The sequence below is a fragment of the Labeo rohita genome, chromosome 12, assembly GCF_022985175.1.
Source record: "Labeo rohita strain BAU-BD-2019 chromosome 12, IGBB_LRoh.1.0, whole genome shotgun sequence".
In the NCBI taxonomy this organism is placed as follows: domain Eukaryota; kingdom Metazoa; phylum Chordata; class Actinopteri; order Cypriniformes; family Cyprinidae; genus Labeo; species Labeo rohita.
Window position 1 is genome coordinate 16070792 of NC_066880.1, and position 288358 is coordinate 16359149.

At 36.7% G+C, this 288358-nt stretch overlaps 11 protein-coding genes and 1 long non-coding RNA gene across 16 annotated transcripts in view; 2 read left to right on the plus strand and 10 right to left on the minus strand.

Moving 5' to 3' along the window:
• Positions 1-17817: 17817 nt before the first annotated feature.
• On the minus strand, positions 17818-27379 carry rab18a (RAB18A, member RAS oncogene family). The gene is made up of 7 exons (XM_051124818.1): positions 27182-27379; positions 26874-26929; positions 23798-23859; positions 23434-23506; positions 23196-23314; positions 22829-22895; positions 17818-19674 (listed from the first exon to the last, which is right to left on the minus strand). The coding sequence occupies exons 1-7, from the start codon at positions 27247-27249 to the stop codon at positions 19502-19504; spliced, it is 618 nt and encodes a 205-aa protein (XP_050980775.1). The 5' UTR covers positions 27250-27379; the 3' UTR covers positions 17818-19501.
• A 4570-nt stretch (positions 27380-31949) lies between these two features.
• Positions 31950-98968, minus strand: afap1 (actin filament associated protein 1). 3 transcript variants are annotated; one of them, XM_051124218.1, is made up of 18 exons: positions 79124-79522; positions 67923-68051; positions 67717-67799; positions 56476-56584; positions 56137-56348; positions 54391-54570; positions 47753-47845; positions 46952-47027; positions 42511-42660; positions 40046-40257; positions 39675-39820; positions 37739-37856; positions 37374-37601; positions 36745-36865; positions 36084-36248; positions 33633-33823; positions 33340-33504; positions 31950-33208 (listed from the first exon to the last, which is right to left on the minus strand). In XM_051124218.1, the coding sequence occupies exons 1-18, from the start codon at positions 79155-79157 to the stop codon at positions 33182-33184; spliced, it is 2439 nt and encodes an 812-aa protein (XP_050980175.1). In that variant the 5' UTR covers positions 79158-79522; the 3' UTR covers positions 31950-33181. The 3 variants fall into 3 exon arrangements, with proteins under 3 accessions (XP_050980175.1, XP_050980174.1, XP_050980173.1); XM_051124217.1 differs by lacking the exons at positions 37374-37601; positions 79124-79522 and adding an exon at positions 98837-98968; XM_051124216.1 differs by lacking the exon at positions 37374-37601 and having other exon boundaries at positions 79124-79518.
• Positions 98969-102132: 3164 nt separating this feature from the next.
• Positions 102133-169177, minus strand: ablim2 (actin binding LIM protein family, member 2). The gene is made up of 22 exons (XM_051125141.1): positions 168912-169177; positions 156277-156432; positions 140596-140779; positions 136944-137056; positions 136654-136780; positions 136308-136401; positions 129705-129792; positions 128621-128679; positions 125513-125590; positions 125226-125369; positions 123039-123071; positions 122192-122309; positions 121433-121666; positions 116541-116642; positions 115621-115674; positions 114465-114508; positions 113587-113692; positions 111466-111524; positions 110395-110452; positions 109821-109828; positions 108826-108906; positions 102133-104978 (listed from the first exon to the last, which is right to left on the minus strand). The coding sequence occupies exons 1-22, from the start codon at positions 168925-168927 to the stop codon at positions 104865-104867; spliced, it is 2070 nt and encodes a 689-aa protein (XP_050981098.1). The 5' UTR covers positions 168928-169177; the 3' UTR covers positions 102133-104864.
• Positions 169178-189486: 20309 nt separating this feature from the next.
• On the minus strand, positions 189487-192517 carry cdca9 (cell division cycle associated 9). The gene is made up of 10 exons (XM_051125140.1): positions 192316-192517; positions 192080-192211; positions 191962-192002; positions 191814-191865; positions 191669-191739; positions 191542-191591; positions 190424-190510; positions 190267-190336; positions 189730-189816; positions 189487-189640 (listed from the first exon to the last, which is right to left on the minus strand). The coding sequence occupies exons 1-10, from the start codon at positions 192431-192433 to the stop codon at positions 189590-189592; spliced, it is 759 nt and encodes a 252-aa protein (XP_050981097.1). The 5' UTR covers positions 192434-192517; the 3' UTR covers positions 189487-189589.
• Positions 192518-192763: 246 nt separating this feature from the next.
• zcchc4 (zinc finger, CCHC domain containing 4) lies at positions 192764-208653 on the plus strand. The gene is made up of 13 exons (XM_051125137.1): positions 192764-192934; positions 193024-193142; positions 195113-195195; positions 195370-195648; positions 197008-197088; positions 202308-202380; positions 202465-202612; positions 203911-204011; positions 204095-204216; positions 204777-204852; positions 205114-205165; positions 205260-205392; positions 208105-208653. Exons 1-13 carry the CDS (start codon positions 192841-192843, stop codon positions 208136-208138), a joined length of 1395 nt encoding a protein of 464 aa, XP_050981094.1. The 5' UTR covers positions 192764-192840; the 3' UTR covers positions 208139-208653.
• On the minus strand, positions 197050-202221 carry si:dkey-219e21.4 (tripartite motif-containing protein 14). Its single transcript, XM_051125138.1, has 7 exons — positions 201987-202221; positions 201399-201569; positions 201159-201248; positions 199805-200035; positions 199690-199709; positions 199382-199524; positions 197050-197861 (listed from the first exon to the last, which is right to left on the minus strand). Exons 2-7 carry the CDS (start codon positions 201549-201551, stop codon positions 197269-197271), a joined length of 1230 nt encoding a protein of 409 aa, XP_050981095.1. The 5' UTR covers positions 201552-201569; positions 201987-202221; the 3' UTR covers positions 197050-197268.
• Positions 208543-219201, minus strand: mfsd8 (major facilitator superfamily domain containing 8). Its single transcript, XM_051125136.1, has 12 exons — positions 218831-219201; positions 217218-217291; positions 216807-216850; positions 215037-215277; positions 213550-213663; positions 213260-213404; positions 213026-213084; positions 212809-212917; positions 212593-212727; positions 211576-211679; positions 209599-209825; positions 208543-209510 (listed from the first exon to the last, which is right to left on the minus strand). Exons 1-12 carry the CDS (start codon positions 218884-218886, stop codon positions 209304-209306), a joined length of 1515 nt encoding a protein of 504 aa, XP_050981093.1. The 5' UTR covers positions 218887-219201; the 3' UTR covers positions 208543-209303.
• Positions 219202-222675: 3474 nt separating this feature from the next.
• Positions 222676-229017, minus strand: si:dkey-219e21.2 (E3 ubiquitin-protein ligase TRIM39). Its single transcript, XM_051123742.1, has 10 exons — positions 228219-229017; positions 227968-228098; positions 227765-227863; positions 226161-226289; positions 225947-226072; positions 225644-225772; positions 224992-225043; positions 224842-224868; positions 223832-223858; positions 222676-223738 (listed from the first exon to the last, which is right to left on the minus strand). Exons 1-10 carry the CDS (start codon positions 228241-228243, stop codon positions 223206-223208), a joined length of 1278 nt encoding a protein of 425 aa, XP_050979699.1. The 5' UTR covers positions 228244-229017; the 3' UTR covers positions 222676-223205.
• Positions 229018-232221: 3204 nt separating this feature from the next.
• On the minus strand, positions 232222-249329 carry capgb (capping protein (actin filament), gelsolin-like b). The gene is given in 10 exon segments (XM_051124869.1): positions 232222-232647; positions 232963-233054; positions 235688-235820; positions 236038-236124; positions 236488-236637; positions 237156-237317; positions 237501-237521; positions 237523-237656; positions 241911-242104; positions 249168-249329. Coding segments are annotated over 9 exon segments (1038 nt in total). The 5' UTR covers position 242104; positions 249168-249329; the 3' UTR covers positions 232222-232581.
• A 6215-nt stretch (positions 249330-255544) lies between these two features.
• polr2a (RNA polymerase II subunit A) lies at positions 255545-268898 on the minus strand. Its single transcript, XM_051124748.1, has 28 exons — positions 268575-268898; positions 267582-267714; positions 267333-267469; positions 267051-267224; positions 266677-266958; positions 266415-266576; positions 264200-264420; positions 263978-264110; positions 263761-263885; positions 263417-263627; positions 263122-263331; positions 262869-263037; positions 262689-262783; positions 262404-262607; positions 262063-262285; positions 261708-261891; positions 261331-261502; positions 261068-261173; positions 260186-260391; positions 259594-260065; positions 259382-259482; positions 259193-259297; positions 258838-259020; positions 258548-258751; positions 258272-258458; positions 258059-258172; positions 257790-257939; positions 255545-257675 (listed from the first exon to the last, which is right to left on the minus strand). The coding sequence occupies exons 1-28, from the start codon at positions 268659-268661 to the stop codon at positions 256528-256530; spliced, it is 5898 nt and encodes a 1965-aa protein (XP_050980705.1). The 5' UTR covers positions 268662-268898; the 3' UTR covers positions 255545-256527.
• Positions 268899-273006: 4108 nt separating this feature from the next.
• Positions 273007-288358, plus strand: part of zbtb4 (zinc finger and BTB domain containing 4) — a 21416-nt gene continuing 6064 nt past the window's right edge. The window contains exons 1-2 of one of the 2 annotated variants that reach the window (XM_051124751.1): positions 273007-273168; positions 285724-288358. The exon at positions 285724-288358 is cut by the window's right edge and continues 6064 nt beyond it. In XM_051124751.1, coding sequence (XP_050980708.1) covers positions 286093-288358 — 2266 coding nt within the window. In that variant the 5' untranslated portion in view covers positions 273007-273168; positions 285724-286092. Of the gene's footprint in view, positions 273169-282456; positions 282713-285723 lie in introns of those variants that run through there. The other variant, XM_051124750.1, reaches the window with a different exon arrangement.
• LOC127174352 (uncharacterized) lies at positions 273151-284076 on the minus strand. Of its 2 annotated transcripts, none has more exons than XR_007828872.1 (5): positions 283736-284076; positions 280811-280965; positions 278047-278120; positions 277854-277977; positions 273151-273654 (listed from the first exon to the last, which is right to left on the minus strand). It is a non-coding gene; the product is annotated as an uncharacterized LOC127174352 (long non-coding RNA). The 2 variants fall into 2 exon arrangements; XR_007828873.1 differs by lacking the exon at positions 283736-284076 and adding an exon at positions 282033-282395.

Genomic DNA, 288358 nt, shown 5'->3' on the forward strand with positions numbered 1-288358 from the left:
CTGGAATTTCCACTCGCACTGAATGTGTTATGGCCCAAAAAAGGAAAAAGTATGACTTTAAATCTGAGCCTACGTCATGAGAATAGACTTTGGTAAACCAATGAAAATAGTAATAACAACCAACTCTATTTTAAGCTATATTTAAAATGTATTGATATATTTATTGATTAATAATTCATTCATTGTATCCTGGGGGATATACATGAGTGAGATGGCCCAAAAAAAGTACTGAGAAACACTAGACCTTGCAAATACTCAGTTTAAGTGACCTCAGGTTTTTTTTTTTTCATATCCTATATACAGTAGAATCAAAGGTTTACACACACCTTGCAGAATCTGCAAAATGTTAATTACTTAACCAAAATAAGAGGGATCATACAAAATGCATGTTAGTTTTTATTTAGTACTGACCTGAACAAGACATTTGAGATCCATCTTTTCACACTGAGGACAACTGAGGGACTCGTATGCAACTATTACAGAAGATTCAAACCCCCACTGATGCTTCAGAAGGAAACACAATGCGTTAAAAGCAATTTGGAATTTAAAGATCAGGGTAAGTGTAACTTATTTTGTCTTCTGGGAAACATGTAAGTATCTTCTGCAGCTTCTGAGGGGTAGTACCAAATGGGAAAAAAATATGATATTTAGGCAAAATAAGAAAAATGTACATATCTCATTCTGTTTTCATTTCTGTTTGCACCCCCCAACTCCTAATGCATCGTGTTTTCCTTCTGAAGCATCAGCGAGCATTTGAACCTTCTGTAATAGTTGCATATGAGTCTCTCAGTTGTCCTCAGTGTGGAAAGATGGATCTCAAAATCATACAGTCATTGTTGATTGTTGATTTCCAAGCAGGAAACTGAAATTCTTATTTACCAACCATTAGCACTTAATAATACTGTGTTGTTAACTGAATGATCCACACTGCAGTTTTTTTTTTTGTTTTTTTTTATTTAGTGATAGTTGTTCATGAGTCCCTTGTTTGTTTTGAAGTTAAACTGCCTGTTGTTCTTTAGACAAATCCTTCAAGTCTCACAAATTCTTTGGTTTTTTCAGCATTTTTGTGTATTTGAACCCTTTCCAACAATGACTGTATGATTTCGAGATCCATCTTTCCACACTAAAGACAACTGAGGGACTCGTATGCAACTATTACAGAAGGTTCAAATGCTCGCTGATGCCTCAGAAGGAAACACAATGCATTAGGAGTTGGGGGGCGAAAACAGAAATGGAAACAGAATGAAGATATGAACATTTTTTGCCTAAATATCATATTTTTTTCCATTTAGTACTGCCCTTCAGAAGCTGCAGAAGATACTTACATGTTTCCCAGAAGACAAAATAAGTTACATTTACCCTGATCTTTAAATTCCAAAAGTTTTCACCCCCCGGCTTTTAATGCATTGTGTTTCCTTCTAAAGCATCAGTGAGCTTTGAATCTTCTGTAATAGTTGCATACGAGTCCCTCAGTTGTCCTCAGTGTGAAAAGACTGATCTCAAAATCATACAGTCATTGTTGGAAAAGGGTTCAAATACACAAAATGCTGAAAAAACAAAGAATTTGTGAGACTTGAAGGATTTGTCTAAAGAACAGCAGGCAGTTTAACTGTTCAAAACAAACAAGGGACTCATGAACAACTATCACTACACAAAAAAAACAGCTGTGGATCATTCAGGTAACAACACAGTATTATTAAGTGCTAATGGTTGGTAAATAAAAATTTCAGTTTCCTGCTTTTTAAAATGAACTGAATAATAATAAAAAGAATTATAACTATATGTATAATTTTATCCAGTATAAATAATTGAAATAACATTTTTGGCTGCTAGTGAAGGGCTACTTGAGCCTTTGAGATTGGGTTGTGGTTATAGATGAGACGAAAGCTTGGGAAGATTTTATATTATTAAATAATTACTGTAATTTGGACTGTATGTAAGTTTATATTCTGTTCTCCAGACTTTATATTCTCTTCTGTTTGCTATGAAACAGGCCAAAGAGAACCAATCTGACTTCCACTCTTTCTGTCCAAATGCCTCCTTTCTTAAATCAAATATATTCGCTTCTATACTCCTGTGTTTTGTTTAGAATATCTGGCTTTCATGTCTGAAGCAGATCAGTCCTTGCCAGGTCAGAAGTGCCATGCCACGAGTGGTTATGACAGCAGAAATATATTACAAATCAGGAGCCCGAACCACACAGCACATAATGACAAGATCAAACATAAAAGACACGGAGAGGAGGGGGGGGCGAAACCTCAGGGCCCATGTTTCTCTGTCTAATATTTCTAAACCGAAAGTTAAATAAATTCCTCAGTACAGTGAAGTGGAACCACGTCAGTAGAGCAGATGGAAGGGATGGCAGCTGCAGCTGGAATGCGGTTTGGCTGAGAGGGACAGCAAGAGAAAGAAAGCAACGTCCTCAGGCGCTTCAGCCGTTCATATTCTCTGATACACTGATGATGAAGTGTTCTTCATTTGTGTGTGTTTGTGTGTGTGTGCGCGCGTGTGTGGCAAGGAGTCAAAAGAAAGCACTTAAAAAATTTAAAGGTAACGGCGACGACTCCACTTTGGATAAACCTACTGTTGTCAATAAACAAACCGTCTAGACTCCAACTCAAAATATTGGTCTCTGGGTACGTTTTGTGATGTATTCTAGACTATACAATGATAAATACACTGAAATCATATTAGATGCCTATGTCCGCTTGCCAAATGTTTTCAGGCAGACGATATTTACAACTAAACTGACAGTAACACATATTAGCGCATCATATCACGATGAAAAATTACAGACAAAAGTTTCCATCCGCCTAGAGTCACAGTGCTTTAAAAGTGACCTCTGAATGGGGCTTATGATTTACAAATTACCATCTGTAACACAAAACCTCAACTCACTTTGCTCTCAGTGTCTCCCTTTTTCCTTCCTGGGCTGCTGTTAGTTCAACCATCTCTGTGTCTGTAATATATCAGCAGTGAAAGCTTCACTCTCAGTTCTCTCACACCTAATCTCAATCCTAACCGTAGTAGGGTGAAATAGGGGTGTCAGATATGATACTGTTCTAAGCTATTATAACAGTCCAACAGCACTGGGACTTTCAGTGTGTATTACTTCAGGATTTTTCAATGACTCTTTCTACGGGTTATATCCAGTTGGGGCTGACAAGTAACTGACTTTATGTGTAAATCATTGAATCATTTAGTCAACCAATTCATGCAAACACTGCTTCAAACAGTCACAAGCCACTGTCACGAGTCACTTAATCATTTAATCATTTACTCAAACAACTCATTTAAAAATGCTGATTCGTTTAGGAAAGAAACAACACAGTGGCATCCAAATATGCATATTTCCCTAATACATACATTCGCCCCTTAACTGTCAACGTACCACTGGTGGGATTGTTGACGCTTTTTTTCATTGTCTTTTTTCCCTATTATATATTTTAGCAGTCACCATATATAATATATAATTTGAAAGCTTAAAATCTCAAAAATTAATCTCAAAAATTGTGTTGCCATGAAAAAACGGTATTTTAAAATCTTTCAGTTGGCTCCTCCCCCTTAGTGTCATATTACAAAATGTATTACGGTATACAGTCAAAATGTTTTATGATCTCAACAAAATATAAATCGTTGGAAAGTCTCAAGAGAAACTTGGTATTATTTTGTGAAAGAAAAAAATTATACATTTGTGACAGAAAATTGCATTAAAAAAAATCCATGTATCACCCGGTGGATATTTTTGGTATAACGCCTAAACAAAATTTCATAAGAACCTCTTTTTTTTTTATCAACTTCAAATTTGGAACATAACTTATTTTGACATATAGCTGTAGTTTTATAGCAGTTTAATTTTATAGCAAGCCACTGTCCTAACATTAAACCATTTACTCGACTGATTGCAACAAAACAAATTATTGTCACTGAATCATTCAAACATGCTGATTCATACTTACAAATTTTGATAAGATTTTATAGTGTGCATCAAATGGACATCCCATGAGGCCATGATGAATTTACGGCCTGATTACATTCATACTACAGACGTTCCTGTAAAACATAGTTTTTAAAGCAGAAGTCCACTTCCAGAACAACAATTTACAGTTAATTTACTCACCCCCGTTATCCAAGATGATCATGTCTTTCCGTCTCCAGTCGAAAAGAAATGATGGTTTTTGAGGAAAACATTTCAGGATTTTTCTTCATATAATGGACTTCAATTGTGCCCCCGATTTTGAACTTCCAAAATGTAGTTTAAATGCATCTTTAAAAGGCTCTAAACGATCCCAGCTGAGGAAGAAGGGTCTTATCTAGCGAAATGATCTGTCATTTTTTTTGAAAAATAAAAATTTGTATACTTTTTAAGCACAAAAGTTTGTGTAGCACAGCCTTTGAGATGCGCGTTCACGACACTACGTACTATTGAATCACGTCGAAAGGTCACGTGGAACTACAGACCCAATGTTTACAAAGCGAACGCGCAAAGTCCATTATATGGAGAAAAATCCTGAAATGTTTTCCTCAAAAAACATAAATTCTTTACGACTGAAGACAGAAAGACATGAATATCTTGGATGACAAGGGGGTGAGTAAATTATTTGTAAATTGTTGTTCTGGAGGTCTCCTTTAATGTTCACGAACTAAATACTTATTCAAAAGACATATCTACTCAGGAAGTATGCAGTTTTGGATGCAGCCTTAGTGCTTTATTCACTCAAATAATTTATTCAAATCACCAATTCTGGAACAAAACAAAAAATGTTTCTTTATTGCTTGAGTCATATGGCAGTTATTTCTGTTTTGGCTGCTTTTGGAAATAGTACTGTGGTTGGGACAAAAATGTAAATATCAGTATTGTGTCTAAAACTCAATATTTACTCAATATTGTAAATATTATTGTGTTTTGATTAAAAGTAATACAAGCCACTGTCATGGGTCATTGAATCGTTTACTCAACGTAGTTTTTTTCAAAACACTTTTAGCAATGAAACAAGTTATTGTCACTGAATCATTCATTCGAATAAATAATTTAAAAATGATGATTAATTTAGGAAAGAACCAATACAATGGCATCCAAATATGCATACTTCCTTAATACATACACTGGAAGGCAAAACACAGATGGCTTACTATTTTGACAAGATTTACAATGCACATCCAGTGGACACTTTACTATTTCATAAGGCCATGATGAATGTATGCCCAGATTACTTTCACACTATATAGAACAGAATTTTTAACGTTCACAAAGTAAATACTTATTCAAAAGAATGATCTACTCAGGATGTATGTGATTTTGGACGTAGCCTTAATGCTTTTTTTTACTTAATGCTGAATCATTTAAATAATTAGTTAAAAAAACACCTATTTAGGAACAAAACAAAAAATCTGTTGCTTAAGACACAAAGCAGTTAATTTTTTTGGCTGCTTTTGGAGATATTTTTGTGGGCAGAGCAAAAACATAAGTAATATTGGGACTAAAATAAGTTATTAACTTATTGTTTTTTGTATAAAAGTAATACAACCCACTGTCATGAGTCATTGAATTGTTTACTTAACCTTTTTTTCTAAACGCTTTCAACAACAAAACAAGTTAGAGCACTTTTATGAATCAATGAATCATTCATTCAAATAATTAGTTAAAAAACAAATTCAGGAACAAAAAAATATATTTTTTCATAAACTGATGACACTGAATTTTGATGCACCACCATAATATTTAACAAGTTTGTTTGCTCTTTATTTTGTAGTACACTGTAAAAAACAATTTGTTGAGTCAACTAAAAATAATTTGTAACCTGGCTGCCTTAAAAGTTTAAGTTCAGTCAACTCAAAAAAAGTTTATTCAACTTGAAATGTTAAATTATACTAAGTGACAACTTAGATATTTGAGTTGAATCAACTTTAAATTTTAAGACAGCTGGGTTACTTACCCATCTGCTAAGTTTAGCAAACACACATATCTAAGTTGTGACTTAGTACAACTTAACATTTCAAGTTGACTAAACTTATTTTAGTTGACTGAACGTAAATTTTTAAGGCAGCAGGGTAACAAATTATTTTAAGCTGACTCAAAAAATTGTGTTTTTTATTTTTTACAGTGTAACTATTCAATTTTGGGTAAAACGCAGAGATTAAGATTGCTGGTTACTTCATTTTTATATTTAGTAATATTCTTAAAAAAGAGATATTAGTAGTATGTTACTTATGTGGATCACAGCAACCAAAGAGTCTCAGCTGGAAAAACAAAGTGCCAACAAACATTCTCAAGTTTTCAGAAGAGCGCCTGGCATTTCTTCAGTTTGGTGGACACATGTTAATTGAATATTGAATATTGAATATTGTTAGGCATATGACCTATTAGTCTTTTTTGCATTTACGCAATATACTGGAACCAAACCTGAGAAGGGAGTCCAGAAGATTCCACAATGTTCCTGGACACGTACCTCACTTAGTTGTAATTCAGGTCTGTTTTATGGGCAAATTACATCAAATTTACTCATATATTTCTGCAAGTTTGATGAATGGGGCCCAATGTGTCTAAAATGTAAGTTAATATATTAACTTATTGTGATTGGTATAAAAGTACACTTGCATTCATGCTGTTGGTCTGAATATCAGCATATGGCTGTGATTACCTGCGGCCTCATGCCTATGGCAAAATGACAGGTTTAATAATTGTTGTACTCTCCCTCACACACACTTTCTCTTACACTTAATGTGACATATTTTCTCTTAGGGAATCCACAATTACACATGTAAACTTGGCAGGCGCTGTGGCATCACTTTGCCAGTGGGTATTTTGGGGCAGCACTCATACACGAGTGCCATGATGGCTTCATAAATCCGAATGCTGACGGACACTTTCCACAGGCAGGCCCCTGGCCCTTCATACACTGATTTGCTCCCTAACTCACACATTTTTAAACATGTCTTTATGTGTTTGTATTTTTGATATAACCCTGATGTCTGGATTTAAACTCCACGTCTTGTGGTGAGAAGGAGTCACTTTACAACACATTAACAGAGCTCAGCGCTCTTTAAGCGAGAAGCAACGAGCCCAAAGACCAGAACTGGAGTCTGATAGAGGCCTTATCTCTAAGCAAGTGTTCTGACAGCAAAACAATTTTTTCAATTACACAGTCAGTCATCAAACAAAAGAGGTTAGTTCTCCAGGGGAAAAAAAGAAAAGTCAGGCCAGACTGCAACTTTTCCGCTTCTTTCTTTGTTTTGCTCCTGGAAAATGATTGATTGGCCAACATAATTGAATCAACATTGAATCTTTGTGCACATGCACATCACATTACAAATAGGGCTCTTGCTCTCTGTCGTCTATCCAAAGCAATAAAAAGACAATAAAACAGAGAGATGTGCCTGGGAATCGCTCTATGATGGTAATATATGTTTCTCTAGATCCTCTGACGTCCACTATAGTTCACTGAAACACTCCACTTTCCAGTCAAACAATTGCTAACCATCAAAGGTCCTATGAGGTCTCCACTATAACAGACGGCTTAATCCAGGCCTGAAGAATAGACAAACTACTGGACTTATAAAAACTGACAGCATAACGTGAGTTTTTCCTCTTTGGAACGCTCTAGCCATCGTTCAGAAGCTCTTTTACTGATTTTCTAGAGGCTTTGCCTTTGACATTTGAGATTGTAGAATCTCAAAGGCGCAGCCTTTTAATTAAAGCATTGGGCTGATATTAAACAGGGTTTATGAAGTTAAACAAGTCAGCACAATAATTACTAATACAATTTGACTACATTTGCAAAGAATTAACAAACTGCACATTCATTCTTATAAATATATTTCTATCATGACAGATCTCTGAAGATTTTAGCATAGTAATGGATATGACAATGTTAATGTATTTGGTCTTGGTGGAATAGATCTGCTGTTGCTACTGAACTGCTGCTGATGTTAGTTATTGCTGTTGTTGTAGATTATTGCTGCTGAAAGGCAAGTACAGGAACTTGCTACTGCCAAAACGCAGATACGTTTCTGTGAGTATTTAAGACATACTGCTGCTGCACAAGTAGTATATATAATAACCTGTGGCAGATCTATACTGGTGGAGCTGGGGAGGTGGAGGGTTTCAGAGGAAAGTGTGCTGCTGTCTTCTCTAGTGAATGCAAACCAGCCATTTAAATGTAAAGCAGTAAGCTCACTGGCTGTATCTGCAACATGAACCAATCAGCTTGTACCAAGTAGTTTATCGCTGTGAATATCATCAGTTTGCGTTCACAACAACTTATAAGACTGCGGCATCTGGAGTTTCATGACAGAACTTGGAATTAATCCTAAATATTAATAACAATAAATATATTCAATTTAATTGAAAATTAAAATCTAAATCTAAACTTAAATGCTAAAACACAAAACCATGTAAAATTACAGTCTAACTTCTGGAATCTAACAAAGCTGTTTGTTTTCAAATGTTTTTGTCATAATTACAGCAGGGATCATAAAGAGGGATCATACAAAATGCATGTTATTTTTTATGTAGTACTGAACTGAATAAGATATTTCACATAAAAGAGGTTTACATACAGGCCACATTTTTCAAAATTTATAAAAATGACCCCGAAGACACTGAGGCACTCATATGCAACTATTACAGAAGGTTCAAATGAAATTTCAAAAGGTTCACATGAAGGCAAGTATTAAATGAAAAAAAAAAATGATATTTAGGCTAAATAAGAAAAATGTACACATCTTCATTCTGTTCGAAAGTTTACACCCCCCCTGGCTCTTAATGCATTGTTTTACTTTCTGAAGCATCAGTGAGTGTTTGAACCTACTGTAATAGTTGCGCATGAGTCCCTCAGTTGTCCTCAGTGCGAAAAGATGGATCTCAAAATCATACAGTCATTGTTGGAAAGGGTTCAAATACAGAAAAAGCTGAAAAAACAAAAAATTTGTGGGACCTGAAGGATTTTTTTGAAGAACAGTAGGCAGTTTAACTGTTCAGGACAAACAAGGGACTCATAAACAACTATCACAAAACAAACAAACAAACAAACAAAAACAGCTGCAGATCATTCAGGTAACAAAGTGTTAAGAATCAAGCATAAGTAAACTTTTGAAAGGAGTCATTTTTATAAATTCAGCTATTATTTTCTCTTGTGGACTTTATTTAAAATAAAAATAACAAGCATTTTGTATGATTCTTCTTATTTTGGTAAACTAATTAACATTTTGCAGATTCTGCAAGGTGTATGTAAACTTTTGACCTCAACTGTATATTGGATTTGGAGTACTGCATTGGACAACCACTGCTTGTCTGACCCAGTTTACACAGTGTATTAATAGTGAACCAAGTGGTTAGTGCTAGTAAATACCTGTGTAAACAAGTGTTAAAAATATACATGCAGCTACATTTATAAACACTAATGAGTCCTAAATAGTTATAGATAACTAAACCCTCACTTGTCAGTCACGCATTGAGCTAAAAACGAAAATCAAGTAAATTTTGATGCCAATAGTGCATTGACTCTTGTGTAATTTTATTTAACTTTTTTTTATGCTTAAACAATGCAGCATTACACTTACAGTACATACAGTAACAATGCTACACATAATGCAGATACCTTCTGTGTAACATATAACAGATACTTGAAATGTTAATATCAGGTGTTGAAAGGGCTGTTGAGTAACTTTAAGGGATCTGAATAAAGGGATATGATGGCCCACCTGGTCTGAACTCATAATAATGCTGCTGGTGGCAGGACGTATGACCTCACTCTAGTGTAGGCGCTACTGTCTGGAGCTTGATTGGCCAAATGTAAACATTTTAACACTAAACTTTGCCAAAGGTGAAATCAGACTTGAGACCTCCAGCAGCTCAGTCGAAAGCACCTCAAAGCAGGGCTGCTTTTGCACTCTTAAAGCCAGAAGTGCAAGAAAGAATTACTGGCATTCACAACCCACTCAGAAAAGCATTAATCATTAGATGAATTTTTGTACCGTACAGGGTAAAAAATGAAAATGAGCCAACAAATCACAGTTTATGCATTAACAAGCGCCCTAAAGTGAATCTGATGCAGTTAAATCAGACTGGCCTGTTAGGAGCAGTAAGTAAAAACAGACAGGTTATCCACAACCTGGGACAGACAAGTAAAAACACACTCCTGATTTACTGCTACTTTTTAAGCGCACCAGTACTACACAATATGATGGGTTCCATATTATATTCCAACTGAGATTGGCTATTGAAACATCCAACCATGACATTTCAGGCAATTTCAGGCATGCCACCAAGAGCACAAGATCAGACAGTCAAAGAGAAATAAATACTACAATTACTTTACAAGTCAAGATTATTTACACAAAATAAAGAATCTGTTACCGCGTGTGCCAATCAAATGACCCGTAGGACCACCAGACTGTTTTCATCCTCTTTTCTTTCACTCCACAGGAACACAGAAAAGGGACTGTCTCAGTGAAACATGCGGTTTTTCCATGGCACTGCCTCTTCTGCTTGAGGAAAGCTTACACCCTGTGTGTGTTGATACAATGTGATTAGTTTATTATAGAAGCCTGTGGCTACAGCGCTCTGTACTGTAGTAGTCAATCTGGTAGTCTTTATGTGTGCATGTACGTGTGGAGTGAATGACAGAATGCTACAGGAATCCCACTGAGCGCACCCGGGCCAACGGGATGTCACATGGGAGCACACCGAAAGCCGCAGATCTGCTAAACATGAATGAAGCCACTAATTCATACTCTGGCCTCCCATGTGCCCACTTAGCTTTGTGCTAAAAACTGACTTTGAGAGCAAAGAACCTTTTTTTCCTTTCAGTGTAGGGTCTTTTATTTTCCATCACCACTAAATCAATATCTGAGGGGCAGAAGACGGATGGTCACGGTCACGTCAGAATTCATGTGGTAGACCTTGCATTATGGAATTTAGACAGCATTATTAATTTCCTTTTTATTGATGAGGAAAGCGCTGCTGCACATCTGATGTCTGGAAAACAAAGGTGATGAAAGAAAAGAAAGCAGAACTGGGGGACTGGATGTCAAAACGGGATGGATTTGAGAGAGTGGACAGTCCAGCCAAATCTAAATCGTGTGCAACAGATTTTTACAGCCAAGACCATCATCTGTCCACAGCAGAGAAAAAGAATTTGTTTTAAAAGTTTGACTTAAAGGAACACTCCACTTTTTTTGAAATAAGGCTCATTTTCCAACTCCCCTAGAGTTAAACAGTTGAGTTTTACCGTTTTCGAATCCATTCAGCCGATCTCCGGGTCTGGCGGTAGCACTTTTAGCATAGCTTAGCATAGATCATTTAATCCAATTAGACCGATAGCATCTCACTCAAAAGTTACCATATATAATGACGATATTTTTCCTATTTAAAACTTGACTCTTCTGTAGTTACATTGTGTACAAAGACGAGTGAAAAATTAAAAGTTGCGATTTTCTAGGTCGATATGGCTAGGAACTATACTCTCATTCCGGCGTAATAATCAAGGAACTTTGCTGCCGTACCATGTGTGCAGCAGGCACAATGATATTAAACTGCAACTCTGCATCTACACAAACTTAGTACTTTCAGGCGCTGCGTAATATCATTGCGCCTGTTGCACCCATGGTACGGCACCAAAGTTCCTTGATTATTACGTCAGAATGAGAGTATAGTTCCTAGCCATATCAGTTTAGAAAATCACAACTTTAAATTTTCCGTCAGTCTTAGTACACGATGTAACTACAGAAGAGTCAAGTTTTAAATAGGAATAATATCGTCATTATATATGGTATATATGTTTTTAGGCGGGATGCTATCGGTCTAATCAGATTCAATGATCTATGCTAAGCTATGCTAAAAGTGCTACCACCAGACCTGGAGATTGGCTGAATGGATTCGAAAATGGTAGGGGAGTTGGACAATGAGCCTGTTTTCAAAAAAAAGTGGAGTGTTCCTTTAAGATTCAAGTCAGGGATCAGACAGTGAGCTTCTTTATACAGTACATGCAAGTTTAAAAAGCTATGTGAATGTTCTGATTCATTTTATCATCATAGCTCTGCTTAATTCTCTCAACTGTGTTAATGAAATTTAGCCTACAATATCTTGGCTTTGCTGTAGTTAATCAGCAGCAGCCAAACCTTTGTACCGTACCTACTCTTAATGGCGCATAGAAGTATCCTAAATAACTTTTAAAGTCCCCATAAAAATCAAATTTGAAACTTTTTGGCTTTTAGTATGAATATGTTAGCTTTAAGGTTATCTTGCAAGTGTGCAAGACAATGACAAAATTCACATTTAGAAGATTTAAGCATTCAAAATTTATAGCCTCTTATTTCCACCAATATGGATCAACAATTCTGATGACATCACCCTGCACTTCATTTCGTCATCGGACTTTCTGTCCAAACAATTGCTCTCTAGAACCTGAAGCGTCTCGCCCCCTACTCTATAAACAGACGCTGAAGCTGCAGATGAAATCAGTCACTTGTTCACAGAATTAGTATTTTCTGTACAGTGAATGGCACGTAGTGCACTATATAGGGGTAGGGAACAATTCAGACAGTGTAAATATGCTTTCCATTGAGGCAAAAAAAAGTCGGTCTGCTCCGCTCCACACTGTAAAAAACAATTTGTTGAGTCAACTTAAAATAATTTGTAACCTGGCTGCCTTAAAATTTTAAGTTCAGTCAACTCAAAAAAAGTTTATTCAACTTGAAATGTTAAATTATACTAAGTGACAACTTAGATATTTGAGTTAAATCAACTTAAAATTTTAAGGCAGCTGGGTTACTTACACATCTGTTAATTTTAGCAAACACAAATATCTAAGTTGTTACTTAGTACAACTTAACATTTCAAGTTGAGTAAACTTATTTTAGTTGACTGAACTTAAAATTTTAAGGCAGCAGGGTACACTGCATGTTTCAAAGCACTTCTACGGACCTTTGCTGAGACCCCAAACCGAGGAAAATGTAACTTATTTACAGTGTGACTCTGTATGAATTTGTATGTAAAGGTTTGATTTTTACAATAATTTTTACAATTTAGAAAGCATACATTAAGGTTCACCCAACTAGCCCAAAACGCCATCTCTAAACATAACTGCCAGTGGGACATAAGCAGATTGTACAAAAATGCACAAATGAGATCATATAAATTAGCCACTAATTCCCCAAAATGTAAAATACAAGACTTTTTTGGAGAACCACTGTCTACTCTTTAAGGGTAAAATTGGCACAGAGTTGCACCTTTGAGGGTGCTGCCCCAGTGACGAGTGTTGTGGAAAGTTACTTTTAAAAGTAATGCATTACAATGTTGCATTACTCTGTAAAAAGCAACTAATTGCGTTACTTAGTTACTTTTTATGGAAAGTATGCATTACATTACTTTTGCGTGACATTTTCTCATCTGGACTGGGCTTGCTTGCTTGCTTGTTTTTATAAAAAAAGTTCTATTTTTGGCAAACGTAAATCCCCTTTCATACCAAAAGTGACATAAATAAGCCTCAGACTGAATGAAATGTAAATTTCAGCTGTTCTGGATTGCATGAAGATGACGACGCAGGAGAAGAAAGTTAAAAAAAAATGAAACACAAATGTTAAATTTACACAAATTTAATTATTGCTGGTTTGTGTCGTAGTCTGAGTTTGCATCTCACTGTTTTATTAATTATAAGGAATCCCAAATCTGTTTTGTGCAAGTGAGATGAGTAAATGCATGTTCACATTTAGTCTAGAACTACAGTAACCATCATATTTACACAGCGCACACAACGCCTCTGCATTTACTTCCGATTTCTCTCAACATGGCAACAGAAGAACTGTCAGTCAATAAATGGGAAAACAAAGTAACTGGTGTTGCTTATTTGAAAAATTAAGTTATTTTCTTTTAAAATAAACAGTAAAGTTACTTTACTAGTTACTTGAAAAAAGTAATCTGATTATGTAGCTTGCGTTACTTTTAATGCATGACCCCCAACATTGACTGAAAGTAATATTCGTGCTTTTTTAGACTGTGCAGAGGCACAGAACAATGAATTGTAATGTTGGAATTATTACAAAGGTTCAGTATAGTAATAAACTAGTTAAACAAAACAATGTCAATAATAATGTCATTAAAAGGCCACACAAAGCTTGTGAACTGTTGAGTAACAAGGTTCTCCATTGTGACCAATATGAACCTCCATGTTACATCACCACCTAATCAGAAGAACTATTTATTTAGAATAAACTGTGGTTATTCTGACAGTTCATGTATTTTAAACCCTTGGATGCAAATGATTATGACTGTTGTAGAGGATTATTGCAAAAAATTACCACAGACATTTCTAATCAACTTGATACTCGACATAAATAGTGTTTCGGATCCAGATAGAGTTTTATTCTAGGTTAAGAAGGATTTGGAAATGGACGGCAGCCAAGCAAATTGCTTTTCAGACCAATGTCATGCTTAACCAGGCTTCAAAACTGGCCAAATATGCCATCAATAACTGGAAGGATATGTGGTACAAAGAAACCCTGCATTTCATCCCCCATTAAGATGCATTTAGTGTACAGCTCTAATGAAAATGTTCCTTTGGTTTATACACAGCACGATGGGCTAAATGTGTCTCTGGAGTGAAATAAAAATTCCGAAATCATCACTAAACGCTGACCCTTCGTGCACTTTCTGCAAGCCATCCTCCGACCCACAACTGCTTTGGCTTTGTTCCCCCAACCGATACGGCAAATCAATCAGACTGATAACGAGAGCAGGGCGTGTGAGGAGGCCAAATGCAGTGACGTTTGGGGAACTCGACACCTTATGAAACCACCATTGCAGTCTCATAATGATCTCACGGAGGACAGTGTGATGAGCCCACAGAGAGGCCGTCTGAGCACTGAGCCATGCACGAGAGCGAGGGGGAAAAGAATAAAAGACGGTGGTTAATGAGACATAGGCTAATGGCCTATGCAGAAATGTACAGATATAAGCGCTCGGTTTGGTGCAGCGAGTCTAGAAAACAAAACCTAGACCTAGTCAATCATTTTGGAAAATGAAGCACTTTGTTAGTGATTAACTAACCTAAACACATATTATACATATGAGATTAATCACATTAAACATAACAACCATTCTGCACAAATGTATGCGAATGAACTTAAATTTATTTTTGCTGATTTAAATTAGATGCCATTTTAGTCGGTTTAAATCTTTATTTGACTAAAATGAATAATATGATGACAATAGTGCCTAACTTTAAAGAATAATTGTCAAAAAAACAAAAACTATGACAAAAACTAGGAAAAATGAAAGGTTTAGTTCATCCAAAAATGAAAATTGTCATTAATTACTCACCCTCAGGCTTTCTGACCCTGCATAGACAGTAAAGCAAGTTAAGTGAGTTAAACGGCCCTGAAAAGTAGTAAGGCCATCGATTAAATAGTTTATGTGACATCAGTGGTTCAACTGTAATGTTACGAAACTATGACAATACTTTTTGTGCGCAAAGAAAATAACGAAAAATAACTTTATTCAACAATTTCACCAACTTCTGTCTCGGTGTTCAACGGCCGTTCAGCGGCGTTGTGATCGCTCTTGAACTTGATCGTGTTTCGAGGGGGCATCCATTGTTAAAAATCGCGTTCGGAGGGATAAAACACACATTTTCTGTCCGGGATTCGCTGGTAAATTCGCATTTCAGGAGCTTATGTATGTATGTATTTATTTAGCGCACATAAAGTATTCTCATAGCTTCATAACATTATGGTTAAACCACTGGTGTCACATGGACTACTTTAACGAATACGTCCTGTGCCGGTTGAACGCTTCAGTTGTGTTGCTGTCGACTCAGGGTCAGAAAGCTCTCTCAAAAATAACTTAGTTTTTCCAAAATGCTAAAACACATTTTTTTGAAACCATCACCCATTTTCTCAAAACCTTAAACACAAATCCAAATATTCAAACTAAATTCACAGAACCCCTGACTCTTCTGGCAAATCAAACAATGGCTTCAAAACCATTTCACCTTTACTCAAAATCAAACAAAGCTTTCAAATCATACACAAATTCGTCAATATTATACGCACTCTAAAGAAATCACACCTAAGTTTGGTGAATATACAAAAAAAAAAAAAAGGAAAAATACACATATATGTATGTATGTATGTATGTATGTGCGTGTGTACATATATATTTTCCTTTTTTTTGGTATATTCAAACAGGTATGATTTCTTTCTTAGGTGTGATTATTACTATATACTGTATATATACATACTGTATGTATATGTATGTGTATATATATATATATACATGTTATGTACATGTATATATATATATATATATATAATGTGTGTGTGTGTGTGTATACATATATATATATATATATATATATACATATTTTATATATATATATATATATATATATGTGTGTGTGTGTGTGTGTGTGTATGTATGCATATATATATACCCATGCCTTCTGTGCACTGTACACTTTTAACTAGCTTATATTTTGTATATTTAAATATTTCAAAACAGGTGTGAAGAATTTTGAGTTACTGTGTATAAACGATGACAGCCGTGTTGCAGTTGTGCTTAACTTTTGATTTCTTGTGTGTAGGGTTTTGCATCACAAGTTCATCACAGAGCAAACTGTGTTTTAGTGAGTAAGAATGTGTTTAGAGTTTTGCAAAAAAGTGCACGAGATCCGCAAACAGTGTCTAAACTGCCTTAAATTGTTTAAGGTTTTGCAGAAAGAGTGATTTATTTGACAAATTGGTTTAGGCTATTCAGAATTTGGTTTAGAGAATGGGGTTTAGTGATTTAGCAACTGTGAAAAACTGTAATTTGTGTTCTGAAGACAAACAAAGGTCTTACGGATTTGGAACAACATGAAGGTGAGTAATTAACGACAGAATTTTGATTTTTGGGTGAACTTAAGTGTTTGATAATTGTTAACGTTAGATGAAATTAAGAGTGCAGTATTTCCATCTTAGATGATTTATAAATCCTTCCTATGAAGTTCCACAGATTTCTCACTAAAATAAGAAGATAATACAAATAAACAACCAACCAAAATTAACCAACCAAAAAAGGAATACTACACTGAGAACTCAAAACAGGGGCATGAGAATCCAAACCAAAGTTGATTTATATCCTTACCCTAAAAAGACCAGAACGGCTGGTCACCCACACATGTTGAATTTTGGACACGGATTCCCAACATACTGGTCCAAACCAGGCTTTTAACCATCCTAACCAGCAGAGTAATTAGGCCTCAGTATTATATTATGCAATTATATATTGTGCCTGGAACATCTCTTACTGATCCAAGAGAAAGGTAAAACTGGCAGGTGGGAGTATTTAGAAAAGACTTTAGGGAAAATATAACGTACTGAATTACAGAACTAGCATGGACAGCCAGTCATACAAAAACAATACAGTATAGATTCCGCAAAGCGTGCTGATGTATGATCGACACATACTTTCTTCAAATAATTCTGTATCCAAGAAGATCTTTCAGCTAGGCCTTCATTTGTCAATATGGAATTACGCACCTCCTGGTCAAGAAATATCTACGGTGAAAAACCTGCAATCACTATGGTTACAGGATCTGCCTGTCTGTCCAAATGCAATAATTTGGATTCATCCACATCGGACGGCTGCGCAAACCATATGAAGATGCCATCCGAACGCATGAATAAGCAAACACTTCAGTCACTACAGTATTCACGCAGAAATGTAACGGGAAACGGTGAATTCGCAGTGGCCTGGAGATACATTCCTGTGGTGGGTCATATTTAACAAGAACTCACTGCTGGAAAAAGTAAGAGAGAAAGTGAAAGAGAGACAGAAAAGGTATTCAAAGACAATATTATGATTTCAAGTGCAGCATTATAGTGCAGAGTCAAACGTCAACATTACAATGTATTTATGACCATTATCAGCAAATATTTACATACAGCAAATAACAGTATGCGTAAATGCGTTTTTGTGTATTCATTGGATTTAGTGCTCAATAGCAATAACTTACATACAAATAGATAAATGTGATCAAACTAAAATTAGCTGAAGTCCTCAGATCAATGGCAATACGGGATGATTTTGACATGTAGTGAATAATCAGAACATGCACCATTAGATATAACTGCCATTAAAAAGCACAGAAGACATCACTGCATGCAACTGAAAAGTATACGATACATTTATAATCGCCTAATAAATTTTCAAAATAAGTGAAAAGGAATGCATAAATGCGCAAAACGAAAATACTCTGTGGGTGTACATACAAACCCAGCGTTTCCTTCCACATGTGCCACACACTTTCTAAAACTGCTGTAACTGAGGTTGGCTCTCAACAGGACTTTACCACCCAGTTTTTAAGGAATGAACACGAGACCAACATCTGGGACCCCCTGGATATTTCTCTAAAACAAACATAACAGACTAAATAGTCCAGATCGAATAGTCCAGATTAAAACAGGAGAATGGAAATATTCAAGTTAAGTGTCAGATTTTTTTTGTTGAACATTTATTATTTCTAAATTTGTTCTTTTGTTCCATTTGTCTGTGTGTGAAAACCTGCCATCTACTGTCACACCCTGATGACTCACTCTAAGGATTTTAAACGTTTTTTCCTTTCTCTGAGATGGACAGACATGTCTTGACGACAGTACTTGTTACACTGTCCATGAGTCTGCAGAAAGAAAATGTTCCTGCCCAAAAGAAAGAAATTAACCCTTCTTGTTAATCTATTGCTTGCTATTTTTACCCTCATTTATATGCACAACAGAGATTCCTTGTGCTAATATATTTGATTTATAACCTTTCAAAAACATGTTTTTATGTGGGCGGCCCAAGTCAATAAAACAGTAGAACACCGATCCAAAACCTTGGTAACTCTATTATTCTTTAGAGAGGGATGTGGAGAAAGAGAAACAGAACTGATAGAAGCGAATTGAAGACAGATACATGTCGCGAGAGAGAGGAAAGAGAGTTAACAAGTGATTGACAGTAGGAAAAAGTGGGATCCAGAGATGGACAGATAAAGAAAGAACGGAGTTCCGCACGTTGCAGACATCAAGCGAGGGCATGTTGATGGAAATCTGTGTTCTACTGAGGTCTCATTCCAGCAGATTGAAAGGTCGAGTTAGACTGATGAGTGTTTACCTCTCCCTAAATAAGAAACACAGGCACTGGGACAAAACAAAGTAAAACACTATGAGAAATGCACAAACTGAGAAGCAAACCGATCTGAAGTATAATCAAGCTTTTTTATCCTACTCCTGAATACGAATGATGAGCATGCCTTCAATAGATTTCATCGCTAAGAATTTGGAAATGGTCCCCACTAAGTCTTAAGATCGCCATTATTTTGTATGTGCTGGATCTGATAAATGATTAATGCTTTAAGCAGGAGATATAAGTGTTCTTGAACCTTGCTTGTGTGTTTGCACAGATACATAGGCCAAAAAGGTTTATGCATCCTGCGTACATGTGTTAACTAATCTAACCTGCACTGTTTAAACAGCAGTTTTTGTGTTAGAGAAGTGAGCAATACGCCCCACAGCCTCCTTGACCAGTTTCAGAGAGTTCAGACAGGGCAACTCCTCTTGTTTTGTGCACGCTCTCCCACAAGCCTGGAGTCTGCAGGATTTTCTCCACCAGCTCTTCAAATGCACACTGAACACCGTCTCTCGTCTTAGCACTGGCCTCTGCATAAATAAGAATTTATAAGAAAAAAAAAAATCATAGTACAAAAACAAAACAATGCAAATGTTACATAAAGAGTGTATAAATCACTTGTTTTGCTAAAGAAACACTGTCCAACAGCAACACCAGAAGATAAAGTTACAGCAGGAGTCCGAGTCTCTCTCGCCTCCCCCTAAGCTCAATGAGTTTTAACAGACCGTCTAAAGGGTGCAGCGAGTTTGGTGGGGGTTAATTAAGAATAAATGGGGGTAAAAAAATATATCACACGAGAGGAGTTGGAGGCAATGCCTCCATTGTGATATGATTGGATTTGACTGGTCATGATCGGCTATGACTGATTAATGCAATAAATCCCGCCTCGTGTTTGTGTGAATTCCGCATTTGCGAATCAGTCTGAATTAACAATATAATGGGTTAATAGGGAGACTAATTAAAAAAGTAATGACTCACATACTTAAGATATAGCCACTTTGTCAAGTCAAAATCAAACTTCAAATGGCTTGAAAACATGATCTGCTTTTTTTTAGTGAGCAATCAGCTTGTTGAAAGGTATCTTCACGTCTGTGACCAGTGTTTACCGCGCTCTGAAAATATTATGAAAAAGAACAGCTGAACAGCAGTTCATAAATAAAATATGTAATTGTTTAAATAAAATATATTGCTAAAATTGTTACTGCCTTGAGTTATTATTTTAGAATAAAAGTAAAATGCGTAAAAACGCTAAACAGATGAGATTTATACTTAGTTTTAATTAGGGCTGACCCCTAATAGTTGACTAACTGTTAGTCAACGAAAAGAGGCTTGGTCAATCAAAAATTTATTAGTCGCTTAGTCGCAGAAAAAAAATACCACAGGAAGTGGCAAAGTCACACAGTCCGTGATGGACAGATCATTAACGGCTGGTCTATGTGGTAATGTAGTACATCAGGCAGGACATCCAAATGCTCACCTATCATTCTACAACCTCAAATATGGCTTTTCATCTGAAACATGCACTTTACATGACAGCTCTATCTAATATTAACCTAGAAAAATGTGCGCTATTCAAGTGTCTGTGCAGAGTTTGGAAGCTAAACGGTAACGCGCTTAAAATACTCCGTCATTTTTGGTCATACAAATAAAAGTAATACATCTTTTGAATCTGTAAAAACTCTACATTTATTTGTGTGCACTTAGAATAACAACGAAACGTTGCAGTTTTGTAAAATAATGAAAGCAAACAGGATGTGCTTTCTGCCATCTCAGTCTCTGTGAAATTGAGCGTGAAACTTCGAAACTGTATATACTTGCCTATAACCATGAAATATATATCTACTGAGACAGAGTAAAATGTCTACTTTTAAATGAACCAATTCAAACAGAAAAATATTCTCAGATTACATAATCCATATGAAACATTCATACAGACACATCACTACTGCGGAAATGGTGAGTCAGTGTCACCGATCAATAAATTTATCAATGAGTTTATCAATAAATTATTAAAACGTTAATGCAGTCTTCTTGCTGGCAACCTTTTTTTTGCATGCACTTAAGCATTTTAAGGCTCATTATTATGATTTATCTGGGTTATTAATAAACGTACAACTAATAATCAACTAATGCTTAAAATGAACATCTACTAGTCGACCAGAAAAATCTTTAGTTGAGAGCAATGAATTACATTATTAATGTAAAAATACAATACAGATTTTTATTCTGGTAGTGTAAGTAACGTTTATTTAACCAAGAAAATGTGACTAGGACATAAATTTACATTTAAGTTAAAAAATTTAAAAAATGTGCAGACTTTGCCTCCTTATTTCAGAACACAACTGATAAATAAATCTATAATTTATATATATTTAAAGTCATTTAGTGCTTAAAAACATTTATTACTCTGGAAGTTGAAAACAGTTGTGCTGTGAAAGTGTGACACAAGATTATATGCTGAAAAGAAAGTTTAAAAGATAAATATTTGTTTTAAATAGAAATCTTTTGTAACATATATGGACCCTGGACCACAAAACCAGTCATAACTGTGAATTTTGTTTTTAAATTGAGATTTATGCATCATCTGAAAGCTGAATAAATAAGCTTTCCATTGATGTACGGTTTGTTTTGGACAATATTTGGCTAGAATCTGGAATTTGTAAATAAATAAATAAATAAAAATATAGTTGTCCGAATGAAGTTCTCAGCAATGCCTTTTACTAATCAAAAGTTCTGCTATATGTACGGTAGGAAATTTACAAAATATTCTCATGGAACATGATCTTTACTTAAAATCCTGATTTTCTGGCATAAAAGAAAAATTTTGACCCATACAATGTATTGTTGGTTATTTCTACAAATATACCCGTGCTACTCCTTTGTGGTCAGATATATGCCTTTACTATCAATTTAATGCATCCTTGCTGAATAATTTCTTTCAAAACAAACACAAATCAATTTTTGCCTTCAAAAAACCAGAAAAGAAATTTGACAGTGGCATGCTGCAAAAACATAAGAAAGACTTGGCCTTTAATATTAAACGTCAAGAGAAAGTAAAAGCGAATAGGAAACATTAAATCTGAAAAAAACAGCATTGGCCTCCAGCACACGGGCCGCCGCCACGGTGTCCATCTGCAGATTTCATTTGGTGTGAGGGCTTCACGGCTAATTCAGACAGATTGCTGCTTACATACTCACTCATGAGGCGTCTTACATACTCACTCATGAGGCGTGTCACATGACTTACAAACCAAACCCACAGAGGAGAAGAATGCAGGACGTCACCCACAAATACATACACAGCACCGTTACCATTACACAAGCTCAAATGAGAAATAAATCAGAACCATTGTAAAGTCTGACTTGAATTAACTGTCATAATAAATGAATGCTCAACTTATATAAATAATCAATCTTTCAATTAAAAAACATAATCTTTGTTTTTAGCAAATGAGCGCGAGTGTTTAAAAATAGTACGCCGTGCGTATAAAGTTCAAATAAACTAGCTTACGTCAAAAGTCCGATTTTTCCATGTGTGAAGATGATGAATCTTGAAATGAATTATGGGAATTGAAACCAAAGTAAAAGGGCAATGTATTCCTAGTTAAAGCTTGTGTTTTAGTGAATAATGAGGGCTCAAGTAATTCATCACAGGATGAAGGGAACATCTTAGTGACAACTCACCTATGAAAAGCATGGAATGTTTTCTCGCAAACTTCAGACCCTCTTCTCGCTCTAGCTCACGGTCCTCCTACGCAAACACACAAAAACAGCTCTGAATCAGACATCGCTTTTCATTACAGTTACAAATACAGAATCACTTTTCCATGTCTTCATCAGCATTATGTATTTAACAATCCAGAATAACTGCTAGTTTTTGTAGATAAATGTAGAGCAGTGTAGCTGAAAAAGCAAACAGAAAGCAGATCTGTCTATGTCAGGCTTTGGAAACGGAGTCCAAGCAGGTGTTTTAAAGACAAAAATATAAGACAACGTGTGCAAATACTCTACTCGACTTGTACAGCTTTTAAGCGCTTTAAGTCTAACTTACCTTATCGATTTTGTTTCCCACCAGCATTTTGACAAGATCATTTCTCGTACAGTACGTGTCCAGCTCATTCAACCAGTTATCCAGCTTAGCAAACGTCTCTCGCCTAGTCACATCATACACTAAAAAGACACAACCCGAGCAGGCAATTTAAAGACAACATTTACAGCTAGTTACAGCGTTTTTCTCATTTTTTTTAGTAGTGTCACAGTGAAACAAAAAACTGTTTACACTCGCTTACCCAGGATAACACCCTGAGCTCCTCTGTAGTAACTCGGTGTTAAAGTTCGAAAACGTTCCTGACCTGCTGTATCCTGTAAACACAAAATAAAGGGAAATAGCGATAAATAATATGTAACAACGAATATTTTAAATTTTAAAGATGCCATAAAAGAGCAGCCTGCCTTCAGAGGAAAAAAAAGGAAGGAACAACACTGCCATCTAGTGTTAAATTAGTGAAACACATAATCAGTGAATAGTTCATAAAAGTATTATAAAGACTTTTTATTTCTGTCTGATACAGTAATGTCCAAACTAAGATTGGAAATATGTCTAGTGCCACTCTAAACTCTGAATTTATGGATAAAACATGGTTGACTGCTCACCCAGATTGCTAGCTTTGCTTTGTTTCCATCCACAGCCAAGGTTTTCACCTTAAAATCTACACCTGATGGAAATAAATTATGTGTTTAGTACATATAAAACATCATAGCAGCTTTCATTGTTTTACAAACTACCTAGTTTTAAATACACTGCAACCAGACTCTAACCATAACAGAAAAAGTTCTGCATTTTTACAATGTTAAAAAAATGTTATTTAGCATTTTTATAAATGAGGATGTCCTCAAACGAAGGTTTTGGGAAGTTTAGCTCCATTCTGGGTTTAGATTTGCCACCAAAATATATGATAAAGAAATATTTATCCTTTTAAAAAAAGGATTAAATCACATAAACACATACAAACACTATAGTCCACATTTGTGGAAATACAGTCTAGATGTTTTATGAGGGTTATGATAAAACCATTCATATATAGCGAGACAGATTTAATTTTTGATGGACCCAGATATTTGTCAGGCAACAAGCCCAGAGCGACTAAAGTTAGAAAGACCAGAATTTACAGCTGAACGGGGAATTGTGGGTTTATTACGTAGAGATAAAAAGAAAATAGGACGACTCAACCACCTGTCTCATCACTCGGCAAAGCCACATCACTTACAAATGTAAGAGATTTACATTCATAAAAGAAAAATGAAAGTATGTGTAAAGATGACAGCGGAATAAATCTCTCAGCACTCTGTGAATGAAAGATCTGGAGGCATGAAGTACTCCTGAATTTCAGCACAGCACTGACAGATTTACCAGAGGAAGCCAAAGAAAGAGATCTGGACTTGTTTGGTTTGGATTGGGGGGCTTTGAAAAGAAAACGCCGCTCACATCAACCTAAATGCGTCAAAGTTATGGCCACTGCTTTGAATTTCCACAAGGTAACGCTTTATTTTAAGGACCAGCTCTTACTATTAACTAGTTGCCTATTAGCATGCATATTACTAACACAATAAGCAGCAAATTAGGAGTTTGTTGAGGCCAAAGTCATAGTTAATAGTGAGAGTTGGTCCCCAAAATAAGTGTGACCTAAGGTAATAACCAGTAGATTATCCACTGTAAAGACACTCCAGCCCCAGTGTTCACCTATGTGGCTTACCTTGGAAATAACCTCATGTTCGCCCACCACATTAGCAGCCCTGTTACATTCTCCTATTAACAGTTCATACTCTCCCTTTACCAAAAATATAATTGTAAAAACTTCACTGCGAATTTGGAGACAGTTTAGACGACATAATGGCTTACAAGCTTTTTCTATGTCTGCCCCTATAGCATCGAATTTTGTTTTCCCACCATCCATGATGGATAGGACCTTTTCCCGATGGGCAACATACGGCATATCAAAGTTTACAGATTTATATATAGATGATGTTTTTGCATCCTTTCAACAGCTTTCAAATAAGTTTTCAATGCCCAGAAATATTTTTTTCGGTATTTGCAGCTTCGCAGTTTTATTCGTGATATGCATCCTCAATTTCCTAGTCTTTCTGTTACAACTCCTTTGGAGTCATTCCTTAAACCAAGGTCTATTGGGAAAGGGATGATTTCCTACATTTATGAAAAAAATATGTTCTCTACATAGTAGGTCACTGACATCTTTAAAAACACAGTGGGAAGAAGACCTATCAGAAAATATTCCAGACGAATTATGGGAAAGTATCCTAAATAGGGTGCATTCTTCATCTTTATGTGCCAATCATGGCTGGATCCAATGCAAAATACTCCATTGTATTCACTGGACTAAGGTCAGGCTCTCCAAAATCTACCCTGATATCGATCCCATCTGTGACCGCTGTCATCAGGGTCCAGCAACCCTGACACATATGTTCTGGTCCTGCCCAAGTTTACATGGATATTGGGTCCAAATTTTTGATACAATATCTCAGGTGGTTGGGACAGTAATCAAACCTGTAGCGATAACAGCACTCTTCGGCGTACTTCCCTTACCAGTTCATCACCTAGGCTACAAGGCAGACTTTGTGGCCTTCGTATCCCTACTGGCTAGACGTTTGATTCTAATGCACTGGAAATCATCTGAGCCACCTACCCACTCAAGGTGGATTAAAGAGATTTTTCACTATATCAAACTGGAAAAAATTAGGCATGCACTGAAGGGCTCTTCCAAGAGCTTCTATAAAATTTGGGGCTCTTTTCTTGAGTATATGGAAACATATACCTCCCCTGTTTAAATGGAAATAGTGTTTCTATTTTGTTTTCCCCCAGTGGAGGATTTATATGGATATGTATGTTTGATTCAATTGTTAAATTCTCTCATTGTATTTGGCACAGTGCAGAATTATTATTATTATTATTTTTATTATTATTATGATTTTTTTTGTTTGTTTGTTTTACTGGGTGGGTGGGGGGAGGAGGCTAGGAGGGGTCATCTGTGTGTTTTGGGGTGGGGGGTAAATATTTGTTCTTTACTACTAGGGGGTTATTGATTATATCTTCTATTTCAATCATTTCTTTGTTTTTTTTATTCTTTCTTTGCATATAGTCTTGGCAAAAAGTTATTTAAACTGTATTTTTGAAATGTTTTTGAAAATTTTGTAATACTTGAAAATGTATAAAAAAAATATATAAAATAAAATAAAAGACACTAGTGAAAAAGTGTAGCTGTTAAACAGCATCTGATATGGATAAATATACTTTTCAATATTTAAAATTTCACTTTTGAGTCTAGACTTTTAACAATGCAAGTAATGTTGTTTTTCAAGTAAGACCAGACCTAGAAAAGAATGTTTGATAGACGTCAGTGTGTACTGTGATGGTTAGGTTTCTGTTTTCATTACTTTTTAAAGACACACAATTAAATGAAATTAAAAACAGAGACGCTCCTCATGCTCACACAAGAAGGAATCAGTGATCTGCAAACAATTTATAACCCATAAACAGAGCTAGATGGCAATAAAAGCCTATTGAACAATATATAACAATGTATTTTGTAATATGTCAATGACCAGACACTAAACACAATGTGAATGTCTGTTTTAGCTTAAAACGATGAAAATACTACTGTGTGTTTGGCCTCTATCAATATTACCTCAGTCATCCATGATTTTACAGACTTACCAATTGTTGCACCGATTTCTGGATCAAACGTATCATCTGTAAATCTCAAAAGAAGACTAAGAAAGACAAGAGAGGAAAGAAAGGTGAATCAGAGACTTTACTTTCCTCCTTACTAGCAGATTATGACACATACACATCTGCAAATATGATGTGTGGTGTGGGAATTTAAGAATAGTGAATTGACAAACATTCAGCGGTTCATATCTAAAGCGAGATCATGTTGTTTTAATATGAGCAGTTCGTGCAATGTGTTGTTGTTGTTCCATCAGCTGACATCTGTAAACTTTTAAGCATCTTAAGAATCATACCTGGATTTGCCCACTCCACTTTCTCCGATGATGAGTATTTTCAGAGTGGTCAAAATATCCTCATTCATCTTTTCCGAAAAATGCCACTATGAGCAAAAATACTGTCGATATAAATAAAATATATATAATGGAAAAGCAAAAGTATTACTCGAGGGCCAAACGTTTCTCTCTTCTTCGGTAAAATCTTATGATGGTGGTAAACAACAGCTGAAAAATACAGCTCTGCCATCTAGCGGAGGTTTGTAATAATCATTTTATATCTTACCAGGCTCAGAAATTAACTTTTCCATTAAAGGGCAATATTTGGACATTTTTTTTACATTACAATTTTTATAGTCATTGTATTATCATAAAATCCATATGTTGTATTTTAATGTCAAATACTTAAATACTTAAAGTTTTTACTCCAGCCCCGAATGATTTTTTGTATGGCCTATGATTTCCACGGAATTTAACAAAGTTTGAATTATTTAATCAAAAGTTGGTCATTAAACTTCAATCAAGTCGCGATATGGACTGGTATCTGTGAATATTATGCCGCAAAAGACTATTTAAATATGAATCCTGCATGTTCCATGTTTAACATTTTAATAGTAAATCCCCTTTATTTGCCAAAAATAAAATATAATTTTCATTAAAACATCAATTAAATCAATATTTTATACCTGATAACCAGAAAAATACACAACACAGAATTCCATAAGGCTATTGTAAAAATAAATAAAAGTTGTTATATGCATTCAAATAAACAGACATGCTAAAACATATTTGGTAACAATAAAACGTAAAGTGAAAAAAAAATTAAACCTAGTTCCTAAACATGTAATATTCCGTAACTTTTAATAAATTGAGGTAAACTGTATAAGATTCATGGTTTTAATTAATTACACATGATTAAATACATTTTGATTAATAAAGTTAAATTTGACCATTAAAAAGAAGACCAGAAAAATGAGAATTTGAAAAAAATAAAATAAAATAAAACAGAATTTGGGGAAAAAAACAGGGCGCTATTTTTGCATGCAGTTATATATTTGTTACAGTTATAAATACATTTTCAAATGTATTATTTTATTTGTTTAACATATTTTTGTAATGCTATAATTTTGTTATAATACTTTGATATGTTTGCTATTTGCAGTGATTACTATTTACTATTGTTAATAGTGTGACAAGGTCTTTAACACCCGGTTTAATGCCCCCGGACCCACCTAGAAGTATCCAGGTTCAACCACTTGTGTCTAACAAAATCTTATGTGAGCATGGTGTGAGCTCCCACCAACTACCACTAGCGCCTGATGTTTTGGCACCAGCCCCGGATGTTTTAGAATCCTAGAAACGCCCCTGACTATATCTAAATTATACATGTAAAAAACAGGAGCTCATAGGGTTGCAATATTTTGACAAAAATCATTATTGTGGATTATTGTTCTTTATATTGTAATAATGTTTATTAATATTGGTACAGAAAACAATATAAAACATTTTTGTTTCGGATAAGGCACGTCACATTCTGGCTTCACAGACAAATGTGACCCTGGACCACAAAACCAGTCGCTGGGGTATATTTGTAGCAATAGCCAAAAATACACTGTATGGGTCAAAATGATTGATTTTTCTTTTAAGGCAAAAATCATTAGGAAATTAAGTAAAGATCATGTTCCATTAAGATATTTTGTAAAATTCTTACTGTAAATATATGAAAACTTAATTTCTGATTAGTAATATACGTTGTTAGGAACTTCATTTGGACAACTTTTAAGGCAATTTTCTCAATATTTTGATTTGTTTGCACCCTTAGATTCCAGGTTTTCAAATAGTTGTATCTTGACCAAATATTGTCCTATCCTAACAAACCATACATCAATGGAAAACTTATTTATTCAGATTTCAGATGATGTATAAATCTAAATTTTGAAAAATTGACCCTTATGACTGGTTTTGTGATCCAGGGTCACAAATATGTCGATCCATGACGTTAGCCAAGCCTAGCACAAGTTATGCAAAAACTCCCTTTATAATCACTAAAGCACTAAATTAATCTTTTAATTACATCTGCACTGTGTTATTAATTATAAGGTTTAAAAACAGTATACAAACAATAATACAACCGTCAACAAATAAATATTCTAGACAATGACAACAAAATAAAGTGAAAATAAATTTAACAATCAACAACCGTTCCGGCGTTTTCAGCGCTGACTAATCTAAGCGCCTCTGATTGGCCAATGCATTCCTAAATTCAACAGAAACGCGTTTGATTGGTTAAAAGGCTCAACGCTGCACAAAACAGTGCTTAAAAGCAGTCTGATGCCGTTTTTAAATATAATTCGGCGAGTTGAGACTTTCCATTCATTTTCACATTTATGACCCTGGACCACAAAACCAGTCATAAGGATACATTTTTTGAAAGTGAGAATTATACATCAAATGAACGACATTTGGTCGAGATACAACTATTTGAACATCTGGAATCTGAGGGTGCAAAAAAAAAAAAATCAAAATATTGAGAAAATCACCTTTAAAGTTGTCCAAATGAAGTTCTTAGGATTACTGATCAAAATTAAGTTTTGACTTATGGTAGGAAATTTACAAAACATCTTCATGGAACATGATCTTTACTTAATATCCTAATGATTTTTGGCATAAAAGAAAAATTGATCATTTTGCCTCATATAATGTATTTTTGGCTATTGCTACAAATATACCCGTGCTACTTAAGACTGGTTTTGTGGTCCAGACCAGTGTCACATTTCATTTTAATCATTACAGCCTACATTGTTTAATTGTGCAGGGACATTTTTTTGTCCCTTGTCTTCAATTTATGGGCTTGTTGTTCATTTTGGTGGCATTTTTGCCACAAGCCCTCGTTAATGTCCGTCCCTGAGACGGACAAATGGAAATGAAATTTTATTCAAAACAACTCCAGACCATCTTGACTATCAATGAGGAAAAAAACAGATACCACGTGACAAAATCTAAAACGTGAGAAATCTAAACCTTTGTACACATGAGGTCGCCAGTGTTCCGTGTGAGTCACTGTTTTTTTTTTTTTTTTTTTATAAAACCAGCCATTATTTGTCGTGGGATTTGCTAGCCAGACTTAAAGGAAACTTTCCATCTTTTTAAGACTCTTTGGTTAGATTTATGTGAAACACAATCTGAGCAAAATTTAGGCCCTGTTAATTTTTGATGTGTAATACAATAGTAAACTGCTGGAGTGAAACATAAGAGGGTCATTGTGTTTTTATATCCTTATAGTCTCACAAAATCCACGAAATGTCGCCAGTTATGGTCTATCCCAGCATTTTAATAATACACAAATGGTACAAACTCAAACACACAAGCAAATTTTTTTAAAAGCAGTTTAATTTTTTCTATGTACACTCCTTTTGTTGTCAAGTTGACAACAGTCATCAGCAAAATAAAACAGAGTAATATCCATAAGGTGCAAAACAAACAACGGTGCCTTTGCTCCCACCCTCAAAGCGAAATGACATTTAAAGCAAAGTTGTTCACATTCCACATTCCTTTACTTTTGCAAAGTGAGGCTGAAAGCTGACTCAATCTAAAAGGTTTTACTTTACTTTGTCAAATCAGTAAATCACTTTGACTGAAGAATAAGCAGCTGTGCAGAAAGACTTTAAGCTGGAGACTAAGATGACTTAATGTTCTCCTTTACACATAATACCAATGTTTCATCCAGTGCTAACTTTTACAAAATGACTGGACAAAAAGCAGACAATAATTATATTTACACAGGAACCTGCGTGTAGCGTAGCTTTAAAATGTGTCACTTTAAAACAAAAGCCAAACTCACTGCACAATAAACAAAGAGTTATAAATGTGCCTTGAACATTATTACAAAAGTTGGTCTAAAGTAAGCACCAAGACTCCATAATCTGGCTGAATATGGAGTGAACAGTTTAAGCATTGCTTAAAAGCACCATTTTCAGTTACATCAGGTGGCTTGACTTTGAGTGGTCAAAACAAAGCAGGATTACAGCCTGAACTCTTCTGCCAAACATTCTTTTGTTCGTTTGCACATGCACAGCTTAAGACTGCAAACTATAATGAAACTTCACATATGCACGCCTCTGTGTTAGTTGCGTTAGCATACAGTACATGTATAACAGTCAGTGTATGATGCATTGCAGTGTTCTGGTGTTTCAGCTGTTTCAGTGCGGTGGTTGCAGTGTGTTCGGCGGAGGGGAAGTGTAGCGGTACTTTCAGGCCCAGTTTCCAGAGCAGTCAGCCAACAGCGGACCACACCCTGGCCTGAGCTGCCCTGTTCCCCATGGGCCGCTCTCACCATAGCCAAAAGTTTGGCCAGACCACTGGATTGAAAATAATGGGCCAGACATTGAGGAGGAGGAGGAGGAATAGGAGAGGCTGGTAAAATACTTTCATACAGATTACACTTTTTCGGTAAAGAACAAGCTTTGGATGATCACATTCTGTCATTTACATTTATCTTAAAACGGATATTCTGACGCTGCTCTCTACAACTAGTGTGAAGCCTGATGAAAGGCATTACTGAACATCAACAGACAAACACAAAGTGGCTTATATTTATTTAAACATTTACAAATAAATACTTGAAGATTTTGTCTTCCATTAATGGCTTCTTGTTGAAGAAAGAAACAGACTTTTATAGACTTTTAAGTGATTACCGACTGAGACCAGTGAGTTTTGAGATATATTTAGATTGCTGGACCATAATCTAAGATGTCCTGTGTTCTGTCATGATAATAAAATATTAAAATGATAATAAAATTCTCTTTACTCTAACCTTACACTACCATTCAAAAGTTTGGGTCTCTTATGCTAACCAAGGCTGCATTTATTTGATAAGAAATAGAGAAAAACAGCAACAATGTGTAATTTTATTACAATTTAAAAAACTGCTTTCTATTTTAATATATTTTAAAATGTCATTTATTCCAGTAATGGCAAAACTGAATATTCAGCATCATTACTGCAGTCTTCAGTGTCACATGATCTTCGGATATCATTCTGCTATGCTAATTTGACACTCAAGAAACTATAAAACAGTTGTGCTCCTTAATATTTGTTAGGAATAGCGAGAAAGTCAGAATTGCTAGATCTAACATCGAAATTGCAAGAAAAAAGTCAGAATTGTGAGAGATATAAATCGGAACTGCACGAAAAAAGTCAGAATTGCAAGATCTAAAATCAGAATTGTGAGAAAAAAGTCAGAATTGCAAGATATAAAATCGGAATTGTGAAAAAAGTCAGAGTTGTGAGAGATATAAAAATGGAACTGCAAGAAAAAGTCAGAATTGCAAGATCTAAAATCAGAATTGTGGGGAAAAAAAGTCAGATTCCTTTTTTCAAGATTCCTAGATAAAGTTCAAAAGACCGGCATTTGTTTGAAATAAAAATTAATGTTTTATCTAAAATCTAAAATCAGAACTGTGGGGAAAAAAGTCAGATTCCTTTTTTCAAGATTCCTTGAAGTTCAAAAGAACGGATTTGTTTGAAATAAAAATGACTGTTTTATCTAAAATCTAAAATCAGAATTGTGGGAAAAAAAAGTCAGATTCCTTTTTTCAAGATTCCTTGATGAAGTTCAAAAGAACGGATTTGTTTGAAATAAAAATTATTGTTTTTAGTGTCACATTTGATCTATTTCATGCATCCTTACTGAATAAAAGTATCAATTTCTTAAAAAAATATTGAATGGTAGTGTATATGTTTTATCTTTTAACTACTAAAATTTGGTGTTGTGGCATTATTGTTGGCCTCTGTATGACAAATTGACAATTTGCTTGAATTATAAGTCACTTTATAGTCAGATCATGATCCATCGATAGTGCTAAAACAGCATTGGGCACCAGACTCAGTCAAGGTTTTCCAGAATTAATTCTAGAAAATAGTGTGTCTATGGTTCAGTCAATTCAATTTCAACATCACTCATATATGGACAAAATTAAATAAATAGATACAACGAAAAGTGAAAAGTTGGTGGAAAAGAACTTATGTGCCAGACTTCATCTCCCATTCCTGCAAAAAAGGAAAACAGAATGAGTACACAGGGGAAAATATATGCACCGTAAACATCTTAAAATAAATGCAACTGGAGGATCATGCTTTTACATGTCAACCAGCAGTGTGATGTAGAAAATAAGTGTTACCTTGGCTTTCCTAAGGACGTGTCCTCGCACAGGTGAGGCTTTCTGTTGTGTCTGACGCCGCAGCAGAGACGCGCTGTTGACTGGCAGAGAGCAGGTCTCGGTGTCACTGGTGTCACAGCTGGAAATTGGCGAGTTGTCCACTGTTCGCCTCATTAACACTGGAGACTAAAAAACAAATGAGACACATTTTGATACCTGCTTTTCTTTATCACCAAAGACCGAATGTGACACAAGTCTACAGTTAGTATTACATCATGTCTAATGTTAGAGAAATTGTTGCTGTTTTTCCAGACCTGTGGGCTGGAGCTGCCCGTTTTGGGTTCAATGGTCAGGCCCAGGGTGACGCCTCCATTCAGGGCTTTCTTCAGACTCTCCTTCACCTCTGTCAGCTCCAGTTCCAGATTGACTCGTTCCTCCTCTTTTAGTTTGCATTCATCCTCCACTTTCTTAAGTCTCTCTGTCAAAGACGCCTGAGAACGCTTACCTGAGAGAAATAAACACCGGGAGAGGTTATAACTTCTAAAGATTTAAAATATAAACTTTCAGTAAAATAATAAACATCTTACTCTCACTTTTGATCCTCCACTGAATAAAAATAGAAAAAGGTAATTGCAACTTTTTATCTTATAATTCTGACTTTCTTCTAAGAATAAGAATTTATAATAACTGATACAAACTTGACATTGTGAGTTATATCTCATAATTGCGAGTTTGTATGTCACAATTCTGACTTTATAACACGCAGTTGCGAGTTAAGTCAGAATTGTGAGATATGAACTCGCAATTCTAAAAATATCAGTAGTTTTTCGCCCTCAAAATTGGACTTTATAACTTGCAATTTTGGGTTTATATCTCACAATTCTGACTTTTTCTCAGAATAAAATCGCAATTGCTAGAAAAAATTGAGAATGGTGAAAGATAAAATTTACATCACACAATTCGGAGAAAAAAGTTTGAATTGCGAGTTTGTCACACGAGTTAATTCTAACTTTAAAGCTTGCATTTGTGAATTTACATTTAACAATTCTCAGAAAAAAGTCAGAATTGAGTGTGTATTATGCAATTCTATGAAAAAAAGAAGTGCGAGATATAAATCAGAATTGCAGGAAAAGGTGAGAATTGCAAGATCTAAAATCAGAATTGCAAGAAAAAAGTCAAAACTGTAAGATATAAAATCGGAACTGAGAAAAAGTCAGAATTGCGAGATCTAAAATCAGAATTGCAAGAAAAAAGTCAGAGTTGCAAGATATAGAATCTCACAATTCTGACTTTATTTCTCACATTTCTCATGAGTTTATATCCCGCTATTCTTACTTTATAACTTGCAAATGTGAGTTTATATCATACAATTCTGAGAAAAATGTTGGAATTGTGAGTTTGTCTCTCGCAATTCTGACTTTATAATTCACAATTGCAAGTTTACATCTAACAATTCTCAGAAAAAAAGTCAGAATTGCAAGATGTAAAATCTGAGTTTATATCATGCAATTCCGAGAAGTTGGAATTGTGAGTTTATGTCTCGCAATTCTTACTTTATAACTCGCAGTTGCAAGTTTATATCTAACAATTCTCAGAAAAAAATTCAGAATTGCAAGATGTAAAATCTGAATTGCAAGAAAACAAGTCCAAATTGTGAGAGATATAAAATCGGAACTGCAAGAAAAAGTCAGAATTACGAGATCTAAAATAAGAATTGCAAGAAAAAAGTCAGAATTGCAAGATATATAATCGGAATTGTGGAAAAAAAAGTTGCAAGATATAGAATCTCACAATTCTGACTTTATTTCTCACATTTCTCATGAGTTTATATCCCGCTATTCTCACTTTATAACTTGCAAATGTGAGTTTATATCATGCAATTCTGAGAAAAATGTTGGAATTGTGAGTTTGTCTCTCACAATTCTGACTTTTTAATTCACAGTTGCAAGTTTATATCTAACAATTCTCAGAAAAAAAGTCAGAATTGCAAGATGTAAAATCTGAATTGCAAGAAAAAAAAGCTTTTATCTCACAATTCTGACCTTATCTCTCACACTTCTCGCGAGTTTATATCCCGCTGTTCTGATTTTATAACTTGCAAATGTGAGTTTATATCATGCAATTCCGAAAAGTTGGAATTGTGAGTTTATGTCTCGCAATTCTTACCTTATAACTCGCAATTGCAATTGCAAATTGTGAGAGATATAAAATTGGAACTGCAAGAAAAAGTCAGAATTACGAGATCTAAAATCAGAATTGCGAGAAAAAAGTCAGAATTGCGAGATATAAAATCGGAATTGTGGAAAAAAAAGTCAGAATTGCGAGATATAAAATCAGAATTGTGGAAAAAAAAGTCAGAATTGCGAGATATAAAATCGGAATTGTGGAAAAAAAAAGTCAGAATTGCGAGATATAAAATCAGAATTGCAAGAAAAAAAAAAGTTTTTATCTCACAATTCTGACCTTATTTGTCACATTTCTCGCGAGTTTATATCCCGTTTTTCTGACTTTATAACTTGCAAATGTGAGTTTATATCATGCAATTCTGAGAAGTTGGAATTGTGAGTTTATGTCTCAGAATTCTTACTTTATAACTCGCAATTGCAAGTTTATATCTAACAATTCTCAGAAAAAAAGTCTGAATTGCAAGATGTAAAATCTGAATTGCAAGAAAAAAAACCTTTGAATGGTAGAGTACAGCTTTTTCTTTTTTGTTATCTTGAACACTCAGATTCAAACTTGAATGCCATAGTTGAAATCCTCACCTGTGTTGTTCTCTATAGCAGTTCGGAGATCCTTCCTGTCTTTTTTCAGCTGAGTCAGGCGGTTTCGAATTTCCTGCTTCCTCTTCATCAGCTCCTCCTCTTTCGCTTGGAGTTTCTTGGCATCTGCCTCCACTCTGTTTTTCCCGTACTTATACTGATCCACACCTGTGAAGGTTAATGATGCATTATAATCAAAGTAAACCATCATCAGAAAATCTTTCCATTTTTAACTTTTGGATGCAGTCTTTTTCATCCCATTAAAGGCCTCGGAGACCACAAACGCAGATTAAAAGGCAGACAGAATACACAGTACACCACATCCAAATATTTGCGAGTCCACGTAAATGGCCACTGAATGGTTAGGATGTCTGTGACTGACTGACTGCCTGTCTGAAATGGAATTTGGGGTGATTGAGTTTATAAAGGAGCATGTCAACAGATCCACTGCTGTCTAACAGCACTGCAATTTCCACATACCGGCATTCTCCGCAAATCTGTGTGGCTTCTTTTTCCTTGAAAGAAATTAGTGGTGTAATGGCTAGGATAATAGATGCAGACTTAATGTCTGCTTAGTTTAGTTTCAGCCGTATGTCCACTTTTTAAAAAAAAATTAAAGGCTTATTTTGAGATTATCAACTTGTTGAATGTTAAAATCTCTTACTAGAGTTGTTCTGTTTCACCGGAATGGTGCTGCTGATTCCATTGGCCTTTTTGGGCTGGTTCTTATCCAACTTCTGCTTTGAAGTGAACCCATTGGTGGTCAGGCCTTTCTTTCCCTTAAACTGATTGGATGAAAGAAACACATATGAGCTTTTGAACACACAAAAAAGGTGAAACTGATATGTGGGCTACTAACAAACTTCTGATATTTAAGGACTTTGAGTTTCACTGTTAACACCTGTTACATTTCAAGGGTATGATTTGTGATTTAGTTCTAAGATTACAACTTATAACATACAAACGGCTTCACAAAGGTTGTATCTGCCAACCACTTCTACTAAACCACATGTTGCTAGAGGGACATTTTCTTTTAGTTACACTATAGCTGGCAGCTATAGTTTTCTATCCCTGGCCTATAAAATGTAACCCAGAGTGAACTAAGGCCTCAGTAAATCCATTCAATGCCAAGGCCACACAGACATGGATATTATATAGATCAAAAGCAGTCGTTTCTGGAGCTGGGTGGTCCATAAAACACTACGCTCTGTGTTTATTTCCACTCTATGTTTGTTAATATTAACAGAAAATGGAAATAAGATGAGATAAACTGTGTTAGCCTTGGTTAGTCACCTGGTTAGTGTTAGTATTAGCAGCTGAGGAAGAGGACAGAGATTTGGTGGAGAGCGGTGTGTTGTAATGCCCTGTGGAAGATGACTGCGAGCGGATGGATTTGGGAGAGTAGCGGGCTGCTAGTTTAGGGGAGGGCATGTTTTCATAAAGATCTGTATTCTCATAATGAGACTCTTCTTTCCAACGACGGCCCCCTGAAGCTGGGGAGGAGTAGTGCGCATCTGGTACCTTCCGTATCGCAAGCGTGCAAGCAAGAGAAGAGCGGTTAGAAAAGAAAAAGTTAAGATCAGGGACGGAGAGGAGTTAGGCAGGATCAGAAATGAAGGAGGGAATTTAATGGGTTTAAAGTTTGTTTGTTCGCTTACCGATCCATTGATGCAGGGCACATCATCATAATGCAGAGCAACACCTGTGGGACAGGCGTAACCGTTGACTGGGTTATCCAGGTATGGGTTTGGAGAAACTGCACGCTTACTGGTGAAACTGCGAACACACACATGTACTCATTACTACATATACAAATGCCACACAAAGAACTGTAACTGTAAACTGTTGTGCAGTGTTGGAATAGATATTGTAAAACCGTAACTTTTACAAGGTTTGAATTTTACAAGGTTTGAATGTACAAAGATACACTCTATTCATGAGCTCTCATTTATGGTAATTTATTTGATCAAAAATGCAGTAAAAAGTGTAATATTGTGAAACGCATTACAATTTAAGATGACGTTATTTATAATATTAACTGCAAATATTTTTTTAAAATGTAATTTGTTCTTGTGATGGCAAAGCTACATCTTCAGCAGCAATTACTGCTCAAACATTTCTTGTTATGATCTATGTTGAAAACAGTTGTGCTGCTTAATATTTTTCTGGAAACAGATACATTTTTTTCAGTATTTTTTAATGAACATAAAGAACAGCACTAATTTAAAATCACATTTTTGTAACATAAATGTCTTTACTGTCATTTTTTATCAATTTAATGCATCTGTGCTGAATAAAAGTATGTACTTATTGAAAAAAATTTTTAACTAACTTTTGGATATGTAATGTTAATATTAATTATTATCTGGTATATTTATAAAAAAAAGAAAAAAAGATTATATGCACTACCAGTCATAAGTTTTTGAACAGTAAGATTTTAATGTTTTTTAAAGAAGTCTCTTTTGCTCACCAAGCCTGCATTTATTTGATCTAAGGTACAGCAAAACAGTAAAATGTTGACATATTTTATTATTATTTAAAATAACTGTTTTCTATTTTAATATATTTTAAAAGGTAACTTATTCCTGTGATTTCAAAGTTGATTTTTTTTAGCATAATTACTCCAGTCACATGATCCTTCAGAAATCATTCTAATATACTGATTTGCTGCTCAAAAACATTTATTATTATTATTATTATTATTATTATTATGTTGAAAACAGCTGAGTAGAATTTTTTCAGGTTTCTTTGATGAACAGAAAGTTCAGAAGAACAGCATTTATCTGAAACAGAAATCTTGTGTAACATTATAAATGTCTTTATCATCACTTTTGATCAATTTAAAGCATCCTTGCCAAATAAAAGTATTAATTTCTATAATTTCTTATAAAAAAATATTATTTATTATAGTGTATAATGTTACAAAAGTTTTTTATTTCAGATAAATGCTGATCTTTGGATTTTTCTATTCATCAAAGAATCCTGGAAAAAATGTACTCAACTGTTTTAAATATTGATATTAATAATAAAAATAATAAATATGTTTTAAACAGCAAATCAGTATATTAGAACGATTTCTGAAGGATCATATGACACTGAAGACTGGAGTAATGATGCTGAAAACTCAGCTTTGAAATCACAGGAATAAATTACATTTTAAAATATATTCAAATAGAAAAAAGTTATTTTAAATAGTAAAAATATGTCAAATTTACTGGATTTGCTGTATTTTAAATCAAATAAATGCAGGCTTGATGAGCAGAAGAGACTTATGAAAATACAAATATGCAAATACAAATGCAGTGCAGGAAACTTTTGCCCAAAGATACAATTTGTTAATCAGTTCTTTATGAACTGATTCATTTGCATGGACTTTTTTAAATGAACCAATTCAGTAAAATGAATTAGACTTTCCAATGCTACATACTGTATAAGTGTGTTTAAGAAAGCTCAAATGGCTGTAAAGCTATGTGTGCAATACAAAAAAAAACAAAAAAAACAATGCTACACCGCAACATGCTGAAAAAGTACGTTGTTAAAGAAAAAATTACTGGAAAGCTAATGAAAATATTTTTAGCAGAACTGGGTTCTCACCAAAACGACTGCTTGGCCAGTTGAATGACATTAGCAGTGGTTTCGACGTCAATGTAATCATAGTGCAGTGCAGCAGGATCTGTTGTGGAGCCCGTTTCAGCCAGCAAGACCCCCAGCCACCTTCCCATACTCTCAGAGGAGGAGGCCTGACGGGAAAAAGAGTGAGGAAAGATGCAATGAATGAGTGTCAGTGGAATATGAGACAAATAAAGCACTAATCTACACAATCTCTGCAAATCCACTCTGCACATGATACAGCAGTGACATCATAACCAAAGCCAGCCAACCAAACCATCCATCTAATCCCTGCCCTGAGGTCCTGTCTCAGACACATTAATTGCCCCGCAAGAGCTGAGGGACTTGGCACGTACCTCCAGAACAGCCACCTCCTGTCCGTTGCGCAGCAGACGGAAGGCAAAGGGATGTTTGGAGTCCAGCCCTGGAATGACCTCACACCCCCGCAGCGGCAGAGAGGCCATGTGTGTCTTCAGATCTGCCCGGTCCTTGTGCAGCAACAGCTGGTTGTCTTTTAGCTGGCACCAGCGCTCTCTCCAGCGGTTATTGGACAGCACGTTCAGATAGCCTGTTAATGAAGGATTGGGCATAGAGATTTATATCACAGCCAACAGACAGACCCACACACAAACAGACTGTAAAGTTGCTGATGTTAGTGTTGGGGGAAAAATTATTTTAAAATTCAGCCAATAATTTACACTACCAGTCAAAAGTTTTTGAACAGTAAGATTTTTACAGAAATCTCTCTGCTCACCAAGCCTGCATTTATTTGATCCAAAGTACAGGAAAAACAGTAACATTTTGAACGATTTTTGCTATTTAAAAAAAACTGTTTTATATTTGAATATATAATGATAATGTAATATATTCCTGTGATTTCAAAGCTGAATTTTTAGCATCATTACTCCAGTCACATGATCCTTCAGAAATCATTCTAATATTCTAATTTGCTGGTCATAAAAACATTTACTATTATTATTATGTTGAAAACAGCTGAGTAGAATTACAGGTTTCTTTGATAAATAGAAAGAACAGCATCTGAAATAGAAATATTTGTAACATTATAAATGTCTCTATGGTCACTTTTAATCAATTTAAGGCATCCTTGCTTAATGTATATATATATATATTGTTTTTTTGAACAGCACATTAGAATGATTTTTGGAGGATTCATGTGACACTGACGACTGGAGTATTGATGCTGAATATTTAGCTTTGGTTACAGGAATAAATTACATTTTAAAATATATTCAAATAGAAAACTGTTATTTTATATAGTAAAAATATTTCAGAATTGTATTGTTTTTGCTGTACTTTGGAGCAAATAAATGCTGGCTTGGTGAGCAGAAGAGACTTCTTTAAAAAACATTAAAAATCTTAGTAGTGTATATTTTCAGTTAATTGTTTCTATGTTAATATTTTGGGGGAAAAAACTATTTTCTATTTTAATAAACTTAAAAAGTAATTTATTTCTGTGATTGAAAGAGCAGCCATTACTCCAGTCTTCAGTGTCACATGATCCTTCAGAAATCATTCTAATATGCTGATTTTCTAAGAAACATTTCTTATTAATATCAATGTTTAAAACAGCTTAAAGCCTGTGATACATATATTTGCATAATTATCTGATGAATAGAAAGTTCAAAAGTACAGCATTTATTTGAAAAAGAAAACTTTTTTTACAATATAGATGTTACTGTCACTTATGATCAATTTAATCAATGCAATCAATTGAATCCTTGCTGATTTTTAAACAGTAGTGTATTTGCGCAAAACGCCAGGTAAACATAAACAATAACAACATTATAATACCGTCAGGCCATATTTACTGTATATGATCATATTGCCAGGGCCTCGCTGCTGTCACGGTTATTAAATAGACACTGCATTATCTAACTAAAGTGATTTTCTGAATTTTCAGGACTGACAATCAAATTTTGAGATTGTAAACATTTTAACAGAACCACAGCAAACAACCTGAATGCTTCATCATGCTTCATAGGCTGTCAATCACTAATTTTAGGACTATCAACCAGTTTCAGGTGATGAAAATGGCAAAAATCTAGGCATTGTGTGGTTAGACAGCAAGACAATCCTTTGTTTGGGTGTTTAGGTGGTGGAGAAAGAAAAAACCTAGACGGGAAAAACTAGACAGAGTTTTGGCAGCATATCTGAGAGGATGAAAACAATGGGAGCTGCCAAAACAGATAAAGCTAAAACCTGAAATATGCAACACAAAGTCTTGATATTTACTACCCTTATCTGTCACTATTAATATTACAGACATTATTTAATGACTGACTTTAGTTAGCTGTTCATACGGGTAACTCTATGTACAGGACAATCTAAAACCTATGCCTATTAGCAAATACGGTCATCAATTTAAACAGTGTGAATGTAACCACTGTCATCACTGAATGGGGTCAGTAATCCTTTTATCCAATAAGAACACGTTCAAACGTTCAAAAGCCATAGTAAAGAGATTTGTTTCAAATAAATACTGTTCTTTTGAACTTTCTATTCATTAAAAAATCCTGAAAAAAGTACTGCAAAAATAAATAGCAGCTGTAACATGAAAAATAATGCACAGACTCAAAATATTACATTAATTTCTGAAGAATCATGCAACACTGAAGGTGTTGAAGGTGTTGATGACGTTTTGAAAGCTATTTCACAATATTACTGTTTTTACTGTATTTTTTATTAAAGAAATGCAGCCTTGGTGAGCCTGAGACTTCTTTCAAAAATATTTCAAAATCTTACCAACCCCAAACTTTTGAGTATTAGCAGTGTATATTAAAAAGGTATTGCAACCGCTCACCACATGTTGGGACATCCTCCTCCGCCGATGAGGTCTGTTCATCTGTAGATGGTTTTTTCTTGCCCAGGCTTATGATTTTAGTGATTTTCTTTCCAGTCACACGTCCCACAGTGCCTTTCTGCTCTGATTTAGAGTTCTTCTTGCCTTTGGCTGCAAAAAAGTCAAATTAGTGTCAGAGTGTGAAATATATGTATGGGATTTTATAAAGCAATATATTACACAGATATGCTAGTTATCTAGAAACCCGTCGGTGTTGCAACTATAAGAAGGGATGGGTTTGGAAAATATTTTGTTTGTGGGGTGAATTTAGTGGGAAAAAGATTGAATTATGGAAAACGACAAATGGCAATCTGCTCGCTTTAAAATGTTAGTAATTTAGGCCAGAGAGCAAGAGAACTGACAATGACAGGACACGTCTTCAGACGTATAATCCAAATCCTAAACAGTGCGTGAAACCAACTCTGTTCTTCTCCAAGTAGTTCAGATACTTTTATCTGAGTAGTGTGGTCTGTGGTTAAGATACTGTAAGAAACAAAAGTCCTAGAAAAACAAACTTGAGCATTGAAAGTAAAAGGACACACTGTGGAAAACCGTTCAGGTCACATCCTATTCCAAACCAAGAGTGGACAATGTGAGCAAACTAGCAGTTTGGGATCTGGACTGGGTTAAAATGTGTAAGACGCTACTGCACAACAAATTACAGCTTTTCTCCCTACTACAAAAGCAGCAAAAGCAGCACAAGGACAAAGAATTTTTGCTCTTCTGAAGGCCTGACTTGGTCCAAACTGCACTGCAGAAGATTACATCTTAGTTGGCGACTCCTTTAATTAAAGCTAAGCCCATCTGAACCCAGAGTCCTCTAAAGTTTCTCCGTCTCTGCGCAGCAGCCTCAGGCATGAGGCAAAACCCAGAGCCACAGATGCAAAAACCATTGGCCCTTAAAGGACCTATACAGACATAGTTCTTCATTTTATCATGAGGGAAAATTCTGCGATCAGGCTAATATGATTTCACAGCGTCTCAGCGCTTACGACAGCTGGAAAGAATATGACAAATCTGATTAATCTATGTAGTTTGCTTAAATTTGCCTTCCATCTTTCATTAAAGACGTGGAGTATATGGCTGCCGGAGTGATGTAAGAATATTAGACGGAGGAGATCAGATAGACACGATTTGTGTTTCTGCTACTGAGAAATACTACCCTAAAAAAAATCCTTTTTCAATACCTTTTCATAACCTTACACATTTACGGGAATTATTATATGGCACCAGTCTTTGTTTATCCATAGGTTTATCAGAGGTCAGCTGCCATAACTCATGTGAAAGCAGCACAGCAGTTACTGTGGCTTGTGGCCGTGATGCTGAGCTATCAATCATTCGGGTTTGCAGATGCACGAGTTTTGGATTCCACTCAAATTAGGCAATTCTTCACCAACACGTCTGAGGCAAGGCAGTCTCAAATTGGAAAAAAGAAACATTTCCACAGACCTGAAACAGATGTCTCAAAAAGTTCAATCCCAGATCGAGACTGGGATTGCATGGTATAAATACTGGATAAATAATCCTATTAGATTATTTAAGAAGGGTCTCCTTGCCTTGACTTTAGCGTTGTTCAAACAATGGAATTGTTTGAGTCTTATAAATATCCACTTTATGGGATTAATTTTTTATTTAATCGCACATTTATCCATTTTATTTTAAGTACTGTTTCTCTGTTTGTTTTACCAAATTTGATTTCTGAACCAAAAACGTTCAGACTTAAAATTTAATTCATTAAATTAAATAATTTTTTTATTACAGCAATTTTAGCTAGTAGGAAAATGGTTTCCAAGAATAATTCGGCAATCAAAACATGCTGATCGTGTCTATTATTGTTAAAAACATTAATAAAAATATAATTTAACCCTTTAACTGTCACCATCCCATCTGTGGGATGCTTGGCGCTCTTTTTTCGTTGTCTTTTTTCCCTATTACATATTTTAGCAATCATGATAAATTATATATTGTTTGAAAGCTTAAAACTTCAAAATTCATCCTTTTTTTTAAATCAGACAATGCTTTACCATGGTAATGGTACTTTAAAATCTTTTAGCAGTCTCCTCCTTCTTAGTGGGTGGTGTCAAGTGTCATATTACAAAATGTATTATGGTATTTTAGAATCAAAACTTTTTAGAATTGTGACAAAAACATATAGTTGGAAAGGTGTGAGTCTAAAGATTTCATATTTGGTGGTTATTTTGTTCTAGAAATAAATTTGACAGAGAAATGTAGACATTTGTGACAGAAAAATGCATAAAAAAAACGATGGAATTTGTATGGTGGCAGTTTGTAATAAAATAAAATCTCACAGGAACCTCAATTTTATTTTAGATTGACTTCAAATTTGGAACATAACTTATATAGGCATAAAGCTTTAAAGGGATGGTTGTTTGTGATTTCACTTTTTTAACTTTAGTTAGTGTTTAAACAATATCTTCAAAGTTATGAGGCTGAAAGTTCAATGCAAACAGAAATACTGTCTTTTAAATTTATGGAAGTTTAATGCCTACAAAAACGGCTTGTGGGGACTACAACAAGCTACTTCCCCTCACTTACCCTGCCCCTGGGAGCATGCAGCAAAGGGGGCGAGACAAGAAGAGGAAAAGTTGTTGCCATGTCGTCAAAACTAGGGCTGCACGAAAAAAATCTATTCATCTATGAATCGCGATTCTGTCTTCTAACGATTCTAATGGATTCACAAGTTTCAACATCATTGTTCTAAAGAAACAGATCTTAATATTGTTCCTCTTGTCTCCCTGCTCTGCATCTCTCAATGTCTCTCACTCTCTTTCTCTCTCTCTCTCACACACACCCCACTCAAGCCCTCCTGCCCATTTGAGCTCTGACTAAACTGCACTTTCAGTCCGGTCTAGGAGCCCCGGGTTCACGATTTCTGCCGAGGGGGACCCGCAATTGTGCCCTCATACTATACACTTTATGTGTACAAACAGACAGATATTTTTCACATAGCTACAAGAAGCGTTAAGCATAATCGCACATGCAGTTTCCGTAGTAGAGCAATAATTGTTGGCAAACACTTCTTACTGTTACAAAATAAACAATTACTTTACAGAACTGCTACAACACAGTCACATATTCTGCTGTATTAAAGCTTTAATCAGGATAAAACTGTATATTAAAAGCTAACATAAGCAGTAGCATTTACAAATCACAGCGTATCTAAAAGTGTGGGACAACAACAAGCAAAAACACACAGCATTCTGAATCGTCTTGTAAGAGCTGTGCTTGCACAGGTTCTGCTGTGATGCTTTTCACTAATATTCTCTAGGTCTCTTTCGGGCTATTGACGACGCCATTGTTTACAATACAACCGGAGCACATGTGAGGGGCGTGACATTTATGAACACGCTCTAGCGGTTTAGCAAATCACAACACATTGGACTAACCAATCCGAGCCCATTGTGTCTTTCTGAGGGAGGGGCTTCATAAAACCTGAAAATAATCAGAGCGTTCATGGAGGAAGGGACAGAGGTGTGGAATATAGTTAAATAATATGAAAAATAATATGTATTTTTTAAAAATGAAACATTAACACATTAGACTGCACACCATAAACACAATCAAGCCTAGAAAAAACCCAGTCAACCACCCCTTTACTTTTAGAGCAATTTTAGAGTAAAACATGTTGTGTAAAATATTTATTTTATATAAAATATACAAAAAAAAAAGTTTTCTTTAAAAAGAGTCCAACCATAGGCCTGTATACAATAGCGTTCAAGAATTATAACAGTTTAAGTTTGCACTTTCATGTCTTTGTTCAAAAATGGGGGGTGACAGTCAAAGGGTTAAAGAGATGAATGAAAATTCTGTCATTACTTACTCAACCTCATGTCGTTCCAAACTCTTAAGACCCTCGTTCATCTTTGGATCACAAATTAAAATATTTTTTTGCTTTCTGACCCTGCACATCAATGCAACTGACCTGTTCAAGGCCTAGAAAGGTAGTAAGGACACCGAAAAGTATTTCATAACAGTACGGTTCAACCAGTGATGTCACATTCACTATTTTAACGATGTCCTTACTACCTTTCTGGGCCTTGAACAGGTCAGTTGCATTGATGTGCAGGGTCAGAAAGCTCATGGATTTAATCAAAAATATCTTAATTTGTGTTTCGAAGATGAACAAAGATCTTACAGGTTTGGAATGGCACGAGGGAGAGTAAATAATGACAGAATTTTCATTTTTGGGTGAACTATCCCTTTAAATATCATTGAATCAACATATCAAATACTAATCAAAACCTAATCCTAACAGACAGCTAGCTTCTTACCACTTTTTACAGTGTATGCCACAAAATATTCTCCCTTTATATAAAGGGACTCCACATCTGTCATCTCCAATGATATGGACCAAAAAAGAGGACTTAACATAAAGATTCACCTGGATCTTTGCCATCTGAGATGCCATTTTCATGACATGGCTCTCCATCTGAACTGGGTCGATCGCAGGACAGCTTCTGCAAAACAAGAGTTAGGTTACAGATACACTTGCAGCTACAGAGAAAACACATTTTGGAATGAACGGCACAAATAACAGTGGATTCATTGTTAAATTTAATGACAAATTGTTTATAGACAAACACACTCAATACATGCACACAAAGAGTATGGAATACTAAACCCCATACACTTAAACCTCTGCAGTCTACCCAAACAAACCCCAAAGCGCATCTGTTTTGCATTAAGTGTGAATAATTAGACTAGGCTCATGCATGCTGTGCCAGTTTAAGAGGTTTGACATTAAACCCCCTTTAGATCTGTCTTAAAAACAGCACACACACACATAAACAAGTGCAACATGCGTACGCTGCAAAAATACTGTCACAGCACACTGCATATTAAAGAATGTGTTCTGAAAAATGATAAGATCAGATTTCTTCCCACACCTATTTAACCTCGCCAGCAGCACACATCCGTGGCAAGATGGAATTTGGTACGCATATGCAGCTTTTATAGCCCTCCATGCCCTGGCAGCAGAGCCACTGTGCAGGAACACAGAGAGGAGGCGCCTGTGCAGGGTACTGAGGTGTGGTGAAGCTGGCAAGCATGCAAACCGCCACACAGTCTCACAAACCTGCAGGTAGGTAGACCAGCATGTACTCTGCAGGCATAGTAAATCCACACACCCACCCACATACACACACAAAAAGTACTATACATAAACAGAATTATGAATTTGCACCTTTTCCAGCTCTGCTTTGTGAACAGGGGAACCAGAGCCAGCTCCGTCACAGTCCACCACTCCATTTCCATTAGAGCAGACTTCCTTCATCACCTTAAAGAGACCGCAGAACAAAAAGTTGAAGTGTAAAAGAGCAATTCAATATTTCTCATTATCCCTCATTATCTGCTTGTTCTATTATAAATAAAGAAACGCTGATTAAAGGAGAAGTCCACTTTCAGAACAAAAATGTACAGATAATGTGCTCACCCCCTAGTCATCCAAGATGTTCATGTCTTCCTTTTTTCAGCTGTAAAGAAATTATGTATTTGAAGAAAACATTTCAGGATTTTTTCCATATAGTGGTCTTCTATGGTGCCCCAAGTTTGAACTTCCAAAATCCAGTTTAAATGTGGCTTGAAACGATCCCAAATGCTGTTGTAAATGATCCCAGCCAAGGTAGAAGGGTCTTATCTAGCGAAACGATTGGTTATTTTCATAAAAATAATACAATGTATATACTTTAATGTCTAACTTGTCTCGCTCTGCCTGAACTGTTTTTGTTCCGGTTCATGACAGTTAGGGTATGTCGAAGAATTCCCGTCTCATGTTCTCCCTCAACTTCAAAATCGTCCTATATCGCTGTTTTACCTTTTTTTTGTTAAGGGTGTTTGATCTTCTTTGCATGTTCACTTTGAACATACCCTTTGTAGGATGATTTTGAAATGATATTTTAAGTTGAGCAAGAAAATACGATTGGAGTTCTTCGACACACCCTGAATATTTTGAACCATAATACACAGAGTTCAGGGAGAGCAAGAAAAGACAACCATTTGAGATTAAAAGTATTTAAATTGTATTTTTTTAATGAAAATAACAGATCGTTTTGCTCCTCGGTTGGGATTGTTTACAACCACATTTTGGATCGTTTGAAGCCGCATTTAAACTGCATTTTGGAAGTTCAAAATCGGGGCACCATACCAGTCCATTATATGGAGAAAAATCCTGAAATGTTTTCCTCAAAAAACATGATTTCTTAACGACTGAAGAAAGAAAGACATGAACATCTTAGATGACAAGGGGGTGAGTAAATTATCTGTAAAGGACTTCTCCTTTAATAACTCTCAAAAAAGGTTAAAAAATTAAAAAATATTTTTTTTTTATGACATATAACAGGGTTCCCACACTTTTTATCCAGTGAATTTCATGACTTTTCTGGAATTATATAAAGATAAAAAGTACATTTTAAAAAAATGCACTCACAAAGATTTTAATTTAGGAATTTAGCTGACATATTTTAATATTAATAAATACAGCTAGAAAACAATACAAAACAAGTGAGAAATTTTCTTATTAAAGGAGACATATTATGAAAATCAGACTTTTCCATGTTTACGTACTATAAATGAGTCCCCGGTGCATCTACCAACCCAGAAAAACTGAAAAAGGACAACCCAGTAAGTGTTTTGGTAAGACTTTCTCTGGAAGCATGTGAAAAAATAAGCTGCTCATTATAATATCACCACCCCTTAATCTGTACGTTTCCACCCACAGCTCTGCCATTTAGTTTTTGCAAGTGACAACAGTGTAACAGTTCTAATGCACTGGTAAAAGTTCAATCAAAGCATGCTAACTGTTCTGTCCTTGGCTGCACAGATGAGCACAGAACACTACTTAGTGTCCCAGCCTCAGAGGAGACAAGAGAGCAGTGGATTTATTGATTTATTTACTGTATATTACGCAGCTGCCACACAGATCTAATATAAACGTGATTTCTTTCCCAGCTGTTCAGCTTTACAGACAGACTGCTTTTGTAACTCATGTGTTTTTAACATAAACTTGTGTGTATTTGACAGTTTAAGCGCAATAAGACATGAAAGAGAACTTAGTTTAGTACTTACATGCCATGTGACAGCTGCTTTAGATAACCATGCTTTAGATAACTGTTTAAACTGATATGACTTAAAAAAGGAAGATTTCAGCAAGAAGATAGACATGATAATCAAAGCCAAACAGATGTTTTTGGGCAGAGTACCTGAGGTAGGAGCTGTAAAGGCACAGCCCTGTTCTGGAAAAGGGGGCGGGGAGCAGCAGCTCATTTGCATTTAAGAAGACAAAAACAGCGTGTTTCTGCTTTCACTCAAGGCATTTTTAAAATGATATAATAAATGATTTGTGGGTATTTTTAACTGAAACTTCACAGACACATTCTGGGGACACCTGAGACTTACATTACATCTTGTAAAAAGGAGCATAATAGGTCTCCTTTAAAAAGAGCAATTTTCTAGCGAATTTATGACTTTATTATTTTATTAGATTTTATTATTTGTCATGATTTTTCCAGGCCTTGCAATTTCATTCTGTTTCCCAAGGGAACCCTTGAATAGTCAAAAACGTTTGTCGCTCTCAGTCAAACAGATGCCACAAACTCTCCACCACCTCCACGTTCTGCCATGCACATGCACTCAAATGGATTCTGCACGTCACATGCAGTTGGAAGTGCAGCTGGAAGGCTGTTACATGCGTCATTGCTCTCGTGGCTGTCTATGCGCTGTGCAGTGGCTCTGTGTGAATGAGATATCCAGAGATCTCCAGACTGCACAGACTCTTCGCCGCCACATATGAGCGTGACCTCACATTACCTGGGGGTAACATCCAAAAAAACCCATAACAAGTGGTGTCGAATGAACAAGACGGATACAGAGATCCGTCACAATGAGAGGAGCTCACCTTTACACACCCCCTTCCCAAACTGCCCCCATGCCAAAAACCAAAATATAACCAAATATCCCTGAACGTCGTAACTTGACGCAGCACGTTGGGGTTTGGCAACCGGTTTGCATAATTGGGCTCACGGGAAAATTGCAGGCTGTGGCCTCACTCTTTGGCTTTGACTGCAAAGAAGTGGGTTTCTGGGATACGCTCAGTCAAAAAATCTTTTGTGCTGTGCTAATGTGCCCTCATTAGCATGGATATTTTCAAATGAAGAGTTAATATGGAGAACTACTGCATAAAGTCTCCATGAAGGTCAAACAAATGTTTGCAGACGTTCAAACTTTGAGTGCCACAAAGGATGGTGATGAGAAGCAAAGCCAAAAGCATTCATTACGCACAGTAATTAACAATTTCACACTAATAAGCACACAAACACACTCAGTAGTGCTATCCAAAAGAAAGCAGGAAGTGACAAGACGAACTGTAAACATTATTCACTGGTTACATTCAATGACACATTCGACAAAGTATAACAGGAGAACAAATGCACTCCATATCTTACCATTCCTGCCCAGGGCAGAGGAGAGTCAGATGACAAAAAAGAGAGAAGAAAGAAGAACGAGGGGAAGAAGAAGAAGAAAGACAGGAGGTGGAATTTCCCCAGGCCTGTCCAAAGTATCAGAACAGAGGAGCTACACGGAGAGAACTAATCGAATAAAGACTGGAAGAGAGAGAGAACAAAGAAGAAAACAGTGCAGAGGAGAGATTCAACACTAAAAAGAATTAAAAATGAATCATGGAAAACAACAAGCCAACATTTTCCATAAATAAATCATTAGCAAACTGGATAAAGCATTAACGAACCACAGACGCCTCTGGGCTTCTATAATGTTCCTCAATTTTGTTTGAAGACATGAAGTATTCCATTAAAGCTTCAAAAAGTTTCCTTATCGCCTAATATTCCACTCTTTTTAATACTAATGGCTCCCATATAAAGCATTTAGTTCCACTTTTAAAAACTAAGCTTAATTGAATCAGTGCAAAACTGAACACATTCTTAAACACAATCTCATCTTGTGAATATTTAAAAGGTTTAGTGGATCATTTATTAATGATCTAATGTCTACTAGTGTCTAATGTGTTTAATCTAGTGTTTAATCTATAAAAAAAACAATTAACAAGAAAAAAAACTTTTTAAAGCAATTTCACTCACAAAGAACATTTTTTTGATTGCTATAATAAAAAAATAAAGAAAGAAATAAACTGGACTAGAGAAATTTTATCACTTCTTCCACGACTTTTAAGGTTTTCATGATTTTTCCAGGCCTAGGAGATTATAATTCTATTCAATTTCCCATGGGAACTCTGCAATAGTCAAAAATCAAAAGCTTTATTTGTCCCCAATTAAAACAAATGCCACAAACTTGCCACCACATCCACATTTTGCCATGAACGCTGTGTGCATGAATGAAACACAATGCAGAACTTGGCTGTTACAGAGTTAGATCACCCAAAAAAAAAAAAAATTACCGCATGATTTTCTCACCCTCAAGCCATCCAAGGTGTATATGACTTTCTTTTTTCAGACAAATACAATCGAAGTTGTATTTGTAATATCCTGGCTCTTCCAAGCTTTATAATGGCAGTGAATGGCTGTTCATTTTTAGAAGTCCAATAAAGTACATCCATCCATCATAAAATGTGCTTCACACGGCTCCGGGTGGTTAATAAAAGCCTCCTGAAGTAAATCGATGCATTTGTGTATGAAAAATATTTAAAAAATATATATTTAAAACTTTATAAAACATTGTCACGATCTCTAGCTGGAGTGCCAATACCTTTGCCACATAATCCTGGACTCCATCTCCCATTAACCCCACCTAGGAACCAATTACGGACTCCTTCCATTTCCTACTAGGAGGACTAAGTTGCACCCTTTCTCCCTCTCATTGCTGTGTATTGTTTGTTTCTAGGCATTCGTAGTTCCTGTGTTTTCCCGTGCTTTCTAAGTTCCTTATTTTATTGAATTGCCTTAAAGGATTCCTCCACCCCAAAATGAACTTTTTGTCATTAATCACTTACCCCCATGTCGTTCCAAACCCGTAAAAGCTTCATTCATCTTCGGAACACAATTTAAGATATTATGGATGAAAACCGGGAGATTTGTGACTGTCCTATTGCCAAGTAAATACCACTGTCAAGGCCAAGAAAAAATGAATGACGTCGTCAAAATAGTCCAACTTCCATCAGTGGTTCAAGCATAATTTTACGACGCCACGAGAATACTTATATTGTACCAAAATATCTTAAATTGTGTTCAGAAGACAAACTAAGCTTTTACGGGTTTGGAACGACATTGGGGTAAGTGATTAATGGCAAAATTTTCATTTTGGGGTGGAGTAACCCTTTAATGTTTTGACCCTGGACTGTTACCTGGTTTTCATGATTGTTTGCTGCCTTCCCTGACCATTGCCTGTTTTCTGGATTACTCTGTTGTCGTTGCCTTGGATGTTGTTTCCTGGTGTCGACCCTGCCTGTCTGATTTCATCCTTTTCATGATTTCATGATTTCTTGGACTTCAAAAAATCAACAGCCATTCACTGCCATTAAAAAGCTTGGAAGAGGCAGGACATTTTTTAATATAACTCCGATTGTATTCGTCTGAAAGAAGAAAGTCATATACACCTAGGATGGCTTAAGGGTGAGTAAATCATGGGGTAATTTTCATTCTTGGGTGAACGATTCCTTTTTTAACCATTTTTTAAAAGTGGATATAAATTTTTTATTTATGGGAGACAACCGATACAGAATTAAAAATATTGGAATATTCAAGTTCCTTAATTATTAAAGAATTTACCAGGTTATTTCGGATCTAGAAGTTAGGGAGAACATTTTTCTTCATATTTGGAAAGAGTTTTTATGCACGCTTGAGTTGTTGTGTGTACAGTGTGGGCATGAATGAAACACAATACAACAAATCCCTTTAAGCTAGGGTGGTTTCTGTTTATCCCAAGCAGAAATCAATTACTCCAGTATGTTTTTAATACACACGACACCTGACCAAACAGTGCAGAGCTATGCTCCCTTCCTAAACGGCAATTACAGCTGTTGTTGCTTTCCCGGGCTGTATATTTGCACAGTCTGACGTCCACACCCACTTAAAGGTGCTGTACGGCTAACTGCATGCGCCTTCCTGCCCACAAATCAATAAACAGAAGCCCGTTACCACATGGAAACTTAGTAACGGAATAGGAAAATCTCTTTTTTTTGTCTTTGTAAATGGGACTGTTGCAACGAGTGATCTTTATAAACAGAGGCACCAGAGGAGTGATGGACAGCAATGACGGAACTGCTATTTCCATCAGTCGTCCGTTGACTGCAGCTGGTTTTGATGATTTTTGTGCAATATAAGTTGCTTTCAGGTTATAAATTCAAATATCCATCACATGGGAGCCTAAAGACTTTCACTAGCACTCTCCACGACGTTTGTGAAAACCAGATGTGGAGGAAAACAGCTTTAAATGGATATACAACAGACTATCAAAGTAACAAGTTATCAATAAGCACAATCTTCAGAGCCATTAGGATTAAAATCCTTTGAGCTTCAACCAAGAATCTTTTTTGAGGTTAGGCTCACACGAGACTTGCGCATGGAGGTGAAATTAACTGTGGGTGGATATAAAACATCTAAATATGTTGATGTGACACCTGGTAACAAAGACGCAATAGTATGCATAGTTCTGTATTTAGCAAGCTGTCTTTAACCAAGCTGAACACAAACACTGAACAGCTGGACCTGAAGATTGCTACTGCTAGTTTGTTTAACTTCTATGCTGAAAAGATGAGCATATCCATGTGGTTCACCTAAAAACTTGCAGGATGACAGCTGGTTTCTAATGAGCTCTATCATTGAGAACAATCTTATGAATATGAGCCTAGGTTACCTTTAGCCACTCTTCTGCTTGTTCTTTGCTCTGTACGGCAAGCACCAGAGCATCAGCTCCCTGATGGACGATCTTCAGTTCATGCTTCTTTTTCTTGCCATCTTTGGGAATGTGTGTGATACTGCAGCCAGACAGGAGGAGCTCCATCTGTGGAGTCTGGTCTTTGGAAGACTTGTAGCACTGAGAGAAGGAGAGAGACACATTAGGGAAGCTGTTGAACGTATAAATATTTTCCTCTGAAATTATTTTGTTTACACACTACAACATTAAGCTGAGGCGAACCAACCAGAATCACTTAGAAAAGTTAGGCAATTGGAGAGTGGGGTAAGATGTGCCAGTGGGTAAAATGTGTTACGTTGATAAACATGCAAACTGTGCATCATTTTCATGTGACCATACATTTAGGCAGCGTTGGGGATAACGCATTACAAGTAACATAAGTTGCATAATCAGATTACTTTTTTCAAATAGCTAGTAAAGTAATGCTGACCTTTGATGATCCAGTTTAACCATACTAATAAGAAAAATTACTTTAAATAATATAACATTTGTTCACCATTGTTTTTTTATTGCTGAAGAGTGTTGAACTTTCTTCTGCATTCTACTGTACAAATGTGAATGTACTTTTTCTTCAGTCTGAGGCTTATTCATTTCACTTTAATGTGGAAGGGCTTATACATTTGCTAAAAATAGAACTTTTTATATTAAAAACAAACAAGCAAGCCCTGTCCGATTGTTTTTGCATTTTTAAGACATTTTTCCATGCCAAGGTACTTTTTCACATGACATGTAAAATACGTATATAATATTTAAAAAAAAAATTGTAAACATTTTTTCTAGATTAAAACATGTAAATTGTTAGGCTAAACATTTACCATTATTTATTAAATGAAGCATTTTCCTAAAATAGCTCTGTGTGGTAAAATGTGCCTCATGTTGTACTATCATTGCAACTTAAAGTGATAGTTCACCCAAAAATGAAAACGAGCCCATGATTTACTCACCCTCAAGCCATTCTAGGTGTATATGACTTTCTTCTTTCAGACCACTACAGTTGGAGTTGTATTAAAAATGTCCTGGTTCTTCCAAGCCTTATAATGGCAGTGAATGGCTGTTGATTTTTAAAGTCCAATAAAGTGCACCTATCCATCATAAAAAGTACTTTTTATTAACCACAGCTCTGTGTGGTGAATATAGGCCTTCTGAAGCGAATCAATGCAATTCAATAGTCTAATAGAAGTTTAAAAAAGGGCGTCCATCCATCATAAAAAGTTCTCCACATGGCTCTTGTGGGTTTATGAGTGCATTAAACATCAATATTTAAAAGTTTCTAAACTCTAATCTCTAGCTTCCGCTAACTGTCATATATGCATTCACGATTCCAAAGGATGTAGGCATAGCTTAAGCTCCGGCGGGTCTCACGAAAACCAAGTTTTCTTTCACAAATGCATCGATTTGTTTCAGAAGGCCTTTATTAACCCCCTGGAGCCATGTAGAGTACTTTTTAAGATGGATGGATACACTTTTTTGGTCTTCAAAATCTCAACACCCATTCACTGGCATTATAAAACTTGGAAGAGCCAGGACAGTTTTTAATGTGTCTAAAATTTGTAGAGGATATCCTGAAATATAATTAGCTGTCTTCTTCTCATTTCTCCTGGCTTAAAAAAAATGTAAAAAGTGGCACATCTTACCCCATTTCCCTCTAGTATGGGTGTTCATTTCTGTGAGTGTGTGTGTGCTCACCAACAGTTTGTTATCCTTTATGACACAGAGCAGTTTGGTCCATTGTCCAAAGCGCTTCTTTCGCAACAGGAATGCACAGATACGTGCATCTTTCACTAGGTCCATGGAGGCCTCCTCAGATGGCCATTGGTGACGCATCTTCTGCCCCTTCCCATCCTCCTCTTCTTCATCATATGACTCATATGAACTGCTCATGGCATCCGAGTCATAATCTGAGAACACATTTGGGACTCTGATTATTGAATTTCATTGTAATTAATTCTAAGGTCACAGATGCAGCTACATTACTGTCATAATTCTAAAACATATTTATAGTGTGATGTTCAAAACTGTCCTTACTGGAGGTGATGTACTCTGGTGCTTTCCCAGGGCCCAACGGAACGGCCTCCTCATAATAACCTTCAGGAAGAGAGGAGCTCGGCAAAGGAGGAGGCCCATTGTCTGGAGGCTTTGGGAGCGAGGGAAAGAGAAGGAGAGAGAAAGTGGTCAGCTCAATCATACAGCCTCCTGGACGAGAGTGTTTGTTTCTGCTTTTCCTAGAAATGTGAGGACAAAAATATCAGCTTCTCTGGCTCCAATGAATGTCTGCAGTTGTGAAACCTCAAAAGCTAACAATTTCAAAACATCTGAGGCATTATCCATCTTATCTGAACTTTCATCTTAGAGGTCAACTGTTCATCCTGCACTAAGATCTCTAACATCACAGTGAGAACCAAACGAGGGCGTACATATCAACATCTGTGGCAAGGGTCAAAAGGGAATGTTAACAAACAAAACTGTCAGAAAAACTGAAATTAATGCTGAAAGAGCAGTTGGCCATGATGAGAAGAAGAAAGAAAAAGAAAGCAAGTGAAAATACAACACAAACAAATCAAAAATAGGAAACTAGAGCAGAGCGAGCTACAGATTAGAAAGATGAGAATCGTAAGCCCGGCCAGCGAGTTCTGGAAAAAGAGTTCAGGGCTGTTTGCTGTTCTTTATTCCAATCTGGAGGCGCACCATTAGAAGTGTGGCCACCTTAAAGTAAGTCATTTGGCCAGGTTTTTCCGTCTGTGTTTAAACAAAAACAACTGTAGTAAATAAAGGTAATACCTAACAGTCTATCACTCATTTAGGTTGCTGCAATAAAGACTGAGGTCCAAAAATCTAGTGTGCTACCTCCGCAGGCAGGATTTTACGTCACCATAGACACTTCGCTGATGCCAAGACTGTACCCAAAGGTAGGCGGTATAATTATACTGTCTTCTAAGATACTTTCATTTGGTTAAATTGCTAGGGCAGGGTAGCACTGCATCTATCCTTAGCGGAAAAGACAATCCTAGAAAGCGCTAGAAAAAATCCATTCAAAATGACTGGAAAAATATTATAAATTCAAATATTATTTCATAATAATATTATATTATAAATATAATAAAATATAGGCAGCGGCTAAGTGCAAATAGCAATGGGTTCTATTTACACAAAGTGAAAATAGCTGTATTTTTAGTGATAACCCTCCGAAAACAGCTCGTTTGGATCCAGGGTGCGAAGTGTGCTTGAGTCTGTCGTCAAGAGGACAAATGGAGTGAAAGAACGTTCAATTTGATGCATTTGGTGTAAACCCCTCATTCACGTCTTTGTACAGACATCAGAAGGATTGCAGCATAAGAAACAAGTGGATAGTTTAATTTTAATGGCATCCCGGATCGCGTCTGAGGATTGTTCGGAGTATTTTGTTTTGCAAATGAGGCACAGTGTCATGGAGAGTTCACAAAGAAACATTATGCGGAACTAGATCTGATTGCAGCTGCATCACAAACGGTAAGTAAATGATTTCAAAATGTTTTGTTTATTTTGATCATGTTGTCAAAACACTCACATGCAAAAGTGAAGGGGGCATTGATACTGTTGATGTAGGCTTAAAGGACCCGCCCCTTAAAACAGGTCATTTTAGACAGAGGGTCAGAATGAGGGTTGTAAATAATTTTTCCACATTTTGTTTTTTGTGCAAAAAACTTTATTAACATTATTAGTAAGCATTAAAATAACTGTAAAAATCCATGACCACTTTAAATGGACACCACTTTGGGACAATAAGGCCCTCCCCTACCCCTACACCTAACCGATAAACACCTTTGAGGCACGCTATTTTCCACTTTTTGATTATCTCCTTCATTTTGTGTTGAAAATAAATGGCTTTCCAATGTGATATGTAAAGTGAAAATGGAGCAAGAACGAGTTCACAAAATGCAGATTCGAACTTTGGTCGATCACATCAAAATAATTACTCCTACGCGTTTTACTACCTACGCCAATGGAGTTGCTGTTAAACAGGCGTCTTTTGTAAAGTAGTCTAACCTTACAACGCCTTGGTGGGCGGAGTTAGCGTAAATAGCCTCTGCCAACAAGTCAGGCTATTTGCATTTAGTGTAAATAGACACTCCGTAAAGGATATTGTAAAATATATTAATAATTATAAAATTCTAACCCACCCCCTCTCTCTCCCACTTCACTTCCTGTCATTACACTGTCCTGTCTAAAAAACACCAAAAATAAATCTTAAAAAAGAAAAAAGATAGTAGTTATAGTTTAATGGTTTAAACATCCGAAAACTTTTGTGCATATTCATACTTTTAGGGTCAAATCTATGCTAGTTTTCTACACGAGGCCCCTATAATCAATGTGCACACTACAGAACCTCATTAGTGTATCAGCTGAATTGTTTGAATGAGAGCAAAAGAAAAAGAGAGTTTGTGTGTATATGAGCGCAAATGAGCGTGCATGTGTGAGTTACAATGTGTTTAAGAGCGTCTGATTTGGGTTGGTTGGGCCCCGCTGGCAGCACATGTGACAACCTGGTGTTGTCATGACGACACAGGCCCTCCAGAGTCTCCCTCATTTCCCTAGCTGCATGCAAACAATTATGGTTGATGACAAACTCATATAAACGCTTTTTTATTTTCCTTTTTTTTCCCCTTTAACGCATGGAAAGTCTGTCTTTATTTCTTTTTCTTTCATTTCGGCTCATAGAAAGCGCTGTTATTTTCCAGTGCTTTTCAGGTGGGGGGAATTACAACTCATTTCAAGAGACCAAAGGACCAATGACCACAGTTGCCACCTGGCACACTTTATTACCATGGTAACCTAAATATGCTACAATAGTAACACAGAACATGAATGACTATTTACATTAAAAACACTGCAAGACGACATGGAAATATACTGTAAGTTAAAACAGGCGGGAAAGAACAATATAAAAAATGTTTCCTCACGCTTTCACTTGTGCTCCATTTCTCTCTTTAGGAAGTAACTGACCTTCTATGTTCAGATATTACCAAGAAATATCACACTTTAATGCTTTTTTGGACTATTGATGTTGGCTAGAACAGCTTGGCCTTTTTCAGCATGGCCTACATTTGCTCATAGTATATTGGCAGCAAAAAACATCATCAAATTGATTGTGTGTTGGGCTGAACTCAGTATTTATTCTGTACTTTGCTGGTTCCTGAGGGTTTTTGTTCACATGTGTAATCAAAACTACAACAGAAACTGTAATGTTTTAGTGTGACCTCCTGGCACATGAGAGAAGGGTGTGTTCGAGGAGGATATTTTATCTCAGTGCTAATCATTACAATTTGGCATTAAATATAATGAAGACCAGAACATGCAAAATTTCCCATACACTCTTTATCTTTGTGGGTAGTTGGTAGTTAAGAGTGAACATAGTATAAACTTGTCTGCTCCTTTCTTCTTGGAGTCAGTATGATTTTTATTTTATTTATTTATTTTATACACAAAACTACCCCAAAACTAGGCAAATTGCAGTCAAAAAATCGCATTCCAGGAGATAAATATCAAGTTGTTAAGGCGCTTTTACCCACGGCAACGTTTCCGTGGGAAAACCATAGACTTGGCAACACTGCTTTAAAAAAAAACATACCATAAAAATATATACTAAAATCTTAAGCAGCACAACACCGATATCAATAAAAAACGTTTCTTGAGCACCAAATGTCATATGTATATATAATATATTTTTATTATTTTATATATATATATGCATTAAACGTATCAAAAATGATAGTAAAGACATTTAAAATGCTATAAAAAAGCAATGCAGTTCTTTAGATCATTCAAAGAATCCTAAAAAATGTATCACAAGACATTGTGAAAATATATACTAAAATCTTAAGCAGCACACCTTTTTTCAACATTGATATCAATAAAAAATGTTTCTTGAGCACCAAATCTTTAAATATATATACACATATATTTTTTAATGCATTAAATATGCATTAAATGTATCCAAAGTGACAGTACCAGATATTTAAAATGCTATAAAGGATTGCTATTTAAATATTTAAAATTGCAGTTCTTTCAAAGAATCCTAAAAACATGTATCACAAAAATATTGTGAAAATATATGCTAAAAACTTAAGCAGCACAACTTTTTCAACATTTATAAGAAATGTTTCTTAAGCACCAAATCATTATAGAATGATTTCTGAAAGATCATGTGATGAAATGAAGACTGGAGTAATGGCTGCTGAAACTTCAGCTTTGCCATAACATAAATAAATTACATTTTATATTAAATGTTTAATTTAATTTTAAATTATATTATATTAAGATATTAAAATAGAATTTAGAATGTAAGAATATATAATTAATAATTATCAATTAAATGCAGCTTTGGTGAGCATAAGAGAATATTTAAAAAGAATTTAAAACATCTTATAAACCCCAACATTTGAGCAATTGTCAAAAAAAAGGGGGAAAAACAATGAAATATGGAAAACCAAAAGGGCAAAGATCTGTTTTTCTTTTATGGTTGACATTTCCAGTCTAAAAGTTCGCTGAATACAGAAGCGCTATTTATCAGTTCCTTCCGTCCCATCAAGCCATAAACTGCTCAGCTAAACACAGAAGACGGCTGTGTTACTGCCTGTTATGGTTTCGGTTCATCAGGGCATCTAAGCCCCGAGGGAGGACAGAATTCCAGGCAAAAACTGCAGTGTGAAGAGTCTTGCTGAAGCAGCGTTCCGTACCAGAGCCACTCAAGTATTTTTAGGCATAGTTCCACCTCTGGTCTAAGCTGGAAATCTGTATGAAGCATATCTGCACCTACAGAAAAAAGTGCACTTCCACCTATTCATGCAACATCTAGTCCATCAGTATGTCTGTGCTTATATATAAAAGTACATACTTGACCTAGATTTCAAAAATGAGCTTCAAACTTCATTTCACACTTCCTTTCCAGACCATTTCACCTCATAACATAGTGTATAGAGTTATTATGCGGTCCGTGATAAGTGTGAGTGTTAACAGACGTCTGGGCCAGTCTGGATCTATTGTATTGAAACTGCAGTGCAGTGCTGCCAGGAAAATGCACTCAATCTGACAATAATTCAATCGTTTAACCTTCACATTTCCTCGTTTGGCTGCCTTGATATGCAATGTATTCATGCATGTACTTAAACACTATTCATGCACAACAACTCGCCTCGATCTCACTTTTATGCAGTGGAGTTCATTTGTGAGGTTCGTGTCTCTACAAATGGTTTTCCATGTGTTTCAGAGAATCCTCGCGTTCTCAACTGGTTCTTCGCAGAAACTTTCCAGCAGTCCCTCACAAAAAAAACAGCCGAATAACTGAAAGCTCATTTTCCCGAATGAAGTGACTATATAAACTGTCACTTGCTATAACCTATAAAAGATGTTCGGAGTGGTAGAAATCACCATCTGTATTGGTATTTCCATGGCAACGGACAAAATGCATTGTTGTGCATGAATCATAATTCATTTTCCTCCTTTTGTCCATGACACAATGAGGGATTAGGTCATTGCATTCCAGACTGCGGTTAACCCTCCTTAAAAGGGAGGTGGGGGGGATACAGTAGAGTCCTTTGCTTTTGCACAACTATATCTTGGGATTTCCATCGCATGCCACTGTGGGCCTAGAAAGAGAAAACATGGACCCAAAAGTACCTGAATATCCTGCTATAAATGATCAGTAGTCACTGGTACACCATTTTGGGCAAAGAAACTTCATTTAACTTCGTGAGATTCAGTGAGAACGAGAGATAAAGGGGAAACAAAATGCTAAAAATGGCCAAAAAACGGGAGGTTTTCAAGAACAGACTCCCTTTTGGGTTACAAAGAGCAGACAGATAATGAGTTTGTCTGCGTCTGTGTTCATTAATGTGACATTGTGTGTTGGGGTGCAGTTGGGGGATGCTGGTGGGGAGGAGCAGAAGCCAACATCAACACAGATGGAAGTCATCATTGTCCCAGCGGAGTCTGCTATGGCTTCCCCATATTCTCTTACACGCACTCTCTGAGGCTCAGCTACGAACGGCAGGATGTATTTTGGCGACTGCAGAAAGCGTACCAACGTCTTACGCCCTCCACGACAGAATCCACTAATGTTTATTGATATATGGCAGTGTTGTCTTTGAACTCACTGTGCATGATGGGATCACGTCTCTTTGTATTTTCTCTTCTCAGCATCAGGTTTTTAAGATTGCGTGTCAAAAAACACACCTCAGACAGGATTCTGTTCCATTTAGTTGCATTCCGTCTAGCATCCATCTAAACGCACACTAGGGGAAGTCTTAAGATGTGTTTTTGAAGGGATAGTTCACCCAAAAATGAAAATTCTGTTGTTAATTACTCACCCTTATGTCGTTCCACTTTCGTAAGACCTACGTTCATCTTCAGAGCACAAATTAAGATATTTTTAAGAGCTTTCTGACCCTGCATAGACAGCAACTACCATGTTCAAGGCCCAGAAAAATAGTAAGGACATCGTCAATCTAGTCCTTGTGACATCAGTGGTTGAACCTTAATGTTACGAAGCTGCGGGAATACTTTTTGTGTGTAAAGAAAACAAAAATAACAACTTTATTCAACAATTTCTTCTCTTCCATGTCTGTCTCCGCCATGCGTTCACAAGAGTACAACAACGCATACAGGTTAAAGGTCCAAATTGCAGTTTTATTGCAGAAAAATAAAAATGTATATACTTTGTAACCACAAATGCTCATCTTGCACTAGCTCAACTTTACTAATTACGAAGTCACTTTGGAAAGGTCACACGTAAAGTGCGAAGAAAGTCAAATGCCCCTTACAAAAAAAATAAAACAACGATGTTGGGCGATTTTGAAGTTGGAGGAGAAAATAAGGAGTTGTTTTTCGTCCTACCCTACCATTTTGAATCGGAGTACACAGATGAAGAACTAACGCGTGACTTTCCAATGTGATTATGTAATGCGCAAAGTCATTTATGGTTAAAAAAGTATATACATTTTTATGTTTTTTAGAAAATGACCATTTGTTTCACTATATAAACTCTTATTCCTTAGCTAGGATTGTGCAGTGCTTTTTAAAGCTGCACTGAAATTGCAATTTGGACCTTCAACCCATTGGCTCCCACTGAAGTCCACAAAATGGAGAAAAATCCTGGAATGTTTTCCTTCATTTATTTTAAACTGAAGAAAGAAAAACATGTGCATCTTGGATGACATGGGGGTGAGTAAATGATCAGCAGATTTTTATTCTGGAAGTTATTCTGGACTAATCCTTTTATGACAGAATTTTATTTATTTATGGGTGAACTAACCCTTTAAGAAGCAGCTAAAAATATTGACTTAATTAGACCACCAAAAGAGTGCTAGGTTATAAGGTTTTTTTCTAACTTTCAAGACCAACCAAGTATTAACTGGGCACCTTAACAAACTAGTACTGATAACTGCTGAATCCAGTCATAAAATTAAAATCCCAATACTCTGGAACTGTGTGCCTAGAAAGAGAAACTGTCAGTTCAAAAGTACCAGATTTTCCTGCTATGTTGGGCTTTTGTCAGCATTAACAAACTGTGTAATAAATTTAAAGCGGTCATGAACTGAGAAACCAAAACACCCTTGATCTTTTGACATATAAGAGGTCACTGTTCTATAAAAACATCCTGTAAGTTTCAGAACTCAAATCTTTGTCGTTAATCTAAATCCAGCTTATATTGAAGGCAGTCTGCCAAAACGACAGCTTTTGGAATGTTCTACTCTATGATGTAATAAGTAGATTAAGCACCGCCTCCACAGAAGAACATCAACATCGTTTCCTGTTTACAGTAAGAACACTGTCCTTTGTTCACTTCATTTTACCGCAGATTCCTTTACAATTACCCATAGCGTCAGCGACAGAAAACCTAGGTTACGTCAGTAACCGGAGCGACACAACTCAACGCAGATTTTCAAAAAGATTGAAACCAAAAAATGATGCTGTGCTGCCTGTATTGGATCCAACAGTGATGTCACAAAAAAAATGTGGGTATCTGTTTTCATTACGTGGTCACTATTGCTTTGTCTCTTCTTACAGATTGTTAGAGCAGTACTGAGTTGATTATGTTTTAAATGTAAGTCACAGCGGCGTCCATCTATGAGGAATGAATGTACACTGTTAGCCAATCATAGCAGTGGGCATTTGCTTCCAAGTCCACAATCCATCACGCCTATTCAAACTTCTAAATTATGATGTTTTTTGATGTAAAAATCTTTTAAGTGGACCTTAGAGAACAGTACAAAATAAAAAAAACAAAGGCAGTTCATGACCCCTTTAAAATTAAACATTTGTTGTATCATGTTCACGTGCAGTGGTTTGATATTATGAAAAAAGTTACAACATTTTTATTACTGAGTATTGCAGTCGCTCTTATAAGGGCTATTGAAAGGACACAGACCAAACTTGTGCATGCATGTGCAGTAAGCATAACCTTCACTTGTCTCTAAGTAATAGCCACTATTGCTTGAAAGAACTAAATTAGCGCTTAGAAAGCTATGCATCAACGGAAAGTCAAAAATTCCTCCCCTGGGTTCATTATAGTACATGAACAGGGAAGATTTGCAGTGAATTTGCTGCCAAACGTTCAGAAACCCAAAGCCACAGAGTTCAATTCAACACAAACACACACACATGCACAGAAAGTCTCCAGACGCAATTCTTCCCCCTGCGTACTGTGGCGTCTGCTGTCCTGTCCACGGCCCTATCTCACCACCCACATGCCAGGCTTCAGTCCCTTTTCTTCAATCTCTCCCGCTGTGGTTTTGACCACTCATAGAGGCCATAGAAGGCTCTAGTCAAACACACACACACACATACACACAGTGAATGTGCAGAATTAAGTCTGGCAGGAATATGACAAGGAGTCAGTTTATAAACCTGGCTCACTGACGCAATACTAAATCATCACATAGCTGGGGAGAGAGAGAGAGAAGAGGATGGAGTGGAGGGTGTGGTTGATGGAGAGCAGGAATAAGAAAAACTAAACAGTGCAATGGAAAAGAAACCTCGTGTTCTGCCTTTCCTCAGGCAGGTTTTGCACAGGCACAGGTCCGACCTTGGACTGTGTTAAATGGATATCTCTCTCCACTCATCTCACACAGTCTATCCCGCAAATCCCTGCCCCCTCACACCTTCCGGGAACGGGAACAGCCTCCCCCTCACACACACGGGTTATACACGGGATGGCTGAGGAACGAAAGGATGTTTCTAATTACACTGTAAAGTGCTGAGTGCGTAAAGGGTGGACTGTAAAACAAGGTGCGTTTGAGAATGACCAACGGCGACCCATGAACACTTGCTATTTATCACAAGCATCTGCTGCTGCCCTCAAACAAAGATGATTGTTACTCTAAGTGTCACACACATGTGAGCACATAATGGCGTAATGTGTTTCACGTGTGACGGATGAGACCACTTCGGGTTCGTTTGTCGGCAACTATGAGGTCATGTGACAGAAAGCTAACTGATGTGAACACTTTCTGCTGCTGTTTTACAGAGATCATAAAAAACACTGAACACTTCACAAAAAGAGACCGTCAAACCACCAGCCAGTGGCATTCAGGGTTCAGACGACATCACTTCCAAATATAGGACAACACTATTTCTGTTTCTGGAATACAAGGAATGTTAAAACACACTGAGAAAAACCGAAACTCACTGTAAAGAAACCAAACTTCTGCTGAGTTATTTCAAAGCAAATATATAAATGATGTGACACATTTTGAATATTAAAGGATGAAACTACAGTGATATCATTTTTTGTGATATCGCCCAGTCCTAGTTAGAGGTTCAAATGCATAGCGCTGAAACTCTACTATAAGTGTTAGAATGGCCAAGGATCAGCAATCTCCATGTAAAACTGATCGTGCAGACCAAACTATAAGCCATAGAGTCTTGAAACTTGGAGGAATGGTAGTACTCACACCGCCAACATCACCAAGGCTCACCCCAATCGGCCTGACGGGGTGCTACAGAGATCCAAAGTACGTAATTGCTTATACCTCCTAAACTGTCAGTCGCAGGCTCAAGTGTCTTATGTCGTTGGAATCCTTGGCTAACGTTGGACAAAAGATTCAATTGGAGGCTGGGCAACTTTTTTGGGTATTTCGGACTTTTTGAAAAACCTACTTTTGGGAACTAGTCCTAGTTTTTTTGGCCCTTTGGAACCAAACCAGTGCAGAAAGATTCTCTGGAGAGTGAATATCAGCAATTACCATAAAAATGTTTAACTTTCGACTCACTGTTGCAAAGCAACGCCACAACACTCGAGAGGGGTGGGGCACTTTTAGTAAATTTGGCTATAACTCCTGAATGGAATGAGATATATTCGCTAAACTCAGAATACTTATGTAAGAGCTCAATCTGAGGTCACAGGACAAAATCACGGAGCTTGGCCACTTGGTGGCACTATAAGAGGGAAAAAAACGTAAAAATGGTTACGCATACCTACGTAACCATTTGTCCTATCAACACGAGAAGTCTTGGTTCAAAGTGCCACAAGTGTCTATAAGGACATTTGCGTATCTCAAAAACATGGCCGCCATTGGCCGATGAAGTTTGAGCACCTGCTAAAACAAGGCTTTAGGAGGCAGGTCAAAACGAAACTCTGCGGCCACAAAGGTCTGTGAGAAATTTGGAAGAAATCAGCCACCGGAGGCAATTTTCAAGGGCATAAATGATTGTACATTTCACGTTTTTTCGTGAAACATATGATAGAACTCCTCATTCCAGACAACTTTGCTTCTAGAACCACTGTTGTCAATCAAATTGTTTGTTAAATGATGGGGCAGATGTAAAAAACATGTACATTTTTCACTCCATCTGGAAAAAATACTGCAGTGCAATTCTCTGGACTCTCTACGTCAATAATTATCAAAAAAAATGTTGAAATTTACCCTTTGGGAAACTATAACTGGATCTTATAGAAAAGGGACCTATCCAAATTTACACAAAATCCTATAAAGCCTAAAGGAAAACTTGTGTCAGGTGATTGTAAACAAGCATGCAAAGTTTTAAGGATCGGACCACAGCTGGCACTATAACAGTCATAAATGTTAAAAAACATATTTCTATGGTAAAATACTTGGATTTGCCCAAAAAGCTTTTTTAAATAATTGATTTAGGTGGTTACAGGCTTGCAACATAATGTCTTTTTTTCAAACGTGCTTAACTGCCTTAAAGCTTTTGTACCCCGGTAATCACTGCTTGCAGCTACATTTTATAGTAATTGCTGTATTAATTATAATAATATACACATCTTACCATCCAGGGGTGAGGAATCTCTGGTAGGGGCATCTGAGGAGGGGCCGGGAGAGAGGTGTGTATTTCTGTCTTACATGAGGGCTCTGAGATAGCAAAACACAGAGATATTAAGGTGACATGAGTTATGATAAAGACATACGGTGCTGTGTGAATAGTTCAGCTGAGGTCAAAGGTCAAATGAGCAGCAAAAGGGGGTTTGGACTTACCTCTAGTGGCAAGAACTCTGTGCAGGATGTTTAATATTTGCTGTTTCTTCTCTCTCACTCCAGCGGTTAAATATTCTCTGTCCAACAACTCCAGAAAGACCCGCAACTCTGCCAACAACTCCTCCATCGCTGAAAAAACACATACACAATCAGATGTTTAATAAGCACAACAGGAGCTTAGGAAGAAAAACTAACAAACTAAGTTTGTGTCATTAAATGTTTTCACATTGCCACTGTAAAGATGTGCCGTGTGCTTTTCTGTACTGAGATGTTGACTGGCATCTGGAAGAAGTAGTGAATTATGGGTATCTGTTGGCTCAGCACCTAAGGAATATCAAAGGCTATCAAATGTGAATTGCAGCCCTGGAAAATCAGAGGTCTATAAAATGGCATTACAATGGGCTCAGGCCCATACAAACACATAGCTGAAGGTTTACATAAGACTGAGGGCTGAAAGGGGGAGGACGGCTGCTGTAGGGACAGTTCCTTGACGTAAAACAGAGAATAGAGCTCACTGATTAGAGTGTGCTATGAAATGAAGTGTGCATAGCAAATTGAGTGTGTCACTGTACAACTGCTGGTCTAGATTCCAGCCATGAGGACACTTTTATACCTGGATATGAGCCAGTCTTTTTCATGTTGGCTGTAGTTCATTTGAATGCAGGTATTTTAAACTTAAGAATGCAGTTCTCAGTGATAAATATCAAGTGAATTTAAAGTTGCAGTGATTTATGTCTATTAAATAGGAATCTTTTTCAAACCTTCTTGTTCTAAAGGGATACACAAGACTTCTCTCTTGCGTCACAGTTAAATTGATTGGCTGAGCTCTGATTGATTTAGGAAGACATTCTGGTGTCCTTACATCAAGACATCGAATTTAATCAATGGAGGTCTTGTTGATTTGCTAGATAATTCAAATCACATGTTTTTGTGTCCAACTGAATAGACATTTCCCCCTGAACGCGCTCAAACCACTCCTCAGTTATACTGTGTGTAATCTACTATCACATTTCAATAGAACAGCACAATGAAATACTCATTCACAAGCTTTTACACAATTTTATAGAGGGTTTTGTTCAAATTGTCCACTCTGAAAAACTACTGGCTTGTGGCAAAGGTAATATGATCTTACATATACATATACATTCTACTGCACACCCTGTTTTAGTATCATTTTAGTATCATACATGAATGAATAAGGCTATTATTCAAAAATTAAAATTAAAAACATTAGTATGACATTCTGCAAGCATTTTCAAGAACAGTCTAGCATTCAACAAGCATTATAATTAAAATTTGACAAACGGTTAAACAGTTAAATCAGTTAAGAGTGCTGATACTACTGTAATATAGCACCGCTGGAAAAGGCTCTCAGCCAATCAGATATGAGAACCAGAACGCACTGCTGCATAAATATTTGGGATGTGCCCAAATAGTGAATCCGCATTCGGAAAGGCACTGAAAACAAATAACATGTTCTACGGAGCCACTAAAGGGACATGGTTAGCCACTTGCTAGTGGTTGCCTGTTACATTACAGTGCATAAAATTTCACTTACCACATAAACAAAGTAAGAGGAGATGACTAAAAGGGTGATGGTGAATGATTTGCATATCCTGAGCACCAATGACAAACATCTAGTCTTGTAAAATGTGTGGTAAGTACTGCCACTCCATAGTATAGTATAGTAGAATGTGCAATCGCAAATCTCAAAAGTAAAAAGTGAGCGCGCATTCAAAAGCGATTTAAATGCTCCACATATTAACAGTGGCTCCCTGATGCCCACAATTTATATATAGCATAATTACCCACCGATATAATTGTGAGAGAAAGCACTGAAATTTTTTTTTTGTCCCATCTTGTATTTACTCTTTTCAGGGGTTCCGTAGTACATGTTATATCCTTCTCAAACACAGTATTCGGAATTGATATATATATATATATCCTTCTCAAACACAGTATTCGGAATTGATATATATATATATATATATATATGTAGGGCTGCCCTCGACTAATGATTTTTCTGGTCGACTAGTGGTCATTCATTTTAAGCACTGGTCGACTATTAGTCGCTCACTTATTAATAAACCATATAAATCATAATAATGAGCCTTTAATTGCCTAATAAGCGCACAAGCACATGCAAAAAAGCTTGCCACTGACTCGTCATCTCCGCAGTGGTGGATGCACCTCTATGCATGTTTCATACAGATTACATAATCTGAGAATATCTATTTTCTATTTGAATTGGTTCATTTGAAAATAGACATTTCGTTATCTATAGATATATTTTTCAAGTAAGGCAAGTATACACAGAGTTTCGACCGAGACGGCAGAAAGCGCATCCTGTTTGCTTTCATTATTTTACAAAAGTGCAACGTTTTGTTGATATTCTAAGTGCACACAAATAAATGTAGAGTCTACAGATTCAAAAGATGTATTACTTTTATCTGTATGACCAAAAATGACGGATATTTTAAGAGCAAGTGACCACACCAGTGCCTCCATCTATCATGCAGTGAGCGCACTACTGTTCAGCTTCCACACTTTGCACTTGAATAGTGCACATTTTTCTATGTTAACTTTAGATTGAGCGGCCATGTGAAGTTGCTACTACATACATTTTTCAGATGAAAAGCCATATTTGAGGTCGATGAAGGATAGGTGAGCATTTGGATGTCCTGCCCAATGTACTATATTACCACACAGACCAGCCGTTAATGATCTGGCCGTCACGGACTGCATGACTTTGCCACTTCCTGGAATTTTTTTCTGCGGCTAAGCGACTAATTAAATTTTGGTCGACCAAGCCTCTTCCTGTTGACTAACTTTAGTCGACTATTAGGGGGCAGCCCTGTTTATATGTTGTATAAATATACATATATTTTACCCAAAAATATGTTGACTTCAAATCAGACAAAAAACGAGTAAAAAAGAACAACAAGAGTAAAATAACTGAAGTGAACTGAAGGTACATTTTCAACTGTTTTGACAGGACTTAGATGTCCTATTGCGGCTTATGATGAAAAATCCAACAAGCTTATACCATTTCCAGTTGTTCCTTTATCATTCCCTGTCCAACAGCTTGCACATGTCAGAGTGAATAAAGCTAATGAAGCACTTTCAGTGATGGTGGCCAAACAACATGAAAGAAAATACACTTTAAAAACCAACCGAGCAAACCAAATCGCTGCATTAAAGAGCACCAAGTGCCACACAAAAATGAGGACCACCTTCAGACTATGCTTGGGGGCAAAGTCAGGGGAGAGAGAAAAAAGGGAGAGAAAGGAGAAGGGAAAAACTTTAAACAATCACAACCACCCACGATCACAAATCTCTGATTCTGATTCTTCTTCACTCACGTTCTCTTTCAATGACTAACCCTGGTGTAAACAAAACAAAATGATGAAACATAGCAAGCAATACTTTCAAAGAACTTATCTTTAAAACAGTGACATGCCTCCAGCTGAGGAATGACAAATTAGGAACATATTAACACATCCCAACCAAAAAAAAAAAAAAAAAAAAAAAAAAAAAAAACCAAGGGCCTCAAAGTCAGCAAAATGAGATTTTACAGAGAACTTTGGTTTAGTTTTACAAATACCTGCCAAAACGACCAGAAAAAGGCTAATTCCATGCCAGCGAAGGTTTCAACAAGCAAAGCTGATTTTAATTCAGTGTTGACAGGGAGAAATAATGAACGGCATTTGGTTTGGTGGTTGTCTAGGAACAGTTCGACAAGTTGACCTAGTGAACTTTCAGAATAAACAACATCCAAAGTCTCTCCTGAACAAAAATCACATTATTCTACTCTTCCGACCCAAATTCAATAACATAGAGGGATGTGGTCTGCAAAAGCAATTGTGATGCTGCCAGCATGCAAGAACTAGTATTATTTGTCTGCTGATGCAGTATGTGTGTACATTTGCGTAGGTGTGTATGTATACGTGGTTATGGTCTACCACCCAGGACGCTGAGAAGCACCAACATCCTTGAAATTCACCAAAGAAAATGTGTGTGCGTGTCTATATGCGAAGATTACAGAGTACCTTTCTCTCGCACTGTCACCCTATCCGACTCTTGTAAAGCAGTTCTCTTTAATGAACCGTTTGAATCCATATGCTCACACATGATCTATGACCTAGTACCATATATATAATAAGGCACTAACCCATGCCAAGTTTCTGTGGAGTACCCACCATCCCACATCCTTCACTTATGCTTCTGCTTTCTTTTATCTCTCTCACCCACTCTTCTCCATTTCTATTTCCATACTGAGCCAAGACGCTTTTCATTTTTCTCACTTCTTACTTCAGAAGGGGAAAGATATGACAGCTGACAATAAACCTTTGAAAAAAAGAAGATAACAAACAACCTCTTATGCTTTGGTTAAGAAACCTGCCAAGAACATAAACGTGAACGTCTCGCTCGTCTGTCCTCCCTTTCTGAAGGAAGCCGACCTCTCATCCAGTCCTTTGCCTCCCTTTGATGTCTGTGGACAGGATCCAGGCGGAGAACTGGTGATGACTGAGATACAACACAAGCTCTTCATACTCCGATCCAGCCTTACACACCAAACAGCTTGGAAGCTGAACAGATGGATGGAAGGAGGGATAGATAAAAATAAAAGCATGCAGTACTCTCTTATAACACCTACAGAGTCACATCAAAGTTCTGTTTCAAAATACTCCTGTAGAAGGACTATTTTAACAATGTTCTTACTACCTTTCTAGGCCTTGAACGTATCAGTTGTGTTTCTGTCTATGCAGGGTCAGAAAGCTTTGATCAAAAATATCTTAATTTGTGTTCTGAAGATGAACGAAGGTCTTACGCGTTTGGAACAACATGAGGGTGAGTAATTTTCATTTTTGGGTGGACTATCCCTTTAATAGATCTATACAAAAAAATTTACATTGTCAGTGACACACATACTCTATCAGCAAGCTGGTAAGTCAGTCAAAGACTGACAGCCACCGTACTGACTGTTACATTTTCTCCCATTGATTTTTCTATAAGTGGTCCATCTGTTCATATCCCATTGGAACCCAAAATATCAATAGGTTATATACTGTATAGAATCCCTCATAGATCTGAGAGGCACTGGGTGCCCAAAACAAAACATTTGGCAGCTGGGAATAAGGCAGCTACTAGTCTGTGGTTTGTGAAATTAGGCTGCTTTACGGTTTGGCCTCATCATGGTTACCGCTCACTGCCACAGGCCAGGGCACACCAGAGCACCACTCGGGCTGCACATGCCTGGAAAATAGTAGAAAACTACAGGACAGAAGAAAATATTGAACAGATGCTCTACTGTCCCACTAATGATGGGCTTCAATACCAGCATCTGTGTAGTCACATATATCAAATGCACCAGGATCATCAATAACGAGAATATCTCAGTTGTATGATTATGTTCATCTCTGTGTTTGATTATATGTGTGCACTATCCATATGTGAAAATACTGAGGTTTCAATTATGAAAGGACGGTTTAGAATATATGTCCATGTATGCGTACTTGTGTGTTTATGAGTATGTGTGTGTGTATAATTACAGAGCGCTAACTTCTAAACCACAGTGGGCAGAGGGGTGGGAAAGAGGGGCCACTGGTTACAGAAACCTTTAGGGATCATCCTTCTAGAGGGTTGAGGAGACTCCGTGGTGCCTGGGAAAGTGAGCATAGAAGTGTTTGCATCCACTTTTTATGTGTGCATTTATGAATGCTTACCAGCATTTGTGTCTTTGCCTTCCAACAATTACTTCAGAGCTTGGGCTGAATTGTAGCACATTTACAAGTTTACCATGTACAGATATAGAGGAAAAAAAAGATATTATTAGGGAAAAAAATACAACATTACAAAATCTCACTGACCTCAAACAGAACTGTAATAGACCAAAGATATATTTTAGTATTAACAATAAACTCATTTTCAAGGTGTCAGTAATGTAAAATACTAAATCAAATATTCAATGTAAATCTATGCATGTTGACCAATTATTTAAGACCAACTGACCCTTCGCGAAGACCCGCCCCCCTTTGTACAGTTGCTATGTCTGACAAGCCATCCACATCCACACATACAATACACACTACATCACAGAGCAAAGAGAAAACTGACAACATGCCAACAGGCAAGACAGAGCAGGTTACTTTAGGTATGAAACAAAGGGTGTGTTCACACTTGTATTTAGGTTTGTTTGGTTCATTTGGTCTGGATCAAAAAGGAAAATGATACTGGTCCTGGTCCACTTAGCGTTCACACTGGCATTTGTGATAGCGAACCTACCGAACCTAAAGGCACAATGACATGTTCATCAACCTGATTGTGTCACGTGGTGTACGGAGAAAAAGGAGGTCAGGGTCCAAATGCAGGGGAAGGAAGATTTTAATGAAATAATAACAAAACCAAAACCAAACATAAACCAAAAGGCCAACACGGCACAACACAACTGGAATCAAGATCAAAACTAAACAGAACAGAAACACACACGAAGACACAAGACAATGCAGACCTGAACAGGAGTGAGAAGTGAGAGTTCTTATACAATAGTCCAGAGTGTGAACAGCTGTGAGTGTAATCAGTGCAAATGACAAGACAGACGTGAACAATCAGGGGAGTGCAGTGCAGGGAAACAGCGACCTCGAGAGGCTGAGGGAAGACCCACAGCCCCGATCATGACAGTACCCCCTCCCTACGGAACGGCTTCCAGACGTTCCCAAAGTCTGGAGGGAGGAGGCACGGAGGAAGGCAACTCAGGGGGAGGGACGGCGGGCCAGGCCCGTGCAGCGCAGTCACCGCCGCGTCAGGAACAGAGAGAGCGGTCACCGCCGCGTCCGGAACAGAAGGCACGGTGAGGGCCGCGTCCGGAACAGAGAGAGGGGTCACCGCCACATCAGGAACAGAGAGCGCGGTCGCCGCCGCGTCAGGAACAGAGATAGCGGTCGCCGCCGCGTCCGGAACAGAGAGCGCGGTCGCCGCCGCGTCCGGAACAGAAGGCACGGTGAGGACCGCGTCCGGAACAGAGAGCGCGGTCGCCGCCGCGTCCGGAACAGAGAGAGCGGTCACCGCCGCGTCCGGAACAGAAGGCACGGTGAGGGCCACGTCAGGAACAGAGACAGCGGTCGCCGCCGCGTCAGGAACAGAGACAGCGGTCGCCGCCGCGTCCGGAACAGAGAGCGCGGTCACCGCCGCGTCCGGAACAGAGACAGCGGTCGCCGCCGCGTCCGGAACAGAGACAGCGGTCGCCGCCGCGTCCGGAACAGAGACAGCGGTCGCCGCCGCGTCCGGAACAGAAGGCACGGTGAGGGCCGCGTCAGGAACAGCGAGCGCAGCCGCCTCCGCGTCAGGAACAGAGAGCGCGGTCGCCGCCGCGTCCGGACAGGAGATAGCGGTCGCCGCCGCGTCCGGAACGGAGAGAGCGGTCGCCGCCGCGTCCGGAACGGAGAGAGCGGTCGCCGCCGCGTCCGGAACGGAGAGAGCGGTCGCCGCCGCGTCCGGAACGGAGAGAGCGGTCGCCGCCGCGTCAGGGACAGAGAGAGCGGTCGCCGCCGCGTCAGGGACGGAGAGAGCGGTCGCCGCCGCGTCAGGGACGGAGAGCGCGGTCGCCGCCGCGTCAGGAACGGAGAGAGCGGTCGCCGCCGCGTCAGGAACGGAGAGAGCGGTCGCCGCCGCGTCAGGAACGGAGAGAGCGGGCCGCCGCCGCGTCAGGAACGGAGAGAGCGGTCGCCGCCGCGTCAGGAACGGAGAGCGCGGTCGCCGCCGCGTCAGGGACGGAGAGCGCGGTCGCCGCCGCGTCAGGGACGGAGAGAGCGGTCGCCGCCGCGTCAGGAACGGAGAGAGCGGTCGCCGCCGCGTCAGGAACGGAGAGAGCGGTCGCCGCCGCGTCAGGAACGGAGAGAGCGGTCGCCGCCGCGTCAGGAACGGAGAGAGCGGTCGCCGCCGCGTCAGGAACGGAGATAGCGGTCGCCGCCGCGTCAGGAACGGAGATAGCGGATGCCGCCGCCTGCCCGCGGAAGAGTGTCTTCGCCCCCGCCAGAAAGCAGGGCCGCATCTGCGCAGCCTCGGCCCTACAGGTGTCCATCCCCGCCAGACAGGCGTAGATAAACTCAAAACGAGCGGCCGACGCCGCCTCAAAAGACATCCCCGCCGTATCTGGAACAGAGCGGGTGGTCGCCGCCCCCAAGCGGGCGCTCGCCGCCGCTAAACGGGCGGACGCCGCCTCCCCGAAAAAATTCCTCCCCGCTGGACCCATCTTGGAGGTCTGCATTCTGTCACGTGGTGTACGGAGAAAAAGGAGGTCAGGGTCCAAATGCAGGGGAAGGAAGATTTTAATGAAATAATAACAAAACCAAAACCAAACATAAACCAAAAGGCCAACACGGCACAACACAACTGGAATCAAGATCAAAACTAAACAGAACAGAAACACACACGAAGACACAAGACAATGCAGACCTGAACAGGAGTGAGAAGTGAGAGTTCTTATACAATAGTCCAGAGTGTGAACAGCTGTGAGTGTAATCAGTGCAAATGACAAGACAGACGTGAACAATCAGGGGAGTGCAGTGCAGGGAAACAGCGACCTCGAGAGGCTGAGGGAAGACCCACAGCCCCGATCATGACAGATTGATCATTTCTCAGCGCCACAAGCCAAATACACCTAATGCCGTCTGCTGGACTAAGCATGCTCGTTGATGATTGTATATGATTTTTTCACCACCTGCGAACTCACAAAGAGCTCATAAAAGACACTTTGCCTCCTCGTTGCTCCATATTCGCCCTCTGCTCATCTTGTTTTGGAAACACCACTTATTTCCCTCGTGAAATCATGTTGTATAGCGTCGCACCTTGTCATTACTTTCTGTTTTGGTTCATGTAGAAGTATTCGGTCTGTGTTGCGTTCATATTTCATTTGAACTGCACCAGAGTTCGTTTGGAAACAAGGAAAGCGAGACTGCTAAAAAGAAGGGTCTCGGTCCGCTTGTTTAGTATGCACCAGGGTTTGGATGGCAGCGTTCACACTTACTTGAATGAACCAAACATGACAAGTGTGAACACACCCTAAGTCCCAGTCTTTAAATGTAGTCATTTTTAAGAAATTCAAACAATAAATAACGTTTTGTGGCTCTTTAATGTGTCGTGACAGTGCATGTTAACTGATTATCTCTTCCTCTTTACTAGTTATAGCATGAAATAAACATGAATGAACATGAGAGGGTATCTTGTTTCAACTGTGGAAAGACTTAAAACACATTTTTTTCAGGTTAAGTTCAAGTTCTGTCAGTCAAACTCTCTGCGAAGGGTCAATTATGCTTCCCACCGCCCCCAATGATCTGCATATTGAATAATAACTGAATACTGAATAATTATAATTGAACCAGTAGTATAACTGAACCAGTTATTGAACCTATGATCACAAAAATACACTCCACTTAAGAGTCATGAATGCTTGGAGTTCCTTTTTCTTAGAGTTTCCCAAATTTGTCTTAAATTGTTTTTTTAAAGAGGCAAACTGACTAACCTCTCTGGCACACTAATCTCTCCCCTCAGGGACAATGTAGAGACTAGAAAGCTATTAGCTTTCTTACGGAGTAGTAGTGAATGTTTATGGTAGCAATTGAGAGAGGGAAAAAACAGAAAAATATGATAAAAAACTGTATTGAAGCCAAGCAGCAGTTGACAGAGTGGGTGGAAAAGATGGAGGAAGGCAAAGTTAAAGAGTTCTCTTTTTCCCACTCGTCTTTTTTGAGTCAGACATCTCTACTTGGAGGAAAGGAAAGGCTTTGGGGGTTTCTGGCACGTGTAGGCCTTTAAAAAGTCATCAGCGTGGAAACTGTCGGAGAGGAGACCCCCTAAAATAAAGCCAAGTAGGCTAACAGACCAATACCCACATCACACACAGTAATCGAGTGCCAATTCATGTCAGACTGGTCTAACAACACTGTGCCATGTTCATAAATGCCAATAAACACATTAACCACCAGCGCAGCCCAGCATGAGCTTCAGAACGAGATGAAAAGTTCAAATCCACAAGGAAAATGTCACATCTGGAACTATGCTGACAAGTTGTAGTTTAAAAACTTCATATAAGAACGGTGTTGTAGTCCCACTGTAACATACTGTATGTTAAGGGATGTTATATGGTTTTTGACGCAAACCATAATAAGGACACTGAAACAAAGCAAGGATGTCTGATATTAACCTGAAGGTGATGATATGAACAATCTTTTCATATTTTGGAAAACAATCATTCAGAATTAAAGTTTGACTGCTATGACTGACCAATCACAATCAAGCATTCCAGAGAGCCTTGCTATGGCAAATGCTATGGCAAAACCACACTTGGCCCTTCACATACAAAAGCCCAAAGCCAATACTACGCCCTGCACTCAGATACTGTTCAAGCACTGTGGACAATAGGGCTCTGTCATATCCAACAGAGTGCAAAGCTGTGATGCACGTACGGGATACCTGACACCTCACAGCTGCCAGCCAGCCAACGAATCACAGGCGTCCTGCCTATCCAACTCATGTTGTGTTTATGAAAGTGCAGACTTCTGTGACAGAAGATAACACGGCACCTGTATCACCCTAGAGTTATTATGGGTGACTGGAATCACTTTCCTAACAATTGTGATTTATTTATTTAGTGCAAATATTAAAAAATAATTTAAAATATTCTGTTTTGTTTTAATTAAATGCAAATCTGAATATTACTAATGACAAGAACTTATTAAAAACGTTTTAGAATAAAAAAAAAAAAAAAGAAAACAAATAGCGGTCAACGACTTTAAATTTAAGTGTCTTTACATTTCAAATAGCAACGGCTTTTCTAACTGACCTTAGAGAAAAGCTGTGAAGGATTCAACGGAGAAAATCTGACTCACGGGGTGAACTCAGCTCTTCCGAGTTCGGAAAGGTATTCCCGCCTTTAAAATGTCCGTTATATTAAATATTTAGTATTTTCTAACTTACTGTAAGTTTAAATTCAGTTTATCCGATGTTTAAACGCTAAGGTATTCCAGAATGAGAAGTGTGTTTCTAACATATAATGTTTGTTGTGATATGGCATCTCACTAAAAGCTACGTTACATTGTTCTTTCAAGCTATAAATGAAAAGTTTGGTGACAGTAGCCTAATATTAATCGACCGTCTCAAAGCATGCAACAATGAATCCACTCATGGAGATACTGGACACTCACCCCTCGAGGCGAACAGTATGGGGTCGCTCCGCATCTTAAAGTCAAACGCATCTAACTCGGGGTAGGTAGAGGTTGCAGGCGTGTGTCCGACAGCTGCTGTATTTCATTAAAATCCGCGCAACAGAGCCGTCTCTGTTTTCCCCGCTTTCTCCCTGTGCGAACCAGCAGCAGACCTCCTCCGCTCGCAACCGCCCGGCAACGTCTCGTTTCCTTTGAAACCCTCCTTTGAATCTCTCCTCGATCCTGACACAGAGCAGCTCTGTTCTCTTTCTGTTTGTCGCGATCCCGACAGCAAACCGCTGCGCCTTCGAAGGGGAGCTGCTTTGGAGACTTGAAGTAAAACCTCTCACTTTCTCTCCATGTCGTGCTCGGCGAAAAGTGGGACCTCCTTCCTCTCTATTTAGTTTCCTCTCCCTTTTTTCTCCGCCCTGTAGCCCCACTTCTCCAATTCCACAGCTGGATACAGCGCATGTGTGTGGAGAGGGACGATTAACGAGGATGTGTTCAGTGAGAGTTATGCGCGGATACGTTTATTATTCCCATATGCAAGGTTAAGATATTTACCTCAGACTGATCAAGAGCATCTTTATCCTTGTCTGTTTTTAATAAAAACTTTAATTCTAAAGAAGCTTCAAAATCAAAATATGAGCTCATCAAAGGGCTCAACTTTGTAGATTCGTTGTGGTTTATACTTATACTATAGATAGTTTCTAATCAAATGTTTTCATTCGTCTTAAATGTAAAGGTTGTCATCAAACGTAATTGTTACTGTTTGCCATTTTATATGTCAAAACCATATTTGGTTGTATTTTAATATGTTTTCACTATAATGGAGAGCAGGCTGCATACCAGGCAGCTCAGATAAAGGAGATTGAGGATTCAATCATCTAAGAATTCAATCAAAGAATAAGTAATACTTTATTTTAAGGTGTCCTTGTTAAACATGTAGCTGCTATTATAATAACAATCAATTATGCATAATTACATGTAAGTAACCCTAAGCCAAACCCTAACCATTTAGTAAGGATATGTAGTTATTAATATTACTTAGTACTTAAATGTATAAGGGCACCTAAAGTGTAACCAAAGAGTCTACTTGGCAAAATAGTTACATTCTAGTCATCTTACAAACACACATATTTCATTAGGTTAATCTAATTATGGCTCATTCACACTGACAGCAATTTGCAGAAACAAAGTGACCAGACATTATTCATTTTCAGTGAGAGTTGATAACTTATGCTGACATTGAGAAGCTGAACAGCTGAAAAGTTGAACAGAACTATGGAAGAAAGAAAAATAATTGGTGCCACTATTACAGGGAAACTATGGAAGCCAGTTTCCGCCACTGACTAAAAATAAAAAAAGGCAATTGCGACTTTTTATCTCACATTTCAAACTTTTTTCTCCAAATTGTGAGTTTACATCTCACAATTCTGACTTTTTTCACAGTATTGTGAGATATAAAGTCAGAGTTGCATGATATAAACTCACAATTGCGAGTTATAAAGACAGAATTGCGACATAAATTCGCAATTGCAAGTTTATATCACGCAATTCTGAGAAATAAGTCAGTATTGTGAGTTTATATCTCGCAATTCTGATTAAGTCGCAACCCTGATTATATCACGTAATTGTGAATGTATAACTCGCAACTGCGAGTTTATATCACAATTTTGAGAAAAAAGTCACAAAGAAGTCATTAAGTCGCAATTTTGATTATTTTATGTAATTCTGAATGTATAACTTGGAATAAGTTGCAATTGCAAGTTTATATCATGCAATTCTGAGAAAAAAGTCAGAATTGAGTTTGTATCTCGCAATTCTGATTAAGTGGCAATTGTGAGTTCATATCATGTAATTCTGACTTCCTAATACACAGTAAGTTGCAATTACAAGTTAATATCAGGCAATTCTGAGAAAGAAGTCAGAATTGTGAGTTTATATCTCACAGTTCTGACTTTATAACTAGCTGTTGTGAGTTTATATTTCGTAATTCTGAGAAAAAAGTCAGAATTGTGAGTTTATATCTCGCAATTTTAATTAAGTCGCAATTGTGATTATATCACATAATTCTGAATGTATAACTCACAACTGCGAGAGTATATCACACAATTTTGAGAAAAGTCAGAATTGCGATTTTATATCCCGCAAATCTGAATTTTATAACTCACAACTGCGAGTTTATATCACACAATTTTGATTTAGTCGCAATTTTTATATAAACAATTTCAAGTTTATATCATATAATTCTGACTTCATAACTCACAATACGTCGCAATTGCAAGTTTATATCACGCAATTCTGAGAAAAAAGTTAGAATTGTGAGTTTATATCTCACAGTTTTGATTAAGTCGCAATTGTGATTATATCACATAATTCTGAATGTATAACTCGCAACTGCAAGTTTATATCACACAATTTTGAGAAAAAATTTAGAATTGTGAGGTGATATCTCGCAATTCTGATTAAGTCGCAACTGCGATATTATATCCCGCAAATCTGCATTTTATAACTCGCAACTGCGAGTTTATATCACACAATTTTGATTTAGTCACAATTTGGAGTTTATATCATGTAATTCTAAGAAAAAAGTCAGAATTGTGAGATAAAAAGTAGCAGTAACCTGAATGAGCCACCACAAATTTTTATTCAGTGGTGGAAATGGGCTTCCATAGGAAACAGAAAGAGATGAGAAAAAAAAAAAAGTTTGCTGCTTTATTCTAGCACAAGTGAACATTCTTATCTGTCAAGTTTAGATGTTATTTCTTTACATCAATCATCCATTTGTTGATTCACTACAAGTCAGTAACTTAAAAGGTCTATAAAAAAGTGAGAAACTCTTTAAAATCTTTTTTTCACCCTCGTGACCTACAGGGGGTTCAAAACTAAAAAATGAAAATACAAATTTTATACAAAAGGTTGTTAATTCTTTTTAAGAATGTAATTATGCAGGGAGTATGGTCCTAACAGTCAGAAAATATAACTATAACTACTATAACTAAAGTCAATGTAAAGGTATGTCTGGATTGCAAAACAGTGCACACAGGTGGCCAAGTGAACTCACATGTGTGTCAGCAGGATATTGTATCTGGATGCTGATCCATGTATTTGGCCTTGGTGCAAAAACAACTATACACTCTGACATCATACTGGGGAGAGAATCAAATTGATATGCTGACATTAAATCCACCCAAAGCCTGCAGCACAGCGGAAAGCAATAGTGCCGTTGACTAAGAGGTTTCAACACAAAGCATGCATTCCCCACAGTTTTGAATTCAACACTGTATCAGATTAAAACAAGTGCCAGTTTTATGAAAACATACACTTATCTGTGTTCTGTTTATTTAGTTGCTTTCCTGTATAGCTTTTATCAGTTAGGGTATACCTTGTGTGTTTAACTTAGATTACAAATGCATTGTCAACTTTTTGTGGCATCACAAGTCATGACAAAGCCATGTTTATTATCTACTCATGTTAAAAATGGCACACGCCACAAGAGAGTTCAGTGGAGGAGACAATAAGGTTACACTTAGAGAGTGCACACAATTCAAAGTGATATCTTAGAAGAGGCAAGAGTCTTTAGAGAGATACACAAGAAGCAAGCCATTTAAAACAAATTGTGAAATGCTTAATTTCTGTCAGGAATCTCAAACATTGAGTCATTCAGCTAAATTGAAACACACAAACTGTGGGTAGTGATAAAGAAACAAAGAATAGAACGAAATGGTATCTGATGTAAACAACATTATGAGTAAACCGCATTAACATTATCTCTCCCCAGCTCCAGACCTGCCGTCAAAACAAAGAAATTCTGTGATACCCCTCTAACAGGACATGGCCCTCACGTCACATGCTCAGGATGTTGGAAACAGGGTGGAGGCCCCGTACTGGCAAACTGGTAACTGTCAGGAGGGTAAGCTTTAAACAAACAGAGCTCTAATGAAGCATTAAAGAGCCTGGTAGCCAGTGGAATGACTGTTTCCTCTGGGTTCCACTGCAGAGCATTTAATTACAGCAAAGGCTGTTTTGTCACATGAGCTAAATTCAAGGTCTTTTGAAGTGCATCTCACAGAATGTGCCTGTCTGTCACTCATCAGCGCTTATGTGTTTTCACGTCTCAGAGGAATGCAGCACAATCTCTGCCCTGGTGAAACACCTCATTACTAAAGTGGTTGGCCTCATTGGCAAAACACACAAGCCAAAATCATATGCACACCACCTGCAAGACAACAGGATTTTTGATTACAAGACCCCGAAAGTAAATGGATTGAATTCCACAGACAAATTAATTTGAATGCTCTAGACGATGTTGTTTCTGTACTCTATTAAAAACTAGCATTTCTAATCAGGGTCCTGAATGAACCCGTTGACATTTATTTTTCATCCCTGAAATGCTTGCAGGACTTGCTGAACCTTTATAATTGCTGGACGATGTTTTCCGAGTTTCTGGAACGTTGCCGGGTATTTTTGATTCATTTGAAACAACTGAATATCAGCTCTGCAATCTACACCCCTGCTACTCTCAAGTATCCAAACAGCAGAGAAGAGACTAAGATTTCAAAAGACATTTGGCTGTACTCTTCTCCTACACACACACATAGAGTACAATCAAGCCAAAGCCTCCTTATGGAATTAACAAAGAGTAGACAGACAGGATTTACAGCCACAGGAGGCAGTTGATCTGGTAAGACAGTTTGTGTCATCTCCTGTAATACTCCAAAAGCATATTATCAAACACCTTGTACACCGAAGCTACGCAAGCCATACCATACTGAGAGAAAACACGTACACTGCAATCTGCAATGAAAATTAATTTGTGCCAGACTGCAGAGACTGAATGTAGCTACAGATGTTGCTGTTGCAAATACCTCAGATGTGTTCAAGTGTTAAATGAACTGTGATGAATCCAATTAAAACAGCATAATTAGGTGTTCAACATACATAATGGCTCAAACGCAACAATCTTAGTGGCAAAAACCTTGGCTTCATTTTCACTGGTTGCTCTCCAGTTCCCTAGTTTGCAGTTCTTCCCTGATTAGATGTTATCTCATGTACACATGTGGAAAATTAAGCAACACACACACACAGAGACTGACTTACACAGGCAGTAAATGTGATAATGGAAACTTTCTGAGCTGGTACACTGCAACCAAAACTGTACACAGGTCTGGAGAAATTGTCAACATCATTGTCTTCATCACAAGCAATCAGGCTTCACAGACTCTCCATATGGCTATGAGGTAAAGGCCGGTCTGCTCAGCTGCAGTTGCATAATTTGACACCAGAGTCATTTTATAGTATGGAAAGCTGTAGTGCATATGGATGGGCCGTATGGAACACTGGCTGTGGTCCAATGAAGGAAAGCCTTGATGAAGAGAAGAGAGAGTATTTAAAACTAGGTCAGAATCAGAGTGAGCATGACTGCGTTTTGACGCTGCTCACTCGTAATATCCTGGCTGGGTTTCAGACATACATTAGTGCTGTGTTTGGATTGGGCAGGGTCAGCTGGATATTGCACTTCAAACCGGTCCAACAAAGGGTCTCAGTGGAGATACACAATCCTATATCCTTGAACCGCCCTAAAGAAGGCTTTGACAAAAAACAGCTCGGCATTCCACATACGATACTCTGGACTAGTGCAGATGAGGCCATGTTATGTTCTCGCTTTACAATGATATATGCTCAGTCAAGAATAATCAATAAGCACACTTATACACAGACTTGAGCAATAATTCATGTCATGTAAATGGTTTAGTCTGACTGAAACTGTACCAGTCAGATTTTGCATTTTTTTTCTCTCCAACAGCTTCAGAGCAACCACTCTATTCATTCAGTATTCAAAGTTTAATTCAGTTCAAATGTTGCATGCTGGTTTTCACAAAAAATGTCAAAGCACACTGAGTACCAAGTACAGTGTTGGCAAGGACAAGATGACCAAGACAAGAGTCCAACTGAGTCCATTTGTTAGAATTAATGGAGTGGACAATTTTGAAGACCCATCTGCAAGTTATCATTAGGAACAACCAGCTGCATAAAGCTCATTCTGTGCTTTCCTCTATTGAGCTATACAGTATCCACTTCGAACTGATCCATAACTCTGTTTTCCAAAAATGCTCAGATTCTTCATAATTTTGTGTGTTTTTGCCTTAAGTCTACATCTACAATAAACCCAGATACATTTGAAAACAGTTTTCATTTTAAAACGCTATCCGCCCATATTGGCGTTTCTCATCCACACTGAAACATCGGAAAATGTTAAATTCACCTTACTGCACATGAGTACAACCTCATAAAAGCTCACTGAGATGATACAGATGGAACCCACATAATAAGTTGCCACGCAATTTTTCTAGCAGGATCATTTTATTTACGGAAATATCTCATTCACTGACGCGTTTATGTCGTGCTCACACGTTTGATCTAAAAAGCACCTGCCCTCATGTTTTTGCCGCAAACAGCAATTGTGAGTAATTTTTTTGTCATCTTTTTAGGACCGTAATATGAAGAGTGTACAAAGTAGATATCTTTAGCAACAGTGTGAATGTGAATAGCACATAACAGGCACAATTTCCGGTATAAACAACGATGTCTATTGGTACAATATGCGTCACATGACTAATTATACATCAACGTTTTCAAAAGCTTTCATTTTCATAGTCCACACTACAATGTATAAATGCAGCTTTCAGATTTAACCACTTTGGAGAGTGTTTTTTCAAAAATCTCAGTTTTCCTAAAAACGCTGTGCCAGTGTGGATGGAAGGCCAAAATGGAGAGAAAAATAAGCATTTTCAAACAAAAACGTATTAGTGTGGACATGGCCTACTTTTTCAGTTCAATTACATTTCCTTCCTTCCTCTTGTTCTTCTCGATGCCAATCCTTGATAACATACACATGACCCTCCCCCAATCCACACCCAGTCTCAAGTCCCAGCTGCTTTAGCCAGGGTGCCTCTTTAGCTCCAACCGTCCACAGCAAACAGTCAGATGGATGGAAGGATAAGGGGAGGATGGCCCAGCAGGACTACAAGTCACAGCCACTAATACACACTCAACGCACCCCACCACTTTTGGGCTCAGTCCACCATCTGGCCAGGCTGAGACTGCAGACGTGTTGTTGGTTATGGCTGGCCAACTCGATGGGGGGAGGAGACCCAATTAAGAAGCCATTCTGCTTTAATGCAAAATGTATGAGCCCCCCACCCCACAGTTTTTTTTTCCAATGTGTTTTTATCTGGTTCTCCCTCGATTGCTGAACACAGCAATCAAATACAAATCCTCTCAGTGTATAGCGGACATCAGACAGTCCTTCATTTCCTCAGATCCAGGCACTTTCCATCAGATGATCTTGATAAATGTTTCAGCCAGACTCAGCCAGAACCACAGACATTGATTTTCATCAGACCTCAGGGAGGAAGTCCGCCCCCGGAGATCCAACAGCATGTATTTTTGCAGAGTGCTGATTTAGGATCAGATTTTCACATTGTTTACTGAGGTTTAAGCCAAGGAGTGCTAAGGAGCAGCTCTGATCCAGAGACAGCATTTCTGATACGTGATCTTGTACATGTATGGGTCCTGGCCTCTCACAGCAGACCTAAGGAGTCAACCTAGGTTTGATAAATGATCCCAGCAAAAGAAAGAAAATGAGACAATACAATATAAAAAGAAAGAGCACTGCTGTCATGGCCATTGAGATATGGAAGCTCATTCATTTTATCTATTAAATTCCAATTCTGTGGATCACATGAATCTGATTTTTGTCCATAATGTCAATTCTAACCCTAGACATAGACACTGAGAGAAACAGCACCTAATATGTTTACACACTATCAAATAATCTGTTAATAATCAGATTGATGACTTACTCAGACTAAAAGGCATTCATTTAAATACCTAAATCAGACTGATGTAGGAGTGGTGTAGATCTAAAATAATCCAATTAATCTACCTTATTTTTCCAGTAAGAATGGGCGCAGCCATTTGTAAACTTTATGGATCTGGCTTCCACTCCAGCTATTTTTAGCTGTACAAAACATGAACATTTTGGTGACAAGGGGGTGAGTAAATTATCTGTAAATTTTTGTTGTGGAAGTGAATTTTAATTTATTTTTAAGATCTGAGGTAAGCTGTCTGTTGTTGCTTTCAGTATTAGGTCAGGCAAAATGATATTCAAACTCACATTACATACTTTTAACTTTAAATACAGCACATAATCATTATCTGAGATTATCACTGTCATATAGTTTGTATGCTGTTGTTCCAGCCCCAACGTTGCGGAAACAGAAACCGTTTCTAAAATAGAAATTTTGTGTGTTGCCGTCATGGCCAGTTAGGACAAAAACTTACCGTGGATTTCTGAACACAACGACTGAAAAATTGGATTGATAAAAATAAGTGCATGGAAACATAGCAAATGACTGCCACAAAGGAAAGGTATTGAGAGTATGCAAGGCCAAAGGGAAGGTGACAGGATGTGGGTGAAAGGGAAGGGAGGAGAAGGATGGAAAATAAAAGAATGTGGAAGACCTTTAGTTCACCTGGCAGACACAAATTACAAAACCTCGCCCCTACTGTCAGGGAGCGAGCCAATCGGCTTAAAACATCCAGCAGTCCCCCAAATATTCACACTGATCTGTGTCATCTATATTGAACTAAAACACTACTAAAAAAAGTTTAATTGAAAACTCATGGATCTGTTCTGATAGTCTAGTCGTAGATTTAGTATGTTTTTTACTCTGTAACAGTGATTACAAAAGCAACCATGTTAAATCATCATGGGCAAAGACCACTCAAAAAAATCAGTTCCGTTTGTTGTGTTTTTTAAATTTTTATTTCTTCTTCTTGTTGAAACAAACGGCATATCCTGGTTAGATATATTTTGGAGCATGGTAGCTGGTTTGAGCTGGTCATGAGCAGGAGCTAGTTAAACCAGCTCAAACCAGTTACCATGCTTCAAAACATACCGAACCAGCACATGCCCTTTTTTTTTTCAACAGGGCTAATATCTTTTTATACTATGTTTTATGTTACCTTTTCTGTTGTGTTTGTGTGGTTTTGTGTTGTTTTATGTAGTGTAGCATGTAAAGGCAGTGTATCATTCCTGTCTATCCGTTTTGTGTTTTGTAAACATGGTAAAATTACACTTCACATTCTCTGTGAAGACAGCATAGGAGGCGGAGGTTCTTTGCGCAGCCAATGGCGGTACTGCAAAGTACCACTGATGAGAGAGGGATGATGGGAATAGCATTCCAAAGAAACATCTGCAAAGCTTCAAGTGTAAAAGTGCTGAATGACACCAACAACAAACAATTATAATACACTGAAAGAAAAGAGAGAAGGGGGACAGGCAAAAAGTTGACAAAGGCTGACTGTTGATAAATACCTCTCACATACTCACAGACTCAGTCACAATAACATACTCACTCATATAAAATGTCCACCCAAATGGAAACTAATGCAGCACAGCATGGAAAAAAACAAGAATCGTTACAAACTCACTGAAAAAACACATAATTTGAGCTTTTCAAAGTGAACAGCAATGTTATTCTCTGCGTCTCTGAAAACTTTACTGTGCCTTCCAAAAGTATTCATACCCCTTCATTTTTTTTCATGTTGTTTAAGTTGCAGCATTATGTTAAACTGCTTTAAATTACTTTTTCCCCATGTCAATTTACAATCCATACACCATAATAACACAGCAAAAAACAGATTTGTGACAACTTTGCAAATTTCTTAAAAATAAAACACTGAAATAAGTACATTGCATAAGTATTCATACCCTTAATTCAGTATTTAGCTGAAGCACCTTTACAGCCTCAAGTCTTTTGGGGTATGATGCTTTACACATCTGCATTTGGCAGTTATCTGCCATTTTTCGCCTCACATCTTCACCTCTCAAGCTTGGATGGGGGCTGGCAGACATTTTCAGGTTTCTCCAAAAAATATTTGATTGCGATCAAGCCAAGGCTTTGGCTGGGCCACTCAAGGACATTCACAGAGTTGTCTATAAGCCAGTCTTGCGGTGTGCTTAGGGTCATTGTCCTTTTGGAAGGTGAACCTTCTAATCAGTCTGAGGTTCTGGGTTTTCATTAAGGCTATCCCAATGTTTTGGTGCACTGAGATTTCCTTCTACTCTGAAGAGTCCCTCAGTCCCTGCCACTGAAAAACAACCCTAAGGCATGAGGCTGCTACCACCACATTTTACAGTTGGGATCGTACTCTGCAAGTAATGAGCAGTGCTTGGATTCCTTCAAATACAATGCTTGGAATTGAGGTTCATCAGACCAAAGAATCTTGTTTCTCAGTCTGAGGGTCCTCTAGGTACTTTTTTGCAAATTCCAAGTGGATTTTCATGTGTCTTCACTAAATAGAGGACTAAATTTGACCACACTGCCATAAAGACTTGATTGGTAGAGTGTTGCAGTGGTGTTTGTCCTTCTGTAAGTTTCTTCCATCTGCATATATGATCATGGAGATCAACTAGAGTGACCATCAGCTTCTTGGTCACCTGTATAACCAAGCCCCTTCTCTATCAATTTCTCGGTTTGGCCAGGAGGCCAGCTCTAGGAAGAGTCTTACTGTAGTTGTTCCAAGCGTTTTCCATTATGAATAATGGAGGCTACATGCTTCTGCGAACCTTCAATGCAGCAGCATTTTTTTCCGAAATCTTGCACATATCTGTGCCTAGACACAAGCCTGTTTCAGAGCTATACAGGAAGTTATTTTGACCTTAGGGCTTGGTTTTTGCTCTGATATGTATTTTCAGCTGTTAGATCTTTTCTGAGAGGTGTGTGCCTTTCCAAATCATACTCATTCAAATGAATTTACCACAGTTTAACTCCAGTCAAAGTGTAATAACATCTACAAGCGATATGAATGCTCCTGAGCTTAATTTCAAGTGTCCCACAAAAGGGTATGAATACTTATGCAATGGAATATTTTTATTTTTATTTATTTTATTGTTTTTTTATTTCTAATAAATGTGCAAAGCTGTTTTGTGCTTTGTCATCACAGTGTATGGAGTGTAGATTGATGTGGGAAAAAAGAATTTAAAGCAGTTTAACATAAGCCTGCAACATAAAATGTGAAAAAAATGAAGGGGTATGAATACTTTCACAAGACACTATATGCATCAGTGTTTTAAAATGTCATAACCATTTACTCACTCAGCTTTCAAATCCAATCCTGCTGTTAGCTAGACAAAGTATGAGGGTGTTTATGATCTAAAGCACCAAATGCCTGGGTGGTTTAATCCATGAAAGAATGCCATGATCTTACCACTCACACCTCGCTCTGACAGAGCTCGATTTGCAAGGTTTACTGAGGACTGAATGTGGAAGGTACTAAACATTACACTCTTGAATCACAACACAGCCTATTGCTGTCTTTAGAACAGGGATGATTTCATCTACAGAACTGTCATGTGAAGGTGAAACTACTACAGTAAAAGCAACTTGGCTGTACTAGGAAATATGCTGTGAGGACCAACCAGGGGCCAGATTCGCAAAACATTCTTATAAACAAATTTCCTGCTTATTTTGTTACTTCATAAAACCACTTTCTACCAACCAAAGCAAACCAAACTTTGACACTTAACAGACTAAAAGCAGATGAAAAAGCACTGAAAGCTTTCTAAGCTTGAGGTTTCAGTATGCATAGCCTCTGGGCTTTGTATGGGTGTGTCAAGGGTGAAATACAGGGAACGAAAGCAAGTATTCCCATATATCAAAACACCTTGCCATTAACCTAAATGTACAATTAATTTAAAAGAACAGGTCTGGAGGCCTCGGCACACATATTTGTGTTCTTGAAAAAGTGCACTTAAATTTTCCAGAATGCAAACAGAATTGAACATCACCTTTGGCGCACATAGCACTGAACACCTGGTTACTTTACCAGCAGATCTATACATGCACATAAGCACGTTCATTTACTACAGAAAAGCCTGGAACCACTATTCCAAAAAACATGTGAAAACAAGTCTTGGCTAAAATCCAAACTAAGCATTTTACACAAATACCCAAAGGGCAGGTTGCCTTCATCATCACCCTAAAAATCATTCTCCCCTACTAAAAACAAATTGGAATTGATGGAAAGTGGGTTACAATAACATGAATAGGTGGAAAAGCATAAAAAGAAAATAGGTGTGTGTTTATTTGTGCACACACACACACACTGTCTGAGCGTTGAAATATATGCACTCCCTTTGAGAATTAGAACCCATAGACTGACTAACTTTTACTCCCTTTCTGACCCACCACAGGAAGTGACGTAATTTATAAGTCACTGTCACTTTACCCATGGATTACAGAGTGATTTCTATAAAGTGGGCCTCTTCTGTTTCCATCACATTGTTGTTGGGATTTTATGCAGTACAGTTTGTGAGTATTCTTTAGTTCCTTTCTTTATTCATCTGGAAAATCAAAATGAATGCAGGAAATAAAAAACGACAGGCACAAAATAGGCACGAAAAGGCATGCTGGGCGGCAGAGAGAAGGGAATTTACTGTAGGAAGATAAGAGAGCTGCCTCAAGGTCTAAATACCAGCGCTCACAAATACACCTGCATGATCAATAACCTAAAAACACAGATGGCGCTTGTTTTCAGAACAGAAAGAATTTGGCGAAAGACAGAAAGACTATGTAGGTCAGCAGTTTTATATGGGCCACTTTACAGAATTGGTGCAAAGTCAGACTTGGAAAATGTATTTTTCCACAAATTTGCAAATTGTATAATATCCAGGGTACACATTTCTAGTAATTGTGCAGTTAATTCTCATATTGTATTTTCAGAAAGTTTTGAAATTTTTGTCCTCTCTCCAAATTTGTCATTACCGAAACACAGTAATAAATAATTTAATAAGAAGGTTTATATTGACCTATTAAGTTTTTGCAGAAAACAAGTAATATACACTGTAAAAAAGTTGTTTCAACAAAGTGTTTGTGCTGCCTTAAAATTTTAAGTTTAGTCAACATGAAATGTTAAGTTGTACTACATAAAAATGTGGATATTTGAGTTGAGTAAACTTACATTTTTAAGGCTGTACAAACACTTACTTTCTTAAGTTTACAGTGTATAATTTAATTAGAATTGCTATTTTACTAAAACATTTTAAAGGTAAATCAATAACAATTGCTATTTGAACAATATTTCAAGTGTAATTTATGATTTTTTTGTATTTTGATTCAAATTTTTTTCTTTGTAAAGGGCAAAAAGTTAAGGATTCATTAGTTTGAAGATACACTGAACCAAACAATATCATAATTTCTTAACTGATATTTCGGTATACTTTTATTTTTGACAAAACATCCGATGTTTCGGTCATGACTGCACATTTTCGGCAATGACGGTAATGTTTTGGTAGCGACCACATTACAGACTTTTGACTCACATACTAAAACACTACAAAATGTACTAAAATACTAAAAATGTGCATAACTGTAGTATAATTTTGTTTATTTCACCCAAATAAAGGATTACGTGTTCCCTTTTGTCACTACCGAAACGATCGGTCGGTCGTGACTGTTTCGGTAGTCACAATTTTAGATACTTTTGAACGTAGCTCAAAGATGCTAATCAGCACATGGTTAGCTAGCACAGCTCTGAACAGTTGTACACATATAAAAACTAAATGTTATGGAATAACACCCAAAAAAGTGTGCCTAATTGCAGAAAAAAAGGTGTTTGGTAGTGACGTTCCTTAAAGTTACATACAGATTCAGACTTTTGGAAACATTCACCTCAAAATGATCGGGCCTATCTACTCACCGTGTAAAATTTCACTTTCACTAGAGACCTTTGCACACTAGGACTATTGCAAAATCAGAGCTTTGAGACTGTCCTTCTTTAGCAGGACAAACTACATGCCTGCAGATTTGCTTCTTGGTGCATATTGGAGGAAATTGCAAGGTATCAGTCAAACACAAGGAGTCAGTCACACAGAAAATCTCTGTAATCTATGAAAACAAATAACAAATCACTATAGGTTATTTCTAAAAGCTAAGCTAGCTCATCTCCTAAAAGCCCAAGACAATTACAGCACACTGTGTATTAATTATTCATGCTAACAGTTCTAGCATCTGTTAGCTATAAAACAAGCCTTTACAGAAAGACTGTAACCTTGGCTGCAACAACACGCCCTAAACACAAAATACTTAACCAGAGTTTCCACTCGGCGAATAACATTAACCACATCAGACTAATCAGATCCCCTCTCTGCCTGTGATGTGGTCAAAACCACAGCAACTTTCATCTTTTGTATCTCTGCCACAATTTCCACACCTTCCTCACTCATTTCCATTTTCCTTCTATTACTTTCCATCTCATACACAAATAGCGGAACTGTAAAACGACAAATAATAACCTCTACTTCTTTCAAATGATTCAGAAATATTCATGATGAAAGCGAAAGAAAGAGAAATGAGGATAACTAAAGCTTTATAAAGAAAATGAGACATCAGCTTTCTCAGACGGTGACTCAGAGGTCTTGAGTTCAGCTTGGTTTACAGCACAGACACTCTAGAGTCTATACACACACACACACACACACACAAATACACACATATACTCAAATGGGCAATTTGAAGTACAGGCACCTCCTTTGTGAATACAAACACACTTTGAGTATGTTGAGTTTGACAAAAAGATAAAGAGCAAAGCTACATCTTCCCGCTGGCTATGTCTCGATTCGAAACCCTAATGGGACAACATCTAAAGCTAGAAAAGAGCCAAAAGGCATGCAACACCACTTTTTCATGTTTAACTTTAAAGATCTGCCACTCCAGTCCAGTCATGTTACAGAGCCGCGGGCGGTATGGATGACTGACAGCTCTGGAGAGACGTCTCGCACAGCTGTCTGTGTAAATAATACACAGTGTTACTTCAGAACGTACGCACGTTTATTTATAATAATAAAATGTAATATATATATTGTTTCATCTAACTTTTCCAACCTTTGAATTCATATTTCGTTTTCATCATTGTTATATATTTAATACTGTGTTCGAGGATTTGTTTAGACAAAAGTCTGGGCAGTGCAGAATGAGTCATCCAAGAAAAGAAAATCTGTTTTAAAGGTGCAGTATGTAATATTGACAGCTAGTGGTTGAAATGGGTACTACAGCCCCAATTGAAAATATTGGACAGAGTTGCTTGTCCCGCCCCCTCCTCTTCAGACCCAATGCTCACACAGGCTGCCAGATTGAGAAAAAACAACAGGAATGAGCGAAATTTGCAATATAAGGCGACAAGTGTTGCTGTGTTCACTGTTTTGATGAGTTGATTAATCCATGTTTTAATAAATAATAAAGCTTTTTAGATGGATGCCGAGGCTTTTTAGTTCGGGTAGAACTGACTGAGTTTGCTTGCTGGCTTACATTGTTGCAATCTGTTTTTTCCACATACTGGCAACCCGTGGTGTCAAAATACTATTGGGTAAATTGGCAGTGGGCGGAATTACACAGATGAAGACGAAAACAAAAACAGCCATTCCGACATGGAACGCAGTATAAAATAACTGGCTGCAGCATTGTTTTTTAGAGAAACAAGTATGTAAATTTAGCATGTTTCCAAAATATCTGCAATAGAGCTGTCAAGTTTATTTTGGTAATCAAGTACTTGATTATTCTGATAATTAATGGAGTAATTGGATAATTATAAATAATTTGTTTGTGGTAATAAAAATAGACCTAAGCGAGCAACAGACTTTAAAATTACTTGAAATGCATATGTGACCCTGGACCACAAAACCAGTCATAAGTAGCATGGGTATGTTTGTAGCAATAGACAACAATACATTGTATGGGTCAAAATTATCTTTTTTTTTTTTATGCCAACAATCATTAGGATATTAAGTAAAGATCATGTTTACCATTTTTGGTACACTATTTTGTAAATTTTCTACCATAAATATATTAAAAATTAATTTTTGATTAGTATTATGCATTGCTAAGAACTTAATCTGGACAACTTTAAGGGCGATTTTCTCAATATTTTGATTTTTTTGCACCTTCAGATTCCAAATTTTCATATAGTTGTATCTTGGCCAAATAACAAACCATATATCAATGGAAAGCTTATTTATTCACCTTTGAGATGATGTATAAGTCATAATTTTAAAAAAATTGACTCTTATGACTGGTTTTGTGGTCCAGGGTCATATATAATTGCAATGAGTCAATAATAATTACTTCAAATAAAGTTTCAAAAGCAATATGCAAAGATGGAGTCTCTTTAGTCGCTCCATTTTTATATATCATGGAATGTGCCACTTCTGGTATTTCAACACAGGCAAATTGCAGTAAAGGATTTTTTTTACAATCAAGAACTGAATTGAGGTTTTGTGAAATCACTAATCTCCAAACATATGGTATTTTTATGCTTTACTACAGTCAAAAAATTACATATAGCACCTTTAAATGTGTATATCTGCTAAAAGTGATTTTTTTTTTGCCCAATTTTGTTGAAATTTTGCATGCTTTCATAACAGCCAGCTTTTTGTTAAAGTTAAAAATGGCCATGCCTACTCTTACGTTAAAGGAGAAGTTCACTTCCTGAATAAACATGATAATTTCCTCAATCCCCTGTGATCCAAGATGTTCATGTCATTCTGTCTTCAGTCACAAAGAAGTTAAGGTTTTTGAGGAAAACATTCCAGGATTTTTCTCCATATAGTGGACATCAATGGTGGCCAATGGGTTGAAGGTCCAAACTGCAGTTTTCAATATTCAGTTTCACCTTCAAAGGACCCTACACAATCCCAGCCGAGGAATAAGGGTCTTATCTAGGAAAACAATTGGTCATTTTCTAAAAAAAAAAAAAAAAGAAAGAAACATTGATATATTTTTTAATCACAAATGCTCATCTTGCACTAGCTCTGCGATGCGTGTCTTTCTGCATTATGTAATCATGTTGGAAAAATCACACGTGGTTAGTGTACTTAGGTTCAAAAAGGCAGGGTAGGGTGAAAAACTTTTTTTCCTCCAACTTCAAAATCATCCAACAACATTGTTTTCCCTTTTTTGTAAAGGGTGTTTGACTTTCTTTGCACGTTCGCTTTGTAAACACTGGGTCACCAGTGACCTTTCCAACATGATTATTACATAATGCATTTGTGGTTAAAAAGTAGTTAATTTTTGCTAGATATACATTGAATGTATACATTGAAACTGCAATTGGACCACCATTGAGGTCCACTATATGAAGAAAACATCCTGGAATTTTTTCCTCAAAAACACAATTTCTTTGCGAATGAAAAACATGAACATCTTGGATCACATGGGGCTGAGTAAATTTTTATTCTTGAAGCGAACTTTGCCTTTAAAAATAAGGTGGATAGACGGCTTAAAAAACAACACACATGGACGCACATCTCATGGGGTCTTTAAGACAGAGTCAGTGGTTTTTATATGTTCTCAAAGGGCCTTTCAACTCACATAAACAAAACCAAAAAGAGTATATAAAAAGGTTTAATAAGACAAAGACAAGAGCCCAACTGGTAGAGCATAGTGCTTCAAATTCAAGGTCATGGGTTTGATTCCCAAACAAGGTATTTCCCATGAAAGTGCGTACTTAATGAAAAAATGTAATGATGCATGTTACATTTCCTTTTCTTTTTATAGCATCAAGAATTTTCATAAACCAACACAGCTTTCCATAGAAATCAATGTTAGAGGTCAGGAAGTGTTTTGGTATTGAGTAAGACAGACAAAGAATCAGCAGCTGTTCACAGCTGTATGTTACACACACTCGCACAATTAAACTACATACTGCATCCCGAAAGACTAATGCAGACTAATATAAACCCACTGGAGACTTGTCTGTGAAACCTATCCTAAGGCACAGACTGCTAGACTAGAACCACAAGAGAGGAAAAACAGTCTGGAAGGAAACTGGTAGAAGTCAGACTGTACTATATTGTATCACTGCATTTTCCCCATCATTCAAAGCAGTGATTAGAAGATAATGAATGTCCACTTAATATCCGAATGCTTTTTTCTCCTGCAAATTAAGCAAGACCAGTCATCCATCTTCACCAGAGGCCTCTCTCTTTCTCACACAGATGCTGCAACAATGCAAGTCCAGATGTGCACTGTGAATGATGTCACTGCATCAGCAATCAGACTTTAGACCACATGTACAGACCAGTCATCAAGCTATCAGACAAAATATCAAACTCCCACCTACTGGGGCTATGCAACACTCAACCATACTGGCATTTAGCTCTTGGATGACCTCATTTCGTGTGGTTACAAAATTGTTGAAATAAAGTGTAAATGAACAAGCTTGCACATGCTATGCTACTATAATAACGGTGCAACTTGAAGCTTTTTCACCTTAAATGGAATCAAATGCACCTACTTCTGAAAAAAGGCATTCATTCTCTGCCAGATCGATATGAAACTGCCAGTACATCAGCATTTCGAAGAATCGAAGGAAATATTATTTTTAAAGGGTGGGATTCAATAAGGCAAAGGTATTTTGTTTTCGCTCTGATTAGGAAGCAGAACATCCTGAATTGAACCTCCTGTTTGCAAGATACAAATTGTGGCGAAAGTTCAGCCAAAAGCAGACGAACAGGTCAAGTTAGGCTCCATTGCCTATTTTACCAGATGGTCCTTGACTAACATCCCTCAAAGCGCTTGGTCACACCCTTCTAAACTCCGCACTGGCTATTGATCAAAGATGCTGAGCTTTTGTCCGCACGCTTATCTTTGTTTTTCCAAATGATCGTATTTCTAGCCAAGGAGTCCAAGAACCGCATTTGGCCCAACCCAAACTGATCCAGTCGATTCTCTCTTATTTTTCCTTACCTGTTTTGACTGTTTTGAGACAGTCTGGACAATGAGATATGAGACTCGACCACTTTGGTGGCTTTGTCCTGTTTTCTCTCATCTCCGAGCCAGAAAAAGTAAAGCCAACAATACACAGGATGACGGTTCTTGTCCGCTCCATTGTCAGTTATTCCTGGAGGAAAACTAAAACACTTTCACATGGTCCCAAACGCTTTATATAAACATGTCTCTAAATAAACATCCCCTGGACTTGCAAAAAACACCTGAGAACAACAGTAACAAAGCTGCTGAAGAAAAATAAGGTCAACTGGGGTAAACATAACACTGAAATCTTAGACATAGGGATGCAATTATGATGCTGTCAGTGACAACTATGTTTCATCCTCATATAAACTATATAAACATAATCCAGCTTCCCTTTTCCAGTGGTTTAAGAGTCATCCCACTGCACTGTATCAAATTAATTGGATTTGTTCTTCATAATTTAGCTTTACACCTCTTTCAACCCCTCCCCCCTCTGTATAATCAAGAGACCGGGGCTCCAGACGCCAGCTGATCCCTGCAGGCTCCTGCTATTCAACAAGAGCCCCCCACAACCGCTGCACATTCATCAGGATGCCTCGTGGTTCTTTGTGCTCTGCCTCAGCTCCAAAACAAGAAAAGGTTTGATGGCAGCTCCAAAAAAGGACAAACATTAATGTATGATGACAACTTCAGAGCTGTTTTATTTGCAAATAAATAAACATTGAAAACCACGTCTATCACATTCACATGAAATGTTTTCTAGCAGCGCCTGTCTTAATGAAACCTCAATAGTGTGTTGAAATCGACAAATTAGGAAACATTTCATGGATGGCCAAGACTTTCACAACGCATAAATAGAAGCAAGTGTCCAAAAATTTTTATAGTGACATCTTACCTTCTCCGTTATTTTCCGTCATAACTTTATCGCCAGATGATGGACCTGCCCTGTATCCGTGAGGACTTGATAACAGCCGCCTCTGTTGTTCCTTTGGCTGGCCTGTGTGAGCTTCCTCAGATTCATTCTGCGCTCAAGAGACCGCTCACGCTGTCAAATCAGCCCGAGATTGACAACCACGTGAGCCAATCCGGCAGCGCGCTACTAAAAATCCAACCAATAGCAGAGCAGGAAGGCGGTCACATTTACTAACTGGGTAGATCGACGAGTGTTGGAAGATATTTTGTCTCAACGTCTGTTTAGTTTGTTTATATAATAAACATATAGGAGACACTTTAAAACAGCAAGTTTAAACATCTCTCTCTCTCTCTCTCTCTCTCTATCCGTCCACCCACCCGTGCGTCTGTCCGTCCAGTACAGAAAAAAATAGCTGAAATAGCTCTATCTATCTATCTATCTATCTGATACAAAAAACGTTGAAATAGCTCTATCTATCTATCCATTTATCTATCTATCCATCCATCCACCCGCACGTGTGTCCGTCAAATAGCTCTATCTATCTATCTCTATCTGTATAGTCTGTTACAAAAAAACATTGAAATAGCTCTATCTATCTATCTATCTATCCATCCACCCGCACGTGTCCGTCAAATAGCTCTATCTATCCGTCCAATACAGAAAAAATAGCTTAAATAGCTCTATCTATCTATCTGTCTGTTACAAAAAATATTGAAATAGCTCTATCTATCTGTCTGTCTGATACAAAAAACGTTGAAATAGCTCTATCTATCCATTTATCTATCTATCTATCCATCCACCCGCACGTGTGTCCGTCAAATAGCTCTATCTATCTATCTATCTATCTATCTCTATCTGTATAGTCAGTTACAAAAAAACGTTGAAATAGCTCTATCTATCTCTATCTATCTGTCTGTTACAAAAAAACGCTGAAATATCTATCTGTCTGATACAAAAAACATTGAAATAGCTCTATCTATCCATTTATCTATCTATCATCCACCCGCACGTGTCAGTCAAATAGCTCTATCTATCTATCTATCTATCTATCTATCTATCTATCCGTCCAATACAGGAAAAATAGCTGAAATAGCTCTATCTATCTATCTATCTATCTATCTCTATCTGTCTGTTACAAAAAACATTGAAATAGCTCTATCTATCCATTTATCTATCTGTCTATCCATCCACCTGCACGTGTGTCCGTCAAATAGCTATATCTATCTATCTATCTGTCCAACACAGAAAAAATAGCTGAAATAGCTCTATCTATCCATTTATCTATCTATCTATCCATCCACCCGCACGTGTGTCCGTCAAATAGCTATATCTATCTATCTATCTATCTCTATCTGTATAGTCTGTTACAAAAAAATGTTGAAATAGCTCTATCTATCCATTTATCTATCTATCCATCCACCCGCACGCGTGTCCGTCAAATAGCTCTATCTATCTCTATCTGTATAGTCTGATACAAAAAACGCTGAAATAGCTCTATCTCTGTCTATTTATCTATCTATCCATCCACCCGCACGTGTCCGTCAAATAGCTCTATCTATCTATCTATCCATCTATCTATCCGTCCAATACAGAAAAAATAGCTGAAATAGCTCTATCTATCTATCTTTATCTATCTGTCTGTTACAAAAAACATTGAAATAGCTCTATCTATCTATCTATCTATCTGTCTGTCTGATACAAAAAATGTTGAAATAGCTCTATCTATCCATTTATCTATCTATCCATCCACCCGCACGCGTGTCCGTCAAATAGCTCTATCTATCTATCTCTATCTGTATAGTCTGATACAAAAAACGCTGAAATAGCTCTATCTCTGTCTATTTATCTATCTATCCATCCACCCGCACGTGTCCGTCAAATAGCTCTATCTATCTATCTATCCATCTATCTATCCGTCCAATACAGAAAAAATAGCTGAAATAGCTCTATCTATCTTTATCTATCTGTCTGTTACAAAAAACATTGAAATAGCTCTATCTATCTATCTGTCTGTCTGATACAAAAAATGTTGAAATAGCTCTATCTATCCATTTATCTATCTATCCATCCACCCACACGTGTGTCCGTCAAATAGCTCTATCTATCTATCTATCTATCTATCTATCTATCTATCTATCATCTAACCAATACAGAAAAAATAGCTGAAATAGCTCTATCTCTATCTGTATAGTCTGTTACAAAAAAACATTGAAATAGCTCTATCTATTCATTTATCTATCATCCACCCGCACGTGTCCGTCAAATAGCTCTATCTATCCGTCCAATACAGAAAAAATAGCTGAAATAGCTCTATCTATCTATCTCTATCTCTGTTACAAAAAACATTGAAATAGCTCTATCTATCTGTCTGTCTGATACAAAAAACGTTGAAATAGCTCTATCTATCCATTTATCTATCTATCCATCCACCCGCACGTGTGTCCGTCAAATAGCTATATCTATCTATCTATCTGTCCAATACAGAAAAAATAGCTGAAATAGCTCTATCTCTATCTGTATAGTCTGTTACAAAAAAACGTTAAAATAGCTCTATCTATCTCTATGTCTGTTTGATACAAAAAACGCTGAAATAGCTCTATCTGTCTGTTACAAAAAAACGGTGAAATAGTTCTATCTGTCCATCCACCCGCCCGTGTGTCCGTCAAATAGCTCTATCTATCCGTCCAATACAGAAAAAAATAGCTGAAATAGCTCTATCTATCTGTCTGTTACAAAAAAAGTTGAAACAGCTCTACCTATCTATCTCTATCTGTCTGATACAAAAAACGCTGAAATAACTCTATCTATCTATCTGTCTGTCTGTCTGATACAAAAAACGTTGAAATAGCTCTATCTATCTATCATTTATCTATTTATCCGTCCACCCGCCCGTGTCCGTCAAATAGCTCTGTCTATCTATCTGATACAAAAATTTGAAATAGCTCTATCTGTCATCTATCTATCTATCTATCCATCCACCCGCCCGTGCGTCTGTCCGTCAAAAATCTCTATCTATTTATCTATCTACAGTATCTGTCTATCCACCCATCAAATAGCTCTGTCTGTCCGTCCATCCAATACAGAAAAAAAAATCAATTGAAATGGCTCTATCTATCTGTTCGTCTCGTACAGAAAAAAGTTGAAATAGCTCTATCCGTCCACCCACCCGTCCATCCGTCAAATTCAAAAAATTCAAAAACTTCCTTTTCGATAAAATCTGTCTGTCCATCCATCCGTTCATCTGATTCAGAAACTTTCTTTACAGAAAAACACTTGAGTTGAAGTAGCTGTATTTATTGAGATGAATATCAATATTTCTTGCAAAGCAACTCAAAGACACATGAATGAAATGGGTGCATTTACATTTCCCAAACGCATTACTTTGCACAGTCAGAATAACATCACAATCACAGTTATACGCAGTAGTTAGATCGCATACAAGCACAAAACCACACGCACCCATGGAAAACCCAACATGTTGCGTTACCTCATCATAACACAGAGACAACTTCATAAGAAGCTCCCTCAATCTTTCTAGGTATAAAATAAAACATTTTTTTGAATGCAGTCGGGCAGTCAGACCCAGGCACAAACACTCTTCAATAGTAGCAAAAGTAGGAAAGCAGCTCTCAAAACTGTCGGGTCAGAGTTCTCTTGGGTCACAGTCCTACATCTGCTTTCATCCAGACAAAAAGACTTCACACACACAAAGAAAAACAAATTTTGAAATGATTTCCAACAGCAAGCCATATTTTCAGAAAACACAAAAATTGAATCAGTGCAGATGCAGATACAACCTCCTTGTTTTGTCTCCACTTGGGTCAGTGTTATGTTAAAGAATAAAGATGATTTAACACACAATGATCTGAACTCACCTAGTCTGAACTATTGGACTGCTGAACTGCAGGCGAACACCACTCACACCCACACGCGTGCATGTTTCTACAGCTGTTCAAATAAGACTAACACATTTGTCCTCCGCAGCTCAACATGGTTCTTCTGGGAAGGCTCCCACCTACGCACTCAGACCAAAACACATTCATGTGTTCAAGCTTTTCTGTACTGTATTTTCCCCAAAACAACAGATTTTGGCATAACCGGCGAAGGCTTAAAATGTACTACATGAAAAATTACATTACAACCCTGAAGAAGGAGATGCGCACACATATAGTTGATTAGAAACACCATACTTTTACAATCAACAAAGCAAAACAATGAGTTTCCCTGCTGAGCAGTTAAAAAAATCCAAAGATGCCTTGATATTGTACAAGATATAGGCACATGTTACACATGGTTATCATTAACGTGGTGGTGTTTCTAACAGTTCCAGATTTTTGACATCTTTATGTAACGTATACACATAATTAAAAGGACATAACACCCTCCTTTCTTGTTTTTTTGCTAATTTGAGTCACTGGCATAAGAAAAAGAACTTAAGAATGTGTCTGAAGAAACAAAACAACCTCAAATCAAATAACACATGTCATGATTATTCTTAAAAGTCCATTATGAAGTCATTACATGATGCTTTAGTAAATGCAGAGCATGCCTACAGGGTGACATGATAAATGTAACAGACATCTATATCAATATACTGCACACATTTATTAACAATCAAAAAAAGAAGAAGAAAAACAATCATATTTGGGTTTTAAATGAAGCGCCACTGAACTGCATGCTTTATTAAGTGTTGTGTTGTATTAGTTTTGCTAATTGCTACAGAATCTGTTAACTTTGGCATGGCTCCATGCTAAAGTCAATGTCGCAGTTATGGAAAATAAAGTATCTGGCATACATCTGTATGAAAAAGAAATAAGGATACAAAAATAAGGGTTTGCTCTGCCATGAGCACTTTCATTTGGGCGAATTAAAACAATGATAATGCTTGATAACGTTTATGACCATATGTACTGTGCACATTATATATTGAGAGAGTATGTGAAGTCCAGATGTTAAGTTTAGAACTCTAACTGTCTTATTGAATAACTGTGACATCATGACATCTGATGAATTGCACATTGACCTGAAAAAGCAAACAATACATAATATAACACAAAAGCTATGCATTGTTCCAGCTGTTTGCACTCACAGTCATTCAGCAACAGTAAAGATTATTAAACATATCAACTAACACTGTGTCCTAACCAGGCGCAATACGACAAGTTCGAAAACTGATGGCCAATGGAAAACATTTGATGTTTAAGATACAGTTCTGAGGAGCCAATGAGATTTCACAGTGGGCGGGGCATGGAAAAGTGTCCTGTAGCTCTGGTTAGGAAAAAAAAAAAAAAAAAAAAAAGACATGGAAGAGGTTTTTCTTGTCGATTTATTGCGTCGCATCTGGTTAGGTCACGTGTAAGGTGCTTTGTTGACGTCTTGCTCCGTTTGAGTCTTTGGCCTGGTCATGCTAAAGCCATGGATGAATGAGCTTCCATAAAGCTTATATTACATGATAGATATTACAGTCCAAGCAGTGGCTGAGTATCATGTCTAGGAGGTAAGAAGAGGAACAGGCAGGAGGGAAGACACTGAGCAAACAATACGAGTAGACGGAGACGTCGGACAACATTCACTGCAGTCAAAAATAAAGACAAGGGGATAAAGACAAGTAGAGCTGATTGGCCATGTTTATCAACGGTACAAAATGTAAAGAAAGTGGCTTATATCAATATTGAGTGCTTTTTCCACAAAGGGAGAATCACAAAGACAGCCGAGGGGGGCGAGATCAAAGACAATCAGAGAGAAAAACAAGGTGGAGAATTTAGTTTGGACTCTCTGTCATCAGAGTAACATTCAGACCATGTGGTGCGGCGTTCACGGATGAAGCTAGGTGGCAAACGGCGTTGTGAAAGCGCTCCCTCTTCTTCAGCGTGGGATGGGATGACGGTAGCTATGCAGCAGAACGGAGGTGCATATATATTTTTCTCACACTCATCCCTCCATGCGCACAGGATGGATGAGAAGAGGTTTTCTCTTTATCTTTGCTTTCCTTCAAGCGATTCGGTGTGGTTTAAAACAAGCGGGCTTTCTTCTTAAGGTCATTTTTCTTCCACAAGGCCAAACGGTCAAACTGTTCAATGGTCATCCCGAACACGTTGTAGAAGTCCTCAGGTGACAGGTGCCTCTGAAATGATAAGAATTAGGATAATTGTAATTATTCGAATTTGAAAACTTTTGATAACTGATGCAAAATTTACTTTTACATAGTGTTTGCATATAAATGTGTCTTAGCAGTGTGGACACAGCCATCCTACGATGATAAAAACCATCTGTTTTAACCCCCCAAAAGTCTAAACCATTTAGATTTTTTGAGCAGTATGATGTCATATTGCTCAGGCTCCACCCACCACTGCTTACGGACTATCCGTATTTTCTCCTGACATCAGAACCACTGAGGACGCAGTGAATTAGTTTTGTTTTTGATTGTAATGCACCACCGAATACACAAAGAGGGGCGGGGTGAGCTTGTAGCTCATTATCATTTAAAGAGACATGCACCAAAACAGGTTGCTGTGAACAGAGCTGATTTTGAAAAGGTAAAAAGGGTGTTTTACACACTTTTAAAAATAAATAGTTGAGAAAATTTAAAGGAGAAGTCCACTTCCAGAACAAAGATTCACATATAATGTGAATAATGTAAAACATTTCTGCATTTTTCTCCATAATTGACTGTGATGGTGCCCCGATTTTGAACTTCCAAAATGCAGTTTAAATGGGGCTTCAAACAATCCCAAATGCGGCTGTAAACAATCCCAGCCAAGGAAGAACGGTCTTATCTAGCGAAACGGTCGGTAATTTTCATTAAAAATATGATTTAAATACTTTTTAATCTCAAACGCTCATCTTGCCTTTCTCTCCATGAACTCCGTGTATTCTGGCTCAAGACAGGTAGGGTATGTCGAAAAACTCCAATTGTATTTTCTCCCTCAACTTCAAAAATCATTTCAAAATCATCCTACATTGCTGCAGAAGTACCGACCCAGTCTTTGCAAAGTGAACATGCAAAGAAGATCAAACACCCTTAACAAAAAAGGTAAAACAGCAATATAGGATGATTTTGAAGTTGAGGGAGAACATGAAATGGGACTTTTTCGACATACTCTAACTGTCATGAACCGGAAAAAACAGTCCAAGCAGAGTAAGACAAGACGAGCGTTTGGCATTAAAAAGTATATACATTTTTTTAAAAAAAAAAAAAAAAACCCATCGTTACGCTAGATAAAACCCTTCTTCCTCGGCTGGGATTGTTTACAACCGCATTTGGGATCATTTGAAGCTGCATTTAAACTGCATTTTGGAAGTTCAAAATCGGGGCACAATATCAGTCCATTATATGGAGAAAAATGCAGAAATGTTTTCCTCAAAAAAACATTTTCTTTACGACTAAAGAAAGAAAGACATGAACATCTTGGACGACAAGGGGGTGAGTACATTATTTGTAAATTGTTGTTCTGGAAGTGGAGTTCTCCTTTAAAAAAGTAAGGCAACTTGATGCAGTAAAACTTTTGAGCTTTTTCTCAGTAAAGAAACCTTGTTTAGCTAACATACATTTCTTTGTTCATGCAATGCTGATTGTCTTATTTTGCTAATAGAAAAAGTCTTGTCACAATTCGTTTGCATAAGTGTTAAACAAAATGTTTTAATGTCATTATTTTAAGAACGGACTGGAGCACTGTATTATTGTTTTATGTAAAGGTGCATGCTCAGGGTTGCCAGGTTTTCACAACAAAACCCACCCAGTTCCTATTCAAAACTAGCCCCATCGCATTTCAAGGGGGGCTCCCGTTAAAAATCATGTTCCGGGGTGTAAAATACACGTTTATTCTCAGGGTTCCCCTGGTAAATTCACTAGGGGCTAAATATGATGTCACTGTGGTTGCTTCAACCCGTGACATCAAAAACAACCGTGGACTTGACAACACAGATGGCAGCGCTTGCTAACTCGCTCAAGTACTCCTCTCTGTGCCAATCACAAAAAGCTTGGCCAGCTAACCAATCAGAGCATAGTAGGCTTATGGAAGGGAGGGGTTTACAGACATTTAACTTAAAACTGATTTGAACAAACCGTCTCAAAATCATTGACAAATGACTCTATGTATAAATGTATATTCTGAGAAAATTACAATGTTTTCTGACCTTAGATGAATTTAAACCTGTTTTAGGGGACTCCAACACAATATTAGGACACTTAACAAACATATAACCTGCTCTTTAATGGTGAACAGGCTCTCAAAGACAGAAAAAGTGCCATAAATAATCATAATAATAGTACAATTATCAAACTGCAAAGGTTGTGATTTAATTAAATAAATACAAGCAATGCCTGTTTAAAATATTATAGCAATGCCTGTTTTAAACATTAAGAATAATGTACTGTAAAACATTTTTTATTATTTTTTAATAGTACTATTTCCTATCATTTGTTTTATATTATTATTATTATTTAGATTTTGTGCTATTGATAAATGATCACAAAATTTCTGACTGAATTGTGCAGGTCTACAAGCAAACATGCTTTTTATTACTGCATTTTTAGTCAAACAAGTTGCAATTATTTTTTTCCCAAATCGTGCAGCCCTAATTCCAAGTATTCATGAAGAACAGACCAAACTGAAATTGTTATTCACTAAAAAGTCTTCTAAAGCTTTTAAAATCCACTTTTTGTATGGAACAGAACAGCTTGGACATTCTGATAATTCCTTTCGTGTTCCACAGAACAATGTCATATGGTTTTAAAACCCAAGATGGAGAATAAATGATGACAGAATTTTCATTTTTGGGTGAACTATCACTTTAAAGCATGCAGAATAGCTCCATGATATAGTCATCCATCTATAAAAGCCTAAAATAACACTGTCAAACAGCTAATCAAAGCTTAATCAGAACAAACCCAAAGGACTTCAGCCAGGAATCTAAGCACTGTTTATTCTGCTAACAATATCGGCACGGTGCAAACGTCATTACAGATTAAAGACGGAGCGAAAAATAATAAAATACTGACAATAATTACAACCATCTATATGCATGTGTCACCTAAAGCTTTGCAACAGTTGACGACATTCATTGCTTTTAGCACAATCAGGATTACGAGCACCGCTGGGGGGCTGCGAAAGTTGCCAGGCTTTTAAGCCTATGACCTCAATTTTGGTTTAAACCATTCCAGAATGGATTTGTATAAATCTTTATTCTTTCAGGCCCTGTCGTATGTGGTACAGTCACACTTGCAGATGTGTGGGTATCTTGAACGTCTCCAAACAGATGCTGAAATCACCCTCTTTGGAAAGTTTGGGTGTTGCAAACTCCCGCTGGGACTCAAATCATGCTCAGTTCAAACAGATGTGACAAGGGCCTCTTACATCAGGACAATAGTCATACGATGACACACACATACACACATTTTCAGATTATGCGATTTTAACCACAGTGATTCCTAGCTAACAGTTATAGGGAGTGGGATCAGTAAATCAGCGCCTCTCGTAACTCATGCTGAAGTTAAAGTGAGCCAGACATTTCTCTTCCCCTTTCCATTTAAACCCACTAATAACACTGACACAATATCCAGGAACACTCTGGATATATTATGTGTTGGCCATGGGCAAGTGGACTGTGGTCCAACAAAGTCATAACCTCACAAACACTCGCACTGACAGATGTACAGTCCGGCATACACACAAACATACACAACTCTTCGCCTGGCTGCCTTCTGGCATACTTTGATCAAGACTAATGCTGACAAAATAATAATTAAACAGAAATAAGTCAACCCATGCTCCATATTTTAAAAAAAGGATGACACAACTGTATTTAAATGTCAATCATTATATCAGTATCACTCAATCATAACTTGGGATGCTCCAAAACGCAACTAATAGTGTGAAATAAAATCATCTACAGCATAAGATTATGTATGATTCAGCAAAAATAGGAATACATAGAAGGAGTGGTCTACTTGAAGGTCTAATAAATATTACCTCCAGTCTGGTGCGGTCCACATCCCGTGGTAGTTTTACTCGGACTCTGTGGGTCACAGCTAGCATGTCATAGGGATAGACCTGGAACATACAGTCATGTGAAAAATTAAGATATTTTTGATGAAATCCGAGAGCTTTCTGCCCCTGCATAGACAGCAATGCAACTGACACGTTCAAGGCCCAGAAAGTTAGTAAGGACATTGTTAAAATAGTCCATGTGACACCTGTGGTTCATCTGTGGTTGTGCAAAAAAAAAAAACAAGATTAACAAGTTTATTCAACAACTTCTTCTTAAAGGGGTCATCGGATGCCCGTTGATATGATTCTTTAGGGTCTGAATGAAGTCTATAATATACTTTGGTTAAAAATTCCCAATGGTTGTTTAAAACAACACCCTTTTTACCTTGTTAAAATGAGCTCTGCAAAAATCATCTCATTCTAAGGGGTTGTTCCTTTAAATGCAAATGAGCTCTGCTCGCCCCGCCCCTCTCTTCTCTCTGTGGAGTGACGAGCCTGTTTACTTTAGCCGCATTTAGTGCGTTTAGAATTATTGTAGAAAAATGCATTCAAGCATCATTTGTTTTTGAACTGTATGAACCCATTTGTTCAAAATTATGTTTCACTTTAATAATTGTTTGGACCCAAACATATTTAGAGTTAATAAAACAGTACATATGCAGAAATGGATAATTTTGTCTCTCACTGTCTATTGAAACTATCGAAAGCGTCCTGCAACCAATAATTAACACAAAATTATGTGCAAGTGAACCTGTATTTAATGCTTTCTGGGTCATATTTACTGTACGTTTTTTTTTGGGGTTAGCTGTGGTTTATTTTTCTTTCCATTTTTGTTTTTCCATGATCAAAACAAGTCCAGCCACATGTTTTGGGTTCACCACCCAAAAGTTGAGAATTACTGTTCCACAAAATGGGAAAATAATAACTAAAACTGACATGAAAAGCTACAGTATTCCATTATACACACTAGAACTCACCTTGTACTCTGAGAAGTGGTGGAAAACAGGAAAGAAGTTGAAAAAAAGAGAAAGAGAAAAAGAAATTACAAACATTAATTTTTATGTGGTAAATATGCAGCTCATCTGTTGTCTATATACACTACCAGTCAAAAGTTTTTGAACAGTAAGATTTTAATGTCTTTTAAAGAATCTCTTCTGCTCACCAAGCCTTCTTTTATTTGGTCCAAAGCACAGTGAAAATGGTACAAATTTAAATATTTTTGCTATTTAAAATAACTCTTTTCTATTTGAATATATTTTAAAATGTAATTTATTTGTGTGATTTCAGAAATCATTACTCCAGTCACATGATCCTTCAGAAATCATTCTACTAGTCTGATTATTTATTAACATTTATTATTATTATGTTGAAAACAGCAGAGTAGATTTTTTTCAGGTTTCTAAATAGTAAAAATATTTAAAAATTTTACTGTTTTTGCTGTACTTTGGATTAAATAAATGCAGGCTTGGTGAGCAGAAGAGACTTCTTTAAAAACATTAAACATCTTACAGTTCAAAAACTTTTGACTGGTAGTGTTGGTTAAATACTCACCTCTCATTCCACTCCAGGATGAATCATGATCGCCATCATCCTCGCCAAGATCAGCCGCCTGGTAAGAAGCAATGCATGACAAGATTTAGCATATTTACAATTATATACAGCACACATTTATTCACAAGCAGAATGCATAGCAATATCAAAACAGTAGATGGAACATTTCAGCGTCTGGTTTTATAAAAGTCACATTAAAAGCTTCTTGGAAAAGTTTCACCATGCCTTCGTTATTTATTTTTGTTACTATCAAATGAGAGTAACAATAGCATGTTTGAACAGCACGGCTGCTGTAACTGTGAAAGTTTTTCTTTCATTTCCTGAGGTTAAAGGTTAAAGTCTAGCACAGAAAGACGCTTGAATGCTTAGGGCTGGAGAATTTGGTATAAATATTGATCTATGACCATCTCTCTGCTTCACATGCCTTTGTGGAAAATAAAGGTGAAACATGACACTAAGTCAGACCAGATTAGATATAAAAACTGGGTAATATTTCTGCTTTCAGGTAGGGAATTGGCCACAAAGAACCGTTGCAAAATACTGCCACCTAGTGTGCAGGAGAAGCTTTCTCAAACAAAGAAGAACCTGGCAACTCTGCATGTGAGATAAAAGATCTGAATCAGATTTTTAATAAGGACTGTGCCTGGGATTTCTGCTGGGGAAGCACATCTTGCTCTTCATTACCGAGGATAGTCCATTAAGGGAGCCAGATTTCAAGATCAAAGCAGAAGATGGAAAACCGCCAGAGGGTGGGAACAAGACACGCTTCTAACTGCACGCAAGTACAGACACACCCTCTGAACATTATAGCTTCCTCAGCTAAATCTCTACACTAACCGATCTGTGACTGTGTTTCCTGATGTGTGCGATTACAACAGCCCTCTGTGTCCCAACAGCTGGGTTGGACAAATCCAACTAGGATCAAACAACATTCTTCACTGCTGAGAGAGCGAATGACAGCATTTGTGACCACAGCTCACATATATTCCCAAAAATCACACACAGATGGCGTGTTAAAAGGTTTGTGGGGTACTGTGTTTGTGTGCAGATATCAGGTCGTATGAGGTTTACCTTGTATATGCCATTCCGCCCATATCCTGGCAGCGAAGCAGACTTATTGTATGGAAAGTCTGTAAAACAGAGAATTCAGAAAGATTTATAGCACTTTACTCTAGCATCATGTTCAAGGGGAGGACAGGCAGAGACAGCTTAAGGAGGAGGATATGAAACATTCATAGAAAAATGAACAGAAGAAACTGTACCACTCAATATCAGTATGTAAGCAGCTGTAGGAAAGAAAGCCTGAAAAATACAGGTTTTAAAGGGGACATCGGATGCATAATTCACTTTACATGGTGTTTGCATATAAATGTGTCTTAGCAGTCTGTGGACGCAACAACCCTACAATGATAAAAAAACAACAAACACTCCACCAAAAAACCTTACTCAATTATCAAGCCATTTTGACTTTCTGAGCATTAGGATGTCATATTGCTCAAGCCCCGCCCACGGCTGCTGATGGACTGTCCCGTATTAGCACATTTTCGCCCTCAGACAGTTGTACACTGTACAACAGAAAACAGATAAGGGGGCGGGGTGAGCAGTAGCTCATTAGCATTTAAAGAGACATGCACTGAAACGGGTCGCTGTGAACAGAGCTGTTTTTGACAAGGTAAAAAGGGTGTTGTTTTAAACGACCATTGAGGAATTTTAACCAGCAAAGTATATTACAGACATTTCATGAAGATCCTGAAACATCTGATGACCCTAAAATTGGCATCTGATGTCCGCTTTAAAGTCCCCATGAAATCAAAATTGAAGTTTTTTGGCTTTTAGTACACTCTAATAAAATGCTGGACTATTTTTTTTTATCCAAATGCTGGGTTCAACTTGTTGGGTCATTTTTTTGTAACTAAGCTGCTGGGTCATTTTTAACATTGGGTTATTTCTTTCTACCCAACCGCTGGGTTAAGCCTGTCTCTGACAAAACAACCCAGCTGTTGAGTTACAGTCAGAGCGCGAGCTTTGTGAGTCCTCTACGGGTTATACCGGTTCTCGGCACCACCGATTTGGTGCACTTCTTCAGCGAAATAAAGGCTTGTATACATTTTATTTCATTTAGAAAGTCTTTACTGTTCTGTAAATTATATTATTTTACACAACACAACATAAGGATGAGATGTCAGTCAGCTGCTTCAGCAGCGGCAACTTCGCATGATGGAAACACCTTTTGCCTTGCATAAAAAAAATGGATTTTATTTGTTATAGTATTGAGTTTAATTTGATGTTAAAATATGTTCTCTAATGTCAGTACTGTTTGTTTATGGGCAGGTTATGTCAGTCACAGCATCTTTCAGCTATGAGTGAAACGTGAGGCCACGTTCTGGAGTTCGCGAACAGCAGACATGCACTGGCTCAGATTTCTGCAACACACCGACCCGAGAATTAGTGCTATTCTGGTAAAAGGCGATTATAGATAACGGCTGAATACGCTAAAATTAAAATGCTACTTTTAAATGTTAATTTTTTTAGTCTAAAATGCTTGTTAAACATGTTTAAATGTATGTAATATTGTACACTATGCTGTATTCACATAAATAAATATAATTTGTATTGTAATCTTTTGATTATTGCTGTTGCCTGTAGTAATTCTGTGTGTTTTTTTTATAAGTTCCAGTCCATTTTAAGCCAGCAACGTAATAATTTTTAAACAATAGTTGACTTAAATAAAATAACCCAGCATGTTTGGTAAGTCTATAACTTCCGCCAATATGGATCAACGATTTTGATGACATCACCCTGCACTTCAGCTTCTCATCAAACTTTCTGTCCAATCAAATGCTCTCTAGAATCCAAAGCATCCCGCCCCCTACACTATAAATAGATGCTGAAGCTGCTGCTGAAATCAGTCACTTTTTCACAGAATAATTATTTTCTGTGCGGAAAATGGCACGTAGTGCACTATATGGGGATAGGGAATGATTCAGACAGTGTTAATATGCTTTCAATTGGGGTGAAAGAATTTTTTTTCGTGCCATTTCACACAAACCACCACAGCGCATACAGTCCAGAGACGCATTAAAATGGAGCGGATCATATGCGTGAGTCATCGGACCCATGCATCAGACCCATTTGAACTGATGTGACTTTAAGGAAGTTTGAATTCCATTAAATCATTGATCGGTTACTCACTGGGTTGAGACATATCGGTTGGTAAGCTGTGGGTGGAAGTCCTGGGGTCCAGATCTGGAGACTGTCCATCAATCTCACTCTTCAGGTTCATCCAGCTTGTCCTCGTCTATTGACAAACAAAAACAGCAAGAAATACAATAAAGAATTTAACGGAAAGATGTAAAACATATATAAGCCTTATTACATTATGAAGCGTGCTTAAAGGGATAGTCCACCCAAAAATAAAAATTCTGTCATTAAGTACTCACCCTGTGTCGTTCCAAACCTATAAGACCTTCGTTCATCTTCATAACACAAATTAAGATATTTTTGTTGAAATCCGAGAGTTTTCTGACCCTGCATAGACAGCAACGCAACCACCACGTTCACGTTCACGTTCACGTACAAAATTATGTACAAAGAAAACAAAAATAATGACTTTATTCAACAATTTCTTCTCTTCCTTGTCAGTCTTCCATGAGCGTTTACAGTCCCATGCATGCAAGCTCTCGGATTTCATAAAATAAATATTAATTTGTGTTCCAAAGTTGAAAGAAGGCCTTATGGGTTTGGAACAACATGAGGGTGAGTAATTCATGTCAGAATTTTCATTTTTGGGCAAACTATCCGTTTAAGTCCTGCTTAAATGGCCAAAAACACTGAAAAAGCCAAATAAAGTACTGCTGATTGAATTTAAAATAAATGTAAAATGTAATACATTTTAATTTAATTACAATAACATGCAATGTGTCCAAAAACATTACATTCAGTTTACTCCATAATAAGTAAAAATGTACTTCTTTTCCACAAGAGTAGGTTGGATTAAATTACCAAAACAATTTGATACAGTATATCAAATGGAATGGACAAACACACAGAGAGACGTTTACATAAATCACCTTTCTGTCTACATCATCACCATCTTGCCAGGAGGTTCTGGAAGCTGCAGAAAAGTAAGAAAGTTTAAATACATCCTTAAAGACAGTTTTCACTGTTTGAGAGAGTGAATGACACAAGTTACATCATGCAAAGTACTACACACACAAACACACAATAAAAAATAGAATGAAAATACTGTTATATACTCATAAAAATCATGTGTTATCTAATATTTTCAGTGTAGCTTGATTTGATACAGTGTTCACTATGGGAGAAAACACATTTACAAGGAGAATCAACAAGCATGTGAAAAGTGACACAACCAAACACAATGTCAAAGGGTAAGTTCAGGAAAAAAAGGTCAAAAGAAACCAATCAAATGATTGATACCTCTACACCCAATCACAATGGATTGCACAAATGCCTTTGAGATTTCACCAAACCAATGAGTTACACAGACACCATGTTTAACATCTAATTTACAAAACCACAGACAGATGAGAAACTATGAATACCGCAACTAACAAACGAGTATGTATGGATGGACAGAGGCACGAAAATAAAATAAATAATATATCTGACTGCTGTTTCCATGTCAGGATGAAAGACATGTAGGATCTTATAGATGAAAACATCATATCAAAGGCATTATTTACATTAAATGTATACAACCGTTCAAAAATGAGGGGTCAGTAAGTATTTTTTGTTTACCAAGGATGCATCAAATTGATCAAAAATGACTTTTTTGATAGTAAATTGCAATAATATTTCATAGTTTTACTATTTTCATTGTATTTTCGATCAAATAAATGCAGCTTTGGTGAGATTTTTTAAAAATCTTACTGACCTAAAACTTTTGGTGTATGTGTAACATTGACAAACATATAAACAATTATCTCTAAGTTAATAGGCATTGAGCAGCACTAATATTTCAGGGCTTAATGCTATTCGAAAAGAACCAACAATTACGTACTGACTGCTTAAAAGCAAGTACCTTGTCAAATCCAAACCTTTTTCTGGGATTTGTAAAACCTACAAGGCCTACTCTTTGGAGCTGAAATGGAAACCAGCAGACAGAAGGGGGGGTCAAAGGTTACGGTTCCATGGCAGCATGTACCATGGTGACATGCGTAACAGCATGCAAAGAAACATGGTTGTACGGAGACTGGACTGTACCATGCTGTTTGTAGATAGGGGGCTTTCTATAGATATTATCTTTGACTTTAGTCTCTGAGAATGGAAGACAAAGAGAGGAAGAGAATAAGAAAGAAGATGAATAAAGAAGCATGAGTTATTAGAGGATGGAATCGGGGTAAAAAGAAAGTGCAGAAAATGACGCTGTAAAGGAGATATTGTAGTTCATTTCATTCATGACCGGCATGCATGATCAAGCATTTTGCCTTCGACAAAATCTATGGCTTTGAAAAATGGCTTTTCTGCAGTCAGAATTCTAAATAAGCTTTATCTCACTTTCAACTTCGAAGATAGAAATGTCATCTAAAATGAACTAAGCCAAAAGGAAAACAGGGAGATAAATGGAGTAATTGCAATGACATAATGTCTTAATAATTGACACAGCATGTGTATCTCCGCAGCTTGTTTAGGTCATCCCAACCTCACGTCTGCTTCTCAACCATTACTTCTAGAAAAAAGTCATTTAATGTAACACATGTGGGACATTTTAAGAGCCGTTTCAGCATCTGCCAGCACTGGAAACAAGACGTCATTACAATAATGGGCAGAAAACACATGAAACTGATCATTAGAATTATTTCAAACATATCCAAGGATGAGTATAGTGACAATAAGTTTCTTTTACGTACTATAAATAGGGCTTTGCTAACAATAATAACTTATAAATGTACTAAATTGATGGAAATTATGCACAAAAATGACTCACAGAACAATATGAAGGCAGAATGTGATTGTGAATTATTCAGTCTGCCAGATTTTCTCATGAAATAGAGACAAATGTGCATTGAAAAAGAGGATTTAATATTGCAAAGAAGTGAGGACAGAAAGAAAGAAGAGCTGTGAGAAAGAAAACCCAACTGATTTAGCATAGATAGCTAAAGAGCAAAAGTTTTAGCACCTACCTGGGATATGGAAATGCCGTGGGGCCGCCACGTACGTCGAGGAAGGAGATTTGCCATCAGAGTAGGTGGAGAGACTCGGGGTACTCCGACCACTTTCACTACCTTGAGGGGTGAAGGTCATGGCAGACACAAAAAACGAAAAGAAAAGAGAAGGAAAAGTTAACAGGGTTCCCTTAATGACGTTTCGTTTTAGATCTTTCAACGGACCTCACAATACAGCCGGCTCTGAAAAGTATACAATTTGTCTTTGCGTTTACACTTTATCTTAAAGGGGTCATTGGATGCCCATTTTACAAGTTGATATGATTCTTTAGGGTCTTAATGAAAAGTCTATAATATACTTTGGTTAAAAATTGTCAATGGTTGTGTAACACAACACCCTTTTTACCTTGTCAAAACGAGCTCTGCAAAAATCATCTCATTCTGGTCGAGGCTGCTTTAAATGCAAATGAGCTGTGCTTGCCCCGCCCCTCTTCTATCGGTGGAGAGACGAGCCTGTTTATTTTAGCCGCATTTAGCCACTAAACTTACTAACTAGCACATTATTAGGAAAGGCGATTGCAAAGATTCATAAAAAAACCCTTATACTCACTTCTGCTGTAAGTAAAGTTGGATCACGAATGATTCGTGCGAACATAGACGGATATATGTAGATCGGGAGGTGCATTCCCTTCACAAACAAACATAATCTACTGCATCTTCAGCAGCTCCAATGTCGGGAGTAAATGACGATCACTATGTTCATTATTACATCCAGCAACACAACACCTCGGAGATATTCTTGTCTAACTGACATCCCTGCTCCAGCATCAAAACAAAGAGGGCGGACTGTTACAGCTGATCTGAGGTAAGAGCTCATGTCAATCAACTATCGTGAGAGCGGCCTCTGTCAGTGTGACACCACAACGACAGGCATCTGAGAATGGCTCGATTTGAAAAAGGGGATATTATTTTTACAGAATTAATTAAAAACCACTGCATGGATTTTTATCATTATAGGGTAGATTTGTACATACGCTGACAATACACATTAATGTTCAAACAACATGTAAAAGTAAACTTAGCATCCGATGACCCCTTTAACACTAATGGCATCTGTTCAGCAGACACTCAACTTTGAGTGGGGTCGAGAATTGGACATAGACTGGCAGGCTGAATTGTGATGTCACCATCATACTCAGTGAAAAAATACTAAGTCTTCATAATCACAATCTTTTACCAAACTGAGAGCAAAGGAGAGAGAGAATCTCTTTTATAACTACTTTTATAACTCTCTTTTATAATGTTTTATTTAAATGCATGAAAAGTCATTTGAATATGTTGAAAACCAAAATACACATAAGCAATAATCTTTCTCTGTCTCCTTTGTTTTTTCCTTCTCTCTTTCACACACACTTGCAACTTCTTCAAAAACATGCACACACAATACACACAAAGTGCTGTTAGTAAAAATTCACCCTGTATCAGGGAAAAATCTTCCACACATCTGGAGCTGGGGGAGCAGGAAATTGTCATAAAATACACCAAAGATACACAAATCAAATCACTGGAGCACACTGTGGAGTATGAAGGTCTCGATGCTCCCATTACTCATTAAAATATGATTTTATGGATTGCAACGCCCTTCTCATGTCTGCTGGGTGTAATGCAGAGTTTATTTGTGACCCTGGACCACAAAAACCATGTCATAAGATTGAGAAATGGAGATTTATACATCTGAAAGCTGATTAGATAAGCTTTCCATTGATGTATGGTTTGTTAGGATATGACAGTATTTGGCTAAGATACAACTATATGAAAATCTGGAAGCTGAGGGTGCAAAAAATATTTGTACGAACAAAAATCTCAGCAATGCATATTACTAATCCAAAATTAAGTTTTGATATATTTACAGTAGGAATTTTACAAAATATCTTCATGGAACATGATTTTTACTTAATATCCTAATGATTTTTGGCATTAAAAAAAATGATTATTTTGACCCATACAATGTATTTTGGCTATTGCTACAAATATACCCATGCTACTTAAGACTGGTTTTGTGGTCCATGGTCACATTTCATCACTAATACAAATTCTGCAAATGACTTCCATCTTTATTTTCTATATCATAAGTAGAAACCAAACTCAGAAGGTGATATGAAACGATCAAGGAAGCTATAGTGAGGTTTTGCATTTGTAAGGAAGAGGCAATTTTCCTCTTTACCAATAAGAAGTCAATTAGACAGCTAAGTGAATCATAAACAGCACTCTCCAAATGCAACCTCAGTGTACTTTCATGCAGCATTAAAAGGTTGGCCTGGAACTGCACGAGGCCTAAGTTTATGCCACTGTGCCTGGCAAACTGACCCAAAATTACAGCTCATCAATTTGCCCCTTTAATCTTCTCCTGCGAACTTTATTCCCACTCTCTCTGCTTCTTGCAGAGAAACCACAAAACCCAAATCTCTTTCATCATACTTTCCTCCTCTTCACAGACATCTTATCTTTATGAATAAATACTTTCCGATATATTCTACACTACCAGGCAAAAGTTTTTTAACAGTAGGATTTTTAATATTTTTTAACTAAGTCTCTTCTGCTCACCAAGCCTGCATTTATTTGATCCAAAGTACAGCAAAAACTGTAAAATTTTGAAATATTTGACTATTTTTTATTTAAAATATTTATTTAAAAATATTTAAAACAAGTTTATTTAAAATAACAGTTTTCTATTTGAATATATTTTAAAATGTAATTTATTATTGTGATTTCAAAGCTGAATTTTTAGCATCATTACTCCAGTCACATGATCCTTCAGAAATCATTCTAATATTCTAATTTGCTGCTCAAAAAAACATTTATTATTATGTTGAAAAAAGCCAAGTAGATTTTTTTTCAGGTTTCTTTGAACATAAAGTTAAGAAGAACAGCACTTATCTGAAATAGAAATCTTTTGTAACATTATAAATGTCTTTATCATCACTTTTAACAAATAAAAGTCTTAATTTCTATCATTTCTTTCCCAAAAATTATACTGACTCCAAGCTTTTGAATGGTATAGTGTATAATGTTAAAAAAACTATAAAAGTAATGATGCTGAAATTTTAGTTTCGATCACAAGAATAAATTACAAAATATATTCAAATAAAAAACAGTTACTTTTACCCTTGTCACTGTCACTCCCATTTTTGAACACAGACATACATCCAGACTTACATTTTTATAATTCATGAAAGAAAACATTTTGTAATATGATTTTAATGTACATTTTCCATGGTAATGCAATGTCTGATTTTAAAATGCCTTTCAAAGATGAATTTGGAGTTGAAGTTTTGAACTGATATATAATTTCCTATGATTTCTAAAACGTCATAGGGAAAAAGGCAACGAAGAATGTCTTTTGTGACAAAGGTCAGAACTCATGTTATGATGTAGATTTTTTTAAGTTGCACTCTTGACATATATTAATCTATTACATTTCCTACATAATTTGTAATACAAAAATAGGGTAAAATATCTATTTAGGAGTCTTAGACCTTTCCAACGATGTATAAACTATACATCTATAGATTAGGATCTTTTTGCAATATGGTAAAGTAAACTTAGGCATCCCACAGAGGGGACGGTAACAGTTAAAGGGTTAAATAGTAAAAATATTTTAAGTTTTTACTGTTTTTGCTGTACGTTGTATCAATTAATGGAGGCTTGGTGAGCAGAAGAGTGTTTTTTAAAAACATTAAAAGTCTTACTGTTCAAAAGCTTTCGACTCGTAGTGTAGATATACATAAAATGTACATATGCACAGTGGGGTCCAAAAACCAGAGATCAAAAATCTGGGATTTTTTGTCCATTGTTATTATTTAATCAAGAAATGTACAAAAATTTAGTATTTTGAAAACCTTTTACATATGATGTAAAATGAAGAAATACTTCAGATACATTATTTTTAGCTCACTAATTAAATAATCACAAGCCAGTTTCTGATATGTGAAATTTCTATACATTTTACATTTCTACACGTCTCAGACTTTTGAACTCCACTGTAACTCCACTTGCAAACTATTGTCTATTGAGTATGAATGTTAGGTCAAATAAAAACACTCAAAAATGCTGAAAGGAGAAAAATGACCCCCACCAAGTAAACAGCAACATTAACACGAACATACAGACAGTCACTCTGAATACCAGATGTATGGCGGAAAATTTCACCTTAACAGATGAAGCACAACATCAACTACAATACAACAAATGAATGCATATCGATGCTCGCCACCAACGTTCGCATTTGTCTTGGTGCATTAGGTTACTGTTTCAGCTCAAATATAATGAATATCAACATGTCTCCATGCAAAATGGTTGGACATAACTCTTTAAAACACAAGCAAGCATAAAAAACAGATTGGTCCAAGGACTGAACCTTGCGGTACACCTACAATCTCACATCACTGTAATACACTGGTAATACACTGGTGATACACAGTGAAAGAGAGACTGGTTTGTAGGGTTTACCGTGAGAAGGCAAATTGAGGTGCAGGGCTGTCCTAGGCCTACTTTCAGACTTTGCTTCCTGTTTGAATCCTGTCTCAATTCCTGTTCAGGAAAGGTGGATGAAGGATAGGGTAGTAATGTAGCAAAAGACTAGTTCTTTTGAATGCAAACCCTGTGAAGCACTAAGAGTTTCGGAGCTTGATCCATGGCTCTGTGTTGAAATAGAATTCCAACAGCAGGAACGTCATCCACTTTGTGACATTAGGTTCTTAAAACAGCATTTTTAGTACTGAACTCAATCACTCACATTGTCAGTTCAAAGTGAATCTTGTACCAACCAAATCCAAGACTGTAAGTTCACACACATGCAGCATGTGGTGAGTTGTACTGGGCAAAAAAGCCTGCAAGCAGAACTGTGGTACCTCTAAAGTAAGGGATGTAGTTGTGTTGTTGGAGCAAGGCCAGAGTAGTGGGGTTGAGGGGCAGAGCCACGCCACCACTCCCTGCCTGTGGGGTGTTTCTACCACTGCCGCTGTACAAAGGCAGTGGGGAGGAGCCTCTGGCACTACCATGGGCGCTACTCCTCCCCGAAGTTGGGACAGGCAACAGGTTGGAATTTTCTGGATGAGTGGTGTATTTGACACTCAGATATTGCTCTGAGCAAGAGACCCAGATGGTCAGGGAAGAATGGCAGTAATATGTGATCAGCAACTACACTTGAAAACCAAATGATTCTTCAATTCTGCATCAAATTAGTTTGTTGTGGTTTAAAATGTATTTTTGAATATAATGCATTACAGTTTATAAAGTTTTAAATATGGATAATTCTTACACAAACACACCAATTTGCTTCAGAAGGCATTTATTAACCCCCTGGAGCTGTGTGGAGTACTTTTTATAATGGATGGATGCACTTTATTGGACTTCTAAATCTAAACACCCATTCACTGCCATTATAAAGCTTGGAAGAGCCAGGACATTTTTAATATAACTCCGACTGTATTTGTCTAAAAAAAAGAAATCCATATACACCTAAGTTGGCTTGAGGGTGAGTAAATCATGGAGTAATTTTCATTTTTGGGTGAACTATCCCTTTAATATTTAAAGCACTATTACATCCAAATCATTGAAAAGACTCAAAGATAGTTACACAATAACTGTGCAGATATGTGGAGGGATACCTGGTCTGCTGTAGGTCTGAGGTGAGCGGGAAGGCGTATAGCGGCCATAACCCCCTAAAGAGCTGTTGGAGCTGGGGCTGGAGGGCCTCCTCTGCCGTGGAGACTTTTCCCCATCTCCCTTAAAACAAATGGATAGTATTTCAGTATGAAATTAAAAGTGTCAAACAATTAACAATCTTAAACGGTAATCACTACGGAACTGGGACACACAGGAGGAAATTACAAAGCTGAAAAAGAAACACAGATGTAACCAGTTTACAATAATCAGTCCTAACTAGTAATAGGCTGATCATTGAGTGATTACACCACAGAGTTGTTAAACTGAAGATGATGAAAAACACACAATACTGTTCATGTCACTAAAATCACAACTGTTCTACTTCACAAACAACTGTTCACAAAATATGAGGAAACACAAGGTCTCATTCACTAATCATGCACACATTTGTGTGTAAAAGAACATTGTCACTCAAAAATTGCAATTTATTAAGTAATACGTTCAGTATATGTATGTAAGTGTTTATTTATCCCATATTATTAATTCTAATAATAGTTATTATTATTAAAAACTGAATAACTAAGTGACCCTATGTATTTCAGAGCAATACAAATGATTAATCTAGAATCAGATTATGGATAAAAATGAGAAGTAAAATTTTATAGAATTTAATATACAAAAATTTATTAATTTAGAAATACAGCTTCCAGCTTCATTAACAAGGTAAAAATAAATTCGGCAGATATTGAGCGAGAAAGTTCTCTGTAAATACTACACAAGGCATGATTAGCAAATGAGCCCCACTGAAACAATAACTGGTCCTGTTTCTTCATGTCAACTCTACTATACCTCAGTTGGAGTAGGGGTGAGTTGCTGGGGTGACTGTAAACAAAGAAAGCAAATGAGTAAGATGGAATTGAATGCAATGATAGGTTCATGAAAAAATTAGATTTTCACCAAACTAAGTTCCATGACTGAAACTACTGTAACATACAGAAGCCTGTTTCCACCACTGAATAAAAAATAAAAGAAGGTTACTGTGGCTTTTTATCTCACAGTTCTGACTTTTCTCAGAACTATGTGAGATATTAACTCACAATTGTGAGAAATAAAGTCAGAATTGTAAGATATAACCTCAAAATTGCGAGTTATAATGTTTATATCTCACAATTCTGACTTTTTTCTCAGAATTGCTTGATATAAACAATTGAGAGAAATGAAGCCAGAATTGCATAATATAAACTTGAAATTGCAAGTTATAAAGTCAGAATTGAAGATATATACACTAACAATTCTGACTTTTTTCTCAGAATTGCTTGATATAAACAATTGAAAGAAATGAAGCCAGAATTGCATAATATAAACTTGAAATTGCAAGTTATAAAGTCAGAATTGAAGATATATACATTAACAATTCTGACTTTTTTGTCAGAACTGCTTGATATAAAAAATTGTGAGAAATAAAGTCAGAATTGTGTGATATAAACTCGAAATTGAAAGTTATAAAGTCAGAATTGAAGATATATACATTCACAATTCTGACTTTTTTGTCAGAATTTCTTGATATAAACAATTGTGAGAAATAAAGTCAGAATTGTGTGATATAAACTCAAAATTGCAAGATATAAAGTCATAATTGCAAGATACAAACTCGAAATTATGAGATATAAAGTCAGAATTGTGATATATAAACTCGAAATTACGAGTTATTAAGACAGAATTGCAAGAAATAAATTCACAATTCTGACTTTTTTTCTCAGAACTGTGTGAGATATAATGTAATCCCACAATTGTGAGAAATAAAGTTAGAATTGTGTAATATAAACCCGAAATTACGAGTTATAAAGTAAGAATTGCTGGATATAAACTCAAAATTGCAAGAAATAAAGTCAGAATTGCGAGATACACACTCACAATTCTGACTTTTTTGTCAGAATTGCTTGATATAAACAATTGTGAGAAATAAAGTTAGAATTGTGTAATATAAACCCGAAATTACGAGTTATAAAGTAAGAATTGCTGGATATAAACTCAAAATTGCAAGAAATAAAGTCAGAATTGCAAGATACACACTCACAATTCTGACTTTTTCGTCAGAATTGCTTGATATAAACAATTGTGAGAAATAAAGTCAGAATTGTGTGATATAAACTCGAAATTACAAGTTCTAAAGTCAGAATTGTGAGATAAAAATTTATAATTCTGACTTTTTTTCTCAGAATTGTGTGAGATATAATGTAAACCCACAACTGTGAGAAATAAAGTCAGAATTGTGTAATATAAACTCGAAATTACGAGTTATAAATTAAGAATTGCTTGATATAAACTCACAATTGCAAGAAATAAAGTCAGAATTGCGAGATATAAACTCGAAATTGCAAGAAATAAAGTCAGAATTGTGAGATATAAACTGCCTACACAGTACAATGCAATAAAAAAACTATTTTTTATTGCATTGTACTGTCTTATTTTCTGTCTTATTTTCCAGGAAAAGTATATAAACATGCTATAACATGCTGTGCCTTTTTCTTGCAAATGTGAGTTGAAAAAAGACTGATTTGACAAGTCTGACTTAACTCGCTGACTTAAAAGTCAAAATTGTGATATAAACTCGCAATACTGAGAAAAAAAGTCATAATTTTTAGTTTATATTTCACAATAGTAATTTTATTTCTCTGAATTGCAAGTTTGTATCACGCAAGTCTGAGAAAAAAGTCAGATTTGTAAGATAAAAAGTCACAATTAGCTTTTTTTATTCAGTGGCGGAAATGGTCTTTTATAGTAACACTTAAATTAATTCACAACATTATAATTTTTGGCCAAGCCATGTTGCAGTGAAGCTGGATGATGAGTAAAGATGGTTACATTTGAAAATGGCACTACTGTAACAAATAAATGCTGTAGCTGCTGTATGAATAATTATGTAATCCTTTTCACCTACAAAGACAAAAAACTGTCAAAAATGAGAAACAGCAAATAGAGGACATGTGTATGTTATTCCCTCATGTAAGCCTGGATGAGGGTGTGTGTTTGTACCTCTCCAAAAGTCCTATCCTCCACAGGGTAGCTCACATAGGGTGAGTATGAGAGCATGTCAGGTCTGTCAATGTTGTAGATCGCTTTGATTTTAGGAAGAGCAGCCAGGTCCTTGTAGTCCAGAAGTTCATCACCCAGCTTTGCCTTAAAAAAAAGCAACATTATGGCTTTACAACTCTCTCTACACAGATATAGCTATTCGAAGGCTTGTGTGTTGCTGCCCACTGGTGGTGATCTTCAACAAAGAAAAAGTAATAAAGCAAGGAAATATTTTCAAATGCACTTACATAGATAACTCGGCTAGGGGAGCCTGATGCACTGGAGGCAGGAGCAGAGGTGATGCTCTCAGAGGAGGTTCTCGTCACCTGGAAACAAAAACAAAATGAGAAAAACAAAGACACTAACAACTTGGTGAAGTTCTAAGGCATTTAGTTCACTCAATTTAAATCGTACCCCTGTACAATGTAACATTCATATTATGTCTTAAAGGGACAGTTCACCCAAAAATGAAAACTCTGTCATTAATTACTCACCCTCATGTTGTTCCAAACCCGTAAGACCTTCATTCATCTTCGGAACACAAATAAAGATATTTTTAATGAATTCCGAAGATGAACGAAGGTTTTACGGGTTTGGAATGACATGATGGTGAGAAATTATTTTTGGGTGAACTATCCCTTTAAGGCTAGTGATTATACAACAACTCCAGTGTGGCTGTTACTGTTGTGTGGCAGTAACAACAGCTTATCAGTTTTCACACAAGTTATAAAGGAATCAACAGAAATGTAGAAAAGGTTTTGCCGTTACGAACTGAACAGTGATTTTTCTGTTAACACAGTACAATGTGATAAAAAAACTAAAAATAATCTTTTTGTCTTATTTTCCAGGAAAAGTATATAAACATGCTATAGCAAAAATAGATTATTAACCTCAATAAACCTATAAAAGTTTAGTTCGATTTATTAATATATATTGTAAAGTAAGACATATAAGGAATATTGTCTAAAAAGGCTTATTATCTTATGCAGTTTTACTTCAAGTCAATGTATCTTGCTCTGATTTGCCAATATTATAAATGGACAAAAAGACAAAAATTCTTGTACTTTTTTTTTTTTTTTGCAGGTTAAATGGTATATAGGTCATTTTTAAATCAACAAACAACAAAACCTTTGAGAATCTTATTACAACATGAAAGATTTATTCGTAATTATATTTATTAGTAATGCATTTAGGGTTGATTCATAGTGTCTTCTCAATATATACACACTCATTTTTATCCAGATGATGTTAAAGGCTCTTCTTCGGTTGCTGATTTCTACTGGGTGGGAGTGGTGGTAGCCTACGGTGGCCTGCCAGGCCCATTTTAGACTTTAGTGAGCATTCTATTCAAACTAAAAGCAGGTTGGGAGGTAAGCCCATGCAGAGGGGAGAGGGCCGCATGTCACAAACCTGCTCAGGTACATTGGAATGGAGATCACTGAGCTGAATCCGCACATGTTTCTGCAGGGAAAGGGTTGTTACAGTGAAGCGCTTCCACATACTGCATATCACCTTTGTTTAACTAGCTGGATTTCCTGTTTAATGATTTTGCATAATATATTTCAGAGCATGTCAGCTACCTGAACTAGAGCTTTTTTTATTTTGTAACATCTTAGGGATAAAATTTAAATCCCACACATTTGCTAACTGTCTTTTTAGGGTCCGCCACTGATTTTAGACTTTGATCGTAGATCCTTGACATTCAAGTCAATAAAAATTAAGTTGATCCGCTGATAACGGTGTTTATTTGCATGTTATCTGCGTTGTTTTAGTGCCTGATTCAATTAAATTTTGAGAGTCCGTTAACAGCACAACCATGCAAAATTTGTACTGAGCACAATTTGCATACAGAAATTCTCCAACTTGATGAATGGTTCTATGAGGTAGACACACCAGACTATCACAATCTTTTTTACTGGGACTGTACAGCATCACTCCACCACCAAGATCCAGGCACCTTTAAAAGCCAAAAGTGCACTCGACAACAACATGCATCTGAACACTTCCCTAAATAGACCACTTTTCTCCACTACTTCATGAATAACAGCTGTCATGACCAACTATTCAATTATTTTTCTTTAGCAAAATGTATTTAAAATTCAGTCACTCCAGCAGTGAGGTGCAATATTTACATTGGCATGCAAAAGTTTGGGAACCCCTTGCAGAATCTGTGGAAATGTGAATAATTTTAAAATAAGAGAGATCATTCAAAATGCATGTTATTTTTTATTTAGTACTGTCCTGAGTAAGATATTTTACATAAAAGATGTTTACATACAGTCCACAAGACAAAAATATAGCTGAAATTATTAAAATAACCCCTTTCAAAAGTTTGGGAACCCTTGGTTCTTAATACTGTCTGTGGTTGCTTGGATGATCTACAACTGTTTTTTTGTTTTGTGATGGTTGTTCATGAGTCCCTTGTTTGTTCTGAACAGTTAAACTGAGTGCTGTTCTTCAGAAAAATCCTCCAGGTCCTGCAGATTCTTTAGTTTTCCAGCATCTTTTGCATATTTGAACCCTTTCCAGCAGTGACTGTGTGCTTTTGAGATCCATCTTTTCACACTGAGGACAATTGAGGGACTGAAACACAACTATTAAAAAAGATTCAAACATTCACTGATGCTCCAGAAGGGAACACGACGCATTAAGAGCTGGGGGGTGAAAACTTTTGCACAGGATGAAAATGTCCAAATTTTTCTTATTTTGTTGAAACATCATTTTTTCCCATTTAGTACTGCCCTTCGGAAGCAACAGAAGATACTTGCATGTTTTCCCGAAGACAAATTGTGTACAATTTACCTTGATCTTCAAATTCGAAAAGTTTTCACCCTCCGAGTCTTAATGCAGATGCTTGAAAACTGAAGAATCTGCAGAACCTGGAAGATTTTTCTGAAGAACTATGCTCAGTTAAACTGTTCAGAACAAACAAGGGACTCATGAACAACTATCACAAAGCAAAAATACAGTTGTAGATCATTTGGGTAACCACACACTTTTGGGTTGACAAAAACCAAGGGTTCCCAAACTTTTGAAGGGGGTTATTTTAATAATTTCAGTATTTTTTGTAAACATGTAAACATCTTTTACGTAAAATATCTTATTCAGGACAGTACAAAATAAAAAAATAACATGCATTTTGTATGATCTCTCTTATTTTGTTAAAATTATTCACACTTTCACAGATTCTGCAAGGGGTGCCCAAACTTTCGCATGCCACTGTATACATATAATCACTCTCTTTCAAACCAGTTTCTGGTCATACTGGATTGCAGGTACAGTAGATGCAGTTTTTTTGTGCTAAAATACAGCACACTGTAGTGCCACAACTGTTTAGTGTACTCACTATACCTTACCTTACTCTTCTCCTCCATACGCGCTGCCTGTCTGCAAGGAGGATGCCAGATGGAAGAACCTTTGAAAGAGAAAGCCAAAAATAACTTGCAAGTCCATGTTAAAAAAAAATATGATGGCTCTAAGAAGTTATTTCCCGTTTCCCATTATCTTTAACTAACTGGTGTCATTATTTGTGGATTTATGTTGCCTTCAAGTTCACACAGCATAATATTCACAGGTATAGTAGTGTAGATTCTTAAGTGGGATTTAAATACTTTTTGGGCCCACTTTATCTTTAAACTACCTCATTTCTTAATTCAAATACCATATTTCACATAAGCATGCTCATATATACCACCATATCAGCTGGCATTCATAAACTAAGTAACACAATCATTCACCATTGGAATGAGTCAGCAGCCTTTCATTTTATTTTAGCCAGATTGAAAAAAGGCCTCTAACTGATTCTGCTTTCTAAAAGTACATCTGACTATAAATCTCCTTTGACAAACTGCAGTGAAGTGACTTTCTGTGGTAAATCACTGTGCAAAGTTCAACGATATACTGAAGTGCTGCAAAGTTTGAGGTGGGACAGGACAATAAATAAAACCACATTTCTTTTATGATGTCAAATGTGTATTTTCTTCTTTAGAATTTAAGCCACATCAACTATGGAATGTATTCAGGTTTTGGATATGACTGGTCTGAGCCGGTCTAGCTCCATATGACTATCTATTGCTGTTTAAAATACAAAACAAACCATCCATTCTTATTTTTGTCAGTACTGTTTTCTTAAGGATAAAAAGTACACTAATATATATATTTAGAAAACTTTGCAGAGGAAAATGTTTCCTGCAGCATTCTGACAATGAAATGTATTTCCTCAACATTAACTGTTGCTAATCACAGCCAACAAATCATTTTTTTAAAGAGATATTGTTATAGTTTCTTGTTGAATATAATTAGTAAAAGGTTGACACATTAATTGTAACATTAAATAATTTATAAATAAAACAGAAACAATATTTATTGTACTGAAGTATTTGTGCCATCAAATGTCAGTATGTGAATCAAATCATGTAAATTTGATGATGCTTAAATTACCTTGCAGGTACATCTCCTCCCCCTCCCCAAACATCTGGTCACAGCGTGCACATCTGGCACATGTGGGATGATAGTGCTTTTCTCCAGCCTGCAGATTAACACAAACCAGAGCATATATCAGTCATTTAACTTCACTGCAGAAATCTCTCAATGAATATATTTTGCGTATATACTCATATTAAGACTAAATTTGTCTTAATCTTCTTGACAATGTACTTGATTGATTTATTCCCCAAATTATTCATGTTGTTTGCAGTTTAAATGCTAATGTGATAGCAGTAGGCAAAGGGACAGCATCTGCAATAACTGTGTCTGAACAGTAGAGGGACCACAGACAGAAGAGCTGATGCAATACTGTCACAACTCAATTCTGATAGCCACTTCAATTTTACTTTAAAACTTTTATCAGACCACTATGCAAAAATGGCTTTCTGTACCGGCTAAAAAAAAGAAGTTCACTCACCCTCATGACATCTGAGATGTTCATGTCTTTTTTTCTTCAATCGAAAAAAAATTAAGGTTTTTGAGGAAAGCATTCCAGGATTTTTCTCCATATAGTGAACTTCAATGGGAGCCAATGGGTTGAAGGGCCAAACTGCAGTGTCAATGCAGGTTCAAAGGGCTCTACGTGATCCCAGCCGAGGAACAAGGGTCTTATTTAGCAACCACAAATAACCTTGGTCTTATTTTAACCACAAATGCTTGTCTTACACTAGCTTAACATCAAGCATTTTGGAATCACACACACGTGATGTAGGCGGAAATACTGACCCAGTGTTCACAAAGTGAATGTGCAAAGAAAGTCAAACGCTCTTTACAAAAACAGTAAAACAATGATGCTGGACAGTTGAGGGAGAAAGTAAGATATTTCACCCTATCCTACCTTTTACACAGATGAAGAACTAAGCGCACGACGTCCATCCACATCACAGAGCTAGTGCAAGATAAGCATTTGTGGTTAAAAAGTACATACATTGTAATTTTTTAAATGATTGATTGCTTCGCTAGATAAGTCCTCAGCTGGGACCATGTAGAGCCTTTTGAAACTGCAATGATCTGCAATTTGGACCTTCAACCCGCTGATCCCCACTGAAGTCCATTATATGGATAAAAATCCTGGAATGTTTTCCTCAAAAAAATAATTTATTTGTGACTGACGACAGAAAGACATGAACATCTTAGATGACATGGGGGTGAGTAAATTATCAGGAAATTTTCATTCTGGAAGTGAACTTTGAAATCCAGTGGATTTGCCTGGACTTGATAGGTTTATTGTACTGTGCTGAAAAAATCTCATTCTCATTACTGTAATTACTGTAATTTTGAAGTACATTTGTAAAGTGCAAATTTAAATATATATCATGATAGTATTTGTCATACTGAATTTGTACTGGTTTTATTATTGTGTTTTCATGACGATAATGTACTGCAAAAAAATAAAAAATAAAATAAAAAATCTTGGCCTTGGGGTGCAATTTTACCCAAACATTTCATTGTGAGACTGTGATAATAAATGGGCATCTGAGAGACTAAGTGACAAATATTATGCCATAAATAAATGGTATTTGTATATTTTACCATTCTATTATTCGAATGTTTAGGATCAGTACGATTTTTGAAATTAGTCTCTTATGTTTACCAAGTCTGCATTTATGTACAATAAGATATTATTGCTTTATTTATTTATTTTTTGCCACATTGTGCTTTCAGTTTTAGTTTGTTTGAAAGATACTGTGCCAAAGCATGATGGCCCAAAACACAACTTTAAAGACCTTTTATGTTAGAATAAGAATTTATATATATTTTAAAAACTACACTTTTTGCCTGGAAGACCTATCACGATACCACAATGTTGCTAATACCGTTACATCCCTACAATAGAGTAAATACAGTAAAAACTGTAATGTTGTGAAATATTATTACACTTTAAAAAAAAATTCTATGCTAATATATTTTAAAATGCACTTCATTCCTGTAAATATAACATTTTTGTGATGCTGAATTTTCACTCTAACATGCTTGGCCCTCAGGAAACATTTCCTATTATCACTGTTGAAAACAGTTATGCTGTTTAATATTTTTGTGTCAACGTTTGATCAATTTAATGGGTCTGCTGAATAAAAGTATTAATTTCCTCTGAAAGAAATCATACTGATCCCAAACTTTTGCATGGTAGTGTATCATCACCAAAAGATAAAGATAAAGATAAAGTCATTGTCCTCTCTAGCTTTCTGTTAACTAATCTGGTTATTATTCAATTTAGTGTTTTTTAAGATCTCTGTCAAGCTGTAATTGTGCACGAGGTAAACAGTTCCGTCAGTACAGATGAGTAAAATCAGTTTCACCTTTTAGATTTTCCTTTGATTCCTGTCATCCATTTTTCATCAAGCTTCATTAAGTCCTAAAGGACTCATCTATAATCGGAAATTTTCAGCTGTGCATGCTGTGTCACACTCCTTTTTGTGTTCAGGACAGCTGTTGATTTAAATTCTCATGTATCAAAACCTTCACTGGAAAATCTACTCAACCCCCTCCTCCCTCTCCATTCTCTTTCAACACAGTCGTGCCACTCAAAATGTCGTGACATTTCAGGCTCCCAATCAATGCTTCAGAGTAAACAAGGCCTGAAAACCATCCTCAGCTTTTACTCTCTTTCAGTGACATACTGTACATCAACAACAAATGGAACAAACTGTTTTAAAATGTCCTTAGATACACAATAAAAACCTTTACCTTTAATGACCTCAATACCCAAATGCTGTTTAGGCTTGTGAACTGGCATTACTCCTGAAAGGTGGGCTAATTATTCTTGCTAACATAAGGATACCTGTATCAGCTAGCCTTCAGTAGATGTAAAAAATGTTGCCGAGGGCAAAATAAAATGGCAAGATGTTGTTATGCATGACTTCATTTATTTTAAACCTGCTCAAAGCACTTGGCATGGACATTGTGTAGTTAAAACTACCATCCTAAACCATGATGTCACACAGTGACTCGATCTAATTTTGGGTTACTGAGAGCAAGTGGCAGTGCCAATGGGACAGTCACTATAGCAACAGTGTCCCACTCCTGACACACAGACACACTTATTTATAGAGCTTTAAAATACACAAAGCTGTAGATCTTTATGTATATGTGACAGATATGACATGCACACCTAAGAATTTTTACAAGCAATTTTTACCGCCCAGTGAGAGAATTAGCAGATACAAAGAACAACTACATCAATAGGGTTCTTGTTAGGTGTAACAAAATAGCTGTTTCAAGAAAAACAAAGAAGAGTTTGCATGTAAGAACAAAACGGAACGAACAAAAACAGAAAAAGTGAGAAGACGACGAAATATGAGGATATATATTGTTCTATACTGCAGTTAGTTGCCAAATGATCATATGCATGAAGCGTTTTTTAGAACTTCCACATATTGATAAACCAGCTTGTAAACATCTGGTGAAGCTCATTTTATATGCGCTATATATAGATGTAGAATCTTGAAACTCCTCTCCTGCCTCGTTCTTATCAGAAACTGAGAAAAATAATAATTGCAACACCGTAAATAATTATAGCCGCATGAACATTCAGTTTCATATTATTTAACAAGATATAATTAAAATGCCAAACCTGGTAATCCCAGGAGAGTACCTAGACAGGTAGTTGTTTACATTTAAATGCTGACAGCAAAACACTATCATAACTGTTTAGGCTAACATTAGCTAGCAAGCAATGCTTCTTTTCAAAGACATTTTAATGGTATTCTTCATAATCTATAACTTGCCTTCAAAGTCATGAACGCATTTTTAAAATCGTGTAATATTTTAAAGCCTTTATTATTTTTCAACTCTACAGCTGTGCGGTAAAATTAATTTCAAAGGTGCACTTTTCATTCATAAAGATGACATGAAAAAATGTCTTTTCATGGAAAACAATGATTTTTTAAGATGAAAATGACATGAAATTACCCTTATAACCAGAAGATGGCAGCAGAGGATCACTAATTTTTTCAAGTCTTGCTTTTCGATTATAAAATTACTAGTATAACAATTTTTTGTATTTTTACCACACTTATGTTTATAGTATAGCAAGTGTAGAAAATAATAAGTGAATAAATAAATAAGCTCAGACACAAACAGCCTAAAAGGGTGAATTATTTAAATACTTATATATAGTTCACTAATAATTAAATAAGTTTAATGGTATAAGAATTCAATAATGCATTCAATATGAATCAATATGAATTTAAGTTTTATCTTGAACTGTAAAAGCTATTAAATAGCATATATTCAACCAACACAAACTTGTTACTGCTGTAGTTTTGTTACTCTGAATTTAATCTAAATCATTAAATGCACAGCTCTATTTCTGACATTGGCTTGTCAGATGTTTTAGTCGGTTATTACTGTCAATCATAGCAATGACTTGCACATATTTAGCTGATTCACTCGCATAATTTTTTTCACTCACATTTGTCATTCTTGAAACGGTATACATGGACGTTTGGTCCTCTTAGACAAACAAAACTTTTCTTTGAATTGTGAATGGATTATGTAGAGAAAACGAGCAAAGGACACTCCTATTACTGCACAGTACAGACTGTACAGTTGACCGGAAATGACTGAGCTGGCTCGTCTAAAACGAGGAAGTAATCCGTGCATATGGTTAACTGGGCTGTGAATTGACTGTCTGAGATTGTCTTTGTAAGCAACCACTCAGCTTCCGCCTCCTCCGACATGACCATAAAAGCCTTTCACACACATTCAAAGGAAAGGTATGATACAACTAAACCAAGTCTTGCTATAAAGGCAACTTGAAATGGCATTTACAACCCATTTAACTTGGTAATGTGACATTTGAAACAGATTATTCGATGAGAAAAGTGGGACTTGATAGTATCCACCAGGAATTAACTGCATTTTGAAAAACTTAGGTTTTATGCCAGTGCCCTCTTAAAGGAGAAGTCCACTTTCATAACAAAGATTTACATATTTACATGTAATGTACTCACCCCCTTGTCATCCAAGATGTTCATGTCTTTCTTTCTTCAGTCGTAAAGAAATTATGTTTTTTGAGAAAAACGTTTCAGCATTTTTCTCCATATAATGGACTGATATGGTGTCCTGAGTTTGAATTTCCAAAATGTAAGAGTAAGACAAAGGAGAGTAAGACAAAACGAGCGTTTGACATTAAAAAAGTATATAAATTGTATTATTTTTATGAAAATAACTCATCGTTATGCTAGATAAGACCCTTATTTCTCGGCTGGGATCATTTACAACCGCATTTGGGATCGTTTGAAGCCGCATTTAAACTGCATTTTGGAAGTTCAAAATTGAGGCACCATATCAGTCCATTATATGGAGAAAAATGACGAAATGTTTTCCTCAAAAAAAAAAAAATTTTTACGACTGAAGAAAGAAAGACAAGAACATCTTGGATGACAAGAGGGTGAGTACACTATATGTAAATCTTTGTTTTGGAAGTGGACTTCTCCTTTAAAAGTTGACCAAATTAATTTTAGGTTAGTTAGGGATCATGAACTGAGAAATCAAAATTCCATTAATCTTTTGACATATAAGAGATCACTGTACTATAAAAACATCCTGCCTATCCTGTCCAAGTCTCAGAACTCAAAACTTAATATTAGTCTAAATACAGCTTTTATTAAAGCCAAATTGCCATGAGAGGTTGTGGAATGATGTAATAGTGTAGCTATTTCCTAATTATTTACTCATCCCCTTGTCATCCAAGATGTTCATGTCTTTCTCTCTTCAGTCACAAAGAAATTCTTTTTTTTCGAGGAAAACATTCCAGGGCTTCAATGGGAGCCAATGGGTTAAAGGTCCAAATTGCAGCTCTAAATGATCCCAGCCGAGGAATAAGGGTCTTATCTAGTGAAACGATGTGTCATTTTCTAAGAAAAATACAAAGTGATATACTTTTTACCATAAATGCTCCTCTTCCACTAGCTTGACCTCACGCATTACATAATCACGCACCATGACGTTGGTGGAAGTATCAACCCAGTGTTTACAAAGCGACGAAGAGAGAAGATCAAACGGCCTTTACGAAAAAAGGTAAAACAACAATGTTGGACAATTTTGAAGTTGGAGGTGAAAATGAGATGGAATTTTTCACTCTACCCTACCTTTTCAACCTGAGTACACAGACGAAGTGATTACATAATGTGTGAAGATGCGCATGTGCATCGCAGAGCTAGTGCAAGATGAGCATTTGTAGTTAAAAAGTATATAAATTAGCACTTTTTAAAGAAAATAACTGACTGTTTCACTAGATAAGACCCTTATTCCTCAGCTGGGATCATGTGGAGCCCTTTGAAGCTGCATTGAAACTGCAATTTGGACCTTTAACCCGTTGGTCCCAATCAAAGTCCACTACATGGAGAAAAATCCTGGAATGTTTTCCTCAAAAAGAAGAAAGACAAGAACATTTCGGATGACATGGGGGTGAGTAAATCAGCAGGACATTGTTATTCTGGCAGTGAAATAATCATTTAACAATATCATTAAGCCATCCATTCATCTACTTCAATCTATTAACAAATCCATTTATTAAAAGACACCCGACAAATAGTAAAGATTTCTGCAAACCTCAAGTACTTTTCCAGTGATGTATTTCTTGCAGGTTTCACACTGGATGCCAAACATGGCGTGGTAGTCTGCCTCACAGTACGGGATTCCGTCCCTGCAGAACATCAACACATATTACACAAGACGTATTTCTCTTGAACTCAACGATGCTGACAGATCTCTGTTTGCTCTCTGGCCTTGAGAATCCCCTGTTCTTTCATATTAGAGCACATCAATAACATTAAGTCATTCCAGAGGGTTCAGCAGGCTTGCAGATCACCATATCAAATTACTGCAATCGATAAAGCACACACAAGCACCCATCTACACATTCACACACAGAGAAAAGAGAAAGAGTGGGACTAACTTGCTGATATATTCTGCATTAAGCACTTTATTGCACACTTTGCACTTGAAGCAGCCAAGGTGCCAGTGCTTGTCCAACGCCACCAGAGACTGCTCATTTTTAAACTCCTTTCCACAGCCACAGCAATCTGCAGAGAGAGCAAGACAAAAGTGTAGTGTATTGCTAATGAAATGGCAGGGAAAGCTGTCATTGCAGACATTTAGGAAATGAATGAGTGAGTGTGTATGTATGTAAGAGGAAGAGGCTAACATAGAACGGAATAGATTGCAATGCAGAAACAGAGTACTCACTGTGCACAGCCTGTGGGGGTGCCGTGCTGTTGACTGGCACAGGCTGAGTGCATTTCTCACAAATGCACTCCTTCCCATTAAACGTCACGCGGCCCCCAGCTGGAAACGGCTGCCTGCCAGAAATACACACACACAGACACCTCATCAGTCAAGTTATAAAGTCACTTTCACATGAGGATGACCTTGAAACTAGTTTCTCAGACCATTTTCATTTAGGCTCAAATGTAGGCACTATGAAAAACTCACAAAAGGGTGACAAAATTAAGCATTTTAGCATATTCACAGTTGGCAAATATTGTAAGAACTTCACTTGAAGTCATGAGACTATTATAAGTTTATTAATCTTTTAAAATAAATCAAATAAGCAAAGGAAGAAGCATTTTCAAAGGCATAGTTAATTTACATGATCTAAAAAAAAGCAAACTTTCTATTTAAAAAGGAGACATTTAGCCTAAATCTAAAAGAAATGAGGACGGATTGGGCATTGGTTTTTAAGACTGTTATTCCTTCAATTAAAAAAAAAAGAAAAAAGAAATGAGGACGGATGCTGCCAAAATTTAAATTGATTTTATAATTATTATTATTTTTTAAATACATTTATTCAATATATCCTGAAGAAAGCAAACCAGTGTTGTTACTATGAATAAAAAACATTTTCATTATTTTAGTAATAAAGCTGAAAAAATAAAATATACATATTACATTAAAAATGTAATAAAAAATTAGAAAGGCTGCCTTGTCAACTACTAAAGTCACAAAAACTAAAACTGAGATAAAAAACTATAGCTAAACAGAAAAAAAAAAAAAAAAAAAAAAAAAAAAAAAAAAACAGGGTTTAAATTAATTTGGGCTTTAAACAATGTTAAAATTAATTTGGGCTTTAAACAATGTTAACAATATAATTAAGCCATTCACTCATCTACTTCCATCTATTAATGAAACCATTCATTAAAAAACTATCAATCTTCGACCTGCTGTAATAGGTTTTTGCATGCAAAATTATCCTATACATAAATGTAAATAAGATTTCATACCAGTGAACAGCGTTTTAGTGAACAAATTTCAGTTTTTTTTTTAAGTACAAAAAAAATTTTTTTTTGTGTACTGTAACTTAATTTAAGTTCATTAAAAAATCTTAATATTAAATAATCATAAAAAATACATTGTGTAGTTTAAGCTTAAGCAAATAAATACAAATTTAAAATAAAAAAAATCTAAATCAAATTAACATTTTTACTGCTTTTCAAATAAAGCAACATGCAGCATATATAGTCTTAGTATTAGTAAATTACACTTGTTTTACAGTGTATGAAAATAAACATCTTGAATAAATCACCTTTTGAATTCCTCAGAAGTTTAATGTGAATTAACCTAATATTATTAAATTAAAGGAATAGTTCACCCAAAAATGAAAATTCTGTCATTAATTACTCACCCTCATATCAATTCCAAACCTGTAAGACCTTCGCTCACCTTCGATATTTAGATGAAATCCGAGACTTTCTGACCCTTCACAGACAGCAATGCAACTACCACGTTCAAGGCCCAGAAAGCTAGTAAGGACATTGATAAAACAGTCCATGTGACATCAGTAGTTCAATGTAATGTTATGAAGCTATGACAATACTTTTTGTGGACAAAGAAAATAAAAATAACGATTTTTTTGAGGTACTCTTGCGAATGCATGTTGGAGACTGACATGGAAGAGAAAATATTGTTGAATGAAATCATTATTTTTGTTTTCTTCATGCACAAAACATATTCTCAGAACTTCATAACATTACGGTTGAACCACTGATGTCACACTATTTTAATGATGTCCTTACTACCTTTCTGGGCCTTGAATGTGGTAGTTGTGTTGGGTCAGAATGCTCGGATTTCATCAAAAATGTCTTAATTTGTGTTCTGAAGATGTTGGAATGACAAGAGGGTGAGCAATTAATGACAGAATTGTCATCTTTGGGTGAACTATCCCTTTTACTGGTGCTACTACAATGAATACGCAAGGAATAACACCTCTTAGTTGAGTGAAGCAGGCTATCATAAGACAAGCTTGATGGCACTTGTCCAATCGTCTCTTTGGCTGATAGTTCAGTACGAGAGCTGATGATATCACGGTATGTTAAACATCAGCTCTCATGCTCTCAACGCCCAATGGAAGAGTGAAAGTCCAGTCCAATTAACACACCACTGCCTGACACTGAATTTAAAACTAATGAGCTAGTCTATGTTTTCCAGACTCTTTGTGATAGAAGCTGGCTGTCTGTTTTCCTTGGTATAACAATGAATACTCTGTTCCTGTGGTTGTTGGCCCAGTAGTTTGTAAAAATGTCATCATTCAAAAGCAAGAGCTGTTCTGTAGACCTCTGTTCACACCTACCAGTCTGCCATTAAAGTTTTTATAACAGCAGTAACAATAATTTCTTACTGGCAAATGTAGAAACACAATGTGTTGGAATAGCCTGGATAGAGTCATCCAGAGTAACTACAAATGAGATATTTACGAGGTGATTTAAGATCCAGTCGCACCCAGGATACCAATTGGGTACACCGTGTCCACAGAAACATGGGCATTGCTATGGAAATGTAGGAGGGACTCGTTCCGAGCAACATGTCACATGCACATACACAACATCCATTCAGAGACTGAGGGACACCCTACACCACTCTGGAAATAAGTGGCCTGGGAGCAGAGCATACACTTAACATTCTTACTGAAAGCTGACGGGTCCCCTTTCCTTCCCCTCCCCGAGTAACAAGACTGCCTTCCCATAAAATTCACTCACACAACAGTGGCAGAACATTTCGAAACAAAACACCACGAATGGCAACTACACGAGCTAGCATGGATGCACGAATGGAAACACAATAAGTACATTTAGTTTGAATCTCATTGAGATACAAAGGGAATTTGTGCATCCAGGGCATGTAGGAAGTGCTGAATTTGATAAAAATGCACTTGACACAGAGATTATGGTTTATGAAGTTTTAAAGGAACACTCCACTTTTTTTTGAATATAGGCTTATTTTCCAACTCCCCTAGTTAAACAGTTGAGTTTTACCAATTTTGAATCCATTCAGCCAATCTCCGGGTCTGGCGGTAGCACTTTTAGCATAGCTTAGCATAGATCATTGAATCTGATTAGACCGTTAGCATTTATTTCCAGTTGGACAATGAGTCTATTTTCTAAAAAAGTGGAGTGTTCCTTTAAATATGGATTTTTTTCTACACATATGGTTATAAGCCTTTATTAATCTTCCGGAGCTATGTGGATCACATTTTATGAAGATGGATGCACTTTATTGTACTTCAAAATCTCAACAGCCATTCACTGCCATTATAAAGCTTGGAAGAGCCAGTACATTTCTTAATGCAACTCAAAATACATTCGTCTGAAAAAGAAAGTCATATACACCTAGAATGGCTTGAGGGTGAGTAAATCACTGGGTAATTTTCATTTTATGGGTGAACTGTCCCTTTAACAGTGTAAATTACTATTACTAATAAAACTGATATTGAATAAACTATATGATTAAGATTTTGAAGTTTTGTTACTGCTGCTGTACCTTATCCAGTTGAAAATGTTAAACTGAAAACGTAAAGGTAAAACTGTTAAAAGTACCAAATAGCGTGTTTGCATGTTTGTCTTACTTGCAGGCAGCACAGACGAAGCAGCGTGGATGGTATGTCTTGCCCAGGGCGGACACAACTTCCCCTTCAATGAACTCTTCACAACTGAAGCAGCGGGTGCCATAGAGTCGTTGATAATCCAGAGTGCAGATATACTCGCCTTGACGCACAAAAAAGCCTCCCTGAGCCAAGTCACATCCACAAACTGCAGGAAAAAACAGAGAGAGACAGTTAAAGCTACAATGTGTTTACAATTAATGATAACATAAAATTTCCAGAATGCAATGTCATTCATTCACTTGAATGTGTGCAAATCCTGAAAAGTTCACCCAGGTGAGGATATATGGAGCAGAAACATGTTGGTGCTTCAGTGCACCGACACTAATAGTCAGTTGCTAGTTGAACTACGTTTTTAAACTGGAATGTCCTCTAATAAACATACCTAATTTGGGGAATTCTACAGAATTGGTGCAAACTGCACATTTAAGTATTCAAATCTTAGATGTTTACTAAGATCCTTCTATTATCTATTGAAACCTACAATAATATTTAAAATATTAATAAGCTTAATATATATAAAATCAACATTTTGTGGGTACTTTAAATTAGGAGTTGGCTGTCCTGAACCCTAACCCATAAATTTCAAGTTATGAAAATGATCTTGAAAAAATGTTTTTTTTTTTTCCATAGTTTTTAAAAGTATCTTCTTGATACGTCACTACCAAACACCTTTTTTTCTGCAATTAAGCACTTTTTTGGGAATTATTCTATAACATTTAGTTTTTGTATGTGTACCACTGTTTAGAACTGTACAAGCAAACCATTTACTGACTAGCATCTTTAAGATACGTTCAAAAATATCTAAAATCGTCCCTCCCGAGACAGTCACGACCACAACATTTGGTGGAGTTTCAGTAGTGACATCATTGATTTTTTTGGGTGTTTTTCTAGAAATTTGTCAGTACCGAAAAAGTCACGAGCAGTCATCATTGTTTCGTTAGTGACAAAAGAGAACACATAATCATAATATTTGGGGGATATAAACTAAATTTTAGTACAGTTATGCAAATGTTAAGTATTTTATGTTTTAGTAGTATTTTAGTAGGGTCCTAAGAAATCCATTTTATTTTTTCCAAATTCTGTTTTTTCCATTTAAATTTTTTCTAGATTGCATTTTTTTTCCATTTTAATTTTTTTGGACTTAATGGTTAAATTAAATTGTATTAATCAAAAAGCATGTCTAATTAATTAAAGTCATGAAACTTAAACAACTTACCATCAGTTTATTAAAAGTTTAATATAAATTACATGTTTAGGGCCCTATGAAATGTTTATTTTTGCCCACCTTATGTTTTATTGTTAACAAATTCTGTGCTCTAGCATGTCTAATTATTTGAATGCATAAAAACAAGTTTTTATTTATTCTTACAATAGCCTTGTGAAATGTTTATTTTTCTCAGAAATTCTGTGTTATGTATTTTCATTTTTCTGGTTATAAAATGAAGGCATAAAACCAAATTAAACATATTTTATTATTTGGTAAATAAAGGGGATTTACTAATACAATTAAAACTTTGAAGAAATATATGACTATTCTTTAAAAATAAGGTTTTAATAATTTTAGTAGCAGTAGTAGTATTACGTACATTCTCCTGAACAATAGTAATGTATTCCTGCCAAAATGTCTTCACGTTGAACCAAACTTTTATTTCAACAGGTTGCCGTGAACACCCTTAAATTTCTGTGTATATGATATGACGATAGTTTTACTCAAATGAAACGGTCGCTATCAAAACATTACTGTCACTGCCAAAAATGTGCAGTCACTACCGAAACATGGGATGTTTTGTCAAAAGTATACTGAATTATCAACTAAGACGTTATGATGGTTTTTGGTTCAATGTATATTCAAACTAATGAATTAGAAAATAGTTTTTTAGAAAAAAAATTTCCAACCTTGGACCAAATTTGTAGAAGGGCCCACGTACAATATTAATGGATTTATAATTTAATACACAGACTTCATGGATTCACAGCTCATAAGTCATCTGACTGTGATAAACATGATCAAATCATGCATTTGGGTGTGTGTCCATTTGTTTATGTGAGCAGAGTAATTGTTTTGTGTCTAATCAGCACACTATGACATCATCCAGGCGCATGGAGACTGGAGACCGGGTAGGTGCATGAGTGGACTGGACAAAACAAAATGAAACACAACCTTCCTCTAATTTTCCCCTCTGCCTCACTGACTCCCTCCATCTCTCCCCACTCTCTCTTTCCTTTTCTCACAGTCCTTTTTCCACTAAAACAGGAACCACAGCAGGAACATAATACACATGGACGTGTTCCGATGACATCATTTTCAGGGCCGATCCATTTTCCACCTCCTCTGAGGTAAATGATAACTCTGGAATTTCCTTCTCTTTTCTTTCTGTCTGTCCAGAGCTGAGATATCTCATTTTGAATAATAGACGAAAACAAGTCTTTCTTCAGTCCTTGTATTTGTCTGCTTACATCAGTTTAACGGTAAAACATTCTAAAAACGCTATGGTAAAAAAATGAGATAACATTTAGCTTCCTTACTATATACAATAAAATCAACACTGTAATCTAATATGACATTTCATGCAATTTTACAATAATTCATGTAATTGTCAGTACAGAAAGAAACATTGTCAATTCAAAATCAAATCTAGACTATGCTATCCATATTCATTTTATTGCTCTATATTTTTACAATTAAAAATTTTTTTTACAATCCCAGTAATATATAGTATGCATCCGATTCTTTCCGAGCACCGGACAGCCATCCACCTGCCTCTGTAAGATCCCATTTTAAATGACCTCACTTGGCTGTTACATAATAAGCTTAACAGCTTTAGCATTCAGAAAACAGGCCCTTGCTCTCTTTCACACACACCCAAATGCACACACACACTTACACGTGCACTAATTCCCGCAGTAGCACAACACAATGCATTCTAGTAATGTTCCGCTCGTAGTAAAAAACCACAATAACACAGGAATGTTGCTCAGGAAATGGCAGACATATTTTCCACAGCTGCTGAAGAGTGATAGGTTGGTGTCTCTGATATGGAAGGTCAGCTAGGTTACGGGCATATGCGGTGTGACAGTGTGTGAATTCTGTTCCAACTGAATTAAAACTGCCTTTTAAAAAACTGTCCTAAAGAGAACATGTAAGGTAAGAGGGCAGCACACACCCAGAGCAAGACCGAAAAGAACACTGAACTTGTCATTGCATCAAGCAAAATGGATTTTTAATAGAAGCCATGGGTGCTTTATTTACATAAATTTCACTAATGATAGACATGCACCTCAAACAATGACAATTTTTTGAATAATCCTAGTCAGTTTCATAAGATACTTCTAAAAGATTGTAGACTGGTTTGAGCTTTTTAGTTTTACTTCCGCAAAATAAAAAAGGTAATTTGGAATTTTTATCTCATAATTCAGACTTTTTTTCTCAGAACTGCATGATATAAACTCGCAGTCACAACTTATAAATCAGAATTGCATGATATAAACCCATAATTTCTAGAAATAAAGTCAGAATTGCGAGATATAAAGTCACAAATCTGACTGTTTTTCTCACAATTCTGACTTAACTTACAATTGCATGTTATAAAGTCAGAACTACAAGACATAAACTCGCAATTCTGAGAAAAAGTCACAATTGCAAGACCAACTCACGATTCTGAGAAAAATATCAGAATTGTGAGTTTATATCTCACAATTTTGACTTTATTTCTCAGAATTGCAAGTTTACATCACATGAGTTTGTATCTCACAATCTGATTTATAACTCACAACTGTGACCCTGGATCACAAAACCAGTCATAAGGGTAAATTTTTCAAAATTAATATTTATACATCAATAAATAAGCTTTCCATTAATGTATGGTTTGTTAGGATAGGACAATATTTGGTCGAGATACAACTATTTGAAAACCTGGAATCCAAGGGTGCAAAAAAAACAAAATATTGAGAAAACTGCCTTTAAAGTTGTCCAAATAAAGTTCTTAACCATGTATGTTACTAATCAAAAATTAAGTTTTCATATATTCACAGTAGGAATTTTACAAAATATCTTCATGGAACATGATCTTTACTTAATTTCCTAATGATTTTTGCCATAAAAGAAAAATCAATCATTTTGACCCATACAATGTATTTTTGGCTATTGCTACAAATATACCCCAGCGACTTAAGACTGGTTTTGTGGTCCAGGGTCACAGTTGTGAGTTATATCTCACAATTCTGAGAAAAAAGTCTTTTTTTTTTCTCATATTTTTAATTAAGTAGCAGACATGGACTTCCATAGATTTTTCCCCAGTTAAATTTGAACCTAATATATAAAAACAGCTACAGCTACATGTTCATATACAATGATATATTTATACCTTGTGAGAAAAACAATAAGTGTAATATATAGGACACCATGTTTCAAAATTAAATAACTAAAAATAATTAAATTAAGTTAAAGTAATATAAGCCAAAAACAGTCAATTATAAGAAAAATAAGACTGATTAACTATTAAAATATCATATACAGAATATTTTCTTCGGATTATGATGACAGTCAACACCTGTTTTACTCTTTTTTGTAAAATTACTAAAAAAAAATCAGTTACTAATAGGGCTGTTAATAGAGTAAAAATACACTGCCCTCCAAAAGTTTGGAAACACCCCTGGCAAATTGTGGTTTTGGATGATATCAGCAAAAATCCTTATTTTTTGGTGCAAATAGATTAAAGTAACTTGACATTATATTTGAAGACCAGCAATAATCATTTTCATTTTGATTACATAATAATGCCAATATATACATGTCAAAGTCAGACATGCCCCTTTGCCAGCTGTGATCCCTGGTTACTGGTTTAAACTTGGCCCAGGTTTTAAAAGATTTTTGCGTCAGCACACCTTAATAGCTTCAACAACTGATTGCCAATTAAGTTTAGGCCCAGATTCTGCAGAGCTGTAATAGCTGATAATGGTGGACATTTTGATGAATCAAAAATTTAAGTTTTTTCTATGTATAAACTGTTTATGTAATAAAATATAGTAATAGTTTGTGTTGTCCCTTATCAGTGCAAAATTATCACAAATTAAAAAGGATTCATGCCAATATTGTCCAAAACCCCACTTTTCTAGGGCGTTTCCAAACTGTTGGAGGGCAGTGTAGTTGTGATTGAGGAGAAAGTTATAATATCAAATGTGTGACAAATTATTGCATTAAACATTTATTATCTTAATTAATTGACTCTGACAGCATTCCAAATACTTTTCAATAAAAAAATTAGTGGACCCCCAAGCTTCCCACTGCAGCCCCTTGAGGGTCCCTGGACCCCAGTTTGCAAACCTCTGCTCTAAGTACACTTTTGCCCATCAAGTACTGAAGAATGTAACCCAAACCCTGCAATGATAAGAAGTCCTCAACACTGGGCACCACAGGGTGTGTCTTTCACCCTGCTGGTATATTTAGCTCAGCTGCAGATAGAAAACAACACCTGAATAAGAGGAGTGAGGAATGGCTGTGAGCAATGCTGCTCTCATGATCAAGCACATGCAGCAGTCCTTCCTCAACTGAAAGTGAGCATGTATAATAATGTCAGCTATCATTTTGAAATCTAGAGGATGTTTTCATCCAAAACAGCAAATACCAGAACAATTCCAGGAACAGCCCACCCTGGGGTTAAGTGCTCCAGATGGACACCCCATCAGCACCTTGAGAATGAACACTTTGGGTGCTTACGCTTCTAAAAATGTCACACCTGCCATATGATGACTGAAGTTTGGGAAGGTTATAGATGCGGGAAGTCTGATTTTGGCTTACAAAAAAAAACAAAAAAAAAACAGCACAGCTAAGGAGGTTATACAAGCAGCACTAAAAAGAGGATGGGTTGGGCTAGGAGAAATGGAACATGGAAAAATTATGGTGGAGGAAGATAAGCAGACTACGGAATCTGGAAGAAGTGCAAACGAGAAATTGGGAGGGTGAAATGAGTAAGTGAACATGGAAATTTGAGCATCTTAATATTGGACTCGAAATCAAATCTCTGGGGCGACATTCTTGACATGTCTGACTCTCTGAAACCTAAACTTTGCAATGCAACTAGAGCACGTAAACAAGAATATAAAAATGTGCTATGCTGCGGCTAGTGGGCAAAACCAATTCCTTCATACAATCCTCACCTGTAAACCTAACGGATACTTTTTGGAACAATCTAGGAAGCTATGGGTGAAAGGTCAATGGGAAACCGCAGGGTTAAATCTCTTTCCTCAAAGCCAAGGAATTGCAAAAGCTAGCACCAATGACACGTAATTGGCAGGACTCACATCAACAGAGGGAAGAGTTTTATTCCTGTAGGGTAATATAACACCTCTACACACAGTCTAAGCCAACACTAGCTAGCTCTAGTGCTCCAACTGAATTCTCTGGCAAACTAAAATGGCGCTGGAGTGCATGCTTTTGGGAGTTGGCTGGCTGGAAAGGGTCTGCTGTTCCTCTACAAGAGAGGGGTTGCGTTTTCACATCATGAGATTAAACATTTAGCAACAATGAAACAAGAAAGGCTACTGATGTCACATCTGCCTTAGAATAAATTAGAACAAAAGTAGTATGTCATATTGAGTATTGTGTAGAGAAATTCCTTGAGATCAACTAGATGGCAGCAGTTTCAACAAAGCAAAAACTCAGTTTATACATGCAGTTGCTTCCTTTGTACATTGTAGTGTAAATTTGCGATCAACCAATCTTAAAATCATAAATTGTTCATGGAACTGATGGAGCTGAATAGCTGGTGCCAATGGAGATAACCACCAACAGAGGGGAAACCGAAGGCCACGGAGAGTCAGGAGACCACCTCTGGCAAAGCTGGCAGAGATGTCAACCACAGCAGAACAGAAGCCCACTATGGCTGAGCTGGAGAATACAAGGGGGCACCAGAGGAAGAGGAGACCTAGGCTGAGCAGGGGACCTCCAGGGTTGAACAGAAGACCTCTGGGAATCTGGAGGCCACGGCAGAGCAGATGACCAGCATGGAAGAGTAGGACACGATGGCACCATGAGTGGAGACCACCAGAGAGCAGAGACCAAACGAACCAAATGAACCCTGGGGCAGCCTCTATGGATGTAACAGACCAGGCATAGATGGCCTCTGTGGTCATAACAGAATGGGAAGGTAACACAGGGAGTTCAGTTATGGCATTCCTACCCATGACAGAGTGGGCTGGTAACCCAAGGAGTCCAGGGAAGGGGTCCACCTGGCAGTAAAGGGGCCAGTCGGAGGAGTCAGAGACAGCCCTACTGGTGATGAGAGTAAACTTTGAAGAGTCAGGAATGACCCTCCTGGCTGTGAAGGGGAACTCTGACGAGTCAGAGACAGTCTTCCTGGCCACGATAGGGAACTCTGAGAACTCAAGGATAGACCTTCTTGTCTTGATGAGGAACTCTGAGGAGTCAAGGACGGTCCTCCTTGTCAGGATAGGGAACTCTGAGGAATCAGGGATAGCTCTCCTGGCCAAAATGGGAAACTCTAAGGAGCCCTCTAGGAGAGCCACAGCAGATGCTGGGGAAGTCACAGAGGACATCACCACCTCTAAAGGAGTTGTGGAAGTGTGTGGCCCAGGCAAATAAAATGACAGTAGCTACTACTGGAAACACTGATGACAGGGGACAAACCTCTGGGACCACCAGATGGGGCCTCAGAGACAACCAGACTTGGGACCACAGGGTTAGGGAGCACTTACACTACCAGACATGCGACCACTGAGCCAGGGAGCCCTGAGACCACTTGACTTGAGAGAACTGAGACCACCAGACTTTGGACCTCTGGGCTAGGGAGCATTGAGACCAATGGACCAGAGAGAGTTGTGACCACCAGACCAGGAAGGACTAAGCTGCCACCAAATTTGGCAGTATCAAACAAGAGAGCACAAGACCACAAGACTCTGGACCAAATCATAGCCCATGGTGTATGGGGAAGAACTCATGAGTAACACATAATCAAAGTACTGTTCCAAGGTTGATGTTGCATATACCTTCTGACAAGTATGATTTTATGGGCTCATTTTGGCCAAAACATTTAGATGCAGATGATTTATTAGAAAATAAGATAAAATACAAACCAATACAAAATACAACGTCATTTAGAAAACATGTAAGTGTACTCTTATTAAAGGATTTGTTCACTGCGGAATAACAATTCCTGATAATTTACTCACCCCCATGTCATCCAAGATGTCCATGTCTTTCTTCATTCAAAAGAAATTAAGGTTTTTGAAGAAAACATTCCAAGATTTTTCTCCATATAGTGGGCTTCAATGGGGATCAATGGGTTGAAGATCCAAAATGCAGTTTCAATGCAGCTTCAAAGGGCTCTACCTTCAATTCATTGATCTCCATTGAAGTGCACTATATGAGAAAAATCCTGGAATGTTTTTCTCAAAAACCTTAATCTCGTTTTGACTGAAGAAAGACAGACATGAACATCTTGGACAACATGGGGCTGGATAACATTGAGGAGTGAACGAATCATTTAAGGTCAATTATGGCATTAAGTACAGGTATTTACTGTCTGGTACTGGACTGTCGGCGGTACTTTTGAGGTTGCGACTACCTCATCATAAACACAGTAGTGCATCCTGCAAATGATGCGGAAAACAACACTATTAGGTATCAAGACACCTTTGGCAATGATCCTCGCCTCAATGACCTGATGAACAGAAGAACACCTGCATCATCACCTTCATTTGGCAGAGGATCACAAGCTCCAGCTGTGACAGTCACCTTGAAAGTCCTGAGCGTTCACTGCACTACAGCACAGAGTGTTCTGTTCTACCTGATACTGAGTGTCTCTAATGACCTGCAATTACACACTAACTTAATCGATAACTAACATGAGAGCAAATTAGTATGCACTAGTATAATAAAGGAAGCATGGGCATGTAACAACATGTTCCAGACTGTCAACACAGCAGAGAAAATAGAATATGATAAGAAAACACATCTCTGAACAAGCACATACTGTGGACATATCCAAACCGGCCACACATGAAAGGCCTGGGCTACTAGCCAGACAGAACTAGAGCACTCAATACTTATAAAGCAGCAAAAATATATATATATATGCACACACATACATATACAAAATGGATTAGGCAGACCACTCATCCAACAGAGCAAAGCAAAATGTATTTAATTATGATTAATTATGGTTCATTATCCTCTTTTAGCTATTATGATATATTAAACATCATTTGAACATCAAGAATTAACATCAGTCCAAAACCAAAGTAAGAAAGGGAATAAACTGTATTTGTTGTTGTACTGTTGCGTAATGTCATTTGCAATATGGCACCTTTTCCATATTGCAAATTACAATAAATACAGATGTATCGCTTTAAACGTCATATTACTTTTTCATCTGAGATCCAGTGAGTGTAAAGAGCATATAACAACTATATAAGTGGGTTAGTGGTATTAGTGTTATTGTGATACCTAGAATGTGCACTACAAATCAGCTGCAGGCCTTGAAAAGAGATCACAAAACAGAAACAGAATACCCACACCATTTTTAGCATATTGTCTGATGTGAAATGACATAACATAGATGGGCTTTAAATTACTGGAATGACCTATTATGCTAGTCAACAATACTGTAATACCAGGCTCTTAAAATTAAATAACATAAAGTTTACACATCACCATGTTTTTAACTTAAACACACACATTTACCTGTCTAAATCATTCTTATGTTTTATATAAAGCTATAGTGTATATACAGTACAGTACAAGAGAGATTATAAAACGTGCATGTTATTCTTTATTTAGTACTGACCGGAATAAGCTAGTTTACGTAAGAGAGGTTTATATATACTCCACTGAATTTATAAAAATGACCCCATTCAAAAGTCTACATACCCTTGAAACTTAATACTGTGTCGTTTCCTGAATGATCCACGACTGTTTTTCTGTTTTGTGATAGTTGTTTATGAGTCCCTTGTTTGTCCTGAACAGTTAAACTGCCTGCTGTTCTTCAGAAAAATCCTTTAGGGCCCACAAATTCTTTGGTTTTCCAGCATTTTTGTGTATTTGAACCCTTTCCAACATTGACTGGATGATTATGATTTTATGGTATGATTTTGAGATCCATCTTTTTACACTGAGGACAACTGAAGGACTCATATGCAACTATAACAGAAGGTCCAAATGCTCACTGATGCTCTAGAAGGAAAAAACATGCGTTAAGAGTTGGGGGGTGAAAACTTTTTTTGCATTTGAATTAAGGGTAAATTTAATTTATGTCTTCTGGGAACCATGTACCTATCTTCTGTAGCCTCTGAAGGGCAGTACTAAATGAAAAAAAATATGATATTTAGGCAAAATAAGAAAAATGTACACATCTCCATTCTGTTCAAAATTTTTCACCCCCCTGGCTCTTAATGCATGTTTTTTCCTTCTGAAGCATCAGTGAGCATTTGAACCTTCTGTAATAGTTGCATATGAGTTCCTCACTTGTCCTCAGTGTGAAAAGATAGATGTTGAAAACATACATTCAATGTTGGAAAGGGTTCAAATACACAAAAATGCTGGAAAACCAAAGAATTTGTGGGACCTGAAGCATTTTTCTGAAGAACAGCAAGCAGTTTATCTGTTCAGGACAAACAAGGGACTTATGAACAACTATCACAAAACAGAAAAACAGTCGTTAATCATTCAGGAAACGACAAACGGTATTAAGATCCAAGGGTATGTAGATTCAAGCTTATTCAGGTCAGTACTAAATAAAAATTAACATGCAAGTTTTATGATCTCTCTAACTTTGTTCAAATTATGAACATATTTGCATATTCTGCAAGGGCTATGTACACTTATGACCACAACTGTACAAGTACTATACACTCAACAAAATCCAGCATTAACTATCAACAAAATCTTTTATTATTTTATTTATTAATGAATCATTTTCCCCAATTGAAGCAACCCCAAATGAGGTTTTGTCAGACGAATTTCTGTGGACAACTTTGACCCACAAACTATGGTACAACTCCCAAGCATGCATAAACACACAAACAGAGCACAGTATGTAATAATTAAAAGTACGCCACTGTGCAAGCAGTTTTATTTATAGATGAGCCAGCATTTGTAAATGAGCAGCAAAAAAAAATCATAATGCAGTTACATCCTGCCTATTTGCTAGAGATATTCAATTATATTTCAGTGAATCTCATCTGATCGTAATCCAATGTGACAGATGGGATTACAGAATAATGTGTTCCCACCAAATCCATATTTGTCATTTCACAGCATCCACGATCTCAATGCACCATTGTTGAGTTATTAGTGCTGAATTATGAATAGAAAGCCTCTGTGGCTAAATGTCCCTGATGATCGCTACTAAAAGAGGAACTAAATAAAGTGTGTCATTTATTAATTCTGCTGAATCCTTCTGGATCTGAGGCATTGTTATATAAGGTCGGTGGCTGTGGGAAACAGCTTGAAATGAGAAACTTGACAGCCTTAAGCACACAAACAATTTGCGCTCTGTCCTTGAGTGGAAAACAATTTAATATTGTGTGTCAAATCAAACTGGCATTATTTAATTTAACTGGGAAATATCTACTTGGAGGTTTTAATGAAAAACTACTGAAACAACACTGAAATGACAACTAAACAAATCAAAGATTCAAGACAAAAGAGAAGATGTATTATAGTCCATATTATGACAGCCCATATGTAAATATGAACTTAAAGGAGAACTCCACTTCCAGAACAATTCACAAATAATTTACTTACCCCCTTGTCATCCAAGATGTTCATGTCTTTCTGTCTTCAGTCGTAAAGAAATTATGGTTTTTGAGGAAAACATTACAGGATTTTCTTTATATAATGGACTTAAATTTTGCCCCCGATTTTGAACTTCCAAAAAGTAGTTTAAATGCCGCTTTAAAGGGCTCTAAACGATCCCAGCCAAGGAAGAAGGGTCTTATCTAGCGAAATGATTGGTCATTTTTTCCGGAAAATAAAAATGTGTATACTTTTTAAGCACAAAAGCTTGTGTACCACAGGTTCTGGCATGCACGTTCATGACACTACATACTATTGAATCATGTCGAAAGGTCACGCCGAACTTAGGCAGAACTACAGACCCAGTGTTTACAAAGCGAACGCGCAAAGACTAAGAAAGTGCAAGTAAGTCAAACGCTGTTTACAAACAAAAAGGTACAATGGTACAAGGTACGGACGATTCTAAAGTTGCAGGAGAAAATAAGATGGAGTTTTTCACCATACTCTACCTTTTTTAGCCGGAGTACACAGACGATTAACAGACGTGATTCGTAGTAGTGATGGGAAGGTCGGATCATTTTACCGACTCGGACCTTTGAGTCTCGTTAAGCAAAATGAACAAATCAAGTAATTTCATTAATTTTAGCAAAATCAGCATCACGTGACTGCCCCATAAGATGAATGAATGACTCTCAAAACGTGAAGACTCGAAACAGGTGAACTAATTCCAGTACAGAACCTAATAGGATGTTGCGCATGCACGACTGAACAAATCACTCCCCCAGGACGACTCGTTCTTCACGAGTCACAGTAAAGATTCATTCGAAATAAACGAATCGTTCAAGAACGACCCGTGGACGTGCATCCGAGAGCCTGTGCTACGCAAGCTTTTGTGCTTAAAAAGTATACAAATTTTTATTTTTCAAAAAAAATGACAGATCGTTTCTTCCTCGGCTGGGATCATTTAGAGCCCTTTGAAGCTGTATTTAAACTACATTTTGGAAGTTCAAAATCGGGGGCACAATTGAAGTCCATTATTGGAAGAAACATCCTGAAATGCTTTCCTCCAAAACCACAATTTCTTTACGACTGAAGACAGAAAGACATGAACATCTTGGATGACAAGGGGGTGAGTAAATTATTTGTAAATTGTTGTTCTGGAAGTGGACTTCTCCTTTAAAATGTTCCTATACAACACAAAATTACATTATAATCAATATATTTTTGAATTACAAAGCCAGTATGTGAATGTCCATGCATACATGTATACGCATAGGCCTACAGTATGTGAAAGCATATCACTTGCCAAACTCACACTTATAAATATATAAGGCTCTTCATGTTTCACATGTTGAACTCCGGTGTCAGGACAGAGCAGTGGGAAGCAACACAGCCTGCCTTTGCAAAAAAATAAATGGAATTTTTAAGCTTCGGGAAATCACAGACTTCCTAAGAATTTGTATCAAATCATTTCAACATTTTCCCTAGATGAGGTATCAAGATTCAAGTGGTGTGGTGTGTGTGTGTGTGTACATGTGGATAGTGTGTGTTGATAAAACAAAAAAAAAATCACTAGGGTGTTCAGGCAAACAAAAGGCAGCTGTATTAGGGTGTTTTCAGTAGGGTGTAGGTCACACATTTTAGGAGGACTAAACACACACAGAACATGTATATTTTAGAAGATTTTTAAATGGTTGATAATTGATATGCAACTCTTTATTAATATTGAGTTTGAGCATGTGTCTCTCTAGTTACATTACAGTTACTCTAATTTACATAAAAATTATAAACTAGAGGTATGTTTTTGTCCATAATGTTAAACAATAAAAATATGTTCCTTTCTAGTCAAGCCTGCATATATTTCTATCCATATATATGCGTATTTTGATTGAATAATATATTTGAGCTCACATGTTTGGAATGGGTGTTGGGCGTGCTCAGTCCAGCCTTTATGGAGCAATGAAATCCCCACTGTGCAGAATAGCATTACCGTGTTGTCATGGTGTGCATGAAACAAATACAGGCAGTTTTATGATAAGTGAATTCCCCCACGTGTCTCTTTCCTTCTCCAGACCTCCATACGAAGGCTCCAAAACATCTTAGAATGAAGCAATATCATCTGGTTTGTTTGATGTTTTACATAACAAATGAGTTAGAGGAGGTGTGACAGCATACTGAGTGCTGGAAAGACACACGCTCAAACACACTTCCTGTAAAAACAACACCCGCCCACATAACCAGTGTTCCAAGAATGAGTCCTATAAATGAAAATTATAAAACTGATGAGGCATAGTATATGTAATTGTAAGTTGAAGAAATCATGTATGATTAAGAACGTAAGTGCAAACTTTCAACAATTACTGGCTTAGCAAATAAAGTCATTCATGTCTAGAAATACTCACATTCCTTGCTGATCACATTTTTCGTCAGTATGCCTGATGTATAATTTTTGTTATAGGATTAGTTCACTCCAAATATAAAAATTGACTAATAATTTACTCAGCTCCATGTCATGTTCATGCCTTGTTTTCTTCAGACAAAAAGAAATTACGTTTTTTGAGAAAAACATTCCAGGATTTTTCTCCATATAGTGGACTTTCAATGCAGCTTCAAAGAGCTCTACACAATCCCAGCTGAGGAATAAGTTTCTAGCCATTTTCTAAAAAAAAAAAATACACATTTACATACTTTTTAACCACAATTGCCTTTAAACAATAAACAAATGCCTTTCCGATGCAAAATGAGATGTGAAAAAGCAAAAGAAACCTGAAAAAGGCCACTGGAAACGTGGTCAAACAGCTGTCTTTTGTAATGTTGTCACGTTAGTGGATAGGGATAATGTACTTAATAAAAGGCACCAGACTAAAGAAAATGGCATATACTCCAGTAATTTTTTGGGGGGAGGACCCACCCACATTTATTTTGCTTCCGACGCCCATGAATATTAATACTTCTGTAATGCGTTACTCCCAACACTGATGACTGAGGACAGAAAGACATGAACATCTTGGATGACAAGGGGCTGAGTAAATTATTTGTGAATTGTTGTTCTAGAAGTGGACTTCTCCTTTAAGACACATACAAAAACAGCATGACACATTGACTATTCAGAGAATATGAATTTTTTCTAAATACACGCCCATTCAAAATAAAAGTGAATTGCATATGACTGTCTATTTTCTTTTGCAAAACTAGCCTTAACAAGTCTGTATTAAATCCTTAATTATTCATGCATAGCCTAAAACGAGACAGTTATTTAAAACAATAAGAGTTAATGGTGGGAGGTCATCCAAAAAAATAAGAGCAGCAACTGTAATTTGACTAATGGCGTGTAGTAACCGCACTGACTGATGCTCTGGGATAAGTATAAACGTGCTAAACTCTATTAAGAAGATCACATTGTCTCAATCCTGAGGTCACCTAGCAACCCCTGTCTGTATTCACAACATCATCAAGCTGAAAACAGCCGGTGCTTGGAGAATGCATGCATGCTTATGCATAAGCATACACGCAAACACACATACTTTACACTGACAGACAAAACAGGAAACCAGTAACCCTTGTGTTCAGCTTAATTTTAGCCATTCTTGTTGAAATCAGATACCAAACAGATGAAACGCTGTCACCTTAATAACTTCCTCTCTATTCAGTGGTTCAGTATCCACCCCACCCTCCCTGTTCATGGAGAATGATTGAGTTTGTTAATGTAATAACAGTGCAATGCTGCACAACAAGATATCTTGATGTTTCTATCATTTGTTTTGTTTTCATGTTCTAGATGATGTACGTTCAAAGCGCCTTTCAAGTGTAAAAGCCATTATATAACTGGCTGAAAACTGCCACACAATAATAGTATATATAAATGGAGTGGGTCATGACCGATGTGTTACCTTTGCAGACAAAGCACTTGATGTGGAAGTGTTTGTTCTGCACCCGGAGCACCTCGCCTTTGCAGGGCTTGCCACAGTTTTGGCACGGGATGGGGCCGCTCTGCCGCTGTCCCTTCTGCTGCTGCAGGGGACTGTGAACAGCCTGCTGGTGAAACGCTGTGGAGACACAGTGAGAAAAACATTTGGTTGAGAAGTATATTCCCAAGCACAGCATCACCTGACATGTATGAAAAGTTTAGGAATTAGTCAACAACCTTTACTAATCTAACCTGACCACATTAATCTGAATACTAGAGGGAATGTGTTTATGGTCTATGATGGATATTAGTAAAGCCAGCAGGAATTGTAAGAAATAGCAAGAGTACGCTATTATTATTATTTTATTATTATTATTAAATAATTATAAATATTATTATTTTTCATTATTATTCTTTAAAATATGTGTATTTTTATTCATTTAAATGATAATCACTTTTATTGAATTATTTTTAAGTGAGAATATATCATCCAGGCCTACATTTTACAAAAAAAAAAGTTATTTTTTATTTCTTCCATGAATATTTAAACTCTGGGTAAAGCCAGTGTAGTTTTGGTAAAACTAAATAATGAATGATTACAAATATTAAATAAAATTCTAAAATGTTGCCTTGGAAACTAACTGAAAGAAATATGTTCAAGTATTAAAATGACTAAAAATAAAAATTAAATAAAATATTAAAAAATACTACAACAGCACTATAATAGTGTATTCTTTAAAATATTTTTATTATACATTTTTATTAATTGTTTAACAACAGCGTAGTGTGTAAATGTGTTACTTTAAAATGTAAATCCTGTTGTCTACATCATGTTACTGCTGTGATTTTTTTTAAAGATTTATTTTTTGGCATTTTTTGCCTTTTTATTGTGATAGGACAGATCAGAATTGACAGAAGTGAAGCGGGAGAGAGTGGGGGGGGGGTTGGGAAAGGTCCTCAAGTCAGGATTCAAACACGGGACGCCTGGAGGGCAATGCCACTGTATGTCGCCGCGCTGCCCACAAGGCTATCGGTGCTGACATTGTTGTCAATTTTTGGACATTCTGGAATATCATCTAAATGTACAGTTCACTTAAAAAAAAAAAAAAAAAAAAAAAGAAGAAGAAGAAGAAAAAACAGGCCATGAACTGTTTTTTTTTTCCTCCCACAAATCTTTAAACTCTGGGTAAAGCCAGCATTGGTAAGTAAAACTAGTAAAAACGATTTAAGACTAAATAAAATAAGACATATACGTTATGTGGAAACCTTTGAAAAAAATTTAAATGAGTAATTTTGCCTTGACAAATAACTGAAATAAGTTAAGGTGCTAAAATTACTAAAAATAAAACCTAAATTGAAATACCAAAAAAGTAATAAGTGACAAAAGGGCAAGTTACTAAAACTTGAACTAATATTAAAACCAATATTATGAAAATAAATGCTATTTTTAAAAAAAGACTACAACAAATAGAATATTATTTATTTTATTATTATTTATATTATTATTATTTTATTTATTTATTTATTTATTTATTTTTTAAACAATAATGCAGTGTGTAAATGTGTTAAAATCCTGAAGTTGTCTACATCATGTTATTGTTGTGAATTTGTTGACATTTGGGAATGTCAGTTTACAGTTTACTTAAAAAAAAAAATAGCCATGAGCTGAGTTTCCCATGAATCTTTAACTCTGGGTAAAGCCAGAGTATTGATAACTAAAACTAATAAAAATGAAATAACATAAAACATAAATACTAGGTGGGGGAAAAAATTAGAAAAATGTTAAAAAGTGCTAAAATTACTAAAAATAAAAATGTAACCTAAATAGAAATATTAAAAAACTAATAAAAGTGCATAAAAGTTAGTAAAACCTAAACTAATTTAAAAATTAAAACTAATATTATAAAATAAATATTAACTTAAACAACTGTATTAATACTACAACAGTACTATAATAGTATATTCTTTAAAAATGTTAAAAAAAAAACATTTTTAATTAATTTATGTGTTTTATTACTTTTTTTAACAATAATGTAGCATGTAAATGTGTTACTTTAAAATGTAAATCCTGAAGTTGTCTTCATCATGCTATTGTTGTGAATTTTTTGACAGTTTACTAATAACAAAATATAATAAAATAAACAAAAAAATAAGAAAGAAACACTGTTGCCACAATTCAACTAAAACAAGAGAACACATTAATAAGCCATGGGAATTAATTCTATTTTTTCTCCCCCCTGCAGATCATGTGCGGGGACCCATCCTAAAATATTACATGACCTCATACCCTCTCACACCATTGTTCACGGATTATCACAGGAACAGTAAAGATGAGTTTGCAGTAGACAGGGCTGACGCGTCAGGGCTCTTCTCTCCTTTGTAAATTTTTAAGCTGTCATTTGCGCCTGTCTCGCACCCAATACTCACACCTACTCCATTACAAAGGTGTGTAAACTCAAACAAACACTATATAACACAGTCCAAGAAACGGCTAGAAAAAGACCTTGAACCTCTTAACAGGGCGTGTAGCAAAACTGGTTCTGTTGAACATCCCGTTCTATTCTGTAGTGGGATTTTCACAACAGGTGTTCACTTTGTAAAGTCTAAATGGCTACAGAAAAATGTGTTTTTTGTTCTTGTTCACACAGACTTACTGAGCCTTTGAATGTAATTAGATAAAAGTGCTTTGGAAGGAAATTACACCAATCACTGAATGTATGTTTGTGTGTGTGTTTGACTGCATTTGTCATGTCACAGGAAAACACAACCCATCTGCCAAGTCTTAATTGTGGTCACACAGTATGAGATGCTTCTGTAAAGTCAATGTGAAGTTCTATTTAGAACAAATTTTACTTTTTAGTGTGACATATTCTAGAGAAAAACATGTAGAATAAGACCTTCAACCACTGGGAGTTGGTTGGATCATGGAAAGTGGGCGCTACATACTGGAACAAATCCAGAACAAATGTGAGTTTGCTAAAACAATGGCTAAAAATGATCTGGCTCTTGGTTAACATTATCCAATATCCTGCATGGGTAACATCAGCGAAAACAAAAGTTAGAATGAGGAGCAAGTTGCTACAATTTCATGAGATATTCCTCGAAATTCTCTAAATCATATGAAATTCCCTGAACCAGAAATGTTAGTTTAAGAATTAGTATTTGTCATTCAGACTGGCTGATGAGAGAAAACAGAAACCAGCAGGCTAATGCGTCAATCCCTTTTACCTGCACCCTTAATCCACCAATTGGCACAACATCTCATTTATACTTGACACAAATCTGATCACAAATCCGCTCTGTGCACCTACACTTCATCTTGTTTTTATAGATCCTAAGAGAGACCCCTGTGCTGCTGAACCCCAGAAGCAGCATGCTTGAAATGTTTAAAGTCCCCTTTAAAGCACAAGCCATTTCCTGCTTACATAGATCAAGTAGAGTGGATATGTACAATAAAAATGCAATGAAAAACTATTGACAGCTCACTTTTAGCATGCCGACTGTGTTTGCTAATGCTTTATACCTGAATTAATCTTTTGAGGTTTGAAGTATTTTTATAAAGCTCTACAGTATGCTTCCAATAAAGAAAAACAAGCTTTAAGTCCCATAAAGCCCCTCATAGGGGGGTCAACAAATGCCAGATATGTTTCAGCTACTAAAAATGAAGACCCCCTATGTCATCCAAGATGTTCATGTCTTTCTTTCTTCAGTCGAAAAAAATTAAGGTTGTTGAGGGAAACATTCCATGGTTTTTCTCCATATAGTGAGCCAATGTGTTGAAGGTCCAAATTGTAGTTTCAATGCAGCTTCGAAGACCTCTACACAATCCCAGCCGAGAAATAAGGGTCTTATCCAGTGAAACAATTAGTAATTTACTAAAAAAGAAATAAACATATATATAGTTTTTATCCACAAATGCTGAAAAGTCATGCATGACGAATGGAAGTACAGACCCAGTGTTTACAAAGCGAATGTGCAAAGAAAGTCAAATGCCCTTTACAAAAAAAAGGTAAAACAACAATACTGAATGATTTTCAAGTTGGAGGAGATAATAAAATGGAGTTTTTCACCCTACCCTACCTTTTTGAACTGGAGTACAAAGACAAAGAACTAACCATGCGTGACCTTTCCAACGTCCAAGCCATAGACACACACCGCAGAGCTAGTGCAAGATGAGCATTTGTGGTTAAAAAGTATATACATTTTTTTTTTTTTTAGAAAATGGCCATTCGTTTCACTAGATAAGACCCTTATTCCTCGGCTGGGACCGTGTAGAGCTCTTTGAAGCTGCATTGAAACTGCAATTTGGACCTTCAACCCGTTGGCTACCACTGAAGTCCACTATATGGAGAAAAATCCTGGAATGTTTTCTTCAAAACCCTTCATTTCTCGTCGACTGAAGAAAGAAAAACATGAATATCTTGGATGACAAGGGTTGTGAGTAAATTATCAGGAACTTTTAATTTAGGAGTGAACTCATCCTTTAAATACAAGTACTGTTCAAATACTGCAAATGGGTAATATTCAACAATCTGGAAATTGAGATAACATTGAGATCCCAATATATCTCTGGGACTGTAGGGCCTTGAAATTAAGATTCTAAAAGAAAAGTTCAATAAGAACTAATCTAAAATCATATCGCAATACATTTAATATTTCTTGAGTTATAGGTACAATTTAACGATTTACCCCTGGAGCCATATTGAAATTCCAATATCTCTGGAACCGAACTATGTAGGGCCTTAAAAATGAAGATGCCAAAAGGAAAGTTTGTTAAGACCCAACATCTAAAAGGACATTAAAATATCTTTCTTTTTTCTTGAGTTACAGACATGCAACTTTTGGAGTAAAAACTTGAAAAGTGCTGTTTCGCCATTTTTGAATTGTCACCATTGGCACATAATGTAACAAAGATTGCTAAAGTCAACAGATTTGACTAATAAGAAGACCATTAGACACCTGCAGCTCATCCAGAACGCTGCTGCCAGGATTGTGAATAGAACCAGAAAATCTGAGCATATCACACCAGTCCTCAGGTCCCCGGCTTCCAGTTATATTTAGAATTGATTTTAAAGTAGTATTACTCATTTATAAATCACTCAATGGCCTAGGACCTAAATACATTGTAGATATGCTCACTGAATATAAACCTAACAGACCACTCAGATCATTAGGATCGAGTCAGTTAGAAATACCAAGGGTTCACACAAAACAAGGGGAATCCCCTTTTAGCTTTTATGCTGACCGCAGTTGGAATCAGCTTCCAGAAGAGATCAAATGTCCTAAAACATTAGCTACATTTAAATCTGAATTACCTTTGTGTATGAAATGTTCTATATAAATAAACTTGCCTTGCCTTGCCAAATACACTCTTAAAAATAAAAGTGCTTCATGATGCCATAGAAGAACCTTTTATTGTCTAAATGGTTCCATAAAGAACCTTTAACATCTGAAGAACCTTTCTGTTTTGCAAAAGGTTCTTTGTGGCGAAAGAAGGTTCTTGAGATTATAAAAAGGCAAGAAAAAGATGGTTCTTTAAAGAACCTTTGACTGAATGGTTCTTTGTTTTACCACAAAAATGGTTATTCTATGGCATCGCTGTGAAGAACCTTTTAGAGCACCTTCACTTTTAAGAGTGTAGAAATACAGTCCAAGTTACCAATGCAGGATATTGGATAATGTTATCCAAGAGCCAAATCGTTTTTAGGCATTGTTTTAGCAAACTCACATTTGTCCTGGCTTTGTTCCGGTATGTAGCGCCCACTTTTTCCATGATCCAACCAACTCCCAGTGGTTGAAAGTCTTATTCTACATGCTTTTCTCTAGAATATGTCACATTAAAAAGTAAAATTTGTTCTAAAAATAACATTATGATGCTGCCATCTTTCTAAACTCATTTTGATTTTGCTCTGAATTTCAAGTGAAAATTGTCATTTTGACCTCCCTCTACAAAATCATGGATTGCTCAGTAAATATTCATCAGTGACATTTAATATTATGGCTTTTATCAGTATACATGTCTATCTTTCTTCAGAAAAAAACATTTGCAAAATCAAAAATTTGAGTTGGGGACCTGTGAGTCGGTTGAGTTGACATGGAATGACCCTATTTTTTTTAATCCAATTAACTGAATTTCATTTTATTTACAAAATAAACACTGAGATGGTTTGCAAATACCTTCTGTGCAGAGTTTAAGAAAAGGTGAACTTCTACTACAACTTTCAATGTCTGTCAACTGTAAAAAGCCCATATACTATATGGTGTATAAAGAGGATTGCGGTGCCAGCACAAAACACCCATTCACTAGCAAACCACATCATAACAAGAGAGAAAACAATGATTGACTCCTACAGGCCTAACCATATCTCCTCTGATAAGAACTCAATAAGTCAGGGCGGATCATCATCAAGTTCTCATGAAGTACAGTACAAAAGCAATCCACAGTTTACCCAAATCTGTGGTTCCTTTCAACCTGAGCCAAAGATCTGCGGTTAAAGTAATGAAGGTATGAAGCCGTGCTGCAGTAGTAAGATTCCTATCACTGCCGCACCCGCTCTGTTCATACACTCATCTGCATGCTTCAGATGTCCACATATATCATCAAAACCTCTAAAGCACGTAAGCACGACCAACTAAAGGTCACGTAAGGGAGGAGTGTATTCCACATGTCGCTAAAACACACACCTTACTTTTCACCGACTGCTCGTTCACAGAGTCATCCATCTTTAAAGCAGGTCTCCATAAATAGAGCATCTAGTCAACCCGTGGGGATTCCATCATGCCCTGCTACATTCTCCTTGAGGTCCACGCGCATGGCTGACATGTCTGTGTATTTGAAAAGCTCAGAATTCCACCGCAGGATGCCTCTGACACAAATCTAGTCAAAAATCACTTGTCGTTTGTCTTATTTTCCAAATGCAATTGTGGGTTTTGGGGTAAGACTGAATAATGGAAAGCCTATGAATGCTAGAACGTTCATCTTATTGCTCTTGCGCTGCAGCATAATTCAATATTGCTGCATACTTCTATAGTTATGAGTTATATAAGAGCCCCATTCCTCAAATATCACACTGTGCACGTCGAAGCTGTTTGATGTTGCCTATAAGCAAAAAGGGGAGGTTTACATTTTCATCTCCTAGATTTACCCTCTCTTCAGTCACTTCCACTGAAGTGTACAGGTTCATGAAACGTTAAGTCACGTCCTGACCTCAAAATGATCTAACGGTCATAGTCACATTTTGATTATTCTTCTGTATTAAATGTCACTCAAAAATCAGCTGTGCAAGGTGAAACAGCCAATAAACAGTATCCAGAGAGCAAGACAGATAAATATGGAAACTGAGATTAAATATAGTTGAGTCAATGAATGCAACAAGCATGTACATTGGAGTTCAAAAGTTTGGGATCGGTAAGATTTGTAATGTTTTTTAAAGAATTCTCTTATACTGCATTTACTTGATTAAAATACAGGAAAAACTGTAATATTGTGAAATATTATTAAAGTTTAAAATAATGGTTTTCTATTTTAATATATTTTAAAATATAATTTATTCCGGTGATGAAAAGATACATTTTTATCAGCCATTACTCCAGTCTTCATTGTCACATGATCCTTCAGAAATCATTCTAATATGCTGATTTATTACTTTTATAAATCAATGTTGGAAACAGTTTTTTTTTTGGAACCTGTGATTCTTTTTCCAGGATTAAAAAGAACAGTATTTATTCAGAATAGAAATCTTTTCTAACAATATGTGTCTTTGCTATCACTTTTTTTAAATCAATTTAACGAATCCTTGGTGAAAAAAAAAAAGAATAACAATTTACTGACAAAACAAACTTTAAAATGATAGTTTATATTGTTATTTAATATTTCTATTTTAAATAAATGCTGTAATTTTTACCTTTTGTATTTATTAAAGAATACTAAAAAAGGTATCACAGGTTCCAACAAAATATTAAGCAGCACAACTGTTTTCAACATTGTTAAATCAGCATATTAGAATGATTTCTGAAGAATCATGTGACATTGAACACTGGAGTAATCATGCTGAAAATTCACAGGAATAAATTACATTTTTTAAATATATTCACATAGAAAACAGTTATTGTACATTAAAATAATATTTCACAATATTACATTTTTTATGGATTTTTGATCAAATAAATGCCTTGACGAACAGAAACTTTTGTAAAAAAGAAACAAAATTAAAAATCTTACTGATCCCAAACTTTTGAACAGCAGTGTATATATTTTATTCACATCCATCCATAAAAAATAATCGTAATAATTCAAGCATTCACTAACACCAACAAGCATTTATAATGGTAATAATAATTAAATATAGCTGCAAGCAGCAATTGCGGGGCCAAGCACAACAGAGACAGAATGAGGAGCAAAGCATGGCAAGGAGCAACAGACCGACTGTAACAATCAGTAACTAAAGTCATTTTAGGATGATATCAGTTGAAATGGATGAAAAATCATAAATACAACCAATAATATAATTTAATGGTTTATCACTTTTGACCAATAGGTGGTGCTGTTTTCAAATTGATGTGATGTGTTCTGTGTGAGGTGACAATAATACACACAAATTTTGGAGTCATTATGTCAAAGCTTTACAGATATACAGCCTCAGAATCATTTTGGCATCAAGCCTAAAATCTGTAGTGGCGCTGTACGAAAATGGTTTACTCTATCAGCACGAAATGCATAACTTTGAGTCAGGACAGTCCAAAGATGATCTGACTCACCTTTGGTGAAAATCTGATCAACGGTCTAGGAGGAGTACGAACAAGTAGGTTTTGTACATTAATCAAAATGGCGGAAAGGAAGTTCGACCAAGTATGGTATAATTGGTATGTATGTTGTCGGCATGTCCCAAGGAATATTTTGAGACCAGTTTTATTACATTAGGCTAATGCAATCACAAGTTATTAGCATTTTTGAATATTTCATTATTAATGTTTAATGAATGGTGTATTACTTCTGACCAGCAGGTGGCGCTGTTACCGAATTGATGTGGCGTGGTCAGGGTGTGGTGACAATAGCACATATAAAATTTGATGTCAATATGTCAAGGCTTTGCAGAGATACAGCCTCAGATGTAGTTTGGCATCTTTCCAGCATATTCGTTGATGCGCTAAACGAAAACGGTTTCGTGTATTGACACGAAATTTATAACTTTTTGCCAGCATGGTCTGGAGATGATCTGAGTCAAATTTGGTGAAGATCGGACTAACGGTCTAGGAGGAGTTCGAAAAAGTAGGTTTTCTACATTAATCAAAAAGGTGGACAGGAAGTTTGGCCAATTTCGGCATAATGCATATCAATGTTTTCGGCTTGACCCAAGGAATCTATTGACATCAGTTTCATTACAATAGGCTAATGTAAGCAGAAGTTATTAGCATTTTTGTAAATTTCTTTGTAACTTTTGACCACAAGGAGGCGCTGCCCCCAAACTTTTTGAGTACTGTCAGGGCATGGTGCCAAAGACACATACCGAGTTTTGTAACAATACGTCAATGCGTTTGTAAAATATAGCATTTTTGGACAAAATTCAATATGACCGACACCTAAATTGGCTGACATGGGAAAATTGGATATGGTTCAACTCGGCATGATGCACCGAATTTAAAGAGACCAGTTTCATGATTTTTGGCCAAACTATTCAGAAGTTATAAGCAAAACTACCCATTTTTCATATCTCCTGACCACTAGGTGGCACTGTGCTGAAACACTGCACTTAGTTTCAGGTCATGCTTGTTATAACACACACCAAGTTTGGTGTCAATATGCCAAACCGTTGCGGAGATATAGCCTCACAACCATTTTTGCATGCTTTTTGTAGAAATCGTTCGCACATCATTCGAAAACGGTTTGACCAATCAACTTGAATTCCATAACTTTTTGCCAGCATGGTCTGAAGATGATCTGAGCCAATTTTGGTGAAAATCAGACAAACCGTCTAGGACGAGTTCGAAAAAGTATGTTTTACGAACAAAAATTTCTAGAAAAAAAACTAAACCATACGATTTTTGAATTTTGGACTTCATTCGACTCTGCATGAGCCAAGGATTAAGAGGAAAAAAGAATTTTGATTCTGTGGCTTATGGTTCAAAAGTTATTAGCATAAAATTATTGAAATTTTGGACAGGTGGTGGCGCTAGAGAGTTTGAGTTAGAGACTCCAAATTTGCAATGGTCAATGATGGGACGGTCCTCTATCAGTGTGCCAAATTTCCCGCAAGCGGTTCTATGGGCTGCCATAGACTCAAGAGCGGAAGAAACGGAAGAATAATAATAATAATAGGAACGCCAACGGATACAATAGGTGCCTTCGCACCTTCGGTGCTTGGCCCCTAATTAGATAAATTAGGGTTGAGGGATCAATATAGGAATCAATCTGATTATTTTAACTTTATAGCAGATACCTAAAAAAAACAGATATAAATGTGCTATAGTACTCGGTAAATGACACTATTTTTGTAAATAAAAGACTCCAAAAATGAACTAATTTAAATTATACAAGCAAATTTAGGCATCATAATATTATAATGTGCAGTATGAATGGATGTTCATGCATAATTAAATATACAGCATAGACACAATACTGATATTGACGCATATTGTGCATCCCTATTAAATATACTAGACTAAAACATCAAATGTAAGAAAGGCAGTTTTAATTTGAGAATGCATAACATGAAAATCCACAAACATGTAGTACAATACATCTATGTGAATCTGTCTAGAATCCCTTTCTTTTAGTTCTAGAGATAAACGTACAACAATTTTCTGAAAACTGAGTAAAAACAAGTAGAGTTCACTACACACCAGTGCAGAAAAATCCTACAAAATTAAAAGATTTTGCTGGTAAACTCGCAGCAAATACTCCAAGAGATGCTTACATCTATGAGAAACTTAAAGCACAAATTTTTCCACAAGGCTTGCAGCTGTGTGCGAGGATGATCCTCGGACATGGCAGGGTGATTAAAGGATTTTAAAGCAAATTACATGCTCGTGAGCATAGAGTGCCCATTTTGAGGCAACCAGAGTTAACTCCATTTCAGCAGTGTTCTGCATGGGAGGACGACAAAAGCAACCACAGTAATGGATTTCAAGCACTTAATCTAAGTCTCACTCATCGTGGAAGTGAAAACGCAAGATAAACATGCAAGTCTCAATGCCACACATTATATTTCTGCACTTATGTTCATTGATCTACCAACTTCTACCCAAAACACCTCTGATGCACCATTACATTTTACAGAGCAAGAACCAAACTTGCAAAGACAACTACCTTTCATATTTAATTTATCAATCTTTCATATCTGTTATCCTGCATTAGAGAAGAGGCGGTGCACTGAAAGTGAGTTTGTTTGCTGTCACCAAGATCAGCACTGAGGTATTTCTGCAGCTGCTGAGACTCTTCCAACAGTTATATCATGACTTGAATGCATTTGCCCTTGTGAAAGTGTGTGCTTTGTGCCAATACTGTCTGATTACTGATTAACTACCTGATTATGAATTTCTAGTATTCTGCTTTAAGAATGAGATTTTAAACAGCTGATAACAGAGACTCCAAACAGCTGATAAAAATGTTACACTATTACTTCAGAACTGTTTTCACTTGTTAACAGTGTTTGATCTATGCATATTTCTCTCCTGATTCAGACAAGGTGACTTTTCCAGTGCACAAAGCAAACTTTTTGGATAAAGGAGTCAACAGTTTAATGTTAAAAACACCTTACTGATTTGTTTATTACACAAACATTTCGCTCCATGCAATCAATGGACTGGGGCCATGTGGATTACTTGTGGATTATTTTTATCAGCTGTCTGATGGCACCCATTCACTACAGAGGATCCATCTGATGTAATGCTATCTACATCAACCATCGTCAACTTAACACCGATGCACATTAAATTTTCAGTTTTTGCCTGCTAACAACCTTAATGTACACTGAACACATTAATTTGTCTGCTTTCTGGTTCAGTCATTTAGTGTCTAAACATGACAATCACTATAAAACCTTTCTTTTTTAGTCTCGCAGTACTAGACATGCAAACCTCTAATAATAATCAATGTCATTCAAAAAAATAACTGTATGTCAGCATGTCAGTATCTGTCCCACATCCCATGTTTTCACTGTCTTCAATCACACACACAAGCAAAAACATCTCTAGCCCGCTGTCCAAAGGGGCCAGATTGCATCTGAGCTCCTGGAGTGCAACAGCGTGTCCTTCTGCCAAAATCATGCATATTCTCTAGGTGGGCTGTTGTTATTGTGTTATTTTAATAGACAGGCCTCATGATAATGGTTTGCAAAGCCTCAATTTAACAAAAATACCACTTGCATTTTTTACTATGTATAGCCTACTGTATGCACACACATTGTATGATTGTATATTTGCTATGCATCATAAAAATCTATTTTAAATCTCAACATTTATTCACGATAAACAAGCTGAATATCACAACACTGCAATATGTATCATGCTTCGACATTACTAAAATAAAAAACACCATGTAGATGATACAGGTTCCCATTGACAACGCTTTAGATCCGCCACCTGAAATAATTAAATAACCAGACAGAAGCGTAACATTACCTTTTTCTTCAGGCATCGTCTCTTTTAATCACGCCTATTCTGTAAATAAGAGAATGGGACCGCTGTTTGTCACAAAATATATATCCGACAGTGTTTCAGTGGAGGAGCACGGCGGTCTGGTACATGTTACTGCTGAGCTCCTCTGGCGAGCGACGGAGAAATGCGCTTCACACAGCGTGTCACTGCGATACTACAGGAATGAACGCAGGTCATATGATTCCCGCCTCAGTGCCTGACAGCGCGCACACTCGAGCTATTGCAGCAATCCATTATAAATAGAAGCTTCTCGATCAAAAACATGACACCCCTTCCCAAATATCCGAGGGCGTTTACCGTATTTTCTCTGTGTGAGGTACGCAGCTGGACTATCATTTAGCCCAGTTGGGAAAACAATATATGAATCAACCTGTTATCAACGTGAGAAACATTATGCATTTAAATGTATATAAATACACACAAACATGTATATTTAAGAAATATGCATTTCGAACAAATTATATATACATACATATATATATATATATATATATATATATATATATATATATGTATATACACACACACACATACATACACACACACACACACACACACACACATAATTTAATGTAATTTTTACATATATATATATATATATATGTATGTATAGATATAGATATTTCATTACATTTCTATTAAATTTCAAATATAAAATTATTTTATTTTGGATGCAATTAGACAGGTAAATAGACGGACGGACAGACAGACTGACGATAGATAGATACATACATAGATAGATAGATCCCATTAGCCTATTATTATTATATATTTATTTTATTTAATCTTAAAGAGACATCCAAAAAGGTGTTGTTCCACAATTAATCATGAAAAACTACGAAAAATAAAAAAAATAAAAATTAATAAGATTATGTAAAAAGTGCTGTCAAATCAAGTAATGGGGATTAATCAGGTCCAAAATAAATGTTTATGTATATGTGTGTGTGTATATATATATATATATATATATATATATATATATATATATACTGTGTGTATATATACACACACATATTTCATTACATTTCTATTAAATTAAAAAATTTTTTTTTGTTATTTTTGGACACAATTAAATAGGTAGATGGACGGACAGATGGACAGACAGACGGAGACAGACAGACGGATGATAGATAGCTAGATAGATAGATAGATCTCATTAGCCTATTATTATTATTATTATTATTATATATATATATATATATATACTGTGTATATATATATATATATATATATATATATATATACACACATATTTCATTAACATTTCTATTAAATTAAAAAAAAAAAAAAATTATTTTGGACGCAATTAAATAGGTAGATGGACAGACAGACAGACAGAGACAGACGGATGATAGATAGATAGATCGATCTCATTAGCCTATTATTATTATATATATATATATATATATATATATATATAAATAATTTTAATATTTAATTTGTTAAACATTAAATTTAATTTAAATTTTATTTTAGATGCAACTGATTTGACAGAAATTTATTTATTAATAAATTATTTACTAATAGGTTATTTATTATATTTCATCTTAAATAGACATCCAAAAGTGTTGTTCTGCTTTTCTATCACTTTAATTACTAATTGTGAAGAATTAATTCTGAAAGATCAAAATATGGACATAGGGATGTAGCTAACAAAATGATGATTAAAACTTTATTACAATGTAAATAAACAAGTGTGCAGTTTTTGATATCCCATAATGCCAAATTCTGCCCTATCTGACTCAGCCAGAACTCTTTATTTTGTGACTTTTATTACTACATACCTTTGCACACGAGATCATGTCTTATATTGACTGTTTGTGTTTCCCTGTCATTCTGAATCCACCTTTCCTTGGAACAGGACTGGATTGTGATGGATTGGATGCCTATAACAACAGTTGCAAGCTGAGATTTTATTATCAGCGCTCCATTAGCAAGACCACACTTGAATGCAGTCGCTCTAATGAAAGTTCTGAAATACGAACAGAGTCATGGCAGGCATTTATGAACCGCAGAACTTTTCACACACCCGGTCTATTTAATTAATGCGTTTATGAGGTCAGAGGGGCTCAAATCTTTTCCATTTCTGAAGACCCTTCACTTTCACTCCAGCTCCATCTCTGCACACGGTTTGCTCTTTGATGTCTAATCGCGGAGCATGAGTCGATGTCATACTGCAATCTCACTCTCTCACATGTCCTCTATAAGTCCTGAATAATGATCAGGTTTGTGAACGGGCAGCTAGCACCTGTCAGGGGCTTTTCCAATAAAAGCAGGAATCATTTCAATTTCCAGCACTTTCTCACATTAGTACAAACTTTACTAGAACTGACTGCAAAATGTTTTTCTCCATAGAAATGGGCTTTAACAAAGTTAAAGATTCCATGTTAAATGGAAAACCAAACAAGTAATTAATTCTAGCTAATTTTTTTTTAACACTGTGCTAAATTTGCTGGTGTAAGCATTTGGCTTCAGTTTCTGTCAGCACCATAAAAGATGATTGTTTAGACACTGCTGAAAATCTGTGCTGGCAATCCATGGAAAGAAAATAATGAAAGAGGCATTGTTCTAAAGTGAGAGATGGCAAATCAGAAAAAATGAGCGATAGAGTGAGTGAGCCAAGCTTGGCCTTCAGAAAAAACACATTACATAATTCCCTTTGTATGATTTGCAGAGATAGATAACATGTGCCTGACTAATCTGTGCTCATTTTTTGGCCATCGAAATTATTCCTTTTAAAAGTTTGACACCCTGTGGGCATTTTCTTTACTGTATGTTCTTACATAATTTTGCTTGCAAATATTATAGGATATTTTCAGGCTATTTATCATCTAGACAACAGGATCAATAGAGACGGTTGGATGGTCAGAGGCAGATGAGTTGGCAAACACCAAAACCACTCAAGTTGTTTGGGATACCAATCCAAATCTACATAATGAAATGTTGAGGAAAACACACATGACCTCTTCAGCATATATTCAGGTAAACAGAATAATTTTTCAAGTATCTTCAGTATTAAAACAAAACAAACATAAAATATGTGATATGTGTGATTAGTGAAAAAACGTTCACAAATCAGCCGGAATAAACAATATAATGGTGTTAATAGAAAGACATAATTGCAAAAGTATGTTAACAGCTCACACTCAGACATAGCTAATTTATTACTTTGAAATAAGACTTAAAAAAGCATGAAAATGATCTGTGGAGTTTTTTAAATTATAGTATGTACTGTACAGTGTAGCATTTCTTATTTTATAGATTTGCTCAATCACTATACATTTTGTTTATGATTTCTACTGCACATTAATTTTTTTAGATGACATGTTTAGCCTCATCGCTGAAAATACAGCATCATCTATCCATCCTGAACCAATCAGAGTGTTAAGAATATGAAAAAGTATATAGTATAAGCAGTGTTTGAACCACATATGGTTAATTGGAAATACATACCCCTATACACATTTCTGCAAAACTTAAAGGGGTCATCGGATGCCCATTTTCCACAAGTTGATATGATTCTTTAGGATCTTAATGAAAAGTCTCTAATAGACTTTGATTAAAATTTCTTAATGGTTTTGTAAAACAACACCCTTTTTACGTTGTCAAAATGAGCTCAGCAAAAATTCTCTCATTCTAAGGGGTTGTTCCTTTAAATGCAAATGAGCTCTGCTCACCCCGCCCCTCTCTTCTCTCTGTGGAATGACAAGCTTGTTTACTTTAGCCGCATTTAGCCGTGTTTAGCCGCTAAACTTCCTAACTACCACGTTATAAGGAAAGGCGATCGCAAAGATTAATAAAAAAAACTCTTATACACACTTCTGCTGTAAGTGAAGCTGGATCACGAATGATTCGCGTGAACATAAATGGATATATGTAGATCGGGAGGCGCATTCCATTCACAAACAAACGTAATCCACTGCATCTTCAGCGGCTCAGATGTCGGGAGTAAATGACGACCACTATGTTCGTTATTACATCCAGCAACACAACACCTCAATCGCTCAATCGGAGATATTCTTGTCTAACTTACATCCCTGCTTCGGCATCGAAACAAGGAAAGTTACTGGACTGTTACAGCTGATCTGAGGTAAGAGCTCATGTCAATCAACTATCGTGGGAGTGGCCTCTGTCGGTGTGACGCCACAACGACAGGCATCTGAGAACGGCTCGATTTGAAAAAGGGGATATTATTTTTACAGATTAATTAAAAACCGCTGCATGGATGTTTACCATTATAGGGTAGATTTGTACATACACTGCCAACAGACATTAATGTTCAAACAACATGTAAAAGTAAACTTAACTTAACATCTGATGACGTCCGAAAAACGTCCCTATATGTACGAATCACTGCAGTTTCCACTTAAAATGAACACTAGAGGCAGTAAAACTCACCCAGCTTTTATTCCTTTTCACAATGTATGATTTACAGGTACAGAGTTTTGATTAATAAAGCCTAATTTTTACACAATTACTTGCAGAATATTATGATTTTCAGAACAATTTTAACATCCCGGGCAATTTGAAAACATACATTAAGTGATGAAGTGCTCCGGTACGAACCTGTGAAACTACAGTTCGACAAAACAGCTCAAATCCGCATTAGTAAGTTAAAGGAAAAGTTCACTTCCAGAACAAAAGTTTACAGATAATGTACTCACCCCCTTGTCATCCAAAATGTTCATGCCTTTCTTTCTTCAGTCAAGAAGAAATTATGTTTTTTGTTCTTTTTAATCTCAAATACTCATCTTGTCTAGCTCTGTGATGCACATGTGTACTTTGTGTAATCCGGGTCAATACAGTTAGGGTAGGTCGAAAAAAATCCCATCTCATTTTCTCCAGCTTCAAAATTGTCCTACATCGCTGTTTTACCTTTTTTTGTAAAGGCTGTTTGACCTTCTTTGCATTTTCACTTTGTAAACATTGGGTCAGTACTTCTGCAACGATGTAGGATGATTTTGAAGTTGGGGAAGGAAATGAGATTGGAGTTTTTCGACCTACTGAGATAAGATCAATTAGATTTAGAGCCCTTTGAAGCTGCATTTGAACTGTATTTGGGACATTTAAACTCACAGGCACCACTGAAGTCCACTATATGGAGATAATTCCTGAAATGTTTTTCCTCAAAAAACTTAATTTCTCCTTGACTGAAGAAAGAAAGGCCTGAATATCTTGGATGACAGTGGGGTGAGTATATTATCTGTACATTTTTGTTCTGGAAGTACACATCTTTAAAATAGCATGGCTGCATCAACAACTGCATTTTTTATATTACTTTTGCATTTGTTAACACCAACGGATAGGTTTAGGGTTGGTTTTGGTGTCGGGGACATTTCCCACATGATAGAGCATTAACCTTTGGCGACACTACCTGGATATTTGAACTCTGAACAGTCGCAATAGGTACCTTAAGCAGCGTAATATAAATGCAGCAATACGTGCCTGTACCAATGCAATAAACATGTGCCACAGTCACATATTGAATATGTGTTTTAGCACCACTCTCTGAACATTTCACTTTGAAACTGTTGCAAAACATGCAGTAAGGTATATAATTACGGTGTTGCAGAAACGTATATAGAGGCTTGTGTTTTCACTGGTTTGAACTGAATATTGTGACACAGTACAGCCTGGCCTGAACCTTATCAGGATAAAAAAAAACATCATACACACTCACACAGACACATGCTGTACACAAACACTGCCAGTGTCAAAAAAACTTAAATTTACTCTCTACACTTTGAGCTACATTTAAAAGTCCTTCAACACTTTTAGTTCAACTTCATCGTATATCCTCTTTGCCTGAGGAGAGAGTAATAGGGACCACAGAAGGAGAGAGATAACAGAGAGAGAGAGCGAGAAACAAGGATGAGGATGTACTCTGCTCGCTCCAAATCAGACACCCTTAAGATTCAAGTTATGAATAATTTACAGGTCCTTTACTCTCTTCACGTAACCTGAGACTCCTCTAAAGCACAGCAGCTCTGCTCAGGTGTCAAATCTCAGCAGCACATGCAGCAGAGGGTGACAACTACAGTATGTAAGATTATGGAAATCCATGCAAAACCATGAGAACAACTGTAACTAAACCCATTAAAAGATTTTTCGAAGTTGTAAATAAACTAAAATTACTGGAATATGCTTTACAAGAAAATATGGTTTCAGTCTTTCTACTTCAGAAACTCATGTTTAATTCAGTGTGTTACTTTTTGTTGTTGTTTTTGCAAAATGTCTTAGCAATTTCTGTGAAGAATGTTTCAAAATAAATCCTACACCATTTTATATATATATATATATATATAAACAGAGGTCGCATTAACCAAAAATTCTCAGTCATTGATGGAATTGTTTTTTTATCAGTGATGGCAAAATCTGAAGGCCGTCCGTCATTTTGACGGATTAACAGAGGGTGATCTATTTAAAATTGTAGCTGTAATTCCCACCCATGTCTACTTGGGGGCGAGTGCGCTCCAATGTAGTAGCAGAGCGCTGGATCCAAAATAAAAACGAAACTGTCACGAATGTTTTCCTATGTGTTTGATTACGCACAGGCCAGTACCAAGCTACAACGATCTATCACGCCACATTAAAGAGCATCAAAACGGTATTTATTGCTTGAATTTCCTAATGAAATGGACTGAATTTGAAATCTGAGACTTTGTTTTATTTCAAAATACAAAGTAACACAAAGCCTAGCCTACTGCTATTTTTTTGGAAGGAAGACGCACTTATGCCCTGTTTATTCATCAGCACAGACCAAAAGATTTATTGTGATTTGAGAATAGATTTTAGTTCATTAAAATGAGAATGTATCCCTAGCATATTTTGTTGTTTTTAAACACTGCGCTGTTGTCCTGTAGGTTCATAATTGAAAATGAAAATGTGAACAAAAATAAAAGCAATTAAATGTTTTATTCTAATTAAAAAATACGAAAATTAAAATGACAGATCCGTCAAAATGACAGACAATGGTAAAGTCGAGCACAACCTCTGATATATATATATATATATATATTTTTATTTTTTTTTTTTTCCGGGTATATTGATTTCATCGAAAAGACACTCTGACACTTTGAAAACACTGCTATATTGACTAGGGGTGCGTTTCCTAAAAGCATTGTCGGCTTGTGTGTTGTATAGTCACATCCAGCATTGCCAAAAACCAAACCAAAACCATGGTTTTATATATATATATACATATAAACTAAAATGGGTTTGCACAACAGATTTGTGATATTATTATGTTATTATGGTTTCAGGAGTAGTTAATTTCTCCAAAAAGGAGAAAATTTAGTTAGTACGGAAAATGCATTCTTACCTGACACATCAACATTGGTTCAACCAATGGTGTGAGTATAGGGCAGGACTATCCATTTGCACAACGAATGGCAGACAGGTGTTGTCTAAGTGTTCTGAAACTTGTCTGGAAACCATCATTATTTTACCAAAAATTTACAACGTCATTCAAAAAATATTGTATTACGAAAATATTATTGTAGTTTGAGCTCCAGTTTCATGAAGATTTCACTGCAGTTTCCTTATATTTGAAACCAAGACATTCCAAAAAAGCCAATCTTTCTGTTCTATGTGCTGATTTATAGCTCCTAAGCTGAGAACACTGACCGCCGGTAAATTCAGACCTGACCTATCAGTTTAGCACAAGGACACTACATTCTGAATTTGTCCCCATAGCCTCAGCACTCTTCTAGTTACCATGGCAGGATGAGAGGGGTGATGGGTAAAGAATCATCACACTCTGCTGTAACATTCCACTCCAAGCCAAAGATACAACAACATACACACACACCAGGCTTGGGAATTACCAAGGGTTTTGGACAACAAAATGACCCCACAAATTTAAGTTGCCAATTAAGCCCTGCACAATTAAGCTAAATATAGCAACGGTAACATTTAAAGTGAAATGCAAAAGCGTCACATTATATGTAAATCTGCTCATGTTAAATCAAAGACCTCCGTTACTCATTTTTTATGTAATTATTTCCCAGTTAACATAAAAGTTTGCGAATGCGAAAAAAAAAGTATTGACATTGATACAATTTTATTGGTAACAGTATATGGGTCATTCTATGGAAAAAACACTTTAGGGTTACAGTTTCTGGGTTCTAGGTTCAACAATATGCTTTTTGAACAACTACACATTCTTGAGGCATTAGTGTGGCAATAGTAGTTTTTAAATTAATTATATAGAATTCCAAGCACCACAAAACCACTTACACAGCCATGTACAGAAGGACAGTGCTTTATTTTGAGGTCAAAATAGGTTTTTCTACTATTTAATATTTATAATTATCAAATATATGATGTAAATAGCATAAATGCTCAATAAACATTTTAAAATATATAATAACAGTAGTGGTCCCCTGGAGTTGTGTCACTGGTGTTACTGTTTAATAAAAATAAGTTATTTTGAAATAAAAAAAAAAAAAAATAACACTAATGACATTACTTGACTTCCTTCTTCATATTTCCTAAAGATCTATGAAAAATGCCCATGTTTAGTCCACTGTCTCTTTTTAGTTTTCAGAAATGTTCTCATTTATTTCATGAAGCTTTTTCACTGGTGTGACCTACTTTATTGTTAGGGAATTGAAAAAAATAAAATAAAATAGAATATAAATGAATTAAGCTAGTTAATTTAGTGAGTATAATATGCCTGACAACATCTGGTTTGATACCTTGCAGCAGCCATTTTGTAAAATGCATTTTCATGAAAATTGTCACTGGTGTCACCAGGTCTTTTTTTCTATCACATTAAATAAAACTATCTCCTTATTTCTTGCATTTTCATTATTTTTCTGTAACTCTGACATGTGCTGGAAAACCAAAAAACAACAACAACAACAAAAACAGAGAAATAATATTTCATAAAAACTTATTTGCCAAAGAAGGTAACTGGTGACAAAAAAGGTAGTCTTTAAATAATTGCACAAAAACAAAACAAAAAAATCATTGAGCAGTCATTTATATGCATTCATAATGTCAAAAGGTAATCTAATAATGTGGTCCAAGTTTAAATGTTAGAAAAAGAACATTTCTGTAGAATGATCCCTGTAGTATTCTGATTCATTCAAATAATTTAAGTTAAATTTATATTTAAAGGGAACCCCAGGTATTAAGACCTCTATGACTTTATATAAATGTAAATGATGTCTCTTACTGAAATATGTAGTAGGTAACCCATAAAAGTTTTATACATATTTTGAACTATGGGGGCGTTGCCATTATTTTGATGATGTAAAATGGTTGCACTCTGTGAATGACTGGCGCTACCTGCTGCTATTTTTACCACAACACAACCCTGAATACACATCTCGGAAAACAAAATACTGATACGATGCCACATTGTGCGGCTTTTGGTTGTAATTTTCAGTTCGAAGGGCAACAAGAGAAGCGATGTAAGTCTTTACTGCTTTCCTAGAGATAAGAAAAGGAGAAAAGAATGGCAAGATGCCTGTGGACGAATAAAACATCCTAAAGACCACGTTTTCATTTTCTCCACTTTGGTCTTTATGCCTTTGAGGCTTTTAGTAGACCACAGCTATTGAAGGAGTTTCTCAGCACAGATTTCACTCGATATCTGGGGCCTTTAGACTCCTTATGGGAAAAGAAAAAAAAAAAATGAAAACAAAAAACAAAACAAAACAAAGAAAATCTCAATGGTACACCATTTGGTTTAAGCCTACTGTTAACCCATTGCCACCTTTAAGCTTTTTTCACTAGCTGTGGTCATCATATTATTATTTTTTTTTTTTTCAAATTGTGTTGCGGTAAAAATGGTAAAAGGTAGCACCAGTAGCTCACTGAGTGCAAACTTTTCATGTCATTAAAATAATGTTGCCTCCATAGTTCAAAACATGTATAAAACTATGTGGATTTTTTAAATAATGGTTTTTCTTCTACATATTTTAGTAAAAGACATCATTTATGTTATATTAAGGCGCACAATTCTTAAAGTCCCCCTATAGTCAAACATATTTAAAAGCCTTTTCTTGTGAAAATAATTTTCTCATGCCTTAAAACAGCTTGAATGTAACTCTACCCCCTTGCCTCATTTACTATGCAGATCTATGAATATGCAAATTAGCCCCCACACAGTCCCACCAGCCAGAGCCCCCGATCAACTAACTGAAACTGTACTAAACGCGATATAATGGTGAAACACGGATAACGACTGATAAAACTAAAACAATGTTTTTACTAGCGGACAACTACAGTGGATACTGTAACATTTTTTAAAGTTACTTACTTGACGATGCTGTGTCCTCAAAAGGCCTTGAAGGCTCGAATGCAGCCTAGTTTGTGATTCCAGTTCGCGCGAGCATTTGCGAGTAAAGTGCAGACGGCAGTGAGGGAGAGGTGCGTCTGACTCCGGGCTACTTTTACACTGTTGCCGCGGGTTATTTTTTAAAGTTAGCAGTTGTGCTCTATTTAGTGCTGTATATGCTCTATTAAAGGTACTATTTAATATTTGGTTTTGTGCTGATTATCCTATTGGTAAATTTTGCATGCAAATTGGAATCTATCCTTTGACATGATTGGTTACTTAAGTTTATGACGTAGCAAAAAAAAGGGCTCTTTCAAACCGCATTTCTGGGACAGCCTTTGGGAAACTACAGTTTTAAGAAGAAAATACACAGCAATGGTGTTAATTAGTGGACTGGCACATGGCTTATCTAAAAGTATATTAAAAACACCACATAGACAAATAAACAACATAAAAATCTTGATTTTCACTACAGGGGGACTTTAATACATGGGGTTCCTTTTAAATATTTGGCATAAAAGACAACACAGTTACATTTAATACGATAATCCTAAAAATTTACCCTACAAACGTTAAAGTCTTTGAAAACCCAAGGGCCCATTTCTGTGCCTGACACACATACACAAACTGAAACATTTTTAATCTGGAAATAAGAACCACAGAGCCAATTCAAGAACCCTACACCGCACAAAGCAGCTCAACACAATGTTTTTTTTTTTGCTGAACCAAAGGGGCTGTGCATAAAGAACCTTTATTTTTAAGATCTGATGCTTCTGGCTTGACTTTTGGGATTACAGGCATGCTTGATCAGACAAAAATGACAGTCTGAAGATATATTTAGACAAATTCAAAGTGTGCAAATTAAGGAAAGTGCATACATTCATACATACAAATTGCTTGCAGGCTGACATTGTTTCAATATCTCATGAACAAGCTGGGAACCAAATTTGATCAAACCAGATGAGCCTCCATCTGGGGTGACATGCAAACTGTTCATGAACAGTCATACTTTATTCAGCAGTGCTACGTTCCAATAAAATAATGAAAATGTTCAAAGGAAAATGCATCATATGAGTTCTGTTGTGCGAAAGCTATGGTACAAATATAAAAAACATGTGACAAGGCAAAAAGCTATTGTGAGTGTTTGAAGAAAGTTATGAAGGCAGAATATGCACACAGACACCCATACACAAACACACGGTCACAAGTATGGCAGCAGGTCATCTCTGAATGGCTTGCCTTTAGGGTATGATGGGTAAACAGAAGCCCATTTTGCATAAAAGTGCAAATAACTGGTCATATTAACAAATGACTTTTGCCTGCGAGTAAAACCTCAAAGCTCAAAGCAAACATCAATATCAAATATCAAGTCATTAACACATAAGTGACTGCAATCACAAGCTTAATGGTGGGACTGTAGAAAGGGTTTGTCTGAAAGAAAGGTATCTTCCAATAACTCCTAAATACATGGATGTTTGTGTGTAAATAGGTCATGTATTACATCTGAACACATTAAAATAATGCATTTAAAATGTGTATTACTCATTATGCACATGGCAGCTGCAGATAGTGGTGCAAAATATCTGCCAATAGGCTCAGAAAAATCAACTTAATTCAAAGGAAAAAATCAAGTTTCATCCCCATTGACAAATTTGTTGTAGTTTAAAGTACAAACATGCAATTTTCACCACTTTCAAAACTGTTTTATGGAGCTTTGGTCTACTGAATGTCTTTTTTCATAAAGAAGTTTCATCACCTAAACAATCAAAATGTTAAACAACAGTACAGTCCATTGAACTTCTGTCATATCAGCTTTGATTTCACTCTTGTCAAGAGTTAAATATGACTAAGCTCTCAAATCTACCGATATCGCTATTGAAAGGTCCCTCCAAACACACCTGCTGATGATAAAATGGCATTCTCCCAGCATGCACCCAACCAAGGCTGAATTAACAAAACCAGCAGGGTTCATGCAGGAGGCAAGGGTGTATATTTCAAACACTTTTTCATACATATATCCAATTTGTGTCTCCTTTCTGATTTCTGCAGGTCAGAACATCACCTTAAATAGCTGAAAACAGCTTCCATATTATTCTTTCATATTAGGTGAAAAACAAGCCTTTTTATTTTGTCCCTACCAACTAGCTAGTGTTTGATGAACAAGCTGGAGGCCATTTCTCTCACAGTCAGTACCAATAAAACCAGGACAAGGAAAATGTCACAGGCTCACTCTAGATTTCAGGGCTAATTGCTAGTGCCTGTTTCTCAGGGACTTACTGTAGCAAGACTGATATCACCAGCTATTTCTCTATTTGGTTCCAACAGCTGTAAAAATTTTACATCCAGTCATCCAGCTCAGTTTCTACAAAGAGCCAAAAGCCACAGTCTTGTTAATTGTAACCAAATACCTTTTAAAAGTAAATAAAAGTATTCATTTGCATACCCTAATACAGCCGTTCTCATCTGGTGGGTCGCAACAAACCATACAATCATGTGCGCTCAAAACATCAAAAACTTTTGTTGATGTTAAAGGGCACGCATCCAATCAAACACCGTATTTTGCCATTTTGTCAATACTCACCCTCATGTCGTCCCAAACCCGTAAGATCGTCATTCATCTTCGGAACGCAAATTAAGATATTTCTGATGAAATCCGAGAGCTTTCTGACCCTGCATAGACAGCAACACAACTGACACATTCAAGCCCCAGAAAGCCCATGTGACATCAGGGGTTCACCAGTAATATCATGAAGCCACGAGAATACTTTGCGTGCAAACAAAACCAAAATAAAAACTTTATTTCAACAATTTCTTCTTTCATGTCAGTCTTTTACACACGTTCATGAGAGTGTCACGACGCAGTGCTGCTAGTGCAGGAGCCAGCTTTCTGACATAAAATGCCCATCTTCTCAAGGGACAATACTATAGAAATGAAACTTGGATATATTTTAGACTAGTCAATGTGCAGCTTATATAGCAGTGTATATTTACTGTCCCCTGAAAATAACTCAACTCAGCCGTTATTGTCAAAATGGCTGGCAACAAAAGTAAGTACACCCTAAGTGATAACAGCACTATGTCATTAAACCATGCAAAGCCACATGTCCTATTCATCATGTTCATATTTCCGTCTGCTTGACAGGACCATACAAAGTTGTTCATCTTGTATTAGAGCAGTTAAGATTTGGTGCTTTGAGTACAGTTCTCTCATACTGTCCATTGGATGTTCAACAAGGCACCTCATGGCAAACAACTCTCTGAAGACTTGAGAATTAGAATTGTTGCTCATCAAAGATTGCCTAGACTATAAGAGGTTCAGTAATAACCTGAAACTGAGTACTGTGGCCAGGGTCATACAGACGTTTTCCAAGATGGGTTCCATTCGGAATAGGCCTTGCAAGGGTCGATCAACGAAGTCGAGTGCTCGCTCTGTGCGTCAGGTGCAGAACCTGGCTTCAAAAAACAGATGCATGAGTGCTGCCAGCATTGCTTTAGAGCAGAGGTTCCCAACCCTGTTCCTACAGATCAACCTTCCTGCAGAGTTTAGTTTCGACCCTAATCAAACACACCTGTCTGTAATTATCAAGTGCTCCCTCAGATCCTAATTAGCTGGTTCAGGTGTGTTTGGTCAGGGTTGGAGCTGAACTGTGCATGAAAGTTGATCTCCAGGACCAGGGTTGAGCACCCCTGATTTAGAGGTTGCAGAAGTAGAAGGTCCACTTGTCAGTGCTCAGACCATACGTTGCACACTGCAAGAAGTTGGTTTGCATTGGCGTCATTCGAGAAGGAAGCCTCATCTGAAGCTGGCTTACAAGAAAGCCCGCAAACAGTTTGCTGAAGACAACCTGTCCAAGTTCATGAATTACTGGAACCATGTCTATGGTCTAATGAAACTAAGACAAACTTGTTTGGTTCAGATGGTGTCTAGCATGTGTGGTGATGCCCTGGTGAGGAGCACCAAGAAAATAGTGTCTCTCCTACAGTCAAGCATGGTGGTGGTGGTGGTATAATGGTCTGGGGCTGCATGAGTGCTGCTGGTAGTGGGGAGCTGTGGTTCATTGAGGGAAACATGGATTCCATCACGTATTATACATTTCTGAAGCAGAACATGATGCCCTATCTTCAGAAACGGCCAAACGGCAGTTTTCCTACATGATAATGACCCCGAACACACCACCAAGATGACAACTGCCTTGCTGAGGAAGGTGCAGGTGAAGGTAATCTGACCTAAACCCTATTGAGCACCTATGGGGCATCCTCAAGCAGAAGGTGGAGAAGCACCATGTGTCTAAAATCCAGCAGCTCCATGATGTCATTATAGAGGATTTAAAGAGGATCCCAACAACAACCTGTGCAGCTCTGGTGAATCTCATGCCCAGAATGATTAAGGCAGCGCTAAATGATAAAATATTGACACTTTGGACACAGTTTTGACAAGTTCACTTAGAGTGTACTCACTTTGTTGCCAGCTGTTTTTACAATGGCTGTATGTTGAGTTATTTTCAGGGGACAATAAATATACACTGCTATACAAAGTGCACATTGACTACTCTATGATATATATCCAAGTTTCATTTCTGCAGTACTGTTCCTTGAGAAGATATACTAAAAACATTGCTGAAAACATACTCACTTTTGTGAGATACCTACAAGTAAGGCTGGGGAAAAAAAAAAAAATTGCAAGTCATCTTCTCTGTTGAAATCTTTAGACATGTTTAAGAAGATCTGTTTTTAAGTGAAAGTGATGACGTACTGTCAAGTATGGTGACCCATACTCGAAATTGGTCCTCTGCATTTAACCCAGTGCACACACACAGCAGTGAGAAGTGAACACACATGCACACACAACTAGCGCCGGGGAGCAATTGGGGGTTCAGTGCCTTGCTCAAGGGCACTTCAGTCATGGTATTGAAGGTGGTAAGAGCGCTGGTCATTCACAATCCCCACCTTCAATTCCTGCTGGTGAACACGGATTGAAAACTAAAAGGAGAAATATTGAATAAAGTTGTTATTTTTGTTTTATTTGCAAATAAAAAGTACTTTTGAGGATTCATAACATTATGGTTAAGCCACTGATGTCACAGTCTATTATTCATTCTTTACTACCTTCATGGGCCTTGAATGTGTCAGTTGCGTCGCAGTCTACGCAGGGTCAGAAAGTACTCAGATTTCATTAAAAATATCTTAATTTGTGTTCCAAAGATGAACAAAAGTCTTGAGGTTTGGAACGATGGTTTGAGTAATTAATTCATTTGCCTTCATACAATAAATAAGTACTACTAATAATAAAAATACATGATACAGTGTTGGGACAGAACTTGATGCCTGATATAAAAATAATTTGTGTCCTGAACTAAACCCAGTTGAGAACTGCCCTAATGTACTAGCTTCAATCCAAAGTCACTCCCATGATGGTTTAATGCTCTGGTATTACATCAGTCAGATTCACATGAGTCAATTTCTGACAAATTATGCCAAACTGAAAATTAGGTTATACAGAATGTAAATTAACCAAATTATGCATCATTTTGGTGCACATACTGTTCCAGAGGAACATTTTTAGAGGCAAATAACAGAACCACTTAAAACTAAACTTTAGTATGACAATACAGGAATGTGCATTTTCAATGGCCACATCTGTAAATAAGCAACCACTTTTTGAACCTGACAGAATACGTACCCCAATATGTAGATAAACCATTGACACCAACGGTCTCATCGATCAACTTAGTCTTATGATGCTTTTGCGAAACCCATGATAGAGGTTACAAAACCACATTACCACACAAAAAGGGAACTGCAGACAATATTGATTAAGGTTAGAGATATTGACCACCTTGACAGCAAAATCAACTAACACCTGAGATCCTGTGGACAATCCTTCTAACACCCTCAGTGTTAATGTAAGCCACCATATAGTGAATGAGTGTTGTAGACCTACTGCTTTAAATACATTAACAGAAATATGAGTAAAGTTATTAAAGGAGAAGTCCACTTCCAAAACAAAGATTCACATATAAATGTACTCACCCCCTTGTCATCCAAGATGTTCATGTCTTTCTTTCTTCAGCTGTAAGGAAATTATGTTTTTTGAGAAAAACATTTCTGCATTTTCCTCCATATAATGGACTGACATGGTTCCCTGATATATATATCTATACATATATACACATACACATATACACACATAAATATATATATATTTTATATATATATTTATTTATATTTATATATATACATATATATATATATACACACACACACACACACATATATATATATACACATACATACATGCATACACACACACACACACACATACATGCATACACACACACACACACACACATTTAGTTTTTCGACATACCTTAACTGTCATGAACCGGAACAAAAACAGTCCAGGCAGAGTAAGACAAGATGAGCATTTGACGTTAAAAAGTATATAAATTGTATTATTTTTATGAAAATAACCGATCGTCAGACTAGATTAGACCCTTCTTTCTCGGCTGGGATCGTTTGAAGCTGCATTTAAACTGCATTTTGGAAGTTCAAAACCATAATCAGTCCATTAAATGGAGAAAAATGCTGAAATGTTTTCCTTAAAAAACAATTTCTTTACAACTGAAGAAAGAAAAACATGAACATCTTGGATGACAAGGGGGTGAGTAAATTATTTATAAATTGTTGTTCTGGAAGTGGAGATCTCCTTTAAAACTTTTACACGACTTCAAAATGCACCTACACTGTCAGGGAAAAAAAGGGTGCAAAAATTGTTCCTTTAGGGGTACAAGGGTTCAAAATAGCACCATAAGCGTACATACTACACTGAAAAAAAAAGATTTGTTCTGGAAGTGAACCTCTCTTAAGTAAATTTTGCTACTGCTTTGTACAATTTACCTGTTATTATCATCAAGAAAAATCTACTTAGGTAAATTTAACAAAGAAAATAAGTAACTTTCGCTTGGCCAGTAAAAGTTTGAGTAATTTTTACTTGGTCAAAGCTCATTTGGCATTACTTGGATTTTACTCAATATAGCACTGAATTAAACCATGCTTTTAAACTGTTACTCAGAAACATCTACGTAAACAATGCAATAGATATCATGCAGACGGCATATAAATAGACTATGTTTTACTTGTTTTCCAACACTGTAATTTCTACAAGCTTGAATCAAGTCATATATAATTTTTTTATTAGTTTTTTTTTCTCCATTAATGCTTGAGCTAACATTTTAAATCTAGAAATTACATTTGTTTTCCTGTAGAATTATCTAAGGCACTATGCGCATTTTAAAAGGTGTTAAAAAGGTACAGCGGTATCCATTTGAGGGCACTGCCCCAGTGGCAAGCTGTTGTACCCCTAAAGGTACAATTTCTGGACATTTCTTTCATTGACAGTGTAAAAGAGATAAATCATAACTATGCATATTAGTTTTGTAAATAAAATATAGTAGAAAAGCATCATTCTGACTTAAGATTTACTAAAGACAAAAAATAATAATAATAATAAATGGTGTCAGCTGTCAATATAAAATAAGCCCAACAGAACATTTCCCTTAATAAAACCCCTTACTAATAATTTTATTCAAGTTTTCCAAACTTAGATGGCTTGTTGTCACCTGCAAATCACCACTGAACACCAAAGCACACTACACAACAAACGTAAACCAAAAGAGACAACCTCTACACACCTTTGACAGTAGTACACTACGCATTTCCATAAAACAAGGCTGCACTGCAACATAATGAGCGCTGGTGGATAGGTGGGTGGAACCAGACTACCGCGTACAGACACAGACAAATCTCCAGCTTTTAGGTAATGAGATTAGTATACGCGATGTGCTCCCGACACACTCACCGGTGCTCATTGTTATCCGCAGACCGAGTCCAATGTCATGTATATCTCTAGATCGTCATTCACGCTGAGCCATCAACGCGCTCCGTGCATCTCTCAATCGCCCGGTGCACAAGTGCTCGAACCAAGGAGGTAATAAAAACAATCGCGAAATAGCCTGCGCACCTCCGACTGAACAAAACTCGTTGTTGTATATGCTGTGAGAATCGCTGATAAACGTAGTGCGCAGCGATGCAGGCGCATGCACGAGCGGGGTGTTGCCGTATGGCTGTGATGCGCTTGTGCGTATTTGCCTCAGCACCATTCCTACACGAGCACTGTGACAGCGACGTCCAGCGACAGCGGGCGGCTGGGAAATGGAGTTTATGTCAGTGAAAGAAAGATTAACAAACTCACAAATTAAAGACGGCAAGAATAATCTAAACATCATTCCAAAGCAAAACTCACCACACAAAGTGAGGATTATCAGATGTGTCGTCTCAAGAAAAGAGCCCACTCAGATATCCGTAACAAGATATAGGCCCCAGGGGCCTCAAGTAGCCCACAGAAGCCTCTACTCAACACTTTAGGTAATAACCATTATTAGTCAAAGCACAAACAGTGCAGGACAAGTTTTAGGGCACATATAGGGCAGGGTTGCCAGGTTTTCACAATAAAATCTGCCAAACTGCTACTCAAACCTACACTGTAAAAAATAAAAAACACAATTTGTTGAGTCAGCTTAAAACGATTTGTTACCCTGCTGCCTTAAAATTAAGCTCAGTCAACTAAAATAAGTTTAGTCAACTTGAAATGTTAAGTTGTACTAAGTAACAACTTAGATATTTGTGTTTGCTAAACTTAACAGATGGGTAAGTAACCCAGCTGCCTTAAAATTTTAAGTTGATTCAAATCAAATATCTAAATTGTCACTTAGTATAATTTAACATTTCAAATTGAATAAACTTTTGAGTTGACCGAACTTAAAATTTTAAGGCAGCCAGGTTACAAATTATTTTAAGTTGACTCAACAAATTGTTTTTTACAGTGTAGCCCAAAAGTAGTCCAAATGCATTTTGAGGGGGGTCCCCTGGTTAAAAATGCATTCTGAGGGAGTAAAATACTTTTTTTTTTTTTTTTTTAAATGGGTAAAATTTAGCATTTCAGGAGCTAAATATTATTATTATTATCATTACTACAAGTTAATTATAATAAAATGGCATTTAAATGGCTGTACTAAGCAGCGCCGTTTCAGTATTGCCATCCACCTTTTTCTTTAACGTGCTAGTAAGCCTCTGTGTGAGACTTCACCGTGTGAGGTTTACCATTCGCGATAGGGAAAATAACGAAAACAACAACTACGTGCACTAAACCGTAAAACTCTTTACACTTCAAACCAGTGTGCTCATAATTAAGATAATCCATTAAAATAACATGGTAAGATACACAAATTTGCAATAACAAGCAGCAAAACAAGCCGTTTTGTACAGCTAAAAATAGCTGGATGCAGATGAGACCTGAAGCCAGAGCCATAAAATGTACAGATGGAAGTGCCTGCTCTTTTGGGGGGCACAATGAAGCTGGATACTAGTATAGTTTCTATTTTCTCATTTTCATTTAAAAGTTTTAGTAGTTTTGCGTTTTGTCGTTTTATTATCCAAGTTACACAAACTGAAACCGAGAAATTGAGCTGAAATAAGTGTTTTATATTTCAGTTAACCTTTCCAGCAATACATTTATGGTTTAGTTCACTATAACACCCTAGGTGCTGAGCAACTGCACAATAGGATAATATGCACAAGCAAAGTAACGCCATCTAGTGTTAAAAGTGTGCCAGCTTCATATAAGAAATCCAATAGACTGACAACCACTAAAGAGATAGTTCACCCCAAAATGAAAAATTTGTTGTTAATTACTCACCCTCATGTCGCTCCAAACTCATATGACCTTCGTTCATCTTCGGAACACAAATTAAGATATTTTTGATTAAATCAGAGAGCTTTTCCAAAACGTTCAAGGTCGAGAAAGGTAGTAAAGATATTGCTAAAGTAGTCTGTGAAGCTTTGTTTTCTTTGCGCACAAAAGTATTCTCGTAGCTTCATAACATTACAGTTGAACCACAAATGGACTACTTTAAAGTTGTCCTTACTACCGTTTCTGGGCTTTGAACTTGTCAGTTGTGTTGTGGTTTATGCAGGGTCAGAAAGTTCTCAGATTTCATCAAAAATCTTAATTTGTGTTCCAAAGATGAATTTACAAAGTCTTACAGGTTTGGAACGGCATGATAATTACTGACAGACTTTATTGAAAATGCCCGATTTTTCAGAGCAAACCATCAGCAGTGTTCAATAAAGTTGCATTAAGAAATCTTACTTGGAAAGGGGTAGGGGGACAAATCACATGCATGACATACAATATTATTTGAAAAAAATAACTTTATTTCATCTCTTTACAATAGTTTATTTACTTACATTTAAAAATGATTAAAACACTAGCTGCAGGGGATGTAATTAAAAAGCATCAGCGTGTGTTATTGAGCCCCACTTTGTTACACAGATAGTCCATTAGATTCTGCAATAAAGTTGTAAATGTGCAGTTATAATAAATTTAATTTCCTCTGAAGCAGCCACATGAAATTATGCAGGTTTTAAATTACTCACCTTGATTTTTCGCATCTGCTCTACAGCTGCATTATCAAACAACTCCACACTGATGTCATCTTTATTGTCTTCAGAAAGGAATAGCGTCTTCAAAGGTGGAAAATAACCATTATTAAATGTTACACGGAGCAAAATGTACTTTATTTTTATATTATATAATGGATAATCAAATGGATTTTGAATGCACGACTTGGAGGCAAAGAACCGCCCGGTGCGAAGCAGTGGTTGCTCTGCGAAATGCATTTAAAATCCTTTAATACACAGCAAGCCGTTGATTATCCCACTTAATCCATGTTCGCAACGCAATCTCTGACCTTTCTCTGTGTGTGTGTTTGTGTGAATCAATTAAAAAGCAGTACATTAAAACAGAACGGTGATTAAACTGACTTGGAACTACCTGTGCATTAAACTGCATACCTGCCAGAATCCAGTATTCAGACAGACTATGGAATATTATATCATATTCATACATGTATTAAAAAAAAAAAAAAAAAAAAAAAACACCACACACACACACAACACACAACAACTTCTCACTTCTCCATGGGAAGTTACTACTGTGGCCGTCGCCATCATCATTTCATCACCAACAGAGCGACTTGTTTGTCTGTTTAGCAATAGAAAAACAGCATTTTTAAGTGATAACCTACACAAGACGCTCAATGGCAAATCATGTAAGCGAGGGAACATTTACCTCAATTTACCCCCTAATCCAAACGCCTGATCACTGATTTTGACAACCCGTCCTTGGGTTCTTTTTGCACTGACAGTTGAGGCACACCTGTAAAATAAATAAATAAAATAAAATAAAGGGAATCAAAATTTGATCTATTAGGAATAAGCCACAAAAGTAATTATTGGTATTCCTCACTTAGACAAATCACAACACTCAACACAACAATGTACTTTATTTTGTTCTAAATTTCTATTCTTCAATGTCATATTTTAAGGGGATTTTGTAGCATTACAAAATATTCACCTATAAATTATGCACAACAACATCATGTTCAAATCAATATAGTGTTTAAGTTCAAAACGGAGTAATCATGTAATATCATGGTGTAACCACTAGAGGCCCGGGTAACCCCCTTGGTGCAAACTGCGGTCCCACAACAACAAAAAAAACAAAAAAACAACAACATTTATTTCATTTTTTTTTCATATATTATATTATATTATATTATATTATATATAAATTATAATATTTTATTATATTATGTTATTCCGTAACATTTAGTTTTTATACATGTACAGCTGTTCAGAACTGTGCCAGATAACCATGTGCTCTTTAAATTGAGCTCAAAAGTATCTAAAATTGTCACTACCGAAACATGTCATCATATCAATATACAAGAGTACACCGAACTTATCAACTACGATGTTATGATGGTTTTTGGTTCAGTGTATATTCAAACTAACAAACCCTTAACTTTGAAATCAGTTGGATCAACTTTATGCCTTTCACAATTTAAAAAAAAAGGGGGGGGGGATTTTAAAATACAACAAATCTCATATATAAAACTTTAAAGTGTTAAAATTGTAATTATTGACTTACTTCTGAAAAAAATAAAATTAATAAAACATTATATTATATTTATTTGGTAGGGACAAATTTGGGGAGAGAACTACTATTCCAAAATTTTCTAAAAGCACAATACGAGAATTAACTGCAGTTACTAGAAATGTGTACCTTGGATATTGTACATTTTGCATACATACAAAATTTATCAAAGACTACATTGTGACTGAAGGGATAAACTCAAAACAAATCGATGTCTAAAAAGACCAGGTTAAATAAAATTTAAAGCTTACCTCAGGCTTCCAGTGCTCTTACTGTTGTGTAGGGTCTTCTTAGTGGATTTCTGAGATGACAAAGCTCATTAGTAAAATTTAAATTAGACACCTACAAAGATAACAAAACAAACGGAGAATCAAGTACCTTCGGCCCTTCAACTGGAGCGGTCTTATTTTGACCCGAAGACCTTTGTTGCCCCGCTGTGGCATTCAAACCTAAAAGAAATTAAAGTTAACCTTTAATGAATGGAAGTTACATTTAAAACATGAATTTATGAGTTGCCTTAAACCTTTTTTGCTTGGCTTTCGAGATAAGGGTTTCTGAATTTCTGGAGATGCACACTAAAAGAAAAAGAAAAGAAAACATCAACCAGAACTAATTGAAGTGGGGCTGTTACTTTAAGCGAAAAAAAGAGGAAAGCAAAATCATTATTTTACCGTGAGTGCCATAGTGACCTCCCCAACAGACGTGTCATTATCTGAAAAACATTATAGATTATAAATAGAACTAATAAAACCAGCAAGACAGAACAAACAGGCTCTGTGATTATCATACCATTCATCAGGTCTTTTATCAGCGTGGTGTGGAGTGACTGTGGCATTTTCATCAGCTCTATTTTGAAGACTCGGTCCACAGTGGCCAGAAATTTGTTTAGATTGGCCTCCATTTCATTTACCCGGTCTTGGGCTGTTACAGTGGAAGTAAAAGAATGGGTTCATTTTTATATATATATATATATATATATATATATACACACAGGATAAAATTTTTAATATATGACTTAACGTTACCTTCCTTCTCAAACTGTTGTATAAACAGCTCCTTTCTCTTGGTAAGTCTAATTTTCAGGTCATAGTCCGGCAAACCATCAGAATCCTGACGGACTTTTCTAGTTCTTCGTAGAGGCATGATAATAATAACACAAGACAGAACTTCAGATCTTTTTATAAACGTACAAACCTCGAAACAGGTGCTCACCAATTACCTTCTGTTTTAATGGTGAATTGGCAAACCAAATTTAAAGGTTCACTAACGCCACTTACTGGACCGGATGCGCTTATTTCCAAAACTGTTGATAAAAAGCTCACATAATGACGCAAAATAAATCATTTAAAAATAAAAACGAAATAAAATACTTATTCTTTCTATATTTTATTTGTTTATTTGCATGTCATGTGAAGAATCAGTAAAGAAGCGTTTAGTTGACGATAGCTACGCGACGTCATAATTATGCGACGCTTATAGTTGTACATGGCAGCGTCCTGTCATGCATGTGAGTGTTGTTTTGATTCGCACAAGTCAGGTTTCTGGCAAATATGAGTAAAATGTTGGATGATGTTGTGGATAGTGGCGGAATAGACGTGATTATTCAAAATGAAAGCGACAAACCAGTGCCGCGGTGTCCACATGGTATGGGACCAATTTTAACTTTACTGGTGCCGTGTTATTTTTCTTATTTTTAGATACCATATGTAATCACCGATACGTGCTTTTCTCAGGACCGGCTCTGTTGTTCGAGAAAACTGGCAATGGAGAGGAGAAAGGAAGGAGATTTTACGCCTGTTCTGCTTGTCGGGACAGAAAAGACTGCAGCTTTTTTCAGTGGGCAGACGAAAAGGTTAGCTAGGACTAATATGTAGTATTTTTATTGTACCAGTTTTAATGTCACATGTTTACTTTTCAGAGTTTCTTTAATGACATACACTACCAGTCAAAAGTTTTTGAACAGTAAGATTTTTAGTGTTTTTTAAAGAAGTCTCTTCTGCTCACCAAGCCTTCATTTTTTTTTTTTTTTTGATCCAAAGTACAGCAAAAGCAGTAATTTTGTGAAATACCTTTTCTATTTAAAATAATTGCTTTCTGTTTTTAAAATGTAATTTATTTCTGTGATCAAAGCTAAATTTTCAACATCATTACTCCAGTCTTTAGTGTCACATGATCCTTCAGAAATCATTCTAATATGCTGATTTGCTGTTCAGGAAACATTATTATTATTTAAAACAGTTGAGTACCTTTTTTTCAGGATTCAGATCTAAATCTGAAATAAAAAGCTTAGAGTTAGTGTGTGTGTATATATATATATATATATATATATATATATATATATATATATACACACTACCGTTCAAAAGTTTGGGGTCAGTAAGACTTGTAATAGTCTTTAAAGAAGTCTCTTATGCTCATCAAGGCTGCATTTATTTGATTAAAAATATAGAAAAAAACCCCAGTAATATTGCAAAATGTTTTTACAATATAAAATAATGTTTTTTATTTTAACATACTTTAAAATAGAATTTATTCCTGTGATGAAAAGCTGAATTTTTATCAGCTGTTACTCCAGTCTTAAGTGTCACATGATCCTTCAGAAATCATTCTAATATGCAGATTTATTATTAGAATGATCAATGTTGGATAATATCAACAGTTGTGCTGCCAAATATTTTTTGGAACCTGTGATTTTTTTTTTTTTTTTTTTTTCAGGATTCTTTCATGAATAACAAGTTTAAAAAGTACAGTGTTTATTCAAAATAAATATTTTATAACAATGTAAATTATTTATTATTAACTTTTAAGAAACTTTTAATTATTAACTTAATACATCCTTGGAGAATAAAAGTATTAATTTCTTAAAAAAAAAAAAAAAAAAAGAAACAGTAAAAATGTACTGACCCCAAACTTTTGAACGGTAGTGTATATATATATATATATATATATATATATATATATATATATATATTATTATTATTATTATTATTATATATATATATATTTTATTTTTTTGAAAGAAATAATAGAAATTAACACTTTTATTTAGCAAGGATGCTTAAATTTGATCAAAAGTTATGATAAAGACATCTATAATGTTAAAAAAATTCTATTTCAATTAAATGCTGTTCTTCTGAACTTTCTGTTTATCAAAGAAACCTGAAAAAGCTGTCTACTCAGCTGTTTTCAGCATAATAATAATAATAATAAATGTTTTTTGAACAGCAAATCAGAATATTAGAATGATTTCTGAAGGATTGTGTGACTGGAGTAATGATGCTGAAAAATTCAGCTGTGAAATCAAAGGGATAAATTACATTTTAAAATATATTCAAGTAGAAAACAGTTCTTTTAAATAATAAAAATATTTCTAATTTTTACTGTTTTTGCTGTACTTTAGATCAAATAAATGCAGGCTTAATGAGCAGAAGACTTAAAAATCTTACTGTTCTAAAACCTTTGAGTGGTGGTGTACTAACACTTGTACAAGCAAACTTAGATTTAATAAAGTAAGACAAATATATTAAATCATGTAAAGCCTGACTTGAAATAAGTTATAAAAGTCTATTTTTTTAAATGGAACAGCAGAAATATCAATCAGGCAACAGAAGGCATGTAGATTGTGTACAACAGGGGGTTTTTTTTAGCAACATTTAGAAATTAATGTAGGTTATCAAATATATAGGGAGTGACAGCTGAACACAAATATGTGAGACATAATCTGCATATACAACAAAAATGAAAACCTAATCAAAGAAGACAAAAAACAGATGTATGACAATTAGTATTTCATTCACCTGATGCATTTAATTTATGCCTCAGGTATCTGAGGCAAGGATGCTTGCCAGAGAAGAACAAAACCGCTCCAAGATGCCTCTTTTCAGTCATCAGGAATACTGCTCTAGGTAAATAACTTTTATTTAAAAAATTAAGCCATGCTAAATGCATCAAATGAGGTATTGGCGTGTCTATTTATGGAAAAAGAACATTATTGAAAGCTGAATGAAACTGAAAAGTAGTACCAGAGATTCTACACCCTACCAAAATCTTTCATATGTGCATGTTTGTTTCTTTTACAGATTTAGAGAGTTTGTTTCTCTTCCGCTGGAGCAGAGAAGGTTCTGTGTAGACTGTCAGCTGTTAATTCTTCCTAGGGAATGGGCGAATCATGCGAAACACAAGGCACTTTCTGAGGACATCACGGTGCAGCGATTGAAAAGGCCCAGTCTACTTCTGTGTCCTCTGGACAACAAGAAGAGTAATGCACAGTATCTGTTTGCGGACCGGAGCTGTCATTTCCTCCTGGATATGCTCTTGGGGTTAGGCTTCCAGAAAATTCTCTGTGTTGGGACACCACGGTAAGTATAAGCAGTTACTGCTATGCCAATTTCTATATTTAAGTCTTAAATTTTGTGCAATCATTTTCCTGTCAGTGAAATTGGCAAAATATCCAATGTAATGTACAGTCGTTAACATGCAGTTGAGGTCAAAAGTTTACATACACCTTGCAGAATCTGCAAAATGTTAATTATTGTACCAAAATAAGAGGGATCATACATAATGCATGTTATTTTTTTTTATTTAACGCTGACCTGAATAAGATATTTCACATAAAAGATGTTTACATATAGTCCACAAGAGAAAGTAATAGTTGAATTTATAAAAATGACCCTGTTTAACAGTTTACATACACTTGATTTTTAATACTGTGTTGTTACCTGAATGATCCACAGCTGTTTTTTTGTTTTGTTTTGTTTTGTTTAGTGATAGTTGTTCATGAGTCCCTTGTTTATCCTGAACAGTTAAACAGCTTGCTGTTCTTCAGAAAAATCCTTCGGGTCCCATAGGTGACTATGATTTTGAGGTTCATCTTTTCACACTGAGGACAACTGACTCATATGCAACTATTACAGAAGGTTTAAATGCTCACTGATGCTTCAGAAGGAAAATCGATGCACTAAGAGCCGGGGGTGAAAACTTTTGAACAGAATTAAGATGTGTACATTTTTTCTTATTTTGTCTAAATATCATATTTTTTTTCATTTAGTACTGCCCTTAAGAAGCTACAGAAGATACTTGCATGCATCCCAGAAGACAAAATAAGTTAAAATTACCCTGATTCTCAAATTCAAAATGTTTTCACCCCCAACTCTTAATTCATTGTGTTTCCTTCTGGAGCATCAATAAGCATTTGAATCTTCTGTAATAGTTGCATATGAGTCCCTCAGTTGTCCTCAGTGTGAAAAGAAGGATCTAAAAATTATAGTCATTGTTGGAAAGGGTTCAAATACACAAAAATGCTGAAAAACCAAAGAATTCATGGGACCTGAAGGGTTTCTCTGAAAAAAAAAAACAGGCAGTTTAACTGTTCAGGACAAACAAGGGACTCATGAACAACTATCACTAAACAAAAAAACACAGCTGTTGATCATTCAGGTAAAAACACAGTATTAAGAAACAAGATTATGCAAACTTTTGAATGGGCTCATTTTATAAATTCAACTATTATTTTCTCTTGTGGACAATATGTAAACGTCTTTTATGTAAAATAACTTCAGGTCAGTACTAAATAAAAAGCATGCATTTTAGATCCCTCTTATTTTGGTAAAACAATTAACATTTTGCAGATTCTGCAAGGTGTGTGTAAACTTTTGACCTCAACTGTATCTGGGCGTTTTAACTTTGTATTTAAATGGTTCTCTCTTACACATTCACAGATTACATGAGGTGATAAAGTTACGGAAGATGGAGGGCAAGAGTCCTACAATGAAGAGTTTATTGCTGGATATTGATTACAGGTAAACACAATACAACATAATTCTTTGCAAATACAAGGTTAAATAGCCACATAGACACAGAATTAAATCCTATTGAATCCTATTACTTTTATTCACACTCAATATCTTTATTTTTTAACTCTATTTTTATCAAAGACAAACATTTTAAGCAGCACAACTGTTTTCAGTTGATAATAATAATTAAAGACTGAGATCGCATATTTCCATATGATAATGGCCTTTGTCTTTGGGTGAAAAAAAGCGGAAGGCTGGATAGAGAGGCTCAGTAAACTGATGATGTGCTCTCTCAAACACAGCCGTTTGCATTGTTGAAAACTCCTGCAGCGTTCTCATAGTCTCAGCATCATAAAACACCAGACGGCCCTTCTGATATTTTACAAACACCCCTACTTTGTTCGGTGCAGCCCGAGCTGCTGTGACGGGTAGTGCCACATGTCGATCATTGTGCCAGGCTGTGAGACGCCCATCTTGAAACTCAAGACTCCACGAGGACCTGTTCCGTCCAAGTTTGGCTCCTTTGTCCCGTCCCCTTCTCTGTAGGCTGCCATAAGCCACACCCACAGCCCATGATGGACAGCAGTGCACATTTACCTCCCAATAGTGCTGTCCAGATTTAATAGCAACGGAGCCCAATGCACAGTATAGCTGATCAAACCTTAGAGGGTCATTGGGAACACAGCGGTCCTCTGAGGAAAGGCACAGACCCCGTCCTTCTGAGGTCACATTGATCTGTTTGTGACAGGTCTGTTTGTCAATCACCACATTATAGGAGTCTGTCAAGATGAAATGCAAGAACATTAGGAACGGTTGATTTACTCACAACATATTCTGAACATTTCTTGTTATCTATTAGCTAATCCTTCCAATATAATATGATATATAGAATATATAATACAGTCTAAAAGTTTATGAAAGCATATGTGACCCTGGACCACAAAACCAGTCGTAAGTTGCACGGGTGTATTTGTAGCAATAGCCAAAAATACACTGTATGGGTCAAAACTATTGATTTTGTTTTGTTTGATTTCTGATTTTCAAATAGTATCTCAGCCAAATATTTCCCTATCCTAACAAACCATATATCAAAGGAAAGCTTTTTAATCAGCTTTTGGATAATGCATAAATCTTAATTTTAAAAAAATTGAGCCTTATGACTGGTTTTGTGGTCCAAAGTCATATAAATTTTTTTTTTTTTTTTAAGTATAGTATATAAACTACCACTACTCTGAAATCATTCTAATTTACTGATTAGATGCCCAAGAAACACTTCTTAATTATTAACAATTTTTAAAACAGTTGTGCTGCTTGATGTTTTAGTGGAAACTAGTGAAAACTGTATTTTTTTTTTTAATTTGATAAATTGAAAAAAATATAAAATTAAAGAAAATAATTGATTTAAAAAATATATATAAGTAATATTTAAAATATTTAAAATAACTTAATATTTAATAATTTTAATAATATTAATAATTTTAATATACTTTACAATATAATTTATTTTTGTGATTCAAAGCTGAAAGCCATTACTCCAGTCTTCAGTGTCACAAAATCCTTCAGAAATTCTAATATGGTAATTTATAATTTATTTATTTATTTATTTATTTATTTTTTTGGAACCAGTGATACTTTTTTCAAGATTCTTTGATAAATAAAAAGTTAAAAAGAACAGGATTTATTTAAAATATAAATATTTTCTAACAGTGTATGTCTTCATTATCACTTTTTTTTTATCATTTTAACACTTCTTTGCTGAATAAAACTATTCATTTCTTTTAAAGGAAGAAAGAAAGAAAAAAAGAAAGAAAGGATTTTGAACGACAGTGTATATTGTTACACGAGATTTCTATTTTTGATAAATGCTGTTCTTTTTAACGTTTTATTCATCAAAGCATCCTAAAAAAATACCACAGTTTCCAAAAAAATATTAAGCAGCACAGCTGTTTCCAACATTGATAATAAATCAGCATATTAGAATAATTTCTGAAGGATCATGTGACACTGAAGACTGGAGTAATAATGCTGGAAATTTAGCTTTGGTTCCCAGGAAAAAATTCTATTTGAAAGTATATTCAGATAGAAAACCACTATTTTAAATTGCAATAATATTTCATAATATTACAGTTTTTTCTGTATTTTTAATCAAATAAACGCAGCCTTGATGAGCAGAAAAGGCTTAAAAAAGTTTACTGATCCCAAACTTTTAAACAATCTATATAGAGAGAGAGAGAGAGAGAGAATTGCATTAACTTGATTTATACATTTTTATATATTAGGGGCTGATAGTGTTTTGTACCTAGCAGCAGGCTCTTTCGTTGTAGCTGGGCTTTCAGATCTTTAGAAAGATTCCTAAGAACCTTCATAAGTTTATGGATCCTTTCCTCATTCATTTTTATCTCCTCTTCAGCTGGGTCCAATTTCTTTCGACAGCTAGTCAATCTAGTTGAAGAAACATTGGAATTCTAAAATTATTTAATTTGCATTCATTGTAAATTGTACAATACATTGTTTGCTACTGAAGAGAACATGGAAAGGCATGTTGTTTTTGTATGAAGGACCTATCGCAAAATCCACTATTCATGAAATGGAAAAACATGGCCTTACGTAAAATCCTCGGGAAATGGCTGAAAGCAGAGAACATGCAGAATATATGTTTATCCTTATGTTTTATCAACAAGATCATTACAACGACACCAAATGTTTCATTATTGATGGTTACCTGCTTCATGGATTCTGCTGGGCTCTTTTGAGCTGATTGAACAGCGCTGATGTGTTTCTGCAGGAGACCAAGATGTTGATTCCAGTCTTGAAGAATTCGGTTTAATTTACTTCTGGTTTCCTGGCGGTCTTGCTCTATCATGTCCAAAACAGCCTTCTCATCCTCCTGCAGAGCCATATGTAGCTCCTCAAAATACTCCTGTACTTGCTGCTTCATCGCCTCTGAACTGGTCTTCAGCAGAGTGGCAGATGTATGATTCATTAGTTATTTAAAGAGATACCCAAAAATGAAATTCTGTCATTAATTACTCCCCCTCATGTCATTCCAAACCTGTAAGACATTCGTTCATTTTCGGAAGATAAATTCAGATATTTGTAATGAAATCCGAGAGCTTTCTTGACCCTGCATAGACAGTAATGCAACTGACACGTTCAAGGCCCAGAAAGGTAGTAAGGACATCATAAAAATAGTCCATGTGAAATCAGTGGTTTAATCGTAATGTTATGAAGCTACAAGAATATTTTTTTGTGCCAATTTTTTTACCAACTTTATTTAACTATTTCTCATAGCTTCAGAAATCATAAAATTTGTGACCCTGAACCACAAAACCACTCATAATTAGCACAGATATATTTGTAGCAATTTGTTCTATGCCAAAAATCATTAGTAAAGATCATGTTCCATGAAGATTTTATAAATTTTTTTTTACCCGAAAATATATCAAAGCTTAATTTTTGATTAGTAATATGCATTGCTAAGAACTTCATTTGGACAACTTTAAAGGTGATTTTCTCAATAATTAGATTTTTTTGCACCCTCAGATTCCAGATTTTCAAATACTTGTATCTCGACCAAATATTGTCCTATCCTCCCAAACCATACATCAATGGAAATTTAATGAATACATCAATGGATTTATTCAGCTTTCAGATGATTTAAAAATCTCAATTTCAAAAAACTGACTTTTATGGTTTTGTGGTCCAGGGTCACATTTTAATGATGTCCTGACTACCTTTCTGGGTCTTGAACATGTCAGTTGCATGGCTGTCTATTCAGGGTAAGAAAGCTCTCGGATTTCATCAAAATATCTTGTGTTTCGAAGACAGGTTTGTGACAATTTTCATTTCTGAGTGAACCAACCCTTTGACATTTTTAGTAGTTTACAGCAGAGTTTAGGCTTTATCGCATTCATGGAGACATTCAGAGACTGTTACTCAAAAGATAATGTAGGAACTTTTCCTGCCTCTGATCCAACTTCCTTGTTTGGCTGATGCCACCAAGCTTTGCACGCTAACCACCAGTTATACAGATCACTTTTCAGTATCAAATCAACTCCCAACATAGTTTCACTTACATTCAGGTTTGCTTGCCGCTTTTTAATAGATTCCAGATGGGACTCTGTTCTTTTCCTCTCCTTCGTCAAGTCATCCAACCGGACTGGCAGCTGTTTACACAATTTTTGTTATGTTTTTGAATTTTTTATTTCATGCCTGTGAGCATATGTTCAGCCTTTAACAATATTCCTAAACTACATTTCTGGCATGACCACATTCTTAGGTTTAATTGCCTGGCAGGTCAGAAAACCTGTCATTACCTCTGAGGGTTTTGGTGATGAGGCTCCAGTTCTCCTGATCAGTTTTGGAGAGCGTGGGAAGGGCTGGGTAACCTGTGTCCCTGAACGAGCCTCGGTAACCAGACAGAAGGAACTGATTTCCTCTGATAAAGGCATAATGTCTTCCTCCGCCATCTTTCCAAGTTCTCTGAGCTAATGGGAGTTAATGTGAAGAAACATTGTAAACATCACTTTAGTAGTTTTTAGTGATCATAATTGTTTCATTGTGTACATGCAAAAAGTACAAAATGTACTAAATTAGCTGGTTTTCTCAGAGGACATGTAAATGCACTTCTTGCTAATGCATAAAACACCACAGCAAGCCTTTACTAGAACACACTGAGTTGCATTTATATCTGCATAGCCCAAAATCAAGGAACTGAACATTTGAATCTTTATACTTTTGAACAGCCTGCACATACGGTTTATATATTAACATTGGCACATTATCAAGTTACACAGTTCTTGCTTTAAAAAGTTTGATACTGCCTTTATCTTAACGAGAATGTAAAATAATAGTATTCTTTGTAACTGAAATGATATGCAATAAAATAAGCAACAAAATCTTACCTAAGAGACTGATAAGAGAACTAGTAAACACGCTTGATTTTTGTCCTCCTGCAAGCACTTCTGCTTTCGTCTGTGGAATGTGTTGAAAAAGGTGTGCAGACACTTAACAAGCCAAAGCCTGCTGCATATGCATGTGTGTGTGTGTGCATTTTTTCAGTGTTTTATAACTGACAGGCTTATGTCTGCTCAGTTCCAGACTTGTTAACCTGCAGGCTTTGGAAATAGCAGCAGATTTTTATTTTGCTGTTCTGAAATGCATGCTGACACTTGCATTACGTGCATTTTGCAACAATTAACCTCTTTGTTTTTCTGCCCTCGTAGGTACTGCCAGTTTTACGCACAGGATGAGTTCTGCCGCTATAATATGTTCAACCATCACTTTTTTGATGATGAGGTAAAAAAAAAAAACAAACCTCCTTTGACGTCAAATGTGGTCACTATAGTACATTCTGATAAGTCATGATACGCTGTTGTGCAGGAAGTGGTCACGTTTTTTCAGCGCTTTCTGCAGGAGGAGGGGGGAGCCAAGGTAGTCATGGTAACAGACCCCCCATTCGGGGGCCTAGTGAAGCCACTCGCCAACAGCTTCTCTCAGATAGCAGTCTCCTGGAAAAATCTGAATAAAGGTATGAGGAGCAGCATGCATGGCTATTTTTTTTTCTCTTTTGCAACAACATATACAGTTAAAGTCAAAAGTTTACATACACCTTGCAGAATCTGCAAATTGTTCATTATTTTACCAAACTAACAGGGATCGTACAAAAATGCATGTTTTTTTTATTTGGTACTGACCTGAATAAGATATTTCACATAAGAGACATTTACATGTAGTTCACAAGAGAAAATTAATTGAAAAAATGAGCCCATTCATAAGTTTACATATGCTTGATTCTTAATACTGTGTTGTTACCTGAATGATCCACGGCTGTTTTTTTTTCTGTGTGTTTAGTGATAGTTATTCATGAGTCCCTTGTTTGTCCTGAACAGATACTGCTTTCTGTTCTTCAGAAAAATCCTTCAGGTCCCATGAATTCTTTGGATTTTCAGCATTTTTGTGTATTTGAACCCTTTCCAACAATGACTGTATTGTTTTTGAGGTCCATTTTTCACACTGAAGACAACTGAGGGACTCATATGCAACTATTACAGAAGGTTCAAACACTCACTGATGCTTTAGAATGAAAAACAATGCATTAAGAGCCAGGGGATGAAAACTTTTGAACAGAATAAAGATGTGTACATTTTTCTTATTTTGCCTAAATAGCATATATTTTTTATATAGTACTGCCCTTCAGAAGCTACAGAAGATACTTACATGTTTCCCAGAACTCAAAATAAGTTAAATTTACTCTAATATTCAAATTCATGTTCATACGTGTTTCCTTCTGAACCATCAGTGGGCGTTTGAACCTTCTGTAATAGTTGCCCTTGGTTGTAATAGAGTCCCTTGGTTGTCCTAAGTTTGAAAAGATGGATCTCAAAATCATACAGTCATTGCTGGAAAGGGTTCAAATACACAAAAATGCTAGAAAACCAAAGAATTTGTGGGACCCTAAGGATTTTTCTGAAGAATAGCAAGCAGTTTAACTGTTCAGGACAAACAAGCGACTCATGAACAACTATCACTAAAGAAAAAATCCCTCTTATTTCGGTAAAAGAATTAACATTGATGATAAAAGTAAAATTGCATTGGTGAATCTCTATCATATCATATTAATTTTAGGTTATTTTTTTGGTACTTTCTGAAACATAAAACCCTCAGTTTCCCCTCATACATTGCAATTACAAATAAAGGCGAGACCAGCACAAGTTCTTGGAATTTCTCATTTTATGTTCCATGGAAGAAGAAAGTCATAGAGTCAAATTTCAGTGAAAAATTCGCTCAGAAACAACATTATCACTCTTATATCTTGTTGATCTTTAGTAAGCGATGCAAGTCAGATGCCAATGATCTGGATTTTCCCATACTTCTTTGAGTCCCGTATCCTTGAGTGTTTTCCCTCCTTCTCTATGCTGGATTACCAGGTATTATAGGTATACTGTGTTACAAGAATGTTAATAAATAAATTTACAGGGTTTAATAGTCCAGTGTTATTCTTCATTCTCAGGTTGATTATGAGAATCACCCTCTATATAAACATGGAAAGACGGGCCGTAAGCAGTCACCTGTTCGACTTTTCACCAATCTGAACCCCAAAGAAATCATTCTACCACAGGATGAAGGTTACAGGTGCACAAAAAACACATAATGCATTCTGAGTTTGCTTTAACCCGGAAGAGATACATGCATCATTTTTAAAAGAGTTATCAAACTGTACAAATGAGTTTTTATTTTTATGTAGATTTTTTTTTGAAGGTGACATCGGATAACCATTTTCCACAAGTTGGTATGATTCTTTAGGGTCTTCATGAATTGCTGCAACATACTTTGGTTAAGATTCCTTGATGGTTGTGCAAAACAACTCCATTTTTACCTTGTCAAAAACAGCTTTGTTCACAGCAACTTGTTTCAGTGCATGTCTCTAATGATAATGAGCTACTGCTCACCCCGTCCCTCTCATCTTTTTTTTTTTTTTTTCTGCTAAGACACATTTATATGCAAATCCGATGTCCCCTTTAAAGTTTTTTTTGAGAGAACCAATTTATAAAAAAGTAGATTTTGATTGTATTGAGGTTAGTTAAGCATGCTCTTAATCATTTGATTTTTGAATGTAATTTGCTATAAATGCTGTTATGAACTGCTCTGAGGTTGTTTATAATGTTTACCACTAACATTTTTTCTATCCTCAGATTTTGCAGTGTTTGTGAGAGGTATGTGTCAGCAGAAAACAAACACTGTCCAAAGTGTGAGACATGCCCATCGAAGGTAAATGCTGATGCTAATCTAGGGGTAGATTAAAGGGATAATTCACTCAAAAATGAAAATCCTGTCATTAATTACTCACCCTCATGTCATTCCAAAACCGTTAGACCTTCTTTCATCTTCGGAACACAAATTAAGATATTTGTGATGTCATGAACTACTTTAATTTGGTTTGGAACAACATGAGGGTGAGTAATTAATGACATAATTTAAATTTTTAGGTCAACTATGCCTTTAACTGACATTTCTCTATTTATCTAACAGGATGGCCGAGAATGGAGGCACTGTGATAAATGTGGACGGTGTGTGAAGCCTTGTAAGCAAATTTGAGTTCACTTAAACTGATGTCTCCTTATGTGTTTATATCTTGTTTACTTACCACTTTCTTTCTTCTCTAATTCTCTCTCCAGCATGGCGTCATTGTTCCTCATGTGGTCACTGTACTCTCCCTGATCACCCTTGTGGTCGGAGCCAAACTGGCTGTTTCAACTGTGGCAGCCAAAAACACAAACTTAGAGCTTGTCCTAAGAAACACAATAAACGGTGAGTATTAACGAGGATTATTATAGTTTAAAAAAGGTTGTTACTTAAATTGAAATAAATGTTTACTGAAATAAATATTTCGAGGGATAGTTCACCCAAAAATGAAAATGGTGTCATTAATTACTCACCCACATATCGTTCCAGTCTTGTAAGAACACAAATTAAGATATTTATGAAATCCGAGATGTCAAGACAGTAAGCCACATCAATGGTTCAATCTTAAAGGAGAAGTCCACTTCCAGAACAACAATTTGCAAATAGTTTACTCACCCCCTTGTCATCCAAGATGTTCATGTCTTTCTTTCTTCAGTCATGAAGAAAATTTTATTTATTTATTTTTTTTTTTGAGGAAAACATTTCAGCATTTTTCCCATATAATGGACTGATATGGACCGATTTTGAACTTCCAAAATGCAGTTTAAATGTGGCTTCAAATGATCCCAAATGCGGTTGTAAACAATCCCAGCCGAGGAAGAAGGGTCTTATCTAGCGAAACGATCGGTTATTTACATGAAAAAAATACTATTTATATACTTTTTATTCTCAAACGCTCGTCTTGCCTTGCTCTCCCTGAACTCTGTGTATTCTCACTCAAGACATATTAGGGTATGTCAAAAAAACTCCGACTGTATTTTCTCTAGGGATGCACCGATACCGATAATGGTATCGGTATCGGGCCAATACTGAGCTCCTGTACTCGTACTCGTACTCATTAAATTACCCCGATACCAAAGGCCGATAGCACACAGCATGTGACAAGTGCGTATTCAGGCAAAGAAACACCGATAACAGAACAATAGACAGCAGAATGGAGTCATTAGAGATTAAGGATGTCTACGAAGTATATGTATGCAAATAATATAATGTTAAACATTCAGTATCAACCCTTGTATAGCTGGTGCGCGCAAGCTGAAAGGCAAAGCACGCAGAATGGATCGAGCGTGCTGTGGCAAAGATGCATGGCTTGTCGAGTTAAGATCCCGCCTTCACATCACTGGAAAGTTTGTAGTTTGGTCGGATATGTCAAAAACAAGTAAGTAAAGCAATGCACAAGTTATTTAACGGGAGAGAGAGAGAGGGAGAGAGAGAGCGACAAAGAGAGAGAGAGAGCGCGCACTTTTGTTGCTTGATCTTTATTGATGTTCGCATATTTAGCACACGCATCTTTTGGATTAAAACAAATTCGTAAATATAAAACCAAAATTACAGAGGCATTTACTATAAACATAATTTATTTTCAACCTTAAGCAGACACGACTGTACGACGAACTAGCAGTCTGTGTGAAATGCGCTAGGCTGTACTATACCTGAGCGTGTTGCGCATGTTTTGCTTGCTTCATGAGTGTTTCTGCATTATTTGAGTCTCTTTAGATTATAGCCCAAATAGCAGCATGTTTCAGATTTAAAAAACGCGACTTATATTTCTGAAAATATCAGAGGTAGGAGATTCATAACGAGTGGTTCCCTGCATTATTACAACAAAACGCGTGGTTACAGTACTGAGCCGCTACAGTGGAGCAGTTTAATGCTATTAAATTAAAGATGATGTACCATAGAGCAAAAAAAGAAATGTGAACAGTGAAAGTAACAAAACATTTTAATGGGCATAATTAAGTGTAAAAAAAAAATAACTAAGGGATATATAGTCAAACTAAAAATTATTCAGACGCCAGCTATACACCACCTAATTTTTGATATATATATAATTTTTTTTACTAGTGGGTGCAGGACACAGTTTATGATAATGTGATAATGTAAAAAATGTCTGATAATGTGAGAAAAGGTATCTGAATAAATTTTGGTTTGACTGTATCTATTTGATAAATGAAATTAACCAACTAATACATATTCTTTTAGTTTCTGTACCCAATATTTTAAAAATTTACTGGTAAATTTTAAAATATCGGTATCGGTGCTCGGAATCGGCAAGTACCAAAAATAAAAGTATCGGTATCGGGCGAGTACTGGAAAAAGTGGTATCGGTGCATCCCTAATTTTCTCCCTCAACTTCAAAAATCAATTCAAAATCATCCTACATCGCTGCAGAAGTACTGTCCCAGTCTTTGCAAAGTGAACATGCAAAAAAGATCAAACACCCTTAACAATAAAGGTAAAACGGTGATATAGGACGATTTTGAAGTTGAGGGAGAACATGAGATGGGAGTTTTGACATACCGTAACTGTCATGAACCGGGACAAAAACAGTCCAGGCAGCGTAAGGAGCCGTTCACATATTTTAGGCGCGATATGTGAACGGCCCCTAAGACAAGACGAGCACTTGGTATTAAAAAGTATATAAATTGTATTATTTTTTTTAAACTAACCAATCGTTACGCTAGATAAGACCCTTCTTCCTCGGCTGGGATCGTTTACAGCCGCATTTAATCTGCATTTTGGAAATTCTAAATTGGGGCACCATAGAAATCCATTATATGGAGAAAAATGCTGAAATGTTTTTCTCAACAAACATCATTTCTTTACAACTGAAGGAAGAAAGACATGAACATCGTGGATGACAAGGGGGCGAGTAAATTATTTGTAAATTGTTGTTCTGGAAGAGGAGTTCTCCTTTAATTTGATGAAGCTACTTTGAACGTACTAACAGGTTTCTACATGAATAACACTTAATATGATGATTTCTGCATTGGCACCAACTGGTTTTTCAAGTTTATTTAATATTAACTGTAATTCTCTTGCATGTTTTACCAACAGAATGATTGTGCCAGGCACACTCCAGGCCTGTTGAAACGCATTGCTGGCAAATCCAAAACTAAGAAGAAGAAAAAAAACAGCTTCTTGATCTCGCATACAGAGCATTATGGGTTTGAGCCAATGATGGGTTTGTGGCTGCTGAAAATTGCATCATAATCACCACCAGTGAGATCACAGTGTGAAACGACTAAGTGGTGTTAAACTTACATCTATACAAAAAGGACGCAGTGTCTGTATAGCCACAGCTGTCTTGCATCCTGTTTTTGTCACAAGCTTATCCTACACTAAAACGGTCTCAGTACAATTGACGTTGTGTTAACAAACCTCATCCACCGTTTGGGGTAATATCTCAAAGAAGCTTTGTTCCAGACGATCTGTAGATGAAACCTACCGTATTAGTGGAATTGATGTCGTTTTTCAAAAAATGACAAACAGATGTCTTGTTAAACACATCATTTTTAATATATTTAAAGAAACAAATCTTGTGGAAACCATGTCATACTTCATATTTTTCTAAACATTAAAGAAACAACTATTGCCAGTTTTCCATTAGTATTATGCTTTATCATTCATGCGCTTCAACACAAACAAAACTAAAGCATTTGGCTTAAATTCAAAATACAACAGGTTTGTAGTTGGTCATTTTCAGTGATTATGGATGCAGCCAAAGTCAAGTGATGCTCAGCACCTAGTGTACATTTTAAGCTTAGTGTTAATAATAAAAAGAAAGAAACTTCAACATCACCGTTTCATCGTTGCAGATTTAAATAAATTCAAGTTATTAAAATAGATTATTAAAACCAAGTGTTAAACAACCACACAGTATGTAGGCCTCATAATCTCTAATGCTTCATAACCCATTGAGCTGCCACTCAATTTTAATACTGCGGTTCACGCGGGTCTTTTTAGCATCTGCTACTGTTATATGGTGTCGATCCATGTCATGCTGCTCCGATAGTGGTTAAATTCACAGTTTAGGTAATAGGGGAAATTGTAGTTCAATATACAGATAAAGCTATTTTAAAGTTATTAGATATTTACAAATGCTTCATAAGTCACTTCAGAATCATGCTTATGCTAGAAAAACTCCACAATTTGGGCAACTGTCCATAAAAAAAAATAACATTTACAATGCTTTCCACCTCTAAGTCAGGCCCATGAACTGTTCTTTAGTGGATGGTAGAGGCATCTGTCAGTCATCATTCTTCTATCCTTCCATGTCGTACAGAGAAGGCGAGTAGTCGTTTGTACATAGCACTGAGGAGAACGACTGCAGCTAATACTATGCCGCATATGACACTGAAGGCCCATCGGGGTCCATTAAGATTGTAGACATGAGAGACAAACACAGGCCCGAGTGTCCGTGCAGCACTTCCTGATGCTGTTAGCCAGCCCATGTAAACTCCCTGAGTTCACACACAATTGGGGAAGAGAACAATTAGCGTTAGCTTCAACTTACTTCAATTTGATATTTGAATTTGAAAAGTGTTTTACCTGAGGTTTGGGGCCTAGAATCTTTGAGTATAAAGTGTAGGACATTACGTTGCACGTCGGGTAGCCCACTCCGATGAGGATGTCAGAGGTAATGTACTGTGCGAGATAAATTACAGGGGTATACAAGCACCAGGCCTGGTCAGACGGGCATCCGGTGGGCTCCAGAGAAGTGTTTGAAGATGGGGTGGGAGCCAGTCGTATTGCTGGCTTAGTGTTATTATGAATATCTGTTTATGGGGATAATATTTCTTTAATATACACACATTTCAAATGTAATATACTGTATATTAGCATTCAAAAGTGTAGTTTGTAAAATGTTTTTAGAAGAATCTGTTGTGTAAAATGGTTTTAAAAGACATTTATTTCATCATCGCAAAAAAAGTTTTTACGTTTGCATGAGGTGGTTTTTCAAGCAAATCGAAAAAGGAATATTTAAAAAAAAAAAAAAACTGCACTGTAAACGCCTTTTTCACATTTACAGGTCACTTTGTTTACGTAAGACACATGATCATTCTTTAATGTACATAACCTCAAAAAAAACACCTCATATGTGGCTGTTTACACAAGCATTGACTACAAAATGCTTGAATAAGGGGCTTTCATTGCCATTAAAGCTTGGATAACACTATTATTTACACTGCTCAAGTCTGCAGAGCTGATCGTGGCCACTCTAGTCAATGCTTTTGTTTATACCAGGTGCGACGCAGCTTATTTCAGTTTCAGAAGCTTTATGTGTTATTTCAGTTTCAGAAGCTTTATGTGTGCGTTTGAGCGCTTATTAGGCAATGTTCATTATTATGATTTATATGGTTTATTATTAAACATGCAACTAACAGAAAAATCTTTATTCCAGGGTAGACAAATATTGCAAAAGTTTTGTGCAAATCTGTAATGGAAATGCACCTTGTGTCACATGATTCTTTACATAATCTTTTTAATATGCTGATTTGGTGCTCAAAAAATGTTCTTATTATCAGTGTTAAAAACAATTGTATTTCTTGATATTTTTACAGAAACCAGGATAAAAAAACATTAATAAGCATTTAACTGAAATGGAAATCTTGGTTACACTTCACTTTTTTTAAGCACTTTAATTTTATACACTTTATTAACAAGGACACTGTTAAATAAAGTGTTGCTTTACTGTGACACTTGATCCTTTTAAAAGTATAGTTCACCCAAAAGTGAAAGTTCTGTCATTAGTTAGTCACCATCATGTCGTTTCCAACCTGTAAGGCCTTCGTTCATCTTCAGAACACAAATTAGGACATTTTTCATGAAATCCAAGAGCTTTCTGACCCTGTATAGACAGCAACGCAACTACCACATTCAAGGCTGAGAAAAGTAGTAATGACATTGTTAAAATATTTTTGTGAATGTGGGTCAAAGACTGTTGAGTAAAGTCGTTATTTTTGTTTTCTTTGCGCACAAAAAGTATTCTCGTAGCTTCATAACATTACGGACTATTTTAACGACCTGGCACAATAATTCTGCTGGTAAAACGTGTAAGAGAATTATAATTAATATTAAATAGACTTGAAAAACCAGTTTGTATGAGTGCAGAAATCATCATATTAAGTGTTATTCATGTAGAAACTTGTTACCACTTTCAAAGTAGCTTCGTAAAATTAAGGTTAAACCACTGATGTCACATGGACTATTTTAACAATGTCCTTACTACCTTTCTGGGCCTTGAACGTGGTAGTTGCATTGCTGTCTATGCAGGGTCAGAAAGCTCTCGGATTTCATCTAAAATATCTAAATTTGTTTTCCGAAGATGAACGGTCTTACGGATTTGGAACGACATGAGGCTGAGTAATTAGTGACAAAATTTTCATTTTTGGGTGAACTATCCCCTGCATCCTTGCAGAATAAAAAGTATGTCTTTTAAAACCTTTTTCAACAGTAGTGTATAATGCTATTTTAATAATAAAATAATTCCGAAACAAGCTTTGCTGAGTTAGTCAGATAACGTACCTGCCCACTGTATTTTAGGAAATTGAGTTCCCCATGGCAACAAGATAAAGAACCCTGCAAATATGAGAATCAAGCCTCCAAGCAGCAGCGGCCGATCTCCTACCCTGAAAAAACAACCAAAATAGACTGATTTGATCTGAGATCTGATAACTCAGCTTGTTAGGGCAATGAGGAAGTCATGTGTTCAAAAACTGCTAACATCCATTATATACGTGTTGGGTACAGCAAAAACAAGTTGTCCTAAGCTGACAACTTTTTACTGCTAGAGTCACACTCAAGTAAAAAAGCAGATCTGAATGTTCAGGGTTCTTCAACACATTTAAAATAGATGAGATGAGATCCAACTGAAAAAAAACAACTTTATATTAAGTGGCCTTAACTACTTAAAAAAATAAGTACTTATGTTCTTGTTTTATTGCAAAATACGTTTGCTGCTATTGAGGTGGGACAAAGGTAAGCTTTGGTGGTATGGGTAGGTTTAAGGGTGGGTTATGGTGTAAAAGATGGGTCAACAATGTATTTATAAATGTAATTACAGAAATTAATTACATGCAGGCATTTTTTAAAATATAAGTGCATTGTAAAAATATGTGTGTGCACAATAAGTGCTTGAAACGTTAAGTTGTACTAAGTGAAAACTTAGATATTTGAGTTCTTTCAACTTAATTTTAAGGCAGCTGGGTAACAAGCCCAGCTTTTAAGTTTAACAAACCAAATTGTTTGTTTAGTCAACTTAAATATCTAAGTTTTCACTTAGTACAACTTAACATTTCAACTTGACTAAACTTAGAATTGACTTGACTTAAAATTTTAAGTCTGCAGGTAACAAAATATTTTAAGTTGACTCAACAAATTGTGTTTTTTGTTTTTTTACAGTGTGTATCAAATGATTAATTTAAACTTAAGTATATAGTAGTTAAGGCCACCTAATATAAAGTGGGACCAAAAAAAAAATCAAAATAGCAGAGTTAATTAAATTACAAATCTTAAACCTTTTTTTTTTTTTTTTTTTTTTACCTTGCTGAGACCACTTTTACCACCAGAAAGACAACGATGGACTCAAAGCCAATGGCAGCCAATATGATACCGTTGTACAAAACAGCTTCTTTTCTTGTCCACGCAAACATGTCCATTGATAGAGGAGTAGATATACTGCAGGAGGGGAAAAATAAACATGAATATGATCTATGTACGCTTTTAAACATTAATCTAGATTAAAGTATCACCACTTACGTTTCAAACACAGCAAAAATGAAGAGAATAACGAAGAAAAGGACGTTAGATGTAACCACTGCAACCTGGTCAATATCACCTGCCACCTCAGGAGCCACATCCACTCGCTCTAAAAACAGAAAGTCAAACCACTGTGTAAAATGATTTGAATTATTACATGAATTAATATAAAACTGTACACTGCTTCAGCATTTAAAGCAGAAAATAAATACCTTACCTTCTTGGGTGTAGTTAATTGCATTGACATGCTGTCCATTGTCATCCACACAGTGCTCCCTAGATAACGTAAAACATTTTTAATTCTCTGCATTGATTTATTCAAATACAGTCAAACAATGTAAGCTTAAGGTCAGACCTGAAATAAAACACTCAAAGTATATGTACTTATATGCTGTCATATAACTACTGTACGGCTGCCAAATGCTGTAAAATACAGAGGTTAATTCATTACCTCAAGACTAATATAACCAGCAGAATGTTAATGATCCCGAAGCAGGCTGCCAACAGTGCTGGTGCGGTGTACATATTAACCCGAAGCCGGATGGCATTCACACTGAAGCCAGTCTCTCCAATGAATGACAAAGCAGCCTGCAAGGCTGAGAAATGAACACAATCATGTTAAATGATACCTACTGAAATGTACAAAAAAACGAAGTTGGGAACAATTACTGTTCTTATAGACTAGTTTCACTTTAAATGCATTCTGGAACTAACATGTGCCAGGTTTGCCTTTACACAAACCTGGGCCAAGTATGAAGCCAAGAGCCTGACAGGCGCTCATGTTAGCCATTGCACTGGTTCTCTCCCTCAGGGAAGTGGCACCAGCCACATAGGACCTCACAACTGCCACATTACCTACAGGACAGGATAAAGGACCTTATCAATGCAAATAAATAAAATACTTTTACTTTGTGCTCGATAATAACTGTTAAAATAATCATTAAATTAATAAGTAAAATAGGTTTTACATCACTGGATTGCTAATCATGGTATTTACACTACCAGTCAAAAGTTTTTGAACAGTAAGATTTGTAATGTTTTTAAAGAAGTCTCTTCTGCTCAAGCCTGCATTTATTTGATTCAAAATACAGCAAAAAGTCACTTTTTAAAATATTTTTACTTTTTTTTATGTAATTTCCTTTGATGGCAAAGCTGAATTTTTAGCATCATTACTCCAGTCACATGATCTTTCAGAAATCATTCTAATATTCTGATTTGCTGCTCAAAAAAACATTATTATTATTATTATTATTATTATTATAGTGAAAAGTGCTGAGTAGAATTTTGTCAGGTTTCTTTGATGAATAGAACGTTCAGAAGAACAGCATTTATCTGACATAGAAATCTTTTGTAACATTTCAATTTAAAGCATCCTTGCTAAATAAAAGTATTAATTTCTATCATTTCTTTCCAATAAAAAAATAAATAAAATAATGATAATCACTCTTGAACGGTATAGTGTATAATGCTACAAAAGCTTTTTATTTCAGATGAATGCTGATCTTAGGATCTTTCTATTCAAAGAATCCTGAAAAAAATGTACTCAACCTTTTTAAATATTGATAATAATTAAAAAAAATGTTTCTTGAGCAGAAAATCAGCATATTAGAATGATTTGCTGAAAATTTAGCTTTGATCACAAGAAATAAACTATATATAAAATATATTCAAATAGAAAGCAGTTATTTTAAATAGTAAAAATATTATTTTTCACAATATTACTGCTTTTGCTATATTTGGGATCACTTGTACTTGTTTAAAGTATGTATCTTTAAAATGTATAAAGTTTGGGATCGTAATTTTTATTTTTTTGAAAGAATGCTCTTATGTTCACCTAGGTTGCTGTTATTTAATCAAAAACACAGCAAAAATTGTAACATTGTATAATAGTATTAAAATGTAAAATAACTGGTTTCTATTTTAATATATTTAAAAATGTCTTTTATTCCTGTGATGGGAAAGCTGAATTTTCAGCAGCCATTACTCTAGTCTTTAATGTCACATGATCCTTCAGAAATCATTTGAATATGCTGGATTTTAGGATTTTTAAATGAATATGAAGGTGAGAAGAACAGCATTTACTTGAAATAGATTTCTTGTAACATTATAAAATGTCTTTACTATCAATTTAATGCGTCCTTGCTGAATAAAAGTATTAATTTCTTTTTCTAAAAAAACAATATATATATTTCTGATCTTATTTCTAAATATAATGTGTTTATATTTACCTGCTCCAATGCCCACAAATGTGCGAGCCAAAAGCATATGAATTCTGTTGTTTGAGGGAGGTAGGTAGACATAGGCGTAGTAGATGTTAGCCGAGACATTGATGAATATAGAGCAGACTAGAGGCTCTCGTCGAGGCCTGTGGTTGGACCACAATCCAAAGAGTGGTGAGGCCACCATCTGGCCCAAACTATATGCAGCAACAACCCATCCCAAAAAACTGGCATCTGCACTTTCATCAATCTAAAAAAGACAAACAGAGCATGATTGACTGACTTGCAAGACGGTCACAAACTAAAAGAGCTTGAAAAAAATTACTGTGGAACAAAAATATTTAAACGTTCTGATCTGAGTGATCCGTACAAAATAAAACAACAGCTACCAAATTGCATCAATATACTTATGTTTTGCACTGCAGTTGACTGCTTTTCATGCTCTTAATCAACTGTCCAAGCGTGCAAAAACTCATGCTTCACTTAACAGAACATCAACTTATTTAAATAGATAGTTCACCCAAAAATGAAAATCACCTCATGGTTTACCCACCCTCAAGCCATCCTAGGTGTATATGACGATCTTCTTCAGACAAATACAATCAGAGTTATATTAAAAAATTTCCTGGCTCTTCCAAACTTTATAATGGCAGTGAATGGGTGCTGAGATTTTGAAGTCCAATAAAGTGCATCCATCCATCATAAAAAGTACTCCACATGGTACCAAAGAGTTAATATCCATATTTACAACTTTATAAACTGTAATCTCTAGCTTCTGCTAACTGTCATATGCACAATCATGAGAGAGTGGCATTCCAGCGGATTATGTAGGACGTAGGTGAAGGCAGTGATAAACACAGAAGCACAGTCGAGAGCCAAACAAAACACTGGTCACGAATTAGAAGGGCAAAACGAGGATTTGTAATGAAAAATATCAGAGGATTTCGATATAAGCCAAGAAGAGGGAGGTTTTCCTTTGCTGCAAACAAAACATGGTTTTTGCAAGACTAGCATTTTCTCATTGGCGTTTATTAACCCCCCGGAGCCATGTGGAGTACTTTTATGATGGATGGATGCACTTCATTGGACTTCAAAATCTCAACACCCATTCACTGCCATTATAAAGCTTAGAAGAGCCAGGACATTTTTTTTTTAATATAACTCAGATTGTATTTGTCTGAAAGACCAAAGTCATATACACCTAGGATGGCTTGAGGGTGAGTAAATCATGGGATAATTATCATTTTTGGGTGAACTATCCCTTTAAATAAACCATTTTTTATGTGTGGTGTTCTGAATAACCCTAAATCTAACTGCACACACTTCTGCATAGTCTACACAAAGGATACATTTAAATAGCAGATCTCAGGTTCTATATATATTCATTCACAGAATTTAAACCCCTATGGATTTTACAGAGCATTTTCATTTCTCAGGGGAAATGACTGAATGATAAAAATCAACAGGTTTTAGTTGATGCATTTAAGAATCTTTGGCACACTTTCTTAGAAATGAAAGGCACATATAACTACTTCTCTGTTTCACTTCCAGTTTGTGAGTCAAGCTCAGCTGAGGGAATCACGCTTTGAAAATAATTTATAGAAGTGCCATACTAATGAACACTTTCTTCACTCAAATCTTAACTGTACAGAATACACTTTGTTCTTGTAAATCAAACACGTTGCTAGAAACATAAGGTCATGGATTTGATTCCGAAGAAATGCATCAACTAGCCCAAGTACAATGTAATATAAAGTGTGTAAATGCAAATACACTTACATTCTTCAGATATGGCCAGATGGAAGTGATGACAATTGTAAAACCTAAGAAAAAACACATTGCAATCACTAATACATATTACACACATTTACTTTGTACTATACAAACACTGCAACTAACTGTAACTGCAAGAGCTGTACAAACACATTCCTGTTTATTACACATTTACTATTTTTTACGAATTTCAAAGGCATAAATTGAATTGCACAGTTTACAGTTACACAACGTGTCCTGACACTGCACAAACATCTTGCAGGTTACAGCAGGTTTTCAGCTCTAAAATAAACTGATACATATATGTTCACTGAACCAGACAGAACAAAACATCTGCACAAACGTGCTCAACTGTGATCTGATCAGTAAGAAAGCAGAAATATGGCTGTGAGAGAGTAAAAACATGCATGTTTTTACCAACACTACTGAGGAACATGGTGAAGTACATGACCCTGATGGACCTCCAGCGGCTTCGGTCTGCATCTCCATCACTTATAGAGGAAAAGACAATTTATTAACATTCATGGATATACAAATAACAAACACAGCTCTGGATTCTTTTAAACTTAAGCCTATTTAATTACAGTGATTTCATGCATTAGCATGTTATGTCAGTATTATGACAGGCAGTGTTGGGGGTAACGCATTACAAGTAAAGCGAGTTATGTAACAACAATATTACTTTTTTCAAGTAACTAGTAAAGTAACGCATTACTTTTGAAATTCTAAGAAAATATCCGAGTTACTTTTTCAAATAAGTAACGCCAGTTACTTTTCCCCCCATTTACTGATTGACAAGTCTCCTGTCGGGAAATTGGAAGTAAACATGATATTACTGTATTCTAGACTAAATGTAAACATGCATTAATTCATCTCACTCACAAAAAACAGACTCAGTATTCCTCAAAATGAATAAAAACAGTGAAATGCAAACTCAGAATACGACGCAACCCTGCATGCAATAATTATGTTAAATAAAACAAATATCCTTTATGCATTTAATCTAATTTGTGACCCTGGATCACAAAACAGTAAGGGTCGTAAGGGTCATTTTTTCAAAATTGAGATTTATATATCATATGAATAAATAAGCTTTTCATTGATGTATAGTTTGTTAGTTGTATCTCTGCCAAAGATACATTGTCCTATCCTGTTTAAAAATCAGGAATCTGAGGGTGCAAAAAATCAAAATATTGAGAAAATCACCATTCAAGTTCTTCAAATAATGAAAAAAAATTAAGTTTTCATACATTTACAGTAGGAATTTTACAAAATATCTTAATGGAACATGATCTTTACCTAATTTCCTAATGATTTTTGCCATAAAAGAAAAATCAATAATTTTGACCCATACAATGTATTTTTAGCTATTGCTACAAATAAACCCCAGAAGTTTTGTGGTCCAGGGTCACATTTTATTAACCAGTGTCTTTGCTGCTGACCTTCGCTGATGCAATTCAACCATACTAATAAGCAAAAATTGCTTTAGATAAACTAACATTTGTGCTTCATTTTTAAAGCTGAGGCGTGATCTCCTGCATAAATGTACTTTTCTTTCAGCCTGAGGTGAATTCATTTCACTCTTGATGTAAAAGGGCTTTTACATTAGAATTGTTTTATATTAAAAACAAAGATGCAAGCCCTGCCTATATGTAAAAAGTAACGCGTTACTTTCTATAAAAAAGTAACGTACTTCGTTACTATTTCAGGGAGTAACGCAAAATTGTAACGCATTACTTTTAAAAGTAACTTTCCCCAACACTGATGACAGAAGCTCATGAAAGACCTAACATTCATATCTTCACTCTCCCCAGTGAATGTCAACTTTCACACTGATATGAGTTAATCTATTTTGAACGTTTCAAGAAGTTGTGCATTAGTAACAGAAATGCCCTTGTGACATAACACACAGACAACATTGTTAAAGTGCTCGAGTCAAATACTTTTGAGTTCAGACATAATTTCAGAACAGAAAACAAGATCAGCCCTGCCGGACTGCGTCAGTACAAATGCAATTATCAAAACCTTACCTTGTAATGTCGCCTCTTAGAAGCGGTGTGTTTTCGTCAGACTCCACAAGTGACATTGTTAGTGATTAAGCAGCTTGCAAAAATGAAACGACGACACGACTGATTTCATTGAATGTCAGCTCTTTACATTGACTTGCTATCTAAAATCAAGTTAACTGATTGAAAACTGTCTGGATTTGCACAACACATATGTCGAAAATGCATTCAGGTCTTTGTATAATATTCCCATGTTAGCTGTTACAGGAACAGTAGTGTTAAGCGTAATTCGGCGTTATTTCAAGCGCAGTCTAAAGTCCATTGGTGTTGTCGATTCAGCGTAAACCTAATTTCTCTGAGCGTTCTCACATGTGAACAGTGAAAAAAAAAAAACAAAAAAAAAAAAACAAACAGAAAACAGCCACCACGACCACACTTCAAAATAAAAGCCCATTACCGTTTTTTTTATCTTAAACTACTATTTTATATTTTTATAAATGATATCTTAAATATATAATATATTTTAATTATATATTATGTTTTAATTACATATATACATATGATAAATAATTATGTATAAAATTATATATTATTCTAAAATTATATTATTGTAATGATTTTAATGTTTTTAACGAATCCTCTCATGCTTATCAAGGCTGCATTTACTTGATCAAGAATACAGATATATTTTTAAAAATTGTTACCGGTTTAAATAATGGTTTTCTATTTTAATATATTTTAAAATATAATTTATTCCTGTCATGCAAAGCTGAATTTTAATAATCAGCATTTACTCCAGTCTTCAGTGTCAAATGTGACCCTGGACCACAAAACCAGTCATAAGGGTCAATTTTTCGAAATTGAGCTTTATACATCACCTGAAAGCTGAATAAATAAACTTTCCATAGATGTATGGTTTGTTATGATAGGACAATATTTGGCAGAGATACGACTATTTGAAAATATGGAATCTGAGGGTGCAAAAAAATCAAAATATTGAGAAAATCAGCTTTAAAGTTGTCCATATGAAGCTCTTACTAATGCATATTACTAATCAAAAATTAAGTTTTGATATATTTACAATAGGAATTTTACAAAATATCTTCATGAAACATGATCTTTACTTAATTCCCTAATGATTTTTGGCATAAAAGAAAAATCAATAATTTTGACCCATACAATGTATTTTTGGCTATTGCTACAAATATACCCCAGCGACTTAAGACTGGTTTTGTGGTCCAGGGTCACAAATGATCCTTCAGAAATCATTCTAATATGCTGATTTATTACTTTTATTATCAATGTTCAAAATAGCTGTGCTGCTTAATATTTTGTTTTGCAACCTGTGATTCTTTTAATGAATAAACAGTTTATTTATGCATAATATAAATCTTTTCTAACAGTATAAGTCTTTGCTTTTTTTTTTTTTATTTATCAATTTACACATTCTTGGTGAAAAGCATTCATTTTTTTCCCCTCAAAATAATAATAACATAAAATAATCTGTTTATATTGTTACAAAAGATTTCTGTTTTCAAATAAATGCAGTTCTTTTTAACTTTTAAAATATTACATTGTACCATTGATGATACATAACAACACTGAATAATAAATCAGCATATTAGAATGATTTCTGAAGGATCATGTGACACTGAAGACTGAGAAATGATGCTGAAAATTCAGCTTTGCATCACAGGAATAAATTACATTTTAAAATATATTCTCACAGAAGACAGTTATTTTACATTAAAATAATATGTCACAGTATTGCTGTTTTTCAGGATTTTTGATCAAATAAATGCAGTCTTGATGAGCGTAAATTAAAAAATAAATAAATAAATAAATTCCACACTTATGAATGGCAGTGTATATATAAATTGAGATTTAAATTTTTGTCAATACTGCACCTGTACTCATCTTTGGGAAAAAAAAACCCAACTGTTTTCTTAGTTTTCTTGTAAATTATATTAGTTTGTAGGGTTCATATTAATATAATTGTGAGCAAACTAATGCTTAACAATTTGGTCCGCACAGGACATTTCATCTGATCTGGTTCTCAACCTAGCCCTGCTTTACGGGAAGGTCACAGTTCAGGGGACTGAAGATAAATGTGAAGATGGTGATGATATGAATAGGTATGAGAGCAGCAGCCTTTCTATCAGCGAGATAAGGATGAACCATGCAGACAAAACACTGAAAAAAAGTTTTCTTTTTATCCTGCAGATCTACTTACTTGTGTGAAGTGGCTTTTTCAGCTTTGACCCAAATCTAAACCAAGGAGAGGAACAAACTCAAAGTGGTAAACTGCCTTATTTCAGCAGTGGCATCAACTGCACAAAAACTTCTTCTCAAAAATCTCTTCAAAGAGAGAAGAATCACTATGAATGAGCCTCAGTTGTTTCGTTTTTTCTCCCACAGTACTAATATTTGGTATTTTGGTTGAGTTATTATTTATTATTATAATAATATCTATTTCTGTAATCAGTACAATAATCACTTTACTAGCAGATTAAATAAAAATATGTTATTTTATGAATAAGCTTGAACTTGAGAAATATATCATGGCAATCACAAGTCACAAATGTAATTTAAAAATGGATTTGGATTTCAAGAAAGCTCTAAAGACGGTTTATTGAGATTTCATATTAATTCACCATGTTTTTACAGTAGTTAACAATAGGCTAACTGTAGTGGTTGGTGGCGGTATGTATTTGTTGTACACCATCAGCACCACCCACCGTAACAAAGGAAAATTACACAACAAACCTTTTCATGAACATCAGTATTTCCTCACACTCCATGTGATTTACTCTGGAGTCAGTTTTATTGGCGCCTAGAAGAAACAAAATTGTTCGGTAAGATATGATAATTATAACAGCAAATATGGAATTAACATACTAGCAAAGACATATAATATCTGAGTATATGGTGAGATATGATAAATATAACAGCAGATATGCAATTAACATATTTACAAAGACAGATAATATCTGAGTATATAAAGTTGTGTGCAAAAACAATGAAGAGCATGTACCGGTTTCGTGAGCAGCGGCAGTTAGAAAAGTTAGAAAAGGTTCACGTTCGACTAAATGTCCCGCCCCCCGGCTGAAAGAGAGGATTTGATTGGTTAAACCACGGTGTTGGCACGCCGTTGGCACGAGATCCTATAGGTCCCATGCTCGTAGGGAGAGTCTAGATTTATTTATATTTTTAACAAATGAAACAAGCATGTCCTCAGTAATTTGACGAAAAAACCTTTGCATTGTTTTTAAAGGGTCATAAATCTTTGCCAGTGATATATAATGAAAATGATTAGGTTATACAGATAACACACAGGATTTTACTATGTCTAGCAGCCTTCTATGGATAGAAGTTTAAGAAAGAAAGAAAGAAAAATGATGCCCCCTTGCTGAGGACAGTACCACATAAAAATGCATGAACTGTCAATTAAATACTATATGTGACCCTGGACCACAAAACCAGTCATAAGGGTCAATTTTTTGAAATTGAGCTTTATACATCATCTGAAAGCTGAATAAATAAGCTTTCCATAGATGTATGTTTGTTATGATAGGACAATATTTGGCAGAGATACGACTATTTGAATATGTGGAATCTGAGGGTGCAAAAAAATCAAAATATTGAGAAAATCACTCCTAACAATGTATATTACTAATCAAAAATTAAGTTTTGATATATTTACAGTAGGAATTTTACAAAATATCTTCATGGAACATGATTTTTACATAATTTCCTAATGATTTTTGGCATAAAAGAAAAATCTATCATTTTGAGCCATACTATGTATTTTTGGCTATTGCTACAAATTTACCCCAGCGACTTAAGACTGGTTTTGTGGTCCAGGGTCACATATTAAATTATACTTAAATTATAGTTGTGTTCTCCGTACAGTAGTGCAGTGCAATAAATAGACATATGGTGACCTTATTTTGTTTTATTAATACGCTTGTATAATCATTCAGAGCTTATATAAAAATAGATTAACATTTGCAAAGACAGTACCTACACATAAACACTGATATAATAAATATCTTGTAGTTATCTTATTAATGGTTACAGGATGAACAGACAACGCTCAGAGAAATAATTTGTGTCAAAACACATACTCTTACTTGCATACATGTAAGTAGACAAGCTTAGATACATTTTTATAATTATTGAGCCACATAAAATATGAATAGATAAATTATATAAATTAATAAAAAGATATAAAGAGGCTAAAAGGAATCATTTTGTAGTTTTAATAGCTCTCATTAAGTGGGCCCAGCCCACAAAGGTGTTAATTTGTCTGAATGAAATGGTTACTTTGGTTTCAGTGAATCATTGTTGAGGTATAAATGTTCAAACAGAAAGATGATCTCTTAAACCTGTTCTGTATTTAAAAGCGACTATGCTCTTGAGGAGACCATACGGTTATAACTCCCCTGCCATCCAGCAGGGCAAAGAAAGGGTACAGTTTCTCACGGAAGTGTCCTGTGAAGGTGTAGATGTGTGATTTGTTCTCTGCGTTGTAGAACGAAATCTGTCCCTCCTCGTAATCGATGTATATTCCCATCCTTTGGGGCACCAGCAGCATTGGCAGTGCTGTTTCGGGATTGGTGCATGCGAAAAACTGTCGTGTGCTGCGCCACAGGACCCAATAACCAGTAGAGGGATTCATTGGAAAGCGGCCATGCCTTTTTGAGGATGCAGTTGTCACTCCAACTTTCCAGTAGCCATTGTTTGCAAATTCCACTTCCCAGTAATGACGGCCACTCATGTAGCCCTCCCAGCCCAGGACGCAGGGCAAGATATCAAATCGCTGAGGGTTGCAAGGCACATTGGACTCTGTTTGGCCCTCCTGAACCTTCTTGTGGTCAGCAGAGAGCAGCAGCCAAGGTTGGTTGGTCATGGGATCAAGAGTTACATCAGCTATTTGAGAGAAAGACGTGAAGGCGTTATGGACTAATGCATTTAACACTTTGTTAATGCTGGAGTGAAAGGCTTTATATGACAGAAACTCACCTCCTGCACTGAGAATCCAATTCCACACTGGAAAATAAGAGAAAAATACACAATTTAATACTCAATTGACTAGTTAAGTTAATCATCATGACAGTTAGACCAATACACTCCCATAGCATAACTATGGACTCTTTTTACAGACATTTCCACAGTTATTAACACTGTAAATTTAGCAAAGTTTTTTATATATTTTTATTAATGTACACTACCAGTCAAAAGTTTTTGAACAGTAAGATTTTTAATGTTTTTAAAGAAGTCTCTTCTGCTCACCAAGCCTGCATTTATTTGATCCAAAGCACAGCAAAAACAGTAAAATTTTGAAATATTTTTACTATTTAAAATAACTGTTTTCTATTTGAATATTTTAAAATGTAATTTATTCCTGTGATTTCAAAGCTGAATTTCTGGCATTATTACTCCAGTCACATGATTCTTTAGAAATAATTCTAATATTCTGATTTGCTGTTTAAAAACATTTATTATTATGCTGAAAACAGCTGAGTAAATTTTTTCCGGTTCTCTAATGTATAGAAGAACAGCATTTATCTGAAATAGAAATGTTTAACATTATAAATGTTATAAATTATAAATGTCTTTATCATCATTTTTGATCAATTTAAAGCATCCTTGATAAATAAAAGTATTATTTTATTATCAAAAAAATTACACTGACATGCTTTTGAATGGTATAGGGTATATTGTTACAAAATGTTTTTTATAAAGATAAATCCTCATCTTTTTATTGTTGCTGTACTTGGTGCTTGGTGAGCAGAAGAGATTTCTTTAAAAAACATTACTGACTGACTGATAGTGTACATTTACACAATGCTTTGTTTTATTTTACCTTGGTGTTAAATTTCAGAGAAATATTCAACTCAAATTTGACATATTTCTTTTACCAAAATCAATCTCACAATATTTTCCCCCTCTTTTGTCACAGAAACGCTATAGTTTTTTAATATCTCAAATGTGCTTCATGGACTCTGATAAAAAGTATTAAAAACAGTTACCTGAATTAGGGATGTATCGTGCCATGCCTGTTCAAAAACAAAACAAAAAAAAACAACAAGAAGACAGTTACTAATATTAATTGGTGCACTTCTCAGCTTTATTCATATTTTCAGCATTATTAGTTTCAGGTTAAATTTCAGTTCCCTCACCAGCTTTCCAGATGCGTTGCTTAGCTGAAAGCCATAGATGAGGAACCATGCCCTATAGGGTCACAAATAAATATAAAAAACATGAATTAGCAGCAAGCAATCTTAATAAAGGGATCCTATTAGACACCCTGCATCTATTATACTGTAAATTACGGTTAAAATGACATGATATGTGATATAGATATATAGACTTTGTTGTTTGAAGTTGCAAATCAAGTAAGTGGACCTGTCGCCAAAGCTTTACCACACAGATAACATGTTAAGTTATGATTTTTAAAATCATCATTTGATAAATTATTTTACATCACTTTTAAACAAACACGGGTCAGTGTGCTATAAACCTGCTATAAATGCTGCTTTCTTGTACTTTGCTTGTTAAATGAGAATTCCCCGAAATTACCCGTCCGTAATTTCATCAGTACTATCTCTGAAGGCAATTAAATTTTATAGCCTCACACTGTGAGCCTGATAAGAAAACTCATATAGGACATATTCTATCACAGGTATGGAACTATTGTTTGTTTCTTCAATACGATAAAGTGCTGTGATATTGACACAAAATTAGTTTTTCACTTATATAATCGCCATTTCCTCATAAAAATGGCACCGCTTTTTCAAAATAGTGAAAGAAGTGCATTCACAGCCATCATACCTTGCTGTCTTCTTTCAGCAAACTCCAAGTGATGAACTCTAGTAGTGGCATGAGGGAAACCAGCCTCTTCTTCTTCAGTCCCAGGAGACGCAACAGCCGTGCCAGGTCATCTCCCAACACTCCAGAGCTCTGCATTTCGACAGAAAGAACAAATGTAACATCACTTCTGATTATCTTATCCTTTAGGCTTTTAAAGATAAACTAATTCTGAGAAAGCTGAAAATCATGACTGGACTTAGGACAACTTCATGTGTTTGTGACTGGATAAGAGACCCGATAATATAGATATGCTTGCTATCCCACCTCTGATACAATCTGTATCTCTTTGGCCCACTTTGTGACCCTCTTCTGTAGCACCTCACTCTCATCTTTATCCTCTTCCATCTCTTGATTAATCCTCTCCTTCATCCATGGATGCTTTTTAGACAGCTAGATTTCACACAGGCACAAAGAAAGCTTAGTTATACATATAGGATGACTGTGACATTTGTCTTTTTTGTAATATAGTCAGTTTTACCTTGTCTACACTTTGAAGTTCACTGGCCCACTGCAGAATAAGCTTGCGACTCTCTTCAAGGCTGCGCTCAGTTCTGGGATCTGGACGTTCTGCCTGACTGCTGCACCCTTCCCCGGGATCATCCTCATTCTGTGAATCACAGACACACATTTATGAATGCACAATATATAGGAAGCATTGATTTTGAATATGTAATTGTGCAAGTGACGTCCCCTATTTTTACATTGGCCATCATCTAATGCTCACTCAAAGGGATAGTTCACCCAAAACTTCTGTTATTATTACTCACCCTCATGTCGTTCCAAACCCGTAAGACCTTTATTTGTCTTCAGAACACAAATTAAGATCTTGATTAAGAATCCAAAAGCTCTCTGACCCTCCATAGACAGCGAGTGTCCTACCACGTTCAAGTTCCAAAAAGGTACCAAGAACATCGACAAAATAGTCCATGTGACATCAGTGGGTCAATCTGTGGTGCCGCTAATGTGTAGAAAACTCATGTGCTGTGCCTTGTTTACGGAAAGCACCCGTATGCATCATGGTACTCTCCAAAATAGCGCAGCGGTGATGAAAGAAATGGTCAGAGACCTCTTGGATTTCATAAAAAATATCTTCATTTGTGTTCAGAAGATGAACAAAGGTTTTACGGGTTTGCAACGACATGAGGGTGAGTAATTACTGACAGAATTATCATTTTTGGGTGAACTATCCCTTTAATCTTTCATATTGTGATACCCAATCAGGATATTAAAGAACTTCCTTTTATATTGTGTTTTGTACTGCTTTTGTTAGCTGAAATGAATAAATGAACTGAACAAAAAACAAACAAAAAAAACAATAGGCCGAGAATTTCAAACGCAGAATTTCTAGGTTATTGATGTAAGGAATTATTGACGACAGGCCATTGAATTATTAGAAAATAATGCACACCTGAAGTGGTGATCCGGCCACGACACGAAGGAATTATTCCACTTATAATAAGGTTACCACACCTCAAGACATTGTATTTCAAGACATTCGTCCGTTTTTTGTTCTTAAAACGACATTATAAGTAAGGTTAATTTTGTACGAAGACTATTAAAATGTAATTTTGCATCAAACCCATTTATTTACTTGGTCACTGTCATCGTGGGTTTTGGTTCGTTTGCTGTTTTAAGGAAATCGATTGGCTAAGTGATATGGACTTGCGGTCAAGACTCAACACCTGCCTAGAACTACTTTAGCCGTCATCAGCCAAAAAAACTTAAGGCATTCAACAGCCCCACAATATAAACAGGTGTTATTAAAACCTGTACTAATATCAACTAATCATCTAGCATTATATATTTCTCACATGGTAATTCTTATCATATAGCATGGATAGGCCTAATAAAAAGTAATTGATCACTGTTAATACTAATACTTGGGCTGTTAAACACACCCATCCGAAACTTAATACTCTGAATCGAAACATTTCATATACAGTTTTTCAGAAAACAAACAGGCACATCATAACACAGTCTGTTAAGTCATTACCTGATTTTTCAGTTTTAGACAGTTGCAATGCAATTTATATATATGTATATATATATATTGGTGAAATTGTAAAATAACCCATGGCCTACCATGCAAACTTGTGCCACCTGTTGCTTCCAGTGGTTTATGAATCGGATGCACTCATCTAAGCTCCGGAGGTCATTTAGGCCATGTTGACGTTGTCTTTGCTGCAGACAAACACAGAATAATTACCAAGAGTGTGGTGTACAAGTTATTATGGTCACAACCGAACACCGACGAACCATAACACATGTGAGTGAGTTAGTATTACCTGTGAACGAGTAGAAAAGACACCACTGCTATTCATGTAGCTGATGGGGGCAGAACTGTGGACCTGAATATCTTCTTCTGACAGCGCCCAGCGTACAACCCCAACAGAGTTACTCTGCTTCTGGGGCAATTCTGCAGAGGAACAGAACCACTGAATGTAACGTGTTACAGTAAAATAGAAACAACTGTATGCACTACAGACAGCTCTAATTGTGCAATATTAAAAGACAAAGAGAACAATAAGAGCCATACTTTTTTCCTTCATGATGCTCTTCATAGTCTTTGCCTGTTTACCTAAATGAGAGATAATTTTGGGGATGTATTTAAAATAACAACAACAACAACAACAAATACAATAACAATCATAAATTAGCGTATGAGTTAAAGCTACTTACTCATGGTGAAGTGAATGCTGAGGGTATCTGGTGAAACTGAACGTTGGTGCTCTCTCAGCCCCTCTTTTAGCTCATCGTATGCATAGTCTGAACTTTGGACCTCAATTATTACTGTCGTGATTGTATGAGGTGGCAGCCAAGAAAACCTACGTGTTGAGATATGGTCTTTCCCAGTAATGATTCAGAGAGTAGTCAAAATGGCATGATGCCAAAAAGGGAGGCAGTAAATATACTCACACACTGCATATCATGCGTGAACTCTCATGCCACGTTTGCATTTACTGAACGCTTACTAAAAGACTGTATGTGGAGTTATTCATCAATTTTCTTATATTTAGTAACCTGTTGCATACTGTTCAAAAGACTTCACATTTGTGTGAGCATCCTTCCTCTGCATGATTTTAATAGCTGTTAGATATAAAATATGGATGGTTTTATGACTAAAATGAATTACATCTACCTGTGGAGGAGTTCAGTATAAAATGATTATGTAAGAATGATCATTTGATCTGGAAATGAGGTGAGTTTTGCTCACCTTAATTTCTTGAGAAGCCAATAAAGGAAGTATGTGCGTTTCATGACAGTTTATTTAAATAATTTATAGTTGTGTGCTCATAAGCGAGTATCTGAATCATCACAGCCGAAATGTGTAATGATAATGACATGTTGTGTAAATCCTACATTTGACCTATTTTTTTGGGGGGGCGGGGAGGGGAGGGGGGATGGCCATTGATTACTGTAACTGTTGAAGATACAAATGCAGGTGATGGCTTGAACTTTATCCTAGTAACAGTGTTTTCACACCCAGATTAGTTGGAATTTATTTGGTAGTTATAATCATTAAACTTCTCATTCAATTTCTACTTGTTGGCCTGAAATGATTTGGTGTGATAAACTTAATTGCTCCAGTTAAACTGAATTTGATTTAAGGGAAGCATTTCAAATATATCCACTATAAAGTTATATAATCATTTAAATAATTAAACTTGCACACAACTTATGCGTTTTATACAGAAACATTTAATGTCTAAAAAGCCACAAGTAGACAGTTCTACTTAATTGCCATTTCAATTTCTTTACAATTAATATTTCATTTTTAGACTGTGGGGGAGTTAAAAAGTGTTTGGCTTAGTTATATTGTTTATGAAAGTTAGCTGAAAATGTAATGGCTGCGTGTTAATGTGATAGCATTAAACTTAAAAAAAAAAAAAAAAAAAAAAAAAAAGAAATTAAAAATATAAATGGCTATAGAAGTTTTGGTTGAAAGTGTATTTTAAATATAGGGGTGGGCGATATACCGATAGACATTTTGGACTATCCTCTCAATCATGGTTACACCGGGGTTGCCAACTCGCACACGCTTTCAGGCTCTGTCTCACGCTCTCTGCCCATGTAAATCTCACGTCAAATTGGCAACCCTGCTTGCGATTTTAAACAAAGTTTCAGCTTTCAAATGTTGTAGATTTTAATACCAAATTCAAACGATAAATTTTGGTGCAAGTAATGTGGCGTAAATCGTAAAATGTAACGCTTCTGTTAACACCAGAGCCATTGAAATACAGAGCTGCGACGAGCTTTGATCTCGCCGGCGTCGCCGCCACACTGTCACGTGATTCACAAAGCTCTCAAAACAAACCAGCGTTGACACTATATTTGAATGTGTTTAAGTAGGATAGAGACGACAATTTTTGGTAAACATTACGGCATATATTTACAGTGTAATTTTATTCTGGAGAGTGATGGAGAGGCCCTTACGAAAAAACAATATGGTTTTAATAAAACCAAAAAACCATGGTTACTATAGTTAAACCATGGTAAGCACAAATTAACCATGGTCTTGCTACACTAACCATAGTTTAACCATTGTATTTGTAGAAAAACTATGGTTATACATCTGGTAATCAATGCGCCAAAAACTTTTACTATAATAAAACCATGGTTAATGTTTGTGAGGGTTAATATGGTTTTATTGTATTTAACCCTCAAGTATTGTTTAGTTATAATGTGACCATACAGTACCAAACTATTTTTCAGTGAAATAAATGTTTTATATTTTAGTTCAGTAATATTCATTTAACATTTTAAGGAGATCATTTAGTACTAAACACTATTTATCCAATAATTATGGTCCATTAATGGCTTATATATATATGTGTGTGTGTGTTACTTATATTAAAATTAGTGTAGTATTTAAGGTTAAATAGAGGGTTTTAAATTCCAGTGTAAAGAGGCAAATTAGTCATTTTGTGGTCGGAAAAAAAAATCATTTTCATTTGTAATGCCATGGTTTATCCACTCGTTCTTCATTAGAATAAATATCTTGAAATGATTAAACACTGTATTTTTAAATGTGAAATTTAAAAAGTTAATAACTTGCATCCTTTTTTAATGATACTTGCATAAGTACACATAATGAATGGAAGCAAGTACTAAATTTAATACACGTTTAAAATGGTGCTAAAAAAGGCATTCAGCTGCATTTTTATCCCCTTATATGTACAGTATATACATACAGATAGACATGGATTCGACATCAAATGACAGTTAGGGTATGTCGAAAAACTCCCATCTCATGTTCTCCCTCAACTTTAAAATTGTCCTATATCACTGTTTTACCTTTTTTGTTAAGGGTGTTTGATTTTCTTTGCATGTTCACTTTGCAAAGACTGGGTCGGTACTTCTGCAGCGATGTAGGATGATTTTGAAATGATTTTTGAAGTTGAGGGAGAAAATACGATTGGATTTGGCTAGATAAGACCCTTCTTCATTGGCTGGGATCATTTACAACAGTATTTGGGATCTTTTGAAGCCGCATTTAAACTGCATTTTGGAAGATCAAAATCAGAGCACCATATCAGTCTATTATATGGAGAAAAATCCTGAAATGTTGCCCTCAAAAAACAATTTCTTTACAACTGAAGAAAGAAAGACATGAACATCTTGGATGACAAGGAGGCGAATACATTATCTGTAAATCTTTGTTTTGGAAGCTCCTTTAAAGCAAAAATAGCTATTGTGATATATCGTTACTGTGAAATAAAATTAAGGGTTTTTTTTATTTTTTGATACAAGATTTTGGTCATATCACCCATCGCTACATAGGACAATGATCATGATTAGTCAATTAATAAAGCCATTATTCAGTTTGCCTTGAAAATGTACTAGTGAAATTTTCAGTTGTGTCACTGTGTTGCATTTTGCATGACAATTTAATCAATTTCCTCTTCTGTCATTCCAATTCTACATTCTGTGGAGTGAATTTAAGTCAGATTCTAAATCATTAACTGTAAGGTACAGTATTTTTAAATTATGAATTTTTCCCACCCTGCTTATCACATTCTGAATATCACACCCTAACAGTAATTCATGAGAAAAGAAGATTTTCTGAAACCATGAGATAAACCATGTTATTTCTCCACCACTCCAAAGTTCAGATTTTTGAAGTGAAACAAGAATAAAAATTAAGTTTTATGGTTTACATAAAAATCATAATAAAAAAGATGTCATAACTAAGCAGGCTACACGTATATTTAAGTTTACAATCTAATAAACGCAAAGTTGGTAAGATTAGCATTCTGGTAAGTGTTAAATGAGTTTATGTAAACTACAGTAACATGCCCCTGACATTAACCTTAATTGCTGTAACTTCTGTCACCTTATCTTTTCTGTGTAAAAGGGAATTCTAGGGCAATAGCACGACTGCATATCCTACAATTAATCCCAGAATTCATTTTTTTTTGCATATGCGTTTTTATTGCCATGCTCCAATTACATACACAAAATGAGTAAAAAAAGAAAGAATGAAAAAAGCAGTCCGTGAAATTGCATGTTGGCTTGAAAAATGGTTAGTAACATTACTCTTGTTTTTAGTAGAAGTGGTATCTACTCAGGGTTTGTGGTTATCAAGGTTGCAACATAGATTTTACTTTCTCAATCAAAATAGGGGGAAATAATTTAAAGTTCTTTAAAATCAGTATTAATCAATATAAACACCTTTTAAAAGCCATAAAAATCTGGTAACAGACAAATAGCAAAGCCTCTCTTACTCTTATAATATGCATTATTACTGCAACCCTCCATGAATAAAAGCTGATCTTATTTAATAAAACTGTACATTTGTTTATAATGCAGTATCTCTGTGACCTTATTGAAGTAAATTACAGTCTTTTTGACAGCTGGTTGAGTGCAGTTTATTCTCCGATCATGCAGTGAAATGCAGTTTAATTCCAGTTTTGGAAAAACTGTTTAAAGATAACAGTCTCTCTACCCTGTGGTAAAATCTCCACCTGTAAGACAAAAAATATTTATCGATTACAGAGGGTCTGGCATATATTTATGGGTGAGGAATCCTGCTATAAACTCAAGATTTTTAATTCTTTTGCATATTGCCTCAAATAACCTTAGGGACAATGAATATAGAATAGTAAACCGTAGAATACTTTTGTAGACCAGTGGCAAGATTGCATGATGCATGAAATCAGAATATAGACATTGTAAATGTCTAATTGTAAATAACCCACCCTCATTATAATCAGAATTGTATATGCATGTAACTTAGTTTGAGTAGGCAAGCTAAGCCAGGCAAAACAACATAAGCTGACCTGTGTTTTCATCTTGGGGTAATTCATTTGCTGGATGAAGTCATCTGCCATTTTCAGAGAAGCCCTCTTCTCTTCTGCATTGGCTCCACTTCCTGCCAATGAAAGAAAAATATACAATATTTTAACAACTTCTTATTTTCAGTAAAATACTTCCATGATATTGTGTGTGTGTATGCATGTTTTTGAAAGAAATCTCTTCTGCTCACCAAGGCTGCATTTATTTGATCAAAATACAGTAATATTGTGAAATATTACTACAATGTAAAATATGTTTTCCTTCGTAATATATTTTAAAATGCAATTTATTTCTGTGATTGCAAAGCTTAATTTTCAGCAGCCATTACTCCAGTTTTCAGTGTCAAATAATCCATCAGAAACCATATTAATATGCTGATTTGATGCTCACAAATAGTATTAATAGTAGTAGTATTATCAATAATGTTAGGAACAACTGTGCTTCTTATTTAATTAGTTATTAATTCATTTGTGTGTGTGTGTGTGTGAGAAAACTGTGGTACATTTTTGAGGGGAACCTTAAAAATGACAGCATTTATTTTGTAACAATGAACAGCATTTTTTTAAACAACATACTCTTTACTGTTTTTTTTTAATTAACTGAATGCATCCCTGCTGAATTAGATATTAATATATATATATATATATATATATATATATATATATATATATATATATATATATATATATATATATATATACACTGCTTTGCAAAATTATTCATACCTCTTTGTTTTTTTCCACGTTTTATGTCGCTGCCTTATGTTAAACTTCTTAAAATTACTTTTTCCCCCCACATTAATCTACACTCCATACACCAGGATGGCAAAGCAGAAAACAGGTTTTTAACATCTTTGCATATTTATTACAATTAAAAAAAACTTGAATGATTCCATTGCATAAGTATGCATACCCTTATCTAAGACAGTTGAAATTTACGAAATCTTCAGGAGCATTCATATTGCTTGTAGATGTTACTACACTTTGAGTGGAGTTAACCTGTGGCAAATTCAATTCAACTGGTATGCTGCGTCAAGCCACACATCTGGGGAAGAGTTTAGAAAAAAATTGTCTCTGTTATCCTTAATGGAAGAAGTTTGAAACAATCAGGATTCTACCTAGAGCTGGCCTCCTGGCCAAATTGAGCAATTGATGGAGAAGGGCTTTGGTTAGAGTGGTGATCAAGAACCTGATGGTCACTCTAGCTGAGCTCCATGATCATATATGGAGATAGCAGAAACTTACAGAAGGACAAACATCACTACAACACTCCACCAATCTGGGCTTAATGGTGGTGTGGTCAAACTTAAGCCTCTGTTTAGTGAAGACACATAAAAACAAACTTGGAATTTGCAAAAAAGCACCTAAAGGACTCTCAGACTGTAAGAAACAAGATTCTCTGGTCTGATGAACCTCAATCCCAAGCATCATGTTTGAAGGAAACTAGGCACTGCCCATCACCTGCAGTGTAGCATCACAACAGTAACGTGTGGTGGTAGCAGCCTCATGCTGTGGGGCTGTTTTAAGCGGCAGGGACTGAGGAACTTGTCAGAGTAGAATGAAAGCTCAATGTACTAGAAAACCTAGTCCAGAGCATTCAGAACCTCAGGCTGGACAGAAGGTTCACGTCCCAACAGGACACTGACCCTAGTCACACATCAAGAGTGGCTTAAAAACAACTGTGTGAATGTCCTTGAGTAGCCAGAGCCTGGGCCTGAACCCAGTCAAGCATTTCTGGAGAAACCTGAAAAGGTGCGTCTGCCCCCATCCGACCGGACAGAGTTTGAGAGGTGAAGAGGTGAGGAGAAGAATGGCAGATAACTTTTTTATTTTTAATAAATGTTGTGACAATTTTGTTTTTGATTTGTCATTATCATGTATGGAGATCGATAGATTGTTGTGGAAAAAGAGTAATTTAAAGGAGAAGTCCACTTCCAGAACAACAATTTACAAATAATTTACTCACCCCCTTGTCATCCAAGATGTTCATGTCTTTCTGTCTTCAGTCGTAAAGAAATTATGGTTTTCGAGTAACGCATTTCAGGATTTTTCTCCATATAATGGACTTCACTGGTGCCCCGATTTTGATCTGCCAAAATGTAGTTTAAATGCAGCTTCAAAGGACTCCAAATGATCCCAGCCGAGGAAGAAGGGTCTTATCTAGCGAAACGATCTGTCATTTTTTTCAAAAAATAAAAATTTTATACCTTTTAAGCACAAAAGCTCCTGTAGCACAGGCTCTGGGATGCACATCCACGATGCTACGAATTAGTAATGGGTCGTTCTTGAACAACTCTTTCATTTTGAACGAATCTTTAATGTGACCTGGAAAGAACAAGTTGTCTCAGGGAGTGATGGCAGATTGTTTCGCTAGATAAGACCCTTCTTCCACGGCTGGGATCATTTAGAGCCCTCTGAAACTGCATTTAAACTACATTTCGAAAGTTCAAAATGTTTTCCCTTAAAAACCATAATTTCTTTACGACTGAAAACAGAAAGACATGAACATCTTGGATGACAAGTGGGTGAGTAAATTATTTGTGAATTGTTATTCTGGAAGTAGAGTTCTCCTTTAAAGCAGTTTAACATAAGGCAGCACCACAAAACGTGAAAAAAAACGAAGGGGCAAGAATACTTTCACAAGACATTGTAAATACACAAACAGGCCAAACTAATAATAGTTATGACACACATGCACAATTTTTCTTACCTTTCCAAACAAAGATTTTTCCATTAGCCCCATTGTCCAGGATAAAGCAGTCATCACGTACCAGCAAGTCCTTGGCAAATGGACTTTTCTCTGACACCTTGGTCAACTTCATCGACCCTGTTGCATCTGAAACCTATGAACAATTGAGCATTTTTTTTATATTGGATTCACATAAAATGGAATGACAAGGTATGTTTTAGGAATTCTGGAAACATCAGATAAATTAATCCATAATAAGTATGGATAAGATACCTAACAGCTATGATTCATTCTAACATACACATGTAGTACTATGGACTGTCCACGATTTAGATAAAAAAAAATACAAGACTAGTTTTGGGTTGTTGTACCTTGTAGAGGGAGGCACAATTGGATGCATCTGCTTGGCTGTCCTCCTCTGGAGTGCTTTCTTTCAGCTCTGGCATTGGACCAAGAACCTTTTTATTGTAACAGAAGACAGAGAGGATTTTTGCTTTACTTCCAGGTTCAAACCTCTACTTCATTTCAACAGCCTTTATGATCATTTTATATTTATAGCACACTTTCAAGCTAAGTTTTTAAAAATCACAGTGTACACTACAGTCATTTTTCGTAGCATTACAGCACCCGTGAGTGTACTTTAGCACCACTGGTTGTTTCCTTTCAGGTACTGAGGGAGTTTTTGGACAAGTAAACTATGAGTCAGACTTAACAACCAGGAAGTGAACTGGGATTCAAGAGAAGTGTAAAGTTGAATTACAGAAGGGCAGAGTTCACCAATAACTTTTTTTTTACCTCAGAATGCAGTGTCATGTTGTTACCTGTAGCATTTCCTGTGTCTCCTCTCCCTCATTGATGTTAGTGATCTGGGCTTTGCCGTGTCGGTCTGTGTCTCTGATCAGAGAGGCGATCTCCCTCACCTTCTGCTTCTCAAAGATGTTTGCCTGAGATCCTATCCACGACACAATCGTCTGAGGGATAGAAAGATTTAGATGTTCATTTCAAATAAATTCTACATGGTTTGACATGTAAAGTAGTCGTGTGTAGTTTCAGCATACAAATACTTATTTGATCCAAAATACAGCAAAACATTAATATTGTAAAACATTACAATTTAAAATAATTTTATAATTTAATATTTTTAAATATTATATTAATATTTTTTACATTGTCAGTCATTACTCTAGTCTTCAGTGTCACATGAGCCTTCCAAAATCATTTTAATGTGCTGATTTGGTGTTAATTATCATCAGTGTTGGAAACACTGTACTACATTTTTTTTTTTTTTTTACAAAATTTTAAAGATCAGTATTTATTTAAAACAGAAACATTTTGTAGCATTATAAATGTCTTTACTGTCACTTTTGATCAGTTTAATGCATTCTCACCTAATAAAAGCCTAAAATATTAATTTCTTTTAATGTCCCCAAATGTTTGAAAGGAAGTGTACATAGACATACAATCAACAGACATACACAAATACACACACCTCGCCCAGGTCGAGTATAAAGCAGTCTCCTTTGTTAAAGCTCTGCCAGCTCAAATCCACTTCTTTGGCTCTGATATTACGTTTTCCCTTGATTTGGTATAACCTTTGAATGGGTCCAGATTCAGACTGTGCTTTTCTGAAGCCAGACTCCACACCTCCCTCCTATAGAAACAAAAAAGCGTGACTACACATGTTTGGAATGACTTGAGGGTGAGTGATAAAAGAATTTTCATTTTTGGGTGAACTATGCCTTTTAGCATTTTTACTTCAGGGTACCGCCCTAGTGACAGCATTGTACAGTTTTTCCTGTGTGGTTGTATGTGTTCACATTATCTCAGATCTCACCTTATAGCTGACACCTCGGGGGGAAGAGGTTCATGAATTCTGGAGACTCATAGCCCTGAACCTGCCTGTGCTGGACTGGATCTCCACCCAGGAAATTATCCAGCTGTGTAGCCAACATGGCACAAGCTACCTGCTCATCACGAGATGATTTTTCTCCTAAAAAGGACAAAGAAAAAGAGAGAATATGAATATGAATAAATTGACCTGCAAGACATTTTGCTGCAGAGAACAAAATTTTGTGAAAACAATTCAATAAAGGCTTCAGTACACTATTGGAGAATGTTTATTAATACACTTTTGAGTAATTCTGAGAACACAAGTTGATGAATAATGAAAAAAAAAAAACATTGAATTGTCTCTAAACGTCCATGTTCAAAACTATTCAACCCCCAAAAGTAAAATTTGGTGCATTTATTCTTCAAAACCACCAATAAACCCTGCTTAAAAGTGCTTGAAAGCTTCTGTCACCTCTCTATTGCAATCTTGGCCCATTCCTCACCTGAAAAAGCTTTCAGATCACTGATAATCTTTGGTTTTCACTTTGCCACTGCTTTCTTTAAATTCAACCAAATATTTTCAATGAGAATTAAATTTGGAGACTGAACAGGCCACTAAAGAACATTCCATGTCTGATCCGCGAACTAGGCATAAGTAGATTCTGGACGTATACTTTGGGATGACTGTCCTGCAGGAAAGTTCACTGATCATTAGATTCAACCTTTGCACCAAAGGCATTACAATTCTTGCCAAAATGGCTTGATACTTCAAAAAATCTATTATATCATTTATACAGTCATGATTTCCACTTTCTGCTATACAGTAAAACAACCCCATAACATGACTGGCCCACCTCTAAGTTTTTAATGATGGAGATGGTATTCTTCTGCTTATAAGCTTTGCCTTTTTGTTGCACCAGACATACTGCTGATCCACAGGACCAAAAAGTCCACAAAACTCCACAGGTCTATCCAAATGAATATTAGCATGTTAAAGTCTGCCTTTTTGTTCTTCTTGGTATTTATGGTATTTGGCAAGATGCCTCAACATGAAGGCCATAATTGTCTGGTGTTCATCTTATACTCTGCATTGAAATGTTTTCCCTCTTTTAATTAGGTAATCTTGCAAAGTCTTTGCCTGTACATTGCAGGTTTTTCTCGGTTGCTCTGATCAAACATTTTATGATATTGTGCTTTTTTTGTTCAACACACTTAAAGGTTTTCTGGTACAACATACTTTAAACTAAGTAATAAGGCTGCCAGCTGTGTCTCTAGGAACTTTCAATGTCTTGAAAGTCTTTATGTAGCTTTAGACTTTCTAATATATTTTTTTCTAAACTATTTCTTCTCTATAGATTTTATGAGAGCTTTGTTGACTTTGCCATTTTTGCTACTCAAGTTCAGCACATGCATGGGCTAAATGTATGTATGTGAAACAGCCCAAGCTAATTATGTTTTTTTAATAGAGTTTCTAAAGACTTAATTGTGTTTTAAGACAATTTTGTTCCCCACCATAAAAATAAGTGCCTTAAAACAGCAATGTTGAATAGAGGTTGAATAATTCTTTCAGAACAGTCTTTGGGGGGTTGAATAATTATGATGGCAACTGTATATAATTCAGTTATCACAAACTTCCTCTTTAACATTCCACAAAAAAGTCAACTAAGCAGATAAGAGAAGGCATTTAAACAGAACTCAGAACAGCTAAATCATTCTGTCATCATGGTTGCCCCTGGAAACATTGTGCGTGTTAACTCCAGTGCAAGTTTGCACAATTCTGCCCTGTATGAGATGCCACCAATGCAACCACTTCCTCCATCAGATCCATTAGACCTTGAGCAACAGTTTTTCGGTCTGGTAAACTAGATACTAACCTGTTTAACCTAAATGAAAAGTGGTTTGTGGTAGGACTAGACTACTAACCAAACGTTACTTTCTATCATGATTTTAGCTTTCAACAACTGAGATGAAAAGATACACAATGATTTTTGTGCTGCAATCTGTTTCACAATGACGCTCTGCTCTGCTTGTTTTGCCTTGATCTATTGCCTCTTCCTAAATGTTTAGCAGTTTTCAGTAGGTTATAGAAGTGTCTTACAACACAGATGATATTATTTGTTTGAATGTGCATTCATAATTAAGGTTGAAAAACTGTGTCACATGGGCTATTTTAACAATATCCATACTACCTTTCTGGGCCTTGAACGTGTCAGTTGCATTGCTGTCTATGCAGGGTCAGAAAGCTCTTGGATTTGATAAAAAATATCTTAATTTGTGTTGCAAAGATGAACAACGGTCTTACGGGTTTGGAACGACAAGAGGGTGAGTAATTAATGACAGAGTTTTCATTTTTGGGTGAACTATCCCTTTAAGAGGTCTGTAGATGTTTAGAACATGATGGTAGAAGGTTCACCAATGAATGATATGGTGGGGTTAGGAACTAAGACTAGGCATTCTAAAGTAATGAAGAGATGGGGGTGTTTATGGATGAGGCATGGCTAACGAGAAGGCATGGAGAAGATGGCTCATCGTGCTGACAACCAGCTTAGTGTTACCTAAAGCACCGGATACACCATAAGACAATAGACCTAACTGAAGTCCTGTCACGGTGCTGCTGAAACATTAATGAGCTATGAAAACCCGCCCATGCATTTTTCCCTTGGGACTCTTCCCTCTTCATCCCTCTCTCATGTGCATAAGCCGTTCTATCCCATCTTTCTGTGTGCTCACTCAGACTGGAACAGGCCCACTCGGCTGTCTGATCAAGCGTATCATTTAACTCAGCAGGGTATTGTCTCTCTATTGCCTTTCAGACCCCATACCCCGCTACATGATGAGAATGAATCATGACTGACTGACCCTGACTCTGGACTTCATTTCTTTCTTTTAACTTGCTCTGTATTTGACATTTTTTAAATACTAAGCACAATTACGACACACTGTGTAGTCTCATTGTTTGTTTCATTAAAATGTCCAAAACTTAATAACAAATACAGCTATTTCTAGGGCTGCCTCCTAATAGTCGACTAACTGTTAGTCAACGAGAAGAGGTTTGGTTGACCAAAATTTTTAATAGTCCCTTAGTCACAGAAAAAATATTCCACAGGAAGTGGCGAAGTCACACAGTCAGTACATCAGCACAGTACAATATAGTACATCAGCAGTACACCCAAACGCTCACCTATCATTCATCAATCTCAAATATGGCTTGTCATCTGAAATATGCAAGTAACAGCAACTTCACATGGCAGCTTAATTTAATGTTAACGTAGAAAAATGTGCGTTGTTAAAGTGTCTGTGCGGAGTGTGGAAGCTACAGTAGTGTGCTTACTGCATGACAGATGGAGGCACCGGTGCAGTCACTTGCTCTTAAAATACTCTGTCATTTTTGATGTAAAATAAATGTATAAATGTAATACAATTTTTGAATCTGTAAAGACTCTACTTTTATTTGTGTGCACTCATAATAACAACAAAACGTTGCACTTTTGTAAAATAATTAATGCACACAGGATGTACTTTCTGCCGTCTCGGTCTCTGTGAACTGTTAAACTTCAAAACTCTGTGTATGCTTGCCTTACAGACATGAAATATATATGTATAGAAAGTGAAAAGTCTACTTTTAAATTAACTAATACAAACAGAAAACAGATAGTATTATCAAATTGTGTAATCCACATGAAACGTGCATACAGGCGCATCTACTGCGGAGATGACGAGTCAGTTTCGTTGACTTCATCTGTTAAGCCAAAAACAAAGAAAGCTATAGTTTATCACTAAATTATTAAAACGTTAATGCAGTCTCCTTGCTGCCTTTCCTTGACAAATTCATAATTATTATATCTGCTTTGAAAAACCAGCAGAAAAATAAGACGGATTACCTGATCCTGGATAGCAAAACATGAGATTTCCAAATAGAGATCATTCTGATCCATATTAAGCTTTTTGAATAACTGGTCCAAGATGCTTATGTTTTTTAGGCCACATGTTTAGTTATAGAAACAATGTACTGTCAATACAATGTTTTCACAATGCATCATCAATGGAACTTGCAAATTTGGATGATTATTGCTGCTGAAAATGGTCATTATTGTCATTTTTTGGGTTGTACTAATTGGTCAGACCAGGAAAAACATTTGGAGTACTATAGACTGCCAGAAGTTATAACAAATTAATGAAGTGTGAAAAAGACTGTCTAAGAAAAGGTGGCCTTTGTGAAAACAGAACAACGTATTTATTACTACATGTGCAATCCATGCTGTTGTTTACATCCGAGTATCTCCAATATGGCTGAGCATACTGGTAACTGTCCAAACTGTGACATAACATAAGTGCCAACCCTCCATGCAGTGTCTTTCAGACAGCACAGATAAAAGTAATGAACCAAAAAAGTAATAAGCAGCTATCATCTCACCAATCCACATGTGGAGGTCTGCTCCCTGGTCACCCCGGTTATCCAGCACCAGGTAGGAGTCACCGTTGAAGAAAGCCCCCACCTCAGCTTGTGGCAGGGGAACAGCCTTCATCTTCTCCACTCGCCAACATCTCAGTCCCGGCTGCCTGATTTCGTCCCCGAACTGTCCTGGTGCGGCCTGAAATGGAAGCATTCTGCAGAGAGAAAAATAAAGTAGTGAGGAGGGAGGAATCCAAAAAGTTTTTCCTCAGCTGTGCTGATGCAATTGCCTATGTTTCCCAGCCCTGCTCCTAAAGTACTCCGATGTTCAGTACCCTAATAAGTGGATGAGTTGAATCAGGTGTGTCAAATAAGAAAGACATGCAAAGTAGAAGGGTTAGGAAACACTGGATTAGGTCATCTTGAAGGATAGAGATTGGAATAGCGTAAAACTAGCACATTTCTGTCATATAAAGATATATAATTGTGAGCATGGCATCTGTTTCTTTAACAGCAAATGTTTTTCACACGTTGACATACAGTTTGTTTCTCATCATTGTCTTTCAGTATTTTCAACAACATTTTTCACACCATAACACATTATAAAAACTTGTCATTTGGCTTCTGGGTTGATGGCTACTCTACTGTATCGTTACTTCTCCCTGGTGAAAAAACCAACATATGCTGGTAGGTATGTTTTGATGCTGGGATGCTGGTTAGGTTTGTTTTGATGCTGGTTTAAGCTTGTCCTTAGCTGATTTATGCTGGTCCTCATGTTGGTGGTCAAGGACCAGCATAAACCAGCAAAGGACCAGCATAGACCAGCAAAGGACCATCTTAAACCAGCATCAAAACATAGCTACCAGCATTTGCTGTTTTTTTTCACCAGGGCTCTCACTAATTTGCCAACAGAGCTATCAGTTAAAGACAGTTGTTATCTGATTGGTCCTTTGACCTGTCGGTAACGTGACTGCCAAAACACATGATCTTGATTCTGGAAATCTGTTTGTTTAGACACTACAGTGTAGTGGCAGCACACACGAAAGCATATCTAGATTCCAGCATACTGCTGCCAAAGAAACACTCAAGAAAATAAAGATGTGCCAACCGGAGGATGAGGGTCTCCACAGCTGAGTTTTGGTTCCTTCTAAGATTTCTTCATTTCCTTTCTTGCCATTATTCCATTATTCATTGTTAAGCTGCTTAAGCCAATAAAAATAGCTTATGTCTGTGTTATTGTTCACTTATAAATAAAAGTGGATTTGTTATTAACGGCCTGTAAAACTTATCACATGTTTTAATTTAAAAGGAAACCAAAACTACATAAATCATTGGTAATATTAGATAACATATCATCTTTGACGCTCACATGGATACACAGCATAAATACTGGCTTTGTAAATAACTTGGCATGGTACAAATAAATCAATCAGTCTAATTAGGCTCATCTTGAACAGAGCTGCATTACTTCACTCTCATGTAAAGAAGAGGCCTCAAGGCCCATGTTATCTTATGTCACTCCTAGAGATGCCATAGAGAGAGCCAGACACATCTAGTTTCACAAAGCCAACGAATTTGCTCACATAGGCCTAGTCACGGTTGAGAACACATGAAACAAATAGCTATGATAGAATTAAATTACACTGCTCCTCCCTCTTTATCTGTTCATTCGGTGCCACATTTTCTGTTTCATCGCCATTTGGGCATGGCACCTCATAAATGACAGGGAAGCACTAGCCTCATAAATAATGTGATTCACTTTTGGTTTCTCCTAGTTCATTGCTTTATGATACAAATTTTATGATCAGAACTTACAAGATGTGTATTTTAAATCCAACTAGTCAGTTATTGTCAATTCTAAACAGATCATGTAATGAGTTGTGGAAAAAAAGTGAGAGTTTTAGGCAAAAGTCACAAAATCTTTTTTAAAATGTGGTATTGCACATAGCAATTTTAGTTAAGCTACTTGAGTGTGTGTGAGCCATACATTAATTTGCAAGCAATTAATCTGATTAGACAGAAGTTACATGTGCCCTGCATTTCATATACAACAATGACGCATCTTGACCTCAGTGATCAAAAGTGCTTTAACATCCCACCCTCACACTATAGCAAGGTGTAAAACCGGAATTAATTCTGGCCTCAGATGTAAGCAGATGTGAAACTGTCTCAGTGTAAGCAAAAAGTTGTCAAAAATGTGAATGACATGCAACTATAGTGAGTCATGTGAAACCACAGGGCAAAGAACACACAAGCTGGCACCCACACATGCACACAAAATCTTCAAATATAATAATTGGGAATGACAAGGGCCAAGTCCGCTTTACTGTAACACGATGCAACACCCATTCAAAAATAAAATCACAGACGTGGATCTAATTTCCATGGACATTATAGGTCAGAATCATTTTAATTAATTCAAATCATAACCTTATATAATATATAAAATAATAATAAAACAAAATAAGATCTAATATTAATAAAAAATGAAAACATTCATTAACGATCACATGTGTAACTTCTGCATTTTAAGCACCCCAAGTGGAATTTAAATAATAATGTGCGTCCGAAATGGCATACTGTCACCCTGTCTGAATATTCCCTACTATTTAGTAGGAGACTCAATCAGCTCCGTAGCTCCCGAGCTTGTGAATCAGTATATCGCCTACGCGAATCCGGTAACTTCAAAGTACCTTTGCTCACTGCACACTGGGATGGTGATTACTCAGTTTCCTGTGACATGACTAAGTAAAACATCAGCGGAAATAGTGTAGAATGCCACCACTGCAACAACAGGCAGGAACAATCTATTTTTGATATTATTCTCTTTAAACACATTTAAACCGAATATTAATTATAAATGTCAACTAGATGTGTTCATTACCTGTCTAGCGATGTTTATGCTAAAATATCCACCTTTTTCTTCCATTTGTACATTTTATTGGTGTGGCTTGCGGTCTGACCTGCATCCAGCTATTTTAAGCTGTACAAAACAGCTCATAATTACAACTTGTGAACTGGTTTCTGAGAGCTACGACTTGTACTACCTGACTAATCTTAGTGTAGCCAGACCTTCAGACTGACGGCAGAAGGTCTGGGAACTTCGGCTGCTTTGAAGGGCCAAGGCCTGTCCAAGAGGCCATATGACAGACTGGTACAGCAACCAATCATGTTCTGTGCTGCTGTTGGCTCCTGTGGTTTGTTTCCCGGTTTAAAAATGTGAATTTCCGGTAAGGGAGCATAGTAAGCATCGACTCGCCCTAGTTTTTGCAGTGCATTGTGGGATTTTTCAGGGAGCGAATGTTCCTGTTCACTGGAAGGATTTCACAGTTGAGAGAGCCTTTAAAATGACTACCTGATCAATGCCCTGACAAATGAACCAGGGAGCTAATTGAGACGCACCCTTAGTATTCATAAAACAGCAGGTGAAAAATACCCAGATTCTACTTCCGGCGAGATTGTAAAGTGCACATCCAATGGAGACATCCCATCCCATGAGGCCACAGTTGAAGATTTGGGAATAGAAATAAAGTGCCACAACTAACATCCATAAGTAACATGGCAATGACAACATGGTGGATGTAGTACGTCCAGATTTCATTCATACTACACACATTTTTTAACAACTGTGAAGTTCTGTACAAATGTAGTACCTATTTAGGCATTATGCAAATTTGGATGCAGCTTCAGAGTAGGTACTACAATTTAGGCATCTACCTTTTCCTTCCTGTAAGAGCGGGAATGACAATTTGCAAATTTTATGGTTCTGGCTTCCGGTCTCATTCATGCCCAGCTATTTTTAGCTGTACAAAACAGCTCATTTTGCTGCTTGATATTGCAAATTGGTATGTCTTACTATATTATTTTAATTATCTTAATTATGAACACATGAACCATAAGTCTTGCTTGCTTATTTCTGTGTTAAAGAAAGACGTACTACATCCACCACTTTGCCAGCGCAAAGCACCATTAAATGCGCACTTCAGCCTAGTGTTTTATGAGTACTATTAATTGAATTCAGGCATACTAATACTGCTTTTTATTTATGAGAGGTGTGCATGTTCAGACGCCAGGATTGTTTTCAGACATGTTTCCTAAACACTCCTCCTATTTCCATTGGTCAGCAAACAAACAATGCCGCCCCCCTCTGCCATGCCATTGGTTGACCGAGTGTCGCTGTTGTGAGCAGGGGTGAAGCTCAAACAACAGCTTCATAGTGTTACACTTCTTGTAAATCAGCCTACTAATAGTTGACTTGTAGTTGTCTCTGAAGTTGTTTATACATAGATGTTAACATTTTAGCATAAAAATACACACTTCCATTTTAAATTTGAAACAGTGATCACCAGTGTTGGGACACAAGATTGTTTCACTGAAAACAGTAGTATGCTATCTGCTACAGAACAGCATAAAATATGACAAACATACAGGTACAGCGCCGGATAGTGGAATGCGGTCCCATGCGCATGATGTCAAGACAGTGATGACAACAGATTCTCCCTTGTTAAGTAAAGAGTGCACTCAAAGCTAAGAAACACACTTGTCCACTTAACTGTAAAACCCCTTCGGCCTGCTCCGGCATGCTTTCTGAGTCCGGCTCCATTCTGCCTGTTCCAGTGTGTGTGTGTGTGGGTTTACCTGGCCTGGTTAGCTTATATGTGTCCAGTAACTGGACACGGGGGAATAATCCGAGCGGCCCTGCCGAGGACGCCCCACAGCGAGAAGAGTCGGGTTGCCTGACAAATGCTAAACACTACCGTGATAATTACTGGAAGGCACCATCCATCTTTCCTCCGCTCATCAGAGGAGTTGATGGAGGAAACACTGTAAAACATGGCTTTTGTTTCGAAGACAAAAAGTTGGAATTTTCAGAAGCTAGGAAGTAGTGGTAAAAACATACGCAAAACTAGTATTAAGTCAACACCGATATTGACCTATAATTTTTTTTTAATTATCATTTTTTAATTTTAACACAATTTTTGTGGCTCATCCTATTAGTTGAAATTCTATACTTTTTTAGTATTAACATCTCTAATCATTTTTTGATAAACTGTATGGTAACAATAAAAGACTGGTCTAGTGGCTCATAAGTTAGACCTAAAAACGATGTTTTTTTTAGAAAATAAGGTAGAACCATAAGCAAAAACATTACCAAGTTAAGACAGTTATTAAGTTAAAATTTAGTTTTTAATTATGATCTATTAATTTTAGTAACATTGCTTTATGGCTCATCCAACTAACTAAAGGTAGGATAGGCAATTTTAGAAAGGCTAGCTTTGAAAGCAAGATCCCACCTTCCCTGCATAATCATTCTGGTACAGGGTTGCCGTTATTTGGGTCACTTCAACCAGTGGACATGAAGAACAATCCACGGCAACACTAAAAAACTAGCCCAAAAATTGCTCAATCGTGTTTCGAAGGGGTCCCCTGGTAAAAAATCACTTTCCAGGGGTAAAATATGTTTTTTGGTGGGGTTCCTCTGGTAAAATTAGTATTCAAATCGCTAAATATTATGTTACTGGGGGCGCTTCAATCATGAAAAACAACCCACGGCGACAGTATGAAAGTAGCCAAATTCCACAGAAAAACCAACACTGCTGCAAAGCCACACCTCCTCAAAACACACAAATACCCACAGGCTGACCAAAGCAGGGTTGCCAGGTGTTTACAACAAAACCCGGCCAATTGCTACTCAAAACTAGCCCAAAGTCAAGTCAAGTAGGCCAAAGTAGCCCAATCGCATTTCGAGGGGGGTCCCCTTGTAAAAATCACATTCTGGGGGGTAAAATACAAGTTTTTTGGCAGGCTTCCTCTGGGAAAATTAGCATTCTTAGGCTAAATATTACTTTATTAGGATCGCTTCAACCCGCAGACATGAAAAACAACCCACGGCGACAGTATGAAAATGGCCCAATTCCACAGGAAAACCGTGGACTTGGCAACACAGTTGCAAAGCCACACCTCCTCAAAACACACAAACACGCACAGGCAGACCAGAGCAGGGTTGCCAGGATTTCACAACAAAACCCGTCATTGCATTTTAAGGGGGGTCCCTGGTAAAATACACTATTTTTTTTGGTGGGATTCCTCTGGTAAAATTTTCCAGGAGCTAAATATTACGTTATTGGGGTCGTTTCAACCCGTGGACATGAAAAACCGGCAGCAACAGCATGAAATTAGCCCAATACTGCGGGAAAAGTGTAGACATGGCAACACTACTGCAAAGCCACACCTCCACAAAACACACAAACATGCACAAGCAAACCAAAGCAGGGTTGACAGGTTTTCACAACAAAACCTGCCTAATTGCTACTTAACTCGCTTCAACCTGCGGACTTAAAAAACAACGTGCGGCAACAGTGTGAAAGCAGGCCAATTCTGCGGGGAAGCCCATGGACTTGGCAACACTGGACCAGAGGCTAATCAGCGACACTATGAGAGACGATGTTGGTAACTTACTGATTCCTAGCAGGAACTTTTATCCAGCATAACAAAAATGTTTCTGAACCAAATCACCTACACTGCCTTTAACTGAAATTCTATATTTTTTCCATTTTAACACTAACTCTTGAATTCTTAAATAAAATGCTGGCTAACAAAAATTGGCTTAGTGGCTTATAAGTTACAAAACAAACACAAATGACCAGTTAGTGTAGCATATTTCCATTATCACATGTTATTACATAACAGAGAGTAAAAAAAAAGCAGTTAAATAACAAGTGAGATGGAAAAACAGTTAAAACGGTTGATAAGGCAAACTGATATGTAATCTGTTATATGGCCTATATCTTTCTTTACACAAAAACATGCGAGTAGATCGTGAACAGATAAATTACAAGAGACAAGAGTGTAGCCATAAAAATAATTTTTATGTTTACTTAGAAAGAACCACAGTCAAAGTGTTATCATGTAAAAATCACTCAATGGAGGTTTGTTTAGTGCACAAGAAAAGACACAACTATTTCTCTAAGCGCATTTAATTTTAGATGCTCACCAAGTTCCCTATTTTAAAAATTCAGCGTTAAGATGTGCAAAAAAGTTGACGAGTAGTATTTCTAAACTCTGCATGTACTTTTTCAAATACAACTCCTTGAGTGCACATCTAAGGACTGAAGTGTGGAGCTTTCGGAGTGTCTCTCTTGCCTAAACTTCCTTTTGCTTTAAGTTACTTTGTTCTAAAAATGAACTTGGCAGAACAGTTTTGGCACAGTCTAGTTGAGGGTTTGAGGGTTATACATGTATAATTTGTGAGTTTCTGAGCAGATTTACAGTGCTTACCTTGCTGTTGTTGAAGTTCGAGAACCCTGCAGAGTTTTGAGAAAGAAAGGAAGAGAATTTGTAGAGACGAGACTATGTGTACAAAATCACTTCCTATATTACTTCTGGTCCGGCCCCCAGAATACACCCCCGCCTAAACAAACGGATGTCAAAAAATGAGGAAAATAGGCAAAGGCACAGAGAGTGACGTTCACAGATTTGTTAATAGTTCAACATGTGCATGGCCTGTTTTGACTAAATTTGACTGCAGGGAGATTTGGACTGTGTGGACCAAAAGAGAAGAAAATATCTTAAAATCACATGAAGCCAGAGGGGTTTCTCATGTTACATACAGGAGTCACACCCAGTTAGTCACAAAGGATTTATATAAATATGTCAGGGCTTGCCCATGGACACAACACAAATGAATGTAACAGATAAGCCATTGTCATAGCTGAAAGTTATGTCAACTTTAAAAAATGCAGCTAGGTATGTACACTTAATGGCTGTGACTGCGTTCACTCATTCTTAAGAGCACAGGAAATCCAGAGTCTGGACTGTGGTTTCAGTGGTTTATTAAAAACAAGAATCAATTTATAAACTATAAATTGTGAGGCATATCTCTATGTAACGAGGAAACACAAAAATTGCACATCCTCATTTAGAAATTCAAAATGGGGAATCTAATAATAACCAAGCATACAAAATTAAGTAGAAGTTCATCCTAAACACACAGCCTGTTGAGTCACAAGTCATGCGACACCAAATTGAAGTGAACAATGACACACAGTTCAGCAATTCATTTCAATACGACATTGTGCTACAAGACAGGGGCGTTTCTGGGATTTTAAAACATCCGGGGCTGGTGCCAAAACATCAGGGGCTAGTGGTAGTTGGTGGGAGCTCACATCATGCTCACATAAGATTTTGTTAGACAAAAAAAGTGGTTGAACCTGGATATTTCTAGGTGGGTCCGGGGGCATTAAACTGGGTGTTAAAGACCTTGTCACACTGTTAACAATAGTAAATAGTAATCACTGCAAATAGCAAACATATCAAAGTATTATAACAAAATTATAGCATTACAAAAATATGTTAGACAAATAAAATAATACATTTGAAAATGTATTTATAACTGTAACAAATATATAGTTGCATGCAAAAATAGGGCCCTGTTTTTTTTCCCCAAATTCTGTTTTATTTTATTTTATTTTTTTTAAATTCTCATTTTTCTGGTCTTCTTTTTAATGGTCAAATTTAACTTTATTAATCAAAATGTATTTAATCATGTGTAATTAATTAAAACCATGAATCTTATACAGTTTACCTCAATTTATTAAAAGTTACGGAATATTACATGTTTAGGAACTAGGTTTAATTTTTTTTTTCACTTTACGTTTTATTGTTACCAAATATGTTTTAGCATGTATGTTTATTTGAATGCATAAAAACAACTTTTATTTATTTTTACAATAGCCTTATGGAATTCTGTGTTGCGTATTTTTCTGGTTATCAGGTATAAAATATTGATTTAATTGATATTTTAATGAAAATTATATTTTATTTTTGGCAAATAAAGGGGATTTACTATTAAAATGTTAAACATGGAACATGCAGGATTCATATTTAAATAGTCTTTTGTGGCATAATATTCACAGATACCAGTCCATATCGCGACTTGATTTAAGTTTAATGACCAACTTTTGATTAAATAATTCAAACTTTGTCAAATTCCGTGGAAATCATAGGCCATACAAAAAATCATTCGGGGCTGGAGTAAAAACTTTCGGGGCTCAAGCCCGGAATGATTAGCCCTAGCGACGCCCCTGCTACAAGACACTTTTGCAAAACTTGGCATTTAAAGGTCCACTTAAGTGTAGTGTGTTGACCTAAATTTGAACTCAAATAGGAAAACAGGGCGGGACATATCAACATATCAATCGACATATCCGCCCTTTTTTAAACAGCCAGTTTTTTCAGTCCCGCCCTTTTTAACCAATAACGTTTCCTATATATGACAGCTTGGGCCAAAGCCATTGAGCTAAATAAAGCCACCTTTGACACCGTATGGCAGCCACAGTCTCATCCATATTGCTAAAATATACAGTGTTGCCAACCTAGCAATTTTGTTGCTAAATTTAGCAACTTCTTCCTCCAACAGCACCTAGCAATAAATTTAGCAATTTTTAAAATTTATTTGGCAACTTTTAGCAACTTTTGATAAGTGACTTAGACAACAAAAAGGTGAACTTAGACAACACATATTTTCCATTCAAATTACACAGAAAGAGGAAACTAAAGATGCCTAGCAGTACACACATCACACGACTTTGCTGCTCTTTGCAATTGTTCAATTTAATAATAATAATAATAATTGTTCATTTATGATACACTTTGTTAGTACTCTTGTACCTGCGATTGTTGATCAGTTAATACACTGTAAGAAAAATGGAAAATATACTGGTAATTTTCCAGGACATTATCCATTATCCATTGATTGGAACTCTATAACCACCATGCATAATTTAAAAAAAAAAAAAAAAAATACAAAAAAATTATTTCATATTAACATAGTAGATTGTGCCCTATTTTACAGATTTCTCTTAGAGTGTAGCAAACTAACTACTATTACACTGCTTAAAGCAGAATTATTGAGAACTTGTAGTATTATTAGTTTACTATTAGAAGAAAAAACTTAAATTGTAATCATTCAAAAATGTGTGTTCAATAATTCAGTGTATTTAAAAATACAGTTATTTATATGTTGACATTATATTACGCATATTATTTTACTTTTTGTTGTTGTTGTTGTTGTTGTTGAGATTTGATGTTGTGACAACTTTGCGTCGTGATGTCACAACATCATTTAGCAACTTTTAGCAACAAATCGACCTTCCTTTAGCAACTTTATCTGAAAATTAGTTGGCAACACTGAAAATATAGCTTTCTGTGTAGAATTCAAATGAGTCCAATACGTTTTGTGGTCTGCGCCGACTCACGCATGCAAGATCCGCTCTGTTCTGTCGTGTACTGGACCAGAGCAGACTGTGTGCGCGCGCGCTGCTGCGGTTTGCGTGAAACAGCCCAAAACTGCTCTTTTACCCAAATGTCTACTAAATCTCTATATAGTGTCCTACATACCATTCACCCATCAGAAAATACTACGTCCGTGAGCAAGCCACTGACTAAGGCCGCAGCTTCAGCGTGTATTTATAGTGTAGGGGGCGGGACGCTTCGGATTCTAGAGAGCATTTGATTGGACGGAAAGTTGTCATCAAAACGTTGAATGGACGCTTTTCCACAAGACTGTGATGACGTTTTTCAACGATAATCAACATCGTAAATCCTCTAAAGTTTTTTTATATCTAGATTTTTTTTTAAATGTATATGCATTTATAACACTATAATTTGTATCATATCACATTTGCATCAAATTACAATAAAACTAGTTAATAACACTAATGCCAGGGTGTTTCTAATGCAGCATCTATCTGCCCTTTTCCAAAGATGGGAAGTAACGAAGTACGTTATAAATACTTCGTTACTGTACTTAAGTATAGATTCAGTACTTTACTTCAGTTTATTTTTCTGGCTACTTTTACTTTTACACAAATATCTGTACTTTCTACTTATTACATTTTAAAACCAGGCTCGTTACTTTAGTTTTAATCAGCATTTGGTGGATCACCGTTCAGTAACAAATATCTAATATATCATGGATCGGTTAGTCTTGACTGGCAACGCGATTTGGCTCGCGCGCGCTCTGCGTCTCCGCCAAACGGTTTCTGTCAGAGTAATCATTGCAAGTGACTCGAGAATTGAGTGAAAGCGACCGGGTGAATCATAGAGGCAAAACTACTGACCTGTTCAGGACTTCAAGTGCAGGTCAGTTTCATCTGTAAACAAGCTGCTAAGAGTTGCTAGCAGTTAAATGCTTAACTAAGTAAACAAAGACAAAACTACAGCAGTAGTACTATAAACGAAACTAAACGAAATTACTATTATAACTCAAAATACTCTATGCTAAAGGACATCATTACAGTACAATACAGTAGTAATTTAGCAAACAAAAGTTATAAAACATCGTTTTGTAATACGTTCAGAGGGAGACCTGGTGAAAAAAACAGCATATGCTGGTAGGTAGGTTTTGATGCTGGTTTATGCAGGTCATGTTGCTGGTCAAGGACCATCTTAAACCAGCACCAAAACATACCTAACCAGCATCCCAGCATCAAAACATGCCTTCCAGCATATGCTGTTTTTTTCACCAGGGAGCTAGGGCAGATAACAACACAGCTGAAAATTAAAACCAAAATCCATGGTTACTATAGTTAAACCATGGTAACCACAAATGAACCATGGATTTACTACAGTCTAACCATGAGATGTGTAGTAAAACTATCGTTGTAGTTAAACTAAAACAGATTGTAATCAGTCCGCCAAAAAAAAACATGATTTCTATACTTTTCCTGTAATAAACCATGGTTAATTACGGTAAGAGAAACATATGAAACTGAATTTGCAACAAGGTAGAGAAAATTCAGCTCATAACAGTGTAAATGGCTGATGGGAAAAGTGACAGGTACAAGAAAATTTGTGAAAAAAGCAAAAACACAAAAAGTGAGATGCAGAGAGATATCATGGAAAATGAAGAGACTGGAAAGAAAAATGGAAGTTCAAGAGAGAACCTTTTTCTTATTTTGCATGGCCCCAGCCTAAGGTTTTAAACATTTATTTAAATGTAATGGCCATACAATAATAATAATAATAATAAATAGGGTTGTCCATTGTTTCAGAATTTGTTGTGGGTGTATTGGATGCCCTGGATGAGTGTGAGATTTCCCAGCATGAAATTTTGTCCCAGTCTGGCCCTGTTCTACATGGTGGTTGTTTAGCCTTGATACATTCATTAGCTAACAAATTTTAATTTAAGTTATTTTGTATTAATGTGTCAATATGATGTGAGGTCCAGTTACCAGTGTGACACTAAAACAGGTAGTAGTAGTACTTTTTACTTAAGTACATGTCCGAGCCCATACTTCTTTACTTTAAGTGGAGAGGAAAAAACTACTTTTACCAGAGTATTTTTAAACATGAGTATCTATACTTCTACTTGAGTGAAGGATGTGTGTACTTTCGCCATCTCTGCCCTTTTCTGAATGCGGAAGTCTCACCCAACTGGAGCAGTGCTTTACATTTCCAGTTTCGTGTTTCTTGATAAAGTAACATTTTCTAAGCCAATAATATGGCGTTATTGCACACATTTTAATGTTTCATTATACTGAAAAAGTTTCAATTCAGTCTAACGTTTTTACCCAGTTTTAACATGAGTTTCTTCAGAGACCGGAAGATGAAAGCATATAAAAAAAAAAAAAAAAAAAAAAAAATAAAAAAAAAAAAAAAAACCAACATGAACAAGAGTTTAGTCAAACTTTTTATTTTTCAAGTCAAAAAACAAACAAAACATAGATACAGAGAATGAAGTATCAGATTGATTTCTATACAGTGGCAATTTCTCTTAATTTAAATTCTCCTTTCCCCATAAACCTGACCCAGTTATTACTCAAACTCAAGAAAACCCTGTCTTTTCCAATTATGCTTTCATGCATACACACTTGCACACTCACACACACCCTTACTGGGAGCCCGGGTATAGAGTATTAACTGGACTTGTTTGAAACATCCATGAAACTGAAGGCAAACAAGGGCATTAAAGAGAATGTTGAAAACTGCTCTCCCTAATGCAATCTAAGGCCTTAAATCTAAAGCTGAAATAGAGCATCAAAATCATTTACAAGCCAACAAAACCTCCTGAAACTACCACTGTCCAGTTGGCAGAGTAAGCTGAGAGAACCATAGTCGCCACTTGTTTTACATAGGTAACACTCAAAGATCTAAATGTCTCTGTCGCCCTCTACTGTTCAAGCATACGATTCAGAATCAGCTGATGAAATTTAGGTTAACAAATGACCGCAAGGTCTACAGGGCGCAATGACGCCAGATATGAAACAGTGCATATTTGAAAGGAAACAAACCAGACTGCACCGTTCCCCCTCCCCAAGCACTTAATCCAAAAAGCAAAGCTGACCCAACAACAAACAAAGCCAGCACAAGAAAAATTGTGTAAAATAAATGCTTTTCCTCAGTAATCACAAGATATTATCAATTGTAATAATGCAAGTATCAGAAAAAACAATTATACACTTATATTAAAGGGTTGAGTGCTGAGGACAAGGAAGGACTTGTTAGATTTGAACCTAGGTGGTTATTTAAAAAAAAAAATTCTTATGTAAAGCTGTGCTCCAACCTTACTCTCAGGATAAAAGAGAAAATAAACTAAAAAGGTAACAACTTCACACTCCTCTGTGCAGACAGAAGTACAAGACCGCTGATTACCATTTTTTTTTTGCAGTTTTTTTTTTTTTTAATTGTAAATTACTGGACAGATGCGGGTGAAGGATAAGGCTTGCATCTTTTGGGGACAATTGACAATTGACTAGAAAGTTGATGCCTCAAATTAAAGATCCGTTCCCTCTCTCCGATTCTTAAAGAGGGCACTACACAACACTTGTACCCACGTCGTGGGCTGGCACACATAGACTACAGTATTACAAGACATTTTTAATCTGCACAATGTGTGTCAGCTTGAACACGTTTCTAATAAACAGCCACTCTGAACCTCCTGCTTCTTTAGAAATAACATTTTTCATAAGAGAACTCAAATTAGACAGAAAATCAACATTAATATTTAAACAGTTCTCAGCTCTGACCTGGAATAAAGAATCAAAACTGGGAGCAAGCGCTTATTTACAGTGGGGAAGAAACAAAAAGCTGTAAAATGTGAGAAAGGTTTGTTTCTCCCCCTTTTTCTATTTACGTTATAGATATTTTTTAAGGTTTCATTTGAAACTTTTCAGATACAATCCACTGTTTTCTGTTTGAAGGCTTTTGGCAATACTTCTTAGATTTCCTTTACATCCAACACTGAATTTGAGAAAAAGGGAGACAATTGACTAGATGAAAGGTGGAGGACAACAAATGATCTTTCTCCTCCAAAAGCAGTCAATTCTGCATCCTTCCACTAATTTTGAGTAATGTTTCTCCCTCAAAACGGTCTACACAAAAAGGCAGCCTTGTTTGGCTTGTAGTTCAAACCTCTAACATAACAGATGCAGCCACCAAAGCCTGTTTAGTGAGGCTATTTAAGAACAGTTCAAGAAGTCCAAAGAGAAAAATCGAGGAGGATGTCATGTGGGATCCCAGGTTCCTCAGCCTTCCCTGTAAATTAACACAACCCCAGCTGAGTGGCTTTCCTTCAGTCTTTATCCCAGGGTCAATGCGCCAGTCAGGGAAGTGGGACAAACCCCGGCACCAACCATCTTTAGTTATTTTCTTCATCGCTGTCATCAGGGCTAATGGCTGGGCTGTAGGTTGGAGAGGTGGGGCTGTAGCCGGGAGAAGTGGGGCTGTAGGTGGAGCCCTTGGGACTAGTTGGAGAGTAGGTAGGGGATGTAGGCGAGTATTTCGGAGAAGTTGGAGAGTAAGTTGGAGAGGTGGGGGAATATTTGGGGCTGGTTGGGGTGTAGGTAGGAGAAGTAGGAGAGTAAGTAGGGGAAGTGGGGCTGTACTTGGGAGTAGTCGGGGAATAGGTTGGAGAAGTAGGACTGTATTTGGGAGAAGTAGGAGAGTACTTTGGGGAAGTGGGGGAATATTTGGGAGATGTTGGGGTGTATTCGGGAGAGCTGGGACTGTAGGAGGGGGAGGTGGGAGTGTACTTTGGAGAGGTGGGGGAGTAGGATGGAGAACTTGGGCTGTAAGAAGGTGAGCTTGGGGTGTAGGTAGGAGACTGTGGGGTGTAGCGTGGACTTGATGGAGAGTAGGATGGTGAAGTTGGAGAGTAAGAAGGAGAAGTAGGGGAATAATTGGGACTGGTTGGGGTGTAATTGGGAGAGGTTGGGGAGTAGGAAGGTGAGGTGGGGCTGTAAGATGGGGAAGTCGGAGAGTAACTTGGCGAGGTGGGCGTATAGTTGGGTGAAGTTGGACTGTAGCTCGGAGATGTTGGGGAATAAGATGGGGAGGTTGGAGAGTAGCTTGGAGAGGTGGGAGAGTAAGAAGGGGAGGTTGGGGAATAAGATGGAGATGTTGGGGAATAAGACGGAGATGTGGGGCTGTAACTCGGTGAGGTTGGGCTGTAACTGGGAGATGTTGGGCTGTAGCTTGGGGATGTTGGTGAGTAGGATGGGGAAGTCGGGGAGTAAGACGGAGAAGTCGGAGAGTAAGAAGGTGAAGTCGGGGAGTAGCTTGGAGATGTTGGAGAATAAGACGGCGAAGTTGGAGAGTAGGAGGGTGATGTGGGCGAGTAGGACGGAGATGTGGGGCTGTAGTTCGGACTGGTGGGAGAGTAAGATGGCGAAGTTGGGGAATACGACGGAGAGGTCGGAGAATAACCAGGACTCTGTGGGGTGTATCCACCAGGAGAACGAGGCTCGTAGGCAGGAGAAGTTGGAGAGTAATTTGGAGACAAGGCTCCTGGAGAGGGAAAAAAAATAAATAAATAAATAAAATGCATTAGTGGTCTGTTTGGCAAAACATAGACTGTTACTCTTAAAAACAGAACAAGACCAAAATAGACAGTGAAATAACCTGGTGATGGGATGTAAGGGCTAGCTGGTCCAGGGGATCCTGGAGAACCAGGAGTAGGAGACCAGGCAGGAGAATAGCCAGGCGAGAAGCCGCTGGCATCTGACGCAGCGCTGGGAGAGAAGCCCGCAGCGCCTGGTGTCATGCCACTTCCTGTATGGGGGGAAAAAAAAAAAGAACAGGGTATGAAATTGATTAAGACGACATAGAAGATAACACACTGGAAATAAGGGTGGCAGTAAAACAAAACAGTATGTAGCTTCTGCACTCACCGACACTGGGAGACCAGGCACCATATGCAGGAGTGGCTCCTGTGTTCCATGGAGTCATGGCAGGAGACATACCACTCATGGGGCTGGGGGCAGAGCCGAAGAACATACCCGTGGCTGTGGAGGAAGGAGGAATGATTAACCAAAGGTTTTAACTTGGGCAGAGTATAAGGTTTAAACCTTTAGGCAAAAAAAAGGGGAAATAAATTGACTTACGTCCTGCAACACTGATACCAGGGATGTTGGTAGGAATCTCCATGCCATATTTGCACTTCTCAGCATCCAACAGAAGGTCAAAGCAACCAGTGCCTGCAGGAGCCAGCTGTCCCAGCATGATATTCTCAGACACTCCTTTCATTGGATCACATTCACCATGAGATGAGGCTTCCATCAACACATCCACCTACAGAAGAGGAAGGAATAACATTTTTAAACATCTCCAACCATAAGATCAACCTTAACACCATTTAAAAACATTAAATAAAGCCTCACCGTCTCTTCAAAAGAGCACTTCATTAGTGGTCCAGTGTCCTGTCTGTTGATACCGTGTCGTGTGATGGCCATCAAGTGACCCCTGCAGGTCATAGTGTCACACAGCAAGGCAAGATGGCGGTAGTTAACGTAAGAACCGTCGAAAGAGATGACGTGGTACAACTCTCTTTCCAGAGCCTTACGCACAGCCTCGATACCAAGAACCTGGAGATGAAGAGCAGACATTTCTAAATTTGATCTGAGGACTTAATAGATCACGGACATTACACAAGATATTAAATGATTCTCACAGTGAAAATCTCCACAATGTCGTTGGAGGTGGTTCTGACAGGGTCGACGTCTTTCTCACTGAGGACCCTCATGAGACTGACTCCGTCAGTTTCCAAGATCCACTCCTGCAAGGCTTTAAACTCTCCTTCTTCTGTGATGATGATTTTCTTCTTGTTGTCAGTCTGTGGTAGATGCATGTACACCTACAAGGGCAGAGAGTGGGAGAAATTAAACTCCAATGTCATGGCCATCTAAGAAGTCCACAAAACTTTAAGCTGTCCTGTTTGTCATTAGGAACATTAAAGTGTTCTGCCACATGGGCTGTCAGGTTGACTAAAGTAAAGTTAAATGCAGTCAAAGAGGGAAGAAAAATACCTTGCTAATCTGTTCAATGCCTTGCAGTGTCATGTCTGTCAGCATGTTGGATTCAATGCAGCGAAGGAAGACGTCGTCATCCATCTTATCTACTACCTCCTCATCCTAGACACGAGATCCAACATTTACGATTCAACATTGAGAGAGAAGAGGCGAGTTCCGTACTCACCAGTAAAAATTCAAAATTACCTCTTGGAACTTGTTTTCATCACTATTCATGATGCGGATTCGCAAAACCAATTTCTCAGCATTGTCGTCATTGAAGATGCAGTTGAGGTCGTCACCAAATCCTATGAGACAAATAAAGATTAGAGTTAGAAATTACATGACACATCAGCAACCAATCTGTTTGCCATTTAAAGTATTAACGTGCATTTGCTCAATGATAATCTCAAGCCCACCTGCATTGATCTTCTCCGCAATCTGCTCCATAGTCAGCTTACGGTCAGTCATGTGTTTGCGGTCAAGTTCGATACGCAGCAGCCAGGGTGAAATGCGGGTCACGTCAAAGTCAGGCATCTCATAGTACACGTTGACCCACTCCTGATCCTCAGTTACCACAGTGTTCTGAGGGTTGGGGTCGTAATAAATGGCTGTGTTGGCAGTGACCTTGCGCAGGGTTGTGTGCTCCAACCGACACAGGATATCTTTGGCCCGCTCTGCGTCACGGGCCGCTTGGCCCAGGAGAAAGACGGTCAAGGAGGGGGTCTTGGGTCGCTTGGAGATGTTGATAAGCTCTTTGAGTCGAGGTACACCGAGAGTGACGTTTTTGGCGGACACACCAGCGTAGTGGAATGTGTTCAGGGTCATCTGAGTAGCAGGCTCTCCCAGAGACTGGGCAGCCAGAGCGCCTACCATCTCACCAGGGTGAGCCTGAGGAAAACGAAAAGCATCCAGCTTCAGGCAATGCAACAACTTGACAAACTCAAAATATTACACCATTTTCTAACTTTTTCAGGTACATGCAGTCAACTACAACTCAGGAATACTTACAATGGACTGGTTGAATTTGGTCTCTATCTCTCCCAGCAGCCAATCAAAAGCCTCTGTGCTAAGACGGAACTCCTCTGTCATTCGCTTTGAGCACAGGGTAGAGCGCAGGTGGATGTTGAACAGCAGAGTGGCGTTCTCCTGGGCTTGCCTGCTTAACTGGTCTTCGCCATTTACGATCACCAGCTTCTTACTCAAATCACGAACTCCTGCATAAAAATAGCGCAAATATTTATGAGCAATGCAATACTTGCAGCTCACTCCAATACAACAGTAGCTGCGCTTCCATTACCCTTTAAATTGTGCAAACTGAAATTGTGAATTGAAAACGCGTCTAATGAAAACGTCTCACTTAAAACGCCCATATTTTGCAAAAAATTAACAGGTGGTTTTTCAGGCAATTCGAAAAAGGGATATTTTGCAAAACTACAATGGAGACTGAAATTGTTTTTTTTGCATTTATAGGTCACATGGCTCAAACTCAGGACGCCTGGTGCCGACTTGCAATACTTAACATTTATAAAATATCTCCAAAGTTTTGCACAAATATGTAATGAAAACGTACCTAATAAAAGGGTGGTGCCACCACTATAATGACAAGTAAAAACAATCATATTGGTCTAGGCTACATAAACTTGCTGACATCTGAATGATGCAGATTTGTCAAGTGAATGAGTTTGGCGTCAGTCAACATGTATACAAAGATGTAAAAGAGGCCTTTATAATCAGCTTGCACAGGTCTACCACAAGACAGCGGTAAGCTATTGGGATCAGTCGTCAGCAAGCTTTATTTAGCTGCCACAAGCAGGAGTCTTAGCTGGGAGACCCGTTCAAATGCAGAAAGCCTTAAGACAGTTTAACAATATGCTGCAGTACAAAACCCACCTTCCACTACTCGTGCTGGGTTAAGGTCAGTTGGTGTTCGAGGATTGATGCGGAAAATCTTCTGAGCATTCCAGATCATTCTGGCCAGATTGCATGGTAGTACCACCTATGGAAAACACAGCAGTTTGAGTCTACTGGGATTTGACAGAAGTTTGCAAATACAGTGATGTTCATTTCATTTGATACGGTTGTAAAAGAATGAGGATAATCCCAACCCAAAGGGCATACTGATAGCACTTAAACGGTACTCTTATGGGTCACACCTTGCTGTCGCCTGTGGGGAAAATGGCCCTCAGGATCTCTCGGTCTTCCCTCATCTTTTCAAACTCTCTCTCTAGAGCACTCTGGACATGGGCATTGGTCATCACATCTTTCACCACATCTTCCTGTAGAGTGCGGCGGAGAGCTCGCTCATTGGTGTAGTCAAACTTGAATCTGTGCAATTAAAGATAGAGGAAATGTTAATTCCGTGACTCTAAGCTGATGATCAACAATGCCCTAAGGTGACTTAAACAGATTCCTAAATAGCTTACCATCCATGTCCTTGTTGATTTAGGCTAATATAGCTATGTTTATCATATTACTTAGTTTAAACTACTGGCAATATTATGTTCCAGTAAATACGGAACACAACACTCACTTTTTCTCAAAGGCTTTGTTGGATGGCTTAAGGGTAGCCATATTTTGGAACTCGACGGCCTCTCCTGCCAGCCCATCCTCTCCATATCTCAGCTGGACGACTTGGTTTATGGAGTTTCTGACTGTAGCATCATACTTCACCATAACAGACTCCATAGACTTGATCAGACGACGCTGAATATATCCTGAAGGAATGAGAAGAAATACTCATGAAGACAATTTCAGCCTTTAACCAAGATAAATCTGGCAACAATTTTACATAACATCTCACTCAGAGACATAAGTATTATGATTTGAAGTTCAATTACATTTAATTTTAGTCCTCAACAGCTGCTTAGTCAATGTGTGTTCATTACCTGTCTCAGCAGTTTTGACAGCTGTGTCGATCAGACCTTCTCTGCCTCCCATGGCGTGAAAGAAAAACTCAGTTGGTGTGAGACCGGCCAGATAGGAGTTTTCCACAAAGCCTCTACTCTCTGGACCGTAGTCATCTTTAATGAAGTGAGGGAGAGTGCGGTGCTTGAAACCAAAGGGGATTCGCTTACCCTCAACGTTCTGCTGCCCCACCACAGCAATAACCTAAATGGATGAAGAGGAAGAACAAATACAGACACTGTGAAAAACTCAGTCTGAGGAAGGCACCAACTTGCTTTTGAACTAATTTAAGACTTAACCACCATCTGTTATCTTCTCTCACCTGAGAAATGTTAATTTTAGAGCCTTTTGAACCTGCCACCACCATGGATTTGAAATTGTTGTACTCTGACAATGACTTCTGGGCAGAGGATCCAGTCTTGTCTCGAGCATCGTTCAAAATGCGGTTGACCTGGTTCTCAAAGGTCTGTCTCAGAGTGTTACCTGGGGTGGGCTCCAATTCATTGTTGTGAGCTTTCTCAATGACCTGCGAGAAAGAAATCATTATGCACAACTGCATTCATGTACGAAAGCAACAATCTGTTACATTGTTATGATATCAGCTCACCTCTATCACATCCTGTTTGGCTTTCTTAATCGTGTTCTGAATGTCCTGATATGTCGCCTTATCGGCAATGGAGTCACCAATACCAATAGAGTGACCTGAAGCAGACAAGATGGTGTTAAATAACAGACTTTAACTTCACATTTGCATACAACAGTTTCAATCCTTTTTTTTTTTTTTTACCCTCAATGAGCAGCCAGTTGTTGACGACAGTCTGGATGTTGGAATAGAAGAGTCGTGTGATGTCATGGCCCATCTCAAGGTATGAGATATGGACAAGAGAGCCAGCTGAGGTTCCCAGTGACTTCTTACACAGGATCCCCATGATCAGCTCACCGTTCTCCACAATCACCTGTAAGATGAATTCAAATGAGTATGAAATTGCATAAACACTTTTGGACAAAATTGCATCCAAATTCGGGCTGCACTACCGCACCTTGGTGTCTCCAGGGGAGATGTGTTTATAAGGGCCACTGTCCTCTTCATCAGGGTGAGTGCTGTGTGTACGGATGGCATTGATGTGCCCAGGGATGATCAGGCTGAAGATCTGTTTGCCAGTCCAGAGAGGTCGAGGCTTCAAGATAGCTGGTTGGGGCACTTTGCCATCCCATGTGGAGAGAAACATGAGGAGGTTCATCACCTCACCCTAAAACAAAGCACACAATGATTTTAGTATACAGCCAAACAGCTTTTTACATTCATAATTTGGTCCTACAGCTTTGTAAACATACCCTCTCTAAGAAGACGTCTCTCTTTGTGAACTTGCGCACAGCTGTCAGTGTGTCCTGCACAATACCCATGACGGGTCTGTTGGACTGTGGTGTGACAATCATACGAGGCACCATGGCCAGTTCCTGGATCTCAGCACGGGTCTCCAGAGACTGTGGCAAGTGCAGGTTCATCTCATCGCCGTCAAAGTCAGCGTTGTATGGGGTTGTCACACTATAAGCGAAATGGATTTTCTCTTGTAAAATGAGTTTTTCATCTTTATGTCAAAAATGGTGCTAAATGACGACATTTGTATGTATCATTCTATAAACAATGTGATGGATCAAGTCTTAGAAAGCCAATGTACCTGAGGTTAAGTCGAAATGTTGACCAAGGCAAGATTCGCACTCTGTGCCCCATCATAGACATTTTGTGCAGCGTGGGCTGTCTGTTAAACACAATGATGTCTCCATCACACATGTGTCGTTCAACCTTGAAAGAAAACAAACAGGTTTTAAATACTCTACTCACTTTAACCAAAAACTGCATTACATTCTTACATTAAACCTGAAAAAAAAACTGACTTTGTATCCAATCTGAAGGTGAAGGTCACTTGGTTTAGGGTGGAATCGCAGGTCAATTCTGTCCCCGTTGTCTCTGATGATATATTTGGCTCCAGGGTACTGACTGTTACCTCTCCTCACAAGCTCTTGGAGTCTGTTAAAAGGGAAAAATGTAAGAAAAAGACAGTTGAGAACAGTGGGTTACAGAGACCCCTAGAAGACACTAAAGGCAACTAACATTACCTGTCAATGTTAAAGGGTGTGACGATCTCAGGGAAGGTCATGTTTGCAGCGATGGAACGGGGAACTCCCACCTGGTCGATCTGCAGGTTGGGGTCAGGCGTGATAACAGTTCGGGCGGAGAAATCTACACGCTTCCCCATCAGATTACCTCGGACACGTCCTTCCTTACCCTTTAGCCTCTGCTTGATAGATTTTAATGGACGACCAGACTTTTGCATTGCCTGAAACAAGAGCATATGACAGTAAAGTCTTCATTAATATTTTCCTGATTGCCCCACTCTACATAACCACAGATTAAATATCAAATACGTTTTGATTAACTGCAATGGTCTCATGTCAGGCAGTAGTTTTATTTTGTGTACCCAGAATTTTGTAACAATTGCATGTCATTATGAAATGAATTTAATAATAATAAATAAACTCATTTCTTTTTTAAAAATGCATTTTATTTATTTTAAATACAAATTATATAATTATATTTAATAAAAATGCAACAAAAACTACTGTTATTATGGTAAGTATATTTATAATACATTAATGCATTATATTAAATTAAATTATTTTATTATATTTTATTATATTATACTATATTATACTATATTATATTACATTACATTGCATTATACTATATTATACATTCTATAGAACTGGTGTAGACTGCTATCCCACAACCTTAAAAAAAAAAAAAAAAAAAAAAAAAAAAAACCACACTTACGTATTCAAATTTTAGATGTTTATTAAAATCCTACTATTATCTATTGAAACCCACAATAATGTTTAAAATATCAGGAAGCTTAATATATATATAAAATCATAATTTATTGGGTACTTTCCAACCCTAGCCCCTGAATTTCAGCTTATGAAAATACTTAAATTATTTGTATTTTTTTGCCATTGTTGTTTTTAGAAATATCCATTTGATTCTTTTAAAAAGTGAAGTTCAAAAAAAAACAAACAAACAAACAAAAAAGTTACATCTGCTTTGTAAATTAAACTTTACGTCCCGCACTTCGTCACTACCAAAACAGTATGTTTCATTCTATTGGCAGATTTTATGATCAGGAAATATTCTTGTGTCACTCTCTTTCATTGCTACAAGATTGAGTAGATGGGTCTCATTTTGAGGTAACTATGTTTAAAAGACTGAAAAATCTGCGTGTAACTTTAAAGGAATGTCACAACCAAACACCTTTTTTTTTTGCAATTAAGCTAACTTGGAGTTATTCCATAACATTTAGTTTTTATATGTATACCACTGTTCAGAACTGTGCTAGCTAACCATGTGCTGTTTAACAGGTTCAAAAGTACCTAAAATTGTCAGTAACAAAACTTTCGTTTCGGTAGTGGCATGTTTGTTTATTTGGGTGTTATCCCATAAAATTGTCAGTACTGAAACATATCGTCATTGTTTTGACAAAGGGAACACACAATCCTCATATTTGGGGGAAATAAACAATTTTAGTACAGTTATGTAATTTTGTATTTGCACATTTAGTAGTGTTTTAGTATGAGAGTTAAAGATCTATAATGTGATGAGGTCGCTACCAAAACTTTACTGTCACTACTGAAAATGTCCAGGTCACTACTGAAACATGGGATGTTTTGCCAAAAATAAAAGTATACTGAATTAGCAACAAAGATGTTATGACAGTTTTTGGTTTAATGTATATTCAAACTAACAAATCATTAACTTCGAAATCAGTATGATCAACTTCTTGCCTTTTACAAAGAAAAATTGGATTCAAAATACAACAAATCTCAAATTACACTTGAAATATTGCTAAAAACTTAATTCTGGATTTACCTATATATTAAATATTTAATATTCAATGAATCTAGATGCAAGCAAAATCTTAATAGGTCAATAAAACACTTCTAATTAAATTATTATTACTGCATTTTGTAGTGACAAATTTGGGGAAAGGATAAATATTCCAAAACTTTTTGAAAATACAACATGAGAATTAACTGCACAATTACTAGAAATGTGTACCTTGGAAATTATACAATTTACAAACATTATACAATATTTTGGAAAAAGACTTTTCAATTCTGACTTTGGACCAGTTCTGCAGAATGGCCCATGTACATTAATGATTATATACACATTAAATTTCAAAGTTATTAACATTATCACTACTGTTAATAAGCATATAATTGCTGCTTCTTTTACTAGGCTGGATTCTGACCTTCTAAGGTATAGTGTAAATCTTACCCTAGGTAGACCTGGCAGTTCATTGTCTACCATAGTGGCCACATGGAACTGAAGCAGCTTGACATCCTCTGCTATAACGTGCGCTGCAGCTCCACTCTGCTCATTTCGCTTCAGCTGGTTATTGATCTTCACAATGTCAGCCAACTTGTGTGTTAAATCATCCTGGGGGAAAAAAGAACGTACAGTTGAAACAAATCTAACAGTAATCAGTACTATGCAACACATCAAACGCCTTTCCCGCTGTTTAATAAGAAATGCTAACCTGGTTTCTAGCAGAGCCCTGCATGACCACAGCCGGTCTCACAGCAAGAGGGGGCACAGGCAAAACTGTGACGATCATCCACTCAGGACGGGCGTATTTGGGGTCCATGCCCAAGATCATGTCCTCTTCATCAGAAATGCGCTTGAAGATCTCGTGGACACGTTCAGGGCTGAGGAGAATCTTCTTCTCCTGGGAGTCTTCATTTACGTGCTTCCACTCAGCATACAGCTCCAGGCCAGAGCGACGGATACGTGGCTGGTATCTGCCACAGCCTCCATGACCCTTGAGATGTAAAAGTTAAAAATGAGTTTTAAAACTTTAAACACAGACGGGAGCATTTAAATTTGGTGCTTGGAGAACATTTGGGTTTGTACCTTCTCTTTGGTGAGGTCTTCTTCGGTCTCCTGCTGCTCCACTCCAAATTTGTTGTCCATCTCCTCTCCACCCTCACAAATGTTTTTGCCTTTACAAAGGTCATAGACGTGGGTCAGGCGCTTACGTGGCTGTCCTTTCGACTTGGTCAAGATGTCTTTGATTTTTGGATTGTTCTGGGTAAAACAAAAACAGGAGAAGTTAAATTTCAGAAACAGAAGAACCATAGATGAAAGAACATTGACAATGAAATAAATCTATTTTTAATTGAAAACACAGCATACCGCGTCCACAAGCAGTTTCGAACAGAAGAAACAGACGCAGCGGAGGACCTTCATGATCTTTGTGATGAAGCCAACATGAAAGACCGGCTTAGCCAGCTCAATGTGACCAAAGTGACCAGGGCACTCAGTCATGTTACCTAATTGACCACAAGCAAATAAGCAGAGCTTCAGAAACTTTTGCATAACATATTGTAAGGAAAGCTTTAAGTGTTTAACACCAAGACTTAAAAAATCAGTTTGTGAACATACCCGCACACGTCTGGCATCTGCCCGATCTTTCAATTACCCCTTGCCGGGGGTCCATAAGTCCCCCCAGTTTAGGGCGTCCTCCTTCTGTGGTCTCGGGGTACTTGATGCCCCCTTCGGTAACGGACATCCGTTTCTGAAAATGATAGCGTAAATGCGTTAAAATGTCAACAATAGGAAAACGTAGGTACACTAAATACGTCCTCAAGAAAATTATTAAAAATACATGAACAGCAAGAGCAAGAGTAAGTCTGCAATAAGCAATGATTTAGATGTCATTGTGCAAATTATTATAAGAACAATTTAAATTGAAATTTAAACGAGGTTCCATTTATGATGAATTTCTTAAAATTCTACGTTGCACCCATAATACAAAAACCGTATGTATTCATTAGAGAGAAAGAAAAAAAAAAAGAGAAAGGTTTAAAAACCTTTGAAAATTACATTACTGAATAAAAAACAGTTGCTCTTCATAGCTCTCTAAAGAAAAAGCATCATAGCTCAAATCAGAAAAATGCCACTTCCTGGTCATTTATTTCAAAACAAGTGTACTTCATGAACGTATTTGAGTTTTTGAAATAAATGAAAGCATGCATATAAAAGTTCACATTTTATTGCCAGTAAGGGAGACATAGGGAAACAATGTGGAAACTTGGGAGCAACTCTGGGTCTAACATGTGACTCCAAAACGGTCAAAAAGTAAACAAAGAATAAATATTACAACAAGTTAAAATTAAATAACTTCAAACAAGGCTTTCCGTGTCTTGTGGCTAACTGTTAAAGCAGGACTCTTGAGTAGTGCATCTCCAACTTTCTAAACACATGCTCTTACTGAGGAAGAAGTGGCTAGCCGGCTAAGTTAGCAAAACACATGTTCACAAAAGACACTGTATGTTAACAACCGTATTTAATATGATTTTAACACGATGATGATTTGAGTAATACAACAATACTCAAAGAATTAAGAGAATACCCCCTCCCAAGAGCAAAACCTACAAGTTCATCAGGGCTGAGGACGCCGAATTGCACTCTCTTGATGAGGCGCAATGGGCATGCGCTGTCGCTGGAAGGCGGTCCGTGCATCCTGTCTATTCAAAGAGACGCGTCCTCCCCCGGCACGCCGCTTTGTAAGAAGGAACACCTCTGAAACGCCACCAAGACTCTCCTGGCACCCAATGGTGACCGGAACTTGTCCGATGGCGGTTTCCCAGTGACCACCGTGTCTTGCTACTCAATGTGCTTTTAAATTGGTGTTTATATACTAGCTATTGTAGCTACCGGCTGTCCCCTTCCCTTTCCCCGATCTACACTCCAGTGCGCTCTAAGCGCATCTGAGAGAAAACTGCTCTCACACGTCTTTATATAGACTGTACGCTTTGCTACAGGTTTACACAGTCTACTCGGCAGGGGCTGAACAGTCAGAGGGCGGGTTATGGATCGATCTCTCTGTGCGCTGATTGGTCGTCAGGCTGCGTCATATGAATAATTCATTAAAATTGACGCAGAACCAATGAAGTTGTGCGCTTTTGATTCCTGCGAATCCTGTGTAGGCGGAGGCGGGATAACACGTATGAAGAGATTCTATAGGCCCGTATAAACCAAGGGAGGATCTACAGACATTTTATGCATGAATATTAAACATTATTCGTCAATGTGAAACATTATTCGTCAAGCTTGTTCTTAATATTCATAAGCGGAGAGCGTTTGACCAATTGCAGCCAACGCTTGACGGCGGTAAAATAACTTTCTTACCGCCCGCCTTCTTTACGAGCATTGCCGATTTTACCCGACTGATATTTTTTCACCCTGTGAGCAAAAATAAAAAAAACCTGTGCTGTTCCGTCCGTCTCGCTCTGGATCAGCTAAGAGTGCTGGAAAAGAAGCTCGTGTGAGAGGCCTACACCTATCGTCGAGGATTAACGCCATTATTTTTGTTCTGAATACGATTTTTATGGCATTCAAAATATTGACTTGCTTTTATTTTCTACGTTTATTAACGTTCCTCGAAAAAAATATTACGATTTTCGTCGATTTATTTGTGTTCTACGGGAAAATGCAAGAATCCACGAGGTCGAGTAAAAACAATGGCTGGACGACACGCGCTTTTTTCGGTATGATCAGCTGGAAACTCCGCTGAAAGCCTAGGGCTACGAACTGGGCATTTTCAACGAAAAAACATTCAAGAAACGTTATTGCTTTAAACATTTGTTGTTTTTCGAAACTATTTTAAGAATTATTTCGTTTTTTTAGCTTAAAATAAAATAAAAAAAACTGAATCGTACATCCAGGCCGCGTTGTTCTACAAAAAGGCGCTAGCTGACGTTTTCTTGTTAGCAGTGTTCTTACAAATACTCGCAAATCCACGATTCATAAATGATTTCATTTGATCATCTAATGTAGTTTGGTGTTCTCGCAAGTGTATAGTGTAAGCAAGAATTTGTAGTATTGTAACATGATGTTACCTAGCGACTGTTGTGAGCTTTAGCTAGTTTGTTAGCCGCCATTCTTTGTGGAATGGGAACATTAAACGGCACCTGTTTAAAGTTAACGTTATTTGTTAAAAGGTTAACTTACATATTGAAAATGTTACCGTGTATATTAATGTTTTTGAGTGTATAGAAGTTTACATTAGGGTAAATATCGAACATTATTCTGATACATTGTTATGGAATAAGTACATTGTAAGTTACAGTGTAGACGCAGATGGTTGTAAAAAAAAACCCCTTTTTTTTTTATTTATTTTTTGTATGTTAACTCACATTTTATACTTGATTTAGTCTCTTAGTTACATATTAATAGTTTTCAGGAATATATCAGACGGTTATTTACACGAACATACATGAGTTTTATTAATTTTAGCTTTACACAAAGCTATTTTCCTTAATCTTGTTCTTGTCTTTGTATGGTTTCAAACGTAGATGTGGCTTTTTAACCCGATCATGTGGTACTTATATCACGTTGATGTTAGCCTGTTAGCATTGAGCTTGGATGGGTATGTATGTACTTGCATTAAAAATATAGAGGCTCTCTAACTTTTAAATTGGCTTTTAATTATATAGCCACAACGATGTATTAATACAAAAAGATGATTTATAATCGAAAAGTCTTGGTTCATACCGGTTCTCTCTACAAAGCTAATCGGATAATGGGGAAAGAGCTTGGTTGTGGCTCATATGTAACGTTATCAACCGCAAATCGACTTCTGTGAAACCACACGCGCTGGAAATTTGGCTTAACACTCGGTTTGTTGTGGATAAATATGAGTTATTAGTTTTGGAAACCGGTTTTAGTCTCGATACGTTTACAGTCAAAACCTTATTGTTCTCGAACGTGGGTATGTGTTGTGTCAAAGTCTTTTTGAATCGCTCTCCTCACTTAAATCGGATCCTTGCTTAGAAATATCACTAAATGAATGTGGATTTATGAGGAATCGTGTCTTATATGGCGGGTACAGTGGCGGTGAGATGAACAAACATGGAGTCGGGTGCTTGTGTACTTGGGCGGGTTTACAGGGTAGAAGGGAAGCGAAGTTGCGTAACTCCAGACTGAAGTGAAATGAGCCTGAGCTAGCTAACATTAGCATTATGTTCCCTGTGAAAACCTTTCACAAAAGCGAAATCATTGTAACGCAGTTATTACATTGAAGGTAGTGTCGTTGTTTCTGAATAAAACAACTTTATATATACGTATTTATCGCAGCCCACATAAAATAAACAGGCGGGCTGGTGGTCGTTTACTTTGGTCGGTGCAACATGGAGGCTGTTTTCTACACACAGATGTTTTTCAGCACGAATGCTGAAAATCTCATTTACATTTGACTGTAACTAAACTTAATGACTCCCACAGTCTTAACTGAAGGGATAGTTCACTTAAAAGTAAAACTTATATCATGTATGTTGTTTAAAACCTGTATGACTTTCTTCTCTGAAGAACAAAACATGTTAAACGTTATATGGACTGATATAAATTAAACGACGAAACAGCATTAATTCTGGCTTACAACAGTTTTGTATTTCGAAGATAAGCCATATATGTGACCCTGGATGACAAAACCAGTCGTAAGGGTATTTTTTTCAAACTTGAGATTCATACATCATATGAAAGCTGAATAAATAAGCTTTTCATTGATGTGTAGCTTGTTAGGATAGGACAATATTTGGCAGAGATGCAACTTTTTAAAAATCTGGAATCTGAGGGTGCAAAAAAATCAAAATATTGAGAAAATCACCTTTAAGGTTCTTCAAATAATCTATATCACTAATCAAAATTAAGTTTTCATACATTTACAGTAGGAATTTTACAAAATATCTTCATGGAACATGATCTTTACTTAATTTCCTAATGATTTTTGCCATAAAAGAAAAATCGATAATTTTGACCCATGCAATTTTTTTTTTTTTGGCTAGTGCTACAAATAAACCACAGCGACTTAAGACTGGTTTTGTGGTCCAGGTTCACATATTTGAAATAACATTAGAGTGAGTTAATGGGTGACCTGTCCCTTTAAATGCATTGCTTTAAGTAGTGTTTTAATGAAAGAAAGTAGACTTTCATCAACATACTGTCAGTTGGAGGGTAATTCCATGCAAAGGTCAACCTTAAGGTTATTAACATAAGGTTTTTACTGTACTGATAACACGGATGTCAACATTTGGTGGTTCAAATATCCATGTGAGGTCTCTCTTAAAAGTTTTTAAAGCACTTGTTTTGTTTTTTTTAGTGCATGATTTTCCATAGTCTGGTAAGTGCTGTTTTCAGGCTTGTCACATTTATAACAGCACATATTCCTCATAAATAGACACATTAAAATTAAGTAACAATTATATGTTCTGTAAAGAGCCAATATTTCTCTATTTGTTAGGTATTATTGCATCTGGTTTGTGCACTTTAATTCACAGAAATCCTACAAAGTATGTAGTCTATCAAAAACGGTGTGCTTTTTGTCACATCCATAACGCATGATTATTTCTCTTTTTAACAGAAAACTTGTGCATAGACTGATTTTTCTGATGTTTAGACTTAGAATTATTTTATTAAAATATATTGTATATCATGTCACATCCATAACGCTGGACTTGCCCTTGACACACTTGAGTCACACAGCTTATCTCTGAATGGTTATGAAATGTTCTTGAATGACATTCATGTAAGTGTTATGTGTGCAAATAAAGTACATTTGCATTGCATTCAAATTCTTGGTTTCACTGTTTTTTTTAAAGCCTGCCTACCTGGGAAAATCTGTGTAGGTTTTTGTACCTGTATTAAGTTAATCAATCGCTGACATAACAGGGATTCATTACTACCTGATTCAAGTACACATTGCTTAATACTTTGTTTCCCTGTAGATAGTCTTATATGTATTTGAAACCGAGCTGCAGCACCACCTTGTGGCAGACATAAAAATTAGTTACGCAACTGCGTACTTCACTTATTTTAGAGTCCCATTTGGAGTACTTTAACTACAGCCTGCGTTGACACAACTTTAGAAGACATTAAACTGTGAATCTTAATCACTACAGCATTTTTTAAACCTTTATAAAGGTTCTGCTGCAATTTAACACGGTGGACCAAAAGGCTGGTACCTGAATAGGTAAGACATAAACAAATAACTTTTTATTCAGAGGAGGATTTGCTGTTTTTGGACAATGCAATGCATTTTAGAAATACGTTGTTTAGATGCCAAACAAGAAATTATCAATAACATAGACTTATCAGATGTTACCCCAAATTTCTTGACACTTTTAATACCACATATGATATTGGATTATCTCCCATACAGTTTTCCTTAATGTAGCCATCAAACGTCTATGTTGTAATATTACACTATGTCGTGTTACAATAAGGTAAATGCAAAGAAACTCGTCAAGCTACAAATAAGAGAAAAGATATGACCACTAGATGGAAGCTTTGAGCGCAAAACAGACACAGCTGAACGCTCCTGTTACTTCAGTCTGTCTGGATCTTCCTCTTCCAAGCGGAAGCCACAATCAAGCAGAAAAAGGGCTGTGCTTTGATCATGAGTTCTCAGGGAAGCCCTGTTGTTCCAGTTTAGTAATCACAAGGCTCCATAAGTAAGCTTGTATGGTTACAAAAAAAAAGAAGCAGAAGAAAAAGGGAAAAAAAGGCACATTTAACCAGGGCAATGTAATGATATGTTTTTAAAATGGTAATGACTGTGAATGGTAAAGTAAGTCTTGCAGAATTAAGCTCACCAAGCAGAAATGCTTCTTAAGCCTATATTTTAATCATCAAATGTTCTATTATTTAAGACCAGTGAGAATTAACCCAACGTATCATTATGATGACTATGAAAGAAAAAAATGCTAAATGTCAAATATCGGGACACAAAAAAAATGTAAATAAAATGGAGTGCTAAAGTAATTACACTAAATGCCACTTCTCACTTAAATTATAGTTTGTCTCTGATTAGCCCAAACACTGATCATCCCAACTTTGGATGGCAGAAATGTCATCTACATTCCGGCAGACCGGGAATGGTTTTAACATGGGGTGAGTTGTAACACTGTGAGTTATAAGTTCATTGCTTAGAAACTGAAATTACTATCACACATGAGCACGGTAGAGGATTCACAAGGCTGATGATACACAGGGCAACTTTTTGGCAATGTTGCCTGGGCACTTTCCCATTGAGAATGGCTAACAAATTTATATTTGGGTACTTTAGATTGGTCGTGGGACCTGTGTCTCACCTTGTTGCCTGCTGATGGCAACACTGCCCAGCAACACTGCTCAAAAAGTTTCCCTGTGTATCATTAGCCGGTTCCAAAAGGGAGTTGTCACAGTGATGCCATAGAACAGGGGTGCTCAATCCTGCTCCTGGAGATCTACCTTCCTGCAGAGTTCAGCTCCAACCCTGATCGAAGACACTTGAACCAACTAATTAGGATCTGAAGAAGCACTTGATAATTACAGACAGGTGTGTTTGGTCAGGGTTGGAACTAAACTCTGCAGGAAGGTAGATCTCCAGGAACAGGATTGAGCACCCCTGCCATAGAGGAACCATTTTTTGGTTCACCAAAGAAGCAGAGAATGCTTAATATTTTGGTTTCCAAGTCAGGCTGTCAGTTTAACGTGTTAATTAATTAGTTATGAAATAATAAAGCGATTAAAATATTTTAACGCAGTTAACACGCTGGTCATGCACCCAGACCTGTACGTCATCTTACAGTCCATATAGTTGACTGATGACAAATATAATGTAGGACAACACCTCCATAAATGCAGTTATGCCCTAAAATTCAAGATACTGGTGCAAAAAAGGCCCTTGTATGTGTTTGGTCTCATATTTGCATGTGACCATGGACCACAAAACCAGTCATAAGGGTCAATTTTTTCGAAATTGAGATCTATACATCATCTGAAAGCTGAATAAATGGCTTTCCAGTGATGTATGGCTTGTTAGGATATGACAATATTTGGCCGAGATACAACTATTTGAATATATGGAGGGTGCAAAGAAATCTAAATATTGAGAAAATCACCTTTAAAGTTGTCCAAATGCAGTTCTTAGCAATGCATATTAGTAATCAAAAATTCAGTTTTGATATATTTACAGTAGGAATTTTACTAAATATCTTCAAGAAACATGATATTTAATTAATGTCCTAATGTTTTTTTGGTATAAAAGGAAACTCAATCATTTTGACCCATGCAATGTCTTTTTGGCTATTGCTACAAATATACCTCAGCGACTTAAGACTGGTTTTGTGGTCCAGGGTCACATATATATCACATATCACAAGGGCAACAAGAGCAACATCACACGAGTGCTGATTTGGTCCCGATCTATATCACTTAAATGTGATTTTATACAACAGTTCAGTAAATATTAAGTTGACATTGTGTTATATTTTAAACACAATATTATGTGGTTTCGCAGAGAATGTATTACATATAAAGCCATAGCAGAATTGTTGCACGTCTCTGAGCAACACAGCAGTGTTTAGTTTCTGAATCTGTGTTTTGAACGAATCATGTGAACCAGTGATTCAAAGGCCCGTTCATAAAGTGAGCTGTTTACTAAATTCCTGGATGAATCAGCTGTTTGAACTAATCGAATCAAAAACTCAGAAAGACATTTACCGCCAACTGCGGGCAGATTTAGGTTCTTATTTTAAGTATTATTTCATTAAAATATTAATAATAATAGTAAAAACATTAAAGGGATAGTTCACCCCCCCCAAAAATGAATTCTGTCATAATTTACTCACCCTCATGTTGTTTCAAACCTTTCTTTTGTGGAACACAAAAGAAAGTATTTTGAAGACAGTTGGTGACAAAGCTGTTTTGGCTACCAATGACTTTCATTGCATGAACAAAAAATACTGAGATGTTTCTCAAATTATTTTCTTTTATGTTCCATAGTTTATGTTGCAGCCTAAATGATTATGTGTAATAAATTTTATGTTGAATCAAATCAAATATTTGAATATATACAATTTGTAATGTCTACTTGATACTTTATCATATAACACAAAAATAGCTTTAATAATATTTTGTGGGTATTTCCACAGTCAAATTTATTTTGTTTATTTAAATTAATTAATTAATCGAAACATCATGTAATTAATTAGATGAAATTTTTTAATTGACTGACAGCCCTAACAATAGGAAATCTTACTTGAGCACCAAGTCAGCATATTATAATGATTTCTGAAGGATCATGTGACACTGAAAATTTGAATAATGACTGAATAATGACTGCTAAAAATGAAACTTTGCCATCGCAGAAATAAATCACATTTTAAAATATATTAAAATTAAAAACACATATTTGAAATTGTAATAATTACACAATAATTTATATTTTTACTTAGTTAATATAAATTAATTAAATGTAGCCTTGGTAAGCACAAAAACATAAAATAAATAAATATTATTTTGAACACATTTTACAAGTGGATTCTACTTAGATAAGCATTCTGGGAAAGAAAGGCCAAGGCTACATGTAATTTTGAAGGTGTGATATACTGATTTAGGAATTGTGCACATATCCAAAAAAAAAAAAAAAACTGCATAGAAACAGAAACAACAAGGTATTCCCACCAATATCCTTATCCGCTGCATGCATTAGCACACTTCTCCAATGTAACCTTCTTAAAGGGACAGTTCATCAAAAAAGAACATTTTGTCATGTTGTTCCAAATCTGTTTGACTTGGTGAAACACAAAAGTAGATATTTTGAAAACCAAAGTTTTGGACCCCTTTCATTTTTCAAAATATTTTTTGTTCTACAAAGTAAGTTATACAGGATTAAAACGATTTGAGGGTGTATAACTAATGACTTTTTTGGTGAACTGTTCCTTTAAGAACCTCATTACTTAAAGGCATAGCTCACCAAAAAATAAAAAACTTAAATAAAATAATTTGATCATTTGTCATCATTTACCTATCCTCAAGTTGTTCCAAACTTATATGAATTTCTTTCTTCGGCTAAACACAAAATAAGATATTTTAAATAATGTAAGTATCTAACAGTTTCTGGTCCCCATTGACTTCCATAGTAATTTTCTCCCATACTATGGACGTCAATAGGGACCAGCAACTGTTTGGCTACTCAAATAATTCCAAAAAGTTATTTCTTTCATGTTCAATAGAAGACAGAAACTCGTACATGTTGGGAACAACCTGAGAGTGAATAAATCAAAAAGTCTCAGAATAAGAATAAAGCAGCAAATGCCGAAAGTTCACACACTGAAAAGGCCTTTGATAGGTTGTTACAATCCTGATATGTGTGAGGTCTTTGACTTTCAACAAAGGTTTATTACAGTGATTAAACGGCTGTATAAACAATTAAAGTAACAGCTATGGCTAATGGAAATTTTTTGGAAGCATTTTAAATATTGAAAGAAACAAGACAAGGGAATCCATTATCACTATAAGTATCGAGCTTTATCTATAGAGCTTTGAATAATACATAAAATATACAGAGACATACATAAAATTAAATCTGTGACTGTGTTATTATCAAGTTAAAGCATATTAGCAAGTTATAGCATAGGAGCTTATCCATATATAAATACATTTAAATAAAACAAATAGGGCTATTTAGCAAAAGAATGAATTCATGAGGGTGTCATGGTCACACCAGGCTCTTGCTCCTCACTGACTCAGACCTCACAGTTTCCAGAGTTCTAATCACACGCACATGTCCCTTGTCAGCACTCATCAACACCACTACAAAGCACACATGCACACTGTCATCATTGTCTGGCCTTGTCATGAGAACACAGGCTCTTGTACCTGGAAGCTTACCTTGGGAAACCAACCGTAAGCTCCTTGGATTATCTCTGAGGCCGTCTACTTTTACCAAGTCGAATCTAATGCTCTCCACGTCTCGACTGCTCCTCTGTGTGTCTGTGTGTGTTCCCGGATCATCCTGTAAGACACATTCAACAATTACATTCAAGTCAATGTTCATCCTACCATTCTAACAGTCATTACTCACCTGCACTGTGTTGATTCCTTCTGTCGTCAATAAACTTACCATTGGTTGCTCCTATGTGTTTTGTGACAGAGGGACTGAAAAATAAAAAATTAAAAGCTTTTAATTAAATTAAAAGTTTAAAAACAAAATACAGTTCATCAGATTTCACGTTAACATTGTGTTTGCACATAAATGTTTCTTAGCAGTGTGTGGACACAACCACCAAACAATGACAACAATCCATTCACTCTTTTTTATAATCCTCAAAAACCCTAAACAGTCTCAATTATCAAGATGTTTTGATTTTCTGAGCAGTATGATGTCATATTGCTCAGGCCACGCCCACAACTGCTGATGGACCGTCCTGTATTAGCATATCTCCGCCCCCTGCAATCTCCTCACTCGAGCAAGCGATAAGAGCATGGATAAGAGGGGCGGGGTGAGCAGAGCTCATTATCATTTAAAGAGACATGCACAAATGGGTCGCTGTGAACAGAGCTGTTTTTGACATTGTATAAATGTGTTGTTTTACACAACCATTGAGGAATTTTAACCAAACTGTGTTGCAGACATTGCACGAAGATCCTAAACAATTATACCAACTTCTGGAAAATGGGTATCCGATGTCCTCTTTAAGAAATGTGAGAGACAGATAGACAAGGAGTGGGAACAGTGTTTTAAAGAAGCATTCAGCACTTCACAGTCACCATTCTGGCAGGAATATGCTTGGAAGATTAATATGAGAATGTGACACCAAAAATCATCCAAGTATATAAAGTTACTCCATGCTGTTTGGACAGATTGTGGGTAGACTAAGAGCTGCCAATCATATATTTTTTTTATTCATGTAAGCAGTTATAAATATCTTGGATTGGAGCTACACAAATAGAGCAAATCTTTTATTACAAAATAAGCATACTACAAAATGCAGTTTTCGATATATCTTGTAAATTTAAAACAGGGACGAACTGAGAATCACAGCTTTTTAAGTAGCATTATGAAATTGCAAGAAAATAAAAAAGTATCCCATTCAAATGTTTGGGATTGGGAAGATTTGTATTGTTTTTTTTTTTAAAGAAGTCTCTTATGCTCATCAAAGTTCCATTTATTCGATCAAAAATAAAAAGTAATATTACAAAATAGTATTGCAATTCAAAACAGTTTTAATATACTTTAAAATATAATTTATTTCTGTGATGCAAGCTGAATTTTCATCAACTATTACCCCAGTCTTCAGCGTCACATGATCCTTCAGAAATCATTCTAATATGCTGATTTATTATCATTGTTGAAAACAGTTGTGCTTCTTAATATTTTATTGAAACCTGTGATAGATTTTCAGCATTCTATGATGAATAAAAAGTTAAAAATAACAGCATTTATTCAAAACAGAAATCTTTTCTAAAAATGTACGTCTTTGCTATCACTTTTTTTTATCAATTTAACATATCCTTGTTGAATAAAAGTATTAATTTCTTTCAAACGAAAAAAGAAAGAATACATTTTCTGACCCCAAATTTTGAACGGTAGTGTACTCTGCCCTCCAAAAGTTTGGAAACGCCCTAGAAAAGTGGGGTTTTGGACAATATTGGCATGAATCCTTTTTAATTTGTGATAATTTTGCATTGATAAGGGACAATACAAACTACAAAAACATATTTTATTACATAAACAGTTAGAAAAAACATAGAAATACATAGAAAAAATCCACCATTAGCTGCTATTACAGCTCTGCATAATCTGGGCCTGAATTCATTGTATTCTAAACTTAATTGGCAATCAATTGTTGAAGCTATTAAGATGTGCTGACCCAAAAATCTTTTAAAAACCTGGGCCAAATTTAAACCAGTAACCAGGCATCACAGCTGGCAAAGGGGCATGTCTGACTTTGACAAGTATAGATTGCCATTATGTAATCAAAATGAAAATTATTACTGCTGGTCTTCAATGATAATGTCAAGTTACTTTAATGTATTTGCACCAAAAAAATGATAAGGATTTATGCTGATATCATCCAAAACCACACTTTGCCAGGGGTGTTTACAAACTTTTGGAGGGCAGTGTATATTGTTACAAAAGACTTCTATTTTTTAAAAAATGTTATGTTAACTGTTATTTTTAAGCATTTTATTTATAAAAAATATCCTGGAAAAAGTATCACAGGTTCCTATATATATATATATATATATATATATATATATATAAAAGCATCACAACTTTTACCAACTTTGATAATAGATCAGCATCCTAGAATGATTTCTGAAGGATCATGTGACATTGAAGCCTGGTGTAATGATGCTGAAAATTCAGCTTTGCGACACAGGAATAAATTCTATTTTAAAGTATATTATTTTAAATTGCAATAATATTTCACAATATTACAGTTTTTTTCTATATTTTTATTCAAATAAAAACAGCCTTGATGAGCAGAAAAAACTTAAAAAAAAAAACAAAAAAAAAACAACTTAAAAATCTTACTGATCATAAACAGTGTAAAAAAAGGATAATTAAAAGTTAAAATAAAAACTGAAAATCACAACAGCAGTAAGCATTAAATCAATTTCATCTGTGGAGTTTTTGATAAATATGAAAAGAAAAGATTGTTTCTGCTCACTGTAGTCAAGCTAATCTCATGTAAACACTGATTATTTGTACTCTGATAACAAACCTATCAAACGTCAGAGGGTTAACTTGACATTTCATTCATCTGCCCACTGCCATATTCGTTATCCAGTCCTCCCATTACAGGCAGACATTTGACAGCCCCCTCTTCCCCAAAACTCACCAGGAGTCTGTGTGTGGCTGACTCCAGATGTCCCAGCCTCTTTTGTTACCGTGGAGATTCAGCTGGCCACTGCCCTCTCATTAGTGTCTGCTGATCCATATGTCATGTTAAAGACGGCCTTTGATCAGCAGTGAGCAGGGGAACATTTGAGCCACCTATTTTCACAGCAGACAAAGATTAGAGGCAATCAAACGACAAATACAATCATTTGGAATATGACAAAGCTTGTTTACAGAGCTGTAAAGACCACACAAAAGTTATTCGATATGTTTAATATTACCGAAAGCATCATTCTTGAACATCTACTATCACACTGACTTCGACTTGAACTGAAGTCTTATCCCAAAGCTACCTTAAATCAAACAGACATACGTCCACAGAACTTCCTTATCAACAACTCGATTTCCTTATCCACGGAAAGTGATAAAACATCCTTTGTCTACACATCTTGACATGTTTTCTGGCACCGTGCTCTTAATATTGACTGTGGTGAAACATCTTTTGAGCTTCTAAGTTACCCGAACTACTAAAAATTCCAAAAAGAGACAAACAGTTTAAAACGAGCATGTGAACTGAAAGTTCTATAATCAAGCTCACAATAAGAACCACGTCGAAGTGTGAGAAAAGTGACAAAGTTCCAACAAGTCGGAGAGATCATAAGAACAACACCCCTTCCAAACCGAGTTCCCATGGAGACAAGTGGGCTGGCATACAATAGAAGAGAAAAAGAAGGAGTGCGAAAGAGAAAGGAAAAATAGAGAGAAGGACCGAGGGGCACAGGGGAAAGGAACGTAGGATGGGGGGTATAATGAGCTGTTCGGCAGAAATTCGGGCATGAAAAAAGTGGACAGAAGAGTGAAGCGAAAATTGTTCTCCACACACGATGCTGTTTTAAAACAGGTGGTTCGTAAACTTTCTTTAAAAGCAGCTATGGATAGATCACGGATCGGAACGCCAGACGGATTGATTCGGCAAACGAAGGCAGGACGAAAAGTACGTAGAGGTGCTATTTCCCTGCTCTGCGTAATAGCAAGAAGGCCAAATCTGTCACAGAAGGCCGTCCCAGCCAAAAACTTGACTGTTTACTCCTCGCTTCTTGCCATAAACGTCCTCCTCTTTAGTCGTGGAAGCAGAGAGAGGAGAAAATGGAAACCAAAGTGCATGTCCATGCCCTTCCCTTTGATCTCTCTTTTGGCTAGCTCACTTATTTAAAGAGTTTTACCCAAGTATTGTCTGGCGTCTCTCTCTCTTTCTGCCCGCTCCCACTCTTTATCTCTTTCCCTTCGTGTCTCCATGGCCAAGCTTTTTTTCTGTTGGCATGGCTCCTGTTTGTTTTCAGCCATTTTGGGGACTGGCAGTGCTCGTAACAAACTGCTTAAATGGCGTCCTCTCACTCGCTCATTCTCTCCCTCGCTCCGGCTCTCCCTCCCTTCCTTGCTATCATCAGGCTTGGTGTATGTAGAGTAGAGAGTGTGCATGGTGAAAGTGTGTGTCTAATGAACAAAAAAATTGGGAATAAAAAGAGAATTGGAATTAGAATGAGGCTGGGGGGGTGGGTGCGGGTGAGCGAGGGGTACGAGGCTGGGGGAGATAAAAAATGCAAAAACAGCCCAGAATCATGTGTCAGTGGCAAACTGAAGTGCGAGCGAGCGAGCGGGCGAGGGAAGGAGAGATAGAGCGGCAGAAGGAGGGGGAGAGTCAGAGTGCGAGAGAGTCGTTTCTGCCCTCTACATAGCGCTGCCTGTGTGCACGCGCTCGTCTTTCCCTGTGTTCTCTCTCTCTCTCTCACTCATACACGCACACGGGAACACGCAGACCAGGACACACAGACCGAGGGAGGGAGAGTGAGAGAGTGAGAGAGAGAACACATCGCAGCCGAGATGCAGCAGAAGGTTTTTCGAGGTACGTTGTCTTGTTGTGTGCTTGCCTAGCGGAGAATGGGAGTGAGAAGGAGAGACTTTTTCCTCTGATCTATCTCTCTGTCTTCACCTCTTCCTGCTTCTTGCGTTTCTATGCCACTCTAATATCATATCGATGTTGTTTTGGTTCTGGGTAGACACCAGAAATGAGTGTGCGTGCGGGTTTGTGTGTGTGTGCGCTAATCAAGGCCTGTCTCCCTTATCCTCGGCTGTTGTGGCTGAACCACGCAGTTCTTTTTCAGGGCTGGCGAGTCGCTCCATGATTAAAGTATGATCAGAATAAAGCTTCAGACTTTTTTAGCATTTCTGCTCTGCTGGCTACTTTATGCTGTGGCAAGTTCACATCTGACGAAATGATCTCAATAGCAAAGGACACGTTTTGAGAATTAACGATCAAGCGGCATCTTGGTTATACGGAGCAAGCCGTTTTCCTAAAAGAAGCATCTACCCGTGTTTACGTAGGATGGATGTTATTAGACGTTATAAGATGCACTTTTGTCTTTTCCTCTGAGGTGCACTGTTAACTTACCAGCAAGGCCACAGGGTCAGAGGTCGTTAGAAGCCAAGCAGCCAAGCTGTATGGTCTTGTTAAAGCGAGCTGCATATACACCAGGATCAAATTGAATTTCCTGTTGCAGCTAGCATGGGACATTTGCATACTAGCAGAAAGTTTCTGGCATATTGTAGCATTAACTTCGAATGGAAACATGGCAGTGCTGCTCGTCTTCCTGACCAAACTAAAGCAGGTTCGGGCATGCTCTAAAGTAAGTAGCTTTAGCCAGGTCACTCTGTCTACAATGGCAAGTTTTGCTTTCCTCAGAATATCGTCCTTGATCATATTACAGCAACAGATTTATGGGAATCACTTGTCGAGTTTAGACTCAGCGGACCATGTCGAACACAGCGTGTAACACGGGCAGACTCGCTAGAGCATGGCCCGTCATGCCAAATCACCAAGATCCCATAAATTGCTTAGAGGGGAAAGCAAGGAGCGAGGAAATCTTACCACGAACCCAACCTCGGACCATCCGGCTCCATCTCCCAACTGCTCTCCCCACTCTTGCTCTTCCAAAACAGCCCACTCCTCCTTTCTGCTCTTTTCCCTATCCCTCATCTCTCCTCTGGCTGCCTCCACCATGTTTTTTGGCAGGGGGTTGTGCAGAGTTCAGTATCTAGCGACAGCCCCCTTTTCACAGTCCGCCTCACCCTGGTGGGCCCCGTCACGGCCACACGGAAACAGGCGGCCTTCACTCATTACCCTTTTCCACTGCCATTCAGTTTGTGGTCTCTTTCAGTGGCACAGCTAAACGCGAGACCTTTACCCAGCTTCTTCCGAGATGCTTCTCAGTTCGTAACCCGCATTATAACACAAATATTCACCAGCATGACTAGCGGGCACTGGGAGAAAGTCAATTTGCTAACCTGTAGGCTTGACATAATATTTTATTATACCTTAACACTTCAGCTCTAACTCCTTCAGTCGGTCGCATGTTTAAGTAGAGGGGCAGTCTGAGGGGGGAGGCGAAGGCCCTGTCACGCTTGGCCAGCCTCTTGCGCCAGGGACTGTTTGTTGAGAGGCAGTGTGTGCGTCATATGCGAAGAGAAAAGGAGGGTGAGAGGGAGAGATAAATAGGGACAGACGTACAGAGAAAATGAGGGGGTGGCAGATGTGTTTGTCCATTCACGATGCGAACGGCGTGTAAAACTGTGTCATACTTAGGCCTCGTTTCATGTCATAGTAGCCCCAGCCACAACAAGTGCTGGGCAGGTTTAAATAATGTTCAGCTCTTCCTGTCTGAATGTACTCTTACGTAACATCTATTATTATACAGGTCTTCTGGTATACATCCTTTGCACACTCCCAGCAGTTGCATTTGTGGTATGCTGGGTAACGCTAGCTGTCAAGCCGCTTGTTTACAGAGAGACCGGTTCATATGTGCCTGCACGGCTGCAAATGTGTTTGCGTGTTGAGAGGAGAGTGCGTGTGCGTGTGTGCGTGTGCATGCAGCTTGTTGACTGCCTGTGTGTGTGAGTGTCAGTGTGTGTGTTTCTGTGCATGTGTTTGTGGCTGTTCCTGTCTCCAGGCCTGGATCTTGCTTTCTTCCCCACCTCTCTCTGTCTCTCTCTCTCTCCATTGCTCTCCCTCCTCCTCTCTTTCTCTCTGCAATAACAGTGCTGACCTAGTTTCAGTGCGTTCAGGGCTGCTTGTGGAATTTTACAGAGGCCTGCCTGCCTGCCTGGCTAAAACGCAGGCAGAAAACCATGACTGGGGATTTTCTCTGGTGTCGCATCATTAGTGATAACTAAGAACGCTCACCAAAATCTAGGGAAGATTTTGGTAAGACAGGCTAAGCAAATAAGACAATCATTAAATGAGCAACTAAAGAGGGTTTATGAACACAACAACGCTGTGCTGCTAAAGAAACTCCATGACAGTACTATGGCATCCATCACATGGTTTTAAAGTGTACTAAAAATATGTATTTATATATACATTAGAAGATTAGCATTTGTTGCTTCGGTTCAAAAGGCCATCTATATTTTAGTACCTTTTCAGTCTAGGCATATTTGGAGCACTTTGACTATAAATAACACTCTGTTGGGGAAATCTTAATTAAATTTTAGCAGTGTTCAATTAGGTGAGGGGAACGCTGTGACTCAGTGGGGTTGATTGCTGAGATTCTTTCCACATTTTCAGATTTTGTCATGCCAAATTCAGAAACTAAGATGACTGCAACCAACCTTGTCTGACTAAGTTGACTGTGTATAATTACCATAATGGATTGTGTATTTCGTGCTAGCTTGTATTTTGTAGGCAGTCAGTCTGTTTTAAATTCTAGCATGGTGATTTGTCACCACACAGTGCTCACTTCTGTCACATGCTTTTCTTGTTAGTATACTACTGCTATACTTCCTGGTTTGTGGTTGCCTGAAATCTACAATGTTTTCTGTGATTAAAACAGAATATTTGAACAAACTTTTGTTTTTTTGCAGGATTGAGAGCGGGGTCATGGTGTCGGGAGAGGACAGCTGGGACCCTCTCCACACCTGCACTGCATTCTTGGAGCTGAATGTGCAATGCATGGCAATCCTCATCTTGTTTTATACGAAGATAATCAAAGATGCACAATGTTACCCACATCTAGGAGTCGTTGTCTCTGGGTTTGACCTCCAGGAACTGCGGTCTTCTTGATCTGACACTTCTGTTTTCTGCCATCCTTCAACTTTTGCACTGAAGATTTAGCTAGAAAGCATTTTCCTGGACCTTGTTGGACTACAGATACATCCTTTGACTGTCAAGTGCTCTGTTTTAGGCCAATTATAGCCTTGGAGAGCATCTCAGAGGACTTGTACAAGGATCCAATGAAACACAGAAATAAACACATGAGAGGAGACAGGATGGGAGAGGGCACGGAGGAGGCGGACGGTGCCAAAACTACGAGGATATCGCTCAGTTTTCCCCTCAGTGCTGGATTGCCTGGCTTTTCTGCTCAGAAGCACTGCTCCTCATCCCACCCCACTTCCTCCTCTGACGTCCATGACAGAGACGTTTCAGATGGCACGGCATGGATGGGGGAGGCATTCAGAGACAAACAATTATCGAAAACGTCATCAAAAACTGACCGCCTGCCATGCACTTCCTCTTCCTTCCCTGTCGATCTAACTGCTCCAGTCAGTAAGAACTGCAAGTCATCTCTGTCCTTTTCTGTTGATGGAAGTGGTTCCAGATACCCAACGTCTCCCTTACAACACTCTAACAAAATGGACTATTCAAAAGAGACAGCTGGGGTTGGTCTCAATAATGGGTACAAAGAGCATTCGACGACAGAAACAGCACACATCCTTTTCAACCTCAGCGCAAGAGCCTACCAGGACCAAGGTGCGAAGGATCCCGAGAGTTCAAAAGGCAAAAAACGCAAGGCAAACAGCCTCCATGTTGAACTAAGCCTTCCTCTCCCTAGCATCAACCCTCACTCGTCCTCATCGACCCCTCCTCCTCCTCCTTCACCCTCGTCTGTCTCTCTAACTTCCTCCCCCTTGACTATCCCCACGCCATCTTTCCATGACTCCTTTAGGGCAGTGCCGAAGCCAGAACTACTGTGTGGGGTGTGCCACCGTCTGTTCAGCACTGCCTCGTCCCTCACTGTCCACATGCGTCTCCATCGGGGGGGACGAGTACTCAGCTGCCGCCACTGTGGCAAAGCCTTCATCCATAATAAAAGACTGCAATCCCATGAGGCCACCTGCAGGCAAGGGCTGCCAGCTTTTCCAGTGCCACCCAAAGAAGAGCCCCTGGAGGAGGGTGAAGTGGAGGGGGAGAGAGCAGATGAGGCTGCAGAGCAAGAACAGCTTGGACAAGGAACAAGGCCTGGCCGACCCATAAAGAAAGTGCGAGACCTTCACGCCCGTCATGCTGGAACACTGACTTGCGGGGATGCCCTGGGGGAAGAGGATCACTTTGTAAAAGTAGTGGATGGACATATTATTTACTTTTGCTCTGTGTGTGAACGCTCTTACATGACTTTGTCCAGCCTGAAGCGACACTCCAATGTGCATTCATGGCGCCGGAAGTACCCCTGTCACTACTGCGACAAGGTTTTTGCTCTGGCTGAGTACCGCACCAAACATGAGGTGTGGCACACGGGTGAACGGCGCTACCAGTGCATCTTTTGCTGGGAGGCATTTCCGACTTACTACAACCTTAAAACACACCAAAAGGCATTCCACGGTATCAACCCTGGATTGATCTCAAGTGAAAAAACGGCCAATGGTGGTTACAAGCAGAAGGTCAATGCCCTTAAACTGTACCGCCTGCTGCCCATGCGATCTCTAAAGCGACCTTACAAAACGTACAGTCAGCCAATGGCTGATGGATTACTCACTTCTGATTCATCAGTTAGCCTGCCTTTATCTATAGACGACAGCCTCCCACAACCTTTGGACACTAAGAAATTGGAGTCTTTCCTGAAAGATCTTCAAACCTCAGACATCAAGACTGAGCCTGAGGGATTCCCTATCAGGGTGGGTGTTGAGCAGAGTAAAAAACTAGCTTCTCCTCAAACAGACATGGCAGCAGAAGCAAGAGAGACAGAGGAGTCAGATTTATGGCAGTCAGGTAGTACCAGTGGCAAAAGCAAAACTCCAAAGTGCCCAGAAGGAGCAGTCTCTTCAGTCATTGCATTTGCACACAGCAAACCTTCGGTCATAATGCACAGCGCTGCAGTTTCTTCCTCTGTCATTGTACACAGAAACAAGATGGACTCTGACGAGAGAAAAAGAAGTCCAGAAAATCATCTAATGGCAAAAACAGTTCAAAAACAAATGAAAAAACATAGCCAGAGAGAGCACACAGAGGCATACAGAGAGTGGGATGCTGTCAGCGTAGACCAAGAGGCCTCGAAAATCAGACAGCCAACAGAGAAACTTCACAAGGGACGAAAAGTTCACAATAAAACAGAGTCAAGTAAGACAATACCTTTAGCGGTGGGTTCAGAAGTCAAAGGCAGCGGTCCACTTTGTCAGATTACTGTGCGCATAGGGGAGGAGGCCATTGTCAAACGAAGCATCTCTGAAACAGATCTAAGAAGAGACAAAAGCCCTACACGCAGCAAGCCCAAAAAGAGTAACC

Excerpts from the sequence above, each read along its gene's own strand:
- rab18a (XM_051124818.1), bottom strand. The coding sequence starts at position 27,249 with ATGAATGAGGATATTTTGACCACTCTGAAAATACTCATCATCGGAGAA. Across the intron at positions 23,315-23,433 it reads AGCTCAGGGTGTTATCCTGG|TGTATGATGTGACTAGGCGA; the intron begins GTAAGCGAGTGT and ends GTGTCTTTTTAG. Across the intron at positions 19,675-22,828 it reads ACATTCCATGCTTTTCATAG|AGGCCAGTGCTAAGACGAGA; the intron begins GTGAGTTGTCAC and ends TTATTTATGCAG.
- afap1 (XM_051124218.1), bottom strand. The coding sequence starts at position 79,157 with ATGCGGAGCGACCCCATACTGTTCGCCTCGAGGG. Across the intron at positions 68,052-79,123 it reads CATACTGTTCGCCTCGAGGG|CGATGGAGGAGTTGTTGGCA; the intron begins GTGAGTGTCCAG and ends GTGTTTTTTCAG. Across the intron at positions 39,821-40,045 it reads AGGAGGTGGCTGTTCTGGAG|GCCTCCTCCTCTGAGAGTAT; the intron begins GTACGTGCCAAG and ends TTTTCCCGTCAG.
- ablim2 (XM_051125141.1), bottom strand. Across the intron at positions 123,072-125,225 it reads AGGATAGGACTTTTGGAGAG|TCACCCCAGCAACTCACCCC; the intron begins GTACAAACACAC and ends CTTTGTTTACAG. Across the intron at positions 114,509-115,620 it reads CCCTATCTACAAACAGCATG|CTTCCAGAACCTCCTGGCAA; the intron begins GTACAGTCCAGT and ends ACTTTTCTGCAG.
- cdca9 (XM_051125140.1), bottom strand. The coding sequence starts at position 192,433 with ATGCCTCTACGAAGAACTAGAAAAGTCCGTCAGGATTCTGATGGTTTG. Across the intron at positions 192,212-192,315 it reads ACAACAGTTTGAGAAGGAAG|CCCAAGACCGGGTAAATGAA; the intron begins GTAACGTTAAGT and ends CCACTGTAACAG. Across the intron at positions 189,817-190,266 it reads TAGTAACTTCCCATGGAGAA|ACGCTATTCCTTTCTGAAGA; the intron begins GTGAGAAGTTGT and ends CCACCTTTGAAG.
- zcchc4 (XM_051125137.1), top strand. The coding sequence starts at position 192,841 with ATGAGTAAAATGTTGGATGATGTTGTGGATAGTGGCGGAATAGACGTG. Across the intron at positions 202,381-202,464 it reads ATCACTTTTTTGATGATGAG|GAAGTGGTCACGTTTTTTCA; the intron begins GTAAAAAAAAAA and ends GCTGTTGTGCAG. Across the intron at positions 204,012-204,094 it reads TCTCTATGCTGGATTACCAG|GTTGATTATGAGAATCACCC; the intron begins GTATTATAGGTA and ends CTTCATTCTCAG.
- si:dkey-219e21.4 (XM_051125138.1), bottom strand. The coding sequence starts at position 201,551 with ATGGCGGAGGAAGACATTATGCCTTTATCAGAGGAAATCAGTTCCTTC. Across the intron at positions 201,249-201,398 it reads CATCACCAAAACCCTCAGAG|CTGCCAGTCCGGTTGGATGA; the intron begins GTAATGACAGGT and ends TTGTGTAAACAG. Across the intron at positions 200,036-201,158 it reads AGCGGCAAGCAAACCTGAAT|ACCAGTTCAGAGGCGATGAA; the intron begins GTAAGTGAAACT and ends ACTCTGCTGAAG.
- mfsd8 (XM_051125136.1), bottom strand. The coding sequence starts at position 218,886 with ATGTCACTTGTGGAGTCTGACGAAAACACACCGCTTCTAAGAGGCGAC. Across the intron at positions 215,278-216,806 it reads TCTGGCCATATCTGAAGAAT|ATTGATGAAAGTGCAGATGC; the intron begins GTAAGTGTATTT and ends TGTCTTTTTTAG. Across the intron at positions 213,085-213,259 it reads CTGGTTATATTAGTCTTGAG|GGAGCACTGTGTGGATGACA; the intron begins GTAATGAATTAA and ends TACGTTATCTAG.
- si:dkey-219e21.2 (XM_051123742.1), bottom strand. The coding sequence starts at position 228,243 with ATGAAGAGCATCATGAAGGAAAAAA. Across the intron at positions 225,773-225,946 it reads AGATACAGATTGTATCAGAG|AGCTCTGGAGTGTTGGGAGA; the intron begins GTGGGATAGCAA and ends GTCGAAATGCAG. Across the intron at positions 223,739-223,831 it reads TTGGATTCTCAGTGCAGGAG|CTGATGTAACTCTTGATCCC; the intron begins GTGAGTTTCTGT and ends TCTCTCAAATAG.
- polr2a (XM_051124748.1), bottom strand. The coding sequence starts at position 268,661 with ATGCACGGACCGCCTTCCAGCGACAGCGCATGCCCATTGCGCCTCATC. Across the intron at positions 267,470-267,581 it reads CAGATGCCAGACGTGTGCGG|GTAACATGACTGAGTGCCCT; the intron begins GTATGTTCACAA and ends GTGGTCAATTAG. Across the intron at positions 267,225-267,332 it reads CGAAACTGCTTGTGGACGCG|AACAATCCAAAAATCAAAGA; the intron begins GTATGCTGTGTT and ends TGTTTTACCCAG.